The sequence below is a fragment of the Neoarius graeffei genome, chromosome 22 (assembly GCF_027579695.1).
Source record: "Neoarius graeffei isolate fNeoGra1 chromosome 22, fNeoGra1.pri, whole genome shotgun sequence".
NCBI classification, from domain to species: Eukaryota; Metazoa; Chordata; class Actinopteri; order Siluriformes; family Ariidae; genus Neoarius; species Neoarius graeffei.
In genome coordinates this window covers 57,667,574-57,955,931 of record NC_083590.1, presented here as the reverse complement: position 1 = coordinate 57,955,931, position 288,358 = coordinate 57,667,574, and the positions used below count along the sequence as shown (strand labels likewise).

General features: G+C 43.8%; 3 protein-coding genes and 1 long non-coding RNA gene across 16 annotated transcripts in view; 3 read left to right on the top strand and 1 right to left on the bottom strand.

The window, feature by feature from the left end:
- LOC132870992 (zinc finger protein 883-like) overlaps positions 1 to 42,635 on the top strand; it is a 120,726-nt gene extending 78,091 nt beyond the window's left edge. For all 5 annotated transcript variants that reach the window (XM_060905084.1, XM_060905088.1, XM_060905083.1 and 2 more), the window contains 3 exons: positions 27,264 to 27,331; positions 27,494 to 27,672; positions 39,957 to 42,635. In XM_060905084.1, coding sequence (XP_060761067.1) covers positions 27,264 to 27,331; positions 27,494 to 27,672; positions 39,957 to 41,890 — 2,181 coding nt within the window. In that variant the 3' untranslated portion in view covers positions 41,891 to 42,635. The remainder of the gene's footprint in view (positions 1 to 27,263; positions 27,332 to 27,493; positions 27,673 to 39,956) is intronic.
- A 2,885-nt stretch (positions 42,636 to 45,520) lies between these two features.
- LOC132871009 (uncharacterized) lies at positions 45,521 to 51,381 on the top strand. 3 transcript variants are annotated; one of them, XM_060905158.1, is made up of 12 exons: positions 45,597 to 46,572; positions 48,759 to 48,980; positions 49,068 to 49,173; positions 49,279 to 49,406; positions 49,490 to 49,534; positions 49,630 to 49,689; positions 49,802 to 49,831; positions 49,942 to 49,986; positions 50,068 to 50,300; positions 50,452 to 50,611; positions 51,101 to 51,210; positions 51,309 to 51,381. In XM_060905158.1, exons 2-12 carry the CDS (start codon positions 48,851 to 48,853, stop codon positions 51,330 to 51,332), a joined length of 1,071 nt encoding a protein of 356 aa, XP_060761141.1. In that variant the 5' UTR covers positions 45,597 to 46,572; positions 48,759 to 48,850; the 3' UTR covers positions 51,333 to 51,381. The 3 variants fall into 3 exon arrangements, 1 of the variants encoding a protein (XP_060761141.1); XR_009651240.1 differs by lacking the exons at positions 49,490 to 49,534; positions 49,630 to 49,689; positions 49,802 to 49,831; ... (3 more) ...; positions 51,101 to 51,210; positions 51,309 to 51,381 and adding an exon at positions 45,521 to 45,563 and having other exon boundaries at positions 46,546 to 48,980; positions 49,279 to 49,368; XR_009651239.1 differs by lacking the exons at positions 49,490 to 49,534; positions 49,630 to 49,689; positions 49,802 to 49,831; ... (3 more) ...; positions 51,101 to 51,210; positions 51,309 to 51,381 and having other exon boundaries at positions 45,581 to 48,980; positions 49,279 to 49,368.
- Positions 51,382 to 97,256: 45,875 nt separating this feature from the next.
- On the top strand, positions 97,257 to 97,631 carry LOC132871029 (uncharacterized). Its single transcript, XR_009651245.1, has 3 exons — positions 97,257 to 97,309; positions 97,403 to 97,462; positions 97,587 to 97,631. It is a non-coding gene; the product is annotated as an uncharacterized LOC132871029 (long non-coding RNA).
- A 76,781-nt stretch (positions 97,632 to 174,412) lies between these two features.
- Positions 174,413 to 283,481, bottom strand: LOC132870997 (gastrula zinc finger protein XlCGF26.1-like). Of its 7 annotated transcripts, none has more exons than XM_060905111.1 (6): positions 282,464 to 283,481; positions 237,931 to 238,102; positions 227,776 to 228,047; positions 181,663 to 181,730; positions 181,319 to 181,497; positions 174,413 to 176,786 (listed from the first exon to the last, which is right to left on the bottom strand). In XM_060905111.1, the coding sequence occupies exons 2-6, from the start codon at positions 238,088 to 238,090 to the stop codon at positions 175,273 to 175,275; spliced, it is 2,193 nt and encodes a 730-aa protein (XP_060761094.1). In that variant the 5' UTR covers positions 238,091 to 238,102; positions 282,464 to 283,481; the 3' UTR covers positions 174,413 to 175,272. The 7 variants fall into 7 exon arrangements, with proteins under 7 accessions (XP_060761094.1, XP_060761095.1, XP_060761097.1 ...); XM_060905112.1 differs by having other exon boundaries at positions 283,366 to 283,481; XM_060905114.1 differs by lacking the exon at positions 237,931 to 238,102 and having other exon boundaries at positions 283,366 to 283,481.
- Positions 283,482 to 288,358: the final 4,877 nt, after the last annotated feature.

Genomic DNA, 288,358 nt, shown 5'->3' with positions numbered 1-288,358 from the left:
CATGTTGAATGTAGTCTGTATCATCCACGGCAGGCGTCGCTTATCCGTGCGATCTTCACGAGACTTGTGTGAGACTTCAAACATGAAGTATCAGTGCCGCCATTTTGAAAACTGTTTATACAGCGGCCAGATCGCCATATCATTCCAATTTAGATTAATTTTGAGATTTGCCAGTTTCATCAGTGAAGTGTCAGTTCTGCGTGCTGTGGCGTGTGCACCTGAAGGTGCGCCTCGGGCTGCGCCCGCGCCGAGTGTACTCCAGCACACGTGCCATGAACAAGGTGCACCTGAGCTCAATTAAGGAAGTATGTGTTTGTCTATTTAAGGACTGTGCTGATGCATTTGCATCGTGAAGTATTACGATACGCATGTACGCATTACTGAGTCTTTCTGCCCATTATTTTGATTTCCTGTTTCTCGTTCATGTCCTTGCTTAGCCTTTGATGTACTGTTTGTGCCTTGACCGACAGCCTGCTGTTTTGGATTGTTTGCCTGTGTATATATTGTCTCACTGTGTATGTGTGTATGTGTATATATATATATATATATATATATATATATATATATATATATATATCTCACAGAGATGGGACCAAGTCACACATGTGCAAGTCTCAAGTAAATCTCAAGTCTTAACCTTCAAGTCCCAAGAAAGTCCCAAGTCTTTTTTTGTCTTGGTCAAGTCATAGGCTATGTCAAGTCAAGTCCTATAATAAGTCAAGTCACCTTAGGCGTATTGGCGTAATTTTAGCAGCAGAATATGAATTTAATACATTGAAAAGGCAATACATAAGTAAATGTCAGTAAACATCCCTGGCACATGTGCCCAACCTGTTAAATATTTGCATTTTAAATACTCATGTTCTGTAAAATACATCATGGAATAAAACAAAACAACAGTAATAATGTCACAAAGTTATTTATTGATGGCAAAATTGATTGCAAGATTGAAAGCCAACTAAGTTTCTCACATTGTCATCAGCCAACAAGAAAAATAAACAGAGAATTGGCATTCTGTTATGTGCGTAGTTAAAAGAGGGTAGGACGACACCTTGGGTTAACAGGGGCATGAGCTCCTGCAATCTCTAATAACGTCAGATGAGATGATTATTATTAATAAGATACACGTGGAGAAACCTGAAGTGACTTCGATGTATGTTTGCGCCAGTAAAAAAAAAAAACCCAAAGGATAGAGAAATGTGTCAGACATAATTTAGGTCTCAAAAAGAAGACCTGTTCGCCCGTGCAAAAGTGACATCATCTTACCCCATATGACAAGCTACAGAGGTGTGTGCAAAAGCACTCTCTCCCTCTCCGAGGCTGCCTCAGCCTGTGCGGAGCGTGGACATATGACTTTGGCGCGGGAGTCTTGGTTCCCACTATAATAGATTGTTACGAAAATAAATGTTAAATGAAATATGCATCCTGCACATTCCTTTCCACAGGAGCTTTGCTCACAACGTTTCAGTCGTGGCTAACGCACTGTCCTCCTTACCACAAGTGCAACGTTTCGGGAACAATACGGAAAGGACAGTGCGCGGGATTCATCTTTCCTTGAACAATTACCCAGAGACTTTTTAAATTACCTCACTGGGAAATATCCAATGCACCTGTTCAGTTACAGAGTTGTGCTCTCTAAATTGTAGCCATTCAAACCATTGTTTTGGCGGCCTGGTAGCCTGATATACTAAATGTAAATTCATGGTTTGGATGACTGCACAATTTTTCGTAACACTGTGTTACAGCGGGAACCAAGACTCCCGCGCACAGTCAGCCTATTTTGCAGAGTTTAGTATTGCTGCTAGCCTGTATTCAAACAGCGAGTGGCATGCCAGTGAATCCAAATCGTGGCGCTTTTTTCAATAGTGCATGATAGGCAGTGGAACGGAGCTTTCTTTTCTTTTTTGATCGGGTAGTGTGACGAAAAAATGTGCAGGTTGCTGCACTGCTATTTCAAACTGCTATGATAAACTCCTCTGCCTCTATGCCCTATGGACAGTCTGGCTAATGTACACGAACACACATGAATTTGTACTGCTCATGAACGTGTACATGTTCACAAGCTGACCATTAGCTTAACCCTGAAACAGAACAACAGGGTAGGAAGCTGCTTATGTTATTCAGCATCACGACTGCAAAGTGCACAATCAACTTACTACTACTGATATACAATATCATTAAACTTGACATAACTACATTGCTTACCAGCATTCACATAAGAATTTCACAATAATAAACTGAATCCCTAGCTACATCTGCAACGGCTAAAATCCTCCTACCGCTCACTCTCGTGGCTAACATTGGCAACGATGAGTTTAGCTGCTATCACCAAATAACACATTAATAAACTTACTGGGCAGAATGGATCTTCAAATGCCGGATGAAATTGGAGGTCGTGGTCTGGCTGTCAGAAATCGTCACGTTGCAAATCTTGCACTGCGCCGTTCGTCGTTTACCTTCTAGGCAGTAGCCCTTGAAGCCAAAAGTGATTACTCTTGGGATGGCTGACATGATGATATGATGTGAAATCTGTGAACACATCGTGGCATGGGGCGTGGTATATAGCCCACGCAGAGAGCGTGCCTGATGGACAGGGCGGTGACAACACAACGGCAGTGCAATCAAAATTACTGAAGTATGTGCATATTACATTTTATTTTCACAATAAAAACACGATGGAAATAACACTCAAGTCACTCAAGTCATCGTGTGTCAAGTCAAGTCCCGAGTCTTAAACTTCCAAGTCCGAGTCAAGTCTCAAGTATTTTCATGTTTTGTCAAGTCAAGTCACAAGTCATGAAAACAGTGACTCGAGTCGACTCGAGTCCAAGTCCCCAAGTCTCAAGTCCCCAATCCTTTCTAGACCCCAACCTGGCCAATCGTACTCAGGTTGAAAAGTCTTTCAAAGAACACAAAGCAAACCTGCAGCGTGGTTTGAGAGACATGAAAAACAGGTGGTGGTGTAACATCTCTGCCAAAGTTAAAAGTGCATATGCCCAACATGACTCAAAGCAACTTCCTGGTCTTTTCTGTCAGGTCTTCGGTCTGACATCATCCACTGTTGTTCCTGTCAAATCAAAAGATGGCTTAACCATAATCAAAGACTCTGAGGGACTCATGGGCCGTTGGACAGACCACCTCAGCGATTTATTCTTCAATCCATCAGTTGTTGATGAAACAGCTATTGACAACTTACCACAGAAAGATATGATTCAGGAGTTGGATGCGATTCCCACACGGGAAGAGACTGACCTTGCCATCAAACAAGTAAATTCAGGTAAAGCGCCTGGCTTAGATGGGATTCCAGTAGAATTGTTACAAAAAGGAGGTGAAAAAGTTAAATCTATTGTATACAGCTTCAGCCAGAAAAGTTGGGAAGGTACACCAATATCTAAAGATTGGATTGATGATGTACTAGTATTACTGTTTAAAGGTAAAGGCTCTAAGTCAGTCTGTGATAATTATTGTGGCATCATGCTTTTTAGAAGTGGTTGGAAAAGTGTTGTCCAGACTTCTTTGAAACAGAATGACAGATCATGTGTGTCCACTCATAAGAGTCACAGTCTGGTTTTCATTCAGGAAGAGGAACAATGGACATGATCTTCTCTGCCAGACAACTGCAGGAGAAGTGTATCGAGCAGCATGTTCCCTTGTATCAAGTCTTTGTGGACTTAACTAAGGCTTTTGACACTGTGAACCACGAGTCCTTGTGAAAGATTCTCGGAAAGCTCTGATGCCCTCCCATTTTTGTCAACATGGTAAAAGGGCTGCATCGCAATGTGAAAGCATGTGTTCCCTTCAACGGATCACTTTCAGATGAAATTGCAGTTGATAATGGCGTAAAACAGAGTGATATCCTAGCACCAACCCTATTCTCCATCTACTTCGCTGTTGTACTTGTATATGCATTCGGTGACTGCAATATCGGCATAAGTATCCATTTCAGGACCACTGGAAAAGTCTTCAATCTCAGAAGATTTAACACAAGATCCAAGACCATCCATGCACTAATCCGTGAGTTGTTGTATGCTGATGACGCAGTTTTCGTTACAAACTCCGAGAAAGACATGCAGACTGTTATGGGCAGGTTTTCTTGAGCAGCCACTGCATTTGGTCTTACCGTCAGTTTGAAAAAGACCAAGGTTATCTTCACTCCACCACCTGGTGTACCATACAGTGAACCTAACATCACAGTAAATGGCACCAGATTGAGTGTTGTAGATACGTTTGTATACCTTGGAAGTACCATATCGAGAGACGGTTCATTAGATGCTGAAATACATGCATGGATCCAGAAAGCCTCTGTTGCCTTTGGGAAGTTAGAGAAGCGCTTGTGGTCAGATAGAGGAATAACTATTAAAACCAAAGTGACAGTTTACCAAGCATGTGTCTTGACTGCCTTATTGTATTCCTCTGAAGCCTGGGCAACACTCTGCCGTCACTTGAAGTGGCTTGAAAGATTTCACCAAAAATGCTTAAGATGAATGTTAAGCATCAAATGACAATCAAAGCCTCAAAAGAACACCTGTACTGTTTGCAGCAAGGTGTGCAAATTGACATCTGGACTGAAGCAGCGTATGAAAACACACAAGAATGAGATTCCACAGGCAGATCTAATCAATCCTGTGAAGACACCACTTTTTATCTGCCGTGTACGTATGAAGCCTTGCAAGTCTGCTGCTGGACTAAATTCACACTTGAGAGCACATGGACAGAGGCAAGATGAAGAAATTGAAGTATTGAGGAGTGAGACTGCAATCATTTGACAAGAGGCAGCAATCAACAACATACATACGTGTGTATATGTATGTATGTGTATATATATGTGTATATATGTGTGTGTGTGTGTGTGTATATATATATATATATATATATATATATATATATATATATATATATATATACACACACGCACAGTGGGGCAAAAAAGTATTTAGTCAGTCACCAATTGTGCAAGTTATCCCACTTAAAAAGATGAGAGAAGCCTGTCATTTTCATCATAGGTACACTTCAACTATGAGAGACAAAATGAGAAAAAAAATCCAGAAAATCACATTGTCTGATTTTTAAAGAATTTATTTGCAAATTATGGTGGAAAATAAGTATTTGGTCATTAATAAAAGTTCATCTCAATACTTTGTTATATACCCTTTGTTGGCAATGACAGAGGTCAAACGTTTTCTGTAAGTCTTCACAAGGTTTTCACACACTGTTGCTGGTATTTTGGCCCATTCCTCCATGCAGATCTCCTCTAGAGCAGTGATGTTTTGGGGCTGTCACTGGGCAACACAGACTTTCAACTCCCTCCAAAGATTTTCTATGGGGTTGAGATCTGGAGACTGGCTAGGCCACTCCAGGACCTTGAAATGCTTCTTACGAAGCCACTCCTTCGTTGCCCGGGCAGTGTGTTTGGGATCATTGTCATGCTGAAAGACCCAGCCACGTTTCATCTTCTGCCCTTGCTGATGGAAGGAGGTTTTCACTCAAAATCTCACGATACATGGCCCCATTCATTCTTTCCTTTACATGGATCAGTCGTCCTGGTCCCTTTGCAGAAAAACAGCCCCAAAGCATGATGTTTCCACCCCCATGCTTCACAGTAGGTATGGTGTTCTTTGGATGCAACCCAGCATTCTTTCTCCTCCAAACATGACAAGTTGAGTTTTTACCAAAAAGTTCTATTTTGGTTTCATCTGACCATATGACATTCTCCCAATCCTCTTCTGGATCATCCAAATGCTCTCTAGCAAACTTCAGCCGGGCCTGGACATGTACTGGCTTAAGCAGGGGGACACGTCTGGCACTGCAGGATTTGAGTCCCTGGCGGCGTAGTGTGTTACTGATGGTAGCCTTTGTTACTTTGGTCCCAGCTCTCTGCAGGTCATTCACTAGGTCCCCCCGTGTGGTTCTGGGATTTTTGCTCACTGTTCTTGTGATCATTTTGACCCCACAGGGTGAGATCTTGCGTGGAGCCCCAGATCGAGGGAGATTATCAGTGGTCTTGTATGTCTTCCATTTTCTAATAATTGCTCCCACAGTTGATTTCTTCACACCAAGCTGCTTACCTATTGCAGATTCAGTCTTCCCAGCCTGGTGCAGGTCTACAATTTTGTTTCTGGTGTCCTTTGACAGCTCTTTGGTCTTGGCCATAGTGGAGTTTGGAGTGTGACTGTTTGAGGTTATGGACAGGTGTCTTTTATACTGATAACGAGTTCAAACAGGTGCCATTAATACAGGTAACGAGTGGAGGACAGAGGAGCCTCTTAAAGAAGAAGTTACAGGTCTGTGAGAGCCAGAAATCTTGCTTGTTTGTAGGTGACCAAATACTTATTTTACCGAGGAATTTACCAATTAATTCATTAAAAATCCTACAATGTGATTTCCTGGATTCTTTCCCCCCATTCTGTCTCTCATAGTTGAAGTGTACCTATGATGAAAATTACAGGCCTCTCTCATCTTTTTAAGTGGGAGAACTTGCACAATTGGTGGCTGACTAAATACTTTTTTGCCCCACTGTGTGTGTGTGTGTGTGTGTGTGTGTGTGTGTGTGTGTGTGTGTGTGTGTGTGTGTGTGATATATATATATATATATATATATATATATATATATATATATATATATATATATATATAAAATGTGTGTGAGATAGATAGATAGATAGATAGATAGATAGATAGATAGATAGATAGATAGATAGATAGAGTGGAAGTCAACTCGTGACCGAGTAAGACCAATTCTTGTATTTGTAAACTTTTGGAGCATCTGAAAGATTTTCTTGTCGCTGATGATACTTCCTATGGTTTTTGAGACCTACAAGAGTCTTGCAGTTCTTTCCACATTACTGACATGTCAATCTTCCTGCAGCAGCTTGCCTCTCCGGATGTTGACTTTGATGGCACTTGAGTCCGCTGGCTGATCGACACACTTTATGGCAGATCGTGCATGTATCATCATCGGGGATGTCATATTGGTAATTGACCTCCCGATGACTCAGTTTGTCGCTGAGAAGACCTGCTTTTGAGAAGCAGATGTGGCCACATTGATCACATGTAAGAGACTCCTTTGAGCCTCGCTCTGGGAGAGGGGTGACATCTCTCATATATCTGCCTGCATGTTTTTGTTGTGCATACTCTACTCTGTTGTTCTCGAAATCTTTGGCACCAGTAGCAATCAGATTTCTCCACACCTACCGATCTGATGCAAGGTCTTCCCAGGTGTCTTCATCGATATGTGTCTTTTTGAGTGTGTCTTTTGAGATTGTCTGTCTTTAAAGCACTTGCGGGGCTTGCACTGCAGTTGTTTTCCATGTGCTAACTCATGAAACATAACCTACTTGGGCACGTGAGTGTCTTCTAGGCGGACAAAGTGACCAGACCATCTAAGTTGATGTTTCATAACCATGGACTCAATACTTGTTGTATTCGCCAATTGCAGCACTCTTGTATCAGGCACATGAGAGAGCCATGAGATCTTTAGAAGATGATGCAGACAACGCTGATGAAAACGCTCAAGACATTGTATATGCCTGCTGTAAGTTGTCCATGTCTCACAGCCGTACAGCATGGTTGTTAACACACATGCATGATACACATTGACTTTTGTTGCTGCTTTGATGTCTGATTGTGACCAGAACCTTGATTCCAGTTTACCAAATGCATCGTATGCCTTCGGGAGTCTATAAGAGATCTCTTCGTCAAGTGTGTTGGATCTAGATAATGTGCTACTGAGGTACACAAACGTGTCCACGACTTCTAGTTGTTTACCCTTGACGAATACGGATGGCGGGGTGCATGGCTTGCCTGTTGCTGGTTGCAGCATAATGACTGTTTTCTTGAGACTGATATTATGTCTGAATTTATCACAGGTGGTTGAAAAGCAGTCCATAAGGAGCTGCAAATCTCTCTCACTGTGGGTAACAAGGTCACAGTCGTCAGCATAAAGGAGATCACGAATCAGAGCCACGGACGTCTTAGTTACAGCCGCAAATCGACGGATGTTGAAAAGCCTTCCTGTTGTGTGATATCAAGTGTGTATGCCAGCATCGCTTTGTGAAAAAGCCTGCATAATCACGATGGCAAAAAAGATAGCAAATGGCGTACGTGCCAGAATATCACCTTGTTTCACTCCAGATTCGACTGGGATAGGTTCTCAGAGCTCACTTTTGACACAGACCCACGCTTTCATATTGTCATGAAGAGATTGAATAAGCCTGGGCAACTTCTCTGGACACCCAAGCTTAAGAAGAATACCCCAAAGAATTGGCCTATGCACAGTGTCAAAAGCCTTTGTGAGGTTGATGAAACGCATACAAATCCAGTTGTTGCTGTCTACACTTCTCTTGAACCTACCTGTCAGGGTGTGAAGATCATGTCAGTTGTTCCTCGATTCGGCCTGAAGCCACATTGTGACTCAGGCAGAATGTTTGGCGCAAAATGATCCAGCAGCCGATGCAGCAGTACCCTGGCAAACACTTTTCCAACTGACAGTAGAGAGATTCCATGATAGTTGTCACAAATACATCTTTGGGTCCCTTCTTATAAAGTGAAACGAGAATGGCGTCTCTCTATAGCTGTGGAGTTGCACCTCTCACCCACACATTGTGAAATGACTAGAGATTACGTTGCCTCCCTGCTGAAGTAGTTCAGCAGGTAATTCCATCATTCCCAGGTGCTTTTCTGGAATTCATCAACTTTACAACAGCCATTATTTCATCATTCGTGGGTGGATCATCAAGCTGGTGGATGATATGTGCTTGTGCAAGTTTCTCAACGACAGCAGGATTGACTACAGACTCGCGATTTAAGACATCACTGAAGTGCTGTCTCCATCTCACCTTGATTTTGTCTGGCTTACGCAGCAGCACATTTCCAGTCTTTGCACGAAGAGGTGCAAACACTGATGGTGGGCCATAGACTGCATGCAGTTGATGGTACAAAGACTTAGAGTCCTATTTGTCAGCAGATGCCTGTGTTTTGTGAGCTTTATCCCGACACCATGTATCCTTCGCTGTTCTCAGCTCTCGTTGGACCTTGGCCTTGCATTCCTTAAAATCCTTCTCAAGCTTATCCCATTCATGCCCTGGCGCATGACGAGACAAAAGCTCGTCATACACCACTTTTTCTTCAAGTAACCTTGATGCAAACCCAATGTTTTCTTGGAATCAGTCCTCTTGTTTCCTTTTAACAAATCATAACACTGAAGAACCGGCATCATAAAGCTGTTTGCTAAAACTCGCACTTTCATCATCCTTGCTTAGGTTAATTGATTGCACTGCTTCTTGGTATTCTATGAGCTTCCCAGGGATCTTTAGTTTGGATATGTCGATGTGCTTAAGTGACTTTGCACAACGACACCTTTGGATCTTACGGACTGTGATAGCCATACAGGCACGCATGACTCTGTGGTCTGTCCAGCATTCAACCCCTCGCATGCATCGGGTAGATGTTGCATCACATATGCCTTTTCTGTGAACAATTATGTAGTCAAGAACGTTTCCAAGTAGCTTTATATTTGTCTTTCTGCCCGAACCAAGTATTGGTTATCACGAAATCAAACTCTTGGCAAAGCTGCAAAAAGAATAGGCCATTTGTATTATACATTCCCATTCCATGTCTACCTATGCTACTCCAAAGTTCATGGTCACGTCCAACACAGGCATTAAAGTCCCCCAGAAGTGCAAGTTTATCATTCTTATTAACATTTCTCAGAACTGTTCTCAGATCATCGTAAAAGGTGTTTATTTCATCCTGAGGACTAACTATAGTCAGTGCGTATACACTGACTACTGTCATTTTTTTAATACTTTATTTTCACAATTTCACTTTTTCAACTTAACATACATACCTATAGGTACAATAAAACAAATCAAGACACAGAACAACCACACATACACAAAAAGAGACAGAACAAAAACAAAACAAACAAACAAAAAAAAACCCTGAGAGAAAGATCAGAACCTTGGTCAATACAAAGAAAAATACAGAAATAAAACTATTACCAATCCCACACAGCAGCCCAAATCACAAACTGGTCATTTAGGCCTCATCAAGTAAATCCAAGAATGGTTTCCATGCTTTTTCATAATACTTTGGTGAGTTCCTTCTGCTAAAGTGAATCTGTTCCATCCTAGAAACCCAAACCATTTCGTTGAGCCACCTCTTAAAACATGGGGAAGATGGAGATTTCCAGTTAAGTAATATCAGTTTTTTGGCTGCTACCATGCCTGTTTTGAGAACCTGCTTACGGTAGGAAGGAAGGGTCGATGTCTTTTCAGAGGAACCAAAAATGGCCAGGTTACAGTCTGGTTGAATATTTGTTTTATATTGCTTAGAGAACCAATTAAATATGTCACTCCAAAAGTTGTCCAGTACAGGACAGTACCAGAATAAATGTGCGAGTGAACCTTCGGCTCTGTTACATCTATCACACATGGGAGACACCGATTCAAATATTCTATTAAGTTTAATTTTAGAATAATGCAGTCTATGTATGACTTTAAATTGAATTAACCGATATCTAGAGTTTATAGAACACTTCCTTACATTGGACAGGCTCTCCTCCCATATTTCATCTGACAGTGGAACTCCCAGTTCTTTTTCCCATGTATCCCTGAGATAACTAGTACTCGCTGATGTCTCAAAAGCAATGACGAAGCGGGAAATCAAATGTTTGGAATTTGGTTGTAAGAGAAGTGTATCATAAAAGTTATAATTTTGTGGTCTTATTGGGAAATCCGAAATATGTTGCTTTACAAAGTGTCTGACCTGTAAATATCGATAAAAATGTGATTGAGGAAGGTGATATCTAGCCTGGAGCTGAGGGAAAGGAGCAAAATTATCAATGTAAAAGTCTGATATGCAATGTAGGCCTCTCTCTCTCCAGTCCAAAAACACCCCATCCATCAAGCCTGGTTTAAACAAGTGATCGTCTGTTATTGGGGCATTTATCGAAACATTTGGTAATTCAAGGACTTTTCTAATTTGATTCAATATCTTCAGAGAATTATTAAGAATGAAGTTGTAACCAAATAGTTTATGGGATGATTGTGAAATTGAAAAAAGCAATGCTGAGAGCGAAGTTTGTGACACCGACATGGATTCAATTTTTAGCCAGAGTGGAGATGAACGGTCATCATAAGGCAAAGCCCCATTCCAAAAAATAAGAGCTCCTGCATTTGCAGCCCAGTAATAATGCCTAAAAACAGGGAGGCCGAGACCCCCACTTTTTACATTCTTCTGCAAATGGGCTTTAGAAATACGAGGGGGTTTACCTGCCCAAATAAATGACAGAATAATTGAATCCAGTTGTTTAAAAAAATGTAATGGCAAATAAATAGGGAGGTTTTGAAAAAGATACAAAAACTTTGAAAGTGCAACCATTTTAATGGCATTAATGCGGCCAATCATTGAGAGAGGAAGCAATTTCCAGTTCCTAATATTGGCTTTTAGTTTATCAACCATTTCCAAAAAATTCAGTTTCAATATAAGTTTGGGGTTTTTGGAGATTTTAAGGCCAAGATAATTAATATGGGTAGTAGCTATTTTAAATGGCAAGGTTTTCAAGAAAATAGGACACATGTTAGTCAATGGCATGAACTCACATTTGTCCCAATTAATTGTGTACCCAGACAATTTACTAAATAATTTTATATAATTCAGGAGGTTGGGAATTGAGACTACTGGGTCCGAAAGAAAGATCAATAAGTCATCAGCATACAGGTTAACAAGGCTTTCCACATTACCAAACTTTACCCCATGAATGCCTGTATGACCTCTTATACCAATTGCAAGTGGTTCCAGGGTAATATCAAAAAGGAGAGGAGAAAGAGGGTCACCCTGTCTTACACCCCGCTGTAACTCAAAGGGTTGGGATCTATCTGAATTGGTGAGGACAGAGGATACTGGTTTAAGATAAATTATCTTCACCCATTCAATGAAATTTTTCCCAAATCCAAATTGTTTGTGTCTTCAGCATATAAAGCCATTCAATCTGATCGAATGCCTTCTGAGCATCAAGAGATAAAACAGCAGCCTGTGTATTTTTCCCATGCACTGAATATATTGTATTTAAAAGCAGACGGACATTACTAAAAGAAAATCGACCTGGAATAAATCCAGTCTGATTAGGGTGAACAATTGTGGAAATATGCCTACCTAATTTTGTAGCCAAGACTTTATTATTTTCAGATCACTATTCAAGAGAGCAACAGGTCTGTAACTTGCAGGATCCAACGCTTCCCTTCCCTCTTTTAAGAGTAAGCAGATATTTGCCTCATACAATGAACTGGGGAGCGTCTTATTTCTCATAACATCATTCACCATCCTCAGCATGAGTGAGACTATTTTGTCATGAAATTATATTTATAAAATTCGCAGCCAAAGCCATCTGGGCCAGATGTTTTTCCAGAGGGAAAGGCTCGAATAGCATTCAAGAGGTCAGTTTCAGAAATTGGGGCATTTAAGTCATCTCTAGCAGTGCTATCTAATTGGGGAACAGTTAAATTAGCAAAAGTTACAGAAATCTGCTTCAGTAGCCTTTACTTTACTAGAATACAATTCCTTATAGAAATCTCTGAAGCAATCATTTACGTCTTTCAGGTTAGTTAGGAGTCTGCCTGATTTAGGTTTTATCCTGTGAATGGCCTGTTTGGCCCTTTCACCTTTAAGTTGACTAGCTAGCAGTTTCTCCGGTTTATCTCCAAGTTCAAAATATTTCTGTTTAGTTTTTAATAGAAGATTACCAACTCGTTTATTAAGGATAGTATTATATTCATATTTTTAGTTTCAAGATCTTATTGTAGTCAGCGGATGAGAGGGAAGATCTATAAGCCTCTTCCAGTATCGGAAGCATTTTTTCAATGTCCTTAAGGCGGTTATTAAGTTATTTTTTCTTGGCTGCTTCAAATGAAATCATGTGGCCCCTCATAACTACTTTGAAGGTCTCCCACAATGTAGAGTGAGAGACTTCCCCATTATCATTTGTAATAAGGAATTCATCTATATCTGTCATATATTGAGTAAAAGTCTGGTCCTCAAGAAGTAGAGGGTTGAAACGCCAGCTATATTTTGGACGAGATAGGATATTTCTTAAGTTAAGAGAAACTGGACTGTGATCAGATATTAAAATGTTATGATAAGTAGAGTCAGTAACACTGGGCAGTAATTCAGTAGCTATCAGAAAGTAATCAATCCTAGTGTAAGATTTATGGACATGAGAATAAAAAGAAAACTCCTTCTCTGTAGGATGCTGCAGTCGCCATATTTCAGCCATATTCCTTGTTTTAATTAAATCATTCAGAATTCCCACTGAGGCTATAGGAGAAGGTGGTTTTGTAGAAAGTCTATCTAGGACTGGGTCAAGATAACAAAGTCACCTCCAATAATAACATTCGGGGTAGAGTAAGGTATCACATCAAAAATTTTACGAAAGAAATCAGGATTATCAAAATTTGGACCGTATATGTTAATCATCGTTATCGGAAAAGAATTAATGTGCCCAGATATCATCAAATACCTGCCATATGGGTCTGCTGTCATACAATCAAGGCGAAATGGTATATTTTTTCGGAAAAGAATAGCAACCCCCCTTGCCTTGCGAGTAAAAGGTGCTTGATAAACTTGGGAAATCCAGTTTGCCCTCAACCTGCGCTGCTCATTTACACTAAAGTGCGTTTCCTGAAGAAAAATTATGTCTGCTTTTAACGATTTGAGATGCGAGAAGACGCGACCTCGTTTAATCACATGACCCAAACCCTTAACGTTCCATGAGACCAATGTGAGATTATCATTTATACTGCTATGTGTTGTGGCATCAGATACTGACATTATTTCTGTAATAAGAGCAACTTGGTATCCTCTCAAAAGCCCACAAAATATAAAAAAAATAAGACACACAAATAACAAACATTATAACCTAAACTAACACACTCAAACAAACCCACGAACTTGAACATATTCCCTTCCCGCCCACAAGTACTTCCCCAAACGAAGCACAGGCCTCCCTTCATGCTCGGGACCGCTACACGCACGGTCTGAGACCCGCTTTCAAACCTGCAACTCACTATTACAGCTGTGATAATTAACTCCGCTGCCAAACATGTTTGACCTAAGTCAGAAAAATCAAATTGACAGTCTCGCCAAATGTTGAAAACACAGTTAACTGAATAAAAAAATATATATAACATTGAGATAGTGTTATTAGCCCTCTGTATAAATATATACACTAAGGGACCACTACAGTCTTAAGTTAAGTTCTTTAAGTCAGTGTTGATAAAAGTCATTGCCTCACTCGGTGTACTGAAGACCCTAAACCGATCCTTGTGTTTTATTCGGGGCCGCGCCGGGAAAAGTAGACTGTGCTCCACCTTCAGCTCCCGCAGCTTCCCCAGGGCCTCGGTGTATTCACGCCGCTGCCGCATCACCTCAGGCATATAATCCAGAAAAATAAGCACCTTGTTGCCTTTATACTCCATCTGTTGTCCCCTCCGGAGGCGGAGTATGAGCTCCTTCTCCCGATAGAAGTGGACCCTGGCGATAATGGCGCGAGGCCTAGCTCCAGCCGTGGGCGGCGGCCGCAGGATCCGGTGGGCCCGGTCAATAACCACCGGAGACTGAAAGTTGTCTTCGCCGAGAAGCGTCGGGATTAATGCCTCAATGAATTCTGTTGGTTTGCCGCCCTCTTCATGCTCAGGAATGCCGACAATCTTAATATTATTGCGACGTGATCGGCCTTCAAGGTCGTCCACCTTTAGCTTGAGCGTGTTGTTCTCATCCCTCAGGCCCGAGACCATCCTCTCCAAGTAGGTTATGCGGCTCTCATGGTCCAAAACTCACTCCTCTACCGTTTCAACCTTCTCCAGTAATTCTCTTTGAGAGCTCTGCACCGCTTTAAGTGTTTGCTCTAGTTTATCAAACCTGCCATTGATATGTGAAAGGATCTTGTCGGAGACTTTCTCCCAGATTAAAGGCAGATGCTCTGTGTCACTATCGCTGGACTCATGATCTGGCTGGCTGCTACTAGCACCGCCAGCGCTAGCATTAGCAGTCGCTGAGGATGGTCGAGGGCACTCGACGTTTGTGGGTAACTTCTTCGGCATATCGTTGCAAAAACTTAACTGGTTAAGCCTCTGATTTGTAAAGTTATTCCTGTGGCCAATAAAAAATATATATGAGACTGTCAAAATAATATTTTTACATATTGGCTCAGAGGAGCCCCTAAAAGCACGTCTACTCCATGCGCTGCTCACTAGCGCCCCCTGTCATTAATTGTTTTGACTTGACTTGCAACCTCAGAGTCATTATGCAGTTGGAGAAACCATATGGAAGGTCTGCAAGATTTGCCACTAGATGTGTCCTTACAGCGAACCCCACACTGGATTCCCGGCGCGAATTAGCTGGCTGGCCTTTGTAGAAGATGGTATAGCCTGACTCTGGTTCAACTATTTGGCCATCATCAGAGAATCTTGTTTCTGAGAGTGCAACTATGTCTAAACCATATCGAGACAATTCCCTACATATAAGTGCAGTGTGACACTTAGGATGATGAGACCCCGGTAAGTTCAACAGGGTATGTACATTCCAACATGCTATCCATAGATTTGATTGATTCCATTTTTGTAGTTGTCCATGATTTAACTCAGTGGTTTGTTCATTGCTTGCATTTCACCCGCACAGTGAACAACCGCCAGCCGTGGGTTGCTGACCGGTTTAAAATTAGGCAAGCTTTTTTAGGACCACCTTTTCTAGGTCCCCTTCTGACCAGCAGGTGAGCAGGCTATCCCTAAAGAGGGCTGCTACGTCGCTTGAGGTGCTGCCGAATCACGCCATTGCCATGGGTTAGCAACAAAGTGACCAATATCCCAAGCCGCCTACGTGAAGGGTAACAATTACATACTCCCAGCTTGTGAGGCCTGGATGCTTCACTGCGCTCCTATCACCGCAGGGCTTAATCATGAGCCCATATAACATTCCAAGAGTCCAAAAAATACCTGTGCGTGAGTTTGTTTTGAGTGGATAAAGTGTTGCACATCACTAAACCCACTTCTTGGTACACTCAGTTTGACTCCAGTGGCACAACAGGGATTGAGACAACCAGCAACCAACTGAACCTCAGGTTTTATCTACGAGTTTCCCTCTCCAAGAATAATGTTCTGACGAGAACTAGGGGTCCTTCACTCCCAGTGGGGTTACCGCGCACTCGGACACCATCCCAAGTATTTCTGCATCCCCCACGCATTCCATTGGTTATTATTTAACCCATAGTTGGGGCCCTCACAGGTACTACCACTCCGGGCCAGAGTGGACCTGGGAGTAGTGGTGATTTAAGATGACTGTCTGAAGACGACTGATAAAATCCAAAGATGACTGTCCAAAGATGACTAATGAGGCCAATTCGAGCATGAACGTATCAACCACATGTTGTGATTGATTGATTGATATATATTCTGCACTTTATTAAACTGTATACTTCTGCACATACATCCACCTCCCTCGCATATGTGACATGGAGATTATTCCATATGACTTTGAACCAACTGAGAAGAGTTGGAAAGACGACAGGATAAGGACTAGTCCGTCGCGCTGGTATTTACGTCATTAGTGTCGCAAAATTGATGTTCCTCTGTCGCCAATGCGAAGATGACCATAACGTCGGAGTACTTGATTAGGTTCTGTGTGTCCGAAGATGACTGTAGCAGTTCGTATGGGTGGGTGGAGCACAGAGGGACGGCAGGCCAGAACTGAGTTCACAAAACTCTTTTATTTTCACTTTTCAGTGTCAATTTCACTCTCTCAGCCACACATGCACGCATACACTCCAGTCGTCTGGTTGGGGAGAGAGCTCTCTCTGCTCTCGCTCTCTCCCCTTAAATAGGGCGTGGTCACTGTGGAAGACACACAAACACATTAACCTCAGGTGCAGTGATTCTGCCACTTACCTTCCCTGACTCCACCCTCCGGTCACAGATAGACACTTGACCACGCCCCTGCTGCCACATACCCCCACCGCCCAACTCAGGCCGGGCGGCCATCCCCCCCCCCCCCGACAGGAGAGGAAGTCCGCCACGACCATCTGCGCCCCCGGCCTGTGGATCACCTTGAAGTTGAAGGGTTGGAGTGCCAGATACCAATGGGTGATCCGCGCGTTGGCATCCTTCATGCGGTGGAGCCACTGGAGGGGTGTGTGGTCCGAACAGAGGGTGAAAGGGCGTCCCAGCAGGTAGTAACGGAGGGCGAGGACCGCCCACTTGATTGCTAGGCACTCCTTTTCAATGATGCTGTAGCGCCCCTCACGCACCGACAGCTTCCTACTGATATACAACACTGGGTGGTCCTCCACCTCCTGGGACAAAACAGCCCCCAGCCCTCTGTCCGACGCATCCGTCTGTAACATAAAGGGGAGAGAAAAGTCAGGGGAGTGTAAAAGTGGCCCCCCACACAGTGCAGCCTTTACCTCAGAAAAAGCCCGCTGGCATTGCTCTGTCCACTGGACCAGATCTGGTGCCCCCTTTTTAGTCAGGTCAGTCAGCGGGCTGGTGACATCCGAATAATTAGGTATAAACCTATGATAATAGCCAGCCAGCCCCAGGAACTGTCTCACCCCCTTTTTGGTCTTGGGCTTCGGGCAGGCCACAATTGCTGCAGTCTTGTTAATTTTGGGACGCACCTGCCCGTTGCCCAAGTGGAAGCCCAGATACTATACTTCTGCCCGCCCAATCGCACACTTCTTCGGGTTGGCTGTGAGACCCGCTCGCCTCAGCGACCTAAGGACGGCCCTCAGATGTTGGAGGTGCTTCAGCCAGTCATTACTATAGATAATGATGTCATCAAGGTAGGCGGCCACATAGGTGGCGTGGGGGCGGAGGACCCTATCCATCAGCCGCTGAAACGTAGCGGGCACCCCAAACAGCCCAAAAGGAAGTGTGACAAACTGGTGTAAGCCGAACGGTGTGGAAAAGGCCGTTTTTTTCTCGGGATAATGGAGTCAAGGGGATCTGCCAATATCCCTTTGTTAAATCCAGTGTCGAGTAAAAGCGAGCCGTGCCTAGTCGATCGAGCAACTCATCAGTACGAGGCATTGGGTACGCGTCGAATTTAGACACCGCGTTGACTTTTCTATAGTCTACACAGAACCGGACCGACCCGTCGACCTTGGGTACCAAGACCACCGGGCTGCTCCAGTCACTGTGGGACTCCTCGACGATGCCTATTTCGAGCATGGCCTCGAGTTCTTCCCGAACCACTTTTTTCTTGTGTTTGGGTAGCCTGTAAGGGCGGCTACGCACTACCACCCCCGGGGCGTCTCAATGTGGTGCTCTATGAGGTTGGTGCGGCTGGGCAGGGGCGAGAACATGTCCGAAAACTCGGTCTGCAACTGGGCAACCTCCGCAAGTTGGGTCGGGGAGAGGTGGTCTCCACAGGGGACCGGAGAGGTACGTGATGCCAATGTTCCCTTTTGAACCTCCGTCCCCAGCTCCACCTTCCCCGGAACCACTGACACCAACGCCACGGGGACCTCCTCATTCCAGAGTTGAGCAGATTGAGGTGGTAAATCTGTAGCGCCCCACCCCTGTCCGTTCGCCTCACCTCATAGTCAACGTCCCTGACTCGCCATGTGACCTCAAAGGGTCCTTGCCACTTAGCGACTAATTTGGAGCTCGATGTGGGCAACAGTACAAGTAGTCTAGATGGAAATAGGGGTCCGCGTGCACCCCCCGGCTTTTTTTATGACACCTGATTTTTTTTTTTTATATCTTTAAAGTGTCTACTTTCAGAATCTGACAGGTACCAAGCTGAAATAATGTCCCAAGGGCTTCATTTTTAACCCTTTAATGCACCTGACTGGAACCCGACAGATTGAAAAAAGGATACAGAATGGGTCATAACTTTTGAAGTAAACTACATACAGAGACAAATTAACACATTTTCCCATACAATACTGACCCAGTGAATGACATTAAGTGGTTGTTTTTGACATTTGACAACATTTAAACTGCCTTTTTGGTCAAAAATGGCAAAAAATGGCCTTAAATGTGTAGAAATTCAACTTTCTTTTCATTCTTTGAAGTTTTATTGTGTACTTTTTTCACAACTTGCTCTTCATTTATCATTTACAGTATCCATTTGATTATTATATTCAGTATTAAGCTGGGGGCGGCACGGTGGTGTAGTGGTTAGCGCTGTCGCCTCACAGCAAGAAGGTCCTGGGTTCGAGCCCCGGGGCCGGCGAGGGCCTTTCTGTGTGGAGTTTGCATGTTCTCCCCGTGTCCGCGTGGGTTTCCTCCGGGTGCTCCGGTTTCCCCCCACAGTCCAAAGACATGCAGGTTAGGTTAACTGGTGACTCTAAATTGACCGTAGGTGTGAATGTGAGTGTGAATGGTTGTCTGTGTCTATGTGTCAGCCCTGTGATGACCTGGCGACTTGTCCAGGGTGTACCCCGCCTTTCGCCCGTAGTCAGCTGGGATAGGCTCCAGCTTGCCTGCGACCCTGTAGAAGGATAAAGCGGCTAGAGATAATGAGATGAGTATTAAGCTGAAATAATGCCCCAAAGTCAACATTTTTAACCCTTTAATGCCCTAGACTGGAACCCGGAAAATGATAAAACTGTCAGAATGTGGAATAACTTTTGAAGTAAACCACATACAGAGACAAATGAACACATTTTCCCATACAACACTGACCCAAGGAATGAAATGAAGTGGTTGTTTTTGACTTTTGACAACATTTAAACTGCCTTTTTGGTCAAAAACAGCAAAAAATGGCCTAAAATGTATAGAAAATGAACTGTCTTTTCATTCTTCAAATATTGTGTGTTTTCACCACCTCTGGCTCTTCATTTATCATTTACAGCATCACTTTGATTATATCAGGTACTAAGCTGAAACAGTATCTCTCTCACTTTATTTTAACCCTTTGAAACAAAACCTGTGCAGCATAGCCCAACAACCAAAAGTGGGATAACTTTGATGTAAAGAAACAGGGACAAATGGGCACATGCAACTAATTAACAGACAACATGTTGATTCGTGTTGTTTTAATGATCTTCAAAAAAACTATTTTCATAAAAGTAGGCTGGCAAGCAGTTGTCCTCCACTACTCATCTTCATCATAACTGAAGAGATCTTCAAAGTCTATTTCTTCCATGTCCAGCTCTTCATCCTCATCATTTGGTTCATACTCTCCCTCTTCATTGACAGACAAGTTGTTGCTCTTGTAATCAACTACCTTGTCGACTACCTGCTCTTCTGACACTGCTCTCTGAGCCAGTACCTCAACAAGAGAAGGAGGGAGGATGGGTCCAATCGTCCAGATGGGTTCCAACACCACCTCCTCTCCTGTCTTCTCCCAGCCCATGCCTGGGTCATATGGTTTGGGGCTCTCGATTATTGCTTCGTCTGATCTCTTGTAGCAAGCAACTCTGTAGTTGACTCACTGTACATGTGGGATGAGACATACTTTGGGGGGAGGCAGGCGTTCCAGGTCTACTTTTGACTTTGAGTCCAGGACTTTGTCAGCACCAACCATGTTTCTCAGCATCTTGGCCCGTACGGCATCAACTGATGTTGTCCGTGCTTCGCCATACATGATGCATGTGAAGCACTCCATCTCCTGTTGAAGCTCATTGGTGACCAGCCAGTCTCCACCAAGCCGCTTGAAAGCATTGTGGAGTTTAGGATTCTTCTGTAGCTTCTTCAGAGGATTGACCTTTCCTTTGCCTTTAAAAGCACTGGTACAGTCTTCCCCAGTAAAGACATAGAATCCCAGCAGTGTGCTACAGTAGTCAGGGCCCAGTGATTCAGACAGTTCTGTCACATTTACCTGTACGCGATGTTTGCCAGAGCCATGGTCAAGATAAATTGAGAGGTTGATCTTGCTGGCATGGTAGAGGAGGATCATCAAAATGTCTGTGTCAGGTGTCCTCACCACACATGACTTGTACCCCCATTTGACAGCCTGGTGGAGGTACAGCACAATGCGACTGTCTGTCTCCTCCTGGTTGGACCGCAGTGCATAGATTTCGGAAGTCTGGACCTATAACACATAAAGAAACTATCTAACTACATTATTATAATACAACATTCACAATTCCAGAGCATTTGGTTTACTTATCAATTCTCCAGTATTGTTAGGGTGACTGCTTATGTCTCCGGTCAACTTACTTTTCCATTGGTTGATGTTATGTCATAGGATTTCCCATCAACACACACCACTGCTCTCATACTCCTCTCAATCCGAGATGCTGCCTCATTGCTCCCCCAGACCTTAAGAAGGTCGTCACATAGCTGCTTCTTGTTCAACTCATTACCAAGGAATGACTTAAAGTCATAGGGCGTCCGGGTGTTTGGACCATCAATTATGTATCTTTCAGTAAAGCCACGCCTGAGTCGCTCTTGGGCTTTGATGGAATCTGGCTGGTAGCAATCTGTGGAGAAGACAAAATAATGCTTGGCAACCATTAGGTCCAGGAGCTGCATGCAAATCTCCCCACAGGTTGGTGGTAAGTTGGTCATCATGTGAAAGACGGCATTGCCATCCTGTATATAAAGGGCATCCTGAGGGTATGGTACTTCTTCATCCCTGTCCTTCAGCAGATGGTGAAGAATGGCAGACTTATTTGTTTTGGCAAAATAGCCATCAGGAGAGCCAAGGGCATGAGGAACAGGTGAGAGAGGATACCGCATGAGTTCCTCAATATTGATGGGCTTGTCCATAATCTGTGGCTTTACAAGAAGTTGATAGGCTAGGTTACTCTGCTCCTGGTACACAAAGAGCTGTAATAGAACTGAGAATCAATGAGATGAGGCATAAATGTAGTAGGCCATAATATAATGTATTGTATTGAAATGAACTATTAGTACAAGTTAAATCAATATCCACCTTCCCCTGTGCTGATGCAAGTTTGACCCTCTTGCTGCACTGATCCATTGTCTTGAGATTCAGCTTCTTGAGGCTGTCAAAGAACTCACTCTTATAGGACACAAAGCGCTCTTGGATGAACTGCTCTTTGGCAGCCCTGCCTGCAGCCTTGGCCCGCAACACATCAACCTCAACCTCTGGATCAATTGGAGCCCCAGATGCAAGGGAGTACAGTCGGCTTTTGTCAGGGATTGTCCAGGGGTTTGTGAAGCCTTTAATAGCAGTGATGACTCTCTGCACGACATCCTCAGACTTTTTGAGTTTTCAGGTTTGATGCAAAGGGTTAAAATAAAGTGAGAGAGATACTGTTTCAGCTTAGTACCCGATGTAATAATAAAAGTGATGCTATAAATGATAAATGAAGAGCCAGAGGTGGTGAAAACACACAATAACATTTGAAAGAATGAAAAGACAGTTGTTTTTCTACACATTTTAGGCCATTTATTACCGTTTTTGTCCAGAAATGCAGTTTAAATGTTGTCAAAAGTCAAAAACAACCACTTCATTTCATTCTTTGGGTCAGTGTTGTATGGGAAAATATGTTAATTTGTCTCTGTATGTGGTTTACTTCAAAAGTTATTCCACATTCTGACAGTTTTATCATTTTCCGGGTTCCAGTCTAGGGCATTAAAGGGTTAAAAATGTTGACTTTGAGGCATTATTTCAGCTTAATACCCAATGTAGTAATCAAATGGATACTGTAAATGATAAATGAAGAGCAGGTGGTGAAAAAAGTACACAATAAAACTTCAAAGAATGAAAAGAAAGTTGAATTTCTACACATTTTAGGCCTTTTTTTGCCGTTTTTGACCAAAAAGGCAGTTTAAATGTTGTCTCATGTCAAAAACAACCACTTAATGTCATTCACTGGGTCAGTATTGTATGGGAAAATGTGTTAATTTGTCTCTGTATGTAGTTTACTTCAAAAGTCATGACCCATTCTGTATCCTTTTTTCAATCTGTCGGGTTCCGGTCAGGTGCATTAAAGGGTTAAAGATGAAGCCCTTGGGACATTATTTCAGCTTGGTACCTGTCAGATTCTGAAAGTAGACACTTTAAAGATACAAAAAAATCAGGTGTCATGAAAAAAGCCGGGGGGTGCGCGTGGACCCCTATTTCCATCTAGACTAAAGTACTTTATCTCCCGGTGCGAACTCCCTAAGGCGCGTACCCTTGTCGTACAGGCGGGTTTGTCGTTCTTGTGCCTGCCGCAAATTCTCCTGGGTTAGGTGTGTGAGTGTGTGGAGTTTTGCGTGCAGGTCAATAATGTATTGGATTTCATTTTTACTTGGTGAAGGTCCCTCCTCCCAATTTTCCCGCAGCACATCTAGAATGCCACGTGGCTCACGCCCATATAACAATTCAAATGGGGAGAACCCCGTGGAGGCTTGGGGGACCTCTCGCACTGAAAACAACAAGGGTTCGAGCCACTTATCCCAATTACATACGTCCTCACTTACGAATTTTTTAATTATATTCTTGAGGGTGTGATTGATCCGTTCAACTAAACCGTCCGTTTGTGGGTGATACACACTGGTGCGGATCGGCTTAATACCCAACAACCCATACAGTTCATTCAGTGTACGTGACATAAACGAGGTGCCTTGGTCAGTCAGAATCTCTTTCGGGATTCCAACTCGGGAGATAACGCGGAAGAGCGCTTCCGCAATACTGCGTGCTGAAATATTGCGAAGAGGCACTGCTTCCAGGTATCGCATTGCAAAGTCCACCAGAACTAATATAAAGCGGTACCCTTGTGTTGACCGATCTAATGGCCCGACGAGATCCATCCCAATTCTTTCGAACGGGGTCTCGATGCGCTTTTGGAATGGCCGCTGGATTTACTAACTGGCATTCGCGGCATGCCGTACACCACCTACAGACATCGCCGCGAATCCCTGGCCAATAGAACTGGGCCATTATTCGGGCTAGTGTTTTATCCTGCCCTAAGTGTCCAGCCATGGGATTAAAGTGAGTCGCCTGGAATACCAATTCCCGGCGGCTCTTTGGAATCAAAAGCTGCGTGACTTGCTCTTTAGTCTGAGTGTCCTGCGTCACTCGGTATAATCTATCCTTCATAATTGTGAAGTAGGGGAAGGACGGGGTGGCGTTTGGCTGGAGCATTTGACCATCAATTACTCTCACTTGGTCAAATGCATGCCACAGAGTCTCGTCTCGCGAATGCTCCAGTGGAAAATCCGCGAGGGATTTCCAAATAGAGAGAGGAGGAGCCGGCGGCTCCTCACTCTGACTCGGAGATGACGTAGACGGCTCTGTGACAGCTGCTCCCGCCAACGGGACACCGGGACCTCCCCTTATTAAACTACAGCAGGACCCACTCTTCACTAGATGACTCATTAATTCCCCAAATCCCGGCCAATCTGTCCCCAAAATTATCGAGTGGGTAAGGCGAGGATTAACCACCGCCTTCACTATAAATTTTTCCCCTCAAAAAAAAAAATGTGGACTGACACTAAAGGGTAGTTGTGAACATCCCCGTGCACACACAACACCTTCACCAATTGTGCTCCCCCCAATGCCTCATCTTGCACCTGGTTTTGGTGGATTGAGATCTGATTACAACCAGAATCCACCAACGCCTGATATGTATCCCCTTGGACACTCACCGGTATGCGATATGCTCCGGCCCGATCGAGGGCGGTTCCTGGCGTGTTGGGGATCTGAACCACCACGCCCACCTCCATTACCGAGCACTGCTGTTGGAGGTGGCCCGGCTCCCCGTAGCGCCAGCAAACCGGCCCGGGCTTCCTCTCCACACTGGTGCTCTGGGGCTCACTCACCTGAGGGGGGGAGAGACAGACACAGAAGGGAGAAACGGGAGGGCACCGCGGGTGTGGCGGGCCAGCTGGGGTGGCTCTGGCCCCCACCTCCGCAGTGGGGGAATGGGACGAGAATGAGACACAGGAGGAGAGGGGGAGAGAGGAGAGAAGAGGTTGTCTGCTGTCCTGCCGTCGGGACAGCCGCCAAATGGTCCTCCGCCACTTCGATTGCCTGATCCAGCGATCCCGGGTGGTGGCACTGGACCCACACTGCAGTTCCGGCTGGTAGGTGCGCGATGAACTGCTCCAGTACCACCTGGTCGATGACTCCCTCGGCGTCGCGGTTGTCGGCTCTCAACCACCGCCCGCAGGCGTCCCGGAGTTGCTGACCAAACGCGAACGGCCGGCCGACTTCCTCCAAGCGCAAAGCACGGAAGCGCTGCCGTTGTTGCTCGGGGGTGCACCCCACCCGCTGGAGGACGGCCCGGCGAAGGTCCGCGTAGGCCAGCCGGCGGTCGGCGGGGAGCTGTAGCACGGCCAGCTGCGCCTCTCCCGTTAGCAGTGGGAGGAGGCGCGCCGCCCGCTGTTCCACCGGCCACCCCGAGGTCTCTGCTACCTGCTCAAAGAGCGTGAGGTAGGCCTCGGGGTCGTCCTGTGGGCCCATCTTCGTTAGGGTGAGGGGGGACGGGCCCACGGCGGTGGAGTTTGTGGACCCCGCCGACGTGAGGAGGTGCCGGAACGCCTGTCGCTCTTCCTGCTGAGCCAACATCAGGGCCTCGAACCGCTGTTCCTGCTCCTTCCGGAGGGCGACTAGCGCCTGGTGCTGGCTTTGCTGGGCCGTGGCGAGGGCGTGGACCAGGTCGGCGAAAGGGGAGGACTCCATGGGGCTGTTCTGCTTCTGCGCTCCAATTCCCGGGTTTCGGCACCACTGTAGCAGTTCATATGGGTTGGTGGAGCACAGAGGGACGGCAGGCCAGAACGGAGTTCACAAAACTCTTTTATTTTCACTTTTCAGCGTCAATTTCACTCTCTCAGCCACACATGCACGCACACACTCCAGTCGTCTGGTTGGGGAGCGAGCTCTCTCTGCTCTTGCTCTCTCCCCTTAAATAGGGTGCGGTCACTGTGGAAGACACACAAACACATTAATTAACCTCAGGTGCAGTGATTCTGCCACTTACCTTCCCTGACTCCGTCCTCCGGTCACAGACTGATGCTTGACCACGCCCCCGCTGCCACAATGACTAAGGCCAAATCGAGCACGAAAGTGTCGACCACATGTTGGGCACAAATGTTCAGTAATGGCTAACGAGGTGCCTGCTGCCTTCGTCTTATGGACTTCATGTTTCCTCCTACATTCTGCCAAGTGTGAAGACGAAAATTAATTTTAATGGAAATTAAAATATGCCAGATCAGGCGGCTGGTGGCTTTTCAAAATAATAAATACATACATGTGTTTTTGTGATAAATACATATTATACTGAGTGTATTTCCCACATAATCCTCACTAAGGTTTCGGACAGCACTACAAAATGGCGTCCCCGCTATATAGTGCCCTGTATAGTGAGTAGGGAGCGATTTCAGACACAGGGAAAACTTCTGGCTTGATTAGGTCAGCATTCGAAGGAGGCCGCACATGTCTTTTGACAACATTGGCAGATGATGTTCACTTTGATTTCCGCTGTACGTTTTACTTCCGTCCTATGAAGTCTCGCACAGGTCTCTGCGAATCTCGTTTGCGGCCATTGTTTTGACATATGGACTGATATATTACATAGCATATTTCAAATACTCATAACTTGCTATAGCAGTGACAAAGTAGCTGTCAGAAATACATTCCTACATTTTATAAAATGAGAAATAGAATTTTGATGATAAATTTGTCCTCAGTTCTCCTTTAAAACTACAGGGCACATTTTACAATTACCATGCAACTATCTGAGAAAATTATGACTAAACTAGAATTAGAGTAAAATTAAAATTGAGTTCCACTAATTAAATCTTGATGAAAAAAAAGATTAAAATGTAACTGCAATTTTCAGTCCACAACTAAGACTAAAAGTAAATTTAAAATTCTTTAAATTAAAAATGAACACTGCTACACTGAACTAAACCAACATTAGCTCCCAAACACTTATGGCAAATAAATAATACTTGTACAAATCCAAAATATTTTATATAAAACCCATTTAGTGTCAGAACTGACTTTAAAGTTGCGCATTTTTGTAACTTTCTGTTTAGAGACCAAAAAACAAGGGATGGATATTTATCAGAGAGGTCTGATTCACAGCACAGCTTTGCCATGTCGGACATAAAGCCTTTCATGATAAACTTTTCCTTTGCCTAAATTCTGATAAAGCTTTGCCTGCATTTTTCTACAGTTACTAAATTCATCTTGGAGCTTGTCAGCCGTTTTGTGAATCTTAAGATACAGTCAAGAACCTTTTACTTCAGCCTTCATGGGGCTTAATATAATATTGGCATGAGCCATTGCTCTCGTTTCTGTATACCTCATTTAAAGCAATAGATTGATTTAGTGAAGAAAAATGTAAATGTGGTATTTTTCTACAGGTATACAGGAGCATGCAGTGTGAACAATACATTGATGCCAAAAGAGAAATGCATGTGAATTGGATGAGGTGAGGAATGCACCAGTTGTTGGGTCGTTTTAGTGATTTGATTTTACAGCTCCTCATTTGTTGGAAGAACTTTATCTTCATGTCACTGATATTTCTGCCATGCTTTCTCCAAGTCTGTGACTCTGATCTGATTTTTACCTTTTCTGGAATGTTGCCTTTTAGGTATGTGAATTGTGCCCGTAATGAAGAAGAACAGAATCTTGTGGCATTTCGGTATCAAGGGGGAATTCTGTATCGTTGCTGTCGACCCATTAACCCAGGACATGAGCTCTTGGTGTGGTATGAAGAGGAGTACACCAAAGAACTCAGTCCTGCACCTACAGGAACAACCAGACAGCAAGGTGTTACTTTTGTCTAAGAGGTTATAGAGGTTATTTTCTGTATCATCTAGTGACACATTTCTGAGTCAAACAGTGTTTCTGGGATGAAAGCTGTTGTACAGTGCAGTCTACAATAACCAGAGCACACTCCCAGAGAACTCATTTTGGCCTGTTCCACCAACCAGGTAGGTCTTCTCTATCATGTGACAATGACCAACCAGAGAGGGTGAAGTCTATCGGCTTCCTTTGTGACATGTGAAGTCAGCCCACTGCAAATCTTGTTATTGCGAAACTGACTGTATAGTAAACCACAAAATACTGTTGCAGTTTTATTCATCATGCACAATTTAACCAGAAGTAGCGTAAAATGCATGCCCTGTGGATCCCGAGTGGCACAGCAGGAAAGTGTTGTCCCCATCATCCTCCCCGTCATCCAGATATTGCCACTTTTGAATCTTGATGATGTCACAGTCATCTGTGGTTGGGCGCTTAAGAGAGCAAAATTGTCTGGGCTCTCTGGGAGGGAGAGCTGGCATGCTCTCTCTTCCCTGCTCGGTCAATTACACTAGCCAGTCATGGGTGTGTGAGAGCACTGCAGTGGAAAAGCGTAATAAGCCAACACCTCGAGACTTAGGAAAAAGCAGACAGAAATACGAGTTTATTATACTCTTGCGAGAGCTGGCTTCTTCACAATGAAAATCACAAAGTGTTTCACCCAGAGAAGCGCCCTCTTGATATCATGCGCACTCTTTATACAGCTTAACATGACTGACATATCAGATGTTCCCTTTTTATCTCCTTTCACAGTCAGGGGCATATTTTCTGCTATCTTGCATATGCACATGCTTCATATAACCTTGCAGAATAGAATAATGTCACAAAAGCATTCTTTATCTTATATCAACATGAGAGACAATGTCTCTGAAGCTTACCTTTCTAAAGATCACTGCTCTCTAAAATTATCAATTCTCTAAAAATTATATTTTCCTCTACACATTCCCCCTTTTATCAATTCTTTCATAACTATAATATTAACAAGGAAATGGAAACGATTATACTGCTGTTTTTGTGAAACATCTCTACGCAAATGAACAGATAGGAAAATATACAGATTCACATTACAGGGTTCTTCACGGATTGAAAATATAGGGGGGTGGGGTCAATCGGATGACCTTGAAACAAATTTGCATAGATTTACATATGTCATTTGCATAGAATTTGCATAAAATAATCTCAAATAGTAATCATTTAGAATAGAGGAATCAATTGGACTGGTACAAAACACATCATACATCAAACATTACACACACTTGAATTCATTGTATTAATTAATTTGCACACTTCAGTGCAAATTAATTAATACAATGAATTCCATAAAGCTAATGCAAGAATGAAAACTGAGGTCAACAGATTTCAAATGTCGGCCTGTTTATTAACATTGAGTGCCTGAGGAACAAGTTATGATAACTTAAAATAAAAATAAAAAGAGAGCCATCTTTCTTAAGTAAACTTTTGCTTCTTTTACTTTTCCCATCTACAACATATCAGACATAAAAAAAGGTTGATCAATGGCTCAGCAGCATCAAAATATTGCACTTTTGTAAAAGAATGTACATAAGCATTATAAATTATAACTAGAGCCAACAATTCCCCTGTGGGAAATTGAGTGATGCAGTGCGCGTAGCAGTCGCTATTGCAGGAGCTGAGCTGTACTGTGTGAATGTATGATTTGCCATGAGGCTACAAGCCTGTGTCTCTCTGAGAGGGAGCAGCCCCTCCCTCCTGTGTGTGTGAGAGCGAGCAGCCCCTCCCTCCTGTGTGTGTGTGTGAGAGAGCAAGCAGCCCCTCCCTCCTGTGTGTGTGTGTGTGTGTGTGAGTGAAAGCGAGCAGCCCCTCCCCCACCCGCGCGCTGCACTTAGAGACAGAGTATCACACAGAAAGCGCACTTTTTCCTCAGAGTGCTCCCTCCAAACAATGGGGATTTACACGAAAACGGAAGGAGATATTCACAAAATTCTTTCACACTGAGCGCCACAAGGCTCTCCTGAACAGTGATGTAATTTTTTTGTCTGTAGTGTACTTTGTCGGTACTCCAACAGAGAAAGGCTATCTGTCACAAAGAAAACAAAGGGACGTCTCTTCCTTTTGTAAAGGGGAGGCAGAAATTAAACGGGGGTGGGAATCACAGAAAGGGGGGCGGCCCGCCCCTCTAAGACCCCTCGTGGAGAACCCTGCATTATACATATCAAACATAGCTATCGTGTTATTTCTTCAGCCAGTAATAAGCTCTCTCTCTCCATATATATATATATATATATATATATATATATATATATATATATATATATATAAATATAAAATATGGGTCTGTCTCAGAAACTGGGTACTGAGGGGGTACCCCACTAAATATACTCACAGTCAATAAACTATACGGTTTTGAATGGTGATGGTTTTAATTTGAAATAAAATGATGAAGGAAATAATACAGATAAAACCAAATCTTTGATGTGAAAACTCTATTCAGAATTTGCCAAAAATTCTGCAAATTTGTGGAAAAATGGCTGCTTGACCTGGGACATGATAAATGGTTGACTACATTGCATTCCCTTAAAAAGGTTGTAGTCCACTGAAAAGTCTACAGTTATCACTGATTGTATTTTAAGTTGTAACTTTATACACCTAAGGATTGGTGCGCTCACAGAATAATCATAACCATAATAAAACATCATGCAAAATATTTGATCGCCATTATAACTCCATTTTCCGCAAAACCAATACGATCGTGTGTTTTGATCTCAACAGAAAGCCTCAGGGTCGAGGTCACTACCTCACCAACAGTAGTAACTTAAAATCACTATGCCATATAAAAATTTAGTTATAAATCTGCGATTTTGTTTTTTAAAACGAAAGCTGAAAGTTAGGTATAGAATATGTTTCTTACAGAATATGTTATGATGGTAGCTGGTCTTGTATGAATTTCTGAGCTATAAAATGAGTTGTGGTCTATTTTTTTTACCGTAGCGTGTTATTTGTGTGCAGGGAAGGACACACATTAACAATTTGTATGTGTAGAATGGAATTTTCCACTCCAACAGTTAGAAGTTGATCGTGCTTCCATTTGCGGTCTTTCTGTTACGCGGGTGATCTGTTCGGACATTATCACTGAAAAGGTGAGTTTTGACAGTTTTATTTTGTTTTAGTCTTGCAGTATATAAGGCAATAGAATGTTTCTTTTTCATCTTTCATATTTTGTAGTGTATGTGTATTTTTGGCCAATATTTTGCAACCATGATCAATTTAGATCGAACGTTTGATAGAATCTACGGCCAGTCATTTTGCCCCGCTCGCGCTCCATCCGGTGCGGTAGTGATGTCCTGTTGCTCGCGCGCCGCAGCAGAGACCCGCACGACCTTCAGCCGGTACAGTCGCTGTTCTTTTACCACCGCCGTTATTCTCATCTTTCCGGTGTGTTCTTGATTTTTCCCATTGTGTCCTATTTCGCTGTATCAAATACCCAAAATGTATCATATTATTCATATTTAAGTGAATAATCAATTCAGTCATCATAACTTGGCATTTTTAACCCAAGCAATCAAAAAGAGGAAATTTATTCAATATTTTCACTCGTCTGTGAAGGAGGGGCTTTAATTCTTCATGATGTTATTTTATATGTAAATCAATTTTACAAAAGCATTTGAATTGTAATCAAAAAACATTTCCACAGTGGAGGCCAGATAAAGCAAGATACTATCTTTATTCTTATTAAACATGACAAAAGGAACATTGAGAGTTAGGTAAATGCAAAAAAAAATAGTAAAATTAGAAAATTTATTTTTTGACCATCATGTCCCAAATGAGAGACCAGTTTCTGAGACGGACCCATATTACACACACACACACACACACACATACACACACATACATACATACATACATATATATATATATATATATATATATATATATATATATATATATATATATAAAATATAGATAATATCAAACATTTATCTATAGTTCATAATCATTCCCATTCGAGAGAGGTGGTTATAATTCACACATGGCCTTGGAGGCCAGTCTGGGAGCTCCTCTGGATCCATCTGCACCATCTGGTAGCAGTGCATGCCATCATGAAAAATCTACATCATATCTCTCAAGCATCGTCAGATGGAGAAACACTGATGGGTGCTGTTAGGGGGTGACACTTCACTATTCTTGATGTCTTTTGGTGCACCAAGTGCAGGCATGCGCTTTTGCACTCTTACCACCTCACCAAAACTCCATGACACCCCACTAGCTTCACTTACTCACTGCTTTCTTTTTCCTTCATCTCTGATGATTCCTCTTCATCCTCCTGTTTTCCCCCTGGCAGTGGTGTGCACTTGCAGTGCGAGGCGTGTATCCAAGTGGCTCTTTACCCAATCTTAACAGCTGTTTGCGTCGTCACCAGCACCTGATATGGTCCTAACCACCGTGACTATCTCCAGCTCTTCCTTCTCAGGCCCTTCACCACAATCCAATCGCCAGGCTTCAAGTCATGTAGAGGTCCAGACGGTGGGACTGGAAGTGCATCCCTCACCTGCTTGTGAGTGATTGAGAAAGCAGAGAAGAGATCCATACAATAACTCAACATTTCATCTTCACATAACACAGCTGGGGCTTGTGCTTTAGGCCCTGAGCCCACGCCAGTGTTGGGTGGCTTGCCAAACAGAATTTATGGGACATTTTTCACAAAATCTTTGGGAGAAAATTGAAAACCCCTTTGTGAACCAGTACTTAGCCATATAGTCCATCATTTCCCCCTTTTGATATGTGGTCCCACCCATGTATCAACTTGGCAAACATGGAGAAATAACAACTAGGGAGGCAGGGCATTCCCACATGACCTGGCCTGGTATGAGGACCATACCACAACCCATTACATTTAACACAACTGGCTTTTTTCCAGCGTGCTGTCTTCTCTGATGTGGCTGGCGACTGAACCTGCTCCAGTGTAGCAAACCTGGAAAGAAGATTCTGAGACAAAGTTAGGGTTAATGCAAGCGCAAATGGGGAACCCTTGGAGGCAGTGTTACCTGCGGAGACCAGATCAGTTGAGTTAATATGAGCTTCACATTTACAAATGGCAACCTGCTTAGGGAGTAAAATGGCATCCAACAGTTCTTTGAATGTGTGATGTGCTATAGGTTCTCTTGTAGATGTTAGAAATCTATGATGTTTCCACAATGTACCAAAATCCCAAACAAAATTGTGTGCTACTCCAAAAGCATGCCTACTGTCTGTGTATATAGTCACTGTCTTACCTCCTGTGAATTTACAGGCCTCTGTGAGTGCCACTAGTTCAGCAGCCTGTGCCGAAAAGTGACTTGGAAGTGACCCTGAAACTAGGGTTTCATGGGCAGAGACCACTGCGAAACCAATAAGGTTCTTACCAGAATCTGTTTTTTTTTTAATTATTATTATTATTAGTAGTAGTTTGTAGTATTTTTTTTTTAATTGTAGCAGAGCCATCCACAAAAAGCACTAAGTCTGGGCTTTGCAGAGGAACCTCACTGAAATCAGAGTGAGGCAAACAAATCTGGGAAACAGTGGAAACACAACAGTGAGGCTTACTGACGTCCTCCGTGCGTAACAACCTCATGGGATTTAAAATAGAACAACATTTTACTGTGATTGTTAGGCATTTTGCGGAACTCAGCATTGTATCTTATCCAGATACTGTATCTGACAGATGAGATTTTTTTCCTTTTAGAAGAAGAGCAGAAACAGCATGTGGAACCAATAACGTTCATTCTGAATAGCCCACTATGTCTTGTGAGGCTACCACAGCCTTTTCAGCTGCAGCAACAACTCTGAGACATAGCGGTAATCCCACTGCAACAGGGTCAAGTTTAGCAGAATAATATGCAACTGGTCATAATGCTGTTTAGTAATACTGACATCATACATCCTGATTTCTCATCGACTGTTTGGACGAAAGGACAAGTAGGGTCTGGGATCCCCAGTGTGGGAGTGCTCTGGAGACCTAACTTAAGCTCAACAAATGCCTCTTCCGCCTCAGGACTCCAAGTCACCTTATCATGAGGTTGTAGGCCCTTGCCGTGGATCAGTGAACTGAGGGGAGACTCAATAATAGAATAATTAGAAATAAATGCACAACAATATGAGCACATACCCAAAAATGACACCATTTACTTCTTGGTTAGAAGTTTTGGTATATTTAATATGGCTGTGATTCTTTCTGATCCCAGAGACTTACCCAGGCCTGACATGGTGTGTCCAAGAAATTTCACCTCTGTTTGGACAAACTGGAGCTTATGCAGACTGGCCTTATGACCTTCTGCCACCAAATGTTTCAACAAAGAAATCGTGTCCGCTCTGCACCCTTCCTTAGAAGGAGTGGCCAAAAGTAGGTCGTCCACATATTGAATTAAGGCAGAGCCTTCTGTCAGCACAAGAGAACTGAGGCTTTGTCTCAACGCTTCATTATAAATAGTAGGGAACTCACAATATCCCTGGCATAGGCGTGTAAAAGTGTGTGGTTGATCATCAGACTGAAAAGAGAACCAGAGTTTGGATCTGGAAAAGTCCCCACTACTTGTGACATGCCATCCTCGTTGCCAAGAATTGTGGTGGAAAAGTGTAATAATTCAACACCTTGAGACTATTAGGAAAAAGGAGACAGAAATATGAGTTTATTATACTTTTGCGAGAGCTGGCTTCTCTGCAATGAAAATCAAAGCGTTTCACCCAGAGAAGCGCCCTCCTGATATCATGCACACTCTTTATACAACTTTGCATGACTGGCATATCAGATGTTCCCCTTTTATCTCCTTTCACGGTCAGGGGCATCATCTCTGTTACCTTGCATTTACACATACTTGAGCTAACCTTGCAGAATAGAATAGTGTGACACAAAAACAACATTCATCTTATACAGTGCCTTGCAAAAGTATTCATCCCCCTTGGTGTTTGCCCTGTTTTGTCACATTACAAGCTGGTATTAAAATTGATTTTTGGGGGGTTAGCACCATTTTGATTTACACAACATGCCTACCACTTTAAAGGTGCACTTTTTTTATAGTGACACAAACAATAGTTAAGATGAAAAAACAGAAATCTGGAGTGTGCATAGGTATTCACCCCCCCCCCCTTAAAGTCAATACTTTGTAGAGCCACCTTTTGCTATAATTACAGCTACAAGTCTCTTGGGGTGTGCCTCTATTAGCTTAGCACATCTAGCCACTGGGATTTTTGCCCATTCCTCAAGGCAAAACTGCTCCAACTCCAAGTTAGATGGGTTGCGTTGGTGTACAGCAGTCTTCAAGTTATGCCACAGATTCTCAATTGGATTGAGGTCTGGGCTTTGATTAGGTTATTCCAAGACATTTAAATGTTTCCCTTTAAATCACTCCAATGTAGCTTTAGCAGTATGTTTAGGGTCATTGTCCTGCTGGACCGTGAACCTTCGTCCCAGTCTGAAACCTCTGGCTGACTCAAACAGGTTTTTCTCCAGAATTGCCCTGCATTTGGTGCCATCCATCTTTCCTTCAGTCCTGACCAGCTTTCCTGTCCCTGCAGATGAATAAACATCCCCACAGCATGATGCTGCCACCACCATGCTTCATTGTAGGAATGGTGTTCCCAGGGTGTTGGGGTTGTGCCATACATGACATTTCCCATGATGGCCAAAAAGTTACATTTTTTGTCTCATTTGACCAGAGAATCATCTTCCATGTGTTTGGGGAGTTTGCCACATGCTGTTGAGCAAACTCCAAACATGTTTTCTTCAGCAATGGCTTTTTTTTTCTGGCCACTCTTCCATAAAGTCTCACTCTGTGGAGTGTATGGCTTAAAGTGGTCCTGTGGACAGATACTCCCATCTCCACTGTGGATCTTTGCAGCTCCTTCAGTGTTATCTTTGGTGTCTTTGTTGCATCTCTGATTAATGCCCTCCTTGCCTGGTCTGTGAGTTTTGGTGGGTGGCCTTCTCTTGTCAGGTTTGTAGTGGTGCCATATTCTTTCCATTTTGCTATAATGGATGTAATGGTGCTCTGTGGGATATTGAAAGTTTGGGATATTTTTTATAACCCAACCCTGATCTATACTTCTCCACAACTTTGTCTCTGACTTGTTTGGAGGCTCCTTGGTTTTCATGTTGCTTGCTTAGTAGTGTTGCAGAATCAGGGTCCTTCCATAACAGGTTGATTTATACAGACATCATGTGACAGATCATGTGACACTTTGATTGCACACAGGTGGCTGTTAATCAACTTGTGTGACTTAAGAAGTGAATTGGTTGGACCAGCTCTTATTTAGGGGTTTCATATGAAAGGGGGTGAATACCTATGCACACTCCAGATTTCTGTTTTTTCATCTTATTGTTTGTGCCACAATAAAAAAAAGTGCACCTTTAAAGTGGTAGGCATGTTGTGCAAATCAAATGGTGCTAACCCTCCAAAAATCCATTTTAATTCCAGCTTGTAATGCAACAAAATAGGACGAACACCAAGGGGGATGAATACTTTTGCAAGGCACTGTATAAACATGAGACACAATGCCTCTGAAGCTTACCTTTCTAAAGATCACTGCTCTCTAAAATTATCAATTCTCTAAAAATTATATTTTCCTCTACAGCACATGAATAGGACATGAGTGGATTGGGCTTTCCTCTGAGTGTGCTTTGCCACCCCATGACATTGCATGAAAGATGATAAAAGCTGCATCATAAAAGATGCGGTCAACTGGTGTTACTTGTCTCGGAAGAAGCACGTGATAGCCCTCCCTGGTTGGTAGCTGTTATGTGATATTGGAGAGCAGTCTGATGGGTGGGAATTGGCCATGACTAAATTAGGGAGAAACCATGAGGGGGACACGCATTGTAATACCTTCAGTGCAATACAGCCAGCTGGCTGGAGAGAAGTTAGTTGAACACACACATGCAGCGTGTCTCAACCAAGCAAAGTTGTTAATTGGCAAATGCAGATGTCAGTCAAAACCATCAACCATTGTACAAGTCAATTGGAACACATTTGCTTTATTTCAGCAGTATATGTGATGATGGTTATATTATCAAGCAATTTAACAAGCAAGAACATTTTTAGTATTTTTATGGAATTCAATAATTCCACAAGTCATGCTATGGAGAAATAATCTTTTTAATTATGTTTATTTTTAACTCCTTAAAGCAGATATGCAGAGCATTTATTTTTAAATAAATTTCTGAGTGGATAATATCTCCATCCTTGACTCTTGTGTGCTGCATAAATGGGAATTAAAAAAAATATATTTTTGAGAGTTAGAATCAGAATTACTTTATTAATCCCTGGAGGGAAATGCAAATTTGCAACCAAGCTCCTGAATCAAAGAAGAAAGTAAACATGTCTAAAAATTTTTTTTAATAAGTTCAGTAACTTAAGTAAAAGCAAAAAGAAGTTATTTTATATAAAATAATTCCTATATACATATATTGCACCTGAGTTAAGGATACATGGTAAGACAGTGTACCACAGTTATACAGTGGCATTGTACAGCTTGAGTGCAACAGGTAGGAATGGAGAAAGGAAAGGAGAAAGGACAGTCCCTTGCGGAGCCCCGGTGTTGCTGATCACTCTGTCCGACACACAGCACTGCAAGCACACGTTCTGTGGTCTACCAGTCAAATAATTCACAATCCAGGACACCAGTGGGGCATCCACCTGCATCGCTGTCAACTTCTCACCCAGCAGAGCTGGCCGGATGGTGTCAAAAGCACTGGAGAAGTAAAAAAACCATGATCCTCACAGTGCTGGCTGGCTTGTCCAGGTGGCCATATACTTTGTTGAGCAGGTAGATGATTGCGTCCTCTACTCCAAGACGGGGCTGGTAGGCGAACTGAAGGGGGTCAAGAAGTGGTTGGACCATAGGCCGGATCTGCTCCAGGATGAGTCTCTCAAGGGTCTTCATCATGTGTGATGTCCACAAAGTTGGTATTTGAGCTGCCCCGCTGAGCCAGCCAGCCCTGAGTACGTGACGTCACAGCAGGAACCGGTTTTAAGGCCGAGGCCTTTTACAGCAAAAGACCAAAGTCATATAAATTTAAAATTTATGGTGAAAGTAAGAAATACTGTTACCGACTTGCTCAACTAAGACTGATTTGACTTCATTTATTGTGGGTTGACTCTCATTAAAACAGGATAGGTGTTATAACTTATGCAACATACATGTACATGCATGCATTTTCACTAATAAAATGTAAAAGGCCAATTAAATAATCGGATGAACTGAGACAATCACATTCTCAAGCAAATTAAATAATCTTATACCGGTAACTTAAACACACAATACAAGTTACATGTATTAACCTAAATGCAGGTAAACAGCGTGTTGTTTTTGTTGGTTTTTTCTTTATCCAAATGAGAGTCGGAGCTTACCCGTCTGTGTTCTCGCTTCTTGAAGGCCGATGGCCGATTGTTTTGAAACAGTCTGACTTTCAGTTGTTCATTCAATTCTCTGTTCATTCACTTCTTCCATGTAAGGTCAAGATGGCAGCAATATGCAGTTTAGAAATAAGATGACTGTGCCACTCTTTCTCCATTACTGAGTACTCCGCCATTACTGCTCGGCTCAGGCAATTACTAAAATCCGGGACGGAACAGGATGTCACCGGTTTTAGCAACAACCACGGGGAGGTCACTGCCCGAGCGATATGTCCCGTCCTGTTCCATCCCAGGTTTTAGCAACAACTCTCAGCTCACGCTCCGGGAGGACTGGTGCAACTGAACTCACTTTTAAAAAAAAATACTTTTTCTTGTTTTATTTTTCTTTAATTGTCGGGACTGCACCCTCTTTCAATATGGGCTTATAGCCAACGCTCCTCAAAAGATCAGAGGTCTTGTACAAGTCTTCAGTAAAATGTGGAGAGCAAAGGAGAGACCACTTCATAGCCGCCCAATGTGTCCGTGAAGTTCTCGCAAAACGCGTCCAAATCTTTGCAGTTTGAACATTCTTGGGCCATGAATGCAACATAAATCCACCTTCTGTCGTGTTGCTGCACCGGCCAAAAACACATCTACGTGGCATGGTGATAAATTAGCTCAAAATGGAGGATCAGCGTTGCAGTCAGCTCTGTGTTTTAGTCTAGTGGAAATGGCGATGAGACTGATGGACTTCCTGCTGTGACGGCACAGGTGTCAAGGTCATTCACTCAGACCGCTACCTATATGAATTATTTTAATCGTAAAAATTGCTATATTAGATTTATTGGTAGTGCTTAAAACTATTCCTGTGCCATTCTTGAGGTCTCAAGGCATTTATAAACGAAAGTGAGGCCACGGCTCTGCGTATATGCTTTTATTTGTGTAGTGCTTTTAACAATAAATATTGTTGCAAAGCAGCTTTACAGAATTTGAACGACTTAAAATATGAGCTAATTTTATCCCTGATCTAACTCTTGCAACTGAAGAACTTCAGCATGTTAAGGGACAAGTAGCATCCAATGAATGAATAAACACATGGAGATTTGGTTTGCTTTATGACTACAAACCACACCATGACATTCTTCAAACACTGCATTAATGAAATTCCTATATTGCTGCAAACCTACTTGAATGCCATCTGAACTGTTGCAGTGTGTCCCTTTTTTATATCCTGACATTTATTTTTAAATTAAATTACTATTATGTCTTAATTTCTGGATGTTGGCTTGCTTTCATCAATTACATTAATGTGAATCCACTGGGTTTCACAAAATCCCATAAAATTTTAATTTCATTAAATTTGTGTGTAACTGAAATTAATAAGTGTTTTAAACTTCACAACCTAATCCATATTTTAAAGTTAATATGAAAAAAAAACAGACTTGCTTGGGTAAATGCTACTAGAAACTATTTGCAAATAAATCTATTTATACCCAGCTTGATAAATAAGGCCAATTGTTGTATCTTTCAGAACCTTGAATGCTAGGGCTGAGTTTCCTTTTCAATCCTGGAGGCGATGTAAATAAAACTAAACATGCCATTACCTAGACTTGACATTCAATCAAACAGAAACCAACAACTCCCCCTTGGTTGCTCAGACCCACAGGGCTATAGCTAGTGCTGTGCATAGCTGCTGTTCCAGCACCCTTATTGAATCTATCAGTATTCCTAGTTAGAAGCTGTATTAGTCCTCAAACTTGTTTTTTGTATGTCTTTATTCATGTAGAATCTTGAATGTTTGAGGTTCAATAAAAATGCTCCCTTACATTGGGTTAGTGTTGTTACATTTTATAATCTTGCTGCATTTCATGTTCAATTTCTGCTATTTTTGTCCTTTCGTTTCTCCAGAAGTAAAGAACACTGAAGTAAAGAACGCACTGCTGCAAGTCTTTTCCTGCTCCACATGTCCTCGTTCCTATACATCTCAAATTTACCTCGACAAACACATCCAGAGATGCCACTATAAAGAGTATGTGGGACTACAGACATCAGGAGAGATTAAATATGAGCTTCAGATACCCTCCAGATGTCAGCCAACATCAACTAATACTCTCAGTTCTGACACTTCTCATAATGGTATACAGAAGGAAATTCACCACTGCTCAGACTGTGGAAAGAGTTTTGGTCATCAGAATGCATTCAAGACGCACCAGCGCATTCACAGAGGAGGAAAGCCACATCACTGCTCACAGTGTGGGAAGAGTTTTACTGGACAGAGTGCTCTCCGACAACACCAGCGCATTCACACAGGAGAGAAGCCGTATCACTGCTCACAGTGTGGGAAGAGTTTTACTGGACAGAGTGATCTCCAACGACACCAGCGCATTCACACAGGAGAGAAGCCGTATCACTGCTCACAGTGTGGGAAGAGTTTTTCTCGGCAAGGTGATCTCCAAGAACACCAGCGCATTCACACAGGAGAGAAGCCGTATCACTGCTCACAGTGTGGGAAGAGTTTTACTCGGCAAGGTCATCTCCAACGACACCAGCGCATTCACACAGGAGTGAAGCCGTATCACTGCTCACAGTGTGGGAAAAGTTTTACTCGACAGAGTAATCTCCAAAAACACCAGCGCATTCACACAGGAGAGAAGCCGTATCACTGCTCACAGTGTGGGAAGAGTTTTACTCAGCAGAGTCATCTCCAACAACACCAGCGTATTCACACAGGTCAGAAGCCGTATCACTGCTCACAGTGTGGGAAGAGTTTTACTCAGCAGAGTCATCTCCAACGACACCAGTGCATTCACACAGGAGAGAAGCCATATCACTGCTCACAGTGTAGTAAAAGTTTTACTCAGCAGTGTGATCTTCAACGACACCAGTGCATTCACAAAGGAGAGAAGCCGTATCACTGCTCACATTGTGGGAAGAGTTTTACTCAGCAGAGTACTCTCCAACAACACCAGCGCATTCACACAGGAGAGAAGCCGTATCACTGCTCACAGTGTGGGAAGAGTTTTACTCAGCAGAATCATCTCCAACAACACCAGTGCATTCACACAGGAGAGACACCACATCACTGCTTACAGTGTGGGAAGAGTTTTACTCAGCAGAATCATCTCCAACAACACCAGCGTATTCACACAGGAGAGAAGCCGTACCACTGCTTAGAGTGTAGAAAGAGTTTTACTCCACAAAGTCCTCTCCAAAAACACCAGCGCATTCACACAGAAGAGAAGCCGTATCACTGCTTACAGTGTGGGAAGAGTTTTAGGCGGCAGAGTCATCTCCAACAACACCAGCACCTTCACACAGGAGAGAAGCCGTATCACTGCTTACAGTGTGGGAAGAGTTTTACTCAGCAAAGTAATCTCCAACAACACCAGCGCATTCACACAGGAGAGAAGCCGTATCACTGCTCACAGTGTGGGAAGAGTTTTACTTATCGAAGTAATCTCCAAATACACAAGCGTGTTCACAGAGGAGAGAAGCCGTATCACTGTTCACAGTGTGGGAAGAGTTTTACTCAGCATAGTGATCTTCAACGACATCAGCGCATTCACACAGGAGAGAAGCCGTATCACTGCTCACAGTGTGGGGAGAGTTTTACTCAGCAGAGTCATCTCCAACAACACCAGCGTATTCACACAGGAGAGAAGCCGTATCACTGCTCACAGTGTGGGAAGTTTTTTACTCAGCGGAGTCATCTCCAAAAACACCAGCACATTCACACAGGAGAGAAGCTGCATCACTGCTCACAGTGTGGAAAGAGTTTTACTCATCGGCGTAATCTGCAAAACCACCAACACCTTCACGCAGGAGAGAAGCTGTATCACTGATCAGTGTGGAAAGATGTTTACTTATTCAGTTACACTTAAGTACACTAACTCGGAGACATTGCATGATTTAAAATAGTCACATTAAATATGGTTGTTATTATGATTGTTTTGGCTGAAAATGATCTGTAATTTGAAATTTATTGTTCATGTTACATGACTTTTAAAATATGTACCTTTTATAGTGATGTTTAAAACAAGATTATTAATGTTTTCTTTTGACCTTAAGTAATCATTAATTACCACTATACAAGTAACGATTAAACTGCAATTCTCATCAGTGTAGTACTGCAGCATGAGACTAATTGTTAATGGAATTATTACTGATCAGAAGTTTAACATTATAAATAACCGATGCCTCATAGTAATCATAATCTAGGAGTTGTACAAAAACCTGAACAAAAATTCAGTATATGTTTGAAGTTCTTTATCCTAACATATGTAGCCAAAAAAAGTCTATGCAGTTGATTCAGCTAATTATTTATAGACCCGTGGTCTATATTCTGAAGTTCTTTCTGAATTTGCGGATTTCTTTTGAAAACGAATTAATTGTTAGACATTATTTGTTTTGATCACCTGGAAGACTCTGAGAACAGCATTTGTGTCCATTCTAGATTCAGTAGGGGTTAATCAGGATGTCATAGGACCTAACCCTATTTTTGTTCAGGTTTTTGTATGATTCCTAGTGGTCACACTCTCAATCTAATACTTGTATTTATATTAAACATAGGAAATATTGTCACTTCCACAGTCTGAAGCTCCCTCAGATCATTATCTCCTCTCTTTTGAAATGTCTTAGCAATACTATGTGTACCTTGCACACCATTGCGTCAAAAGTACATTCACGTCAATGACTGCATAAAGTTTTATCAGTTGTCTTCAAAGTTATCAACTTTGATTGGCTCACAGTCAGACCCCACAGAACTTGATCAGCTAACTGAATGCTGAGAGTCAACATTCTGCTCTACTTTAGATAATGTAGCTCAACTTAAAAGAAAATAATTCAGGAGAAAAAAAACCTAGCACCCTGGTATAACAATCACACATGCGCCTTAAAACATAAAATTAGAAAATGGCATCAAACAAAATTGATAGTATTCCAATTAGCATGGAAGGAGAGCCTCTGGAACTACATGGACAAGCTTTTAATGCTGCTTGATCAACAATTTTCTCCACCCTAATAGATGATAAAAATAATCTTAAATTATGGAATACTTTAGTAAGAGAAACACAGAAACGTACCACAGAAACATACCTTCAATATGTGGTGTTGATGACTTGAAGTTTTTACGATGGCAAAATTGAAAATATCAGGCAAAAATATCAAACTATTAATTTAAAACTAGACAATTTGATAAGTACCCCTGAGAGAACAGTATAACTACATCACAGCAACAATTTGTTTTACACCCCTTAGAGAGACTGAACTAATTTCACTTATTTCCTCATCAAAATCTTCAACCTGTGTACTTACCTATATGATTTATTTTAAACAGATAACACCAGAAGCAATCACACCTCTTTGAAAAACAATCAGTTATTCTTTTAGCAATGGCTGTGTACCTAAATCCTTTAACCTAGCCTAGCAGTTGTCAGACCCTTGATTATAGAACCTAACCTCAACCCTTGTCAGCTGTCCCAGTATAGGCCAATATCAAACCTCCCATTTATCTCCAGGATCCTCGAAAAAACTGTGGCATAACAGTTATGCTCATATCTACATGGAAGTAACATCCCTGAAAGGTATCAATCAGGATTTAGACCTCATCATAGCACAGTGACAGCACTGGTTAAAGTAGTAAATGACCGACTACTGGCTCCTGATCAGGGTTGTGTCTCCTTGCTTGTGTTGTTTGACCTTAGTGCAGCTTTTGACACTACTAATCATACAACCCCGATTCCAAAAAAGTTGGGACAAAGTACAAATTGTAAATAAAAATGGAATGCAATGATGTGGAAGTTTCAAAATTCCATATTTTATTCAGAATAGAACATAGATGACAGATCAAATGTTTAAACTGAGAAAATGTATCATTTAAAGAGAAAAATTAGGTGATTTTAAATTTCATGACAACACATCTCAAAAAAGTTGGGACAAGGCCATGTTTACCACTGTGAGACATCCCCTTTTCTCTTTACAACAGTCTGTAAACGTTTGGGGACTGAGGAGACAAGTTGCTCAAGTTTACGGATAGGAATGTTAACCCATTTGTAGCGAGAATAGCGTGTGGGTGGAGCACAGAGGACGGCAGGACAGAGATCAAGGTTCACAGAAGGCTTTATTGCCGAACTTTTCAGTCTCACAATATAAACCAACAGTCAGAGACACGCACGCACACACACTGTCGTCTCTGCTGGGGAAGAAGCTCCCTTCCGCTTTCCCTTTCCCTCCTTAAGTAGGGCGCGGTTTACTGGGGAAAACACACACAAAACACAGGTTAATTACCCTCAGGTGTCACGATTCTGCCACTTACCTTCCCCGACTCCGCCCTCCTGTCACAGACCGGCGCTTGACCACGCCCCCGCTGCCACATACCCCCACCGCCCGACTCAGGCCGGGCGCCCGTCCGGCCCGCAGCCGACTCCCCCCCCCTCCCTTGACGGGAGAGGAAGTCCGCCACGACCACCTGCGCCCCGGCCTGTGGACCACCTTGAAGTTGAAGGGTTGGAGTGCCAGATACCAACGGGTGATCCACGCGTTGGCATCCTTCATGCGGTGGAGCCACTGGAGGGGCGCGTGGTCCGAACAGAGGGTGAAAGAGCGCCCCAGCAGGTAGTAACGGAGGGCGAGGACAGCCCACTTGATCGCCAGGCACTCTTTCTCAATGGTGCTGTAGCGCCCCTCACGCACTGACAGCTTTCGGCTGATGTATAGGACGGGGCGATCCTCTCCCTCCACCCGCTGGGACAAAACGGCTCCCAGCCCTTTGTCCGACGCATCCGTCTGCAACAAAAAAGGGAGAGAGAAGTCAGGGTAGTGCAAAAGTGGCCCCCCACACAGTTCAGCCTTTACCTCAGAGAAAGCCCGCTGGCACTGCTCCGTCCACTGGACCGGATCTGGCGCCCCCTTTTTAGTGAGGTCAGTCAGCGGGCTGGTGACGTCCGAATAATTAGGTATAAACCTACGATAATAGCCAGCCAGCCCCAGGAACTGTCTCACCCCCTTTTTGGTCTTGGGCCTCGGGCAGGCCGCAATCGCTGCTGTCCCAGATAGCAGAGGGACGTTGAAACGGTGCCGATTCTTGGTCAGAATGGTCGGTTTCCATCATAAGTCAGAAAATCAATGCTGAAACGGCGCCGTGAAACGTCGATTTCTCCGCCGTCGGAGAAGGTCGATTTATCACTGTTGAATCACCGTGGGTAAAGGTTGATCTGTCGACCGTCAGAGAAGGTCGAATATACGATGTTGAACCATCGTCACTTTTGCTGGCCAGTTTTCAACATTGGTAGGATGTCGTTGATGTCCCACGCTGTCCCATAATGCAGTGCGATTAGCACTGCTGTTTACTGGATGACATCATTTTCGTTATATACCTGGGTGCACGTGAAACTCCCACACCACTCGGTTGGATCGCGACTCTCTTGTGGATCGGCCTGCTGTTACGCTTGGACCATTGAAACAACATTGAGAAAAACACTGGACCACGCTACATTTTCATTCATCCCTGGACATCTGGTACGTACCATTATTCAGTCACTATTAATAAAGGGAATTTCGAATACAATTTCAAGCAGTTTAAGAAGTTATGATGAACTTCAGTCATATCACGCGTTGGAGAAATTTCCCTCAACTAGTATCCATTTGAAACAACAACAATGCATCTGCATTATTCAATCAAAAAATGAGTCGAAGTACTTGTCTTATTGGAGTGAAAACTTAGCGTTTAAATCGAGCATGTAGGCCTAGGTCGCATGTCGTTTTGAGCTGACCTGTTCTTTTGTGTAGCCATGGGTCGCGCCTCACAGCCATGAACTTTAAAGATTATCCAGGCTACCAACGCTTCTGTAGTGACCACTTTGTTTGAGGTACCATGAACGAAATTGCTTATATTCCCTCAACTAATACAATAAACATGCAGATGCATTGTTTAGTTGAAAACTAGTCAAAGTAGTGGTCTTGATGGAGTGAAAACAAAGCATTTCAATCGAGTATATAGGCCGTGGTTATAACCGGTAGCTCTATACCCGGCTTGAGGGGGCTGGGCTTTGTAACGCTGTAGGCCTATACTGCCCTACAAAGCCAAAAGACCTTAACTCATCAGACTCATTACAGGCTTCTGCCTTGGTTTTCCCTTTGCTTTTGGAAGTTACGGTAAAAACGATGTCTTATTGTTACCAGAAAAAAACAGAAATGACTCGAAATAATTCATCACATGATACAACTAATGTCCTCTGTTCCAAAAATGGCAATAACTCATGTTGACCTTAAGTGATATTAAGGTTTTTTGGCTTTGTAGGGCAGTATGGGTCGCAGCCATTAGAACATGACTCCAGACATTGTTAAAACATTGTTGGTATTAAAACAGAACTTTCTATAAAACAATTGTTTGAACTGTGTGTGTGTGTGTGTGTGTGTGTGTGTGTGTAAGGTTATTTCAAATGTAATGACGTAAATGTTGTCTTTGTTCCCCCCATGTTTACCTCAATGGAACCTGAAGACCACTACCCTGTCATTCCCTCAAAAGGTACTGCAGACATTTATTTCTTTAGGGGAGAGAACATGGCTTCTTATTGGTCAAAAAGAAGACGTGTTGTGACAGCTACTGAAATGTCAGAAAGGCAGATTCTGTCCGATTTTGAGTCAGCTCTGGGTAATCCTGCTGCTCAAGTCTCTCCTTCAATTGCATCACCCAGGCCTGCATCATCAATGGGTTTAGATGAGGATGGTGGGAATTCTGTTGAGTTGGGAGGGTGCAGTGATGCAGAGTCTGACAGCAGTAGCATGTCTTCAGAGGGTGACAGTGACAGTCATATTGATGGTGACTCTTTTGAAGAGTCAGGGCTTCACCAAAAATTAAAACACTGGGCTGCATCATTCTCTGTGCCTTTGATTGCCATTACTGCTCTGTTGACCATTTTGAGAACAAGCCACCCTGAACTGCCCAAGGATGCTAGGACCTTATTGGGCACTAAGCCTGCAGTACCATTACAGACCATAGGTAATGGGGAATACTTCCATTTTGGCTTGGTAAAGGGAATTTTGTCCAAATTAAGCACCATCCATTTACCAGATGTTATTCAAACAATAAGAGTTCAATTTAACATCGATGGTCTCCCTATTTTCAAAAGCACCAGGCTTCAGTTTTGGCCTATTTTGGCACTGATTGATTGCGATTACACCAGAACACCGTTTTTAGTTGGCATCTTTTGTGCCTCTGGAAAACCCTCCAATGTGTTTGATTATCTGACGCAGTTTGTTAAAGACCTCTCTGATCTGCTTTGCAATGGGGTAACATTTGGAGGTAGAAAGCTGAGGGTGGCCATTTCATCCTTCATTTGTGATGCTCCTGCTCGAGCATTTGTAAAACAAATTAAATGCCATAATGGGTACTCCGGATGCGATAAATGCCATCAGACTGGTATTTGGCAGATAAAAATGACGTATCCTGAGACTGATGTTAGGCTAAGGTCAGACGAGGAGTTTGAAAATATGGTAGATGAGGACCACCACATCAACAGAAGTCCTCTGACGGGTCTGGTGAAAATGGTGTCTGCCTTCCCAATAGATTATATGCATTTATGTTGCCTTGGCGTTATGAAAAAGTTGATACATTTTTGGATGAGGGGTAAAAACTCTACAAGGCAGCCTACAAGAGCCATTAAAGCCATCTCCGAAAAGTTAATACAGCTTCGTCCCTATACTCCAGCTGAATTTGCACGGAAACCCCGTGAACTCGCTGAAATTGATAGGTGGAAAGCGGCAGAGCTGCGCCAATTTATGATTTACAGTGGGCCATTAGTTCTGAGGGACATTCTTCCACAAGCTCTCTATGAAAACTTCATGTTGTTTTCTGTGGCCATGTTTTTGCTACTCACACCAAACATTTCTGAAAGTATGGTTTGTTTTTCCGAAAAATTGTTAATGGCTTTTGTAAAGCATTTTGGAGAGGTGTATGGTAAAGACGAGATTGTGTTTAGCGTACATCAAACAATACATCTGACACATGAGTACCGCCAGTATGGTTCCCTAGACAACATCTCATCCTTTCCTTATGAGAATTATTTGGGTAAACAAAAAAAAAATGCTACGCAAGCCATCTCAACCTTTACAACAGGTTGTCAAACGCCTTTCAGAGGAGCCAGTTTGTTTATTTCCACCACCACCTACACAACCACAGTTGTTACACCCACACCAGGAGGGCCCATTACCCCAACACTTAAGTTCTGGCCAGCAATTTAAAAAAGTGCATTTCAATGATTTCTGTTTTTCTTCAAAGCAGGGCGATGATTGCCTAGTGATTAAAAATGAAATCGTAATGGTGAAAAACATAATTAAACATGGTGACTCTGTCTTTGTGGTTTACATGAAATTCAAGAGGAGGGAGTCATATTTCCACTATCCTTGCCCCTCCACAAGCATTGGCTGCTACAGAGTATTTGGCATAGACAGCTGCCTTAACGTTGACCGGCTTGAGGTTGTCCAGGGCAAATGTGTGTTGTTCCCAGATGGAGAGACCTTTGTGGCAATCCCTCTTCGTCACCATTCGTAAACCTATATGGGAAGAAGAAAAAAAACACACACACACACACACAAAGAAACACATCTTTACTTATGCATTAGAAGGAATCTGGGCAGTTGGAGTACTCCAGCTGGATGGCAGGCACTAACTATCCTTTCCATGGAGTACTTTTTTTATTTTTTTTATTATAGATGGCACAGATTTGGAAAGTTGTGGAATTCCAAGACCGGAGTGCAGCAGTTGTGCCATCCAGCTGGGTGGTAGATGTTGACGGAGAAGTGGGATGCTACTGGCCAACCTTTGGCGGAAACAAAGCTGTGAAGGCCGCCATGAACTGCACCCCCCCCCCCCCCCCCCCCCCCCGGGAGAAGGATGGCGATTCCATCAAAAAATAAGGGTGCTGGCAACCTGTGGTGAGCTGCATAGCTACTTCATTAAACCAATGACAATACTTCAATACTGCATTAAGCCAATTTCATTAAGACTGCCTTCCCTTTCAGGCACCTTTGCCAAAGCAAGACGTTACCTGACCCGATCGCTTGAGGAAGGCTGCCTTACAGCAGATCTGCAATCGGATGATGGTGAGATGGGGCCAAGGAAAAGACGGTAAAAGTGTTTTCTTTTTTAAATCACAACTTGCAGTTATAAGTTCAATTACGATTTCGTTTGTGTTTTGAGCTGTGTCAGTAAGGTCCTGGGTTTATTTTAAAGACCAAACAAAAGGTATTTGGAGGAGGACAGCGAGGAGGAGGCAGGACCAAGCCGTAGGGGGAGGAGGCCACCATCTATTGACGCCACTCAGCTGGACAGCGAGTGGCAATTCCCCTCCCTTAATGAAGGTGACTATCTGTACCACTTGTTGTTGTTCTACTAAAGACCTAGAAGTTGTCTGAAATAATAATGCTTTCATTTCCGTCTTCAGACACCCAGCCAGGCCTGTTTCTTCACAGCCAGCCATTAACTCATGGTAACTATGCATTTCCTTTATTTATGCCAGAAATTAAAATACCAATGAGTAAGTGAAGATATGTTTTGATCAACTGACTGCTTACTATTTTTCAGATTCACCGTCGTCAGAAACCCCGCCAGGCCCTTTCCTTCACAGCCAGCCACTAACCCATGGTAACTATGCATTGCCTTGATTTATGCCATAAACGACTAAAAAAACAAAACAAAACAACAAACAAATATCTATGTAGATGCGTTTTGATCAACTGACTATACAATTTTTCAGATTCACCCCAGCCACGTCACCGCTTCCATGGTAAGTCAAAGAGGAAATCAATCAATCAACATGAAAATTGTGAATTTAGAACAGAAATTAAATTAAGGCGCACCTTGAAGTGAACTAAATTGTACTCTCTGATATTTCAGCCACACCTCTGCCATCGCAACAGGGGAACAATCAGTTGCTGCGTGGTGAGCCATCAACTGTAATCACTGTTCAAAAATGACCAGCAATATGAAATAAAAGTCCTAATGTTTGGTGTTACTTAACAGACATGGGCATCAGCACAGTCATCGCTCTCCTTGGCCAGCTGAGGGAGGAAAACAGGGAGCTGAAGGGGGAAGTAGGAAGGCTGGCGCAAGAGGTCAGGGCCCTAAGGAGAGAGATGGGGAGACAAGACACACCCCAGACATCGCCCCTAATCAAGCTCCCACTCTCCACCATGGAGGAGTTTTTGGCAGCAGAGGCCCTGGTGAAGGAAGATGCCAAACAAAAGCAGCTAATGGTACTTATTGAGTCTTACCTTTCTTTTCTAGTCATCTGCAACACCTGCAAAAAGAAACGCAAATACTTAATATCATTGTGAATCAATGAAACAATGATAAACACTGAATACTTTCTCATTATTGTCTTCATGCTACATTTTATTCTATCAGGTGTCTACCTTAGCCCTTTGTGGAGGAACCGACGTAGGGGTCACAGTGAGGCGGATGCTGCGTAGCCTCCTGGTCAACAGCTTGGCCAACCAATTTAACTTGGCTGGAAAGGGGGAAAAAACTGCGTTTAAGGACACCAAGATCCATGATGTCCTGTTTGGTAGGTTATGCATGTGCACAAAGCTGTAAAAGAGGGTAAAATAGTAAGCTGTCGCAAGTACTTGCACACTACTTCTAAACGTTCTTTGATAACTCCTTCACTAACTGTAACATTACGATTATAACGACAAACATATTGTGAAAGATGCAAAGGATTAAAAAGGATTAAGAAACTCACCAAGCGCCTTACTCAGAAAAAGCAGGTGTGCAGGCAAGTCCAGGGAGGCTGACTGAGTGACGAACGGTCCGGTAGTGGCATTTCTATTTCCGCTTTGTGTCAATGGGGAAATTAAATTTTTTTTTTTTTTAGTCCCGTTTAAATTGTCACAAGATTCACATCTATGGTTTCTGATTTTTACATATATTTTCTGTACTAGTACCATTACTTGCCACCTACCACTAGAGTGTGACGTGCATAGTCTTAACAACTCAAACTTTAACAATTATCACCATGCAAAGTCTCAATGTTGTTTTGTTCTTTTTCTTTCAGATGCTCTACAAAAGCAGCTGCCAGGGAGCACACACGCTACTTTTAGTGACGCAATCAAGAAGTGGCTTAAGTATGCGCCAGAGAGAGAGGGAGGGATGAGGAGATGTGAGGTAGGGTGGCATTTAGAAACCCATAGCCTACTGCTGACTTTCTTTATCAATGCTGCATCAAATTAATTTTGGTTATGTTTTTCTGTTTCCATGTACAGGTGTCTGCGCCGCAGGAGGAATAGGCCACAATTATAAATTATAAATAAATCATAAAATGTTTCTAAGAACTTGTTCAAGTGTGTTCTGTTCCTTATAAATGTTAAAAGTTATGCCTCATTAGATAGCTTGACAAACATTAGGAGAGGTGCATTGTTGCATGCATTTTTATATCCTGTTGTACATAAAACAGGACGTAGCCTACGCACATTGATATAAATTAAGTTTCACTTTCATGGTTGAAGTATGCATGTGTGTGTTCATCCTAGGCAAGAGCCCCGATGCTTTATTGTTAGCTAGTTTAATTTAGCCTGTTTTGCTTAATTTGTAGCCTTCCTGTTGTACATAAAACAGGAAGTAAAGTTGGATGAATCATCGCCGAAAATTAAACTATAAATTGACCGAAATCCGTAGTTGAATAAAGGGTGAAAGGGGGTCTATTCTCTGTCGGCCATCATCCACTTTTCAACATCGTTTCAACGCAAACTCGTATGAGCAAAGCGGTGTTGAATCAACGCCGGTGATCCACGATGATTCGACGGCGTATGGTCGAAGAACATGCTGATGATTCCCCGTCGAATCAACGCCCTTTTGCTATCTGGGGTCTTATTAATTTGGGGACGCACCTGCCCGTTACCCAAGTGGAAGCCCAGATACCGTACTTCCACCCGCCCAATCGCACACTTCTTCGGGTTGGCAGTGAGCCCCGCCCACCTCAGCGACCTAAGGACGGCCCTCAGGTGTTGCAGGTGCCGCTGCCAGTAATTACTATAAATAATGATGTCGTCTAGGTAAGCGGCCGCGTAGGTGGTGTGGGGCCGGAGGACCTGGTCCATCAGCCGCTGAAACGTAGCGGGCGCCCCAAACAGCCCAAACGGAAGTGTGACGAACTGGTGTAAGCCGAACGGTGTGGAAAAGGCCGTTTTTTCCCGGGATAATGGAGTCAAGGGGATCTGCCAATATCCCTTCGTCAAATCCACTGTCGAGTAAAAGCAAGCCGTGCCTAGTCAATCGAGCAGCTCATCAATACGAGGCATTGGGTACGCGTCGAATTTAGACACCGCGTTGACTTTTCTATAGTCCACACAGAACCGGACCGGGCTGCTCCAGTCACTGTGGGACTCCTCGACGATGCCCATTTCGAACATGGCCTGAAGTTCTTCCCGAACCACCTTTTTTTTTGTGTTCGGGTAATCTATAAGGACGGCTGCGCACTACCACCCCCGGGGGCGTCTCTATGTGGTGTTCTATGAGGTTAGTGCGACCGGGCAGGGGCGAGAACACATCTGAAAACTCGGCCTGCAACTGGGCGACCTCCGTGAGTTGGGTCGGGGAGAGGTGGTCTCCACAGGGGACCGGAGAGGTACGAGATGCCAATGTCCCTTTTTGGAACTCCGGCCCCAGCTCCGCCTTCTCCGGAACTACCGACACCAACGCCACGGGGACCTCCTTGTTCCAGAGTTTTAGCAGATTGAGGTGGTAGATCTGTAGTGCCCCCTCCCTGTCCGTTCGCCTAACCTCATAGTCGACGTCCCCGACTCGCCGTGTGACCTCAAAGGGTCCTTGCCACTTGGCGATTAATTTGGAGCTCGACGTGGGCAACAGGACGAGTACCTTATCTCCCGGAGTGAACTCTCTAAGGCGCGTGCCCTTGTTGTACAGGTGGGTTTGCTGTTCCTGGGCCTGCCGCAAATTCTCCTGAGTTAGGTGGGTGAGCGTGTGGAGTTTTGCGCGCAGATCCATAACGTACTGAATCTCGTTTTTGCTCTGTGAAGGTCCCTCCTCCCAATTTTCCCGCAGTACATCTAAGATGCCGCGCGGCTTACGCCCATATAATAATTCAAACAGGGAGAACCCCATGGAGGCTTGGGGGACCTCTCGCACTGCAAACAGCAAGGGTTTGAGCCACTTATCCCAGTTACGTGCGTCCTCACTTACGAATTTTTTGCTAATATTCTTGAGGGTGCGATTGAACCGTTCAACTAAACCGTCCGTCTGTGGGTGATAAACGCTGGTGCGGATCGGCTTAATACCCAGTAGCCCATACAGTTTGCTCAGTGTTCGTGACATAAACGAGGTGCCCTGGTCAGTCAGAATCTCTTTCGGGATTCCAACCCGGGAGATGACGTGGAAGAGGGCCTCTGCAATACTGCGTGCTGAGATATTGCGAAGAGGCACCGCTTCCGGGTATCGCGTTGCATAGTCCACCAGAACCAATATAAAGCGGTACCCTCGTGTTGACCGGTCTAATGGCCCGGCGAGATCCATCCCAATTCTTTCGAACGGGGTCTCGATTAATGGTAGGGGGCGCAAGGGCGCTTTTGGAATGTCCACTGGATTTACTAACTGGCATTCGCGGCATGCCGTACACCACTTATGGACGTCGCCGCGAATCCCCAGCCAATAGAATCGGGCCATTATCCGGGCGAGTGTTTTATCCTGCCCAAGGTGTCCAGCCATGGGATTAAAGTGAGCCGCCTGGAATACCAATTCCCAGCGGCTCTTTGGAATTAACAACTGGGTGACCCGCTCTTTCGTCTGAGTGTCCTGCGTCACTCGGTATAACCTATCCTTCAAAATAGAAAAATAGGGGAAGGACGGGGTGGCGTTCGGCTGGAGCGTTTGATCATCGATTACTCTCACTTGGTCAAACGCGTGTCACAGAGTCTCGTCCCGCGATTGTTCCAGTGGGAAATCCACGAGGGATTCCCCAATAGAAAGAGGAGGGGCCGGGGGCTCCTCACTCTGTCGCGGAGATGACGTAGACGGCTCTGCGACCGCAGCTCCAGCCAAAGCGACACCGGGACCCTCCCCTATCAACCGGCAGGACCCACTCTTTACTAGGCGTGCCATCAAACCCCAAAATCCTGGCCAATCAGTCCCCAAGATCAAAGAGTGGGTAAGGCGAGGATTAACCGCCGCCTTCACTATTGATTTTTTCCCTCTAAAATGTATGTGGACCGACACCAACGGGTAGCTGTGAATATCACCGTGCACACACAACACCTTCACCCCTTGTGCTCCCCCCAATGCCTCGTCTTGCACCAGGCTTTGGCGGATCGAGGTCTGATTGCAGCCTGAATCCACCAACGCCTGATATGTAGCCCCTTATACACTTACCGGTATGCGATACGCTCCGGCCCGATCGAGGGCAGCCTCTGGCGCGTCGGGGATCCGCACCACCGCCCCCACCTCCATCGCTGCACACTGTTGCTGCAGGTGGCCCGGTTCCCCGCAGCGCCAGCAAACCGGCCCGGGCCTTCCCTCTGCAGCTGTGTTCTGAGGCTCACTCACCTGAGGGGGGGGAGAGACAGACACAGAAGGGAGAAACGGGAGGGCACCACGGGTGCGGCGGGCCGGCTGGGGTGGAGCCGGCCCCCGCCTCCGTGGTGGGGGAATGGGGCAAGGACGGGACACGGGAGGGGGGGGGGAAAAAGAGAGAGAGGAGAGGAGAGAGAAGACAATGTCGTTGGTTGTCCTGCCACCGGAACAGCCCCCAGATGATCCTCCGCCAGTCCTACGGCCTGATCCAGCGATGCCGGGCGGTGGCACTGGACCCACTCCGCAGTTCCGGCTGGTAAGCGGGCGATGAACTGTTCCAGCGCCACCTGCTCGATGATTCCCTCGGCGTCGCGATCTTCGGCCCTCAGCCACCGCCAGCAGGCGTCCCGGAGCTGCTGGCCGAACGCGAACGGGCTGCCGACTTCCTCCATCCGCAGCGCACGGAAGCGCTGGCGCTGCTGCTCCGGTGTGCACCCCACGCGCTGGAGGACAGCCCGGCGAAGGTCGGCGTAGGCCAGCTGGCGATCGGCGGGGAGCTGTAGTGCAGCCAGCTGCGCCTCTCCCGTCAGGAGGGGGAGGAGGCGTGCCGCGCGCTGCTCCATCGGCCACCCCGAGGCTTTGGCGACCTGGTCGAACAACGTGATTAAAGCCTCGGGGTCGTCCTGCGGGCCCATCTTAGTTAAGGTGAGGGGAGACGGGCCCGCGGCCGGGGCGCTGGTGGACCCCGCCGACGCGAGGAGACGCCGGAACGCCTCTTGATCTTCCTGTTGAGCCAGCACCAGGGCTTTGAAGCGGTGCTCCTGCTCCTTCCGGAGCGTGACAAGTGCCTGGTGCTGGCTCTGCTGAGCCGTGGCGAGGGCGTGGACCAAGTCCGCGAATGGGGAGGATTCCATGGGGCTGCAGGACTGATGCTCCACCTCCCAGGTTTCGGCACCACTGTAGCGCGAATAGCGTGTGGGTGGAGCACAGAGGACGGCAGGACAGAGATCAAGGTTCACAGAAGGCTTTATTGCCGAACTTTTCAGTCTCACAATATAAACCAACAGTCAGAGACACGCACGCACACACACTGTTGTCTCTGCTGGGGGAAAAGCTCCTTTCTGCTCTCCCTTTCCCTCCTTAAGTAGGGCGCGGTTTACTGGGGAAAACACACACAAAACACAGGTTAATTACCCTCAGGTGTCGCGATTCTGCCACTTACCTTCCCCAACTCCGCCCTCCTGTCACAGAGTGGCGCTTGACCATGCCCCCGCTGCCACAACAGATTTGTCAAGTTTGTTTCAAATGAGATAACTGAATATCTAGCGCGTAATCAAACTCCAGGAATGCCCTCTCTTCTGTCATTTGGGAATCGATGAAAGCATATCTTGGGGGACAAATCATATCATATGGTGCCCATATAAAAAAAAACCCTGAATCAACGCCTCGAAAAACTAAGCAAAGATATCCTCCAACTTGATGAAGTATTGGCCCACTCTCCATCACCTGATTTGTTTAAGCAACAATTAACCCTTCAAACTGAATTTAATCTCTTGTCTACAAGGCATGCTGAAAATCTTATAAATAAATCAAAGTATAAGACATACGAATATGGTGAAAAGACCGGCAAGATTCTGGCTCATCAGCTATGTCAAGAAAATGCTAGTCAAGCTATAACTATGATAAACAATGACATGGGAGATAATATTGCAGATCCTTTAGAGATTAATCAGTTTTCATAGGTACTATTCAAGGCTCTATACCACAGAATCTAGTAATGATGAATCTCTGTTTGACTCTTTTTTTTTTGAGCAACCTTAACATTCCCAAAATTGACGAAGAAATTGCCACCAATTTAGAGAGTCCATTTTCCAAGGAAGAATTTATTACTCCAGCCAGGTCTATGCAAAATGGGAAATCCCCTGGACCGGATGGATATCTGAGCGAATTCTTTAAAAAATTTGCCAATGAACTTGCTCCAATCCTATTTCTAGTCTATGAAGAATCATTTGACTCTGGCTCACTACCTGAAACTATGAGACAAGCTGTTATATCATTAATCCATAAAAAAGGTAAAAACAAACTAGAATGCAGTTTTTTTCGACCAATCTCTTTATTGAACGTTGACAGTAAATTGTTAGCCAAAATGTTAGCCCTCTGCTTAGAAAATGTTCTACCCTCTGTGGTTTCCAATGATCAGACTGGTTTTATTAAAAATCATCAGTCATTTTTTAATATACGCAGATTAATGATTAATATACACAGATTATCCTTTATAATCCCACTCCACAAGACACTCCTGAGGTGCTTTTTATCACTTGATGCTGAGAAAGCATTTGATCGGGTGGAGTGGGATTACCTCTTTTACAGTCTAAAAAAATGTGGATTTAGTGCAAAGTTCGTATCTTGGATTCATGTTCTCTACTCTCTTCCATTAGCAGCGATTCGCACAAACAATAACTTATCCTCCTCCTTCCCATTGCGCCGTGGGACCAGGCAAGGCTGCCCTCTATCGCCACTCCTATTCGCTCTGGCGATTGAACCTCTAGCGATTGCCCTACGTGACAATATCTTAATCAAAGGCATACAGAGGAATAACACTGAACGTAAAGTATCCCTTTACGCGGACGATATGCTTTTGTACTTATCTGAACCACTAAGCAGCCTACCATTAACACTTGCCCTGTTAGATACATTTGGGAAAATATCTGGTTACAAAATAAACACACAAAAAAGTGAGCTTATGCCTATAAATCTTGCTGCTGAACAGACTGTGCTTAATTCACTGCCCTTTAAAATAAGTAAAGATAAATTTAAATATTTAGGTATCTGGGTTACACATAATTCTAAACATCTCTACAAAGCCAATTTCCCCCCACTTGTCGAATCTATGAAAAATGATCTTGATCACTGGAACCTATTACCGTTATCATTAGGAGACAGAATTAACACTATTAAAATGATTGTGCTACCTAGATTTTTGTATCTGTTCCAGTGTATTCCTATCTTCTTGACAAAATCCTTCTTTTTGCTTATTGATAAACTGTTATCCTCATTCATCTGGAATAAAATAATTCCACGAATACGAAAGGACATTTTACAGTGGCACCGTGAACATGGAGGACTATCTTTACCCAACTTACAATATTATTACTGGTTGGCCAACATACGCGCTATGCTACATTGGCTTAACCCATCACAAGATAGTGACCCGAAATGGTTGCGGCTGGAAAAGTTGACATGTGAACCTGCCTCTTGACATGCTTTACTTTGCTCCAAGCTCCCACTACCAGAACCTATATCCAGATATTCTATAAATCTAGTTGTTAAGCACTCCTTAAAGATATGGGCACAGTTCAGACGAGCATTTTCATTTAATAACTTGTTAATTAATGCCCCATATCAAGAAACAATATGTTTAAACCTTCCATCATAGACAGATCCTTTGATATCTGGACCAGGAATGGATTAGCTACTTTAAAAGACTTCTATATTGATAAGAATTTTGCATCATTTGAGCAATTGAGATTAAAATATGAAATTCCCAACACTCACTTCTTCAAGTACCTGCAACTTCGCAACTTTGTTTCCTCAGAATCAGCTCAATTTCCATCTATGCCACCCAGCTCTCTCCTTGACTCTCTTTTAGAGCTTAGCTCCAACCATAAAGGGCTTATCGGAAAAATTTACACGTCACTCATTTCTTATGACATAGAACCCTTGGCATGTTTAAAAAACCAATGGGAAGAAGAGTTAGGCATAGAAATTACTGAGGATATGTGGGATTCCACATTCGATGGGATACATCTTCAATTTGCTTAAGACATAAAGTAATACAGTTCAAGACTGTACATAGGTTACACTGGTCTAAAGCGAGACTGGCAAAGTTGACACCAAATATTGACCCTAACTGTGACCACTGTGGAGCAGCAACAGCCACTTTTTGTTCTAGATCTGCCCAAAATTAACAGGGTTCTGGCAATCTATATTCAAATTCTTTTCTGACCTACTAGGAATACCCATGGAACCTCTTGCTATAACAGTAATTTTTGGTGTAGTAACGCAGGACTTCCACCCCACTCGACATAGCAAAACATGATAGCCTTTGCTATGCTACTGGCTAGAAGACTCGTATTGCTTAAATGGAAAGATAAATCTCCTCCAACCTTCAATCAGTGGATCAGAGACCTTCTGCACCATCTGACTTTAGAAAAAATCTGCTATGCCACAAGAGGCTGTGCCCTCAATTTCTATACTATATGGCAACCAGTTTTAGATCATGCTGAAAAGATAGATGCCTCAGATATCTTAAATGTGTAGATGTAACCCCTCCTTTTTGTGTGTTTTTGTTTATTTTATATTTTGTTTTTCTTCTTGTTTTTTTTCTAATTATGTACAATTATTACTGAACCTGTGCTGTATTATGGATTCGTGGTGGTGCAGTGGGGTGGGGTTGTTTGTGGGGTGGGATTGTATTGAAATGTATGACAAATTGTATCTTTTAGAACTGGAAAAAACAACAAAAACACTTTGTTTAAAAGTGAGCTCTTAGAACCTATCCCAGTCGAATCTGGAGTGAAACAAGGTGATATTCTGGCACCTACGCCATTTGCTATCTTTTTTGCCATCGTGATTATGCAGGCTTTTTCACAAAACGATGCTGGCATACACACTCGATATAGCACAACAGGAAGGCTTTTCAACATCCGTCGATTTGTTACTGTAACTAAGACGTCCGTGGCTCTGATTCATGATCATCTTTATGCTGACGACTGTGACCTTGTTACCCACAGTGAGAGAGATTTGCAGCTCCTTATGGACTGCTTTTCAACCACCTGTGATGAATTCAGACATACTATCAGTCTCAAGAAAACAGTCACCATGCTGCGACCAGCACCAGGCAAGCCATACACCCTGCCATCAATATTCGTCAAGGGCAAACAACTAGAAATTGTGGACATGTTTGTGTACCTCAGTAGAACATTATCTAGATCCAACACACTTGACGAAGAGATCTCTTATAGACTCTCGAAGGCACGTGATGCATTTGGTAAACTGGAATCAAGGCTCTGGTCACAATCAGACATCAAAGCAGCAACAAAAGTCAATGTGTATCATGCATGTGTGTTAACCATGTTGTATGGCTGTGAGACATGGACAACTTACAGCAGGCATATACAATGTCTTGAGCGTTTTCATCAGCGTTGTCTGCATCATATTCTGAAGATCTCATGGCTCTCTCATATGCCTGATACGAGAGTGCTGTAGTTGGCTAATACAACAAGTATTGAGTCCATGGTTATGAAACATCAACTTAGATGGTCTGGTCACCTTGTCCGCCAGAAGACACTCGCATGCCTAAGCAGGTTATGTTTCGTGAGTTCACACAAGGAAAACAACCGCAGTGCAAGCCCCGCAAGCGCTTGAAAGACAGACAGACAATCTCAAAGACACACTCAAAAAGACACATATCGATGTAGACACCTGGGAAGACCTTGCATCAGATCGGCAGGTGTGGAGAAATCTGATTGCTACTGGTGTCAAAGATTTCAAGAACAACAGAGTAGAGTATGCACAACAAAAACGTGCAGGCAGATATATGAGAGATGTCACCCCTCTCCCAGAGCGAGGCTCAAAGGAGTCTCTTACATGTGATCAATGTGGCTACATCTGCTTCTCAAAAGCAGGTCTTCTCAGCGACAAACTGAGTCATCGGGAGGTCAATTACCAATATGACATCCCCGGTGATGATAGATGCATGATCTGCCATAAAGTGTATCGATCAGCCAGCAGACTCGAGCACCATCAAAGTCAGCATCCGGAAAGGCAAGCTGCTGCAGGAAGATTGACATGTCAGTAATGTGGAAAGAACTGCAAAACTCTTGTAAGTCTCAAAAACCATGGGAAGTATCATCAGCGACAAGAAAATAATCTTTCAGATGCTCCAAAAAAGTTTACAAATACAAGAAATGGTCTTACTGTGTCACGAGTTGACTTCTTATCTATCTATCTATCTATCTATCTATCTATCTATCTATCTATCTATCTATCTATCTATCTATCTATCTATCTATGTTGTTGATTGCGGCCTCTTGTCAAATGATTGCAGTCTCACTCCTCAATTCTTCAATTTCTTCATCTTGCCTCTGTCCATGTGCTCTCAAGTGTGAATTTAGTCCAGCAGCAGACTTGCAAGGCTTCATATCTACATGGCAGATAAAAAGTGGTGTCTTCACAGGATTGATTAGATCTACCTGTGGAATCTCATTCTTGTGTGTTTTCATATGTTGCTTCAGTCCAGATGTCGATTTGCACACCTTGCTGCAAACAGTACAGGTGTTCTCTTGAGGCTTTGATTGCCATTTGATGCTTAACATTCGTCTTAAGCATTTTTGGTGAAATCTTTCAAGCCACTTCAAGTGACAGCAGAGTGTTGCCCAGGCTTCAGAGGAATACAATAAGGCAGTCAAGACACATGCTTGGTAAACTGTCACTTTGGTTTTAATAGTTATTCCTCTATCTGACCACAAGCGCTTCTCTATCTTCCCAAAGGCAACAGAGGCTTTCTGGATCCATGCATGTATTTCAGCATCTAATGAACCGTCTCTTGATATGGTACTTCCAAGTTATACAAACGCATCTACAACACTCAATCTGGTGCCATTTACTGTGATGTTAGGTTCACTGTATGGTACACCAGGTGGCGGAGTGAAGATAACCTTGGTCTTTTTCAAATTGATGGTAAGACCAAATGTAGTGGCTGCTCCAGAAAACCTGCCCATAACAGTCTGTATGTCTTTCTCGGAGTTTGTAATGAAAACTGCGTCATCAGCATACAACAACTCATGGATTAGTGCATGGATGGTCCTGGATCTTGTGTTAAATCTTCTGAGATTGAAGACTTTTCCAGTGGTCCTGAAATGGATACTTATGCCGATATTGCAGTCACCGAATGCATATACAAGTACAACAGCAAAGTAGATGGAGAATAGGGTTGGTGCTAGGATATCACTCTGTTTTACACCATTATCAACTGCAATTTCATCTGAAAGTGATCCCTTGTAGGGAACACATGCTTTCACATTGCGATGCAGCCCTTTTACCATGTTGCCAAAAATGGGAGGGCATCAGAGCTTTCCGAGAATCTTTCACAAGGACTCGTGGTTCACAGTGTCAAAAGCCTTAGTTAAGTCCACAAAGACTTGATACAAGGGAACATGCTGCTTGATACACTTCTCCTGCAGTTGTCTGGCAGAGATGATCACTTCCATTGTTCCTCTTCCCGAATGAAAACCAGACTGTGACTCTTATCATGACTGGACACACATGATCTGTCATTCTCTTTCAAAGAAGTCTGGACAACACTTTTCCAACCGCTTCTAGAAGCGTGATGCCACAATAATTATCACAGACTGACTTAGAGCCTTTACCTTTAAAACAGTAATACTAGTACATCATCAATCCAATCTTTAGATATCGGTGTACCTTCCCAACTTTTCTGGCTCAAGCTGTATACAATTGGTTTAACTTTTTCACCTCTTTTTTGTAACAATTCTACTGGAATCCCATCTAAGCCAGGCGCTTTACCTGAATTTATTTGTTTGATGGCAAGGTCAGTCTCTTCCCGTGTGGGAATCGTATCCAACTCCTGAATCATATCTTTCTGTGGTAAGTTGTCAATAGCTGTTTCATCAACAACTGATGGATTGAAGAATAAATTGCTGAAGTGCTCTGTCCAATGGCCCATGAGTCCCTCAGAGCCTTTGATTATGGTTAAGCCATCTTTTGATTTGACAGGAACAACAGTGGATGATGTTGGACAGAAGACCTGATGGAAAAGACCATGAAGTTGCTTTGAGTCATGCTGGGCATATGCCCTTTGGCAGAGATGTTACACCACCACCTGCTTTTCATGTCTCTCAAACCATGCTGCAGGTTTGCTTTGTGTTCTTTGAAAGACTTTTCAACCTGAGTACGATTGGCCAGGTTGGGGTCGAGAAGGGATTGGTATTGGTGGAGAGAATGCTTGGGAGAAAAAAAATATATATATAGACACACACACACACACACACAGTGAGACAATATATACACAGGCAAACAATCCAAAACAGCAGGCTGTCGGTCAAGGCACAAACAGTACATCAAAGGCTAAGCAAGGACATGAACGAGAAACAGGAAATCAAAATAATGGGTAGAAAGACTCAGTAATGTGTACATGCGTATCCTAATACTTCACGATGCAAATGCATCAGCACAGTCCTTAAATAGGTAAACACATACTTCCTTAATTGAGCTCAGGTGCACCTTGTTCACGGCATGTGTAACCCCTGTCTGATGAGGATACGTGGTTATAGGTCTCAAGTTCAGTCTCAGTTCTACAATAGGACCAATTACAGAAGATCAGAGAATCGCTCGTGGAGCCCAGGATGGTACATCAACATTAACCACACTCACACAAAATATAGTTCTCAGGGAAAATGTATTCTCAATGAAGAACATGAGAATGAAATAACACCCCTTTTTATATATATATATGAAAAATAATAAAGTGCGCACGAAAATAATAAAATAAAAAAAATAATAAAGTGTCTTATGTCTAGTCAGTCTATTATGTCTTTCTGTTATTTTGTTATTTGTCTTTCACTCCCCCCTTTTTGTTTCTTTGAGCTCAGTCAATATTTCGTTGGGGCCCTTTAGTTCGAATGTTCTTTCACTGTCCTACCACACCGCCGTCACCGAAGGTGCGTTCCGTTGTCCTCAGCTCTGGCTTGACATCCGATTCCATGGATCCATCTCTCTAGCAGGTGTCCAGGAAACCTCGTGGTTCACTACTGCTAGTCTCTTCTCTCCACTGGCATCGACGATGTTCTCCCACATCCGTCGTCACCGAATCAAATCCCAAAAAAAACCTGACCTGTGAGACAGGTCATATTCAATTTGTTCAGTGAAATAAACTCTACAGGTCATGAATCCTCAGTGAAAAAAAATAAATAAAACATAAATATGACCTATATAAGTTCAAATAATTTATCAAAAAGAAATAAAATATATTTCTTCTTTTCTGTTCAGGTCTATTTTATCAGTATAAAACAGAAAATTATCAAAAACAACTCAAATCTATCTTTTTTTTCATCAATCATTTGAATAAATGATCAAATAAGCTAAGTTTCTCCTTTTTTTTCCACACACCATGCTCACACAACACCTGGCGCATGTACACCCACACACATTCACGCCCATGATACATACACAGTACTTGACATACACACATGGCACACACACCCACTAGCCTGGCATTTTGTCTGGGCTAACTCACAATATTACCCGCTAACTGAATTAGTAGCCCACTGTTAGCTAAAATCACATTTGACCTTCACCTTGGCAATTACCCTAACGGCTAACACACACGAGGCAGTACATTAGCAGTTAGCTGCTAAATTAGCTCCGCGGCTAACCCGCTTTTACTCGACGCCCATTCCTTCAAAATAGAAAATAAACTCACTGCCGAGCAGGAAACATGGATCGTAAACTCTGTGGACTCAGCCGGTATGAATTCCGATGATTTCGCTCAGGTTTTTAACAACTTATGGGCAACTTTCAGCTAGAGCGGTGCTCAAACCCAGCCGGACAGCGCATTTTCTTCTCCGTCTGTGTCTCCTCCCCAGTATGCCATGCGCATACTGCAATGCAGTTGGCTGTGACATCATGACGCAAGACGCTACCTGCTCTTGGGAGCATAATTAACCCTACAAATGCCGGCTATCACATTCATACACAAATAAACCTAAATAACAGGCTTTGTCTCTATCTCATTCATTTATTTATCTTCCTTTCCTTAACAGCTTATGAAGCCTGGGCTACACATGCGTGCTGGAGTCCACTCGGCGTGGACGCAGCCCAAGGTGCACCTTCAGGTGCGCACGCCACAGCACACAGGACTGACACTTCATCACTGATGAAACTGGCAAATCTCAAAATTAATCTAAATTGGAATGATATGGCGATCTGGCCGCTGTATAAACAGTTTTCAAAATGGCGGCACTGACACTTCACGTTTGAAGTCTCGCACAAGTCTCGTGAAGATCGCACGGATAAGAGACGCCTGCCATGGACGATACAAACTACATTCAACATGGCTAAAAATCAAAAAGGCCGAAAAGTGTAATATAATATGCCAATACAAGTCATGATATGAGGTTAATAAAACCAAAAATGTAATTGAATAGACACGATAATTAAGAAATAAAGCAAGTTTAAAAATGACTTCAGTTCCCCTTTAAGAGTGGCTGTTGCAGCAGGGGTAATTGCCAGATGACACCCCCGCCCGCAATTGGCCTGCAATGCTATTTTCGAGGACCAGAATGAAGAGCTTAAGATGGGCATTAAAACATAGCTATAGACTAGGCTGTTACCGCTCACGCTTCCCAGAGGACTAGCCCCCACTGTAACCCTAGCTATATAGGCGAGAGGCCGAGGGCTACGGAAACGAAGATCAGTGCCGCCCAATGCTCCTGACTGCATGGCGTGGGAAGGACTTTAGAGATGGACTAAGCTGCATGTTCATTTAAAACTGCTGTAACTTGCCCAACCATAATTGACTGTCATATGTACCAGAGATTTTCAAGCTTGTTGGGGCTGAAAGCACCTGAAAGGTCAAACCAGAACGTCAAGGCACACCAAATTAAAGTTGGTTATCGATTATGAAGAATGTCACACACATTTTGATGGGCTATAAGGTCATTCGCAAGATTTGACCCAGATTGCATTACAGCAGACTGTCAAATAATTATTAAACAGATAGGTAAATCAGACAGGCAATTGTATAATTTATTAAAAACTTGAGGCAACACTTATTAGTGTTTTCCATGAGTTACCTCGACCATGGTGGCCGAAGCAATTTGAAAACACAACACCATTTGATTTGAGCCTGATAACATTAACTTTACAGTATCTACTACAGTCATCCACTAGTACAAACAAAACTATGGTTATCAATTTAAGACAGCAAACAGATAATGTCAATGCAGAAGTTAGCGTTGATAATTAGCATTCATCAAACTTTAGCTTAGTTAGGGAATGTTAACATTAACATGTCCAACTATCATCTCCTTGCTTTAAAACAGTGCGCTGTTGAATTTGTAGAGTTTTAGCTTGTTTGAGTCAGAAAAGCTGCAAACATGTCCGGTAGCATGTATTAGTCATTCAAAATACAAGCACATGCTCTAACCAGAGCTCAAAATAGGTCTATTTTTGGCTAAAATGAAATTATTCTGCATGTTCTCTATTTAATATTTTATATTTTCTTAAAAACAAAACAAAAAACATTTGAACACAGGTAACCACTTCTGCTTCATTTCTCTGAGGGCTGAAATGTATGCTCCAAGACTTTTTTTTTAAACAGTTGAACTCCTTAACCATGCATTGTAGGTGTGACCTTTTTGCTGTAGCATCACCATTCATACCGATACAACCAGTGTGTTGACACTTAAATTACTAAAAGCACAAAATTGTTTTGAGCAAGTTCTTCATAGTGTGAATGTGAGTGTGAATGGTTGTCTGTGTCTATGTGTTAGCCCTGTGATGACCTGGCGACTTGTCCAGGGTGTACCCCGCCTTTCGCCCGTAGTCAGCTGGGATAGGCTCCAGCTTGCCTGCGACCCTGTAGAAGGATAAAGCGGCTAGAGATAATGAGATGAGATGAGAAGTTCTTCATAGATCTAACCTCTTAATTTTGCTCTCAAAGTGCACCAGTTTAATACATTTAACTTTAAAATAAACAAAATTTTCTCTCGGGGGAGCATGCCCCCAGAGCGAGGGCCACGGACCATAGTTTCACAAAATCCTGAGGGAACCACTGTATAACTCTGTCTTTTTTTTTAAATAAATACTGTCAGTGGAACATCTACCTGTTCTTTTGCAAGTTGGGGAAGCTGTGAAAGAAATCCCTCTCAAATTAAAATGTAAAAGTAGGTGACCGTGACTGTGCGACATATCCTAGGAGCATGTTGATGGGTAGTGATGGGTAGAAGCTGTTTTTCAGTCTATAGATGTCTCCCCTTGCACTGATGTCACATTTACGTTAGCAACTGCGGCTACCCTATACCTGGGGGACAAGCGAAGTTTGTTTATATACTGTTCACATACTAAATCCAAGTGAAGATGTCTGGCATCTGTTGCTGTTGTCCAAAGAAAACTACAGCTAAAAAGCTCTACTACCAGATTACTTGGATAATCTTGGTCAGAAAGAAGAGAAGGATTGATATATATGGAAATTAGAGTTTATTAGCGGTTATGATCCATACAAAATTCCTTGAAACAACTGGAGTGATGGTGTAGATTTGTGGCCTAGCATTAGCTACATGTTGGAACATACTTTTCCCCCCCAAAGAGTCCCGACATGCAAGAACAGTTAAAATAACTACAAAAGCAAGAAAACCTTCTTTGTGTAAAGAAATTTTTCCCGACATCAGCTTTTGGGACCAGAATGTTGCAAAAGCCAAAGTACTGACTCTCAGAGGACTCCTACCTGAACTCTGGGCTAGATGGTATTCCTGGCCCTCCATGTCTCAACAACCCCAAGGACATCTAGTTACAGAGCTATCTGTACTCCATAATTTATATATTGATACTTACTGTTAAATCACGTTTGAGAGTGATTGGCAATTGGGTTGCGTGTGTGCATTCTGTGCTACGCACTTCCTGGTTCCCGAATTGTTTGCGACGAGCCTTTTTTTTCCGTGAGTGTTGGCATTAATTACTAATCTTTTTTTAAAATATTTTCCTACAAATAATTTTCCAGTATCCTTTTCATTTTTATTGTACTGTCGCTTTCCTTTTTGTACTTCCCACTTTCGCTTTCCTTTTTCTGTTTTTTTCTATCTCTTTTTTCAGAAGAACGCCAAGACCAGAAGCTTTCTTTTTTCTCCTCCTGTTTAAAGATCACAAGCAGAGACCATCCACATCGGATCTGCTTTAATATCAACAGATCTTCAATTAAGGTATGTGAATCCTTTCATCATGGCACACCTTCAGCCTGTTCAGTGTGCTGAGTGCAGGATGTTTAGTCATTTGCCTTCCTTCGCTCGCGATAGCTTCATTTGTGATAAGTGCAGATTAGTTAGCTCTCTGACAGAGAAGATTATAGTGTTAGAAGCATGTGTCCAGGCTTTAGAGAAGGCCAGTGAGCATGAGCACAGTGTAGTTTCTGCAGGGGAAAGTTCTGGATGCCCTAGGTGAAGTTAGTAATCCCGCAACTCCGGCATTAGAGCCCTTACAGCGGGGTGAATGGGTGACGACTCGGTGGCATAAGCATAGAGCCAAAGCTACCGCTGAGGCTCGCCCATGGGCGCACCACTCCTCTCCGAGTCCAGTGTCGAATAGGTTTGCTCTCCTTAGTGATGCACCCACTGAGAAACCTGAAAGAGCTCTGGTTATAGGGGACTATCATACGGCACATGAAATTAGCTCAGCCTTTAGGGGCACCAGCAGCTTTAGTCAGGTGTATACCAGGAGCCAGGGCGTCGGACATAGCAGGTAATCTCAGGGTCCTAGGCAAGCATAGGTTCTCAAAGATAGTTATCCATGCAGGAGCTAATGATATTCACCTTCATCAGTCTGAGGTTACTAAGAGTAACTTTGTAGAGGTGTTTAAATTAGCAAAGGCGATGTCCAATGCTGGAGTATGCTCTGGCCCCATCCCAATGCGGCGTGGCGATGTAGCTTACAGCAGGTTATGGTTGCTGAACTGCTGGTTGTCCAGGTGGTGCTCTGAAAGCAGTGTAGGATTTATAGATAATTGGGCTAATTTTGAGGGCACTGCTGGCCTGTTAGGGCAGGATGGTATCGATCCCACTCGGGAAGGTGCTGCTCTCATTTTCTGCAGCATAGATCATAGTCTCAGAACAGGCCTAGTTAATTTCTGACAATCCAGAGCCAAGGCCAGGGAGCAGACGAACAGGCTAAACTGACTGTCTGCTAGCTGCACAGAGTCATCACTCAGGGTTCACTACATCAAGATTGTGTCTGTTCCCCGAGCTAAACAAAAAGGTAGAAATATTCAGAGAGTTTGTTCCAGTAACCTAATCCAGCGATTCTCAACCACTGTGCCGCAGCACATTAGTGTGCCATGAGAGATCAGCAGGTGTACCGTGGGAAATTATACAATTTCACTTAATAATTGGTCTGAAAATTATTATTTATTTACTGCAAATAATTTGTCTTTGTTCGTCTATGCCAGCAACGTATAGTGACAGGCAGAACAATTAAATACTCTTCCACTAGATGGCAGCAGGTAGCTAATTAACCTGTGTATCTACCTGTTGCTGGTGACTCTAAATTGACTGTAGGTGTGAATGTGATTGTGAATGGTTGTCTGTGTCTGTGTCAGCCCTGTGATGACCTGGCAACTTGTCCAGGGTGTACCCCGCCTTTCACCCGTAGTCAGCTGGGATAGGCTCCAGCTTGCCTGCGACCCTGTAGAACAGGATAAAGTGGCTAGAGATGAGATCTACTTGTTGCCATTCAAACAATAGAATTAGTAATGCTTCGGGTGTGACAGTGGTGACAGTGATGGATAAATATTTGAAAAGAAAAAGTACACAATCCAAACTGGGTCCTGGAGAAAATTCTGACCCAGATGAAGGCCCTAATATGAGTAGAGGTCAGAAGAAAGCAAAAAAGGTGATTTTCCACAACCTATCTATGCGAGCTGGGCTTTTCAAGCATGACTGCTATAAAAACTAAAAAAGGAGAGTGACTCATAGCTGTTAAGGAAGATCTTCATGTGTATCTTTCTTCAGTTCCTGTGAGTATATCAGCTTTGTGTGCAACTAAACAGGCCCAGGTTTCACACTGAGTAAGTAAATTGAGACTAGATAATCATATTTCATTATATATACTTTTTGTGACATTTTTTGTTTGGTGGTGTGCCGTGGGATTTTTCGAATGTAAAATATTTGCCATAGTTCAAGAAAGGTTGGGAACCGCTGACTTAATAAAAAATTAGATCATGCTGACTGTACAGCCGCTGCCAGCACCTTTGATCTAAAGGTGGGGCTATTAAATATTAGATCTCTTACATCTAAAGCACCAATAGTTAATGAACTCATTACTGATCAGGAGTTTAATGTACTTTGTTTAACTGAAACATGGATGAAGCCAAATGAATATATAGCATTAAATGAAGCTAGTCCTCTGGGATAGTTATACAACCCCGATTCCAAAAAAGTTGGGACAAAGTACAAATTGTAAATAAAAGCGGAATGCAATGATGTGGAAGTTTCAAAATTCCATATTTTATTCAGAATAGAACATAGATGACATATCAAATGTTTAAACTGAGAAAATGTATCATTTAAAGAGAAAAATTAGGTGACTTTAAATTTCATGACAACAACACATCTCAAAAAAGTTGGGACAAGGCCACTGTGAGACATCCCCTTTTCTCTTTACAACAGTCTGTAAACGTCTGGGGACTGAGGAGACAAGTTGCTCAAGTTTAGGGATAGGAATGTTAACCCATTCTTGTCTAATGTAGGATTCTAGTTGCTCAACTGTCTTAGGTCTTTTTTGTCGTATCTTCCATTTTATGATGCGCCAAATGTTTTCTATGGGTGAAAGATCTGGACTGCAGGCTGGCCAGTTCAGTACCCGGACCCTTCTTCTACGCAGCCACGATGCTGTAATTGATGCAGTATGTGGTTTGGCATTGTCATGTTGGAAAATGCAAGGTCTTCCCTGAAAGAGACGTCGTCTGGATGGGAGCATATGTTGCTCTAGAACCTGGATATACCTTTCAGCATTGATGGTGTCTTTCCAGATGTGTAAGCTGCCCATGCCACACACACTAATGCAACCCCATACCATCAGAGATGCAGGCTTCTGAACTGAGCGCTGATAACAACTTGAGTCGTCCTTCTCCTCTTTAGTACGAATGACACGGCGTCCCTGATTTCCATAAAGAACTTCACATTTTGATTCGTCTGACCACAGAACAGTTTTCCACTTTGCCACAGTCCATTTTAAATGAGCCTTGGTGCAAAGAAGACGTCTGCGCTTCTGGATCATGTTTAGATACGGCTTCTTCTTTGAAGTATAGAGTTTTAGCTGGCAACGGCGGATGGCATGGTGAATTGTGTTCACAGATGATGTTCTCTGGAAATATTCCTGAGCCCATTTTGTGATTTCTAATACAAAAGCATGCCTGTATGTGATGCAGTGCCGTCTAAGGGCCCGAAGATCACGGGCACCCAGTATGGTTTTCCAGCCTGGACCCTTACGCACAGAGATTCTTCCAGATTCTAGCTGTTCCTTTTTTGTACCTTTAACTTTTCCAGCTTCTTATTGCCCCTGTCCCAACTTTTTTGAGATGTGTTGCTGTTATGAAATTTCAAATGAGCCAATATTTGGCATAAAATTTCAAAATGTTTCACTTTCGACATTTGATATGTTGTCTATGTTCTATTATGAATACAATATCAGTTTTTGAGATTTGTAAATTATTGCATTCCGTTTTCATTTACAATTTGTACTTTGTCCCAACTTTTTTTGGAATCGGGGTTGTAAGAATGCGTAAGTGGGAGCTCAGCACCCTGACTCCGATGTGATTGAGTAAGGTGACAAGTTTTTTTTATTTCATCTAATTTAGGTAATTTGAAAAAACTAATATTATTTAGTAGTGGGCACATAGGAAAGTGTATAGTTCTTTTTTAGGACTAGTTGGTACAATCCCTTGCAGAGTGCACCTACTTGAGCTAACACTGGTGGGGAGGGACGTGCAAACTGAGGTTCTCCAGGTGGGTGCCCTAATGGTATTTGGGTGGAATATAGAGGAATAAAGCTTCATTGGGGTCATCAGGTGGGCACCCTCCTTCTTAGGTGTTTCGATGATAGGCCCACAAAACCTCCAGAGGGCTCATCGGCGAAATCTGGCATCCCAGGTGTGCCCCCCTCTGCTTTAACTCTCACTATTCACCCTAATGGAGCGGCTGTTATTTGGGGGCACAGGTGATGTCTCTCTTCTTAATCCAAAGGCACCGACTGGCCTGTTTGGTGGCACTGGAAAGGGCTTTGATGGCTTGCCATTGGGCTTGACCTCTGACTCCCATGCCCTTAAGCAGCCTGGTGGTTGACTTACCAACAAAACCTCTGCAGCCGACCTCAACTGGGCAGACCCTAGCCTTCCAGCCATGTTGCTCAGCATCAGCTGCCAGCTTGGCATACTTCAAGCTTTTGTGCTCATATGCCTCCTCCGCAGCATCCTCCCAGGGCACGGTCAGCTCTGTTATGTAAATGGAGCGAAGTGAGGAGGACTAAAGCAGGAGGTCTGGTCTGAGATTTGTTGCAGCGATCTCAGCTGGGAAGCAGACCCGCTGGTTCAAGTCCACCAATAGCTTCCAGTCTCGCGGCCCACCTAGCTGGCCAATGTGTGGCTTGGATGTATGGGCTTCATCATATTTCGCTCCTGCACTGACAAATTTTAATCGCAGATGAGCGATAGGCTGATGAAGGAGGAGGTAGGGCATTGATGGATGTCCGCCTGGTCTCCAGCATTTGATACAAGGCACTTCAGCACCTGGTCGTGTCGCCAGGTGTAACAGCCTTGTTTCAGGCTTGTTTTGCAGCACACCAGGATGTGCTTCAGGTTGGCCGGAGACTGACAGAGGGGGCATGTGTGGTCTTCTCCGTACCACTGGTTGAGGTTGACTGGAGATGGCAGGACATCATAGGTGGCTCGTATGACAAAGCTGCTTTGATGTGCTTCCATGTTCCACAGATCCCTCCAAGAGAATTTTCTTTTCTCAACCCTTCCCATCACATCCACTGCCCTTGCTTTGATTGAGAAGTGGCCTTTGCACACCTCATTGCTTGTTCTCTGTGGCATACCTCCTCAACTACAAGACCTTGGTGCTGTGATGGTGTTGCTTTGTGCCAGGATATATTGCTTTCTCCAAGCTCAAGGCCTCTTCTCCCTTGCTGCACATGACCAATGATGTCCTGATGCTTAAGGGATGACTTTGCCTGCTGCGTAGCTAGTGAAGGGGTCCACTTTCTTCCAGTTTCCAGAATGGGAGCTGTTCAGGCAACATAAGGATCGTGGGATTCTGTCTGTCATTTCCAGCCTAACTTTGGAGCACTTGTATTCCTCTGTTAGAGTGGATACTGGAAGTTCAAGAATACCTTTCCCATACAGGCCTGTGCTGGTAATGCGCCTGGAGAGACCAAGCCATATTTTTGCAAATGAACTAATCAGCCTCTCCAGTTTCTCAACCTTGGAGAGTGGGATCTCATAGATGATCAAGGGCCACAACAGCTAGGGGAGGAGACAGAACTGAAAGCACCAGAGCTTCAACCTGCCCAGTAGGAAGGACCTGTCAATGCTCTCCAGGCCACTGATGGTATCCTACCTAATCTGGTCTGCTTGGTCTACATCTTTGTGGGTTGTGTCGTACCAGCGTCCAAGACTCTTAACAGGTTTCTCTGCCACCGTTGGTATGGGCTCCTCACCAATGTAAAAGTGTTGCTTGAACAGCTTCCCTCTGACGACTGATATGCTCCTGGACTTGCTTGGATTTATTTTCATTCTAGCCCACTCGATGTTCTCTTGGAGCTTCTTCAGTAGTTGCCTAGTGCAGGGCTTGCTTGTTGTAAGTATGGTCATATCATCCATGTATGCCCTGATAGGAGGGAGTCGGAGACCAGGTTTGAGCTGCTCTCCTTCTACCACCCACCGAAAGGCCCAGATGATGACCTCCATGGTCATGGTGAAAGCTAGCAAGGAGATGGTGCATCCTGCCATGAGGCCAATTTCCAGTCACTGCCATGCTGTAGTGAATTCATCAGTTGTAAGGCAAAGCTGTATGTCCTGGAAATAGGATTTGACTAGGGCTGTGATGGGCTCTGGGACACTGAAGTAACTGAAAGCAGACCAAAGGAGATTGTGAGGAACTAAGCCAAAGGCAGTGACGAGGTCCAGGAACACAACATGGAGGTCTCTTCCATCTTTTCTGGCGGCTTGGATTTGATGCCAGATCATGTTTGCATGCTCCAAACACCCAGAGAAGCCTGGGATCCCCGCCTTCTAAACAGACATGTCAATATAGTAGTAGTTCTTCTCGAGGTAGGCTGTCAGCCTGTGAGCCAAAATGAAAAAAGAAAAAAGAAAACCTTCCCTTCAAATGTTCAAAAGACTGATGTGGCAAAACTGGTTGATGATAGCAGAATCTTTTCGCTTTGGAATTAGGACACCCCCTGCCCTCCTCCAGGCTGTGGGTATTGCTTGTTTCTGCCACAACCACCCTCATCAGTCTCCACAGGAACTGTAAAACATCTGGAGCATTCTTGTAAAGCCTGTATGGTACTCTGTTGGGCCCAGGGGACGATGCAGCTCTTGACCGATGTACATTTGTTACCACCTCACTCCACTTGGGAGGGCTGATGTCCAAGGAAAGGTATTGGTAGCATGTCGGGTGGGAGGATGATCTGTTCACAGTGCCAGCTGTCCATGTGGATTTCCTGAAGGTGAGCCACGAGGGTTTTTTTGATGATCTAAGTTTGCCACTTTTCTCATTTATACTTATAAAGTTTGTCAATATGTTTGTCATGCTTGTATGAAAAAAAATGTAAAGATATTTATCTAAATACATGATCTATTCATTCTAAACCTGTCGAGCTTTGCCGATGGAGCTCTCAACCCCAGAGGGATAAATTATACAATAAAGAAATATTTGCTTGACCATGATTCAGGTGTCACTAGTAATTATATTATTAACAGGTGAATTTCCACCACACTGGCAAAAAAAATTGATGTAGGATCGCATTGTGATTTACACCACTACTCCACACATCACTGACCAGAAGAAACTGATATTAATTGGAGATACCTTCATCTAGTCATCATATTTTCTTACTTAAAAATATACAATCTTTATAATAAATTGATGACAAACTCACAACCAAGGAGTCTCCACTGTTCCTGGCTTCCTCTCCGTTTACCAACTCTCCCTGGTAGGGTCCAAAGTGTGCACCTACTGGAACAGTACCCCCCTTATTAAACACTCCCAGGCCTGCATCAGGGATACTGGACTTCTGGATTTCTAGCCCAGGAGGAAGAGTTTGTCTGGCTCGGTCAGGGACTCCCATGGGAACAAAAGTATCTGGGATGAAGAGGGGCGGTCCATGAATCTCACATTTGTTGAGGAAGAAGGATTTGCAAACTTCGCAGTCTGGGAGTAGAGAAAACACAACAGGAAGAAATGAGGCCCAAATGTGTGTGTATATCTAAGACCATGTACAGTATGTTAGTATGTATAAAGTATGTATAAAGATTATTAAAAAAAAAGCTTGCCAGTAAGGTTTACTGAACAGTTGAGATGAGAGGTGTCCATCAGGACTGAGATCACACAGGACAACAAGGTACACGAGTACGCATTTTTTTATTTCCTTGTGGGAGTAAACAAGTGGTCAGGTATGAACCTTGCAGGGCAAAATAAAACAAATGTTCATTAACATGACTGTGGCACTGTATGATGTATTTGCAGTATTCTTAGGACTTGCCTGGTCAGGCTCATGCTCATTTTAAATTTGGTTACTTGTTTGCTTATCTTCTGGGAAACAGAATATCCCAAATTTGTGATGAAATCACATGCAGGTACAAACAAAATGAACTGCCCACAGAGTAAGTAAGTAAATAAATAGTCCAACGCACCTCTCTATTTGAGCTTGCTGACAATTCTGGCATTTCTAGATCAAGGCATTTTTCCCCAATGCCATACATCTCAGATTCGTATTTAATTTTAAAAAATCACTTCCAGGGATGGCTGGCTATCATAGTTCATACCTAATTTTTCAGATGTCACCAGCCCGCTGACTGATCTCATTAAAAACAGAGCACCAGATCCGGTCCAGTGGACAGAGCAGTCAAAAGGTTTTCACTAAAGGTAAAAGCTGCACTGTGTGTGTGTGTTTGGGGGGGGCACTTCTACACTCCTCTAACTTCTCTCTCCCCTTTATTTTGCAGATGGATGCATCAGACAGAGGGCTGGGGGCCGTTTTGTCCCAGAAGATGGAGAGCGAGGAACATCCTGTGCTGTACATCAGCCGCAAGATCTCAATGCATCAAATTAAGTCCAGCACCATCGAAAAGGAGTGCTTGGCCATCAAGTGTGCTGTGCTCACTCTTCGATACTACCCACTGGGGCACCCTTTCACCCTCTGTTCAGACTACATACTCCTCCAGTGGCTCCACCACATGAAGGATGCCAATGCGCAGATCACCTGTCAGTATCTTGCCCTCCAGCTGTTTAAATTTGAGGTGGTCCACAAGCTGGGGGCACAGATGGCGGTGCCAGAATTCCTGTCTCATTGGGGGGAGGAGTACGCTGCAGTCTGGATGGCTCCAGTGAGTTGGGCAGGGGTATGTGGCAGTGAGGTCATGGCCAAGTGTCAGATTGTGAATGGAGGGTGGGGCCAATGAAGGTGAGTGGCAAAGTCATTACACCTATTGTCAATTAATGTTGTGTGTGTTGCAGTGACAGTGGAGGATAGAAAAGGAGGAGGAGAGCAAAGAGAGCTCCCTGGACCAGAACACAACTATGTGCATGCATGTCCTTGTCCTAAAATCGAGCGAGTGTGAAGCTGAAAAGCCAAAATAAACATGTGTGTGTAAATATCATCTCCCGCCTGCCGTGCTTCTGTACTCAATCCATATCATGGACTTGTTACAAGGCTTTTGATGGCTTTATATGTCTTGGAGGAATCACATTAGCCTTCACTCACATGGTTAGAGAGACCTGGCTAGTGGGTGGATGCCAGCAGGTGACCACATTGGAGAGAAAAATGGGTGGAAGAAAAAAAACAACTATAATCTTTTAATGTGGTGAAGACATAAGGGCATGTTTATTTAACATTTATGGAAGGAGATCCAGGTATCAGTCATTAAGTTTCCCCATGATGGGAAAGTCTTCAGGACAGAGGAGTTTGTGCTTTCTGGTTTCTCAGTCACACAACCACTTGCATTTTTTTTTGGCTCAGAAGAAAACATATGAGTGGCTGGAGAGAATGGCAGACATTCTGTAACATTAAATGTAAACAGAAACAAATAAAACATGCAATGTGTCATTCATTAATGAATTAAAAATGATAATCATAGGCATATCAGTGCAGTATGAGGTGAATAATATGCTTTGGGCTGTGCTATTATTTGAAAATAAAATCACCCGGCATAGATTTTTATCTAACAGCATGACCCATCGTGTGATATTCCATACTTATTTGGTTCAAGTTAACATCATTGGTTTATAATGACTAATGTATTTTAAGGAAATAAATGGGCAGCATGGTGGTGTAGTGGTTAGCACCGTCACCTCACAGCAAGAAGGTTCTAGGATCAAGCCCAGCAGCTGATGGGGGACCTTTCTGTGTGGAGTTTGTATGTTCTCCCGTGTCTGCATGGGTTTCCTCCAGGTGCTCCGGCTTCCCTCACGGTTCAAAGACATGCAGTTAGGTTAAAATGGGATGGCCTTGGCCTGAAGTGCCCAAGAGTGGTGGCACGCATGTACGCAGTGGCTTTGCTCTCCTATGACGAACTAAATTTTGTTGTACATTTGTGCAGTGACAATAAAGGCATTCTATTCTAGTCTAAATAAATAAATAAACAAAATGTTTAGTTTCTCTCATTCCTTGCTACCATATTTTACAAAGTTCATACTTTATCAATAAAAATATCAAGTTCAATTTGGTGATTATCAGAGACTGAGGCTACATCCCAAATGTACTGTATTGCACTTTTAGTACACCAGATAGTGTGGAGGGCAGAATAAACAGTGAGTGTTACTGAGCACCAGAGTGGCCTAATGTCTTACAGAGGTAGTCTTTATTGTCAGGATCTTCCACTTTAACAGAGAGACCTTCAGGTGGATTATCGAGGTCGTCTCCATGGTTGTAGATTTTCAGCTCCAGAGTCTCCTCTTTCTTCACACGGACTTCTGACGTCCCTCCATCCCTGGATATCTCGGTTTTCATGTCCTCACACAGCTAAAGATCAAACAACAAATCTGTTAGGGCGGGATGGTATTCATCCCACTCGGGAAGGTGCTGTTCTCATTTCTCACAGCGTAGTTCATATTCTCAGTCGAGGCCGAGTTAATCTGTGACAATCCAGAGCCAAGGCCAGGGAGTAGACGAACAGGCTAAACTGACTGTCTGCTAGCTGCACAGAGTCATCACTCAGAGTCCACTATATAGAGACTGTGTTTCCCAAGCTAAACGAAAAACTAGTAGTAATACTCAGAGGTTGTTCTAGTAATCTAGATAATATAAAATTGCATCATACTGACTGTACAGCCACTGCCAGCACCTTTGATCTAAAGGTAGGACTACTAAATATTAGATCTCTTGCATTTAACGCACTAATTGTTAATGAACTTATTACTGATCAGAAGTTTAATGTACTGTGTTTAAGAGAAACATGGATTAAACCATGCATTAAATTAAACTAGTCCTCTTGGTTACAGTTACTATATACACCACCCTCACCTAACTGGCAGAAGAGGCGGTGTCACGGTTATTTATAATGATTATCTCGGCATAACACAACAACCTGGACAGTTAGTATGAAGAACTTCAAACGTATTGAATTCATGTTATGCATTTCAGTTAAATTTAAGTTAATTACTGTTTAAAGATTGCATTTGGTACACATCTGCATCGTACGGCAATTGGTCCGGTACAAATACAAGTACCAGAACACCCCTACAAGATGGTAAACTGGAGCACAGTTTGGGTGGTACGGTGGTGTGAGTGGTTAGCACTGTCGCCTCACAGCAAGAAGGTTCTGGGATCGCGGCTGGCGGGGGCCTTTCTGTGTGCAGTTTGCATGTTCTCCCCATCAAATCAAGTTTATTTGTATAGCGCTTTTAACAATAAACATTGTCGCAAAGCAGCTTTACAGAATTTGAATGACTTAAAACATGAGATAATTTTATCCCTAATCTATCCCCAATGAGCAAGCCTGTGGCGACGGTGGCAAGGAAAAACTCCCTCAGACGACATGAAGAAGAAACCTCGAGAGGAACCAGACTCAAAAGGGAACCCATCCTCATTTGGGCAACAACAGACAGCCTGACTATAATATTAACAGTTTTAACAGGTATAACCCTCAACTGTCCTCATGGGGCCGTCCTTCACAGGAGCAGTGCGATAAAACTCCGACCAGACACAGGGCACCAGGATGGATCAAGCAGGTCCAAGGGGCAGAAGACGCCAGCATCTCAATCCCAGGATCAACATGTAACTCAGAGGGACAGATTGGGGGGGGGGAGAGACAGAAAGAAAACACGTTGTTAGGTATGCCCTAAAAATGACAAGTATTAAGTCTGTGTGGTAGGCTCGCAGAGACGAGAGTCTTTACATCAGGCATAACACACAACAATGGCATGTTAATATGGTAAAATATATCATGACCTGCTCTGGCTGGATGCTTGATTGGGTGATGGGAGCACACTCCTCAGCAATGATGAGATGCAGATGGGACCCTTAGGGCTGGCCAAGGCAATTCAGTTACATTTTACCAGGTCTGGGACGTGCGACAGAATGTCTGACGGCCGATTCCCTGCAGGCTACGATAGCCAGTCGAGGTCTCCACCCTCTCCACCAAAAGATTTCCTGTTGACTCCATGTAACTCAGAGGGACAGATTTGGGGTTGGGGGGAGGGAAAGAAAACACAGGTGGTTAGGTATGCCCAATGTCACCTGAATAAGTAGGAACAGTATACATATTGCACCGAGTACAAGCAGGGACTCCGGCAACTAACTATGACAGCATAACTAAAAGGAGAGAGCCAGAAGGTAACAGGCATGAGGGAGCCCCGGGACATAAAGCAGCCAGCCACTACACAGTCAACAAACTCGAGTGAGCAAGCGAGTGGGGACTGACAGCATCCATACATCCCAGTTTACCAAAACACTCTGTCTGAGGACCCTCCAGATCTACTCCTTTACCTCATAAACACCATTAACAAAAGGCTTGACTAAACAGATATGTTTTCAGCCTAGACTTAAATGCTGAGACTGTGTCTGATTCCCGAACATTACTTGGAAGGCTGTTCCATAAAAGTGGGGCTTTGTAAGAAAAGGCTCTGCCCCCTGATGTAGCCTTCACTATACGAGGTACCAGCAGATAGCCTGCACCTTTTGATCTAAGTAGGCGTGGCGGGTCATAGAGGAGCAGAAGTTCACTCAGGTACTGTGGTGCGAGACCATTTAGTGCTTTAAAGGTCAATAGTAGTATTTTATAATCAATACGAAATTTGATTGGGAGCCAATGCAGTGTGGATAAGACAGGCGTGATGTGGTCATATTTTCTAGTTCTAGTAAGGACTCTTGCTGCTGCATTTTGAACTAACTGGAGCTTGTTTATGCACTTATTGGAACATCCAGACACTAAGGCATTACAATAATACAACCTGGAGGTAATGAAAGCATGGACTAGTTTTTCTGCATCATGCAATGACATTAAATTTCTGATCTTTGCAATATTTCTGAGATGAAAGAAAGCGATCCGGGTGATGTTATCAATGTGAGTTTCGAATGAAAGACTGGGGTCAATAATCACTCCGAGGTCTTTTACTGCTGCACGTGAAGAAACAGAAAGGCCATCCAGAGTTACTGTGTAATCAGAAAACTTACTTCTAGCTGTATGTGGTCCTAGTACAAGTACTTCAGTCTTGTCAGAGTTAAGCAGAAGGAAATTAATAAGCATCCAGTGTCTAATGTCCTTAACACATTCCTCAATTCTATTAAGCTGGTGTCTCTCATCAGGTTTTGCAGAGACATACAACTGTGTGTCATCAGCATAACAGTGGAAATTAATACAATGTTTACGAATAATATCACCCAGAGGTAACATATATAGAGAAAAAAGCAGTGGACCCAAGACAGAACCTTGTGGGACACCAAACTTTACCTCAGTACGTCTAGAAATATCACCATTTATATCAACATACTGATAACGATCAGTTAGATAAGACCTGAGCCAGGAGAGGGCCGTTCCCTTAACTCCCACAACATTTTCTAGTCTATCCAGAAGAATGGAATGATCAATGGTATCAAATGCTGCACTAAGGTCAAGCAACACAAGTAGCGAGACACAGCCCTGATCAGACACCAACAGTAGGTCGTTTACTACTTTAACCAGTGCTGTCTCTGTGCTATGATGAGGTCTAAATCCTGACTGATACATTTCATGGATGTTATTCCTATGTAAATATGAGCATAACTGCTGTGCCACAGCTTTTTCAAGGATCTTGGAGATAAAGGGGAGGTTTGATATTGGCCGATAATTGGACAGCTGACAGGCATCAAGGTCAGGTTTTTTAATCAGGGGTTTGATAACTGCTAGTTTAAAGGATTTGGGTACATAGCCAATCATAAGAGAAGAATTTATTATTTTTAGAAGCGGTTCAATTACTCCAGGCATTATCTGTTTGAATAGACATGTAGGTAAGGGATCTAGTACACAAGTTGAGGCTTTTGATGTAGAGATTAATGAAAGTAATTCAGTTTCTTTTAGGGGAGTAAAACATTCTAACTGATGATCTGATACAGTTATATTGTTAACTACAAGGTCACTTTCATTGTCTAACCTTAAATTAGTAGTTTGAATTTTTTGTCGGATATTCTCAATTTTGTCATTAAAAAAATTTCAAGAAGTCGTTGCTAGTACATACTGCAGGTGTGCATGTGTTGATAGTGGACTTATTCCTGGTTAATTTTGCTACAGTATTAAATAGGAATCTAGGATTATTTTTGTTATCTTCTATTAGGGAGGAGAAATATGTTGATCTCGCAGCATTAAGAGCTTTTCTATACTTCAGGAAGCTCTCCTTCCACGCCAATTTAAACACTACCAATTTTGTTTGACGCCATTTATGTTCCAATTTTCGAGTGGTCCATTTTAATGTGCGAGTGTCATCGTTATACCAGGGTGCTAATTTTTTGTCTCTGACCATTTTCCTTTTTAGAGGAGCTACATTATCTAAAGTATGGCGGAATATTGACTCTAAGCATTCAGTTGCCTGATCAAGTTCTGCAGGGTCTGACAGTGACCCAATCAAAGTTGACAGCTCTGGAAGATCATTTATAAAACTCTGTGCAGTAGTTGATGTGAAAGTACGTTTAATACAGTAGCGTGGTGAGGTGCATATATTATTACTCAGACATATTTTGAATGAGATGAGATAATGATCTGAAATAACTTCAGACTGTGGAAGTATGACTATATTGTCTACGTTTAATCTGAATGTTAGTATTAGATCAAGGGTGTGACCACCATTATGGGTCGGTCCTATGACATTCTGCTTAATCCCGACTGAATCTAAGATGGACACAAACGCTGTTTTTAAAGGGTCTTCTGGGTTATCGAAGTGAATATTAAAATCTCCAACAACTAAAGCTTTGTCTAAGGAAATAACCAGATCTGAGATAAAATCTGCAAATTCAGAAAGAAACTCAGAATATGGCCCGGGGGCCTGTAAATAATAAGCAATGGAATTAACTGGGTAGACTTATTTTTCGAGGCTACATACATTATATGAGTATGAAGAACTTCAAATGTATTAAATTTATAATCAGGTTTGTGTGTTACACCTAGATAATCGTTATAAATAACCACGACGCCTCCTCCTCTGCCAGTTAGACAAGGCTGGTGTATATAACTGTATCCAGGAGGACTCGCTTCATTTAATGCTATATATTCATTTGGCTTAATCCATGTTTCTGTTAAACACAGTACATTAAACTCCTGATCAGTAATGAGTTCATTAACCATTAGCGCTTTAGATGTAAGAGATCCCATGTCTGCGTGGGTTTCCTCCAAGTGCTCCAGTTTCTCCAGACATGCGGAGAGGTTAACATGGGATGGCCTTGGGCTGAGGTGCCCTTGAGCGAGGCACCTAACTCCCAACTGCTCCCCGGGTGCTGTTAGCATGGCTGCCCACTGCTCTGGGTATGTGTGTGTGCAGGTGTGTGTTCACTGCTTCAGATGGGTTAAATTTAAATACAGAAAGGAATTTCACAAGTGTATGATGAATAAAGTTGTGCTCTCTTTCTTCTTGTTCTTTTCACAGCAGGAGACAGACATAAAAAGCTATTGTCTCCAATCAGCCACACCTGGTCCTTTGGGTAGTATCTCACTGGGCTGCAACAGCCCGCAAGTAGTTGGAGACGCAACAGTTGCGATAAAATATGCGAATTAGCGACAATTTTCACTTGGAATCACACTGAATTGATATTCGCATATTTTACTGCAATTGTTGTCTCCCCAACTAGTCGCAGGCTGTTGCAGCCTGGCTTTCCCTTGGCAGGCAGGGAAGTAGAGGAAGCCTCAAGGAAACTGACTTGAGAAGGGTTCGTGACGGCTTTGCGACACCAGCGGCGCATTTGCAGCTATTTTGAGGGAAATTTTGTCGCACTAATTTTTTTTAACATGTTCAAAACTTCAGCGACGAAGGAGCGACACTTTGCGACTCATGCGAGGAAATTGAGAAGCCCTGTGAATGTTTCAAGACACTTTAGAAACTCTTTCGCGAATGACGTTTGCAATTTGTCGCAAGCTTTCGCAGACCAGTGAGATACTAGCTTTTCCTGGCCAGGTATTTATCATCCCCCTGGACACCATATCCTCCAGGCCTGTAGAGGGTGCACACACACTAACACAAAGGATTAATACTGGCTCCAACACGCATCATTGCTCACAGTGTGGAGAAAGTTTTGCGATGCAGAGTCATCTCGAAATACACCAGTACATTCACACGGGAGAAGCCGTTTCACTGCTCACAGTGTAGAGAGACGTTTACTTATTCAGTTCCATTTCAGACCCACAAGTGCACTAACTCAGAGACATTGCATGATTTAAAGTTGTCAAATTAAATATGGTTTTTATTCATGTTTTTTTGCTGAAATTGAATTGTTCATATATGACTACATATTATAAAAAATATTATAGTGATGTTTAAAACAAGACTGCTAATGTTTTCTTTTGATCTTATGTAGTTAAGTAGTCATTAATTACCACAAGTAATGATTTAACTGCAACACTATCAGTGTAGCACTGCAGCATGAGACGAATTGTTCATGGAATTATTACGGATCAGGAGTTTAATGTACTATGTTTAACGGAAATGTGGATCAAACCAAATGAGTATGGAGCATTTAAATGAAGCTATACACTTCATCCTCAGCTATATGCATCAGCCTCATCCAACTGGTTGAGGAGAAGGTGTCACAGTTATTTATAATGATAATCTAGTCATCATACAAAAACCTGAACAAAAATTCAATACCATGGGTTTCCCCAAAGCATTTTAGCATATCGGGCCTGATACGCTTGCTCTGGCTGCCGATACGCTTAGTTGCTTTAGTTAAAATCCGATACGCTTAGATTTATGCCAATACGTTAAAATTTCCTACCCACAAGTAACTAGATACATAGGAGAGGAAATAACAGATCCATTTACATACTGATTGATATTTGTGTTAAACAAGCGGTCTTTTTTTCCAATGTTTATGTTGATTCTGTCAAACTAATATGTCTGTGTGGTATGATGTAAACAAATTAATCTGTTGGCTACGTCAAGATCACGTGTTCAAACCATCCAATAAAAACATTGAAAGAAAAACGTCAAACATCCCGGAAGTTTCCGATTCATTGTAAGCGATCTCACTGGCTGCCCATGTTGTCCCCCACTAGACGGACAAAGCCGACTGATTTTAATAAACAAGTGACTGATTTTAATAAGCTAGGAGAAGACTCGCTGGACAATTTGATCCACATCAGCATGGATGACAGCGAGATGGACTATGAGAGGGCTGCCCAACATTGGGCCAAGCAAAAGCCAAGGAGAATTAATCTGCTTTAAAGGAGTCTCATCTCATCTCATTATCTCTAGCCGCTTTATCCTTCTACAGGGTCGCAGGCAAGCTGGAGCCTATCCCAACTGACTATGGGCGAAAGGCGGGGTACACCCTGGACAATTCGCCAGGTCATCACAGGGCTGACACATAGACACAGACAACCATTCACACTCACATTCACACCTACAGTCAATTTAGAGTCACCAGTTGACCTAACCTGCATGTCTTTGGACTGTGGGGGAAACCGGAGCACCTGGAGGAAACCCACGCGGACAACATGCAAACTCCACACAGAAAGGCCCTTGCCGGCCCCGGGGCTCGAACCCAGGACCTTCTTGCTGTGAGGCGACAGCGCTAACCACTACGTCACCGTGCCGCCCGCTTTAAAGGAGTAGAAAACTTAATTCATTCATTTGGGTTTGCAGAAAGATTATGTACTTATAAACACTCTCACGAAATGAAGTTGTCCAAATGTGTCAAATACAGCATAATTTCAAATAATAATCATGAGCATTTTTGGCAGTGTGATGTCCCTGGGATCCATTTAACAAAAGGCGGCTCCGGATTATTCTTTTGTTAAAGGCTCACAGTGACATTACACTGCCAAATATCTCATCTCATTATCTCTAGCCGCTTTATCCTTCTACAGGGTCGCAGGCAAGCTGGAGCCTATCCCAACTGACTATGGGCGAAAGGCGGGGTACACCCTGGACAATTCGCCAGGTCATCACAGGGCTGACACATAGACACAGACAACCATTCACACTCACATTCACACCTACAGTCAATTTAGAGTCACCAGTTGACCTAACCTGCATGTCTTTGGACTGTGGGGGAAACCGGAGCACCTGGAGGAAACCCACGCGGACAACATGCAAACTCCACACAGAAAGGCCCTTGCCGGCCCCGGGGCTCGAACCCAGGACCTTCTTGCTGTGAGGCGACAGCGCTAACCACTACGTCACCGTGCCGCCCGCTTTAAAGGAGTAGAAAACTTAATTCATTCATTTGGGTTTGCAGAAAGATTATGTACTTATAAACACTCTCACGAAATGAAGTTGTCCAAATGTGTCAAATACAGCATAATTTCAAATAATAATCATGAGCATTTTTGGCAGTGTGATGTCCCTGGGATCCATTTAACAAAAGGCGGCTCCGGATTATTCTTTTGTTAAAGGCTCACAGTGACATTACACTGCCAAATATGCTTATCATTATTATTCGCAATTATGCTGCATTTGACACTTATTAACACAATCTCTTCATGAATGTTTTTATAAATACATAATCTTTCTGCAAGCTTAAATGTATGAATTAAGTTTTCTTTTCCTTTAAATACGTTTTAATCTTAATCTAGTCCATTTAATAAAGTGCCAAAATTTAAACTTTATAATATGCAGTTGCCTGACTTTTCTTTTCAGTGCATCTTAGTTCTACATATATTACGGTAATTGCATCCGAAACATTCTAAATCATTACAGTTATAGTAATACAGCAACTTATTTTAAGGTGGCAGTTCTTAGGTTCAGATCCATTTGTGATCAACAGGAGGTCATGATGATCGAGTCTCTTCATTGGGTTGCATAAAATGGAGCAAACAACTGTTCATATTTTCATGCAAATTTTTGTTACAACACTACTTGATCATGGATAATTAAGTGCAAGGTATCCCCGTAGATTTTCAAATCTATCGTATACCTAAGTAATCTATAACAAAACAGCTTAACTTGCATGTTGAACTTTAAGGTGAAATTTCAAATGTGTATACATTAATACTATTTAGGTCAGAAATCATTGAAGCACTGTTAAAATCTATCCTATAATCATGTATCTAAAACCTCTCAGAGACCCTGAAAATGCACCTGAGAGCATCTATTTTTAAAAAATTTTCCGGGGGGGCATGCCCCCGGACCCCCCTAGTTTCGCTTTGCACCGTTGGTGCTCAATTGTTTGTGTTTTATCATGCCAGAATTTAGGGCTTTAATTTTTTTCTGGGGAAAACACTGCAATACATATGAAGTTCTTTAAACGAACATGTGTAGCCAAAAAAAAGTCTACCCAGTCAGTTCAGCTAATTACAACCCCAATTGCAAAAAAAGTTGTGACACTGTGCAAAACAAATAAGAACAGAATGTGAAGATTTGCAATTCATGGAAACCCTATATTTCATTGAAAATAGTACAAAGACAACATATCAAATGTTGAAACAGAAATTGTATTGTTTTTTGAAAAATATATGCTCATTTTTAATTTAATGTCAGCAACACATTTCAGAAAAGTTGGGACGGGGCAACAAAAGACTCAAAAAGTTATGTAATGCTAACAAAACTAATTTGGTTAATTGGCAACAGGTCAGTAAGATGACTGGGTGTTCTTGGGTTTCAGTCACATGACTTTCCTTTGCGATCTCACTTCCGGTAAAACAGCTGGTGGTCAAGCAAACCAAAACGGCTGCCATAGTGCAAACAATTTGTGATAACTTAGAGTTTGCTCGTAATCTAGAAGCCACTGCTTGCTTTAGATATACTCAGAAGATTGGTATGTGCAATGCAATAGACCCCAAAAGTCTGGGAAAGGAGGTGGTCATATGATCTCGAAAACTACCCTTCAGTCAAGTTCCCTGACATCTTGAACTATCTGGTGTTGCAGACATCCTTCTACACCACAAAACAGATGAAAGCATGGAAGAGTATGGAGGCTTACAACTTTTTTTGTATGTGGCTGTACATACATATACATGCGTGTGTGTATATATATATATATATATATATATATATATATATATATATATATATGAAAAAGCTAGTGGTAAGTACATTCAATGAATGGAAAGACATGCTTTTGTGTCTCAAATAGTAAAATGTACACCTCTTACCCCAAATTGATGAACACATCTTACCCCATTTATCATTGGCCAATCATGCAGGTGAAGATGAGGAAGGCAGGTTGTTTAATTTAGAGGTCTGCGCGGGACAGAATTTTCAGTCCCGCTCCCGCCTTGTGCAGTCCCGCTCCCGCCCGCTTCGCTCCCGCAAAGAATTATGATTTTCAGTCCCACTCCCACCCGCACCTGCCATATTTTGTCCCGCTCCCACCCGCATGATGCAGACATTCGCGTTATTTCTCACGAAAGTTCTTGTCATTGGCTTGGGGAATTAAACATGCTGAGCTTAGCTGAGCTCTCCACTGACCGATCCTTCACCTAGCGCACGTAGCGAGGGTGCGTGTTGCCAGGCGGCATGCGCAGCTGAGGCTTTACAGAGATGCCCAACACACCTACCAAAATCTACAGTGGATATTAAGAATATTGTACATTGCACATAGCTTATATGTTACTCCTCACATTTACATTCTAAGAAATACAAGTAGGCCTATAAGAAATTAATATAATTTAAAGACACAGTGTGATGGTGCCCCGCACCCTACTTTGAGTGGATTTGAGCATAAATATCTACAGCTCATGTTCAGGGGTGCGTTTCCCAAACAACCAACCAAGTTAGCATTAAACCAATATGGTACGATGCAAATTTGAACTAACTAGCATCCAAAAAAACAACTGTTTCCCAAAGCTGCAGTACCAACTTGGTCTGAACCAAGTTGATTTGAACCAACACAGTTCAAACCACAATGTTTTCAGATGTGTTCGGATGGTCTCGTTTATTGTCGGAATTCAGAGAAACAACCCGAAGTTGGCTGACAGTGCGAACGGCATTTCACCATTAAATGACCGTTAAGCCAAATTTGGTGCGTCCATAATCTTCCCCTGATGCTTGCAACTTGGTGTAGATGTTCATTTAGACTAATATAAAATTGCAATACCCCTCATTTGGAAATCACGTGTAAACAAAAGGCATCTCCATAAATTAAAGCATCATATACTAATTTTGGCTATAAGGCTATTTGCCCTGATTAAAAATAGCGAAGCAAACTGCTGTGAGATGGCACAGATAATGTTATGTAGATCTACATGTTGTGTATTTATAGGTGGCATTGTTAGGTTTATTGTAAGTTTATTGTTTAGACTCTAACATTCTGCTGACACATTTCAAGTTGAGCGCTGCATGTGCTCATGATTGACAGCTCTTGCTTTGATTGACAGCTCTCACTTTTACTGACAGCTCTCACTTTGCGCACTCGCACTCCCACTTCCGAGTCTGTGGCGTTATGATTCCAACCGCGATTTCATTCTCCTCTCATATGAAGTGTTGCGCAACCACAATCAGCTCCTCAGATTATACACTGTCTATTTCTCGCTTTAAATTGAACAATCTGTGTGATACACCGTCAAACAACTGAGATATTTAAACATCGAGACATTCTGTCCGCCATGTTGAATGCAGTTGACACCTTCAGACAAAGTTGGTTAGGTGAAACTAAGCACTGTGAGCTTCACTAGAGGAGCTCTGCTCTTCTGCCATGATCAGAGATCTCAAACACGGAAGAGCGGAAAGGAATCGGAAACGTACGCAAGATTAGACCACATCCGCAAATTTAGGCATCTTAAAATGTTTTTATTAATGCCAAATAAAATATCCAGCACAAATTATATATGATAGACATAAATGAATAATTTATAAATTTCATTTTAAACACATTTTTAGTTAGCGGGATTGCAGCTTATCACCTCTCCTGCCCGCTCCCGCATTGTGCACTCCCCCTCCCTCCTGCACCCGCAATGAGCTTTCAAAATTTGTCCTGCGCCACACTGCTTTGTGTCGGGTCCCGCGGGTCCTGCGGGACTCCCACGGAAGTGCAGGGCTCTAGTTTAATTTCCTCCTAAATGCAATGGGAAACTGAATGATAAGACAGTACTGCAGTGCAGACTCCTGTTTTATCATGTTTTTAGTTTTATAATTCATCTTTGCAAGATTGCTAGTCATTGTTACAGGCAAAACAAAGTGTGCTTTGTGTCCTAAACTCTATATAAAAAGACATATTGCATACTAGTACAGTACACAAGTCTTACATATAGGATATTGATTTACACTTCATGTTTTCAGGGCTTGTCTTTTCTGTTGCAGAAATAAAGGTTTTTAAATTTTTGTTTTAAACATGTACTTTTGTTAAAATCACTCAATTATATCCCTAGAAAACAATCAGTATTGCCTTGAACCATGTACTTGAAAACTTGCCGAAATACCACAAAGTTTTAGGGCAAAAGGAAATTCAAGGTGGGCAAAAATTTTGAGGCAATTTTCCCTGCAGGGCAAAAGGTGTCAAAAGTTAACGTTGAGTCCTGGACTGTTGGCGTCTGATCAGGACTGTGTCTCCCTGCTTGTATTGCTTGACCTTAGTGCAGCCTTTGACACCACTGATCATTCCATTCTCCTGGATAGATTAGAAAATGTTGTGAGAGTTAAGGGAACAGCCCTCTCCTAGCTCAGCTCTTATTTAATTGATCATTATCAGTTTGTTGATGTAAATCGTGATTTTTCTGTGCATACTAAGGTCAAGTTTGATGTTCCACAAGATTCTGTCTGAGGCCCACTGCTTTTTTTTTCCTTTATACTTGCTTCCTATGGGTTAGGTTATTCGTAAGCATGATATCAGCTGTGACTGTTAGGCGATGACACAATTGTATGTTTCTGAAAAGCCAGATGAGACACAATAGCTTAATAAAACTGAGAAATGTGTCAAGGACATTAGACACAGGATGCTTATGAATTTCCTTCTACTTAACTCGGACAAGACAGAAGTACCTGTACAACATGCAGCTAGAAGTAGGGTTTCTGATTACAGAGTAACTCTCAATGGCCTTTCTGTTTCTTCATGTGCAGCAGTAAAAGACCTTGGTGTGATCATTGACTCCAGTCTTTTGTTTGAAACTCATACTGATAACTGTCAGGGGAAACAGACGAGGACCCAAGAGCGCAAGTTAAATGCTGAGTTTTATTGATAATAGGGGAAAGGGAGTTGGGAGTGTGTGAAGTTCAGTGGCAGGAGGACTGAGAGGCAGGGATGGCTGGTGGGAGCATGGTGGTGATGTCTGCGGTCTCCCATCCAAGCACTGACCAGGCTCGACCCTGCTTAGCAGCAAAGATCAGACAGGATCAGTTGTTGTCAGAGTAGGGAGGCTGTAAGCTGACGGCACTAGGTGTTCAGGCAGTCTCCCAGCAGACAGACAGGACAGCACAACAGGCAGGAGTAGGGAACAGGCTGGAACACAGAGTCACAGATCAGGTAGCAAGATAAGGGACAGAAATGCAGGGTCAGGTTACCAGGACTGAAGAGTTGACGGAGTCGATGCCTAGAAGACGATCTGACACTGAAGCTTGGGAGGACAGCAGCTTAAATACACACACAGGAGGAGCAGGTGATAGGCAACAGCCAATGACAGCCACTGAGAGTTAATAAGAGGAAGTGTATGCGGGCGTGGCCGGTAAGGCTGAGTGGAGAGGAGTGGAGATGTTATCTGAAGAGAGGAAACCCACAGGTAGGACCATGACAGATAACATTATAAGGTTAGCTTTCTTTCATCTTAGAAATATTGCCAAGTTAAGAAATATAATGTCACTACATGATGCAGAAAAACTTGTTCATGCTTTTGTTACCTCCAGGTTGGATTATTGTAATGCCTTACTGTCTGGATATTCCAATAAGTGCATAAACAAGCTCCAGTCAGTTCAAAACACAGCAGAAAAAGTCCTTACTAGAACTAGAAGATATGACCCCATCACCCCTGTCTTATCCACACTGCATTGGCTCCCAATCAAATTTTGTATTGTTTTTAAAATACTAATATTGACCTTTAAAGTGCACATCACAGGTAAATTCAGGAGCAAGATCAATGTAATTCTCCTATTTTATATTAAACTTTGGTCAAATATCTAACATTCTGCATTCTCTGCAATTTGTTTACCTTGCACAATACCGGAAAAATTCAGTTGAAATCAAGCCATTTGAGGTGAATTGGTCAGCCTCTGAAAAAACTTGGCATTTGGATTTCCCACCAAACGTTGATTTTCATGACATCATGTGAGGGATGACTCCCTCTGAATCCTATGTCAGCGCTGGTTTGTTTATAAGAATATGACCTGGTGGTTTTCTGCAAATTTCTTCAACATTATCGTGTAATTATTAAAATGGTTAACAGATGTATCGTAGGAGGGTGTAGCAACACCAATCTTGATGGGATTAGTACTCATCGTTTTCCAAAAGACCAGACAATGAGAGAGAAATGGGAGCGCTTCCTCTACACAGGCTGTGCACCGAGACTGCGCAAAGCTCGTGCAGCCTGCTCACGGTTCCTCAGGTAACATCACAAATCTGGCTCCAGACTCCCTTGGGATTTTTCCAGACACGTTTTATTTTATTTTTTTCTGCTGTAGACAGATGGCCTTGTGCAAAATTATCCTTCTGGATAAGTGTGTCAAGGGACATACTTTCATATTAAAAAAAAAAGAAAAGAATGAAATTGGTCCAGAATATGCACTTTAAAGCACTGAATAGTCTCACACCACAGTACCTGAGCAAACTTCTGGTCCTTTTTGACCCACCATGCCTACTTAGATCAAAAGGTGCAAGCTATCTGCTGGTACCGTACCTCATATAGTGAAGGCTACATCAGGAGGCAGAGACTTTTCTTACAAAGCCCCACAGATATGGAACAGCCTTCCAAGTAGCGTTCAGGACTCAGACACAGTGTCAGTGTTTAAGTCTCCGCTGAAAACATCTCTGTTTAGTCAAGCCTTTTGTTAATAGTTTTTTTATGAGGTAAAGGAGTAGATCTGGAGGGTCATCAGGCATAGAGTGTTTTGGTAAACTGGGATGTATGGATGCTGTCACCCCCCACTCTCACACATTCACTCAGGTTTGTTGATGGTGGAGTGGCTGGCTGCTTTACGTCCCAGGGCTCTCTCATGTCTGTGTTACCTTCTGGCTCTCCCTTTTAGTTATGCTGTCAGTCTTGCCAGCATCCCGGCTTGCACTCAGTGCAAAATGTATACTGTTACTCATTAGGTGACACCAGGCATACCCAACAACCTGTTCTCTCTCTTGCTCTCTCCTCAGACACCATTAAGAGGCTGACCTCTCCTGCCAGGATCAGGACACTTTGGTCCAGTGACCATTTCGTCCAATGCCATTTCATCCAATAGTTGAGACATTTTGTCCAAAGCCTTTTTCATACACACTATCGATTAATTTATATGTGGTGAATATGCCCAAAGTTGACATTCACTGATTCCCATCCCCGATAGCAGAGGGTCATTGAAACGACGTAGAGTTTTGGTCAGAATGGTCGGTTTCCGTCGTACGTCAGAAAATCAACGTTGAAACGGCGCCGTGAAACGTCGATTTCTCCGCCGTCTGAGAGGGTCGATTTATCACCGTTGAATCAACGTGGGTAAAGGTTGATCTGTCGACCGTCAGAGAAGGTTGAATATACGACATTGAACCATCATCACTTTTGCCGGCCAGTTTTCAACATTGGTAGGATTATAAATTGCCACTAGTGTGTCTGTCTGTCTTATGCTGCTTACACATAGACACGAGTAAATGATATAAGTAGGCCTATATAGGCTAAGTGATAATGGCAAGTAAACGATAAGTAAATGAAAAAAGGAATAAAACCAATTTAGGTCTACTGTCTGAACTCAGCAATATTTGACCTTCTATGAAAGTTTTTTTTTTTTTTTTACAGTTTGTTGATTTCAAGGCATGATTTAAAAAGAAGGGCAGGCCTATTGCGATGTCGTTGGATGACCCATGCTATCCCATAATGCACCGTTGTTTACTGCATGACGTCATTTGCGTTACTGTATACTGGCTGCAGGTTAACTTCAACACTAGTTGGAACGCGACTCTCTTGTGGATCGGCCTGCTGATAGACGCTACTTTTTCATTCATCCCTGGACATCTGGTACGTACCATTATTCAGTCGCTATTAGTAAAGGGAATTTTAAATACAATTTCAAGCAGTTTAAGAAGATGAACTTCAGTCATATCGCCTACGCCATAGGCCTAGGTTGCATGTCGTTGTGAGCCGACCTGTTATTTTGTGTAGCGGCTTTGTGTTTGGGTCACGGCCATGAACTTTAAACATTATCCAGGCTACCAACGCTTTTGTAGTGACCTTTCTTTGAGGTACCACGACCAACTTTGCTTATATTCCCTCAATTCATACAATAAACATGCAGATGCATTGTTTAGCCAAAAACTGGTCATAGTTGTGGTCTTGGAAAAAAAAGCATTTCAATCGAGTATACAGGCCGCGGCTATAACCGGTAGCTAGCCTACACCTAGCTTGTGGGGGCTGGGCTTTGTAACACTGTAGGCCTATGGGTCGCAGCCATTACAACATGAATCCAGGCATTAAAACATTGTTGGTGTTAAAACAGAACTTTCTATAAAACAATTGTTTGATCTGTGTGTGTGTGTGTGTGTGTGTGTAAGGTTATTTCAAATGTAATGGCGTAAATGTGTGCGCGCGTGCGTGTGTCCACTTGAAACAAACATGCAGATGCATTGTTTCTGCATGTTTCTTGTATGAGTTGAGGGAATATAAGCAATTTCGTTCGTGGTACCTCAAACAAAGTGGTCACTACAGAAGTAGCCTGGATAATCTTTGAAGTTCATGGCCGCCATGGCTACACAAACGAACAGGTCAGCTCAAAACAACATGCAACCTAGGCCTACATGCTAGATTTAAACTCTAAGTTTTGTAACACTGTAGGCCGATGGGTCGCAGCCATTACAACATTAATCCAAGCATTAAAACATTGTTGGTGTTAAAACAGAACTTTCTGTAAAACAATTGTTTGACCTGTGTGTGTGTGTGTGTGTGTAAGGTTATTTCAAATGTAATGACGTAAATGTTGTCTTTGTCCCCCCCTATGTTTACCTCAATGGAACCTGAAGACCACTACCACGGCATTCCCTCAAAAGGTACTGCAGTCATTTATTTCTTTAGGGGAGAGAATATGGCTTCTTATTGGTCAAAAAGAAGACGTGTTTTGAAGGCTACTGAAATGTTAGAAAGGCAGATTCTGTCCGATTTTGAGTCAGCTCTGCATAATCATGCTCCTCCAGTCTCTCTTGCTCCTCCAGTCTCTCTTGCTCCTCCAGTCTCTCCCAGGCCTGCATCATCAATGGGTTTAGATGAGGATGGTGGAGATTCTGTTGAGTTGGGAGGGTGCAGTGATGCAGAGTCTGACAGCAGTAGCATGTCTTCAGAGGGTGACAGTCATATTGATGGTGACTCTTTTGAAGAGTCAGGGCTTCACCAAAAATTAAAACACTGGGCTGCATCATTCTCTGTGCCTTTGATTGCCATTACTGCTCTGTTGACCATTTTGAGAACAAGCCACCCTGAACTGCCCAAGGATGCTAGGACCTTATTGGGCACTAAGCCTGCAGTACCATTACAGACCATAGGTAATGGGGAATACTTCCATTTTGGCTTGGTAAAGGGAATTTTGTCCAAATTAAGCACCATCCATTTACCAGATGTTATTCAAACAATAAGAGTTCAATTTAACATCGATGGTCTCCCTATTTTCAAAAGCACCAAGCTTCAGTTTTGGCCTATTTTGGCACTGATTGATTGCGATTACACCAGAACACCGTTTTTAGTTGGCATCTTTTGTGGCCCTGGAAAACCCTCCAATGTGTTTGATTATCTGACGCAGTTTGTAAAAGACCTATCTGCTCTGCTTTGCAGTGGGGTAACATTTGGAGGTAGAAAGCTGAGGGTGGCCATTTCATCCTTCATTTGTGATGCTCCTGCTCGAGCATTTGTAAAACAAATTAAATGCCATAATGGGTACTCCGGATGCGATAAGTGCTATCAGACTGGTATTTGGCAGAAAAAAATGACGTATCCAGACACTGATGTTAGGCTAAGGTCAGACGAGGAGTTTGAAAATATGGTAGATGAGGACCACCACATCAACAGAAGTCCTCTGACTGGTCTGGTGAAAATGGTGTCTGCCTTCCCAATAGATTACATGCATTTATGTTGCCTAGGCGTTACGAAAAAGTTGATACATTTTTGGATGAGGGGGAAAAACTCCACAAGGCAGCCTACAAGAGCCATTAAAGCCATCTCTGAAAAGTTGATACAGCTTCGTCCCTATACTCCAGCTGAATTTGCACGAAAACCCCGTGAACTCACCGAAATTGATAGGTGGAAAGCGGCAGAGCTGCGGCAATTTATGATTTACAGTGGGCCAGTAGTTCTGAGGGACATTCTTCCACAAGATCTCTATGAAAACTTCATGTTGTTTTCTGTGGCCATGTTTTTGCTACTCACACCAAACATTTCTGAAAGTATGGTTTGTTTTTGTGAAAAATTGTTAATGGCTTTTGTGAAGCATTTTGGAGAGGTGTATGGTAAAGACGAGATTGTGTTTAGCGTACATCAAACAATACATCTGACACATGAGTACCGCCTGTATGGTTCCCTAGACAACATCTCATCCTTTCCTTACGAGAATTATTTGGGTAAACTAAAAAAATTGCTACGCAAGCCATCTCAACCTTTACAACAGGTTGTCAAACGCCTTTCAGAGGAGCCAGTTCGTTTAGTTCCACCACCACCTACACAACCACAGCTGTTACACCCACACCAGGAGGGCCCATTACCCCAACACTTAAGTTCCAGCCAGCAATTTAAAAAAGTGCATTTCAATGATTTCTGTTTTTCTTCAAAGCAGGGCGATGATTGCCTAGTGATTAAAAATGAAATCGTAATGGTGAAAAACATAATTAAACATTGTGACTCTGTCTTTGTGGTTTACATGAAATTCAAGAGGAGGGAGTCATATTTCCACTATCCTTGCCCCTCCAAAAGCATTGGCTGCTACAGAGTATTTGGCATAGACAGCTGCCTTAACGTTGACCAGCTTGAGGTTGTCCAGGGCAAATGTGTGTTGTTCCCAGATGGAGAGACCTTTGTGGCAATCCCTCTTCGTCACCATTCGTAAACCTATATGGGGAGAAAAAGAAAAAAAAAAAACAAAACACACACACACACAAAGAACACATTTACTTTTACATTAGAATCTGGACAGTTGGAGTACTCCAGCTGGATGGCAGGCACTAACTATCCTTTCCATGGAGTGCTTTGTTTTATTATTATTTTTATTATAGATGGCACAGGTTTGGAACTTGGTGGAATTCCAGGACCAGAGTGCAGCAGTTGTGCCGCTCAGCTGGGTGGTAGAGGTGGACGGAGAAGTGGGATGCTACTGGCCACCCTATAGTGGCCAAAAAGCTGAGAAGGCCGCCATGAACTCCATCCCCCCGGGACAAGGATGGCAATTCCACCCAAAAATCAGGGTGCTGACAACCTGTGGTGAGCTGCATAGCTACTTCATTAAACCAATGACAATACTTCAATATTGCATTAAGCCAATATCATTAAGACTGCCTTCCCTTTCAGCCACCTTTGCCAAAGCCAGGTCTTGCCTCAACCGATCGCTGGAGGAAGGCTGCCTTACAGCAGACCTGCAGTCTGATGGTGAGATGGGGCCCAGGAAAAGATGGTAAAAATTATTTTTAAATCACAACTTGCAGTTATAAGTTCAAGTACAGTTTCGTTTGTGTTTTGAGCTGTGGCAGTAAGGTCCTGTGTTTATTTTAAAGTCCAAACAAAAGGTATTTTGAGGAGGACAGCGAGGAGGAGGCACAACCATCTATTGACGCCACTCAGCTGGACAGCGAGTGGCAATTCCCCTCCCTTAATGAAGGTGACTATCTGTACCACTTGTTGTTGTTCTACTGAAGACCTAGAACTTGTCTGAAATAATAATGATTTCATTTCCGTCTTTAGACACCCAGCCAGCCAGTAGACACCCAGCCAGCCAGTTCCTTCACAGCCAGCCATTAACTCATGGTAACTATGCATTTCCTTTATTTATGCCAGAAACTAAAATACCAGTAAGTAAGTGAAGATGTTTTGATCAACTGACTGCTTACTATTTTTCAGATTCACTGCCGTCAGAAACCCCGCCAGGCCTTGTACTTAACAGCCAGCCACTAACCCATGGTAACTATACATTGCCTTGATTTATGCCATAAATGACTGAAAAAAAAACAAACAAAAAATGTCTATGTACTGTAGATGTGTTTTAAACTAAATGTGAACAAAATTGTACTCTCTGACATTTCAGCTTCACCTCTGCCGTTGCGACAGGTGAACAATCAGTTGCTGCGTGGTGAGTCCACAACTGTATTCACTGGTCATAAATTACCAGCAAAGTGAAATAAAACTCCTAATGTTTGGTGTTACTTAACAGACATGGCCATCAACACAGTCATTGCTCTCCTTGGCCAGCTGAGGGAGGGAAACTGACTGCTTACTATTTTTCGGATTTACCGTCATCAGAAACCCTGCCAGGCCCCCTACATCACAGTCAGCCACTAACCCATGGTAACTATACATTGCCTTGATTTATGCCATAAACGACTAAAAAAAACAAAACAAAAAAAACATCTATGTAGATGTGTTCTGATCAACTGACCATACAATTTTTCAGATTCACCCCAGCCACGTCACCGCTTCCATGGTAAGTCAAAGAGGAAATCAATCAACATGAAAATTGTCAATTTAGAACAGACATTTAAATTAAGCACCCTGCAGTGAACTAAATTGTACTCTGATATTTCAGCCACACCTCTGCCATCCCAACAGGGGAACAATGAGTTGCTGCGTGGTGAGTCCTCAACTGTAATCACTTTTCAAAAATGACAAGCAATGCGTAACAAAAGTCCTAATGTTTTGTGTTACTTAACAGACATGGGCATCAGCACCGTGATCTCTCTCCTTGGCCAGCTGAGGGAGGAAATCAGGGAGCTGAAGGGGGAAAACAGGGAGATGAAGGGGATGATAGGAAGGCTGGAGCAAGAGGTCAGGGCCCAAAGGAGAGAGATGGGGAGACAAGACACACCCCAGACATCACCCCTTACCAAGCTCCCACTCTCCACCATGGAGGAGTTTTTGGCAGCAGAGGCCCTGGTCAAGGAAGATGCCAAACAAAAGCAGCTGATGGTACTTATTCTTACCTTTCTTTTCCAATCATCTGCAACACCTGCAGAAGGAAACACAAATATTTAATGTCGTTGTGAATCAATGAAACAATGATAAACACTGAATACTTTCACATTGTCTTCATGCTACATTTTATTCTATCAGGTGTCTACCTTAGCCCTTTGTGGCGGAACTGATGTAGGGGTCACGGTGAGGCGGATGCTGCGTAGCCTCCTGGACAACAGCTTGGCCAGCCAGTTCAACTGGGCTGGAAAGGGGGAAAAAACTGCCTTTAAGGACACCAAAATGCATGATGTCCTGTTTGGTAGGTTATGCATGTGCACAAAGCTGTAAAAGAGGGTAAAATAGAAAGCTGTCACAAGTACTTGCACACTACTTCTAAATGTTCTTTAACAACTCCTTCACTAACTGTAACATTACGATTATAATGACAATAACAAACATATTGTGAAAGATGCAAAGGATTAAGAAACTTACCAGGCGCCTTACTCAGAAAAAGCAGGTGTGCAGGCAAGTCCAGGGAGGCTGACTGAGTGACGAATGGTTTGGTAGTGGCATTTCTATTTCCGCTTTGTCAATGGGGAAATTACTACTATTATTATTTTTAAATCCCGTTTTAATTGTCACAAGATTCACACCTATGGTTTCTGATTTTTACATATATTTTCTGTATTAATGCCATTACTTGCCACCTACCACTAGAGTGTGACATAGTCTTCCCAACTCAAACTTAAACAATTATCATCATGCAAATTCTCAATGTTTTGTTCTTTTTCTTTCAGATGCTCTACAAAAGCAGCTGCCAGGGAGCACGCGCGCCAATTTCAGTGACACCGTGAAGAAGTGGCTGAAATATGCGCCAGAGGGAGGAATGAGGAGACATGATGTAGGGTGGCATTTCATTTTGAAACCAATAGCCTACTGCTGACTTTCTTTGTCAATGCTGCATCAAATTAATTTCGGTTATGTTTTTCTGTTTCCATGTACAGGTGTCTGCGCCGCAGGAGGAGTAGGCTACAAAATTGTACATTTGTAAATAAATCCGAAAATGTTTCTAAGAACTTGTTCAAGTGTGTTCTGTTCCTTATAAATGGTAAAATGTATGCCTTATTACATAGCTTGACAAACATTAGGAGGAGTGCATTGGTGCATGCATTTTTTATATCCTGTTGTACATAAAACAGGACGTAGCCTACGCACATTGATATAAATGTTCACCTTCATGGTTGACGTAATGCGTGTTCATCCTAGGCAAGAGCTCCAATGCTTTATTGTTAGCTAGTTTAATTTAGCCTGTTTTGCTTAATTTGTAGCCTTCCTGTTGTACATAAAACAGGAAGTAAAGTTGGATGAATCATCGCCGAAAATTCAACTATAAATCGACCGAAATACGTAGTTGAATAAAGGGTGAAAGGGGGTCTATTCTCTGTCGACCACCAGCCACTTTTCAACGTCATTTCAATGGAAACTCGTATGAGCAAAGCGGTGTTGAATCAACGTCGGTGATCGACGGTGATTCGACGGCGTATAGGTCGAAGAACATGCCGATGATTCCACGTCGAATCAACGACCCTCTGCTATCTGGGATCATTTCTGGTTTTGTTTTCATTTTGCAATGGTGGCCCCCAACATGCGCAAGGAAAGAGTTTTTGTCAAATATTTCTTGGATTTTACATGAATACTAAATAGGAACCCATCACTTTGACCACATTTGCCAAGAAAGGCGAGCCTAGGGTGATCTTTACTTGCCATTAGATTTCACAACTCGCATTTGGTGAGTGGCAGGTGGTTAAACTACACGCTGCAAAACTGTTTTGCATTGGTCAAATTCCATTGAGAATTCCTCCTTTTTTCAAACAAATACAAGAAATATAAAATAATTGATAGTGTGTATGAAAAAGGCTTTGGACGAAACGTCTTAGCTATTGGATGAAAAGGCATTAGACGAAATGGTTGTTGGACGAAATGGCCTGCATTCCTCCTGCCCTTCAGACCTGTCTGATCCATCCTGATGCCCGACATCTGGTTGGAGTCTCATTGCATTGCCCCTGTGGAGGATGGCCCTGTATGGACTGTCAAAAGACACACTTAGCAAAACTGTAAGTGTCCAGAGCCATCTTCTATGATGAGTAAAGACTACAATCATCATGATAACTTTAAGACTGCAGTTGTTCTGAATAGTTTTACACTTAAGTCTCCATCAGTGAACAGTTGCTAACTTCAACAAAACGGACTTCATGTTAAAACTATAAATTTCCTGGTTACACAGTTGTACTTTGTACACAGCATGATGGATGAAGAATAGCAGCGAGGATAGCATCCTCAAAGAAGCATCAAAGTGGTGGGGATACAAATCACTTCTGGTCACAACTGTCAGAATAAAATCAGAACGAAAACAGGATGCAGAAATTTGTGAGTTGGGCCTTTAGCATCGAGTTAAAGTAACAGGCTTTGTTACTGCCAGAGCTAATTGCTAGACAGAGTTCTCTCTCTCCAGGGATCAGAGGCTTGGAGCTCAATAGACCACTACCACTGATGTCACCACTACCGGAAGTAATAGCACTCTTTGCCAAGTACAACAAACTCATGGTTTGGGGGGGGGGGAATAACGGCAGCGGTAAGTGAACCCACGGGAATAAAGTGGAGTGACAAATGACTTAAACAAATCTGAGGTGTTTTATTTGTGATTTATTGACAACAGTTGACTTGAAAGAAACCTGTGATATTTTTTTTTTGGGGGGGGACAGTGGCTGGTCTGTAGACATGGCAGATTATTTCAAAACCCTGAAGCCTGCTGAAAGGAAGCAATAGAGATCTTGCAGTCACGTGACTGGAAAGTACACAACCGCCATCTTGTCGGTCAAAAACACCGCTGAATACTGCTGCACTCGTGTACAGAATGGATCAATTTCAACCGACGGACTACACGGCTCATTTTTCTAATGAACAGATAACTAGATATATGTCTAAAATAAACGATCTACAGATTTGTGACCCTTATGGCTTACCGGAAGGAGTTTTCACGACCGGATTTTGAACTGTCAGCGGAATACCCGGACGTGTATAATTACCTCATTAACTTTCCCTCGCTGTTCAGTGGTGAAGCACTGCGTGCTTATAAATCTCTGGACAGTTATCTTTACAGAAATTCAGGATTTGTCAGCGACTCAGATGTGGCATCTTGTAAACAAGAATCCTCATTGGATGGGTAAGTCACTTAAGTATTGAGTATAGCACTGACCAGCCGATTATAGAATAGAATAAGGTAATTCCAGTTGTAATTCCAAATCGTCCATCTTGTTTACATGGATCTGGCGTTGGAGAGGTAGAGGCTTGGCAGTGGAGATTTGAGTAGCTGTTTTCTGAGCTTAGTCAACAGGCCGGCTCTGCAGCCTCGCTTTTGCTTCCGCTCCCGGCACCGCCTCCTTCGCTTTGCCTCCGATAACAATCCACGGAGACCCCGCTGGTCTCGCTATCTCGTCCGGAACGTTTTTTTTTTCCCACGTCCGGAATGTTGTGCATGCGATGGAAATCGCTACAAACCGTCATTTTCTGCTGGAAACCAATGTCCAGTAAGTCCATATGGTTGTAGTGGATATTGAAGTCCGGTACAGATGAACAACATGCAAAAATACACACAAAAAACATAAAAAACGTGCACAGGTAGGGAGAGCTTGTAGCCGCAGCCGTTGTAGTAGAATTGTATATAGTAGGGTTTTCCAGAAGAAAAGGTAGAAGTAAAAGCAGAAGTAGAACCAGAAGTAGAAGTAGAAGGCGGAATATGGCGTTTGACCGACAAGATGGCGTCTGTCACAATCTGGATCGGCTGTGACGTCACATGCAAGTGCTCCATATGTAGAGAAACTGACTGATAGATGGTTTTGACCCTTACAGTGATGCTGGGGCTGAGTGGGAGCAAGATGTTGACATCCTGCCAGCTGTGACCTATCCAGACATAGTAAATTACAGTTGTGGTCATAAGTTTACATACCCTGGCAGAATTTTTGCTTTCTTGGCCTTTTTTCAGAGAATATGAATGATAACACAAAAACTTTTTTCCCCACTCATGGTTAGTGGTTGGGTGAAGCCATTTATTGATAAACTGTGGTTTCTATTTTTAAATCATAATAACAACAAAAAACATCCAAATGACCCTGATCAAAAGTTTACATAACCCAGTTCTTAATACTGTGTATTGTTCCCTCTAACATCAATGACAGCCTGAAGTCTTTTGTGGTAGTTGTGGATGAGGCTCTTTATTTTCTCAGATGGTAAAGCTGCCCATTCTTCTTGGCAAAAAGCCTCCAGTTCCTGTAAATTTCTGGCCTGTCTTGCATGAACTGCATGCTTGAGATCTCCCCAGAGTGGCTCAATGATATTGAGGTCAGGAGACTGAGATGGCCACTCCAGAACCTTCACTTTGTTCTGCTGTAGCCAATGACAGGTCAACTTGGCCTTGTGTTTTGGATCATTGTCATGTTGGAACGTCCAAATACGTCCCATACGCAGTTTCTGGGCTGAGGAGCACAAATTTGCCTCCAGTATTTGCTGATAACATGCTGCATTCATCTTTCCTTCAACTTTGACCAAGTTTCCTGTGCCTTTGTAGCTCACACATCCCCAAAACATCAGCGATCCACCTCCGTGCTTTACAGTAGGAATGGTGTTCCTTTCATCATAGGCCTTGTTGACACCTCTCCAAATGTAACGTTTATGGTTGTAGCCAAAAAGTTCAATTTTGGTCTCATCACTCCAAATTACCTTGTTCCAGAAGTTTTGAGGCTTGTCTCTGTGCTGTTTGGCGTAAATTTTTGGTCTACCTGACCGTGATTTGGTTTTAACAGAGCCCCTGATTTTCCATTTGTTAATCACAGTTTGAACACTGCTGACTGGCATTATCAATTCCGTGGATATCTTTTTGTATCCCTTTCCTGTTTTATACAGTTCAACTACCTTTTCCTGTAGATCCGTTGACAATTCCTTTGCTTTCCCCATGACTCAGAATCCAGAAACGTCAGTGGCTGGATGAAAGATGCAAGAGTCTGTCTGGATCCCAGAAACTCACTCAGCTTTTATGCACACACACTGATTACGAGCAAACAGATCACAGGTGAGAGGAGGTACAGCCGTGTCCCGTCTAGAACTACAAATCCCATCAACTAACTTCCGCGATGACCTACGTCACGCCTAGGCGGGATTAACTACATCACATCCTCCCTGACTCCATAAGTGACTCGAACAACTTCCGTTCTTTCTCTTTGGTGCTGTGGACCTCGTCATACAAACATAAAGAGACACCCGCTCATCAGAACTTGCAAGATCAAGACGTCTGCCTTTCAAGAAAAAGAAAACTCAGCGCACTTTCGTATACCACTGGCCACGTAAAACTACTTAAGTTGCGCTGTCTCACTTAGTTGAGTTACAACCAGTTTGTTTGTTTATTATAAGTAACATTACGACTGCCGCCCAAGCAGTTAATTAAAAGTTAGAAGCGACTGGATTCCTTCTGACTTAATCACTGTGCACACTGTTTGATCAGAGACTTTTCTTCACAAACGACGAAGTTCGGACCAAGGAAACCTCTGCGCTCTCATGGAAGTGACCCACGAACTTCTGTGAACCCCGTGAAACTTTGGGGTATCTGGAAGTAAGGCTGGCATTTGGGCAAATTAGTCTTAGGAATTAGCTTTATGAAGTAGTGTGAATTTAAACTCAGGAACTGTTTAATTGTGCACACTGTAGACACTCAAATCAAATCAAGTTTATTTGTATAGCGCTTTTAACAATAAACATTGTCGCAAAGCACCTTTACAGAATTTGAATGACTTAAAACATGAGCTAATTTTATCCCTAATCTATCCCCAATGAGCAAGCCTGTGGCGACGGTGGCAAGGAAAAACTCCCTCAGACAACATGGGGAAGAAACCTCGAGAGGAACCAGACTCAAAAGGAAACCCATCCTCATTTGGGCAACAACAGACAGCCTGACTATAATATTAACAGTTTTAACAGGTATAACCCTCAACTGTCCTCATGGAGCCGTCCTTCACAGGAGCGGTGTGATAAAACTCCAACCAGACACAGGGCACCAGGATGGATCAAGCAGGTCCGAGGGGCAGAAGAGGCCAGCATCTCAATCCCAGGATCAACATGTAACTCAGAGGGACAGATTGGGGGGGGGGGAGAGAGAGAGAAAGAAAACACAGGTTGTTAGGTATGCCATAAAAATGACAAGTATTAAATCTGTGTGGTAGGCTCGCAGAGATGAGAGTCTTTAGATCAGGCATAACACACAACAATGGCATGTTAATATGGTAAAAAATATCATGACCTGCTCTGGCTGGATGCTAGACTGGGTGATGGGAGCACACTCCTCAGCAATGATGAGATGCAGATGGGACCCTTAGGGCTGGCCAAGACAATTCAGTTACATTTCACCGGGTCTGGGACATGCAACAGAATGTCTGACGGCCGATTCCCTGCAGGCTACGATAGCCAGTCGAGGTCTCCACCCTCTCCACCAAAAGATTTCCTGTTGACTCCATGTAACTCAGAGGGACAGATTTGGGGTGGGGGGGAGGGAAAGAAAACACAGGTTGTTAGGTATGCCCAATGTCACCTGAATAAGTAGGAGCAGTATACATATTCGCCTCATCTATGCGCAGTTTTCTACAGAAAATCGGACTTGACTCCAGACAGGTACAGAAGGCTATCAGGGAGATAGCCGCAGTGGCCGAAAGTTGTTCCAGGTGGCTGTGGCTGTCAAGGGATCGTAGCTGGACCCCCTCCGCAGGTGAAGGCTAACTCAGCCCTCGCTGCCCCACTCAGGAGAGGTGTACAGGTTAAGGGGCGAAACACCTGTGACCCTGAGATACCTGCTGAGGATGCAGAGGGGTCCCTGTGATCACCGTGGTACTCCACCAGATAGAACCTAAACATCCACATCCATAGTTGCTCCTGCAGTCTCTGCTTGTAGCAAAGCACCTTTGGTGTTTATTTCATCTTAACTGTCGTGACCATGGGGAAAGGCCCATTGGCGGTGGGGGAAGACCCACGGACTTCCATGAAAGAATGGATGACTGCACGGAAAGACGGCACGCAATAGTCCTAGGGCTGGCACCCCGACAGACTGCACCAAACGCTACGAGTACTAATCAAAGAGAATACCCCCAAGCAGACCGAGGAGGGGGGGAGGATAATCTGCTGTCAAGGACGGATCACACGGCAACTGACCCGGACAATGATACGAGGACTACGAACTTGGATGCGGAAAGACAGGACAGTGAGGTAAATAGAAGGTGCTCCATCTGTGGGAGAAGCTTTAAGAACGAGCACGGCGTGAAAATTCACCAAGGCAAATCCAAGTGCAAAGAGCAGTTGCAGCAGCGCAAAACAGCTAGCATAACCCAGAGTTTAATCTCAGAGTTTGTTAGCCCTGTTTGTCAGTCGATGGAGGTCCAGAGTCAGGAGGCACACCACAGTGCTCAGGACCCCCTAGCTGTACCTGCTACGAGTTCAAGGATGAGCCAAGAAGCCCAGCGCATGGAGGGCTTGCCAAAGAAGCCGCGGTTAAACCTACCATCCGCCACGGACCACAGGTGGGCGCAACTGGATGAAGACCTCAGCATCATCCTAGACAACACCTTGAAAGGGGATGCTGTGAAAAAGATCAAGACTCTGGTGGAGACAGTGTACCAAGCATGCCACGACAGATTTGGAGTCAAGGAAGGATAGCCTGAGAAACAGCCATCAGGCCCCAGTAGAAGGCAATGCCGCATTGCCGAAATGCGTAAAGATCTGCGAGAACTCAAGAAGAGGTGGCGGAAGGTAGAACATCAAGAGAAGGAAGCCTTGAGCGAGCTAAGTTCAGAGGTGCGGAGAAACCTACTCCAGCTGCAAAGGGCAGAGACAACGCGGAAAAGGCAGAAAGAGAAGCGTCGGCAGAGGAAATCTTTCTTCAACAATCCATTCCGCTATACATCGGACCTTCTCGGCCAGCCCAAGAGCGGGAGACTGGCATGTTCCAAGGAAGAAGTGGAAGATGCTGTAAAGGCAGCACATAGCGACCCCAACAGAGACCTACCACTAGGAGAGTGCCCCTTCCCTATCCCAAAGCCCAATCCAAGCACCCCGTTCAACATGGCAGATTTTACTTTTGAAGAAGTAAGGTCAGTAGTGAGACGAGCTCGGGCGGGATCTGCTCCTGGTCCATCAGGGACATCATATAAGATTTATAAGAACTGCCCGCAATTGCTAAGGAGACTGGCCACACTCCTGCGCACACTGTGGAAGAAGAAGCAAGAACCCTTGCTGTGGACACTGGCAGAGGGCTGTTTCATTCCCAAGGAGCTGAATTCATCAAGCCTTGACCAGTTTAGAGAGATTTCCCTATTGGACATCGAGGGGAAGGTCTTCTGGGCAATCATCGCTAGAAGGTTGACTTCATACTTACTTGCCAATGGCTATGTCGATGCAAGTGTCCAGAAAGGAGGAGTACCGGGGTACTCTGGGTGCTTGGAGCACACATCGGTAATCAGCCAGATAATTAAGGAGGCAAAAAGTAACAAGAAGTCTCTCTCAGTGGTCTGGCTGGATCTCGCCAAGGCTTACCCAAACGTCCCACACCAGCTTATCTGCAAGGCATTGCAACATTACCAAGTGCCATCAGAGGTCATCAACCTGGTGATGTCGCATATGGGCTCTCTACACATGAGGTTCACTGTGCAGGATTTTACCACCGAGTGGCAGAGGCTGGAAAAAGGGATAATGGCTGGCTGCACTATATCAGTTTCTCTGTTTGTGGCAGCTATGAACCTGCTGCTCAGAGCCGGAGAGTCTCAGTGTAGAGGGCCAATGGCAGCGGATGGGACAAGGCATCCAGCCTGCAGAGCCTTCATGGACGACATCACCGTGATGACCCCATCCATTCTTGGGACACGATGGGTCCTGAGCTCACTGGAGAAGATGGCCACCTGGGGCCGTATGCAGTTTAAGCCTGGCAAATCCAGGAGCTTGTGCATGGTGAAGGGTAGTCTGTCGAATAATACCTTCAGCATCCAGGGATCACAGATTCCAACCATCCAGGAGGAGCGAATCCGGTGCCTGGGGAAGAGCTATGACAGTACCCTGAAAGACAGCGGGAACCTTGAGGATACTGCAGTCCAACTAAAGGAGTGGCTGAGAAGAATAGACAGGAGTTTGCTGCTGGGCAGGTTCAAGGTATGGAGCTTTCAGCATGGCATCATACCAAGACTTCAGTGGCCATTTCTGCTCTATGACTTCCCTATGACCAGAGTTGAAGCAATGGAGAGGGTCTGTAGCAGGTTTATCCGTAAATGGCTGGGCGTTCCTCCAGCTTTCAGCTCAGTCAACCTCTACAGCAGGTCATCAATTCTCCGGTTACCATGTTCCTCTGTCATAGAAGAATTCAAGGCCACCAAGGCAAGGGCAGCATGCACGCTTTTGGACTCCAGGGACACAAAAGTGAGGCATGCAAGTGCCGCCATCAACTGCGGTAGGAAGTGGAAACCCCTTGAGGCGGTGAAAGAAGCAGAAGCGTACTGGAGGCACCAGGAAATTGTGGGCACTGCGTGTCGCGGACGGCTCGGGCTTGGCAACTACAGCGTCAAGAGCTGGTCGAAAAGCAACATCAGAGACAGAAGGGACTTGGTGGTACAGAGGGTGCGGGAGGCAACTGAAGAAGACCGCCGAGTTAAAGCAGTGGGGTTGGGCTCCCAGGCGCGCTGGATGCAGTGGGAGGGGGTACTCGAGAGATCATTGTCTTGGAAGGAGCTCTGGGGCACTGACCAAGGCAAGCTGAGTTTCCTGCTGCGTGCTGTGGCTGATCTCCTACCCACACCAAGCAACCTAAAGGTCTGGGGCAAGGAGCAAGAGGCATCCTGTGGCCAGTGCGGCGCCAGCCTCTGCACACTGAACCACATTCTGACCAGCTGCCCAAAAGCCCTGGCGGATGGGCGCTACCGGTGGAGACATGACAAAGTCCTCACCGAGGTCGCTAAGTGGGTCGAACTACAGAGGTGCCACGCCAACAAACAGCCACCAATACCACCAAGGCTCACAAGCTTCCAGCCAGAAGGCAGCAAAGTCTCAAAGAAAAGACCTGACTGCCTACCATCAATGCTATACCGCGGATCAGATTGGGAGCTGAGGGTGGATCTTAGAAAGAAGTTGGTCTTTCCTCAGGAGGTGGTGGCAACTACCCTCCGACCGGATATGATCCTTCTTTCAAGGAGCTCAAAGTCCATCATCCTCGCCGAACTCACTGTTCCCTGGGAAGAGAGGCTAGCCATATCCCACCAGGCAAAGAAGGCTAAGTACCAGGACATAGTGGATGAGGCGACCCTCGCAGGGTGGCATGCCACCCTCTACCCAATTGAGGTTGGGGCTCGGGGTTTCCCTGCCTCATCTATGCGCAGTTTTCTACAGAAAATCGGACTTGACTCCAGACAGGTACAGAAGGCTATCAGGGAGATAGCCGCAGTGGCCGAAAGTTGTTCCAGGTGGCTGTGGCTGTCAAGGGATCGTAGCTGGACCCCCTCCGCAGGTGAAGGCTAACTCAGCCCTCGCTGCCCCACTCAGGAGAGGTGTACAGGTTAAGGGGCGAAACACCTGTGACCCTGAGATACCTGCTGAGGATGCAGAGGGGTCCCTGTGATCACCGTGGTACTCCACCAGATAGAACCTAAACATCCACATCCATAGTTGCTCCTGCAGTCTCTGCTTGTAGCAAAGCACCTTTGGTGTTTATTTCATCTTAACTGTCGTGACCATGGGGAAAGGCCCATTGGCGGTGGGGGAAGACCCACGGACTTCCATGAAAGAATGGATGACTGCACGGAAAGACGGCACGCAATAGTCCTAGGGCTGGCACCCCGACAGACTGCACCAAACGCTACGAGTACTAATCAAAGAGAATACCCCCAAGCAGACCGAGGAGGGGGGGAGGATAATCTGCTGTCAAGGACGGATCACACGGCAACTGACCCGGACAATGATACGAGGACTACGAACTTGGATGCGGAAAGACAGGACAGTGAGGTAAATAGAAGGTGCTCCATCTGTGGGAGAAGCTTTAAGAACGAGCACGGCGTGAAAATTCACCAAGGCAAATCCAAGTGCAAAGAGCAGTTGCAGCAGCGCAAAACAGCTAGCATAACCCAGAGTTTAATCTCAGAGTTTGTTAGCCCTGTTTGTCAGTCGATGGAGGTCCAGAGTCAGGAGGCACACCACAGTGCTCAGGACCCCCTAGCTGTACCTGCTACGAGTTCAAGGATGAGCCAAGAAGCCCAGCGCATGGAGGGCTTGCCAAAGAAGCCGCGGTTAAACCTACCATCCGCCACGGACCACAGGTGGGCGCAACTGGATGAAGACCTCAGCATCATCCTAGACAACACCTTGAAAGGGGATGCTGTGAAAAAGATCAAGACTCTGGTGGAGACAGTGTACCAAGCATGCCACGACAGATTTGGAGTCAAGGAAGGAAAGCCTGAGAAACAGCCATCAGGCCCCAGTAGAAGGCAATGCCGCATTGCCGAAATGCGTAAAGATCTGCGAGAACTCAAGAAGAGGTGGCGGAAGGTAGAACATCAAGAGAAGGAAGCCTTGAGCGAGCTAAGTTCAGAGGTGCGGAGAAACCTACTCCAGCTGCAAAGGGCAGAGACAACGCGGAAAAGGCAGAAAGAGAAGCGTCGGCAGAGGAAATCTTTCTTCAACAATCCATTCCGCTATACATCGGACCTTCTCGGCCAGCCCAAGAGCGGGAGACTGGCATGTTCCAAGGAAGAAGTGGAAGATGCTGTAAAGGCAGCACATAGCGACCCCAACAGAGACCTACCACTAGGAGAGTGCCCCTTCCCTATCCCAAAGCCCAATCCAAGCACCCCGTTCAACATGGCAGATTTTACTTTTGAAGAAGTAAGGTCAGTAGTGAGACGAGCTCGGGCGGGATCTGCTCCTGGTCCATCAGGGACATCATATAAGATTTATAAGAACTGCCCGCAATTGCTAAGGAGACTGGCCACACTCCTGCGCACACTGTGGAAGAAGAAGCAAGAACCCTTGCTGTGGACACTGGCAGAGGGCTGTTTCATTCCCAAGGAGCTGAATTCATCAAGCCTTGACCAGTTTAGAGAGATTTCCCTATTGGACATCGAGGGGAAGGTCTTCTGGGCAATCATCGCTAGAAGGTTGACTTCATACTTACTTGCCAATGGCTATGTCGATGCAAGTGTCCAGAAAGGAGGAGTACCGGGGTACTCTGGGTGCTTGGAGCACACATCGGTAATCAGCCAGATAATTAAGGAGGCAAAAAGTAACAAGAAGTCTCTCTCAGTGGTCTGGCTGGATCTCGCCAAGGCTTACCCAAACGTCCCACACCAGCTTATCTGCAAGGCATTGCAACATTACCAAGTGCCATCAGAGGTCATCAACCTGGTGATGTCGCATATGGGCTCTCTACACATGAGGTTCACTGTGCAGGATTTTACCACCGAGTGGCAGAGGCTGGAAAAAGGGATAATGGCTGGCTGCACTATATCAGTTTCTCTGTTTGTGGCAGCTATGAACCTGCTGCTCAGAGCCGGAGAGTCTCAGTGTAGAGGGCCAATGGCAGCGGATGGGACAAGGCATCCAGCCTGCAGAGCCTTCATGGACGACATCACCGTGATGACCCCATCCATTCTTGGGACACGATGGGTCCTGAGCTCACTGGAGAAGATGGCCACCTGGGGCCGTATGCAGTTTAAGCCTGGCAAATCCAGGAGCTTGTGCATGGTGAAGGGTAGTCTGTCGAATAATACCTTCAGCATCCAGGGATCACAGATTCCAACCATCCAGGAGGAGCGAATCCGGTGCCTGGGGAAGAGCTATGACAGTACCCTGAAAGACAGCGGGAACCTTGAGGATACTGCAGTCCAACTAAAGGAGTGGCTGAGAAGAATAGACAGGAGTTTGCTGCTGGGCAGGTTCAAGGTATGGAGCTTTCAGCATGGCATCATACCAAGACTTCAGTGGCCATTTCTGCTCTATGACTTCCCTATGACCAGAGTTGAAGCAATGGAGAGGGTCTGTAGCAGGTTTATCCGTAAATGGCTGGGCGTTCCTCCAGCTTTCAGCTCAGTCAACCTCTACAGCAGGTCATCAATTCTCCGGTTACCATGTTCCTCTGTCATAGAAGAATTCAAGGCCACCAAGGCAAGGGCAGCATGCACGCTTTTGGACTCCAGGGACACAAAAGTGAGGCATGCAAGTGCCGCCATCAACTGCGGTAGGAAGTGGAAACCCCTTGAGGCGGTGAAAGAAGCAGAAGCGTACTGGAGGCACCAGGAAATTGTGGGCACTGCGTGTCGCGGACGGCTCGGGCTTGGCAACTACAGCGTCAAGAGCTGGTCGAAAAGCAACATCAGAGACAGAAGGGACTTGGTGGTACAGAGGGTGCGGGAGGCAACTGAAGAAGACCGCCGAGTTAAAGCAGTGGGGTTGGGCTCCCAGGCGCGCTGGATGCAGTGGGAGGGGGTACTCGAGAGATCATTGTCTTGGAAGGAGCTCTGGGGCACTGACCAAGGCAAGCTGAGTTTCCTGCTGCGTGCTGTGGCTGATCTCCTACCCACACCAAGCAACCTAAAGGTCTGGGGCAAGGAGCAAGAGGCATCCTGTGGCCAGTGCGGCGCCAGCCTCTGCACACTGAACCACATTCTGACCAGCTGCCCAAAAGCCCTGGCGGATGGGCGCTACCGGTGGAGACATGACAAAGTCCTCACCGAGGTCGCTAAGTGGGTCGAACTACAGAGGTGCCACGCCAACAAACAGCCACCAATACCACCAAGGCTCACAAGCTTCCAGCCAGAAGGCAGCAAAGTCTCAAAGAAAAGACCTGACTGCCTACCATCAATGCTATACCGCGGATCAGATTGGGAGCTGAGGGTGGATCTTAGAAAGAAGTTGGTCTTTCCTCAGGAGGTGGTGGCAACTACCCTCCGACCGGATATGATCCTTCTTTCAAGGAGCTCAAAGTCCATCATCCTCGCCGAACTCACTGTTCCCTGGGAAGAGAGGCTAGCCATATCCCACCAGGCAAAGAAGGCTAAGTACCAGGACATAGTGGATGAGGCGACCCTCGCAGGGTGGCATGCCACCCTCTACCCAATTGAGGTTGGGGCTCGGGGTTTCCCTGCCTCATCTATGCGCAGTTTTCTACAGAAAATCGGACTTGACTCCAGACAGGTACAGAAGGCTATCAGGGAGATAGCCGCAGTGGCCGAAAGTTGTTCCAGGTGGCTGTGGCTGTCAAGGGATCGTAGCTGGACCCCCTCCGCAGGTGAAGGCTAACTCAGCCCTCGCTGCCCCACTCAGGAGAGGTGTACAGGTTAAGGGGCGAAACACCTGTGACCCTGAGATACCTGCTGAGGATGCAGAGGGGTCCCTGTGATCACCGTGGTACTCCACCAGATAGAACCTAAACATCCACATCCATAGTTGCTCCTGCAGTCTCTGCTTGTAGCAAAGCACCTTTGGTGTTTATTTCATCTTAACTGTCGTGACCATGGGGAAAGGCCCATTGGCGGTGGGGGAAGACCCACGGACTTCCATGAAAGAATGGATGACTGCACGGAAAGACGGCACGCAATAGTCCTAGGGCTGGCACCCCGACAGACTGCACCAAACGCTACGAGTACTAATCAAAGAGAATACCCCCAAGCAGACCGAGGAGGGGGGGAGGATAATCTGCTGTCAAGGACGGATCACACGGCAACTGACCCGGACAATGATACGAGGACTACGAACTTGGATGCGGAAAGACAGGACAGTGAGGTAAATAGAAGGTGCTCCATCTGTGGGAGAAGCTTTAAGAACGAGCACGGCGTGAAAATTCACCAAGGCAAATCCAAGTGCAAAGAGCAGTTGCAGCAGCGCAAAACAGCTAGCATAACCCAGAGTTTAATCTCAGAGTTTGTTAGCCCTGTTTGTCAGTCGATGGAGGTCCAGAGTCAGGAGGCACACCACAGTGCTCAGGACCCCCTAGCTGTACCTGCTACGAGTTCAAGGATGAGCCAAGAAGCCCAGCGCATGGAGGGCTTGCCAAAGAAGCCGCGGTTAAACCTACCATCCGCCACGGACCACAGGTGGGCGCAACTGGATGAAGACCTCAGCATCATCCTAGACAACACCTTGAAAGGGGATGCTGTGAAAAAGATCAAGACTCTGGTGGAGACAGTGTACCAAGCATGCCACGACAGATTTGGAGTCAAGGAAGGAAAGCCTGAGAAACAGCCATCAGGCCCCAGTAGAAGGCAATGCCGCATTGCCGAAATGCGTAAAGATCTGCGAGAACTCAAGAAGAGGTGGCGGAAGGTAGAACATCAAGAGAAGGAAGCCTTGAGCGAGCTAAGTTCAGAGGTGCGGAGAAACCTACTCCAGCTGCAAAGGGCAGAGACAACGCGGAAAAGGCAGAAAGAGAAGCGTCGGCAGAGGAAATCTTTCTTCAACAATCCATTCCGCTATACATCGGACCTTCTCGGCCAGCCCAAGAGCGGGAGACTGGCATGTTCCAAGGAAGAAGTGGAAGATGCTGTAAAGGCAGCACATAGCGACCCCAACAGAGACCTACCACTAGGAGAGTGCCCCTTCCCTATCCCAAAGCCCAATCCAAGCACCCCGTTCAACATGGCAGATTTTACTTTTGAAGAAGTAAGGTCAGTAGTGAGACGAGCTCGGGCGGGATCTGCTCCTGGTCCATCAGGGACATCATATAAGATTTATAAGAACTGCCCGCAATTGCTAAGGAGACTGGCCACACTCCTGCGCACACTGTGGAAGAAGAAGCAAGAACCCTTGCTGTGGACACTGGCAGAGGGCTGTTTCATTCCCAAGGAGCTGAATTCATCAAGCCTTGACCAGTTTAGAGAGATTTCCCTATTGGACATCGAGGGGAAGGTCTTCTGGGCAATCATCGCTAGAAGGTTGACTTCATACTTACTTGCCAATGGCTATGTCGATGCAAGTGTCCAGAAAGGAGGAGTACCGGGGTACTCTGGGTGCTTGGAGCACACATCGGTAATCAGCCAGATAATTAAGGAGGCAAAAAGTAACAAGAAGTCTCTCTCAGTGGTCTGGCTGGATCTCGCCAAGGCTTACCCAAACGTCCCACACCAGCTTATCTGCAAGGCATTGCAACATTACCAAGTGCCATCAGAGGTCATCAACCTGGTGATGTCGCATATGGGCTCTCTACACATGAGGTTCACTGTGCAGGATTTTACCACCGAGTGGCAGAGGCTGGAAAAAGGGATAATGGCTGGCTGCACTATATCAGTTTCTCTGTTTGTGGCAGCTATGAACCTGCTGCTCAGAGCCGGAGAGTCTCAGTGTAGAGGGCCAATGGCAGCGGATGGGACAAGGCATCCAGCCTGCAGAGCCTTCATGGACGACATCACCGTGATGACCCCATCCATTCTTGGGACACGATGGGTCCTGAGCTCACTGGAGAAGATGGCCACCTGGGGCCGTATGCAGTTTAAGCCTGGCAAATCCAGGAGCTTGTGCATGGTGAAGGGTAGTCTGTCGAATAATACCTTCAGCATCCAGGGATCACAGATTCCAACCATCCAGGAGGAGCGAATCCGGTGCCTGGGGAAGAGCTATGACAGTACCCTGAAAGACAGCGGGAACCTTGAGGATACTGCAGTCCAACTAAAGGAGTGGCTGAGAAGAATAGACAGGAGTTTGCTGCTGGGCAGGTTCAAGGTATGGAGCTTTCAGCATGGCATCATACCAAGACTTCAGTGGCCATTTCTGCTCTATGACTTCCCTATGACCAGAGTTGAAGCAATGGAGAGGGTCTGTAGCAGGTTTATCCGTAAATGGCTGGGCGTTCCTCCAGCTTTCAGCTCAGTCAACCTCTACAGCAGGTCATCAATTCTCCGGTTACCATGTTCCTCTGTCATAGAAGAATTCAAGGCCACCAAGGCAAGGGCAGCATGCACGCTTTTGGACTCCAGGGACACAAAAGTGAGGCATGCAAGTGCCGCCATCAACTGCGGTAGGAAGTGGAAACCCCTTGAGGCGGTGAAAGAAGCAGAAGCGTACTGGAGGCACCAGGAAATTGTGGGCACTGCGTGTCGCGGACGGCTCGGGCTTGGCAACTACAGCGTCAAGAGCTGGTCGAAAAGCAACATCAGAGACAGAAGGGACTTGGTGGTACAGAGGGTGCGGGAGGCAACTGAAGAAGACCGCCGAGTTAAAGCAGTGGGGTTGGGCTCCCAGGCGCGCTGGATGCAGTGGGAGGGGGTACTCGAGAGATCATTGTCTTGGAAGGAGCTCTGGGGCACTGACCAAGGCAAGCTGAGTTTCCTGCTGCGTGCTGTGGCTGATCTCCTACCCACACCAAGCAACCTAAAGGTCTGGGGCAAGGAGCAAGAGGCATCCTGTGGCCAGTGCGGCGCCAGCCTCTGCACACTGAACCACATTCTGACCAGCTGCCCAAAAGCCCTGGCGGATGGGCGCTACCGGTGGAGACATGACAAAGTCCTCACCGAGGTCGCTAAGTGGGTCGAACTACAGAGGTGCCACGCCAACAAACAGCCACCAATACCACCAAGGCTCACAAGCTTCCAGCCAGAAGGCAGCAAAGTCTCAAAGAAAAGACCTGACTGCCTACCATCAATGCTATACCGCGGATCAGATTGGGAGCTGAGGGTGGATCTTAGAAAGAAGTTGGTCTTTCCTCAGGAGGTGGTGGCAACTACCCTCCGACCGGATATGATCCTTCTTTCAAGGAGCTCAAAGTCCATCATCCTCGCCGAACTCACTGTTCCCTGGGAAGAGAGGCTAGCCATATCCCACCAGGCAAAGAAGGCTAAGTACCAGGACATAGTGGATGAGGCGACCCTCGCAGGGTGGCATGCCACCCTCTACCCAATTGAGGTTGGGGCTCGGGGTTTCCCTGCCTCATCTATGCGCAGTTTTCTACAGAAAATCGGACTTGACTCCAGACAGGTACAGAAGGCTATCAGGGAGATAGCCGCAGTGGCCGAAAGTTGTTCCAGGTGGCTGTGGCTGTCAAGGGATCGTAGCTGGACCCCCTCCGCAGGTGAAGGCTAACTCAGCCCTCGCTGCCCCACTCAGGAGAGGTGTACAGGTTAAGGGGCGAAACACCTGTGACCCTGAGATACCTGCTGAGGATGCAGAGGGGTCCCTGTGATCACCGTGGTACTCCACCAGATAGAACCTAAACATCCACATCCATAGTTGCTCCTGCAGTCTCTGCTTGTAGCAAAGCACCTTTGGTGTTTATTTCATCTTGCACCGAGTACAAGCAGGGACTCCGGCAACTAACTATGACAGCATAACTAAAAGGAGAGAGCCAGAAGGTAACACAGGCATGAGGGAGCCCTGGGACATAAAGCAGCCAGTCACTACACTGTCAACAAACTCAAGTGAGCAAGCGAGTGGGGACTGACAGCATCCATACATCCCAGTTTACCAAAACACTCTATGTCTGAGGACCCTCCAGATCTACTCCTTTACCTCATAAACACCATTAACAAAAGGCTTGACTAAACAGATATGTTTTCAGCCTAGACTTAAATGCTGAGACTGTGTCTGATTCCCGAACATTACTTGGAAGGCTGTTCCATAACTGTGGGGCTTTGTAAGAAAAGGCTCTGCCCCCTGATGTAGCCTTCACTATACGAGGTACCAGCAGATAGCCTGCACCTTTTGATCTAAGTAGGCATGGCAGGTCATAGAGGAGCAGAAGTTCACTCAGGTACTGTGGTGCGAGACCATTTAGTGCTTTAAAGGTCAATAGTAGTATTTTATAATCAATACGAAATTTGATTGGGAGCCAATGCAGTGTGGATAAGACAGGCGTGATGTGGTCATATTTTCTAGTTCTAGTAAGGACTCTTGCTGCTGCATTTTGAACTAACTGGAGCTTGTTTATGCACTTATTGGAACATCCAGACAGTAAGGCATTACAATAATCCAACCTGGAGGTAACGAAAGCATGGACTAGTTTTTCTACATCATGCAATGACATTAAATTTCTTATCTTTGCAATATTTCTGAGATGAAAGAAAGCTATCCGGGTGATGTTATCAATGTGAGTTTCGAATGAAAGAGTGGGGTCAATAATCACTCCGAGGTCTTTTACTGCTGCACGTGAAGAAACAGAAAGGCCATCCAGAGTCACTGTGTAATCAGAAAACTTACTTCTAGCTGTATGTGGTCCTAGCACAAGTACTTCAGTCTTGTCAGAGTTAAGCAGAAGGAAATTAATAAGCATCCAGTGTCTAATGTCCTTAACATATTCCTCAATTCTATTAAGCTGGTGTCTCTCATCAGGTTTTGCAGAGACATACAACTGTGTGTCATCAGCATAACAGTGGAAACTAATACAATGTTTACGAATAATATCACCCAGAGGTAACATATATAGAGAAAAAAGCAGTGGACCCAAGACAGAACCTTGTGGAACACCAAACTTTACCTCGGTACATCTAGAAATATCACCATTTATATCAACATACTGATAACGATCAGTTAGATAAGACCTGAGCCAGGAGAGGGCCATTCCCTTAACTCCCACAACATTTTCTAGTCTATCCAGAAGAATGGAATGATCAATGGTATCAAATGCTGCACTAAGGTCAAGCAACACAAGTAGCGAGACACAGCCCTGATCAGATGCCAACAGTAGGTCGTTTACTACTTTAACCAGAGCTGTCTCTGTGCTATGATGAGGTCTAAATCCTGACTGATACATTTCATGGATGTTATTCCTATGTAAATATGAGCATAACTGCTGTGCCACAGCTTTTTCAAGGATCTTGGAGATAAAGGGGAGGTTTGATATTGGCCGATAATTGGACAGGGATCAAGGTCAGGTTTTTTAATCAGGGGTTTGATAACTGCTAGTTTAAAGGATTTGGGTACATAGCCAATCATAAGAGAAGAATTTATTATTTTTAGAAGCGGTTCAATTACTCCAGGCATTATCTGTTTGAATAGATGTGTCGGTAAGGGATCTAGTACGGAAGTTGAGGCTTTTGATGTAGAGATTAATGAAAGTAATTCAGTTTCTTTTAGGGGAGTAAAACATTCTAACTGATGATCTGATAGTTATATTGTTAACTACAAGGTCACTTTCATTGTCTAACCTTAAATTAATAGTTTGAATTTTTTGTCGGATATTCTCAATTTTGTCATTAAAAAAATTCATGAAGTCATTGCTACTCCATACTGCAGGTGTGCATGTGTCTATAGTGGACTTATTCCTGGTTAATTTTGCTACAGTATTAAATAGGAATCTAGGATTATTTTTGTTATCTTCTATTAGGGAGGAGAAATATGTTGATCTCGCAGCATTAAGAGCTTTTCTATACTTCAGGAAGCTCTCCTTCCAAACTAATTTGAACACTACCAATTTTGTTTGACGCCATTCACGTTCCAATTTTCGAGTGGTCTGTTTTAATGTGTGAGTGTCATCATTATACCAGGGTGCTAATTTTTTGTCTCTGACCATTTTCCTTTTTAGAGGAGCTACATTATCTAAAGTATGGCGGAATGTTGACTCTAAGCATTCAGTTGCCTGATCAAGTTCTGCAGGGTCTGACAGTGACCTAATCAAAGTTGACAGCTCTGGAAGATCATTTATAAAGCTCTGTGCAGTAGTTGACGTGAAAGTATGTTTAATACAGTAGCGTGGTGAGGTGCATATATTATCACTCAGACATATCTTGAATGAGATGAGACAATGATCTGAGATAAATTCAGACTGTGGAAGTCTCATCTCATCTCATTATCTCTAGCCGCTTTATCCTTCTACAGGGTCGCAGGCAAGCTGGAGCCTATCCCAGCTGACTACGGGCGAAAGGCGGGGTACACCCTGGACAAGTCGCCAGGTCATCACAGGGCTGACACATAGACACAGACAACCATTCACACTCACATTCACACCTACGGTCAATTTAGAGTCACCAGTTAACCTAACCTGCATGTCTTTGGACTGTGGGGGAAACCGGAGCACCCGGAGGAAACCCACGCGGACACGGGGAGAACATGCAAACTCCACACAGAAAGGCCCTCGCTGGCCCCGGGGCTCGAACCCAGGACCTTCTTGCTGTGAGGCGACAGCGCTAACCACTACACCACTGTACCGCCCGACTGTGGAAGTATGACTATATTATCTACGTTTAATCTAAATGTTAGTATTAGATCAAGGATGTGACCACCATTATGGGTCGGTCCTATGACATTCTGCTTAATCCCGACTGAGTCTAAGATGGACACAAACGCTGTTTTTAAAGGGTCTTCTGGGTTATCGACGTGAATATTAAAATCTCCGACAACTAAAGCTTTGTCTAAGGAAATAACCAGATCTGAGATAAAATCTGCAAATTCAGAAAGAAACTCAATATGGCCCCGGGGGCCTGTAAATAATAAGCAATGGAATTAACTGGGTAGACTTATTTTTCGAGGCTACATACATTATATGAGTATGAAGAACTTCAAATGTGTTAAATTTATAACCAGGTTTTTGTGTTACACCTAGATAATCATTATAAATAACCGCGACGCCTCCTCCTCTGCCAGTTAGACGAGGCTGGTGTATATAACTGTATCCAGGAGGACTCGCTTCATTTAATGCTATATATTTATTTGGCTTAATCCATGTTTCTGTTAAACACAGTACATTAAACTCCTGATCAATAATGAGTTCATTAACCATTAGCGCTTTAGATGTAAGAGATTTAACATTTAATAGCCCCACCTTTAGATCAAAGGTGCTGGCAGCAGATGTACAGTCAGTATGATCTAATTTTATATTGATTAGGTTACTGGAACAAACTCTCTAAAAATTTCTACCTTTTTGTTGAGCTCAGGGAACAGACACAGTCTCGATGTAGTGGGCCCTGAGTGCTGACTCTGTGCAGCTAGCAGACAGTCGGTTTAGCCTGTTCATCTGCTCCCTGGCCTTGGCTCTGGATTGTCAGAAATTAACTAGGCCTGTTCTGAGACTATGACCTATGCCGCAGGAAATGAGAGCAGCACCTTCCCGAGTAGGATGGATACCGTCCCGCCCTAACAGGCCAGCAGTGCCTTCAAAATTAGCCCAATTATCTATAAAGCCCACACTGTTTTCAGAGCACCACCTGGACAGCCAGCAGTTCAGCGACCATAACCTGCTGTAAGCTACATCGCCACGCCACATTGGGATGGGGCCAGAGCATACTACAGCATCGGACATCGCCTTCGCTAATTTAAACACCTCTACAAAGTTACTCTTAGTAACCTCAGACTGACGAAGGCATATATCATTAGCTCCTGCATGGATAACTATCTTTGAGAACCTGTGCTTGCCTAGGACCCTAAGATTACCTGCTATGTCCGGCGCCCTGGCTCCCGGTATACACCTGACTAAAGCTGCTGGTGCCCCTAAAGGCTGAGCTAATTTCACGTGCCGTATGATAGAGTCCCCTATAACCAGAGCTCTTCCAGGTTTCTCAGTGGGTGCATCACTAAGGAGAGCAAACCTGTTCGACACGTGACGCGGAGAGGAGTGGTGCTCCCGTGGGCGAGCCTCAGTGGTAGCTTTGGCTCTACGCTTATGCCGCTGAGCCGTCACCCATTCGCCCCACTGTAAGGGCTCTAATGCCGGAGTTGGGGGATTGCTAACTCCACCTAGGGCGTCCAGACTTTCCCTAACAGAAACTACACTGGTCTCACGCTCACTAACCTGCTCTAAAGCCTGGACACGCGCTTCTAGCACTGTAATCTTCTCCGTCAGAGAGCTAACTAATCTGCACTTATCACAAGTAAAGCTAATAAAGCTATCGCTAGTGATGGATGAAGAATGACTAAACATCCTACACTCAGCACACTGAACAGGCTGAAGGTGTGCCATGATGAAAAGATTCACATACCTTAAATGAAGATCTGTTGATATTAAAGCAGATCAGATGTGGATGGCCTCCGCTTGTGGTCTTTACACAGAAGGAGAGAAAAAGAAAGCTTCCGGTCTCGGTGTTCTTCTGAAAAAAGAAAGAGGAAAAACCAGGAAAAAAAAACTGGAAAAAGGAAAGCGAAAGTGAAACGTACAAAAATAAAAGCGACAGTACAATAAAAATGAAGAAGATACTGGAAATTTATTTGTAGAAAAAAAGTTAAAAAAAGGATTAGTAATTAACGCTGGCACTCGCGGGAAAAAAGGAACAACTCAGGAAGCAGGACAACTCAGGAAGCAGGAAGTGCGTAAACCATACGCACTCAGAGTGTTAAGTTGATCACTGTTGTTTTATATTGTTCTCTCAGTTGTTTTTAATAGATAGGTTGTTGCATGCTCTTTCTCTATCCTTTCTAACACCTTTATTTTCATTATTACACATATTTTGACCTCATCAAGATTTCAGTGAATTTGGTAATGTTATAGTGTAGTGGGTTAGCCACCAGGGCTAATTCCTTTGTCTCAAGGGACCACGAGGCGATTTTCACCTCCCCAACACACACACACACACACACACACCTTAGATAAGATTCCAATCCCTCAAACACACACACACACACACACACACACACACACACACACACACACACACACACACACCTTAGATAAGATTCCAATCCCTCAAACAAACACACACACACACACACACACACACACACACACACACACACACACACACACACACAATACCTCACTGTTTTGCTGCTGACCTTATTGAATGTATATCATTATAATAAATTCAATTATTCTGTTAAACTGTGTGTCTGTTTGTTGCTACTATATTTTTGAAGTCACACAATCTCAAAGAACTCCAGGGTGTATATGAGTGCTATTGGCTGTCTATGTAATACAGTAAGCAATACATTATTGCTGCATTGGTAGTGATCATAATAATTTGGAATATACGATAATTTAGCTGTTTGGTAATTTATTATTAAACACCAAAATTAATGCTATTATTAATGAGACTGATTTAATGAGACTGATCACTTAAGTCCAATAGCACCCACATATTTATTGGTGCCCCGTGTGAGGAGATTGGTTTGTTGACTTCTTGAATATTGTTGCAACAACAGATAAATTATCAGTTTGATTAAGCAACTGCCAAGGTATATCCCCACGTGTGTTAAACGGTTAACAGTAGCGTGATAACCATATCACAAAATACTAATAACCTATTAATAACTTAGGATAAGAGATAGTATTTCCAAACAAAAACAAACTTTATTAATTGATTAATTAATTACGTAGTTAATATTGATTAATTAATTAATTAATTAATTAATTAATTAATTAATTAATTAACTTATTGATTAATTAATTAATTAATTAATTAATTAATTAATTAATTAACTTATTGATTAATTAATTACGTAGTATCCAACCTAAGTAGAATGGCATCCCCTCATGTCTCAGAGGTTGAAGACAACGCTCAAGACATGTCTCTCTTTGATGTCATCGCAGACCTCATTCACTGCTCTGCCTCCGAAAAAGCAAACATTAGGAACATGAGTAAGGGTGAATGCCAAAATAACATAGATAACTCAATAAAACATATGAGAGCTCCAAAAAGAACAACTATTAGTGTCCAAGAGGCACTAGGTAGGCTATTCCTGTTACACTTCCAAGATACTGATTTAGAAATCAGATACCTCCATGGAGAGGTTGACAGGCTGACCACCAGCAACGCCGAGCTGGAAGCCAATATCAATGATTTATATAGGGAGCGTGGGCTCTTGAAAAACTCCCTTGATGATTGCGCCGAAAGGCTAGAGAAAGCTGAAAAGGCTGCCAAGAGGGCTGCCAAGGAGCAGAGCCCCCAAGAAGGGCGCGAGGGGCGTGAAAGACCCCCAGCAATGCACCGAAGCTCAGAGTGGGAAGAGGCGTCCGAACCAGACACCGTGGATTACCTGGTCGAGGACCAGACATCCCGCCAAACTCCATCAACTCGCTACATGACTCCTTCATCGTTTAGCCAGGGTGGAGCCATACTGCGCTCATCCCGAGCCCAGAACCATAGCACACCCAGGTCGGTGCGCTACAGTATCCCTGATCCATCTTTGGATGAATCAGACTATGCATCTAGTGCAAAACGGGAGCAATACCAGAGTAACTCAGATAGTGAGTACTCAGGTGAGCCAAGGAGGCCACACAAGGACGTGCACCAAGCCCTCCGCATATGGCAAATTGAGCTACTTGCCAAAGATGTTGAGCGATTCAATCCTGACAATAAAAGAACAAATGTAAATGATTATTTGCGAGAAATTGACCGATGCCTGATGGACCTGCCAAAAGCCACAACGCGAGAGAACCTTAAACTGATCTGGAAGACCTCCAGTAGCAGCGTTCGTGCCTTTGTAGAGATGCTACCCCCAAACGTTTGCGATAGCTATTCAAAACTTCGCAATTACATGAGGGAAGAATATGTGCCATACACGGATGAAACCTCCGCGACTTTGTGTGCAATACAAATTAAACAGAAATGGTCTGAGGCACCTCGTGAATATTATAGACGGCTATGTACTGTCTATTTCCAGGGTAGTAGCGCACCAGGCTTGGAAGAAGATAGAGGCTTCAAATCCCTCTTCTTACATAACCTCCACCCAAGTGTGCAGACTCAAGTCACACTGACATGTCGACAAGGTTTCTACTCGATGAGGGAAATTAGGCAACTAGCCCAAATGACCTGGGAGACCATTGTCAAAACCACAGACAGAAACAATGATGAACCCAGGGTCCTTAGTCTCCAGGGTGAGGACAGACCCCCGCTAGCCTTAGAAGGAGGTGAAGCTCCAAAAGGGGGACCCACCTGGAGAAATCCTGGTCTGAACCGCCCTGTGCCGAGCCATCACCAGGGTGAGTGGAAGAATCGGCAAGGTAAGGCCAGGAGGGACCGAAGGCAAGGCCATAGTGACCATGGCAACCACTCATCATATGAAAAGGGTCATAAGCAACAAGGTGGTTGGCAGCAAGATCATCATCCCCGCTCTGGCCAGAGACGGCAGGAGCGCTCTGACCGTAGCTCTACATGTAGGGGTAGAGGTGACCGACACAGTGACTCAGACCAACCTGGTAAGTTCCACTCAGAGCTGGATTCTTTGAAAGCCCAGTTGGCTGAGGTTAAAAGACTGTTACAGAAGAGGTCAGACCCCTCAACAGATAAAACAAAAGAGCCCAAGAAGGATGACAAAGGCCACCCGTTGGCATGACTAGGCCAGGAACCATGAGTATATCTCATGAAATGGGGAGGAGATCTCTGTGAAACTGCAGGTGATGGTCAGGATGTAGGGCCCCCCCGGTGGTGAAGGCAAACCCACAAAACGCTAGCCTGGGCCCGCCCATCCTAAGCGTGACGCAACACGAGGGCCTGTTCCGAGCTTAGTCTGGCCAGGCAGGCTATCTACAGCATTTCCAAGCTCCCGAAAAATCGGGAACCAATCAACTTTGAGCATCTCCAACGGCCCTGGGTAGAGACGTGTTCAAGGCAGTGACATAGTAGAACTGCGACCAGAAGCCATAGATTGCTTACAGAATCTATGACGGAAGCGCTTCATTCACATCACGAACATGGAGCAGCGGCAAGCCTTTAACACAGCAGTAGATGCTGTATTGAAAGCATTCAACGGGAAGTTCTCATTGAAAATGGAGCAAAGAGCAGCCCTGGAGGTATTTATTGAAAGGAAGGACATTTTCGCCTTGCTCCCAACCCGCTTCGGTAAGAGTTTAATCTACCAGTTAGCCCCGTCGCGTCACATAAGTCAGAGGAAAGAGTGATGTGATTGGTTTAAGCTTCGTCACAGCCTTTTCTGGCTTCGACCAGTAGCAAACTGAGGCATTTCAGGGAGGCGGGTCAACCATGGGCTCTGGGAAATGGTTTGGCTTAATAGCTTGGCCAGACCAAATGCTCGGAGAGCTTTGAAGTCGTGTTAGCCAGGCTAACAAAACGCACCTCTGATGCAGTTCTTAGGCGATCTAGTTAGAAGGGGCAACGCTAAGCGCATTTACACCCCCGTGGTGGTCGAGGGTACAATCACCCTCCACGCCCTTCTAGATACTGGATCGGAGATCAAGCTCATGTGCGCTAAAGTCTTCGCCACCATCTCTCAGACACGGCTCTTACAAGGTCACCCAATCCCAACCAAGCCCTGCAACATAAACTTGGTCAGCTTCATGCAAAACAAAGCCCCAGTAACACAGATGGCATGGTTGGAACTCACATTCCAAGGCATATCAATCATACATCCCACTTACATCTGCTCTGTGGGTACGGAAGAACTACTGATTGGCCAAGACCTACTCGAAAGGTTGGCGCCACTCATTGATTGTCATCGCAGTCAATTGTGGGCCCAAATCACGACCCCACAGTCATTGGATTCCACAACACATGCACAAGCCCGTTGCAACGAGATTAGTGCAGACACCGACCAACCAAGCGCCACGGAAGACCAAATTTCCATTGGACTTCAGTTCATGTCTTTGTGCATCAAGTCTGGTGTCGAAACACCCAACATCACGATTCCCCCTAGTGGCCACAATTCTTTGGAAAACCACGCCTCTTTCCTTTGTTCCTTGAGTAACTCAACCTCAGCTATGTACTGCCCTATCCTATCAGGTGAAGTGCAAGTCAATGGGACCACAGTCCTCAACGTGGCTATGATGCTTTGGTCTGAGAAATCAGCCATCAGCCAGACTTTGTTTGACACGCTGTGTCAAAGCCATTCCTGCTCCGTATTCGTGCAGAAAAGCCACCGACTTCTCTCTGCCGAACAACCCCAAACCTCTATTAAGGCTGCTGGCGTCTGTGCCATGACCATGACAATCAGAACAAGAGAGTTCCTCCATTTCTTGAGCATGGCCCCTCAACTCTCCAATTCACTCTTCATTGGGGCAGACATTCTGGTCAGGCTAGGAGCCCAGATAGACATGGTAAACCAGGTAATCTGGACTCAAGCCAACATCAAAAACCACCCACTCCTCGCTGACCCCGAACTCATGCGCTCTGGACAAACCATCCATCAGGCATGTCAGGTAGCTAGTGAGTTTGATGTTGTTATTCCTGCTAGGATGGCCGGTTTTCCCCTGAAGTTGGTCATTCTGAGAGGTCAAGAACTTCAGAGGCTTTCTTCCAACCTCTGCCTCTATTTCTAGAACTTAACCTAGCAGTTTGTGGCACTCATCTGCTTGAACTGAACCATCGTTCATCTTACATTCTGGTGCAAAACTTGACCAACACTCCTCTCACCGTGCCTGCTCGCCACCCCCTAGGTCTGCTGATAGACAGATCATTCCATGACTTTGAACTAACCATTCCAGTCATAGGCGAACTGCCTCTGTCTTTGGTCGGACTAGAAGACAGTAGAAACACTTTCTTCACCATCCCCAATAACATGATTTGTATCGAGCCACACGACATGCTGCGCGACAACCAAGTCTTCATGGCCAAAGCTGACACAGCAGAGGACATGATGGTATATGCCCTCTCCTCTCAGCCGGGTGAAAACACCCCTGCGTCAGATGCTGTAAATTCTCCATTAGGCGAACCATACCCAGGGTTCGAACTGGAGGTCCAACAACAACTTACTAAGGCTGATAGCCTAACCTTGGATGCTCAGAAACAACAACTCAGCCAATTGTTTTATGATTTCAAAGACATTTGGTCATGGGACTCTAATGACTGTGGAGTTACAGACCTCCACACCGTACTGACCCGGATGCACCACCAACATTTGTGCACCAGTACAAAATCCCATTAGCAGCTTATGACTCTATCCAAGGGATCATAGACACTTTGCTGGAGAAGCAGATCATTCGAGAATGTAATTCCACATACAATTCTCCCTTGTGGCCCGTGCTGAAGCCCAATGGCAAATGGCGCCTCACCATTGACTACAGGCAGCTGAATAAGCAAGTCCCCTTGTCAAGGTGGCCAATGATCCATCTAGACCAGGAACTCGCCAAGGTGAGAGGCGCTAAGTTTTTCTCCACCGCCAGCGTGGCCAGTGGATTCTGGATGATGAAAGTCAATCCTAAAGACCAGTATAAACTAGCATTCTCCTTTGCAAATCGACAATTTACCTGGAACCGGTGCCCTTTTGGGTACTCCAACTCACCAGCTGAATTCAACATACTTTTACACAAGGCCATGAATGATGCTGCTGCTCTTGGAAACTTGATTTATGTTGATGACATCCTGATCAGATCGCAAACGTTCGAAGCTCATTTAATCAAAAATCGACATGTCCTTACTCAGCTTGCTAACGCTGGAGCCAAGCTCTCCATTACCAAGGGCCAGTGGTGTCGCACCAAAGTTGAATACGTTGGCCTGCTCGTGGGGCCTGATGGTATCGAACCCCAGTCAGGGAGAGTCCAAGCCATCCAAGACATTAAAGCCCCCACCAATGTGTCAGAGCTTAGGAGCTTTCTAGGCATCTGCAATTACTCTAGGCAGTTTATTGAGGACTACACAGAAATTGCAAGACGACTCACAGAGCTTCTCTGAAAGGATAAGGAATTTCAGTGGGACAGTCCTCAAGAACATGCTTTCAGAGAAATGAAGCAGAAATTGTGCTCCGCCCCCTGTCTCGCTTATCCAGACAAGGATAAAGCATTTTACCTTGAGTCCAGCTTCTCCATTCACTGCTTCAGTGCTGCCTTATCACAGCAGTATGACAAAGACAGGCGAGTCGTCGCATACGCTAGCCGTTCACTTAGTAGTGTGGAGCTTAAATTCTCAAACTGCGAGAAAGCCCTACTAACCACTGTTTGGGCCGTTGAACTTTTCCGCAGCTACATTGGTGGTCAGAAAGTTGTGATAGAGACATGTCACCAACCTGTCTCTTTCTTAAACAGTCAGAGGCTGAGAAGGAAGGGTGTCCAATAGTCACATCGCGGCATGGATGATGGCATTACAGGGCTACGACATTGAGGTGAATTATGCCCAGAAACATAAAATGGCATTGGGCCAAGGCTTAGCCGACTGCCAGCATTGCGATTGCGAGCAGGAGGCAGGAGAGAATCCTGCCCTCGTAACTACACCTTCCCTTCCGTCAGACCACCACTATTATGACGATAACTCTTGTAAAGACCTTCCCATGGTCTACATAGATGGTTGTTCCTCCCATCAGGAGAATGAACTGTGGGCCGGCGTTGGTATTGTTTGGACAACAGGCCCTCCGAAAGGACAATACCAGTACCAAATCAGAGCCATGACAAGCCAATATGCAGAGATAGCAGCAGTGCTCATCGCTTTACAACAAGCTAGTAAAGTGAGCATTGAGCAGCTAGTCATCTGCTCTGACTCCAATTATGCCCTTCACAGCTTCATTTCTCACTTCCCCACATGGAAAATAATGACATGAAAAATGCTAGAGGAAAAGTAGTCAAACACTCTGAGCTTTTCCTGGCATGTGACAAACTGGTGGCAGGCCAGGGAATGACCATGTACTGGAAGAAGGTGAAAGGGCACTCCCAAGCCCCTGGACCTGATAAGATTGGTAATGATGAGGCTGACCGCCTCGCCAAGGCAGGAGCTGTGGACAGCCCCCCCTGGGAGTTCCAAGAGGGATGGCTCCCTGAGAAACCATGTCATGTCGTGAACACCATTACCCGCCGACAGGCTAGAGAAAGGCGCAAAGACCCTGAACCCCAGTCGTTGACCATCCATTTAGGTAGACAACCAGGTGATGCCGATCTGGTAACTATGCAGGATAGGGACCCAACTATCAGCCAGATTCGCAACTTTGTCACAGACCCAAGGGCATCCCCTATATCAGAGGTGGCGCTACAACAATCAAAGAACCTAAAACACCTCCATAACCTCCAGCACTGCCTGAAGCTTGAGAAAGGGCTCCTGGTGTATGTGCCTCATGGCCAAGGACCACCCTGCTGGGTTGTTCCTATGAACCATAGGGGAGTTATGCTGCAGTATGCTCATGACAGTCCATGTGGAGGCCATAGAAGCGCTATGGCCACCTACAAGGCCCTTCAGCTGATAGTCTATTGGCCTTTCATGATCAAAGACATAACCGAGTATGTCAAGGGATGCCTGGTCTGTTGTCAATTTCACCCATTCAAACCACTAAATAGAGCCCCACTGCAAAGTCGAGGAATTACCTTCCCCTGGTCCAACCTCCAAATGGACTGGATCGGTCCGGTCCCAAAATCTTCCTGGGGTAACAAATACCTCCTTGCCGTCACATGTGCTTTCACAAAATGGATAGAATGTCTACCAGCTCCCAACGATACCGCAGAAATTAATCAAGAACGAGATCAAATACGTCTGGGTAGTAAGGGATTTGATGCAAGACCTGCTTAGAGAAATTAGCAGCTCAATCAGTACCCTGAGTAGTGGTAAAATCCCACCGTATCTGATACCCCTTAGCATGGTAGATAAAATACTAAAATCCGCTACTACTACTAATGTGTATTCATCGCAAATACACCTGGCCTATAGTCTTGGCAGTGCTATTCCCATTTTTGTGAATCCACAAGACTTAAAGATAGGATTCATGTTGAACCTACCCATTATTGAGAAAAACAACATATATAGACGCAAGTCTGTCCTCAACGTGGGTTTCTGGAAAAACAATGTCTGTATACGCATACAGACACCACCCATGGTAGCATTCCATGATGACAACCCCTCTGTCTACTTTATTCCCAACCTAGAGATGTGCACCTCCACTAAAGACATCCACTGGGTCTGCCCAAGCAACCCATTCATTAGAGACACTACAGATCGCCTGTGTGGTTTGAGGGCAAAAGCGCCTGAACAAAAGTGTGTAGGTCAAATGTCCACAAAGGATGAGGATATGGAAACTAGAGTAGAGAGAACTGGTAATCGGTGGGTTGTTAACACTCCAAAAACTGAAGTCTTGATGTCATACGATCAGCACGACAGCCACCAGAATGAAAATCCCAAACCAAACGGTGTTCCTTAGTGTACCACAGGGAGCCACCATTCACGTAGGTGGCCCTACACCATCTTAGTACTGACAGGTACGATTCTGAGATTGAAATGATAGACACATTTCAAGGTTATGATCTTGAGATCAATAACACCCTCCAACAGCAACTACTGGTTGGAGGGACCAAAACGGTGAAATTTAATTTAGGCCAGACTGGAATTTCGACTATGGTCTCCCACTACCAGGTCAGAGAGTCATCTGATCTAGGATCTACAATAAGTCTGATTGCTTTGGGACTTCTCCTCAGTGGCTGGGTCTTAACTGCTGGCATCGCATCCATGCTACACAAATACATAAAAACACTATACGCCAAGCTGGATAAGATGGTCTGCATCCCTGACAGCTTTAGCTGGAGGAGTGCATGCTTTCTGGCCAGACCACCCGCTGCTATTACCTTTCCAGAAGATTAGGCTTACTAACCCAAGCACTAATACTTCTTTTCTTTCCCTCATTCCTTCTCTTTTCTTGTTTTTATGCATAGGGAATGAAGTAACTAGGTAGTGTTTAATGTTTAATTTTTTTTCATATAGACGTGATTTTGACCTAGTTAGAGAGTGATTATATGCCCAAATGCTTACAGCCTGATATTGGCCCAAATGCCTATGCCTCCAGCTGTCTTACTAGGACTCATGAGTTTACACAGGTTACACAGGACACCATGGACTGTACAGAGGATGCTACCTCAAGGACTATGGACATGTGGACTGTACTGTACTGTGCTCTCAGTGCTATGACTCTGTCATACCCCTGAGACCAAAAGGGGGAATGTAGGTACAGCCCCGTCCTGTCTAGAACTACAAATCCCATCAACTAACTTCTGCGATGACCTACGTCATGCCTAGGTGGGATTAACTACGTCACATCCTCCCTGACTCCATAAGTGACTCGAACAACTGTCGTTCTTTCTCTTTGGTGCTGTGGACCTCGTCATACAGACATAAAGAGACACCCGCTCATCAGAACTTGCAAGATCAAGATGTCTGCCTTTCAAGAAAAAGAAAACTCAGCGCGCTTTCGTATACCACTGGCCACAGTAAAACTACTTAAGTTGCGCTGTCTCACTTAGTTGAGTTACAACCGGTTTGTTTGTTTATTATAAGTAATGTTACAACTGCCGCCCAAGCAGTTAATTAAAAGTTAGAAGCGACCGGATTCCTTCTGACTTAATCGCTGTGCACATTGTTTGATCAGAGACTTTTCCTCACGAACGACAAAGTTCGGACCAATGAAACCTCTGCGCTCTCACGGAAGCAACCCACGAACTTCTGTGAACCCCGCGAAACTTCGGGATATCTGGAAGTAAGGCTGCCATTTGGGCAAATTAGTCTTAGGAATTAGCTGTATGAAGTAGTGTGAATTTAAACTCAGGAACGGTTTAATTGTGCACACTGTAGACACTCAGAGTGTTAAGTTGATCACTGTTGTTTTATGTCTGTGAAGATTCTCAATCATCCAGGTCATAGTAAACTGTGGGTGGTAGAAAAGGGCAACTGGACTTGCTTGAAGATTCTTGAAAATGTTACACCTCTCGTCCGAAAGGCTTCCTCAGTTCTGTCTGACTAATAGGGAGTATCAGATATTTATCCTCTCCTGGATCATCCAGGAGAGGATAAATATCTGATACTCCCTATTAGTCAGACAGAACTGAGGAAGCCTTTCGGACGAGAGGTGAAACGTTTTCAAGAATCTTCAAGCAAGTCCAGTTGCCCTTTTCTACCACCCACAGTTTACTGTTGTTTTATATTGTTCTCTCAGTTGTTTTTAATAGATAGGTTGTCGCATGCTCTTTTTCTATCCTTTCTAACACCTTTAATTTCATTATTACACATATTTTGACTTCATCAAGATTTCAGTGAATTTGATAATGTTATAGTGTAGTGGGTTAGCCACCAGGGCTAATTCCTTTGTCTCAAGGGACCACGAGGTGATTTTCACCTCCCCCAACACACACACACACACACACACACACACACACCTTAGATAAGATTCCAATCCCTCACACACACATAATACCTCACTGTTTTGCTGCTGACCTTATTGAATGTATATCATTGTTGTTATAAATTCAATTATTCTGTTAAACTGTGTGTCTGTTTGTTGCTACTATATTTTTGAAGTCACACAATCTCAAAGAACTCCAGGGTGTATATGAGTGCTATTGGCTGTCTATGTAATACGGTAAGTAATACATTATGGCTGCATTGGTAGTGATCATAATAATTTGGAATATACCATAATTTAGCTGTTTAGTAATTTATTATTAAACACCAAAATTAATGGTATTATTAATGAGACTGATCACTTAAGATCAATAGCACCCACATGAGGATGTTACCTTTAGTAGCCATTCAAACCCATTTGTGTCAACTTCTGTGCATGTTATCAGGCCAAAATCACCAGGGCATGTGAACTTTTGATCAGGCTCATTTGGATAGTTTCTGTTGTCATTATGATTTAAAAAGAGAAAACACAGTCGTTTGACAATAAATGGTTTCACCCAACCACTAAGCATGAGTGGAAAAGATGTTTTTGTGTCATCATTCATATTCTCTGAAAAATGGTCAAAGAATCATAGATTCTGCCAGGGTATGTAAACTTATGAGCACAACTGTATCTGGCACTCTCGCCAAGTGCCTACACCATGCACAGTCTAAAAGCCTACAAAAGCCTGACTGTTTATAATCAGTTTGTGTGTGTTTGGGTCTGTCGTCTGTTTGTCATGATGAAGAATGAAAATCATGTTGTGAAATGCAAGATAATTTTCTGTTTTATTCAGAATAATATCAGTAAAACGTAAAATCAAGTTTATTTTTTATAGCAATTTTAACAATAGCCATTGTCATAAAGCAGCTTTACAGAATTTTAATGACTTCAAACATGAGCTAATTTTGTCCCTAACCTATCCCCAATGAGCAAGCCTGTGATGACAGCAGCAAGGAAAAACTCCCTCAGACGACATGAGAGAGAAACCTCGAGAGGAACCAAACTCAAAAGGGAACCCATCCTCATTTCGGTGATAACAGACAACGTGATAACATTTTTAACAGTTTTAACAGGAAGTCTGTTCAACTCTTCACTGATGGAAACTTGGGTGCAACACTGTTCATGACAACTGCAGTCCTCAAATTAGCAAGTCAACTGTAGTCCTCAGCCATAAAAGCATTACTATAAGTGTCCAGAGCATCTTCCAAGTGTGACTTTCAACTGTCCATATGGGGCCGTCCTCCACAGGAGTGATGTGATGAGACTCCAGCCAGACATAGGGCATCAGGATAGATCAGGCAGGGCTGAGGAGTCAGCAGCTCAATCTCAGGATTGACATGTAACTCAGAGGGACAGACGGGGGGGGGGGGGAAGAGAGAGAAAACACAAGTTGTTAGGTACGCCCAATGTCACCTCATGACTCAGAACAGTACACATTTTGCACTGAGCGCAAGCAGGGACTCCAGCAAAACTAACTATGACAGCATAACTAAAAGGGGAGAGCCAGAAGGTAACACAGGCATGAGGGCACCCCGGGACATAAAGCAGCCAGCCACTACACTGTCAACAAACTTGAGTGAGCAAGTGAGTGGGGGACTGACAGCATCCATGCATCCCAGTTTACCAAACACCATGTCTGAGGACCCTCCAGATCTACTCCTTTACCTAATAACACTATTAACAAAAGGCATGTTTTCAGCCTAGATTTAAATGCTGAGACTGTGTCTGATTCCCAAACACGACTTGGAAGGCTGTTCCATAATTGTGGGGCTTTGTAAGAAAAGGCTCTGCCCCCTGATGTAGCTTTCACTATACGAGGTACCAGCAGATAGCCTACACCTTTTGATCTAAGTAGACGTTGCAGGTCATAAAGGACCAGAAGTTCGCTCCAGTATTGTGGTGCGAGACCATTCAGTGTTTTAAAGGTCAAAAGTAGTATTTTATAAATAATACAAAATATGATTGGGAGCCAATGCAGTGTGGATAAGACAGGGGTGATGTGGTCATATTTTCTAGCTCTAGTAAGGACCCTTGCTGCTGCATTTTGAATGAACCAGAGCTTGTTTATGCACTTATTGGAACATCCAGACAGTAAGGCATTACAATAATCCAACCTGGAGGTAACAAAAGCATTAACTAGTTTTTTCTGTGTCATGTAGTGACATTAGGGTGGCACGGTGGTGTAGTGGTTAGCACTGTCGCCTCACAGCAAGAAGGTCCTGGGTTCGAGCCCCGGGGCCGGCGAGGGCCTTTCTGTGTGGAGTTTGCATGTTCTCCCCGTGTCCGCATGGGTTTCCTCCGGGTGCTCCGGTTTCCCCCACAGTCCAAAGACATGCAGGTTAGGTTAACTGGTGACTCTAAAATTGACCGTAGGTGTGAATGTGAATGGTTGTCTGTGTCTCTGTGTCAGCCCTGTGATGACCTGGCGACTTGTCCAGGGTGTACCCCGCCTTTCGCCCATAGTCAGCTGGGATAGGCTCCAGCTTGCCTGCGACCCTGTAGAAGGATAAAGTGGCTAGAAATAATGAAATGAGATGTAGTGACATTAAATTTCTTATCTTAGCAATATTTCTGAGATGAAAGAAAGCTATCCGGGTAATGTTATCGATATGAGTTTCAAATGAAAGACTGGCATCAATAATCACCCCGAGGTCTTTTACTGCTGCACGTGAAGAAACAAAGGCCATACAGAGTTACTGTGTGATCAGAAAACCTACTTCTCGCTGCAGAGCCCATCCCGCTGGAAATGCACAATTGTGGTATGTTGTGCATTTCCAGCGGGATGGGCTCTGCACTCAGCACTCAACTTTGACGGACTTTCCCCTGAAGATGGCACCTGGAGAAGAACAACTTCAGGTAAGGTACTGGCTTTGCATTTACTCTTCTACACACTCTGTCCATGCACTTGCAGAGCTAGGGACACTTCATTTTGTTGGTAGGAACCCTCTACTCACTTCCACAGAACTGTCATGTTGTTTTGAGCTTTGCAATGGTTTTAAAACTGGTGTTTTGTATCGGCAAAAAGACATGCCTCTCGCACTGCCGAGTTAGTGCTTTCCGGTTGAAATCGCAAAAAACAAACGGTCTCAAAACACATCCGACTGATGTGATTGTAGTAGCAACTCAACGTAAGCACTCCCAATAATGTGAAAATAGACCTAGAAAGCATATCACTCCGGATTATTCCTTTAATAAGCATCCAGTGTCTGTCCTTTACACATTTCTCAATTCTATTAAGCTGGTGTGTCTCATCAGGTTTTGCAGAAACATACAACTGTGCATCATCAGCATAACAGTGGAAACTAATACCATGCTTACGAATAATATCACTCAGAGGAAACACACATATTATATACTATATATATACGCGTGCGCGCGCGCGCACACACACACACACACACACACCCACACACACACACACCCGCTTAAAAAAGTAATTAATTAATTAATTAATTAATTAAAATTAATTAATTAATTAAAATTAATTAATTAGAAAAAAGAGTGGGCCTGAGACAGACCCTGGTTGAACATCAAACTTTACCTCAGTATGTCTAGAAAAATCACTATTTACATCAACATACTGATAGTGATCAGTTAAATAAGAGCTGAGCCAGGAGAGGGCCGTTCCCTTTACTCCCACAACATTTTCTAGTCTATCCAGAAGAATGGAATGATCAATGGTATCAAATGCTGCACTAAGGTCAAGCAACACAAGCAGAGAGACACAGCCCTGATCAGACGCCAACAGTAGGTCGTTTACTACTTTAACCAGAGCTGTCTCTGTGCTATGATGAGGTCTAAATCCTGACTGATACATTTCATGGATGTTATTCCTATGTAAATATGAGCATAACTGCTGTGCCACAGCTTTCTCAAGGATCTTGGAGATAAAGGGGAGGTTTGATATTGGCCGATAATTGGACAGCTGACAGGGATCAAGATCAGGTTTTTTAATCAGGGGTTTGATAACTGCTAGTTTAAAGGATTTGGGTACATAGCTAATCCTCAGAGAAGAATTTATTATTTTTAGAAGCAGTTGAATTACTTCAGGTATTATCTGTTTGAATAGTTGTGTAGGTAAGGGATCTAGTACACAAGTTGAGGATTTTGATGTGGGGATTAATGAAAGTAGTTTGATTTCTCAAAGGGGAGTAAAACATTCTAATTGCTGATCTGATAGTTATATTGTTAACTACAGGGTTACTTAAATTGTCTGACCTTAAATTAGTAGCTTGAATTTTTTGTTGGATATTTTCAATTTTGTCATTAAAAAAAATTCATGAAGTCATTGCTACTACGTACTGCAGGTGTGCATGTGTCTATAGTGGTCTTACTCCTGGTTAATTTTGCTACAGTATTAAATTGGAATCTAGGATTATCATCATCTATTAGGGAGGAGAGATATGTTGATCCATCAGCACTAAGAGCTTTTTTATACTATTTCACACTTCCTCTTTTTCACTTTCAAGCTCATCCTGCACACGACCACTTGATGTTGTCTAGCTACACTCTCCCCTGCCATCACTTTACAGTCTCCAATCTCCTTCAGGTTACCCCTTCTGCAGAGTATGTAGTCCACCTGTGTAGATCTTCCTCCACTCTTAAATGTCACCTTGTGCTGCTCTTTCTTCTTGAAGTATGTATTGACTATTACCAAATTCATCCTCTTTGAAAAATCACCACCATTTGCCCTTCCACATTTCTCTCTCTTACACCATATCTGCCCATCACATCCTCATCTCCTCGGTTTCCCTCGCCAACATGTCCGTTGAAATTTGCTCCTATCAGCATGCACTTCTCCTGCGGTATACTTTCTACCACTTCATCCATCTTTTCCCAGAAAGACACTCTCTTCATTCTCACATCCAACCTGTGGGGCGTACGTGCACACAACATTGATTACCACTCCTTGAATCTCCAACTTCATGCCTATCACTCTGACACCCTCTTCACATCAATCGCACTGTTGACCAACTCTCCCCTCAAAACAATACCAACACCATTTCTCTTTCCATCCACTCCATAATAAGACAACTTGCATCCATCTCCAATGTTCTTGGCCTTGCTTCCCTTCCACCTCGTCTCCTGCACACACAAAATGTCCAACTTCCTTCTTTCTATCATACCCACTAACTCTCTTGCTCTGCCAGTCAATGTTCCCACATTCAGTGTTCCTACCCTCAATTCTAAGCTCCTTCCCTTCCATCTTTCACGCTCTCTCCTAACATGCCTCCCCCTCTTTTTCTCCTTCTCTGTTTTGGCGCAACAGTAGCACACTTTCCACCGGCATCCTGCTGACCAACAGTACCGGAGGCGGTCGTTGTTAACCCGGACCCCGACCGATCCGGTGTGGTATTTCTCTTTTCATTCCTTAGATATCAACCAAAAGATGAGTAAAAACGCACGAGCAGCTGATTTGTATGCAGTACACATGAGTACGATTTCCGCAAACGTACTCAGGGCAAATTTATATAGTTTTTGCGGCATAAATATTTGACATTAGAAGATTGGTCAAACTTTTCATGATGTATTTGAAGATAAATAGCATAGCCTGGATTTAAAACACTGCTTGTGCATTCTAAATGTAGAACTTGCTTAAGTTTAGTACTGTACTTTATATCTTTGGTGTGTGTGTGTGTGAAGCAACAACATTAGAATATAATAGAACAGAATAGAATGCCTTTATTGTCACTATACACATGAGCAATGAGATTAAAGCATCTCCAATAACAGTGCAAAACAGTGTGGAGAGAGAGAGATGGGGGGGAGGGGGTGTAAGGTGCACAGTCCTGAGGTGTATGTGTTGTGTTACACATTATGGAGTGAGGTATTGCTCATTGCACATTATAAATTATTGCACGAGAGAGTCACATTATAAAATAAAATATTACACATTATGAAGTATTGCAAGGTAAGGTAAGGTGCACAGACTTGGCGTGTGTGCTGTGTGTAAGGTGCACAGTCCTGAGGTGAATGTGTTGCGTTTCACATTATGGAGTGAGGTATTGCACATTATAAAAGTACTGCACAGAGAGAGTCAGCTTATAAAGTACTGCACATTATAAATTATTGCACGAAGAGAGTCACGTAGTAAAATAAATAGACTGTAAAGTCAGAGCATATCCGAGTTCAGGGCAGTTATGGCTTTTGGAAAGAAGCTGTTTTTGAATCGATTTGTCTTTGTTCTGATGTACCTGTAGCGCCTCCCTGAGGGCAACAGGTCAAACAGATCAAAGCCAGGGTGGGAGCTGTCCTTGATAATATTCTTAGCTCTGCTAAGGCAGCAGGAGGTGTAAATGTCCATCAGGGAGGGGAGAGGGCAGCCAATGATCTTCTGTGCTGCCTTAACTACCCTCTGGATCCTCTCCCTGTCTACAACAGTGCAGCTGCCGTACCATACTGTAATACTGTACGTCAGCAGGCTCTCAATGGATGAGCAGTAGAAGGTCAGCAGCAGGTTGGAGTTTAGGTTGTACTCCCTGAGGACTCTCAGGAAGTGTAGCCATTGCTGAGCCTTCTTAATGACTGCTAAAATGTTTACTGACCAGGAGATGTCGGCAGAGACAAGGATGCCGAGAAACCGGAAGGTGTGGACCCTCTCCACATACTCGTTGTTGATGTAGAGGGGGGCTAGGTCGGTGCTGTGCTTCCTGAAGTCAACAATGAGCTCTTTGGTTTTCTTGGTGTTCAGAGCAAGGTTATTTTCTGAACACCAGGCTGCCAACTTCAGGACCTCCTCTCTGTACACTGCCTTGTCTCCCTTTGAGAGGAGTCCGACCACTGAGGTGTCGTCAGCAAACTTGACCAGACCCTCCAGGATTTCGCGATGTTGCGATTTGCAACTTCAATGCAAATTCAACCAATCCCTGCGAATTCAGGGCAGTGTTGCAATTATATCCAATCACCGCAACTTTCCCGCAAATTTGACCAATCGTTCGTGACGTCGACAAACTATCTTCCACCTTACTTCCGTGTAGACGTTCAAGAGAAGCAGTATGTGCACAGTGTTGCCAGATTGGGCGGTTTTAAGTGCATTTTGGTGGGTTTTGAACATATTTTGGGCTGGAAAACGTCAGCAGTATCTGGCAACACTGCATGTGCGAGTGAGTGTTTATATAGGCTTAAATTCTGTTACTGAAAGTGTGTTATGTTTACAGTGAAGGACCGTGTGCACTTTACATTATTTTTTTTTACTTAATACAAGAAATTAATGGATGCCAACATCACACACATCACATCACATTATCTCTAGCCGCTTTATCCTTCTACAGGGTCGCAGGCAAGCTGGAGCCTATCCCAGCTGACAACGGGCGAAAGGCGGGGTACACCCTGGACAAGTCGCCAGGTCATCACAGGGCTGACACATAGACACAGACAACCATTCACACTCACATTCACACCTACGGTCAATTTAGAGTCACCAGTTAACCTAACCTGCATGTCTTTGGACTGTGGGGGAAACCGGAGCACCCGGAGGAAACCCACGCAGACACGGGGAGAACATGCAAACTCCGCACAGAAAGGCCCTCGCCGGCCCCGGGGCTCGAACCCAGGACCTTCTTGCTGTGAGGCGACAGCGCTAACCACTACACCACCGTGCCGCCCGGATGCCAACATTTTTGCCAAAATGGTATTTTATTTTCCATTGTTTAGGCAGCTTCAGCATCATACTGTGAGGTTCTGTTCAAATTGTTTTTTTCTTCTATGAAGCCTGAACCATTTATTTTGTTAGTTTATAATTATTGTTTAATTTAGTCTTCAGGAGAGACTGCCTGCACACAGTACTAGTATTAATAGTTTTTTTTTTCTTATATGAAAGCTGAGGCATTTATAAGGTAACTTCATGTTGTGCTGTGAGGTTCTATGCACTTTAACTTTTGAACCAACAGGTGCATTTGGATAAGTAAAGCCTATTTTTCTGCATTTATGTAGTCCTGGTAATCTTTTATATTGGTAAAGTTATTTATAGGACCATTTCTCAGTGTCTTTGTTCTTTTAATCAATAGTTTTTCAGTAATAACTTAATATTTAACATATCACTCAATTTTAATCACAAAAAGAGAAAATCGCAAGAATTTCTCACAACTTTCACTTCCTCCCGCAATGTAATTGCAACAAAAACCTAAAACACACCGCAACTTTCATCGCAATTTTTTGGAAACCCCCCTGCAACATCAGACATTTTAGCCTGCAACAATCACAAAAAAGGCCCGCGAAATCCTGGAGAGACTGCTTGACGATAAGGTTGTTGTTGTTGTGGGTCGGACTACAGTCGTGGGTGTAGAGGCAGTACAGGAGGGGGCTCAGCACACAGCCCTGTGGAGAGCCAGTGCTCAACGTGAGGGTGGAGGAGAAGTGGGGGCCAAGTCTCACAGTCCTGGGGCCAGTTGGTAAGAAAGTCCTTTATCCAGGCACATGTGGGGGGGGGGGGATGAGTGTGTCCAGTTTACTGATAAGGATGTCCGGGATTATCGTGTTGAAAGCAGAACTGTAATCCACAAAGAGTATGCGGACGTAGCTCTGCTGCTGCTCGAGGTGGCTCACTACAGAGTGGAGAGCTATGGCGATGGCGTCCTCTGTGGATCTGTTCATGCAATATGTGAACTGGTAGGGGTCGAAGTCTGGGGGGAGGTGGTCCTTTATGTGCTGAACAACTAGTCTCTCGAAGCACTTCATGATTACCGGAGTGAGGGTCACAAGACGGTAATCATTCAGGCTGGTGATGGGAGACTTCTTCGGCACTGGGATTATTGTGGCTGATTTTAGGCAGGGCGGGATGACTGCCTGAGCCAGGGAGAGGTTAAAGATCCTGGTGAAGGTAGGGGCGAGCTGGTGGGCACACGCTCTGAGCACCTTACCAGGTACTCCATCTGGGCCGGCAGCTTTCTTAGGGTTCACTGCCAGGAGCACCCGTCTGACATCGTGTTCCTGTACAGTGAATGGGGTGATGCACGAACTGTGTGGTGGTGGGGGCAGGGCTGGAGCAGATGAGTGCTGCTGAGATGTTTCAAAGCGAGCAAAGAAGCAATTTAGCTCCTCTGCCAGCAGCGCACTCCAGTCTCCTCTTGACGCATCACAGTCTCTGAAGTTTGTGATGTCTTGTATGCCCCGCCACACCTCCTGTATGTTGTTGCTGGACAGGTTGGACTCTATATGCAGCCTATGGTCCACCTTGGCTTTTTTAATTTCTCTTTTAAGATCAGCTCGAGCGGCACTGTACAGAGCTCTGTCACCTGATCTGAAGGCAATGTCGCGAGCCTTGAGGAGTGAGCGGACCTGGCTGGTCATCCAGGGTTTCTGGTTTGGGAAAACCCGGATGTTTTTATCCACCGTCACATTTCCGATACAGAACTTGATAAAGTCCAGCACCGTTCCTGTGAATGTCTCCAGCTCCTGGTGTTCAAATAAGTCCCAATCTGTCCATTTAAAGCAGTCCTGTAGTTTGGAGAGTGCATTGTCAGGCCAAGTTGTGATAGTCCTTGTGGTGGGTCTGGCTCTGCGTCTGAGGGGGGTGTAGGCTGGGGAGAGCAGGAGGGAAAGATGGTCTGACTGGCCAAGGTGGGGGAGGGGTATGGCTCTGTACGTGTGCTTGATGTTAGAATAAACATGATCCAGAGTGTTCTCCCCTCTAGTAGAACACTTAACATGTTGGTAAAACTTCGGCAGTACAGTCTTCAAGTTGGCCTTATTAAAGTCTCCTGCAATTATGTGAACACCGTCAGGGTGGGTCCGCTGCTGTTCATTTACAGTGTTCAGCAGGAGAGAGAGCACTGTGTTTACACAGGCATCGGGTGGAATATACACAGCTGTGACAATCACTACAGTTAGCTCTCTCGGTAGAAAAAAAGGCCGGCATCTTACAGACATGTACTCGAGGTCTGGGGAACAATGTTTGTCTATAATTGTTCCACTGTTACACCAATTATCATGCACGTAAATACAGAGCCCCCCTCCTCTGCTCTTACCAGAGTCCTCAGTCCTGTCCCAGCGGAGCAGAGTGTGGCCTGCTAGCTGCAAGCTAGCATCGGGAATTCCCAGATGAAGCCAGGTTTCGGTGATAATTAAAACACAGCAGTCCCAAATATAGCGATTTCCAGCGAGTTGTAATTCCAGACCATCCATTTTATGCACCAGGGATCTAGCATTGGAGAGATACAGGCTCGGTAGAGGTGGCTTGTGTGGTTGTTTTCTTAGCCTTAGCATAGCGTTGGATCTGCGGCCCCACTTCTGCTTCCTCTCCCTCCTCCATCTGCGCCGCCTCCTACACCCGACAACAATCCACGGAGAGCCCGGCGGTCTCGCAATGTCATCTGGGATGTTATGCGTGAAGTGAAAGTCGCTCGAAACAGATATCTGGTTTTGGTCACCGATGGCTAAAAGTGTCTGGCGGGTGTACCGGATGTTCGCAGAACCAATGGTGCACAAACAAGCAAGAAAGAAATATATATATAAAAGAGTACTGAAAAGGAGAGCCGTGAGCCGCTGCAACCATGCGTGCCGCCATCTTTATTTCCTTATTAACTTATGTTTCAAAGATTAAATAGGCTCAATATAATCTTTTTTTTATTATTAGGCACAAAAAGCAAATATAAATGAGTATTTCAATAAAACAACTGAATAATTAACACTTGTACGCATCAAGAGACTTGTAGGCTTTCACTGATTCTTTTGTGGATACTGAAGGCGTGTCAATCACATTCAGGTAAATATTGCCGAAGGTCAGGCCAGGCCAGGCGCTTGGATTTGGGTCCCATTTGTCCATAACTGCGTCAGGATCAGGCAAAACTTTGGGGCCACTGTTGTACAGAAGCTTTGCTGCATATCTTTGCTTAGCATCAGTTGGCAACGAACTTGCATACTGTGATAAATCGCCATGAAAATTAGGTGACGATGCAACTTTTTCAGCTATTGTGAATGGTTCTTGCCAACCAATTTTATGCGCAATATTACGTCACGCTCTAGTTTGGCGAACGCTCCCATATGCTTAAAAGAGAGACACTTGTGTGGACTGTTCATTGTGTGAGATGTACCCGAAAACAATAACGCACCTGTTCTGGCAACGTCCCTTTACCATCACATTCTGGACAGAAATAACCCGGTACATTACAGCCAAGCTTGACTCTGATTTTTCTCTGTGTTGGAAATATGTACTGTTTGGTTTCCATAACAACAAAATCAAAAAACAGAATTCTCTCATCTCTATCTCATTATCTCTAGCCGCTTTATCCTTCTACAGGGTCGCAGGCAAGCTGGAGCCTATCCCAGCTGACAACGGGCGAAAGGCGGGGTACACCCTGGACAAGTCGCCAGGTCATCACAGGGCTGACACAGACAACCATTCACACTCACATTCACACCTATGGTCAATTTAGAGTCACCAGTTAACCTAACCTGCATGTCTTTGGACTGTGGGGGAAACCGGAGCACCCAGAGGAAACCCACGCGGACATGAGGAGAACATGCAAACTCCACACAGAAAGGCCCTCGCTGGCCACGGGGCTCGAACCCGGACCTTTTTGCTGTGAGGCGACAGCGCTAACGACTACACCACCGTACCGCCTCAAAGAATTATATATAATAAATTTGTTGATCATTTTAGGAAAATACCATATTCATAAAGCCAAGTTTAGTTGCTCAAAACCTTCATTTATAGCCTTCGAAAAGGAAACTGAACAGTATATCAAAATTATCTCTAACTCTAAAAACAAGAAAGCTGCTAAATTTTCTCATGTGCGCTGATTATTTAATGTTTTTATTTGAAAACTCCCCCTGGCTCTTGCTTTGTTGTTTGTGTGTGTATTAATAACTGTATTTGTAGTTGGTGCTGTTATTTTTAATAAAGATAAAAAAAAAAGTTCTTCCAGTAACAAGATCTCCCGGTTCGGGAAACCATGATTAAAATACTCCCCTCAGATTTCACTCATTTTCATTCTCAATGTTTCAAGCTTTCGGCTTAACATACTGCAGAGGGGGTAACGCTGCCTGACTGGCTTAATAAACAAACACACACAGAGGAGAAAAAAGTCTGTGAGAAATGAAGTCGGAATTCCGAGAAATAAAAAGTTGGAATTGCGAGGAAGTCGCAAATTAGCAATAAATAAATAAATAGGTGGAAATTAACTTGAAGTGAAGATTATTTAAATACTTTAAACATACAATTAAAAAGGTTAGCCAAACTACAACTCTCTCCTGAGTGGATAAATAGTGCACTATCTAGAGTGCACATGGCATTTTTTCAGACTGAACGTAGTTCACTAAAACAGTAAAGTGGACATGTATTTGGGATTCGACCACACACCTTCAGTTTAACTTACCTCAGGGTTTTAAATCCTCAGAGCAAGACACAATAATGTGCTTTTATTTTTATAAATCGAGGGGCTAAAGCGGTTCAGACGAGCATCAGCTTTTTCTTCTCCAGTGTTTACTGGCGGTTGGAGAAGCAGCTACTGGACGTGTCACCGCCACCACCTGGACTAGAGTGAAGTTTCAGGGTGGAGGACGCCTATCCCAACCCAACCCTCACACACTTCTACTAATAACAATTATAATGTCATTTTAAAAGTGTAATGTTACATGCCTGGACCCATTTGGTTGCTCTGAACATGTCTGTGCTGGTTTTTTGTTTTGTTTGTTTTTTTGGCTGCTCGAAGCTAAAATTCTCTGGGACTGGTTTGCTTCCAGTAGAACTGGTGCATCGCACAAAGTGGGCGGAATAACAAAGAAGACTCTTTTGAGGCACATAAAGCCAGCAGACGGAATCTATTTGAACTGCTTATCATACAGCATAACACACCTGCTGTCTACCTACTTCCATATGTATGAGCTCACAGACATTTGACTAGTGTTACTTGCAGTTGACACCCCCTCCCTTCTTGATTTGTGACAGCATCAGGATTTAAACTCACAATCGCCAGATGATAGGGTGAATGCTTTTCTGTTACACCAATCAGCTTTCTGTCAAAATCTTGTTGACGTCTACAGAAAGTGTCTGTCCAAGGTGATATTTCATCAAAAATAAGGTATGCTGGATGTATAGTTATTATCCTGTAGGTATAATTTTAAGGCATTTTGGTGGTTAGTGCTGTTGCCTCACAGCAAGAAAGATCTGGGTTCAAGCCCAGTGGTTGGTGGGAAGGGCCTTACTGTGTAGAGTTCACATGCTCTCTCTGTGTGGGTCTCCCCTGGGTGCTCTGGTTTCCTCCAAAGACATGCAATTGGGTTAACTAGTTACTCTAAACTGCCCATAGGTGTGCATGAGTGCACAGAAAGGAACTGGCCACTGAACTGCTACAATTCTAGCCAAGTCAACCAAACATGGCTTGGCTGAAGGCTGCATCAGGTTCAGCAGTTCACTTCAGAAAAACCAAAATAAATGAAACCTTGTGCACAAAATTTTAGGGTTTTTTTTCTGTTAAAGATATATGTTGTACCATCATTGTTCCACAGAATACAGTGGTGCTTGAAAGTTTGTGAACCCTTCAGAATTTTCTGTATTTCTGCATAAATATGACCTAAAACAACATCAGATTTTCACACAAGTCCTAAAAGTAGATAAAAACAACCCAGTTAAACAAATTAGACAAAAATATTATACTTGGTAATTTATTTCTTGAGGAAAATGATCCAATATTACATATCTGTGAGTGGCAAAAGTATGTGAACCTTTGTTTTCAGTATCTGGTGTGACCCCCTTGTGCAGCAATAACTGCAACTAAACGTTTGCGGTAACTGTTGATCAGTCCTGCACACCAGCTTGAAGGAATTTTAGCCCATTCCTCCGTACAGAACAGCTTCAACTCTTGGATGTTGGTGGATTTCCTCACATGAACTGCTCACTTCAGTTCCTTCCACAACATTTCGATTGGATTAAGGTCAGGACTTTGACTTGGCCATTCCAAAACATTAACTTTATTCTTCTTTCACCATTCTTTCATAGAACGACTTGTGTGCTTAGGGTCGTTGTCTTACTGCATGACCCACCTTCTCCTGAGAAGGTGGACAGACATTTTCCTTCAGAATTCACAAAAGGAAAATAAAAATTACAGAATCTGAGCATCTCCAAGGGGGAGCTTTGTTACATCTGCACCAGAATCCACAATAGACTCCACTTCCCACAAATGCCCACAGCCTACTACAGTGGCCCACAAAGTTTCCAACTTCTTTTTCTTCTTCTTTGAGGTTTTACAGCAGCTGACATCCACAATGTTGCATTACTGCCATCTATAGATTTTTTCTATGTCCTTATCACATCATATTCAAGCTGTCTTTCCAGTCCAGCTGTTCTTAAAAATGTAAATAACCATTTCCTCCCCTTAGTAGTTTCTCCATATTTTAATACACTTTTAATGCTGTCCTCTACCTGGCCTTTTTTCTGTAACTCTATCATTTCTTGCCACTCAGATCTAAATTTCTTGCATGATGTAAGGATATGCTCAAGTGTCTCAGCTTCATGGCATTGATCACAGCTGGTTGGAGGTTTTCCCATGATGTTAAGTATACTGTTATGATTGCTGTGTCCAGTTCTGAGCCTGCTTATTATGATTATTATTATTATTATTTGCTCTTTCCGGTTTGATCTCTTACTTCTCAACATACACACTTTGTTTTGGATTAAGTGCAAATGTCTCCATTTTGTTTCATTATCCTATAACTGTTACCAATCTTGGTTTACCTTTCTCCTCACTGTGCTTTTCCCCTCTGATTTTGATAATTTGATGCCAGCTTCAACAGTTTCTGTTTGATTGCTTCTTTTGCGAGTTTGTCCACTCTCTTGTTCCTCTGGATGCCTGAATGTGTTGGGACTCAAATGAGTGTGATATTTTCCCCTTGATTAAACATTCCTGAATTGGCAAACAAGATTTCATAAAGCGGCAGCAAGGTGGTGTAGTGGTTAGCACCTTCGCCTCACAGCAAGAAGGTTCTGGGTTCAAGCCCAGCAGCCAACGAGGGCCTTTCTGTGTGGAGTTTACATGTTTTTTTCCGTGTCTGCGTGGGTTTCCTCTGGGTGCTCCGGTTTCCCACAAAGACATGCAGGTTAGGTTAATTGGTGGCTCTAAATTGACTGTAGGTGGGAATGGTTGTTTGCCTGTATGTGTTAGCCCTGCAATGACCTGGCAACTTGTCCAGGGTGTGAATGAATGAATGAATGAACCCTTTATTATCACTAGTCACAAGTACCAGTGAAATTGACCATCAACCTGTCCTTACATACACACATACACACAATTGACAGAGGGGGAGTAGACAGGACAGGAAGACAGGGATGAAAAGAAAAAAATACAGAGTAACATGAGGAGAGAAAAGCAACCCCCACACTATGCTCCTATGAGGAGTACAGTGTGAGAACATTAAAAAAAACACCTCAGCACATAAGCACAAAATAACACAAGTACACTTTACAACATGAAAACTCGGGACTTGAGGGGGGGAGGGGGCGATCAGTGGTGGGGAGGGGGCGATCAGGGGTGGGGAGAGGGGGAGGGGAGGAGGTAGAGGTAACCCAGCGCAAGCAAGCAGCCGTCCGCTCCTGCAGCCATGATCGTGGTGGTCACGCACCCGCTTGTCACACTGGGGGTAAAAGAGGCGACCGTGGAAAGTGGGGGAAGGAATACGAGAGCGTCTCACAGCAGTGACCTTCAGGGGGAGATGTTGTCCCAGCAATGGCCTTGGCCGAGGCCAGTGCTGTCTTAGGGAGCCAAAAGCAGATAAGATTGGGATTGTTTGGTCTTGGGGCGAGCAGACGCATTCTTTCACACAACCACTCTGTCTGACCATTCTGGTCTTCGAATCAATCCATTTCCTTTGCAAAGCCAAAAGCTTCTCCATGATGTCATCCATGTTGCGGTTCAAGTTCTGAATAACCACAGTCTGAGTGCTGACAGCTCTGCCCACCGCTTCAATCATGTCAGGCAGCTTTATGGGGCTTTGAACAGCTGTCACCGTTGTCTGATTTCCTCAATAAACCAGGGCAATGCCTAGTCCAATCAGCAAAAGTCCTGTAATCATGGTTCCGAATAGGTAGATGTCTTCAATGTCCTCCACAGAAAAACGTTCCAGCAGGACAGGCGGGTTCCCCCGAACCCAGGCTTCTTGTCGAGAAACCGTGTCAATTTCGTTAGGAGACCAGTTTATCAATTCTATGATTTTTTAGTTAGAGAGCAGTGCAGAGAAAGTCTCTCAAAAGTATAGACAGATGAGACGAGACAAAGGAGCACAAGCAATGAAAAAAGGGAGAGGAGAGGAGAGCAGAGGAATGCGACCGCCTTCTGTGAGAGCACGGAGAAAAAAAAAAAGGTGTACCCCACCTCTCTTGCCTATAGTTAGCTGGGATAGGCTCCAGCTTGCTTGTGACCCCATATTGGATAAGTGGCTACAGATAATGGATGGATGGATTTCATAAAGCAGATCTTGATGACTTCTGGTTGAACCTGTCTTAATCCTTGTATGTGCCAACATGGAATCACTACACATTTGCAGTCTACCTGATCATTTTAACAGTATGGCAAACAATTCCACTGTATATACGCTCGAACAATCAGAAGTTCTCTTACTCATTTGCACCTGGTAACTGGGCACAGCAACTGCAGAACCTATTCCATCTGTTTGCAAATCCTTTGATCCATCCGTAAAAATCTGAATACTGTCTCATATATGCGCATACATATATATACACATACAGTGCCCTCCACAATTATTGGCACCCCTGGTTTAGATGTGTTAAAAGCCTTAAAATAAATTTGAGTTTTATTGCAGAAGGATAATCTCACACTGAAAATTGGAGAAAAATGCAACCTTTAACTCAAGTGAATTTAAAAAAAAATCCCTGACTAAGAAATATTTTTCATAAAATCACCTGTTCCATAATTATTGGCACCCATAACAATTCATAGAAAATAAATGTAATTGAAACATTTGTCATTTCTACTGTAGTTTATAAAGTTGATCAGAGTATCTAGGAACCTTTAATTAATAATTCATCACATCCTGTTTTCCTGGAGTACAAGTATGATGTGGCACAGAGGCCTATTTCTCTTATCCATTCTTCAACATGGGAAAGACAAGAGAACACACCATTCACGTAAGGCAGATGTGTGTTGACCTTCATAAATCAGGCAATGACTCCAAGAAAACAGCCACTCGCCTACACCTGCCCATATCTACAGTCAGAGGAATCATCAAGAAGTTTAAAACAACTGGAACAGAGCCGGTTCATTGCTCCATGGGGCCCTAGGCAAAATTCTGCTAAGGGGCCCTCTTAACTGAACCCCAAAATGTTCAACAATTGCACCTGACACCCAGTGCTTCCACTCATCCCCTCTTTAAACATATTGCACTAGTGTCGCCACCTGTTGGTCTAACTCCAAATAAATACAGACCAAATCAAATCGAACTAAATGTGTAACAAATTACTCACCATTAAAAATGTCCCTTTCTGCACTTTCTGGATGCAAAATCATCAATAATGTCATCATATGATATTTGCTTCCCCACATCATGGTTGATGCTCATGATGGCCAAACCACTCAGACATTCCTGGGACATGGAAGATCTCAGATAGTTTATCATTTTTAACTTGCTGAAGCTCCTCTCAGCTAAGGCAACTGTCACAGGTAGAGTGACAACAATTCTCAGGGCTATCCAAAGGTTAGGATAGAGTTCCTCCAGATTTTTCTCACAAAGGAAAGAAAGCAGCTCAAAGGCAGTCATATTAGCTGATGGTAGGTCAGGTAAATTCTTGATTTCGTTTGCCAGATCAACTCCACTGATGTCACAGTCTTGGTTGAAGGTCAGAGTTTTCTCAAGTTCCATACACTGAGCCTTTAAGGAGTCACTGGACATCTGACATGCAGTGCTGAAGTTCAGCACTACTCCATATTTAGTCTTCACCTCAGAGCATGTTTTAAGGATTTTCCACTAGGAGACCAACTGGTCTGGGCAATACAATCACAGGCCCCAGAGTCCATGTGGCTGCACCGCTGCGGCATATATTCTGTGATGCAAAATGGTTCACCAATCACCATACAGACAAACACACTACAGTGACTACACAGCTATCAAGAGCAATTACCAAGCACAAATGTTATGTCAAAGACACTCAAAGTTACACAGTAATGACATCGGATTCTGACATCACCCATCTCAGTAACCAAATTTTAGTTTTGTTTTTCTTAACCAACATGATCTTGTGTGTATATCTTATAACATAGATCTTCGTTTTCCTTGTTAAATGTATACTTACATGGTACTTGGTTAATTAATTGCAACTGATTGAACCAAATGATAAGACATAACTTGGTTTAAAATTTGGTCTCCCAGTGAAGCTGGTTTGGCATTGACTAGGAGACCAAATCTGGCCACTGGGAGACCATTTGGTCTCCCAGTAACTATGTTAAAAAATGCTCTGCTTCACCTGGTTCAGAGTTTCAAATCATTCATCAATGGATGCTATTGTGGAGTCAACCACAATGTTGAAGAAGTAAAATATAGATAAGGCTACTATTAATTCAGCTCCATCAAATTGGCTGCACTTGTTTTACCTTCAGATAATGTACTTAAAATGTAGGTGATTTAGATTATTATTTAGCCTATTTAGTACCATTGTCATAATATTTCATGAGTTTTATTTATTCACTAATATATCTGCATCTATATTTGCCTGTGGGCTATCCAAGCAAACAAAATTCAATCTTAGTAAACATTTATCCATTACTTTCCATTTTGTATAAGTGCAGTTGTAACTACACTCAGAACGATTAATATAACACTTAAATTGTAAAAACCAGCAAGACGCACACAGAGACCGTCCGGGGTTCACCCAGGGCTCACCGCCCTGTTATGTAGGTCAAACACCAACTAGCCCCATCCCTTCCTCTCTCCCACCCGGAGAGGAGAGTTACCTGACTGCTGTTCCCGCTGTTCATTTTCATGCAGTTTCTTTTTCCTTTTTTCACTCCCCAAGGGATAATTCCGCTTCATCTTGCTAGGTTGATGCACATGCACTGGGAATCTGACGTGCGCGAGCAGCGCGACAGACGGTCACATCGTCACGTTTTTTTTTCCCCACGGGGCCTCTATGAGTTTGCGGGGCCCTACGCAACATGCGTAGTGTGCGTATTGGGTGAACTGGTACTGAACTGGAACAGTGGCAAACAAGCCTGGACAAGGATGCAAGTTTATCTTGCCACCACGCACAGTGAGGAGGATGGTAAGAGAAGTAAAAAGTTCTCCAAAGCTCACTGTTAGAGAATTGCATCAAAGAGTAGCATCTTGGGGTCACAAAGTCCCCATAACAACCATCAGGCCCTATCTACATGCCAACAAGCTGTTTGGGAGGCATGCATGGAAAAAGCCTTTTCTCACAAACATAAACGTAAACGTCTGGAGTTTGCTAAGCGGTACTGAGACTTCAACTGGGACCGTGTGCTTTGGTCAGATGAGACCAAGATAGAGCTTTTTGGCAACAAACACTCTAAGTGGGTCTGGCATAACACAAAAGATGAGTATGCGGAAAAGCACCTCATGCCCAATGTGAAGTATGGGGGAGGATCGGTGATGCTGTGGGCCTGTTTCTCTTCCAAAGGCCCCGGGAACCTTGTTAGGGTACATGGCATCATGAACTCTTTGAAATACCAGGACATTTTAAATCAAAATCTGGTGGCCTCTGCCCGAAAGCTGAAGATGGGTCATCACTGGGTCTTTCAGCAAGATAATGACCCTAAACATGTGGCCAACTCTACACAAAAGTGGTTCACCAGACACAAAATCAAGCTCCTCCCATGGCCATCTCAGTCCCCAGACCTCAACCCAATTGAAAACCTGTGGGGTGAGCTGAAGAGGAGAGTGCATAGGAGAGGACCCAGGACTCTGGACGATTTAGAGAGATTGTGCAAAGAGAAATGGTTGAAGATCCCTCTCTCTGTATTCTCCCATCTTGTGAAATGTTATAGGAGAAGATTAAGTGCTGTCTTGTTGGCAAAAGGGGGTTGTACAAAGTATTAACATCAGGGGTGCCAATAATTGTGGCACACATGATTTCATGTCAAAGAATAATTTCTTAATGTGGGATTTTTTTCCCACTGAATAAATGCACTTGAATTAAAGGTTGGATTTTTCTCTTTTTTTGCATTGTCCTATGTTATTTAAAAAAATGAATTTATGAGAAGCCTAACAACATATCTTAATGAGGGGTGCCAATAATTGTGGAGGGCGCTGTATGGGGGGCAAGGATGTTCCAATTAGTTACAACTTACTGGGACTAATATATAGGTACTGTAATTTTAGGTCAACAATGACTTTGACACCATGTTTATAATAAGTCTATAAGAAATTTAGTAATTAACAATACAACTACTCTTACATAAGAGTGTTAAAATTTTGAGTATGAAGTTCCAAGTAACTTTGTAACAAGATTACTTTTAAAATGACTCAGAACTAGACGTGGTAAAATAATTTTCTAGAACTTAGAAAATAGAAGAAAAAAAAACACTGCGAAAGAGAAAGCAATGGAAACTGAAAGAGTGAAAGTGATTATCATGCTGTTACCATGGGAATAGTCTTGTATGAATGTGTAAGTGGGCGCTCAGCACTCCGACTTCAGTGTGACTGACTAAGGTGACAAGTTTTATGTTTCACCTAATTTAGGTAATTTAAAAAATATAATATTATTTGGCAGTGGGCATATAGGAAAGTGTAAAGTTTTTGTCAATATGTTTATCATGCTTAGATGATAATAATTCCAAGCTATAGAAGAAAAAATAGAAGAAAAAAAACACTGCCCCTTCCTTCAGTTAGTTCATAAATTCAACCCAGCCTCTCTCTCACACACACACATACCAGCCTCTGAGGAAGTAGTATAGTCTACGAAACGTCAAGCAGGAATCAACACAGTGCGTTTTTCAACAATTTAAATACAACCCCAATTCCAAAAAAGTTGGGACAAAGTACAAATTGTAAATAAAAACAGAATGCAATAATTTACAAATCTCAAAAACTGATATTGTAGTCACAATAGAACATAGACAACATATCAAATGTTGAAAGTGAGACATTTTGAAATTTCATGACAGCAACACATCTCAAAAAAGTTGGGACAGGGGCAATAAGAGGCTGGAAAAGTTAAAGGTACAAAAAAGGAACTGCTGGAGGACCAAATTGCAACTCATTAGGTCAATTGGCAATAGGTCATTAACATGACTGGGTATAAAAAGAGCATCTTGGAGTGGCAGCGGCTCTCAGAAGTAAAGATGGGAAGAGGATCACCAAACCCCCTAATTCTGCCTCGACAAATAGTGGAGCAATATCAGAAAGGAGTTTGACAGTGTAAAATTGCAAAGAGTTTGAACACATCATCATCTACAGTGCATATCATCATCAAAAGATTCAGAGAATCTGGAAGAATCTCTGTGAGTAAGGGTCAAGGCCGGAAAACCATACTGGGCGCCCGTGATCTTCGGGCCCTTAGACGGCACTGCATCACATACAGGCATGCTTCTGTATTGGAAATCACAAAATGGGCTCAGGAATATTTCCAGAGAACATTATCTGTGAACACAATTCACCGTGCCATCCGCCGTTGCCAGCTAAAACTCTATAGTTCAAAGAAGAAGCCGTATCTAAACATGATCCAGAAGCACAGACGTCCTCTCTGGGCCAAGGCTCATTTAAAATGGACTGTGGCAAAGTGGAAAACTGTTCTGTGGTCAGACGAATCAAAATGTGAAGTTCTTTATGGAAATCAGGGACACCATGTCATTCGGACTAAAGAGGAGAAGGACAACCCAAGTTGTTATCAGTGCTCAGTTCAGAAGCTTGCATCTCTGATGGTATGGGGTTGCATTAGTGCGTGTGGCATGGGCAGTTTACGCATCTGGAAAGACACCAATGCTGAAAGGTAGATCCAGGTTCTAGAGCAACATATGCTCCCATCCACATGACATCTCTTTCAGGGAAGACCTTGCGTTTTCCAACATGACAATGCCAAACCACATACTGCATCAATTACAGCATCATGGCTGCATAGAAGAAGGGTCCGGGTACTGAACTGGCCAGCCTGCAGTCCAGATCTTTCACCCATAGAAAACATTTGGTGCATCATAAAATGGAAGATACGACAAAAACGACCTAAGACAGTTGAGCAACTAGAATCCTACATTAGACAAGAATGGGTCAACATTCCTATCCCTAAACTTGAGCAGCTTGTCTCCTCAGTCCCCAAACGTTTACAGACTGTTGTAAAGAGAAAAGGGGATGTCTCACAGTGGTAAACATGGCCTTGTCCCAACTTTGAGATGTGTTGTCATGAAATTTAAAATCACCTAATTTTTCTCTTTAAATGATACATTTTCTCAGTTTAAACATTTGATATGTCATCTATGTTCTATTCTGAATAAAATATGGAATTTTGAAACTTCCACATCATTGCATTCCGTTTTTATTTACAATTTGTACTTTGTCCCAACTTTTTTGGAATCGGGGTTGTATTTATTTGAAGCACTAACACATTTGTCATGAGTGATGGAAATTATTTTATTTTTGATTGTGATTTTATGGTTTGGAGCACTTTTATGTATGTGAGCACTTATCACTGGTTTTTAATTTAATTCTCTACAATGCAGGGGGCCTTTTATGTCCCATTAATTACCCTCCCCCTCCCCAATCCTAACCCATCCAATCCCTTAACCTAATCTCCACACATAAATTCCAACCCTAATCCTGACCGCTCCACAACCTCTCCCTTCCCTAATTCCTTACCCTAACCATTCCAATCACCTAACCCCTTCCACTTCCAATCCCTAATCTGAACCTCTCCCATTCTCAATTCCTAAACCTATTCTTTCCCAATCCCTTACCTTAACCTTTCCAGTCTTTATCCCCAACCCTACCTTACCTCACTCCCAATCCCCAAGCCTAACCTCTCCAAATCCTTAATCCTAACCCCATCCCCTCCACAAACCAGGGTTTCCATTCACCCCCCCCCCCCCCCATAACCCTAATCCAATCCCCTCTCTCATCCATTACTAAGCATGTATAGTGGTGCTTGAAAGTTTGTGAACCCTTTAGAATTTTCTATATTTCTGAATAAATATGACCTAAAACAATCAGATTTTCACACAAGTCCTAAAAGTAGATAAAGAGAACCCAGTTAAACAAATGAGACAAAAATATTATACTTGGTAATTTATTTATTGAGTAAAATGATCCAATATTACAGATCTGTGAGTGGCAAAAGTATGTGAACCTTTGCTTTTAGTATCTGGTGTGAACCCCTTGTGCAGCAATAACTGCAACTAAACGTTTGCGGTAACTGTTGATCAGTCCTGCACACTGGCTTGGAGGAATTTTAGCCCATTCCTCCATACAGAACAGCTTCAACTCTGGGATATTGGTGGATTTCCTCACATGAACTGCTCGCTTCAGGTCCTTCCACAACATTTCGATTGGATTAAGGTCAGGACTTTGACTTGGCCATTCCAAAACATTAGCTTTATTCTTCTTTAACCATTCTTTGGTAGAATGACTTGCGTACTTAGGGTCATTGTCTTGCTGCATGACCCACCTTCTCTTGAGATTCAGTTCATGGGCAGATGTTCTGACAATTTCCTTTAGAATTCACTGGTATAATTCAGAATTCATTGTTCTATCAATGATGGCAAGCCGTCCTGGCCCAGATGCAGCAAAACGGGCCCAAACCATGATACTACCACCATGGTTCACAGATGGGATAAGGTTCTTATGCTGGAATGCAGTGTTTTCCTTTCTCCAAACATAATGCTTCTCATGTAAACCAAAAGGATCTATTTTGGTCTCATCTGTCCACAAAACATTTTTCCAATAGCCTTCTGGCTTGTCCACATGATCTTTAGCAAATTGCAGATGAGCAGCAATGTTCTTTTTGGAGAGCAGTGGCTTTCTCCTTGCAACCCTGCCATGCACACTGTTGTTGTTCAGTGTTCTCCTGATGGTGGATTCATGAACATTATCCAATGTGAGAGAGGCCTTCAGTTGCTTAGAAGTTACCCTGGGGTCCTTTGTGACCTTGCCAACTATTACACACCTTGCTCTTGGAGTGATCTTTGTTGGTCGACCACTCCTGGGGAGGGTAACAATGGTCTTGAATTTCCTCCATTTGTACACAATCTGTCTGACTGTGGATTGGTGGAGTCCAAACTCTTTAGAGCTGGTTTTGTAACCTTTTCCAGCCTGATGAGCATCAAAAATGCTTTTTCTGAGGTCCTCAGAAATCTCCTTTTTTCATGCCATGATACACTTCCACAAACATGTGTTGTAAATATCAGACTTTGATAGGGCCCTGTTCTTTAAATAAAACAGGGTGCCCACTCACACCTGATTGGCATTCCATTGATTGAAAACACCTGACTCTAATTTCACCTTCAAATTAACTGCCAATTCTAGAGGGTCACATACTTTTGCCACTCACAGATATGCAATATTGGATAATTTTCCTCAATGAATAAATGACCAAGTATAATACTTTTGTCTCATTTGTTTAACTGGGTTCTCTTTATCTACTTTTAGGACTTGTGTGAAAATCTGATGAAGGTTTAGGTCATGTTTATGCAGAAATATAGACAATTCTAATGGGTTAACAAACTTTCAAGCATTTCTGTATCTCATGAGAGGATCTTTAGCTCAGCAGGTTAAATGGTAGCCCATCCACCAGGTCATGGGTTTGATGCCAGGCCTTCACCTCACCAGGTCCTCGCTTTCCACACCCAAATTCCATTAGACCTGCACATAGCAGAGTTATTCCTCTACCCCTACCCTACACTAACTCAATACCGAATCCCTCCACTACCATTCCCTCCCCCAATCCCTTACCTTTCTAAACTCTTCATCTGTAACTCAATCTCTCCCATTCCTAATTCCTAACCCCAATCGTCCACAACCCCATCCCTTACCCTCACCTCTCCAAACCATTAATCCCCAACCCTATCATCTCCCACTCCCTAACCTCTCTCACCCCAATTCCTAACCCTAAGCATTTCAAACCTTATTCCTAATCCCACCCACCCTCTACCCAAACCAGGGTTTGTTTTTCTCCCCTTCCCCCACCCATAACCTGAACCCAATCCCCTCTCTTTTATCACTTAGTAAGCATGCATCACATTAGAGGATCTTCAGCTCGACAGGTTAAATGGTAGCCCACCCACCAGAAGGTCGCAGGTTTGATTAAGTCAAGTCAAGTTTGTTTGTATAGCGCTTTTAACAATAAACATTATCGAAAAGCAGCTTTCAAGAATTTGAATGACTTAAAACATGAGCTAGTTTTATCCCTAATCTATCCCCAATGAGCAAGCCTGTGGCAATGGTGGCAAGGAAAACTCCCTCAGACGACATGAGGAAGAAACCTCGAGAGGAACCAGACTCAAAAGGGAACCCGTCCTCATTTGGGCAACAACAGACAACATGACTATAACATTAACAGTCCTAACATAAAGTCAGCTTCGTTGATGCTATAAACCCCCCACCGATGGAAACCCGAGCGCAAAACTATTCATGACAACTGCAGTCCCAAAGTCAGCAAGTCAGCCGCAGTCCCCAGCCACAAAAGCACCACTGCAAGAGTCCAGAGTGTCCTCCAGGCACGACCCCCAACTGTCCACATGGGGCCATCCTCCACAGGAGTGTTGCGATGAGACTCCAACCAGACACAGGGCACCAGGATGGATAACGCAGGTCCGAGGAGCAGAACAGGTCAGCATCTCAATTCCAGGACCGACATGTAACTCAGAGGGACAGATGGGGGGGGGGGGGGAGAGAAAAAACACAGGTTGTTAGGTATGCCCAATGTCACCTGAATAAGTAGGAACAGTATACATATGGCATTGAGTACAAGCAGGGACTCCGGCAACTAACTATGACAGCATAGCTAAAAGGGAGAGCAAGAAGGTAACACAGGCATGAGGGAGCCCCAGGACATAAAGCAGCAGCCACTACACCATCAACAAACTCAAGTGACCAAGCGAGTGGGGGACTGACAGCATCCATACATCCCAGTTTACCAAAACACTCCAGACCTGAGGACCCTCCAGATCTACACCTTTACCTCATAAACACCATTAATAAAAGGCTTGACTAAACAGAGATGTTTTCAGCCTTGACTTAAATGCTGAGACTGTGTCTGATTCCCGAACATTACTTGGAAGGCTGTTCCATAACTGTGGGGCTTTGGAAGAAAAGGCTCTGCCCCCTGATGTAGCCTTCACAATACGAGATACCAGCAGATAGCCTGCACCTTTTGATCTAAGTAGGCATGGAGGGTCATAGAGGACCAGAAGTTCCCTCAGGTACTGTGGTGCGAGACCATTCAGTGCTTTAAAGGTCAATAGTAGTATTTTATAATCAATACGAAATTTGATTGGGAGCCAATGCAGTGTGGATAAGACAGGGGTGATGTGGTCATATTTTCCTGTTCTAGTAAGGACTCTTGCTGCTGCATTTTGAACTAACTGGAGCTTGTTTATGCACTTATTGGAACATCCAGACAGTAAGGCATTACAATAATCCAACCTGGAGGTAACGAAAGCATGAACTAGTGTTTCTGCATCACGTAGTGACATTAAATTTCTTATCTTAGCAATATTTCTGAGATGAAAAAAAGATATCAGGGTGATGTTATCAATATGAGTTTCGAATGAAAGACTGGGGTCAATAATCACTCCGAGGTCTTTTACTGCTGCACGTGAAGAAACAGAAAGGCCATCCAGAGTTATTATTTAATCAGAAAATTTACTTCTAGCTGCATGTGGTCCGAATACAAGTACTTCAGTCTTGTCAGAGTTAAGCAGAAGGAAGTTAATAAGCATCCAGTGTCTAATGTCCTTCACACATTCCTCAATTCTATTAAGCTGGTGTCTCTCATCAGGTTTTGCAGAAACATACAACTGTGTGTCATCAGCATAACAGTGGAAACTAATACAATATTTACAAATATCACCCAGAGGTAACATACATACATATATATATATATATATATATATATATATATATATATATATATATACACACACATGGATACATGGACAGCACCAGGCCCCGATATGATCCATACGTACTGGCTGAAGAAGCTAACTGCACTCCATGAACGCCTAGCAGCACAGATGAACCAGCTGCTGAGGGATGGAACCCACCCAGAATGGCTAACCCAAGGCAGGACAGTCCTAATCATGAAGGACCCCCAGAAGGGACCCATCCCATCCAACTACCGGCCAATTACCTGTCTCTGCACAACATGGAAGGCCCTGTCAGGCATCATTGCGGCAAAAATGAGTAAGCATGTGGCTCAATACATGAGCGAGGCACAGAAAGGAATTGGCAGTAACACCAGAGGAGCCAAGCACCAGCTACTGGCCGATAGAACAGTCGCCCGAGACTGTAAGAAGAGACAGACCAACCTGTGCACTGCCTGGATTGACTACAAGAAAGCCTACGACTCAATGCCACACACATGGATACTGGAATGTCTGGAACTGTATAAGATCAACAGGAACCTAAGGACCTTCATACAGAACTCAATGGAAATGTGGAAGACAACCCTAGAGGCCAACTCAAAACCCATTGCCCAAGTCAACATCAAGTGCGGCATATACCAAGGAGATGCGCTATCACCACTGCTGTTCTGCATAGGCCTGAACCCCCTCAGTCAGATCATCACGAAGAGCGGCTACGGGTACCGATTCCGTAGTGGGGCAACAATCAGCCACCTGCTCTACATGGATGACATCAAGCTGTATGCCAAAAACGAGCGAGAAATAGACTCGCTGATCCACACCACCCGGATCTACAGCGATGACATAGGGATGTCATTCGGATTGGACAAGTGTGGCCGGATGGTCTCAAAGAGAGGCAAGATGATCCGGACTGAAGGGATTGACCTACCAGAGGGCAACATAGGTGATATCCAAGACAGCTACAAGTACCTTGGCATCCCACAGGCTAATGGAAACCATGAAGAGGCCACAAGGAAGTCAACCACAGCCAAATACCTCCAGAGAGTAAGGCAGGTCCTGAAAAGTCAGCTGAATGGTAAAAACAAGGTCCGAGCCATCAACATGTACGCACTACCAGTCATCAGATACCCCGCTGGTATCATAAACTGGCCAAAGGAGGAGATAGAAGCCACAGATATCAAGACTAGAAAGCTCCTCACCATGCATGGAGGGTTCCACCCCAAGTCCAGCACCCTGAGACTATACACTAAGCGGAAAGAGGGAGGCTGAGGGCTAGTGAGCGTCAAGACCACGGTCCAGGATGAAACATCGAAAATCCGAGAATACATCAGAAAGATGGCCCCAAAGGATGAACTGCTAAGTGAATGTCTCAGGCAGCAGAACCCTGAAGAGAGTGCAGAGGAGGAGGAGGAACAGACAACCTGGAGAGACAAACCCCTACATGGCATGTACCACCGTCAGATAGAGGAAGTGGCTGATATCAAGAAATCCTACCAGTGGCTGGATAATGCAGGACTGACAGACAGCACAGAGGCACTAATCATGGCAGCACAAGAACAGGCCATAAGCACAAGAGCCATAGAGGCCAGGATCTACCAGAGTAGATCAGACCCAAGATGCAGACTGTGCAAAGAAGCCCCTGAAACAGTCCAGCACATAGTAGCAGGGTGTAAGATGCTAGCTGGATCAGCGTACATGGAGAGGCACAACCAAGTGGCTGGGATAGTATACAGGAACATCTGCAACCAGTATGGAATAGAAATACCCAAGTCCCAATGGGCCATACCACAGAAGGTGGCTGAGAACAACAGGGCCAAGATTCTGTGGGACTTCAGCTTCCAGACTGACAAACAGATCCTGGCTAACCAACCGGACATAGTGGTGGTGGACAAAGAGCAGAAGAGGGTGGTGGTGATAGATGTGGCGATCCCAGCTGACGCCAACATCAGGAAGAAGGAACATGAGAAACTTGAGAAGTATCAAGGGTTGAAAGAGCAGCTGGAACGGATGTGGAAGGTCAAGGGTTGCGTGGTCCCCGTGGTAGTGGGGGCACTTGGGGCACTCTCCCAAACTGGGAGAGTGGCTCCAGCAAATCCCAGGAACAACATCTGAAGCCTCAGTCCAGAAGAGCGCAGTCCTAGGAACATCGAAGATACTGCGCAGAACCCTCAAACTCCCAGGCCTCTGGTAGAGGACCCGAGCTTGAGGATGACATGGATACCACCCCCCCGCCGGGGGTGAGAAGGAGATTTTTTTTTTCACATGGATACCACCCCCCCGCCGGGGGTGAGAAGGAGATTTTTTTTTTTTTTTATATACACACACACACACACACACACACACACACACACACATATATATATATATATATATATATATATATATATATATATATATATATATACACACACACATTTTATATATATATATATATATATATATATATATATACACACACACACGGGCGGCATGGTGGTGTAGTGGTTAGCGCTGTCGCCTCACAGCAAGAAGGTCCTGGGTTCGAGCCCCCGGGGCCGGCGAGGGCCTTTCTGTGCGGAGTTTGCATGTTCTCCCCGTGTCCGTGTGGGTTTCTTCCGGGTGCTCCGGTTTCCCCCACAGTCCAAAGACATGCAGGTTAGGTTAACTGGTGACTCTAAATTGACCGTAGGTGTGAATGTGAGTGTGAATGGTTGTCTGTGTCTATGTGTCAGCCCTGTGATGACCTGGCGACTTGTCCAGGGTGTACCCCGCCTTTCGCCCGTAGTCAGCTGGGATAGGCTCCAGCTTGCCTGCAACCCTGTAGAAGGATAAAGCGGCTAGAGATAATGAGATGAGATGAGATGAGATATATATATATATATATATATATATACACACACATATTATATAAGAAAAAAAGCAGTGGGCCCAAGACAGAACCTTGTGGAACATCAAACTTTACCTCAGTATGTCTAGAAAAATCACCATTTATATCAACGTACTGATAGCGATCAGTTAAATGAGACCTGAGCCAAGGGAGGGCCGTTCCCTTAACTCCCACAACATTTTTTAGTCTATCCAGAAGAATGGAATGATCAATGGTATCAAATGCTGCACTAAGGTCAAGCAACACAAGCAGCGAGACACAGCAATGATCAGACGCCAACAGTAGGTCATTTACTATTTTAACCAGAGCTGTCTCTGTGCTATGATGAGGTCTAAATCCTAACTGATACATTTCATGGATGTCATTCCGATGTAAATATGAGCATAACTGATGTGCCACAGCTTTTTCAAGGATCTTGGAGATAAAGGGGAGGTTTGATATTGGCCGGTAATTGGACAGCTGACAGGGATCAAGGTTAGTTTTTTTAATCAGGGGTTTGATAACTGCTAGTTTAAAGGATTTGGCTACATAGCCAATTGTAAGAGAAGAATTTATTTTTAGATGTGGTTTAATTACTTCAGGTATTATCTGTTTGAATAGACGTGTAGGTAAGGGATCTAGTACACAAGTTGATGCTTTTGATGCCGAGAGTCATGAAAGTAATTCAGTTTCTCTAAGGGGAGTAAAACATTCTAATTGCTGATCTGATACAGTTATATTGTTAACTACAGGGTCACTTACATTGTCTGACCTTAAATTAGTAGTTTGAATTTTTTGTTGGATATTCTCAATTTTGTCATTAAAAAAATTCATGAAGTCGTTGCTACTACATACTGCAGGTGTGCATGTGTCTATAGTGGACTTATTCCTGGTTAATTTTGCTACGGTATTAAAGAGGAATCTAGGATTATTTTTGTTATCTTCTATTAGGGAGGAGAGACATGTTGATCTAGCAGCACTAAGAGCTTTTCTATACTTCAGGAAGCTCTCCTTCCATGCTAATTTGAATGCTAACAATTTTGTTTGACTCCATTTACGTTCCAATTTTTGAGTGGTCTGTTTTAAAGTGCGAGTGTCATCATTATACCAGGGTGCTAATTTTTTAGTCTCGGACCATTTTCTTTTTAAGAGGAGCTACATTATCTAAAGTATGGCGGAATGTTGCCTCTAAGCATTCAGTTGCCTGATCAAGTTCTGCAGGGGCTGACAGTGACCCAGTCAAAGTTGATAACTCTGGGAGATCACTTATAAAGCTCTGTGCAGTAGTTGACGTGAATGTACGTTTAATACAGTAGCATGGTGAGGTGCATATATTATTACTCATAGTTTGAATGAGATGAGATAATGATCTGAGAGAACTTCAGACTGTGGAATTGTGACTATTTTCTATGTTTAACCCGAATGTTAGTATTAGCTCAAGGGTGTGACCACCATTATGGGTCGGTCTTATGACATTCTGATTAATCCCTACTGAATCTAAAATGGACACAAGCGCTGTTTTCAAAGAGTCTCCTGGGTTATCGAAGTGAATTTTAAAATCTCCGACAACTAAAGCTTTGTCTAAGAAAATAATCAGGTCTGAGATAAAATCTGCAAATTCAGAAAGAAAGTCTGAATATGGCCCCGGGGGCCTGTAAATTATAAGCAATGGAATTAACTGAGTAAACTTATTTTTCGAGGCTACATACATTATTAGTATGAAGAACTTCAAATGTATTAAATTTATAACCAGGTTTGTGTGTTACACCTAGATAATCATTATAAATAACCGCAACGCCTCCTCCTCTGCCAGTTAGACGAGGCTGGTGTATATAACTGTATCCAGGAGGACTCGCTTCATTTAATGCTATATATTAATTTGGCTTTATCCATGTTTCAGTTAAACAAAGTACATTAAGCTTCTGATCAGGAATGAGTTCATTAACCATTAGCGCTTTAGATGTCTCGTCTTCTTCCACTTTATCCGGGACCGGGTCGCAGAGGCAGCAGTCTAAGCATGGAAGCCCAAATTTCCCTTTCCCCAGACACCTTGGCCAGCTCCTCGGGAAGAACACCGAGGTGTTCCCAGGCCAGCCGAGAGACATAGTCCCTCCAGCATGTCCCAGCCACCCTGCGAAGGAAACTCATTTTGGCCACTTGTGTCTGCGATCTTGTTCTTTCGGTCATTACCCAAAGCTCATGACCATAGGTGAGAGTCGGAACGTAGATCGACTGGTAAATTGAGAGCTTCGCCTTTTGGCTCAGCTCCTTCTTCACCACGACAGACTGGTAAAGCGAAAGCATCACTGCAGAGGCTGCACCGATCTGCCTGTCGATCTCACGCTCCATCCTTCCCTCACTCATGAACAAGATCCCGAGATACTTAAACTCCTCCACTTGAGGCAGGACTTCTCCACCAACCTGAAGAAGGCAAGCCACCCTTTTCCGGTCGAGAACCATGGCCTCGGACTTGGAGGTGCTGATTCTCATCCCAGCCGCTTCACACTAGACTGCAAACCGCCCCAGTGCATGCTGGAGGTCCTGGTTTGAAGAAGCCAACAGGACATCATCATCTGCAAAAAGCAGAGATGAAATCCTGTGGTTCCCAAACAGGATTCCTTCTGGACCCTGGCTGCGCCTAGAAATTCTGTCCATAAAAATTATGAATAGAACCGGTGACAAAGGGCAGCCCTGCCAGAGTCCAACATGCACTGGGAACAGGTCTGACTTACTGCCGGCAATGCGAACCAGACTCTTGCTCCGTTCGTACAGGGACCGGACAGCCCTTAGCAAAGAGCCCCGAACCCCATACTCCCGAAGCAACCCCCACAGAATACTACGGGGGACATGGTCGAATGCCTTCTCCAGATCCACAAAGCACATGTGGACTGGTTGGGCAAACTCCCATGAACCCTCGAGCACCCTATGAAGGGTATAGAGCTGGTCCAGTGTTCCGCGACCAGGACGAAAACCGCATTGTTCCTCCTGGATCCGAGGTCTGACTATCAGTCGAATTCTCCTCTCCAGTACCCTGGAGTAAACCTTCCCTGGGAGGCTGAGAAGTGTGATTCCCTTATAATTGGAGCACACTCTCCGGTCCCCTTTCTTAAAAAGAGGGACCACCACCCCAGTCTGCCACTCCAGAGGCACTGTCCCCAACCGCCACGCGATGTTGCAGAGGCCTGTCAACCAAGACAGTCCCACAACATCCAGAGACTTGAGATACTCAGGGCGGATCTCATCCACCCCCGGTGCTTTGCCACCGAGGAGCTTGCAAACCACCTCAGTGACTTCGGCTTGGGTAATGGACGAGTCCACCTCTGAGTCATCAGCCTCAGTCTCCTCAATGGAAGACATGATGGTGGGATTGAGGAGATCCTCAAAGTATTCCTTCCACCACCCGACAATGTCCCCAGTCGAGGTCAACAGCTCCCCACCCGCACTGTAAACATTGTTGGCAGAGTACTGCTTCCCCCTCCTGAGGCACCGGATGGTTTGCCAGAATTTCTTCGAGGCCGACCGATAGTCCTTCTCCATGGCCTCCCCGAACTCCTCCCAGTTCCGAGTTTTTGCCTCTGCAACTGCCCGAGCTGCAGCACACCTGGCCTGCCGATACCAGTCAGCTGCCTCAGGAGTCCTGGAGGTCAACATGGCCCGATAGGACTCCTTCTTCAGCTTGACAGCCGCTGTGTCCACAATGGAGGTAGAGAACATGGTCCACTCAGACTCAAATGCCCCCCATCTCCCTTGGAAGCTAGGAAAAGCTCTCCCGGAGGTGGGAGTTAAAGACCACCCCGACAGAGTGCTCGGCCAGACGTTCCCAGCAGACCCTCGCCATACGTTTGGGCCTGCCAGGTCTGTCCAGCTTCCTCCTCCGCCAGCGGATCCAACTCACCACCAGGTGGTGATCAGTTGACTGCTCAGCCTCTCTTCACCCGAGTGTCCAAGACATAGGGCCGGAGATCAGATGAAATGACAACAAAGTCTATCATCGACCTCCGACCTAAGGTGTCCTGGTGCCATGTGCACTTATGGACACCCCTATGCTCGAACATGGTGTTTGTTATGGACAAACCGTGACTAGCACAGAAGTCCAATAACAAAACACCACTCGGGTTCAGATCGGGGAGGCTGTTCCTCCCAACCACGCCCCTCCAGGTGTCACTGTCGTCGCTCACCTGAGCACTGAAGTCCCCCAGTAGCACAATAGAGTCCCCAGTCTGAGCACCCCCCTCAGTACCTCTCCCAGGGACTCCAAGAAGGCCGGATACTCTACACTGCTATTCGGCCCATAGGCACAAACAACAGCAAGAGCCCTCTTCCCAATCTGAAGGCGCAGAGAGGCGACCCTCTTGTTCTCTGGGGTAAACTCCAACACACGGCGGCTGAGCTGGGGAGCTATAAGCAAGCCCACACCAACCCGCCGCCGCTCACCATGGGCGACTCCAGAGAAGTGGAGAGTCAAGACCCTCTCAAGGAGCTGGGTTCCAGAGCCCAAGCTGTGCGTGGAGGTGAGCCTGACTATCTCTAGCCGGTACCTCTCAAACTCCCGCACAAGCTCAGGCTCTTTCCCCCCCAGCGAAGTGACATTCCATGTCCCAACAGCTAGCCGCTGTGTCCAGGGATCAGGTCGTCGAGGCCCCTGCCTTCGACTGCCACCCAATCCACACTGAACCAGCCCCCTACTGCCACAGGAGGTTGGGCCCACGTCACCTCTTCGGGCTGAGCCCGGCCGGGCCCCATGGGCAAAGGCCCAGCCACCAAGCGCTCGCATGCAAGCCCCAACCCCGGGCTTGGCTCCAGGGTGGGGCCCCGGCTGCGCCATACTGGGCAACCTCAAGGTCCTTGGTTGTTTCTCCATAAGGGTTTTGGTGAACTGCTCTTGGTCTGGCCTGTCACCTAGGACCTGTCTGCCTTGGGAAACCCTGACAGGGGCATAATGCCCCCGACAACATAGCTCCTAGGATCATTCAAGCACACAAACCCCTCCACCACAATAAGGTGGCAGTTCTAGGAGGGGCGCTTTAGATGTAAGAGATCTAATATTTAACAGCACCAACTTTAGATCAAAGATGCTGGCAGCAGCTGTACAGTCAGTATGATCTAATTTTATATTGATTAGGCTACTGGAACAAATTCGCTGAATATTTCTACTTTTTTGTTGATTACAGGCTTTCGCCTCACCAGGCCCTCTCTTTCCACCCCCAAACTCCAATAGGCCTGCGCATAGCAGTTATTCCACAACCCCTACACCTTACCCCAAAATTAACCCTCACCCCTCACCCTAACCCCTAAAACCTTATCATAACCCATCACCTCACCTTCATTGTTTCCCTCTTCCCTACTCACAATCTTAAAATAAACCCTCCCCCAAGAAAAACCCAAATGCAACATGGGGATGACTGCATGGCATTGGTGGAACATCGAGGAGAAGCCCTAGGAAGGACAGTGCACAACATGGCCTCCATGAAACCGAACCCTAACCCCTTAACCCTAAACTTAAACTGTCCGAGTCATGAACACTACTTGGAAGGCTGATCCATAAATATGGGGCTTTGTAAGTGAAAGCTCTGCCCCTGATGTAGCCTTTATGACTTGAGGTGCCAAAAAATAGCCTATACCTATTGATCTTAGGAGGCATGGCAGATATTCACTCAGGTACTGTGGCTTGAGACCATTCAGTGCTTTAAAGGTCAATAGTAGTATTTTATAATCAATATGAAATTAGATTGGGAGCCAGTACAATGTGGATAAGACAGGGTTGATGTGGTCATATCTTCTAGTTCTTGTAAGGACTCTTGCTGTTGCATTTTGAACTAACTGGAGCATGTTTATGCACCTACTGGAACATCCAGACAGTAAGGCATTACAATAATCCAACGTAGAAGTAATAAAAGCATGAACTAGTTTTCCTGCATCATGTAGTTACAGTATTACTTTTTTTTTGCAATATTTCTGAGCTGAAAGGTGGCTATCCAAGCAATATTATCTCCATGGGCTTCAAATGAAAGACTGGAGCCAATAATCACACCAGTCTTTTACTGCTGCCCACGAAGAAATAGAAAGGCCATCTCGAGATACTATTTAATCAGAAAATTTACTTCTAGCTGCATGTGGTCCTAGTACAAGTACTAGTAATGTCTTGCCAGAATTAAGTAGAAGGAAGTTAATAAGCATCCAGTGTCTAATGTCCTTTACACATTCCTTAATTTTATTAAGCTGGTGTCTCCATCTGGCTTTGCTGAAACATACAACTGTGCCCACAGCATAACAGTGGAAAGTAATAGTATGCTTACAAATAATATTACCCAGAGGTAGCATATTTTAAGAAAAAAGCAATGGGCCAAAGACAGCACCTTGTGGAACACCAAACTTTTCTGTATGCATGCTAGTCACCATTTACTTATAGAAACTGACAATGATCAGTTAAATAAGGCTACATCCACACGACAAGGGCAACGAGATTTTATTTTAAAAAAATATCGCATCCACATGGGCAATGGATCAGTAAAATATCAGGTACATATGGCAACACAACGCTTGCTGAAAACGATGCAATACACATGCTACACCTCTAGGGGCACTGTAAGACGGTCCCATCGGAGACACCAGAACAATAGAAGTAGACACATGCGCATAAACCCCTTCTTCTACCCGGTGTTTTATATAAGTTTTATATAACTTAATTTTCTTATTGCGTGAACATTTTGAAAAGCATTTTAATATAATTTATATAACTTTTTATATTGTGTGTGAACATTTTGAAAAGCAGTCTTATCCAATAAAAAAAAAATTCAAGAAATGGTTCAGTTACTTGTTTATTTAAAAGAAAAGCTGTATACAAAAGTGAATGCAATGCAGTGGTTCATACAAAACAGCAAGAGTGCTGCTTGTTCTAGTCATGTGGTTGTGACATCATCGTAAACAAATCCGTTCTACTCATCCAGACGACTTCGCAACGGCGCTGTTGCCAGATTTTTCCACTCTGGAACCCGTTCTCAAAAAACATCGTTGTGGGGCACCCAAAACGCCGGTGCCGTGTGGACGCCAGGCCGAAATGATAAACAATTTTATCAGATTCACCTGAATCCGCTGCCATGCGGACAGGGCCTAAGACCTGAGACACCAGAGGACCGTTCCTTTAACACCAATGACATTTTCTAGTAGTCCATCAAGGAGAATAGTATGATCAGTGGTATCAAAAGCTGCACTAAGGTCAAGCAGCACAAGCAAGGAGACACAACCCTAATCAGGAGCCAGTAGTCGGTCATTTACTACTTTAACCAGTGCTGTCGCTGTGCTATGATGAGGTCTAAATCCTGATTGATACCTTTCAGGGATGTTACTTCCATGTAGATATGAGCATAACTGTTATGCCACAGTTTTTTCGAGGATCCTGGAGATAAATGGGAGGTTTGATATTGGCCTATACTGGGACAGCTGACAAGGGTTGAGGTGAGGTTCTTTAATCAAGGGTCTGACAACTGCTAGGTTAAAGGATTTAGATACACAGCCATTGCTAAAAGAACAATTGATTGTTTTTCAAAGAGGTTTGATTGCTTCTGGTGTTATCTGTTTAAAATAAATCATATAGGTTGAACAGGTTGAAGATACAGGTTGAAGATTTTGATGAGGAAATAAGTGAAATTAGTTCAGTCTCTCTAAGGGGTGTAAAACAAATTGTTGCTGTGATGTAGTTATACTGTTCTCTCAGGGGTACTTATCAAATTGTCTAGTTTTAAATTAATAGTTTGATATTTTTGCCTGATATTTTCAATTTTGCCATCGAAAAAACTTCAAGTCATCAACACTACATATTGAAGGTATGTTTCTGTGGTACGTTTGTGTTTTTCATACTAAAGTATTCCATAATTTAAGATTATTTTTATCATCTATTAGGGTGGAGAAAATTGTTGATCAAGCAGCATTAAAAGCTTGTCCATGTAGTTCCAGAGGCTCTCCTTCCATGCCAATTGGAATACTATCAATTTTGTTTGATGCCATTTTCTAATTTTATGTTTTAAGGCGCATGTGTGATTGTTATACCAGGGTGCTAGGTTTTTTTATTCTCCTGAATTATTTTCTTTTAAGTTGAGCTACATTATCTAAAGTAAAGCAGAATGTTGACTCTCAGCATTCAGTTAGCTGATCAAGTTCTGTGGGGTCTGACTGTGAGCCAATCAAAGTTGATAACTTGGAAGACTACTGATAAAACTTTATGCAGTCGTTGACGTGAATGTACTTTTGACGCGATGGTGTGCAAGGTATGCATAGTATTGCTAAGACATTTCAAAAGAGAGGAGATAATGATCTGAGGAAGCTTCAGACTGTGAAAGTGACGATATTTCCTATGTTTAATATAAATACAAGTATTAGATTGAGAGTGTGACCACTAGGAATCATACAAAAACCAGAACAAAAAATAGGGTTAGGTCCTATGACATCCTGATTAACCCCTACTGAATCTAGAATGGACATGAATGCTGTTCTCAGAGTCTTCCAAGTGATCAAAACAAATAATGTCTAACAATTAATTCGTTGTCTAAAGAAATCAGCAAATTCAGAAAGAACTTCAGAATATAGACCACGGGTCTATAAATAATAATGAGCTGAATCAACTGCATAGACTTTTTTTGGCTACATATGTTCAGATAAAGGACTTCAAACAGACTAAATTTTTGTACGACTCCTAGATTATGATTATAAATAACCAATGCCTTCTCCTCTACCAGTGAGACGAGGCGGATGCATATAGCTGGACGAGCATCATTTCACTGCTCCATAGTCATTTGGTTTGATCTACATTTTTGTTAAACATAGTAATGTCAGTGTCTATGTGTCAGCCCTGTGATGACCTGGCGACTTGTCCAGGGTGTACCCTGTCTTTCGCCCGTAGTCAGCTGGGATAGGCTCCAGCTTGCCTGCGACCCTGTAGAACAGGATAAAGCGGCTAGAGATAATGAGATGAGATGAGATAGTAATGTTAAACTCCTGATCAGTAATAATTCCATTAACAATTAGTCTCATGCTGCAGCACTACACTGATGAGAATTGCAGTTTAATCGTTACTTGTATAGTGGCAATTAATGATTATTTAAGGTAAAAAAAACCCCATTAATAATCTTGTTTTAAACACCACTATAAAGGTACATATTTTAAAACCGTCATGTAACATGAACAATAAATTTCAAATTACAGGTCATTTTCAGCCAAAACAGTCATAATAACAACTATATTTAAAGACCCACTGACACCACTTTTTACACCACGTAATATGTGTATTTATTGTTTTACACGGAGTGCAGAATTATTAGGCAAGTTGTATTTTTGAGGATTAGTTTTATTATTGAACAACAACTATGTTCTCAATCAACCAGAAAGACTCATAAATATCAAAGCTGAATATGTATGGAAGTTAGAGTGGGGCGTTTTTAGTTTTGGCCATTTTAGGAGAATATGTATGTGTTCAGGTAACTTTCACTGTGCAGAATTATTAGGCAACTTAATAAAAACCAAATATGTAGCCATTTCACTTATTTATTTTCACCAGGTACACTGATATGACAACTCCAGATTTGCAAATAAACATATCTGACATTCAAACACAAAACAAAAACAAATCAGTGACCAATATAGCCACTGTTCTTCATGAGGACACTCAAAAGCCTTCCATCCATAGATTCTGTCAATTTCTTTACCTGTTCATGACCAACATTGTGTGCAGCAGCAACCACGGCCTCCCAGACGCTGTTCAGAGAGGTGTACTGTTTTCCCTCTTTGTAGACCTCACGTTTTATAATGGACCACAGGTTCTCTATGGGGTTTAGGTCAGGTGAACAAGGGGGCCATGTCATTATTTTTTCACCTTTCAGACCTTTACTGGCTAGCCACGCAGTGGAGTATTTGGACGCATGAGATGGAGCATTATCCTGCATGAAAATCATGTTCTTCTTGGAAGATGCTGACTTTTTCCTATACCACTGCTTGAAGGTTTCTTCCAGGAACTGGCAGTAGGTCTGGGAGTTGAGTTTGAGTCCATCCTCAACTCGAAAAGGTCCAACAAGCTCGTCTTTGATGATACCAGCCCATAGCAGTACTCCACCTCCACCTTGCTGGCGTCTGAGTCGGAGTGGAGCTCTGTGCCCATTACTGATCCAGCCACAGGCCCATTCATCTGGCCCATCAAGAGTCACTCTCATCTCATCAGACCACAGCACCTTAGAAAAATCAGTCTTAAGATATTTCTTGGCCCAGTCTTGACGTTTTATCTTGTGTGCCTTACTCAGTGGTGGTCGTTTTTCAGCCTTCCTTACCTTGGCCATGTCCCTCAGTATTGCACACCTTGTACTCTTTGACACTCCAGGAATGTTGCAACTCTGGAATATGGCAGAACTGGATGCTAATGGCTGCTTGTTAGCGTCACGCTTGATTTTCCGCAGATCATGTGCAGTTATTTTGTGCCTTTTTTTTCCCCACACGCTTCTTTCGACCCTGTTGACTATTTGCAATGAAACGCTTGATTGTTCGGTGATCACGTTTCAACATCTTCGCAATTTCAAGAGTGCTGCATCCGTCTGCAAGACATCTCACAATTTTATACTTTTCAAAGTCTGTCAGATCTCTCTTCTGACCCATTTTGCCAGAGGAAAAGAGGTTGCCTAATAATTATGCACACCTGATATAAGGTGTTGATGTCATTAGACCACACCCCCTCTCATTACACAGATGCACAGCACCTGATATACTTAATTGGTAGTAGGCTTTCAAGCCTAAACAGCTTGGAGTGGGACAACATGCATTTAAAGGATGTTGTGGTCAAAATACTCACTTGCCTAATAATTCTGCACTCAGTGTATTGCTGTATTGTGAAACAAAATATCCAAAACTCAACTTGAATAAAGGGTCATCTTTGTAGAAAATCAAGAATTTCAGAGCCGATTTTGTGTTTTTTGCCCCGGCTTCTACAAGCGCCATGAGCCATTTACCCGTTTTTGCCACTAGGGCGAGTGACGTCACATCAGTGTATGTCGTTCTGGATTGCATGAAAACAAATCACAAGTAATCTAAATCACAAAGTAATTCTTTTTAGAAATATTTTTGGTATGACATCACAACCATATAATTTAGATTCATGAATTTAAATTTACATTTTGATTTTCCAGATAGATGGACTCTGGTCTTCTTATTTCTTCATCCAATTTTGGGGTCTGTTTGGCTTGCAGTTTCTATGAAAAAGTCTCTACAATTCTGAAATATAACAGCCAATATATCAAAATAATTCACAAGCTACATGCATGTGAAATAATTCAAAAGTATTTTGATGAGGCAATAGAGATGCCACAAAACAATTCAATTCAATTTTATTTAACACTTTCATGTACAACATACATGTTAACAACAAAATATTAATACAAAAATAAGAATAACATAAAGAGACAAAAGAACATTTGAACAATTTCATGGCATGTAGAAGTTGAAAACAATGTCTGCATGGTCTGTGACAAACCTCAGATTCAATATTTGGAATAACCTCCTCTGCATGATCTGGCACATGTACATTGGGTTCTGAGTCTTCTATTTCTTGGAGCGTCTAATTTGAAGAAAGTTGCATTATATTATAGTCTGTCAGTATTTCGATTTCTATAATAAGACACGGAGGGGGTGATGAAAGGAATTTGTTGTAATTTTTTTTTTCTTTTATGGTATAGGAAAAAACATGCCGGATGACATCTTATATCTATCACTCCACACATATATCATGTATATTATCCTAACTAAATATATGAAACAAGGTATTGGCCTTTCAGTTGTTGTACACACGGACTGGCCATCGGGAGTAGCGGGAGTTTTCCCGGTGGGCCGGTGGTTCAGTGTGGGCCGGCGGAGGAAAAAAAAAAAAAAAACAGTTGCGCGCTGGCCTTTAATATGATAAGCAATGTTAACAGTTTCTTTAAGAAACTGTTAACATTGCTTATTACAGTTAACATTGCTTATTACAGTTGCGTGCTGGCCTTTAATATGACAAGCAATGTTAACAGTTTCTTAAAGAAACTGTTAACATTGCTTATCATATTAAAGGCCAGCGCGCAACTGTTTTTTTTTTTTCTCCGCCGGCCCACACTGAACCACCGGCCCACCGGGAAAACTCCCGCTGGCCACCGGGTGGTATTAGCTGCTTTGGCCTATTGATAAGTAATATGCAATGGTATAAGACGCATTTGTGACGTTACAACAAATTTTAAACAACATACATGTATTGAATAACAACACATAGCCACGTACCCTGGTTCGTTCTCTTTTGGCAAAGGCACCACCGGACTTTCGCTTTTTGACTGCCCCTTCGGGGGGTCTGCTGTCATCTGTTTCTCTTTTGACAGATTGATTCGGCCCGGGCCTGTCAAACAACGTCGGCACAGCTGACTCCTCCAACACCAGTGGATAAGTTGGATCAACATTCTTCGCGTTCTGGACGACAAAGTGAAACAGTGCTCCTCGAAATGTGCTGAACAGAGACGTGACCATTTTGTTGACTTCCAGTTCGCACGTGTTTTGGAAACGTTTCTTTCCCACTCTTTTGCCATTTCTGGGTGTTTTTTCCAAGGAAAGGAATGGAGTTTCACTCCTTCCGACATGGTGTTAGAACACCCGTAAGCCACACATATAATCCCTTTTCGGTTAGACGCCATTTAACTTTTTCACGCAAGGAAATCACAACACCACAGCTCAATATCACAAAAACGACACACTGATGTGACGTCACTTCCGGCATCTCTGAATGAGCCCATTCTTATCCAGGTCAATCTCCCTGCGCGAAATTTAAAATTACTTCTGAGGTTTAAAACGGACAGTTAAACCAAGAATTAAAACCAGAATTCATCTTTGGAGTCATATATTGTTTGTTTAGCAATTAATACGATATGCCTGTCAGTGGGTCTTTAATGTGACTACTTTAAATCATGCAATGTCTCTGAGTTAGTGTACTTAAATGTAACTGAATAAGTAAACAACTTTCCACACTATGATTAGTGATGCAGCATCTCTCCTGTGTGAATGCACTGGTGTTGTTGAAGAGTACTCTGACGAGTAAAACTCTTTCCACACTGTGAGCAGTAATATGGCTTCTCTGCTGTGTGACTGCGTTGGTGTGTTTGGAGAGCACTCTGCTGAGTAAAACTCTTCCCACACTGTGAGCAGTGATACGGCTTCTCTCCTGTGTGAATGCGCTGGTGTTGTTGGAGAGCACTCTGCCGAGTAAAACTCTTCCCACACTGTGAGCAGTGATGCGGCTTCTCTCCTGTGTGAATGCGCTGGTGTCGGTGGAGATCACTCTGTCCAGTAAAACTCTTCCCACACTGTGTGCAGTGATACGGCTTCTCTCCTGTGTGAATGCGTTGGTGTCGTTGGAGAGCACTCTGCCGAGTAAAACTCTTCCCACACTGTGTGCAGTGATACGGCTTCGCTCCTGTGTGAATGTGCTGGTGTCGTTGGAGAGCACTCTGCTGAGTAAAACTCTTCCCACACTGTGTGCAGTGATATGGCTTCGCTCCTGTGTGAATGTGCTGGTGTTGTTGGAGAGCACTCTGCCGAGTAAAACTCTTCCCACACTGTGAGCAGTGATGCGGCTTCTCTCCTGTGTGAATGCGCTGGTGTCGGTGGAGATCACTCTGTCCAGTAAAACTCTTCCCACACTGTGTGCAGTGATACGGCTTCTCTCCTGTGTGAATGCGTTGGTGTTGTTGGAGATAACTCTGTCCAGTAAAACTCTTCCCACACTGTGAGCAGTGATACGGCTTCGCTCCTGTGTGAATGTGCTGGTGTTGTTGGAGATGACCTTGCCGAGTAAAACTTTTCCCACACTGTGAGCAGTGATATGGCTTCTCTCCTGTATGAATGCGCTGGTGTTGTTGGAGATCACCTTGCCAAGTAAAACTCTTCCCACACTGTGAGCAGTGATACGGCTTCTCTCCTGTGTGAATGCGCTGGTGTTGCTGGAGAGCACTCTGCTGAGTAAAACTCTTCCCACACTGTGAGCAGTGATACGGCTTCTCTCCTGTGTGAATGCGCTGGTGTTGCTGGAGAGTACTCTGACGAGTAAAACTCTTCCCACACTGTGAGCAGTGATACGGCTTCTCTCCTGTGTGAATGCGCTGGTGTTGTTGGAGAGCACTTCGATAAGTAAAACCATTCCCACACTGTGAGCAGTGATGTGGCTTTCCTCCTGTGTGAATGCACTGGTGCGTCTTGAATGCATCCTGATAACCAAAACTCTTTCCACAGTCTGAGCAGTGGTGAATTTCCTTCTGTATACCATTATGAGAAGTGTCAGAACTGAGAGTATTAGTTGATGTTGGCTGACATCTGGAGGGGATCTGAAGCTCATATTTAATCTCTCCTGATTCCCGTAGTCCCACATACTCTTTATAGTGGCATCTCTGGATGTGTTTGTTGAGGTAAATTTGAGATGTATAGGAACGAGGACATGCAGAGCAGGAAAAGACTTGCAGCAGTGCGTTCTTTACTTCAGTGTGCTTTACTTCTGGAGAAACGAAAGGACAAAAATAGCAGAAATTGAACATGAAATGCAACAAGATTATAAACTGTAACAACACGAACCTAATGTAAGGTAGCATTTTTACCGAACCTCAAACATTCAAGATTCTAAATGAATAAAGACTGAGACAAAAAAAAAAAAAAGTTTGAGGACTGTGGCAGCGGGGGCGTGGCCAAGCGGCGGTCTGTGAATGGAGGGTGCAATCAGGGAAGGTAAGTGGTGGAATCATTGCACCTGATGGGAATTAACTTGTGTTTGTGTGTCTTCCCCAGTGACCACACCCCTTAAAAGGAGAGAGAGAGAGAGAGAGAGAGAGAACAGGGAAAGGGAGCTCTTTCCCCAACCAGAACACTCGTGTGCGTGCGTGTGTGGCTGGGAGAGTGTGAAAAGCTAAAAATGAGTTTTTGTGAACTCAATTCTAGCCTGCCGTGCTTCTGTGCTCCACCCACTTGGTCAGATGCAACAGTGGTGCCGAAACCCAGGAACTAGTGCAGAAGGGAACGGCCACATGGAGTCCTCCACCTTCAAGGACCTGGTCCATGCCCTCGCCACGGCCCAATAAAGCCAGCAACAGGCGCTGATTGCCCTCTGGAAGGAGCAGGAACAACGGTTTGAAGCCCTGGTGGTGGCGCAACAGGAAGATTGCCAGGTGTTCCGGCACCTGCTCGCATTGGCGGGGTCCGGCACCTGCTCGCGTTGGCGGGGTCCACCACCGTCGCAGACTCTCCCCACCTCACCCTAACGAAGATGGGTCCGCATGACGACCCCGAAGCCTTCCTCGCTCTTTTTGAGCAGGCAGCAGAGGCGTGGGGTTGGCCAGTGGAACAGCGCGCGGCGTGCCTCCTCCCCCTGCTAATGGGCAAGGCGCAGCTGACCGCGCTACAGCTCCCCGCCGACAGCCGGCTGGTCTATGCGGACCTCCACAGGGCCGCCCTCCAACGCGTGGGTCGCACTCTGGAACAACAGTAGCGCTTCGACGTGCTGCGCCTGGAGAAGGTCGGCAAGCCATTCACGCTTGGCCAGCAACTCCAGGACGCCTGCTGGCGGTGGCTGAGGGTCGACAATCGTGACGCCGAGGGAATCATCGATCTGGTGGCACTGGAACAATTTGTCACCTGACTTCCGGAAGGAACAGCGGAGTGGGTCCAGTGCCATTGCCCGGCATCGCTGGATCAGGCCATCAAGCTAGCGGAGGACCACATGGCGGCCGTTCCAACGGCAGGACAGCGTGTCTCCCCTTCTCCCCTCTCTTCTCCCTCTGTTTCTTGTCCTCGCCCAATTCCCCCACTGTGGAGGCGGGGGCCGGCTCCAGCCCAGCCAGCCCGCCGCACCCTACCGTTTCCTACTTCCTTGTCTGTGTCTTCCACCCCTCAGGTGAGTGATCTCCGGAACACCGGTGCAGAGAGAGAGCCTGGGCCGGTATGCTGGTGCTGCGGGGAACCGGGGCACCTCCAGCATCAGTGCTCGGCGATGGAGGTGGGCGTGATGGTCCGGATCCCCAAAGCGCCAGGGACTGCCCTCGATCAGGCCAGAGCGTATCGCATACCAGTGAGTATCCAAGGGGATACGTATCAGGCTTCGGTGGACTTCGGCTGTAATCAGACCTCAATCCACCAAAGCCTGGTGCAAGACGAGGTATTGGGAAGAGCATAATTGGTGAAGGTGTTGTGTGCACACAGGGATGTTCACAACTACCCCTTAGTGTCAGTCCACATTCTATTTCGAGGGGAAAAATTTACAGTAAAGGTGGCGGTTAACCCTCGCCTTACCCACTCGATAATTTTGGGGCCTGATTGGCCGGGATTTCGGGAATTAATGACGCATTTAGTGAAGAGTGGGGCCTGCCATAGTTCAGCGGGAGGAGGTCCCAGTGTGGCATTGGCGGGAGCAGCTGTCACAGAGACATCTATGTCATCACCGCGTCAGAGTGAGGAGCAGCATGCTCCTCCCTCTCTCGGGGATTCCCTCTCAGATTTCCCATTAGAGCAGTCGCGAGACGAGACTCTGCGGCATGTGTTTGACCAAGTGAGAGTAATCGATGGTCAAACTCTCCAGCCAAACGCCACACCATCCTTCACCTATTTTTCTGTTATTAAGGAGAGATTATACCGAGTGACGCAGGACACTCAGACTAAGGAACAAATAACACAGCTTTTAATCCCAAAGAGCCTCCGGGAATTTATATTCCAGGTGGCTCACTTTAATCCCATGGCCGGACACTTGGGGCAGGATAAGACACTAGCCCAAATAATGGCCTGGTTCTATTGGCCAGGGACTCGCGGCGATGTCCGTAGGTGGTGTACGGCGTGCCGCGAATGCCAGTTAGTAAATCCCGCGGCCATTCCAAAAGCGCCTTTGCACCCTCTGCCATTAATCAAGACCCCATTCAAAAGAATTGGGATGGATCTCGTCGGGCCATTAGATCAGTCAACACGAGGATATCGCTTTGTTTTAGTTCTGGTGGACTATGCAAAGTGATATCCGGAAGCAGTGCCTCTTTGCAATATCAGCACGTAGTATTGCAGAAGCGCTCTTCCGTATCACCTCCTGAGTCGGAATCCCCAAAGAGATTCTGACTGATCAAGGCACTATGTTTATGTCATGCACACTGCGCCAACTGTATGGGTTACTGGGAATTAAGCCTATCAGCACCAGCGTTTATCACCCACAAACAGATGGCTTCGTCGAATGGTTTAATCACACCCTCAAAAACAATTAGAAAATTTGTAAGCGAAGACGCATGCAACTGGGATTAATGGCTTGAGCCCGTTATTCGCAGTGCGAGAGGTCCCGCAAACCTCCATGGGGTTCTCCCCGTTCGAATTATTATACGGGCATAAGCCGCGTGGCATTCTGGATGTGCTATGGGAAAATTGGGAGGAGGGACCTTCAACCAGTAAAAATGAAATTCAATACGTTATCGATCTGTGCGCCAAACTCCACACCCTCACGCATCTAACCCAGGAGAATTTGCGGCAGGCCCAAGAACGTCAAGTCCGTCTGTATGACAGGGGCACACGCCTTAGGGAATTCACACGGGGAGATAAAGTACTCGTGTTGTTGCCCACGTCGAGCTCCAAATTGATCGCCAGGTGGCAAGGACCCTTTGAGGTCACACAGTGAGTCGGGGACGTCGACTATGAGGTGAGGCGAACAGATAGGGGTGGGGCATTACAGAAATACCACCTCAATCTACTAAAACTTTGGAACGAGGAGGTCCCCGTGGTGTTGGTGTCGGTGGTTCCGGAGAAGACGGCGCTGGGGCCGGAGGTTTAAAAAAGAAAATTGACATCACCCACCGCTCCGGTCCCCTGTGGAGACCACCCCTCCCCGACCCAGCTCACGGAGGTCGCCCAGTTGCAAACAGAATTTTCGGACATGTTTTCACCGCTGCCCAACCGCACCCACCTCACAGAACACCACATTGAAATGCCCCTGGGGGTAGCAGTGCGCAACCACCCTTACAGACTGCCCACACACAAAAAAAAAGGTGGTTCAGGAAGAACTTGAGGCCATGCTCGAAATGGGCATCGTCGAAGAGTCCCACAGTGACTGAAGCAGCCCGGTGGTAGAATTGATAATTTTAGAGAGCAGTGATCTTTAGAAAGGTAAGCTTCAGAGACATTGTCTCATGTTGATATCAAGAATATTTTTGTGACACACTATTCTATTCTGCAAGGTTATCTGAAGCATGTGTATATGCAAGATAGCAGAAAATATGCCCCTGACTGTGAAAGGAAATAAAAAAGGGAACATCTGATATGTCAGTCATGTTAAGCTGTATAAAGAGTGCGCATGATATCAAGAGGGTGCTTCTCTGGGTGAAACGCTTTGTGATTTTCATTGTGGAGAAGCCAGCTCTCGCAAGAGTATAATAAACTCATATTTCTGTCTGCTTTTTCCTAAGTCTCGAGGTGTTGAATTATTACGCTTTTCCACTGCAGTGCTCTCACACACCCATGACTGACTAGTGTAATTGACCGAGCAGGGAAGAGAGAGCATGCCAGCTCTCCCTCCCAGAGAGCCCAGACAATTTTGCTCTCTTAAGTGCCCAACCACAGATGACTGTGACATCATCAAGATTCGAAAGTGGCAATATCTGGATGACAGGGAGGATGATGGGGACAAAACTTTCCTGCTGTGCCACTTGGGATCCACAGGGCATGCATTTTACGCGACTTCTGGTTAAAAATTGTGCATGATGAATAAAACTGCAACAGTATTTTGTGGTTTACTATACAGTCAGTTTTGCAATAACAAGATATGCAGTGGGCTGACTTCACATGTCACAAAGGAAGCCGATAGACTTCACCCTCTCTGTTTGGTCATTGTCACATGATGGAGAAGACCTACCTGGTTGGTGGAACAGGCCAATATGAGTTCTCTGGGAGTGTGCTCTGGTTATTGTAGACTGCACTGTACAACAGCTTTCATCCCAGAAACACTGTTCGACTCAGAAATGTGTCACTAGATGATACAGAAAATAACCTCTATAACCTCTTAGACAAAAGTAACACCTTGCTGTCTGGTTGTTCCTGTAGGTGCAGGACTGAGTTCCTTGGTGTACTCCTCTTCATACCACACCAAAAGCTCATGTCCTGGGTTAATGGGTCGACAGCAACGATACAGAATTCCCCCTCGATACCGAAATGCCACAAGATTCTGTTCTTCTTCATTACGGGCACAATTCACATACCTAAAAGAGTGAGGCAACATTCCAGAAAAGGTAAAAATCAGATCAGAGTCACAGACTTGGAGAAAGCAAGGCAGAGATATCAGTGACATGATAAAGTTCTTCCAACAAATGAGGAGCTGTAAAATCAAATCACTAAAACGACCCAACAACTGGTGCATTCCTCACCTCATCCAATTCACATGCATCTCTCTTTTGGCATCAATGTATTGTTCACACTGCATGCTCCTGTATACCTGTAGAAAAATACCACATTTACATTTTTCTTCACTAAATCAATCTATTGCTTTAAATGAGGTATACAGAAACGAGAGCAATGGCTCATGCCAATATTATATTAAGCCCCATGAAGGCTGAAGTAAAAGGTTCTCGACTGTATCTTAAGATTCACAAAACAGCTGACAAGCTCCAAGATGAATTTAGTAACTGTAGAAAAATGCAGGCAAAGCTTTATCAGAATTTAGGCAAAGGAAATGTTTATCATGAAAGTCTTTATGTCCAACATGGCAAAGCTGTGCTGTGAATCAGACCTCTCTGATAAATATCCATCCCTTGTTTTTTGGTCTCTAAACAAAGTTACAAAAATGCGCAACTTTAAAGTCAGTTCTGTCACTAAATGGGTTTTATATAAAATATTTTGGATTTGTACAAGTAATATTTATTTGCCATAAGTGTTTGGGAGTTAATGTTGGTTTAGTTCAGTGTAGCAGTGTTCATTTTTAATTTAAATAATTTTAAATTTACTTTTAGTCTTAGTTGTGGACTGAAAATTGCAGTTACATTTTACTCTTTTTTTTTTAATCAAGATTTAATGAGTGGAACTCAATTTTAATTTTAGTCTAATTCTAGTTTAGTCATAATTTTCTCAGATAGTTGCATGGTATTTGTAAAATGTGCCCTGTAGTTTTAAAGGAGAACTGAAGGCAAATTTATCATCAAAATTCTATTTCTCATTTTATAAAATGTAGGAATGTATTTCTGACAGCTACTTTGTCACTGCTATAGCAAGTTATGAGTGTTTGAAATATGCCATGTAATACATGTCCATATGTCAAAACAATGGCTGTAAACGAGATTCGCAGAGACCTGTGCTAGACTTCATAGGATGGAAGTAAAACGTACAGCAGAAATCAAAGTGACCGGCTAGGGAGCATGCCTTGCAAGTAGACGTGTCTATCGGAGCTCCTGCAAAATCTTATTAAACTCATATATTGTGAACCTTACAATAATTTAGACATACGGCCATCTCGGGCCTAAAGTGTTCAATAGTATTTCTACAATGTCAAAGCCCTCTAAAGAGCTGAGAGAATGCCGATCGGCGACGAGAAACACTGCTAACTCTACAGCTAACTCTGAAGCAGATGCTAATACTAAGAACATGGAGACGCTTACAAAAGCAGTTGGTGCAATACAAGCTTCAATCGACTCGTTTCGTGAGGAAAATCGTGCATCCATTGCCTCTCTACAAACAACACTAAATGCACTTGGCCAGAGAATCGCGAGTGTGGAGGAGGGAGTGAATGAACTTGATAAAAGAATGGGCTGTGTCGAGCTAGCACAAGCCACCCTAGCTAAAGAGAACTGTGTGCTGAGAGACAAGGTAACGTACTTGGAAAATTACACAAGACGACAGAACATTCGAATTGTAGGGATTAAAGAAAATGTGGATGGGCCAAAGCCAACAGAGTTCATTACTAAACAAATTCTGGAATTGTTGGGAGAAAACAACTTTCAACCGCAATTGTGCCTGGATAGAGCCCACAGGAGCTTAGCCCCCAAGCTTGGGGAGGGTGACAGACCACGACCATTCATTGTAAAGCTACATCACTTCCAGACCAAAGAGCGGATACTGCGGTTTGCCCGGGCGAAAGGTACGTTTACCTACAATGGATCGAGAGTCCATATTTTCCCCGACTTCAGCCCAGATGTCAGCAAGCGACGCGCTGCCTTCTCCGAATCCAAACAGATGCTTCACACAGCCAAGCTCAAGTTCGCTATGTACTACCCGGCCACACTGCAGTTCAGCCACAACAATAAGAATGAGGTTCACCGATCCCCGGGAGGCTCTTGCTTTCATCAGCAACATCATCACTGGGTCTTCTCAATCTCCAGCTTCAGGTCTTCCCAAGGACAATTAAGGTGACGGGTCAAATATAAGATTGATATGCTAGGCTACTCCTACCTAGCTTGACCAGGGGGAAAGGAAATATTTCGTTATATGTTATTACGTTCCATGAACCACGACCAGCCTTCATGCAACTGATTAAGACATTAATGTTGTGAGCATATGGTCAAAGACTTTTTCCTCTCCACTATAATCACTAGATTTGTACAATAGCGATTTAGTAGGCTTCATTGACAGATGTCAGACGGTGTTCAAGGTTCACAATGTTAAATGCTCAGCAGGAGGGATGCAAATGAGAGTTTGCGGAAATTCAACGTGTTTGGGGGGGTTGTCATTTTATGGCACTAGGGTTTTGTTCATTACATGTGCATTGTTACTATGCGTGTTTTCTGTATCTTTTTAATTTCTTTTGTGCATCCATTAATATCTTAAATCATTCAAGATGGATCAACATTGATATATTTCAAGTGTTTAGCCCTAATGGCACATGATACTTCCAATTCAATCTCAGGTAACAGGGATGTGAATATTACAAGTTGGAATGTTAAGGGTTTCAATTATATGGTAAAAAGGAAAAAGGTTCTCTCACATCTACAACATCTTGGTGTGGGCATAGCAATGCTACACGAAACTCATCTTTGAAATAGAGATCATCTTAGGATTCATAAAGATTGGGTTGGCCAGATGTTTCATTCAAAATTTGACAGTAAAAGTGGAGGAGCAGCCATCATTATTCATAAAAATATTCAATTTAATGTCACTAACACTATTTCTGATCCAAATGGTAGATATTTGATGGTGGTAGGAAAGCTATTTCATATATGTGATGGTGGTAGGAAAGCTATTTCAACTCCCTGTCATATTAGTTAATATTTATGCCCCTAACAGTGATGAGTGTTTTTTTAAGAGGATGCTAAGCTCTATTCCTAACCTAGACACTCACCATCTTGTGTTATCTGGGGATTACAATCTGGTAATGGACCCAGATTGGGATCGTTCACCTCACTCTGTCTCTAGACCAACTAAATCAGTAAAAGTAGTGCAAGCATTTATGGATGTACATAAATTGATAGACCCATGGAGATTTAAAAATCCCACCAAGAGCTAGTATTCTTTTTTCTCTAATGTACACAAATCTTTTTCCAGAATAGATTTTTTTAGTGGATCCTTTTCTCCTAAATGCCATTTCTGATTGTAAATATAATCCAATTATGATTTCCGATCATGCCCCTGTGAGTATGACTAGGGATGTTAACCAATGACCGTTTGACCGATGGTTGACCGAATCAACGTCAACCGGTTAATTTTTTTTTTTGGTTGTCGGTTAAAAAAAAAAATCAATCGTTTTGAAGCTGCCGATTTTGGAGTGGAGAACCTGGAATTCTGTGTTGTAAACGCTTGGGGCATGCCATGCGCTGTAAGGACGACAGCTGACAAATCAGAAACACCCATTCAGTCATGTCCCGCCCTCCCACCCCAGTTGAAGACAGCTGCCATTTGGCGAAAGAAAAGTGTAGACACAGGCTTTTTAGCTAACAAATTACTATTCTGTTTTTAAATTATTATTAGAAGGCACATCGAGTTTAGTCCTGCCTTGGCCAGTGCCTTCTGAAAGTATGTTTCGGTCTGTAGCCAACAATGCATGTTATTGCAGATCATATCTCTCCACACAAACTAAAGGCACAGATGCCGACTTTTGGAGGGAAGGGGAGAGAATGAAATGACAGCGGTGTCTGGAGGGAGAGTGACAAACGCAGCTTTTATGTCTGTGAGCCAAGTCGGTGATGGCTTCAGAGCAACTTCAATACCATGCAGTAATGGCTGGTTGATATTGGTAACGGCGTTATAACGATTGTAGCTAATTAATTAGATTACCCGGCGTTATAACAGCCTTTATTTTAACGCCGTTATACCCATCACTGAATGTTATGTACTTCTAGCACTTGACTTTATTTTCAACGCCATCATGGCCAACTGAGGCTACGTTTACACTAGACCGTATCTATTTCGTTTTCTTCGTGGATGCACTGTCCATTTACATTAAACCGCCTGGAAACGCCTAGAAACAGGAATCCGCCAGCGTCCACATATTCAATCCAGATCGTGTCAGCTCCGGTGCTGTGTAAACATTCAAAATACGCGGATACGCTGTGCTGAGCTATAGCTGGCGTCTCATTGGACAACGTCACTGTGACATCCACCTTCCTGATTCGCTGGCGTTGGTCATGTGATGCGACTGCTGAAAAACGGCGCGGACTTCCGCCTTGTATCACCTTTCATTAAAGAGTATAAAAGTATGAAAATACTGCAAATACTGATGCAAATACTACCCATTGTGTAGTTATGATTGTCTTTAGGCTTGCCATCCTTCCACTTGCAAGTAGTAAGTGATATGCGCTGGGATCACACACACAGCGGCTCAGTCCCGAATCGTGGCTTGTGCACTTCACTCGCGCGCTGTGTGAGCTGTGCAGGGCCGGAGTGTGCACCCTCCAGAGGGCAATCCCTGTTCAGGGCGGAGTGATTTGGAGCGCAGGATGCCTGCGGAGCCGAGCGTATCCGCGTATTGGCGTTGCTGTGTGCACGGCTAACGGTTTTAGTGTAAATGCGAATCGTTTTAAGAACGTTAATCTGATGATCCGCTGATTTGACGTAATGTAAACGTAGCCTAAAACTGTCTCTAAGCTAGAGCCATTTGTCCTCTGTTCCAATACAAACCTCTCGACATCAGTGCCGCGTTTGACTAAATGTTTCGCGCTGTAGAAAAGGTAATGTGAGTGGAGGGCAGGAACTGGGACTGAATTTGCAGATGCTCATGGTTAGATTTAGAATAGATTCTAATAATTCCAATTCTAGAATTTTAAACTCATAGGTTAACCGACTTTAACCAGCTAATGAAGCTCGGTGGTCGGTCAAGATTTTTTTTTTTTAGTTTTCGCTATCCCTAAGTATGACCATAAAACTCCCATCTCAAAGGCCAAGACGGACATGACTACTTGATCCTCTGCTGCTTGCTGATTATGTTTTTGTGCAGTTTGTTTCAGAACAAATAGATATCTACTTGGATATAAACATGACTGATGACATTTCAGCATCAACTTTATGGGAGGCACTTAAGGCATATCTTAGAGGACAGATCATTGCCCATAGTACATATACTAGGAAAGTCCACCAAAATAACATCACAGATCTGTCCTCTAGAATTAAAGCTTTGGATAGCCTTATATCTAGCTCTCCAACCCCCGATAGGATGAAAGCGAGAGTTAGCTTACAGACTGAAGCTGATCTTCTATTAACTACTGAGGCAGAAAGGCTAATCTTTAAGTCCCATAGTCGATTTTATGAAGAGGGTGATAAACCTTCCAAACTATTGGCCAGTAAGCTTCGTCAAAAAGCAACATCCCATGTCATTTCACAAATTAGATTACCTGATGGTGTATTAAGTGAGGATCGTCAAACCATCAACAATAATTTTCAAGAGTTCTACTCCAAATTATATTAATCAGATTTAGATCTAGATCAGCAACAATTTGACACTTTTTTCTGTAACTTAAACATTCCCACTATTGACTCTGACACAAGAAAAATTAGAACAATCTATCACTATAGAAGAAATCATCACTGCAATAACGTCTCTACAAAGTGGTAAAGCCCCTGGTTCTGATGGATTCCCCAACGAATTTTATAAAAAATTTAAGGAACAATTGGCCCCACTTCTTTTAGTTTATAAAGAATCAGTAAAAAAAAAAAGTTCTCCCACCCACACTCCGTCAATCATCCATCACACTACTACTGAAAAAAAAACAAGGATCCACTTGATTGTGCATCATACAGACCCATCAGTTTAACAAACTGTGATGGTAAAATATTTTCTAAAGTCATTGCACTTCGCCTTGAGTCAGTCCTTCCTTCCTTAATATCTGAGGACCAGACTGGATTTATCCAGGATAGGCAGTCCTATTTTAACTTGAGGCGCCTGTTCAATATCATATATACTAAGCCCAATAAACCAACCCCAGAAGACATTATATCACTTGATGCTGAAAAGGCATTTGATAGGGTCGAGTGGGATTATCTCTTCCATACACTGCGAAGATTTGGATTTGGCCGCAAGTTTATTAAATTGATAAAGTTGATATACACAGATACAACTGCATCAGTTTGCACCAATTCAATCTCTTCTGATTATTTTTCTCTTCACAGAGGTACCAAACAAGGTGACCCATTAAGTCCATTACTTTTTGTTTTAGCTATAGAGCCATTGTCAATAGCTTTAAGAAACAATGGTAACATAAAAGGTATAGAACGTGGGGGCCTAACTCACACTGTCTCACTATATGCTGATGACCTATTATTGTACATCACCAACCCCATCACAGGCATACCCGAGGTCCTAACTGTCCTGGAAAACTTTGGAAAAATATCAAGCTACAAACTCAATTATAGTAAAAGCGAGTACTTTCCCATTAACAAAGGTGCTGAAACATATCCAAACCTACCATTTAAGCTCTCAATTCACTCCTTTACATATCTGGGGGTAAAGGTTACCAAATCATACCATCATCTTTTTAAGAATAATTTTGCTGCTCTTCTAGAACATACCAAAACAGACATCAAACGCTGGTCCACCCTACCGTTATCTCTCATCGGGAGAATAAACTCTGTAAAGATGAATGTAATACCTAAATCCCGTCCCGTCTTTTTCCGCTTTATCCGGGACCGGGTCGCAGAGGCAGCAGTCTAAGCATGGAAGCCCAAACTTCCCTTTCCCCAGACACCTCGGCCAGCTCCTTGGGAAGAACACCGAGGCGTTCCCAGGCCAGCCGAGAGATATAGTCCCTCCAGCGTGTCCTGGGTCTTCCCCGGGGCCTCCTCCCGGGGGGACATGCCTGGAACACCTCCCCAGGGAGGCGTCCAGGAGGCATCCGAAAAAGATGCCCAAGCCACCTCAGCTGGTTTCTCTCCGTGTGGAGGAGCAGCGGCTCTACTCCGAGCTCCTCCTGAGTGACTGTGCTTCTCACCCTCTCTCTAAGGGAGCGCCCAGCCACCCTGCGAAGGAAACTCATTTTGGCCGCTCGTATCCGCAATCTTGTTCTTTCAGTCATTACCCAAAGCTCATGACCATAGGTGAGAGTCCGAACGTAGATCGACCGGTAAATTGAGAGCTTCGCCTTTTGGCTCAGCTCCTTCTTCACCACGACGGACCGGTAAAGCGACTGCATCACTGCGGAGGCTGCACCGATACGCCTGTCGATCTCACGCTCCATCCTTCCCTCACTTGTGAACAAGATCCTGAGATACTTAAACTCTTCCACCTGAGGCAGGACTTCTCCACCAACCTGGAGAGGGCAAGCCACCCTTTTCCGGTCGAGAACCATAGCCTCGGACTTGGAGGTGCTGATTTTCATCCCAGCCGCTTCACACTCGACTGCAAACCACCCCAGTGCATGCTGAAGGTCCTGGTTTGAAGAAGCCAACAGGACAACATCCGCAAAAAGCAGGAGATGAAATCTTGTGGTTCCCAAACAGGATTCCTTCCGGCCCCTGGCTGCGCCTAGAAATTCTGTCCATAAAAATTATGAACAGAACCGGTGACAAAGGGCAGCCCTGTCGGAGTCCAACATGCACTGGGAACAGGTCTGACTTACTGCCGGCAATGTGAACCAGACTCTTGCTCCGTTCGTACAGGGACCGGACAGCCCTTAGCAAAGAGCCCCGAACCCCATACTCCCGAAGCACCCCCCACAGAATACCATGAGGGACACGGTTGAATGCCTTCTCCAGATCCACAAAGCACATGTGGACTGGTTGGGCAAACTCCCATGAACCCTCGAGCACCCTATGAAGGGTATAGAGCTGGTCCAGTGTTCCGCGACTAGGACGAAAACCGCATAGTTCCTCCTGGATCTGAGGTTCAACGATCGGTCAAATTCTCCTCTCCAGTACCCTGGAGTAAACCTTCCCCGGGAGGCTGAGAAGTGCGATTCCCCTATAATTGGAGCACACTCTCCGGTCCCCTTTCTTAAAAAGAGGGACCACCACCCCAGTCTGCCACTCCAGAGGCACTGTCCCCAACCGCCACGCGATGTTGCAGAGGCCTGTCAACCAAGACAGCCCCACAACATCCAGAGACTTGAGATACTCAGGGCGGATCTCATCCACCCCCGGTGCCTTGCCACCGAGGAGCTTGCAAACCACCTCAGTGACTTCGGCTTGGGTAATGGATGAGTCCACCTCTGAGTCATCAGCCTCAGTCTCCTCAATGGAAGATATGACGGTGGGATTGAGGAGATCCTCAAAGTATTCCTTCCACCGCCCGACAATGTCCCCAGTCGAGGTCAACAGCTCCCCACCCGCACTGTAAACAGTGTTGGCAGAGTACTGCTTCCCCCTCCTGAGGCGCCGGACGTTTGCCAGAATTTCTTCGAGGCCGACCGATAGTCCTTCTCCATGGCCTCCCCGAACTCCTCCCAGTTCCAAGTTTTTGCCTCCGCAACTGCCCGAGCTGCAGCACACCTGGCCTGCTGATACCCGTCAGCTGCCTCAGGAGTCCTGGAGGTCAACATGGCCAGATAGGACTCCTTCTTCAGCTTGACGGCATCCCTTACTTCTGGTGTCCACCACCGAGTTCGGGGATTGCCGCCACGACAGGCACCGGAGACCTTGCGGCCACAGCTCCAAACAGCTGCGTCCACAATGGAGGTAGAGAACATGGTCCACTCAGACTCAATGTCCCCCGCCTCCCTTGGAAGCTGGGAAAAGCTCTCCCGGAGGTGGGAGTTAAAGACCTCCCCAACAGAGTGCTCAGCCAGACGTTCCCAGCAGACCCTCACCATACGTTTGGGCCTGCCAGGTATGTCCAGCTTCTTCCTCCGCCAGCAGATCCAACTCACCACCAGGTGGTGATCAGTTGACAGCTCAGCCCCTCTCTTCACCCGAGTGTCCAAGACATAGGGCCGGAGATCAGAGGAAATGACAACAAAGTCTATCATCGACCTCCGACCTCGGAGGTCGATGTAATACCTTAATATCTTTATTTATTTCAAGCTATACCTATTTTCATACCACTTTCATTTTTTAAGTTGTTCAATCAGGCTGTTTCCCCTTTTATTTGGCATAAGAAATAAGTACGCATATGGAAAGAATTTTTGGAGATACAAAAAACCTGTGGTGGACTCTCTTTACCAAATCTCCGTTCATATTATTGGGCTGCAAACCTGAATACCATCTCCCTATGGTTAAAGGACTGGAATGGCAGGTACCCAGCATGGCTTCAGATCAGGGCTCTACACTAACTTTTTTTTTCAGGAGCACATGTGCTCCTAATTTAAAAATTTTAGGAGCACAGGGAAAAAAAATGGGGGCACAAGCACAAGTAGGTTTTCATTTTAAAGGTATATTGCAGCGCAAACCTTAGACACACCAACACATAAAACACAAAATTCAATTGAGAATGAATGAACGAACGAATGAATGAACAAACAAATGAATAACAAACAACTGAATGAATGAACAAACAGTAGCTAAACAGAGAGCAGAGCTCAGCAGAGCTAACATCATCACCAAGGACAGCTCCCACCCTGGCTCTGAGTTCTCTGACTTGCTGCCCTCAGGCAGGCGTTACAGGTGCTTCAAAGCAAGGACCAACAGATTCAAAAACATTTTTTTCCCCACAGGCCATAACCACCTTGAACAATTAGCCTTTTTCACATTACGTCACTTGCAAGGGAACTCGTATCCATTTTCAGCCTTTTGAATGGAAGAAGAGGTATACGGCGGCAACATATGTTAACAAAACTGTGTCATTCACAGATAAGATTGATAATAATATTGCACATTGTTGTTTATCATTACGTATTGTTAGCGACCATTCCAGTCACCTATCTGCCTTGTTTTGGAAAGGAAGTTTACTGACTTTCTATGGTTGCTACTTATTAGCCAGCAGATTAGCATGCCACCTCTTCCATTCAAAAGGCTGAAAACGGATGTGAGGTTCTTCTGCAAGTGACGTAATGTGAAAAAGGCTAATTACATGCACTGACTGATGCCACTTCTGGCAGGTGCAACAATGCACCAACAAGGACCTAAAAGGACAATAGTCTCACACTTACCTGATACAGTGCAATACTTATTACAGTGCAACCTCACAGAGCAACTTTTTAGTTTTTATAGCTTTTGTATATTTTATATTTCTACACTTTATCCATACCCAATACAATACCAAATACAGTGCAATATCCTGAGTTTTGTAGCTGAACTGAGTTTCTATAACTAATGTGCAATTAACATCTGCAACTCAACACGCCCAGTTGTATATATATTCTTTGTTTTTCTGCTGTGTTGTGACATGCACCATTTGTATATACTGTATATTATTTGTTTTTCTGCTGTGTTGTACGTTTCCATGTAAATGTTTGCACTGGGGTGTGTGCTTTCCATCTCATTATATAATTTTCCCACACCTTCTCCCGTCGTTCTAGCTTTCTTCACTACACTTTCTTCCTCATCCGTTCTTTTATTCTTGTTTCCACCATCATTGCTTTTAAAAAAACGCCGTTATTCTCTGTATAGCGAATATATTTCTCAGCTCGGTCCGAACAAGCTCTCAGTTATCTCTCAGTTGAATGATCTGATGAATCCCTAAAAAGCACTTTTCCCACCTAATGCCACACCCACAACATACAACCGTGGGAAAGAGGGGCAATCACAGAAAGATGAGTAGAAAATGGGAAATGTTACAGGGGATATTTATTGTGATAGTAGGCTATTGTAGCGTCAGCACTGTGGGTGCAATCAGTTAATTATTGAAGTTAAGTGATCAATCTCATTAAATCAGTCTCATTAAATTTGAAGGTTAATAATTAAAATGAATCAATCCCACTGAATCGTTTACTTTGACTCCTTTGAATTGAATCATACCATAGAATCAGTCTCATTTGAAGTGAATTGTTCAATGAATCATTTAGTGAATCATATAGTGAATCGTTTAATGAATCATTTAGTGAATCGTTCAATGAATCATTTAGTGAATCGTTCAATGAATCATTTAGTGAATCATACCATTAATCCTGGTGCTTAATAATAAATTACCAAACAGCTAAATTATGGTATATTTCCAAATTATTACGATCACTTACCATATTACATAACTTATATGCACCTTTTTGAATTCTTCGAGAGATTGGGGACTTCATATATTATTCACACAAATAAACACAGTTTGTTTAATAAATGAATTTATTATACAAAGATAAAAATCTCATCTCATCTCATCTCATTATCTCTAGCCGCTTTATCCTGCTCTTCAGGGTCGCAGGCAAGCTGGAGCCTATCCCAGCTGACTACGGGCGAAAGGCGGGGTACACCCTGGACAAGTCGCCAGGTCATCACAGGGCTGACACATAGACACAGACAACCATTCACACTCACATTCACACCTACGGTCAATTTAGAGTCACCAGTTAACCTAACCTGCATGTCTTTGGACTGTGGGGGAAACCGGAGCACCCGGAGGAAACCCACGCAGACACGGGGAGAACATGCAAACTCCACACAGAAAGGCCCTCGCCGGCCATGGGGCTCGAACCCAGGACCTTCTTGCTGTGAGGCGACAGCGCTAACCACTACACCACCGTGCCGCCTAAAGATAAAAATAATAAATCAATATATACAAGCAGTGAGGTGTGTGTGTATGGCCTAGCTTGTTGCTAGCTAAAACAAAGGAATGTTATCTAAGTAGAACAAAGGATTAGCTCTGTTGCTAATGTGTGCTTGTGTGTGTGTGTGTGTGTGTGTGTGTGTGTGTGTGTGTGTGTGTGAAGGACTTGACCATGTGTTTAGCCTCGTGTAGCTAACTACACGTGGTGGAGGCCTAGATTAGCCTTGTGTTGCTAGTGTGTGTTTGTGAAAGGCCCTATGGCCTAGCTAAAGTGTGTTTGTTAGGCCTGGTGAGGCCTACTGAGCACGTGTTGCTAAAGACAAAGGGAAGCTATCTAAAGTGTATCAGGCCTGGTCAGGCCTGTTGAGCACGTGTTTTCTCAGTAACAAAAAGCTTCCACACTCATAACATTACCAAACTCACTGAAACCCTGATAAGGTCAAAATGTATGATAAGGAAATTAGTGTTAGTCAGAATAAGAGAGAGAAGGAGCATGCACAGCCTATCTATTAAACAACTGAAAGAACATAGAACCAAAATAAATCAACACGCTGCGTGTCTAACAGTGTAACAGATAAACCTGGGTTTAAATTCACACTATTTCAAATAAAAGCAAATTCCTAAGACTATCTTAATTATGCCCAAATGCCAAAATCTTACTTAATCCTGCCTTTAGCAAGATATGAAGAACTATTCGCCGGTGTAGTTTCGGGCCTCGCCGTGGGAGCACGTGAGCCGCTCGTGATGGAGGCATAGAAAACTTTCGGGTCCAGCGGAGCACTTGGGTGGTTCCCGTGGAAAGCAGAGGATTCTTGGTCCGAACCTCAGCGTTCGTGAGGAAAAGTCTCTTGGCCAGTGGTTAGGCACAGAACGCGCTGGATGGTGAATCTTGCAAGAAAGAAGTGTTCGGGTTTGAGAGCATCTCTTTATGCGTCCAGACTCCTCAGAAACCGGACGCGAGAGACAAAATGGCGGAGCTTCCGCCTGGACTTATACGCGCATGGCGGACTGACGTACATGATCCCGCCCACGTGTGACGTAGGTCACACGGAAGTTGCCTGGGAATTGTAGTTCTGACACAAGATGGCAGCATGATACCTACAGCACAAAAGCACCAGACTCAACTTAAACTGAAAGTGTTATTCAGTAGCGTAAACTTGTTCAAGCTACAGACCGAGAAGAATAAAAATGCTGAAATCTCATGTCCTGGTAAAACGCACTAGCATGGCAGAACGGCAAAAAAAAGTAACTTTTTCACTCCCCCCCCCCCAGCTACCGTGGGAACCACCGCAGTGCAAGACAGACACAATGCATGCAACTACAGACAGGGAGCAAGGTGCAGGCAGAAAACACACACACACACACGTACACAACACTGAACACACACACACACACACACACACACACACACACACACACACACACACACACACAACAATACAGGCCATTACTCGTTACACTGCCATGATGCTACAAGCCTGTCTCTCTCTGAGGGGAGCAGCCCCTCCCTCCTGTGTGTGTGTGAGAGAGCGAGCAGCCCCTCCCTCCTGTGTGTGTGAGAGCGAGCAGCCCCTCCCTCCTGTGCGTGTGTGTGAGAGAGCGAGCAGCCCCTCCCTCCTGTGTGTGTGTGTGTGAGAGCGAGCAGCCCCTCCCTCCTGTGTGTGTGTGTGAGTGAGAGAGAGAGAGAGAGAGAGCATCCCCTCCCTCCTGTGTGAGAGAGAGAGGGAGCATCCCCTCCCTCCTGTGTGTGTGTGAGAGCGAGCAGCCCCTCCCTCCTGTGTGAGAGAGAGGGAGCATCCCCTCCCTCCTGTGTGTGTGTGTGAGAGAGAGGGAGCATCCCCTCCCTCCTGTGTGTGTGTGTGAGAGAGAGGGAGCATCCCCTCCCTCCTGTGTGAGAAAGAGAGGGAGCATCCCCTCCCTCCTGTGTGTGTGTGAGAGCGAGCATCCCCTCCCTCCTGTGTGAGAGAGAGGGAGCATCCCCTCCCTCCTGTGTGAGAGAGAGGGAGCATCCCCTCCCTCCTGTGTGAGAGAGAGGGAGCATCCCCTCCCTCCTGTGTGAGAGAGAGAGGGAGCATCCCCTCCCTCCTGTGTGTGTGTGTGAGAGCGAGCAGCCCCTCCCTCCTGTGTGTGTGTGAGAGCGAGCAGCCCCTCCCTCCTGTGTGTGTCTGTGAGAGAGAGAGGGAGCATCCCCTCCCTCCTGTGTGAGAGAGAGGGAGCATCCCCTCCCTCCTGTGTGTGTGTGTGTGTGAGTGAGAGAGAGAGAGAGAGAGAGAGCATCCCCTCCCTCCTGTGTGAGAGAGAGAGGGAGCATCCCCTCCCTCCTGTGTGTGTGTGAGAGTGAGCAGCCCCTCCCTCCTGTGTGAGAGAGAGGGAGCATCCCCTCCCTCCTGTGTGTGTGTGTGTGAGAGAGAGGGAGCATCCCCTCCCTCCTGTGTGTGTGTGTGAGAGAGAGGGAGCATCCCCTCCCTCCTGTGTGAGAAAGAGAGGGAGCATCCCCTCCCTCCTGTGTGTGTGTGAGAGCGAGCATCCCCTCCCTCCTGTGTGAGAGAGAGGGAGCATCCCCTCCCTCCTGTGTGAGAGAGAGGGAGCATCCCCTCCCTCCTGTGTGAGAGAGAGGGAGCATCCCCTCCCTCCTGTGTGAGAGAGAGAGGGAGCATCCCCTCCCTCCTGTGTGTGTGTGTGAGAGCGAGCAGCCCCTCCCTCCTGTGTGTGTGTGAGAGCGAGCAGCCCCTCCCTCCTGTGTGTGTCTGTGAGAGAGAGAGGGAGCATCCCCTCCCTCCTGTGTGAGAGAGAGGGAGCATCCCCTCCCTCCTGTGTGAGAGAGAGGGAGCATCCCCTCCCTCCTGTGTGAGAGAGAGGGAGCATCCCCTCCCTCCTGTGTGAGAGAGAGGGAGCATCCCCTCCCTCCTGTGTGTGAGAGAGGGAGCATCCCCTCCCTCCTGTGTGTGTGAGAGCGAGCAGCCCCTCCCTCCTGTGTGTGTGTGAGAGCGAGCAGCCCCTCCCTCCTGTGTGTGTGTGTGAGAGCGAGCAGCCTCTCCCTCCTGTGTGTGTGAGAGCGAGCAGCCTCTCCCTCCTGTGTGTGTGTGAGAGCGAGCAGCCTCTCCCTCCTGTGTGTGTGTGAGAGCGAGCAGCCTCTCCCTCCTGTGTGTGTGTGAGAGCGAGCAGCCTCTCCCTCCTGTGTGTGTGTGTGTGTGTGTGTGTGTGTGTGTGTGAGAGAGAGAGAGAGTGAGCAGCCCCTCCCCCACCCGCTGAGCGCAGAGACAGTGTCACACAGAAAGTGAAGGATTTTCTCAGAGTGCTCCCTCCAAACAACGGGGATTTACATGAAAACGGAAGGAGATATTCACAAAATTCTTTCACATTGAGCATTACAAGGCTCTGATGAACACATTGATGTAATTTTCTTGTCTCTAGTGTAAAAAAATATTAGGTAGGCTATCCAGCACTGGATTTACATACTTTGCAGTTTAACATTTGATACATTTTAGAATGTTAAACTCGTCGTGTCTGTGCTCGGTGCTTTCCTAAATTGTCGGCTGCAAGAAGCCCTCGCACGAATGCACGTTTTTTTTTCGTCGTTCGCATGCCGAAAAATTAGCTCGCAAATGCGAGTGAAATGTGCACACCGTAGAGCCCTGCTTCAGATTGAACAAGCCACAGGTCGTCCTTACTCACTTCCCGCTTTACTCTGCGAATCTTTGCCATCAGTTGTTAATAATGTGAGTGGAAATGTAATTGTTACCCAATCAGTACGTATCTTGAAGCTATTTAAGAAATGCTTGGGTGCACAGAACATGTCCTTTTATTCGCCTATAGTGAATAATCACCTTTTCCGCCCATCTTTGTTAGACAGGGGCTTCCAGACCTGGCATGATAAAGGTATCCATAGCATTAGCGATTTGTATATTGATAATACTTTTGCAAGTTTTGAACAACTGTCCACAAAATATGAACTAATACTCATTTCTTTTGCTACTCACAAATCAGGGACTTTATAAGCAAGAAATTTGCCAATTTTCCAAATACCCCTCCTTTGTCCTGTTTCGACCATCTTTTAAAGGTCAATCTGTTTAAGAAAGGTAGGGTGTCAATAATTTACTCTGCAATAATGGATACACTTAGTCCCTCTGTTTCCCATATCCGGGAACAATGGGGAAATGACATGGGGATCCCACTTTCAGATGAAGAATGGGATATGGCTTTGCTGAGGATCCATTCATCTTCTATCTGTTCAAGACATGCCTTGATCCAGTTTAAGGTCTTACATAGGCTACACTTTTCTAAAGTTAGACTAGCCAAAATATTTCCAGATATAAACACTACTTGTGACAGGTGCAAACAGGCCCCAGCCATCAACTACCATATGCTATGGTCTTGTCTAAAACTGTCATCTTTCTGGGATTCCTTTTTTGACACAATCTCTAAGGCATATAATTGTAATTTTCAGCCCTATCCTAAAATTGGCATCTTTGGTGTTGCATCATGTACAGATGGGTCAAGTCTTCCAGCTGACCTTCAGAGGGTTATTGCCTTTTTTTCTTTGGTAGCTAGGCGTGCCATTCTCTTTAAATGGAAGGATTCAAATCCTCCAACAAATAATCAATGGATCAGAGATGCTATGTTAAATATAAAGCTGGAAAAGATTAGATGCACTCTGAATAGCTCTGTTAATAAGCAGTGTTTCCGCTATGTACAATTGGCTGCGGCGGGCCACCGCACCTTGATTTTTGCCACCGCACCTTCAGGAATTCCTGAAGGGGGGCCGTGGCCCGGGTAACTTTTTGAAAATTATTTTTGAAAATTATTTTAAAAATAGGCTAAACCAATATTTTTTGACGTTGAGCGGACTCGAGCCTGGCATGAACCGCTCCGACGCGCTATAATGACACCAATCTATCACCAGCCAATCAGGAGACTTAATCAAATGCATCCCCTGCCCACCAATCTATCACCAGCCAATCAGAAGACTTAATCAAACGCATCTCCCACCCACTTGTGTCTGCGTCCGAGACGTTGAATTTTCACAGGAGGGAAGTTGTTGACTGAGGTAAGACTGTGTGATAAATTAATGAACGGATAAGAGAGGAATTTCCACATATAGGGCTTAAGTTTGTTACTGTTAAATAAGCATTGCTTGTACAGTAGCGTTATGTCGTTACAACGTTGACCCACTTTTAACATGCCGAGTACCGACTGTAGCCGCTAACATGCTAATTAGCTTGCTGTCAAAAGTGCAAAGACCTTAAATTGCTCTATGTAAATTAGAAAATGGCGCAACTTCCTCTGTAGCAGTCACCTCAACTTGTCTTGAGTTTTAAGCCAATCACAACAGGGCAGCACTGTGGCCTGAGGTAAAACATGATAGTTTTAGTTTGTTTAAATTACAAAAATGAGTACACCCAATGACTGTCTCATATACTCTTCATATACTCATACTGTTTAAGTAATGCAATAAAACTAAACTTTAAAAGTGGTATTTACTCAAACTGTTTGCGTAGAATGAACTTTGGGGTTAACAGTGTAATAGTGTTGCAGTGTTCTGCAAATTTGCAATTTAATATTTCAGATCTTGAGACATGAAAGTGCTATTTTAAAAAATAAAAGGTCAGAAATGTTTTCTTTGTCGTCTATTTAGTTCATTTTATTTCCTCAATAATTTTCCTTGATTGAGAAATCGGTCTGGGCTCTTATGGGTTAATCAGTAGCCTGCATGCTAGTATATGTTCCATTTACAGTCAAACATTTTGATGAACTCCAGGCTCAGTTTTGATTAATCAAAAATCTGCGTAGTAGTACAGTCTGAAGATGCTCTTGCACATTTGGTGTCAATTGAACAAAAATTATGGGAGGATATAGGTTTAATAAGTTTTACAATTTTTGAAGTGAGTGATGGATTGATAAGTTTAGATGTGTTCAATATTTTCTTATCTTCAGATATAATATTGTAGATGTTTCTTTACCTGCTTGATAGTTTTGACCGGGACTCCAATCTTCCTCAGAAGAGTCATTAGTCCTTAAATTAAATTCATTATAGACATGAACTTAAAATCATTGTTTTATTTTATGGCCTCGGTGCCCTGGCTTTTGGCCTTCGTGCCCTCGGCATCAGCAGAGCATTTGTTTTCCACACTTCGTCGACTGAAATCATACCTCCGATCCACAATGACACAAAAGAGACTGAATGACTTGATGAACTGCCATATTCACCGTGACATTCTGGAACAAACTGACATGACCACCATCGCAAAGAAGTTCGTGCAGGCCAGTGACAGACGCAGGCAGGCCTTTGGGAAGTTTTAAGGGCAAGTCATTGGTTACTTCTATTAGCACCGCCGAGTGCACTGCTTCCTCTGTTTTCAATGTTTCTATACTGCATTGGTACTGATACAAGCAAGTTGTTTAAGTTGAGTTAGCCTACTACCGAGGTGCTTTTGTTGTGTACTGTTGGCTGTTTTAGCATTTTATTCTGTGCAGTTATGTGCTGGCATGTTGTGGGCTAAAGTCATGACCGATGGATTAATCTATGTATAGCCTTCTGTGCTGTTGGCTGTTTTTATCCTTGTACTGGGGTGGGACGTCTGAGCGCAGGTCTTGCCACCGCACCTTCAAACATTTTCTAGGGGAAACACTGATAAGTTTTACAAAATGTGGGACCCTTTCATACAATATGTGAATTTGTTACCTGGCCTGGAACTGTGAGCGTATATCACTTGCTTATGCTTTTTGTATTTACTATCCATCTTGCTGATATGTCAAATTATACAATGGAGCACCAATCTTTTTTTTTTCTTTTCTTCTTCTGTAGTTGATTTTTGTTTTGTGTGTGTGTTTTGTTGTTTTTTGTTTCTTCTTGTCTGTCCTGAGTAACATCTTTTGGTGTGGTCATCATTTTGTCCACAAAGCATTGTAAAATCTTTAACTGCATTGGGAATTTAATGACAAAAACACCATAAATAAAATGTTAAAAAAAAAGTGACCAACATCTGCCAATGTTGTCAAAAGACATGCGCGGCCTCCTTCGAATGCTGACGTAATCAAGCCAGAAGTTTTCCCTGTGTCTGAAATCGCTCCCTACTCACTATACAGGGCACTATACAGTGGGGAGGCCATTTTGTAGTGCTGTCCGAAACCTTATGCCGCTTTTCCACTACAAACGCGGCTGAGTCGGGCTGAGCCGTGCCGTGCTGAGTCGAGCTGAGTGGGGCTGTTGGAGTTGCATTTCGACTACAACCGCGCTGAACCGTGCTGGCTGGAAGTGGGTGGACACATTGGGTGGAGTTAGCGAAAGTGGGTGGACGTCAGGTGATGTCGTTAAGCAGCGCAAACAGTGACATCAGTGAGCTTTTAAGCGGTAGTCTCACAACCCGGATAGTAAACAAACATGGAGGACATGGAGTTGTTAGTGTTGCTGGTCTTGGTGCTGTGGCTTGTTGTCACCGACAACGCGGACAGATACTGGCAAGAGCGTATAGATGAGGCGAGGCGCATAAGGCTTCAGAAATTCTCGTAATTCGTAATTCTTCTCCTTCCGGGTTTGCGGTGTTTACAGATCCCAGCGCACTCGCGGGGCATGTGTGGGCATGTGAGGACACTCCTCCTCACCAATCAGTGCACAGGGGAGTGTCTGCTCACGCCCCCAGCCTCACTCGGCTCGCTTTGGCTCGCTTCAGCCCCACTCCAAAACCGTGCGAGTTTTAGGGGCTAAGCAGGGCTGAAGCGAGCTGAGTCGTGCTGGTTTTTGGTAGTCGAAACGCGAGCCGTGTCGGGCTGAAGTGAGCTGAAGCGAGCTGAAGTGAGCTGAAAAAGGGTAGTGGAAAAGGGCCATTAGTGAGGATTATGTGGGAAATACACTCAGTATAATATGTATTTATCACAAAAATACATGCATGTATTTATTATTTTGAAAACCCACCAGCCGCCTGATCTGGCACGTTTTAATTTCCATTAAAATTAATTTCTGTCTTCACGCTTGGCAGAGTGTAGGAGGAAACATGAAGTCCATAAGACGAAAGAAGCAGGCACCTCATTAGCCATTACTGAACATTTGTGCCCAACATGTGGTCGATACTTTCGTGCTCGAATTGGCCTTAGTCATCTTCGGACACACAGAACCTAATCAAGTACTCCGATGTAATGGTCATCTTCGCATTGGCGATGGACGAACATCAATTGTGTGACAGTAATGGCGTAACTACCAGCACGATGGATTAGTCCTTATCCTGTCATCTTTCCAACTCTTCTCAGTTGGATCAAAGTCGTATGGAATAATCTCCATGTCATGTATGCGAGGGAGGTGGATGTATGTGCAGAAGTATACAGTTTTATAAAATGCAGTGTGTATATATATATATATATATATATATATATATATATACACACACACACACACACACACACACACACACATATATATATATATAAAAAAAAAATCTCCTTCTCACCCCCGGCGGGGGGGTGGTATCCATGTCATCCTCAAGCTCGGGTCCTCTACCAGAGGCCTGGGAGTTTGAGGGTTCTGCGCAGTATGTTAAATGTTCCTAGGACTGCGCTCTTCTGGACTGAGGCTTCAGATGTTGTTCCTGGGATTTGCTGGAGCCACTCTCCCAGTTTGGGGGTTACTGCCCCAAGTGCCCCCACTACCATGGGGACCACGCAACCCTTGACCTTCCACATCCGTTCCAGCTGCTCTTTCAACCCTTGATACTTCTCAAGTTTCTCATGTTCCTTCTTCCTGATGTTGGCGTCAGCTGGGATCGCCACATCTATCACCACCACCCTCTTCTGCTCTTTGTCCACCACCACTATGTCCGGTTGGTTAGCCAGGATCTGTTTGTCAGTCTGGAAGCTGAAGTCCCACAGAACCTTGGCCCTGTTGTTCTCAGCCACCTTCTGTGGTATGGCCCATTGGGACTTGGGTACTTCTATTCCATACTGGTTGCAGATGTTCCTGTATACTATCCCAGCCACTTGGTTGTGCCTCTCCATGTATGCTGATCCAGCTAGCATCTTACACCCTGCTACTATGTGCTGGACTGTTTCAGGGGCTTCTTTGCACAGTCTGCATCTTGGGTCTGATCTACTCTGGTAGATCCTGGCCTCTATGGCTCTTGTGCTTATGGCCTGTTCTTGTGCTGCCATGATTAGTGCCTCTGTGCTGTCTCCAGCCACTGGTAGGATTTCTTGATATCAGCCACTTCCTCTATCTGACGGTGGTACATGCCATGTAGGGGTTATGTAGGGGTTTGTCTCTCCAGGTTGTCTGTTCCTCCTCCTCCTCTGCACTCTCATCAGGGTTCTGCTGCCTGAGACATTCACTTAGCAGTTCATCCTTTGGGGCCATCTTTCTGATGTATTCTCGGATTTTCGATGTTTCATCCTGGACCGTGGTCTTGATGCTCACTAGCCCTCGGCCTCCCTCTTTCCGCTTAGTGTATAGTCTCAGGGTGCTGGACTTGGGGTGGAACCCTCCATGCATGGTGAGGAGCTTTCTAGTCTTGATATCTGTGGCTTCTATCTCCTCCTTTGGCCAGTTTATGATGCCAGCGGGGTATCTGATGACTGGTAGTGCGTACATGTTGATGGCTCGGACCTTGTTCTTACTATTCAGCTGACTTTTCAGGACCTGCCTTACTCTCTGGAGGTATTTGGTTGTGGTTGACTTCCTTGTGGCTTCTTCATTGTTTCCATTAGCCTGTGGTAGGTCAATCCCCTCAGTCCAGATCATCTTGCCTCTCTTTGAGACCATCCGGCCACACTTGTCCAATCCGAATGACATCCCTATGTCATCGCTGTAGATCCGGGTGATGTGGATCAGCGAGTCGATTTCTCGCTCGTTCCTGGCATACAGCTTGATGTCATCCATGTAGAGCAGGTGGCTGATTGTTGCCCCACTACGGAATCGGTACCCGTAGCCGCTCTTCGTGATGATCCGACTGAGGGGGTTCAGGCCTATGCAGAACAGCAGTGGTGATAGCGCATCTCCTTGGTATATGCCGCACTTGATGTTGACTTGGGCAATGGGTTTTGAGTTGGCCTCTAGGGTTGTCTTCCACATTTCCATTGAGTTCTGGATGAAGGTCCTTAGGTTCCTGTTGATCTTATACAGTTCCAGACATTCCAGTATCCATGTGTGTGGCATTGAGTCGTAGGCTTTCTTGTAGTCAATCCAGGCAGTGCACAGGTTGGTCTGTCTCTTCTTACAGTCTCGGGCAACTGTTCTATCGACCAGTAGCTGGTGCTTGGCTCCTCTGGTGTTACTGCCAATCCCTTTCTGTGCCTCGCTCATGTATTGAGCCACATGCTTACTCATTTTTGCTGCAATGATGCCTGACAGGGCCTTCCATGTTGTGCAGAGACAGGTAATTGGCCGGTAGTTGGATGGGATGGGTCCCTTCTGGGGGTCCTTCATGATTAGGACTGTCCTGCCTTGGGTTAGCCATTCTGGGTGGGTTCCATCCCTCAGCAGCTGGTTCATCTGTGCTGCTAGGCGTTCATGGAGTGCAGTTAGCTTCTTCAGCCAGTACGTATGGATCATATCGGGGCCTGGTGCTGTCCAGCTCTTCATCTTTGACACTCTTTCTTGGACATCTGCCATTGAGATGGTTACTGGTTCTTGTTCTGGGAGGTTGCTGTGGTCAGCTCTTAGGTCCACTAACCATTGGGCATCGGTGTTGTATTTTTCCACCTCAGCTCTTGGTGGGTCTGACCGGTTGTTGTTCCCCTGCCACTGAGAGTACACCTTGGCTGGTTCAGTGGAGAACAGCTTGTTTATTCTCCTGGCCTCTCCCTCCTTGGTGTATCTCTTCAATCGGGTGGCCAGAGCTGTTAGTCGCTGTTTGGCAGTTTCGAGTGCCTCTGGTATGGAGAGTGAGTTGTACTTCCTGGGTGCCTTTATTCACCATGTTCCCTTTCTGTAGTTCAGCTAGCTGGCTAACTTCTCTCCGTGCTGCCTTTATCTTGGCCTCTAATCGTCTCTTCCATGGTGGATACTGTTTGTTATGTCCCGAGCCCACCTTGGGTCCAAGCATCTCCATGATTACTGTTGCTGTACTGTGTATCAGCTTGTTGGTCTCAGTGATGGTTCTTGTGGAGATTGTCTTCAGAGCAGCATTCACATCTACTAGTAGATCTTCTGAAGGTACTTGGCAACTCAGCTTCGGTATTCGTCGGGGGCTCCAGGTTTCCAGTTGGGTCACGATCTTCCTTCTCAGGTCAGCAGCTCTTGTGCTGAGGCTGTTAGGTGTTGGGGCTTGGTACCCAATCTCTGGTTGTGGGGATGATGACATCTCCCCGCTGACCTGTCTTCCTGGCTCCCCCTTGCCGTAGCATCGTTGTTGTATTTCATTAATCTCTAGTTGTGATAGTAGATTTCGATTATGGATGTTGTAATAGCTGTTTCTAATAGCTGTTCTAATAGCTGTTTCTTTGTTAGCCTTGATTGTGGGTTTCGAAGTATCCAATGGTCCCACATTCGCTGCATGTATCCCCTCTCTTTGGGACTGCTTGTATAGTAGCATTCCAGCAAATCTGTATTTTCTGTCCTCGTCCATCGATGTCTTGTTCCAGTAGCCCATTTCTCATCAGTTTGCCCTGAGCCAGTATGACTCTATCAGTTATGTCTTCACTCATTCCTGAGGTAGGCCGATATATCATGAGGGGTCTTGCCTAAGGACCCTTACTGGATGATGTTTTGCCCCGACCGGGATTCGAACCCCGATCTCCTGCGTCATAGTCAGTGAGCATTACCACATATATATATATATATATATATATATATATATATATATATATATACACACACATACATATATATATACACACACACATATAATATATATATATATATATATATATATATATATATATATATATACACACACACACACACATATATACACACACATATATACATACATATATATATATATACATATATATATACACATATATACATACATATATATACATACATATATATATATTTATATATATATATATATATATATATATATATATATATATATATATATATACACACAAAATCACATGTGGTTGATACTTTCATGCTCGAATTGGCCTTATCGGTCATCTTTGGACAGTCATCTTAAATCACCACTACTCCCAGTTCCACTCTGGCCCGGAGTGGTAGTACCTGTGAGGGCCCCAACTTCTGGGTTAAATAATAACCAATGGAATGCGCAGGGACGTAGAAATACTTGGGATGGTGTCCAAGCACGCGGTAACCCCACTGGGAGTGAAGGACCCCTAGTTCTCGTCAGAACATTCTTCTCGGAGAGGGAAACTCGTAGAAAAAACCTGAGGTTCAGTTGGTTGCTGGTCGTCTCAACCTCTGTTGTGCTACTGGTGTCAAACTGACTGTACTCAGAAGTGGGTTTAGTGATGTGCAACACTTTATCCACTCAACATAAACTCACGCACAGGAATTTCTTGGACTCTTGGAACATTATATGGACTCACGATTAAGCCCTGCGGTGATAGGAGCGCAGTGAAGCATACAGGCCTAAACAAGCTGGGAGTATGTAATTGTTAACCTACACATAGGCGGCTTAGGATATTGGTTGCTTTGTCGCCAACTCATGGCAGTGGCGTGACTCGGTAGCACCTCAAGCGACTTAGCAGCCCTCTTTAGGGATAGCCTGCTCACCTGCTGGTCAGAAGGGGACCTAGAAAAGGTGGTCCTAAAAAAGCTTGCCACGGCTGGTGGTTATTCACTGTGTGGGTGAAATACAAGCAATGAACAAACTACTGAGTTAAATCATGGACAACTACAAAAATGGAATCGATCAAATCTATGGATAGCATGTTGGAATGCACATACCCTGTTGAACTTACCGGGATCTCATCATCCTGAGCGTCGCACTGCACCGCAGTAACTGTAGGGAATTGTCTCGATATGGTTTAGACATAGTTGCACTCTCAGAAACAAGATTCTCTGATGGCCAAATAGTTGAACCAGAGTCAGGCTGTACCATCTTCTACAAAGGCCGGCCGGGTAATTCGCGCCGGGAATCCGGTGTGGGGTTCGCTGTAAGGACACATCTAGTGGCAAATCTTGCAGACCTTCCATATGGTTTCTCCGACTACATAAAGACTCTGAGGTTGCAAGTTAAGTCAAAACAATTCATGACAGTAGTCAGTGTATACGCACCGATTCTAGTTAGTCCCCAGGACGAAATAAACACCTTTTACGATGATCTGAGAACAGTTCTGAGAAATGTTGATAAGAATGACAAACTTGCACTTCTGGGGGACTTTAATGCCCATGTTGGACGTGACCATGAACTTTGGAGTAGCATAGGTACACATGGAATGGGAATGTATAATGCAAATGGCCTACTCTTTTTGCAGCTTTGCCAGGAGTTTGATTTAGTGATAACCAATACTTGGTTCGGGCAGAAAGACAAATATAAAGCTACTTGGAAATGTTCTCGACTACATAATTGTTCGCAGAAAAAACATGTGATGTAACATCTACTCGATGCATGTGAGGGGCTGAATGCTGTACAGACCACAGACTCATGCGTGCCTGTATGGCTATCACAGTCCATAAGATCCAAAGGTGTCGTTGTGCAAAGTCACTTAAGCACATCAACATATCCAAACTACAGATCCCTGGGAAGCTCATAGAATACCAAGAAGCAGTGCGATCAATTAACCTAAACAAGGATGACGAATGTGGGAGTTTTAGCAAACGGCTCTATGATGCCGGTTCTTCAGTGTTAGGATTTGTTAAAAGGAAACAAGAGGACTGGTTCCAAGAAAACATTGGGTTAGCATCAAGGTTACTTGAAAAGAAAGTGGCGTATGACAAGCTTTTGTCTTGTCATGCACCAGAGCATGAACGGGATAAGCTTGAGAAGGATTTTAAGGAATGCAAGGCCAAGGTCCAACGAGAGCTGAGAACAGCGAAGGATACATGGTGGTGGGATAAAGCTCACGAAATACAGGCATCTGCTGACAAATGGGACTTCAAGTCTTTGTATCATCAACTACGTGCAGTCTATGGCCCACAATCAGTGCTTGTATCTCTTCGTGCGAAGACTGGAAATGTGCTGCTGCGTAAGCCCGACGAAATCAAGGCAAGATGGAGACAGCACTTCAGTGATGTCTTAAATCGTGAGTCTGTTGTCAATCCTACTATTGTTGAGAAACTTGCACAAGCACCTATCATCCACCAGCTTGATGATCCACCCACAAATGATGAAATAATGGCCACTGTAAAGTTCATGGATTCCGGAAAAGTACCTGGGAATGATAGAATTACCTGCTGAACTACTTCAGCAAGGAGGCGACATAATCTCTAGTCATTTCATGATATGTGGGTGAGAGGTGCAACTCCACAGCTATGGAGAGACGCCATTCTCGTTTCACTTTATAAGAAGGGACCCAAAGATGTACATGTGACAACTATCATGGGATCTCTCTACTGTCAGTTGTTGGAAAAGTGTTTGCCAGGGTACTGCTGCATCGGTTGCTGGATCATGCTGCGCCAAACATTCTGCCTGAGTCGCAATGTGGCTTCAGGCAGAATCGAGGAACAACTGGCATGATCTTCACACCCCGACAGGTAGGTTCAAGAGAAGTGTAGACAGCAACAACTGGATTTGTATCAGTGTTTCATCAACCTCACAAAGGCTTTTGACATTGTGCATAGGCCAACTCTTTGGGGTATTCTTCTTAAGCTTGGGTGTCCAGAGAAGTTCACCGGGTTCATTCAATCTCTTCATGACAATATGAAAGCGTGGGTCTGTGTCAAAATTGAGCTCTTAGAACCTATCCCAGTTGAATCTGGAGTGAAACAAGGTGATATTCTGGCACCTACGCCATTTGCTATCTTTTTTGCCATTGTGATTATGCAGGCTTTTTCACAAAGCGATGCTGGCATACACACTCAATATTGCACAACAGGCAGGCTTTTCAACATCCATCGATTTGCTGCTGTAACTAAGACATCCGTGGCTCTGATTGGTGATCATCTTTATGCTGACGACTGTGACCTTGTTACCGACAGTGAGAGAGATTTGCAGCTCCTTATGGACTGCTTTTCAACCACCTGTGATGAATTCGGACTTTCCATCAGTCTCAAGAAAACAGTCATCATGCTGCGACCAGCACCAGGCAAGCCATACACCCCGCCATCGATATTCGTCAAGGGTAAACAACTAGAAGTCGTGGACACGTTTGTGTACCTCAGTAGCACATTATCTAGATCCAACACACTTGACGAAGAGATCTCTTATAGACTCCCGAAGGCATGCGATGCATTTGGTAAACTGGAATCAAGGCTCTGGTCACAATCAGACATCAAAGCAGCAACAAAAGTCAATGTGTGTCATGCATGTGTTAACAACCATGCTGTACGGCTGAGAGACATGGACAACTTACAGCAGGCATATGGGACATTCCACTGAATGGGTGCCATTTGCTTGTTGTACCACTCCCAAATTAAACTTAATTTGTTCTCTCTTTTCAACACTGATTATAATAAACACACATATTTAACTATTCAAAACGTGTATTGGTCAACCTCAGGCTACATTACAAAGTTTGGAAGTCAAAGATGGCTGCATTTTTTTCAGTCCTGTTAGCAAAACTCTGAAAGTAACAGGACTGAGTTTTTAGCCTAGGATTAGCTAAGACATGGAATTAAGCCACATGGCGTCATTGCTAATAGCATGACCACACTTAGCACATTCTAGTGATTTACCAAAAATCTGTATTTTTAAAATAAACAAATATCATCTAAGAAATAATTTAAGTAACAGGACAGTATGTTGACATTGACCTTATCAGTCAAAGTTAAAAAATCATCAAATATACAGAAAAGTAAATGAGAGAACTAACTTGTGGTCTTCCCATGACCTTCAGAAGACACAACTGATGTAACTTCCTGTTGAGCATGTGATTCATGGAATGTTCCAAATTTGTCAGCTGGGGTAATATGTTTGGGTAACAGGACTGAGTGAAAACCCAGGGACACAACTAAAATGTCTATTTTAACTAAGATATTGTGGATTTCGTATGAAAAAAATATATTTAAACCATGGATAGGATATGGAGTCACACAACAGTGCAAAAGAAATACTGTTTCTGAAGGATTTTAATCATAATATTTCATAGTTAAGTAGAAAGTTAGAGTGCGGGGACAGGTAACACATGCTATTTTTCAGTGTTTTAGGTAGTTTTTATTAATGCTTACAATTATATATCTTAAATTTGAAATCAGATCACTGTGCAGGACATTCTGTGTAAGAAGGAAATGTATTTTAAAGTACGTTTTTATGTGCATTTATACATATAATTTTCTAGGGACGGAAATGGCACCGATTTGGTGGAATGGCTCATATACAATGTCTTGAGCGTTTTCATCAGTGTTGTCTGCATCATATTCTAAAGATCTCATGGCTCTCTCATGTGTCTGATACAAGAGTACTGCAGTTGGCGAATACAACAAGTATTGAGTCCATGGTTATGAAACATCAACTTAGATGGTCTGGTCACCTTGTCTGCCTAGAAGACACTCGCATGCCTAAGCAGGTTATGTTTCGTAAGTTAGCACAAGGAAAACAACCACAGTGCAAGCCCCGCAAGCGCTTTAAAAACAGACAGACAACCTCAAAGACACACTCAAAAAGACACATATCGATGTCGACACCTGGGAAGACCTTGCATTAGATCGGCAGGTGTAGTGAAATCTGATTGCTACTGGTGTCAAAGATTTTGAGGACAACAGAGTAGAGTATGCACAACAAAAACGTGCAGGCAGATATATGAGAGATGTCACCCCTCTCTCAGAGTGAGGCTCAAAGGAGTCTCTTCCGTGTGATTAATGTGGCCACATCTGCTTCTCAAAAGCAGGTCTTCTCAGCGACAAACTGAGTCATTGGGAGGTCAATTACCAATATGACATCCCCGATGATGATACTGTAAATGCACGATCTGCCATAAAGTGTGTCGATCAGCCAGCAGACTCCAGCGCCATCAAAGTCAACAAAGGCTTCATACATACATAAAAAGTGATGTCTTCACAGGATTGATTAGATCTGCCTGTGGAATCTCATTCTTGTGTATTTTTGTCACGGAGTGAGCCGTGACGCTCGCGCGCACACACACACACACCTCTCACGCAAGCGCACAGGCAGTAATCTGCCGGCAACGTTCAAACATCTTGGTTGACCTGTCGCTGTGAGTTGCACTTCATTTCCATTACTGTTTTCTGTATGGGTATGACTCGTTTTCAAGCATTTCATACTCCACCGTTTGCCATAGTTTCTAACGAGAGCAGCATTTGTTACAAGTGCAGGGAAAGGCCTACCGGCATTCTAGTAACATTTGTTTGGCTCCACTCGTATGTAAAACGCATCACACATTTCTAAGCATTTTTCATCTCCCATCTGTTAAGCATTGTCTATGGTCTAGGAAACACACGTACAAACCGGTTATTTCTAATGTCAAGTTTATTTAGTTCTAGCATTTTTATAACACAAAACAGTTTTCAGTAACTCATCACACAAACTCCACATACTTCCTGTTTGTTGTGAGAAACCGAGGGACTGTACCATTGGCTTGTTATGGAGGGGTTTCGCGGGTGTTTGATACAGCGGACTATTTTAACGGGGGTGTTTTACTGGTGTTGGAGAAACCTGTATTTTACTATGCACTGAAGGGTTTTTGGTTAATGAAAATTATTTTGGATGTTTGTATATTTTGTGTTTGTTTCTTTAAATTGTTATTTTGTATTTAGGATGTTATTATTTAGTTGACTGACTAATTTTGCAATTTGGGCTCAACTGTGGGAGGGGCTGTGGGTATGCAAGTTCTGCAGAAGCTCCAGAGCCTCAGTTGTGGTTGGAACGTCTTGTTTGAAGGTACTGTGGTTTGGCTGACTAATAGTTTTGTTCTGACTTGAAGCCTCTTTATTTTTGTGTTTTATTTTGTTTGTATAGTTTTCTTTTTGACAATTTGAACTTTTGGTTGGCGCACTGTAAATATTTGCACTATTTTAAGAAAAGTTTTGAAAATAGAAGAAATAAAGAATATATTTTTGGAGGAAGAAGTTTTCCGGCTCTCTGTCTGCTCCGCCATCCATCCTTGCAACAATTTTCATATGCTGCTTCAGTCCAGATGTCGATTTGCACACCTTGCTGCAAACAGTACAGGTGTTCTCGAGGCTTTGATTGCCATTTGATGCTTAACATTCGTCTCAAGCATTTTTGGTGAAATCTTTCAAGCCACTTCAAGTGACGGCAGAGTGTTGTCCAGGCTTCAGAGGAATACAATAAGGCAGTCAAGACACATGCTTGGTAAACTGTCACTTTGGTTTTAATAGTTATTCCTCTATCTGACCACAAGTGCTTCTCTATCTTCCCAAAGGCAACAGAGGCTTTCTGGATCCATGCATGTATTTCAGCATCTAATGAACCGTCTCTCGATATGGTACTTCTGAGGTATACAAACGTATCTACAACACTCAATCTGGTGCCATTTACTGTGATGTTAGGTTCACTGTATGGTACACCAGGTGGCAGAGTGAAGCTAGCCTTGGTCTTTTTCAAACTGATGGTAAGACCAAATGCAGTGGCTGCTCCAGAAAACCTGCCCATAACAGTCTGCATGTCTTCCTCAGGGTTTGTAACGAAAACTGCGTCATCAGCATACAACAACTCACAGATTAGTGCATGGAAGGTCTTGGATCTTGTGTTAAATCTTCTGAGACTGAAGACTTTCCAGTGGTCCTGAAATGGATACTTATGCCGATATTGCAGTCACCGAATGCATATACAAGTACAACAGCAAAGTAGATGGAGAAAAGGGTTGGTGCTAGGATATCACTCTGTTTTACACCATTATCAACTGCAATTTTATCTGAAAGTGATCTGTTGAAGGGGACACATGCTTTCACATTGCGATGCAGCCCTTTTACCATGTTGACAAAAAATGGGAGGGCATCCGAGCTTTCCAAGAATCTTTTACAAGGACTCGTGGTTCATGGTGTCAAAAGCCTTAGTTAAGTCCACAAAGACTTGATACAAGGGAACATGCTGCTCGATACACTTCTCCTGCAGTTGTCCGGCAGAGAAAGATCGTGTCCATTGTTCCTCTTCCCGAATGAAAACCAGACTGTGACTCTTATCATGACTGGACACACATGATCTGTCATTCTGTTTAAAAGTCTGGACAACACTTTTCCAACCACTTCTAGAAGCGTGATGCCACAATAATTATCACAGACTGACTTAGAGCCTTTACCTTTAAACAGTAATACTAGTACATCATCAATCCAATCTTTAGATACGGTGTACCTTCCCAACTTTTCTGGCTCAAGCTGTATACAATTGATTTAACTTTTTCACCTCCTTTTTGTAACAATTCTACTGGAATCCCATCTAAGCCAGGCGCTTTACCTGAATTTGTTTGATGGCAAGGTCAGTCTCTTCACGTGTGGGAATCGCATCTAACTCCTGAATCATATCTTTCTGTGGTAAGTTGTCAATAGCTGTTTCATCAACAACTGATGGATTGAAGAATAAATCGCTGAAGTGCTCTGTCTAACGGCCCATGAGTCCCTCAGAGCCTTTGATTATGGTTAAGCCATCTTTTGATTTGACAGGAACAACAGTGGATGATGTTGGACCGAAGACCTGACAGAAAAGACCATGAAGTTGCTTTGAGTCATGTTGGGCATATGCACTTTGAACTTTGGCAGAGATGTTACACCACCACCTGTTTTTCATGTCTCTCAAACCACGCTGCAGGTTTGCTTTGTGTTCTTTGAAAGACTTTACAACCTGAATATGATTAGCCAGGTTGGGGTCTAGAAAGGATTGGTGGAGAGAATGCTTCGAATATATAAATTATACACACACACACACACACAATATATATATACACAGGCAAACAATCCAAAACAGCAGGCTAGATCAAAAATGAGAATACAGGCAAGAGAGTCGGTCAAGGCACAAACAGTACATCAAAGGCTAAGCGAGGGCATGAATGAGAAACAGGAAATCAAAACAACGGGTAGAAAGGCTCAGTAATGCGTACATGCGTATTGTAATACTTCGCGATGCAAATGCATCAGCACAGTCCTTAAATAGGCAAACACACAGTTCCTTAATTGAGCTCAGGTGCACCTTGTTCACGGCACGCGTGCTGGAGTCCACTTGGCGTGGGCGCAGCCCAAGGCGCACCTTCAGGTGCACGCACCACAGCACGCAGGACTGACACTTCATCGCTGATGAAACTGGCAAATCTCAAAATTAATCTAAATTGGAATGATATGGCGATCTGGCCGCTGTGTAACCAGTTTTCAAAATGGCGGCGCTGACACTTCACGTTTGAAGTCTCGTACAAGTCTCGTGAAGATCACGTGGATAAGCTACACCTGCCATGGACGATACAAACTACATTCAACATGGCTAAAAACCAAAAAGGCTGATAAGTGTAATATAATATGCCAATACAAGTCACGATATAAGGTTAATAAAACCGAAAACGTAATTGAATAAACACGTTAATTAAGAAATAAATCAAGTTTAAAAATGACTTCAGTTCCCCTTTAAGAGGGGCTGTTGCAGCAGGGGTAATTGCCAGATGACCCCCCCGCCCGCAATTGGCCTGCAATGCTATTTTCGAGGACCAGAATGAAGAGCCTAAGATGGGCATTAAAACATAGCTATAGACTAGGCTGTTACCGCTCATGGTTACCAGAGGACTAGCCCCCACTGTAACCCTAGCTGTATAGGCGAGAGGCCAAGGGCTACGGAAACAAAGATCAGTGCTGCCCAATGCGCCCGACTGCATGGCGTGGGAAGGACTTTAGAGATGGATTAGGCTGCATGTTCATTTGAAACTGTTGTAACTTGCCCAACCATAACTGACTGTCATATGTACCAGAGGTTTTCGAGCTTATTGGGTCTGAAGCACATGAAAGGTCAAACCAGAACGTCAAGGCACACCAAATTAAAGTTGGTTATCGATTATGAAGAATGTCACACACATTATGATGGGCTATAATCGGGGTGGCCAACCCGCGGCTCTTGGCCAATAAGAATGCGGCTCTCCAACTTAAATTAAAAAAAAAAAATTTCATTTTTTGTGTCTCTTCCCTCTCCTTTTAATTATTGTTATGCTTGTGTGTATTGGGCTATTACTGCTTAAAAGAGCCACAAACATGCCACGGAGCCAATTATCTTGGGGTGGGGGTTGGAAGGGGGAAACAATTTGCACTGCACACTCCTGTGTGCGCGCACAGGCTTTCCGATGTTTTCACGGCAAGCTGTGATTCATTCACAAAAATGGCTAAATGCAAAGCTAAACGCAAATATGAAGACGAGCACAGGACATTTCTCGAGGACTGGGAGGACGCTTCCTTTTTTGTTGAACGAAAAGGGAAGCCTTTCTGTCTGATATGTGATACATCGTTAGCACATTTCAAAGCTTCAAATCTTCAATGCCATTTCAGCATGCTCCATTCAAGCATCGACAAGGAATTCCCCCAAAGGTATTGAACTTCACAAGCACAAATTAAATACGCTTAAAAGTCAAGCAAAAAAACAGACCCAGATGTTTCAACAATATGCCAAGTATGCTGAGACAGACAGTGACTCTTGCGTCTTAAAGTGGCGTGGAACATTGCCCGTGCTAAAAAAACATACGACGACGGAAATTTTTTTAAACAGCGCCTCACTGACGTGATTGAAACCTTGGCTCCAGAAAATAAAAAACTGAAAGATTCAATCAAAGACCGCCAACTGTCACGCCACACCGTTAAACACAGAATATCTGACATAAATACGGCAACTGAATCAGAGTTACACTCTGATCTTCAAAAATGTGCATATTTCAGTGTGGCATTGGTTGAGTCTTGCGACATTCAAGACAAGCTGCAGTTGGCTATATTTGCACGGTCAGTATCAGAAGATTGTGTGGTTAAAGAAGAACTCCTTGACATCATACCATTAAAGGACAGAACCCACGACATTGATATGAAAGAAAAAAACGTCTGATGTTTTTGAGAAAGCCAATCTACCATTACAGAAGCTAATTCCATAATTTCCGTCCATTTTCCGCGATCGCGGAAAATCATTGGCCCTATGCATTGCAGGTGTGACCTTTTTGCTGTGGCATCACCATTCATACCGATACAACCAGTGTGTTGATGCTTAAATTACTAAAGCACAAAATTGTTTTGAGCAAGTTCTTTATAGATCTCAGGCCTAGACATTAAGCATTTACCACTGGTGGCCCACTGGGCCAGTGGAATTGAAAAGTTACTGGCCCAAATGGAAAATGTGGTGGCCCGAATGCGTGCGGTACCTAAACCACAGCTGCCGCAGGCAGCCGCTGCAAGCACCACAGGTGCTTGCACAAAGAGGGGGGTCCGGGGGCCCTCCCCCGGAAAATTTTGATTTTTCAATTCATATTCGTGCATTCTAGTGCATTTTAAGGTGAAATGAATGAAAATAAGATTATTCATATTTTGCTAACATTATTATATCTTTATTGTTTTTTCCCATTGATATTTTATTGTTTGCATTTCTTGTTCTATCAATTTCTTAGTTACATTTAAAAATTTCCTTTGTTCTTGTTCTCTGTTCGTTTAACACATGCTGTTGATTACTGTTTTACATTAACAATTGTTTGTATAAGTTTTAGAATAAGCTAAGTTTTGCCTCACCATGCAACTAACTTGTTTATAGAATAAGCTTTGCCTGTAACCCACCCTTTGTGATGTAGACATATTTTCCTTTTTTGTCATGGTTTCAACTTTGGCTCATATATTCTCAACATTGTAGATATTGAATTCTCACCACTGTAGATATTCTTATAGAAATAGAAGTACAATGAACTTTTTAAATACACCTTTATATAATAGCCACAAGACACACAGGCCAGTCCCAAGTCTGGATGAAAGGTGAGGGTGGCATACTAACCCTTATAATGCTGGATTTAAATGGGCATTTTTATTGCCCATGAAGAAGTTTTATTTCTTAATTAATAAAATATCATGAGAATCACTGACAAACCATGCATTTCCTGAAAGGGTGGACTTTGGGGAATAATCTAGTGAGATTTTTGCAAAGCCTTACCTGCTCGGGGGTGATTTATAACCCTAATTACCTGTTAATTAGCTAATTAACAGGTATGCTCAGGTGAGCCAAAAAGGGGTGAAATGTTGTATTTTTTTAATAAGACAAGATATAAACACCAAATTTTCAGGATATGTCCTTGGGGGAACTAGTAGTAAATTTTTGCAAATTCAGCTCATTTGCATAAACCGTTGCCATGGCAACAGCAGATACCCTAGCAACTGAGAGTATACTGGGTTTAGCATGGTCTGGTTGTACCAGAGAGGGTCAGAATAGTTATTATTTTTGATGTAATGAACTAATGTAGACCTAGTTTGGCTATTTTGATAGATTTCATCATCTTTGGATATTTGAATAATATAATATATGGGATTTACCACATTATTTTATCTGTTCTTCTATTTCAGTCATAGCAACCAACATTTATACTTCATTCTTTAATCACTAAAAGTTGATACACGTGTAGCCATATTTCTTGGCAGTGTATCCTGAAATTTTGATATTAATATACAAAGTCTGAACGATTTTACACCATCTGAAGCTAAAGCGCATGTTGAAATGCTGTTTTACGATTTGTCGAGTTGTAAACCGAGCGTGACGTCGCGCGCTCTGATTGGCTGACGAGTTCAAAATGAAGCCGTTCGTTAACACCCGATAGTTAATTTATGCACGATCGTATTTAAACTGTTTACCTGGCCTTTGGCCAGGTTGGGGAGTGTGGAGTTTGAAGATATTTCTATTTGAATTTCACTGTTCCGATGTTCTCCTTGCCGCAACCGTCTTCGTCTACAAGATGCTATTTTCCCGCCAAAATGACGCTTCCGAACAGCGCCGAACATCTCCGAAGATGCATGAAGACGACACACTCCTGCCACGGAGCGGAGCGTGACGAAAACAAAGATGACGGACCTTGTATAGGAAAGGTGCATTTTACAAACAATTTCTTCACAATTCAGGGTAAAATATGAGTCATAAAATTTGTTAATTTGTATCGAAAACATACTGGCCTGCCCGGGCCACTGTTTGGCCAAATTTAGTGGCCTGAACGACGTAAAAAACACCGCCGGGCCATCGGGCAAGTGCTAATGTCGAGCCCTGGATCTAACCTCTTAATTTTGCTCTCAAAGTGCACCAGTTTGATACATTTAACTTTAAAATAAACAATATTCTCTCTCAGGGGAGCATGCTCCCAGAGCAAGGGCCACTGACCATAGTTTCACAAAATCCTGAGGGAAACACTGTATAACCCTTTTTTTTTTAAATAAATACTTTCAGTGGAGGGGCGGCACAGTGGTGTAGTGGTTAGCGCTGTCGCCTCACAGCAAGAAGATCTGGGTTCAAGCCCCGTGGCCGGTGAGGGCCTTTCTCTGTGGAGTTTGCATGTTCTCTCCGTGTCCGTGTGGGTTTCCTCCGGGTGCTCCGGTTTCTCCCACAGTCCAAAGACATGCAGGCTAGGTTAACTGGCGACTCCAAATTGACCGTAGCTGTGAATGGGAGTGTGAATGGTTGTCTGTGTGTCAGCCCTGTGGTGACCTGGCGACTTGTCCAAGGTGTACCCTGCCTTTCGCCCATAGTCAGCTGGGATAGGCTCCAGCTTGCCTGCGACCCTGTAGAACAGGATAAAGCGGCTAGAGATAATGAGATGAGACTTTCAGTGGAACATCTACCTGTTCTTTTGCAAGTTAGGGTAGCTGTGAAAGAAATCCCTCTCAACTCAAAATGTAAAAGTAGGTGACCGTGACTGTGCGACATATCCTAGGAGTATGTTGATGGGTAGTGAACTAATGTGGCGAGTAACTATGGGTGGTAAAAGAGAGCAACTGGACTTGCTTGAAGACGTTTCACCTCTCATCCAAAAGGCTTCTTCAGTTCTGTCTGACTGGTAGGGAGTATCAGGTATTTATCCTCTCATGGATGAAAAGCTCATCTAAGGTGTCGTTGAGTCATCCTGTTGGTGTGGGTCACTAGGGGCTGAATGTGAATGGCCTCGAGAGTCGTTAGGGTGATCAATGGATTGCCCGTTAAGGTGACCAATGGAATGCTGATTCTCTCTGTCCTCCTGTGAGCCACTGAAAACAGCTGGGTTTTGGTGTGCATTCAGGCTACGTTTACATTAGGCTACGTTTACATTAGACCGTATCTGTCTCGTTTTCTTCGCGGATGCACTGTCCGTTTACATTAAACCACCTGGAAAAGCCGGGAAACGGGAACCCGCCAGCGTCCATGTATTCAATCTAGATCGTATCTGGTCCGGTGCTGTGTAAACATTGAGATACGTGAATACGCTGTGCTGAGCTCTAGCTGGCGTCCTCATTGGACAACGTCACTGTGACATCCACCTTCCTGATTCGCTGGCGTTGGTCATGTGACGCGACTGCTGAAAAACGGCGCGGACTTCCGCCTTGTATCACCTTTCATTAAAGAGTATAAAAGTATGAAAATACTGCAAATACTGATGCAAATACTGCCCATTGTGTAGTTATGATTGTCTTTAGGCTTGCCATCCTTCCACTTGCAAGTAGTAAGCGATATGCGCTGGGATCACACACACAGCGGCTCAGTCCCGAATCGTGGCTTGTGCACTTCACTCGCGCGCTGTGTGAGCTGCGCAGGGCCGGAGTGCGCACCCTCCAGAGGGCACTCGCTGTTCAGGGCGGAGTAATTTGGAGCGCAGGATGCCTGCGGAGCAGAGCGTATCCGTGTATTGGTGTTGCTGTGTGCACGGCTAACGGTTTTAGTGTAAACGCGAATCGTTTTAAGAACGTTAATCTGATGATCCGCTGATTCGACGTAATGTAAACGTAGTCTTAGACCGTATCTGTCTCGTTTTCTTCGCGGATGCACTGTCCGTTTACATTAAACCACCTGGAAAAGCCGGGAAACGGGAATCCGCCAGCGTCCACGTATTCAATCTAGATCGTATCTGGTCCGGTGCTGTGTAAACATTGAGAATACGCGAATATGCTGTGCTGAGCTCTAGCTGGCAAGGCAAGGCAAGGCAAGGCAAGTTTATTTATATAGCACATTTCATACACAATGGCAGTTCAATGTGCTTTACAGAAGTAAAAACAAAAACAGTAAACAATAGAGAAATAAAATTACATAAAATAATTTTATCTTTATTCTAAAATAATTAATTAAAAGAATTAAAAGAAAATAATAAGAATTAAACAATAGTAGAAATAAAATATTAAAATGCCAAAAAGAAAAAGGAGAAAGAGAAAGAGAAAAAAAAAACCTAGCAGAATAAAATAGAATAAAGTTAAAATAAATTTAAAACATGCAGAGAAAAAGATTATAAAAAATGTAAAATATTAATTATTTAACAGAAAGCATCTGAAAACAGCTTGGTCTTTAACCTAGATTTGAAGCTGCCAACAGCAGGAGCATTTTTAATGTCCTCTGGCAGTTGGTTCCACAGCTGTACTGCATAGTAGCTAAAAGCTGCTTCACCACACTTTGTTTTAACAACTGGTTTTAATAGTAAATTTTTTTGTTGCGATCTGGTAGATCTGATTGGGTTAGGCCGCTGCAACATATCAGAGAGGTAATTGGGCCCTGTACCATTTAGAGATTTGTACACCAGCAGCAATGCTTTAAAGTCAATTCTGTAGCTTACTGGAAGCCAGTGAAGGGACCTTAGAATTGGAGTAATGTGCTCTGTTCTTTTTGTTCGTGTGAGAACCCTCACCGCTGCATTTTGAACCAGCTGAAGTCGTTTAATGGTCTTTTTTGGCAGGCCTGTGAAAAGGCCATTGCAGTAATCAACCCTACTAGAGATGAAGGCATGTATTAGTTTTTCCAGATCATGTTTTGACATAAGTCCTTTTAGTTTGGAAATGTTTTTTAGGTGATAAAATGCCGTTTTAGTGATTGCTTTCATGTGACTGTCAAAGTTTAGCTCGCTGTCAATGAAAACACCAAGATTTTTAACCATTTCTTTAGTTTTAATCCCTTTTGTGTCAAGAATAGTGGTAATCCTGAGTCTTTCATCTTTTTTTCCAAATAGAATTATTTCTGTTTTATCTGTGTTCAGCTGAAGAAAATTTTGTGACATCCAGCTATTGATTTGATCGATACACTGGTAGAGACATTCAAGGGGGGCATAATCATTTGGTGATAGAGCAAAATAAATTTGGGTATCATCTGCATAGCAGTGATACAAAATTGAATTTTTATTGATAATTTGCCCAAGTGGGAGCATATAAAGGTTGAAAAGTAATGGTCCAAGAATCGACCCCTGGGGGACACCACAGGTCAAGGGCATTGACGTTGAGGAACAATTTCCCAGGGTAACAAAGAAGCTTCTATCTTTTAAGTATGATTTTAACCAATTGATAACTTTACCAGTCAATCCAACCCAGTGTTCAAGTCGATATAGCAGTATGTTGTGATCAACAGTATCAAAAGCTGCACTGAGGTCCAGTAATACCAGGACCGATGTTTTGCCTGCATCAGTATTAAGACGTATGTCATTTATAACTTTAATCAGCGCTGTTTCAGTGCTATGATTGGCACGAAATCCTGACTGAAAATTATCAAAACGGCTGTTTGATATCAAGAAGGCAGTTAATTGATTGAAGACAATTTTTTCCAGGATTTTCCCGATAAATGGTAGATTTGATATTGGCCTGTAATTATTTAACACTGAAGGATCCAGATTATTTTTTTTAAGAAGGGGCTTTACAACAGCTTTTTTTAGGGACACAGGAACAACACCAGTCTCCAAGGATGTATTTATAATTTGAAGCACATCTGTAATTATAAGATGATTGGCGTCTCATTGGACAACGACACTGACATCCACCTTCCTGATTCGCTGGTGTTGGTCATGTGACACGACTGCTGAAAAACGGCGCGGACTTCCACCTTGTATCACCTTTCATTAAAGAGTATAAAAGTATGAAAATACTGCAAATACTGATGCAAATACTGCCCATTGTGTAGTTATGATTGTCTTTAGGCTTGCCATCCTTCCACTTGCAAGTAGTAAGTGATATGCGCTGGGATCACACACACAGCGGCTCAGTCCCGAATCACAGCTTGTGCACTACACTCGCGCGCTGTGTGAGCTGCGCAGGGCCGGAGTGCGCACCCTCCAGAGGGCACTCGCTGTTCAGGGCGGAGTGATTTGGAGCGCAGGATGCCTGCGGAGCCGAGCGTATCCGTGTATTGGTGTTGCTGTGTGCACGGCTAACGGTTTTAGTGTAAACGCGAATCGTTTTAAGAACATTAATCTGATGATCCGCTGATTCGACGTAATGTAAACGTAGCCTCAGTTGTCTGGGAAGTGTGCCAAGGACTGCATTGTAGGTGGCTGATAAATTATGTCTTAGACCCCCACCTCTGTTCAGTGATGGCCGTTCCAGGTTGACAAAAATGGCTTCTTTAACCCCTCGCTCATACCAACGATCCTCTCTGGCTAAAATGCGTACGTTGGAATCCTGAAATGAGTGTCCTTTGTTGTTAAGATGAAGGTAGACAGCAGAGTCCTGGCCTGAGGAACTGGCTCTCCTGTGTTGAGCCATACGCCTGTGAAGCGGTTGCTTGGTTTCACCAATATACGAGTCCGTGCATTGCTCACTGCACCGAATTGCATACACCACGTTGTCCTGTTTGTGTCTGGGTATTCTGTCCTTAGGGTGGACCAATTTCTGCTTCAGGGTGTTACTGGGTCTGAAACGTAACGGAATGTTGTGTTTGTAGAAGATCCTCCTGAGTTTCTCAGATAGACCAGAAATGTAGGGAATGACAATGTTCTTGCGTTTGTTCCTGTTATCCTCCTTGTCCGTTATGTTCCTTTTCCTGCTCTTGAAGAAAGAACATAAAACAAAAAGGAACATAACTGACAAGGAGGATAACAGGAACAAACGAAAATTATGGAAATTAGAGTTTATTAGTCGGTATGATCCATACAAAATTCCTCAAAACAACTGGAGTGACTGTGTAGATTTGTGGCCTAGCATTAGCTACATGTTGGAACATACTTTCTTTCCCCCCCAAAGAGTCCCGACATGCAAGAACAGTTAAAATAACTGCAAAAAAGCCACCTTTGTGCAAAGAAAGTTTTCCCGACATCAGCTTTTGGGAACAGAATGTTGCAAAAGCCAAAGTATTGACTCTCAGAGGACTCCTACCTGAACTGTGGGCTAGATGGTATTCCTGGCCCTCCATGTCTCAACAACCCCAAGGACATCTAGTTACAGAGCTATCTGCACTCCATAATTTATACATTGATACTTATTATTGATAAATCAGACACTTTCATGAAACAGCTAAATCAAATGCGAGCAGAAAAAATAAAACGAGACTCCGAAGCAAACTCTTCCATACTCACTTCCGACTTTCTACTTTTTTAAAATACATTTTAAATTCAATCACGAATTTCTCTGGAGTTTTCAGGCTTAGCGCCTCTTGTCATATTCTCTTTAACCACGCATTTCTTTGTTGTTCTTGAAGCATTTGCTTCTCTTTGTTAACAGTTGATGGCGGATAGACGGTAATACATTTTATCTATTTCTTTATTTTCATGATTTGAACAACCAAAAACAAAAGGTAGTGTTAACTGCAAGGAGTCTATTTACCCATCTCTTAATTGACCTGCACTGTCTGCCCAAGGACAGCAGTTCAGAGAATGTCTGGGGTAGGCTGGATATTTTAATATACCCTGGGGTCTTTTGAGGCAGCAGGAACTGTAAGGCTCTTCCAGAGGCCAGAAGGCATCTGATGATGATCTGGGCAGTGGTGACGACCCTCTGGAGCACTTTCCTCTCTGCTGCTATGCAGCTGGCAAAACCACACACTGATGCAGTATGCAAGTATGCTCTCTATGGAGTAATGGTAAAAGGACACAAGCAGGTTTTTTAGTGAGGTGGACCTTCCAGAGGATCCTCAGGAAGTAAAGTCTCTGTTGTGCCTTCTTTATCACTTGTGTGGTGTTAGTGTTCCAGGTCAGGTCATCCTCAGGAACTGGAAGTATGAGACCCTCTCCACACATTCCCCGCTGATGAGAATAGGCTGAATGTCGGTTTTCTTTTTCCTGAAGTCTATGATCACCTCCTTGGTTTTGGTGGTGTTGAGGACCAGGTTGTTGTCTCTGCACCACCAGACAGCTGCTCTACCTTGTCCCGATAATCGGACTCATTCACCCCAGAGATGGTAGTGTCATCCACAAATTTGATGATGCCATTACTGGAGTGGGTGGGGTGCAGTCGTAAGTGTAGAGGGTGAAGAGTAGGGAGGTAGGGGGCTCAGCACACAGCCCTGTGGGGAGCCAGTGCTGAGGCTGAGGAGATGTGGGAGGCCTACTCTCACCCTCTGGGAGCGATCAGACAGGAAGTCCGTTATCCAGAGGCAGATAGATTGAGACAGTGCTAGGTTTGTTAGCTTAGACACCAGTCTGTGAGGGAGAATGGTGTTGAATGCTGAACTAAAATTCACAAAGAGCAGCCGAGCATAGCTCTCCTGCTTCTCAAGGTGAGTGAGGGCAGTGTGGAGAGTTGTGGCTATGGCACCCTCTGAACCTGTTAGCTCTGTAAGCATGCTGGTGTCTGTCTAACATGGGTGGGAGGTTTGCGATGACGTGAGTCCAGACCAGTTTTTCAAAGCACTTCATGATGACAGGAGTAAGTGCCACTGGACAGTGGTCATTCAGGCTGCTGCTGATGGTCTTTTTTTAGCGGTGCAACTATGGGAGAGGACGTCAGGCAGGGCGGGTTGGTGGACTGTCACAGGGACTGGTTGACTTCTCATGTGATACCCTGTGGTCTTGTACATAACATGGTTCTAGGAGATGTTTTATTTTACTCCAAGATGAATGCCCATCAGAAATACTGACCAGAGGTGATCAATTACTGCAGGAGTCCCAAAACAATAAGACATAATATTTTTGATGGCCAGTTAATTGCCCAAATCAATGGAGCAGATTTAAGTTTTTGTGCTTGGGACATTCCTAAGACTCAACAGAATCACCTCAAGTGACCAAAATAGTTGGTCACAATGGGTAGTTTCCCCCCCTACACACACACAAGTCAATACAGTTCTAAAACTACTTTTTACAACAGTTTAATTTATCAGCTATTTACCCTTATTTCATTTTGATAAATGAGACTGTTGTAAAAAGTAGTTTTAGAACTGTGTGGAAAAAAAAACTGCCCATTGTGACAAACTATTTTGGTCACTTGAGGTGATTCTGTTGAGTTTCAGGAATGTATCAAGCACAAAAAATTAAATCTGCTCCATTGATTTGGGCAATTAACTGGCCATCAAAAAAAAATATTATTATCTTATTGTTTGGGGATAACGAGTTGATAGTGGGAGAGGTATTCAATGAGTAGTGTAAAAATTTGCATTCCATTCAATGAGAAGAGTGAAAACCCCTCCCAATGCCAACTCTTAATCCCATCAGATCAACTCTTAATCCCATCAGGTCAAATCACAATGGGTAAGGCAATGTTTTTTCACACATTCCAGCACAGTTCTAAAACTGCTTTTTACAACAGCTTCATTTATTGGTTATTTGCTTTTATTTTGGTATTTGACTAGTGCGTCTTGAAATTAGCTCTTGTACTAATTAAGTTCAGACCCACAACCAACTGTTACTGTTATACAATTACTCTGTAATTTTGCTCCCACTCTAGCTCCGAATTTTACTTTCCAAACTCAAAATAGAGCAAAATTAACTATTACTGAGGAAAATACTTTTGACTCTGGAAAAATAACTCCGTCATTTTTACTGTGTATGCACTACAGCACATGCATATCAATCGATCTGCTCATCAGAAATGGAAGAAATATTTACACTTACTCCAGCTGATTTTCGGCTGGATCGAGTCAAAGTTAAAAAGCCACACGCGACTGGCCGATGTGTGGCTTGGATGTATGGGCTTCGTCATGTTTCGCTCCTGCACTGACAAATTTTAATCGCAGATGAGCAATAGGATGATGAAGGGGGAGGTAGGGCATTGATGGATGTCCGCCTGGTCTCCAGCATTGATGCAAGGCACTTCAGCACCTGGTAATGTCGCCAGGTGTAACGGCCCTGTTTCAGGCTTGTTTTGCATCACACCAGGATGCGCTTCAGGTTGGCCGGAGACTGACAGAGGAGGCATGTAGGGTCTTCTCCGTACCACTGGTTGAGGTTGATTGGAGATGGCAGGACATCATAGGTGGCTCGTATGATGAAGCTGCTTTGATGTGCTTCCATGTTCCACAGGTCCCTCCAAGAGAATTTTCTTTTCTCAACCCCTCCCATCGCATCCACTGCCCCTGCTTTGCTTGAGAAGCAGCCTTTGTGCACCTCATTGCCTGTTCTTGGTAGCATACCTCCTCAACTACAAGACCTCGGTGCTGTGATGGTGTTGCTTTGTGCCAGGATACATTACTTTCTCCAAGCTGAAGGCCTCCTCTCCCTTGCTGCATATGATCAATGATATCCTGATGCTTAAGGGATGACTTTGCCTGCTGCATAGCTAGTGAAGGGGTCCACTTTCTTCCAGTTTCCAGAATAGGAGCTGTTCAGGCAACATAAGGATCGTGGGATTCTGTCCATCATTTCCAGCCTACCTTTGGAGCACTTGTATTCCTCTCTTAGAGTGGACACTGGAAGTTCAAGAATACCTTTCCCATACAGGCCTGTGCTGGTAATGCGCCTGGGGAGACCAAGCCATTTTTTCGCAAATGAACTAACCAGCCTCTCCAGTTTTTCAACCTTGGAGAGTGGGATCTCATAGATGGTCAAGGGCCACAACAGCCAGGGGAGGAGACAGAACTGAAAGCACCAGAGCTTCAACCTGCTCAGTAGGAAGGACCTGTCAATGCTTTACAGGCCACTGACGGTATCCTACCTAATCTGGTCTGCTTGGTCTATATCTTTGAGGGTTGTGTCGTACCAGCATCCAAGACTCTTAACAGGTTTCTTTGCCACCATTGGTATGGGCTCCTCACCAATGTAAAAGCGTTGCTCGAACAGCTTCCCTCTGACGACTGATATGCTCCTGGACTTGCTTGGATTTATTTTCATTCAAGCCCACTCGATGTTCTCTTGCAGCTTCTTCAGTAGTCGCCTAGTGCAGGGCTTGCTTGTTGTAAGTATGGTCATATCATCCATGTATGCCCTGATAGGAGGGAGTCGGAGACCGGGTTTGAGCTGCTCTCCTCCTACCTCCCACCGAGAGGCCCGGATGATGACCTCCATGGCCATGGTGAAAGCGAGCAAGGAGATGGTGCATCCTGCCATGAGGCCAATTTCCAGACACTGCCATGCTGTAGTGAATTCATCAATTGTAAGGCAAAGCTGTATGCCCTGGAAATAGGATTTGACTAGGGCTGTGATGGGCTCTGGGACACTGAAGTAACTGAAAGCAGACCAAAGGAGATTGTGAGGGACTAAGCCAAAGGCAGTGATGAGGTCCAGGAATACAACATGGAGGTCTCTTCCATCTTTTTTGGCGGCTTGGATTTGATGCCAGATCATGTTTGCATGCTCCAAAACACCCAGAGAAGCCTGGGATCCCCACCTTCTAAACAGACATGTCGATGTAGTAGTTCGTAAGCTGTCAGCCTGTGAGCCAAAATGCTGAAGAAAACCTTCCCTTCAAATGTTCAAAAGACTGATGTGGCAAAACTGGTTGATGATAGCAGAATCCTTTCGCTTTGGAATTAGGACACCCCCTGCCCTCCTCCAGGCTGTGGGTATTGCTTGTTTCTGCCACAACCACCCTCATCAGTCTCCACAGGAACCGTAAAACATCTCGGCGCATTCTTGTAAAGCCTGTATGGTACTCTGTTGGGCCCAGAGGACGATGCAGCTCTTGACCGACGTACAGTTGTTACTACCTCACTCCACTTGTGAGGGCTGATGTCTAGCTGACGTCCAGGGGAAGGTATTGGTGGCATGTCGGGTGGGAGGATGATCTGTTCGCAATGCCAGCTGTCCATGTGGATTCCTTGAAGTTGAGCCTCGAGGTTTTTTTTGATGCAAGTTTGCCACTTTTCTCCTTTATAAAGTTTGTCAATATGTTTGTCATGCTTGTATGATAAAAAATTCTAAAATATTTATCTAAATACATGACCTAGTCATTCTAAACCTGTTGAGTTTGCCGACGAAGCTCTCAACCCCAGAGAGATAAATTATACAATAAAGAAATATTTGCTTGACCATTATTCAGGTGTTACTAGTATTTCTATTATTAACAGGTGAATTTCCACCACACTGGCAAAAAGAACTGATGTAGGATCGCATTGTGATCAAATTTGTGATTTACACCACTACTCCACATATCACTGACAAAAAGAAACTGATATTAATTGGAGATACCTTCATCTAGTCATCATATTTTCTTACTTAAATATATACAGTCTTTATAATAAATTGATGACAAACTCACAACCAAGGAGTCTCCACTGTTCCTGGCTTCCTCTCCGTTTACCAACTCTCTCTGGTCGGGTCCGAAGTGTGCACCTACTGGAACAGTACCCCCCTTATTAAACACTCCCAGGCCTGCATCAGGAATACTGGACTTCCGGATTTCTAGCCCAGGAGGAAGAGTTTGTCTGGCTCGGTCAGGGACTCCCATGGGAACAAGAGTATCTGGGATGAAGAGGGGCGGTCCATGAATCTCACATTTGTTGAGGAAGAAGGATTTGCAAACTTCGCAGTCTAGGAGTAGAGAAAAAACAACAGGAAGGAATGAGGCCCAAATGTGTGTGTATATCTAAGACTATATACAGTATGTGAGTACTGTATTAAGATTATTCAAAGAAAGCTTGCCAGTAAGGTTTACTGAACAGTTGAGATGAGAGGTGTCCATCAGGACTGAGATCACACAGGATAACAAGGTACACAAGTACGATTTTTTTACTTCCTTGTGGGAGTAAGGCCAAGCCAAGCCAGGCCAAGATCCTGGAGTTGCGCCACTGACGGCCCTAAATCCATACACCAGGGGTGGCCAACCAGTTGGAGACCAAGAGCCACATTTTTTACTGTATTACCGCAAAGAGCCACATCATACACATGGGCACACGAACATCACCCATCCCTTCCTCTCTCTCTCTCACACACACACACACACACACCCCTCTGCTCAGCCAGATTAATAGTAAATGTCACACACCAACATATTTACTCATACAGTACTAAGACCACAGGCTGAGACCAGTCATTTTTAACAATGAACATTGTGTGCACTTACTATGCATGCTGCTTAGTGGGACTCATGGCATTACCAAAAAAAAAAGCCAACCATACACATGACCGCACATGAACATTGCCCCCCCCCCCCCCCGCTCTCTCTCTCTCACACACACATGCTCACGCACCTCTGCTCAGCCAGATTAATAGTAAATGTCACATGCCAACATGAGAGAAATTTACTCCTTCAGTCAGTACTAATACCACAGGCCAGTCATTTACAGCAATCAATATCGTGTGCACTTACTATGCATGTTGCTTAGTGGGACTTCTGACATTCCTTGCCTTGAACAATGCTCTTCAAATCTGGCTTGTATTCCGCCGTTGCCACTCGAAGCAGTTCTTTCACATGGGTTTCAGTCAGAACAGAACGATGCTTTGACTTCACGTGTTTCATGGTATAGAACACAGACTCGCAGACGTATGTTGACCCAAACATTGACAGTATCTTAAGCGCAGCCTGTTTCACATTCGGGTATTTTTCCAATGGCACACTTTTCCAAAACTCAATGGTGCCTTCCCTCAAAACAGGTTTCAGTTGGTCTTCCTCACGAAGCATCTCCAACTCAGCCGCAGCCTCATCTGTGACAAGCAGGGCTTTCAAACAGTCCATCTCCGCATTGAATGGGTCGACGAGGAACGTAACCTGTGGCCTTTTCAGTTGTATATCACGGAACCGGGTTACAAAGCTTTCGTGCAGGTTTTCAATTAGTGTTGCATATCTGGCTCCTGGCTTATTCAGGGAGGCGGGAAGCTTTGAAATGAGCTAATGACGACTGACATATAAGGCAGAATGGCTTGCCATTACGTTCAACAAAAAAGTATAAACTCTCCCACTCTGTTAAAAATGTCCTATGTTCGTCTTCATATTTTCGTTTTGCTGTGCATTTTTTCATTGCCATTTTGAGAGGCTACTTGACACAAGATACACCTTGCCCGAAAACTTAGCGATTATCTCACGCACATGTGCATTTGACATGACCTGAAAATACCGTAATATACCCAAGCAAAGCGAAGATGCATTTGACGAAAATACCATACTGAACTCAAGCAAAGCGCACATTAAAAAAAAAAACAAAACACAAACTTCGATATGAACGCAAGAGCCGCATGACACCGGGCAAAGAGCCGCATGCAGCTCGCGAGCCGCGGGTTGGCCACCCAAGCCATACACAAATATTTGGACTCCTGTCCCTCACACCCATATGTGCTTATTGAACATCCCATTCCAGGGTCATGCTGAAGGGCATACTCTTTGGCCCCTATTAAATCACAGCCGGTTGGGGTCTTCTGCGAGCTCATGCATGTGGGGAAGAGAGCACATAGCACTTTCCTCCAGGTGTGTTTTGCTATCCTGTGACACAGCATGGGCTGCATTTGGAAAAGAAGAGTATGGCAGTGGGGGTGTGGCCAAGTGTCAGTTTGTGAATGGAGGGCGGGGCTGGGGAAGGTGAGTGGCAAAGTCAATATACCTGTTGTCAAATGTTTTCTGCATGCGTGCGTGCTGCAGTGATGATGGAGGATAGAAAAGGAGGGGAAGAGCAAAGAGAAGAAAGCTCCCTGGACCAGAACACAACAGTGTGTGTGTTTCCTAAAATCGAGCGAGTGTGAAGCTGAAAAGCCAAAATAAATGTGTGTGAATATCTCCCACCTGCCATGCTTCTGTACTCCACCCACATCAGGGACTTGTTACAGTGGTGCTGAAACCCAGGAGTACAGAAGGGAACCACCACCTGGAGTCCTCGCCATTCAAAGATCTCATCCATGCCCTCACTACTGCCCAGCAGAACAAGCAGTGATCACTCTACGGAAAAAGCAAGAACAAAGTCAAAGTCTTGATGCTGGCCCAGCAGGAAGATCGCCAGGCATTCCGGCACTTGCTCGCATCGGCAGGGTCCTCGACCGCCACCACAGCAGACCCTCCCTACATCACCCTCACGACAATCTGGAAGCCTTTATAGAACTCTTTGAGCAAGCGGCCAAAGTGTGAGGGTGGCCGGTCAAGTAGCGCACGGCGTGCCTACTTCTGCTACTGATTGGAGAGGCACAGCTCGCCACCGACAGCCTACTCATATAAGCCAACATGCAGTATGCTGGCCGCTCCCCGGAACATTGCCAGTGCTTCCGGACACTGACATGAGAGGAGGCCGGCCATTTGCATTTGGCCAACAGCTCCGGGATGCCTGCCGGTGATGGCAGAGGGCAGATGACCGCGATGCAGAGGGGATCATCGACCTGGTGACACTGGAACAGTTCATTGTGCAACTTCTGAAAGGAATGGCAGAGTGGGTCCAGTGTCATCACCCGGTGTCGCTGGATCAAGCCATCAAGCTGGCAAAGGACCATCTGGAGGCAGTTCCGACGGCAGGCGGATGAGTCACCTTTTCCCTTTTCCTCTCTCCTCTCCCCTTCCCTTCCCCCAACGAGAAGGTGGAGGCCCATCTTCCCCTTCCATGTCGGACCCCCCCCAAGATGAGTGATGCCTTTTACGCCGGTGTAGAGGGGAAGCCTGGACTAGTGTGCTGGCACTGCGGGGAGCCCAGACATCTCCAGATTCAGTGTTCCGCAATGGAGGTGGGAGCTGTGGTCCGGATCCCCGACACGCCAGAGACCATCGGGCTGGAGCGCATCGTATACCGCTAAGTGTTCAAAGGGATACAGTACATATCACACATTGGTGGATTCCGGCAGTAATTAGACCTCAATCAAACAAAGGCTGATGCAAGGTGAGGCATTGGGCAAGTGGTGGGGGTTCTGTGTGCACAGGGATATTCACAACTACTCATTAGTGTCTGTCCACATTCTATTTATGGGAGAAAAGCATAGAAGAAAGGTGCTGGTTAATCCTCATCTCACCCACCCGCTGATTTTGGGAACTGATTGGTTGGGATTCAAAGGCTTAATGGAATACATAGTAAAGGGTGGGTCCTGCAATAGTACATCACGGGGAGATCCTGGTGTGGCGTTGACTGGGGAAGCAGTCACAGAGCCACACTGCACGAACTGTATGGGTTATTGGGAATTAAATCTATCCGCACCAGCGTCTATCACCCACAAACAGATGGCTTAGTGGAACAATTCAACCAGACACTCAAAAACTTAATTCGGAAATTTGTCAGTGAATATGCACATAATTGGGATAAATGGCTCGAGCCACTGTTATTTGCAGTACGAGAGGTCCCGCAAGCCTCCACGGGATTTTCACCATTTGAATTATTATATGGGCGTAAGCCTCGTGGCATTTTGGATGCGCTGCAAGAAAATTGGGAGGAGGGACCTTCACCTAGTAAAAACGAAATTCAATATGCTCTCGGCCTGCGCACAAAACTCCACATCCTCACACACACAACCCAAGGGAATTTACAGCAGGCACAAGAACATTATGTCTGGCTGTACGACAGGGGCACGCGCCTTAGATTTCATACCGGGAGACAAGGTACTTGTGTTCTTACCCATGTTGAGCTCCAAATTGCCAAGTGGCAAGGGCCCTTTGAGGTCACATGGCGAGTCAGGGACATTGACTGTGAGGTGAGGCAAGTGGATAGGGGCGGGGTACTGCAAATATACCACCTCAATCTGTTAAAACGTTGGAACAAGGAGGTCCTTGTTGCATTGCCGTTGGTAGTTCCAGAGAAGGCGGAGCTGGGGCCAGAGGTAAAAACAAAAACGATTCAAACTGCTCCGGTCCCTTGTGGAGACCACCTCCATGGGTACAAGTATAAAATTTTTAAACACCTGAAAAGTCTGACAAGGTCAGACGTGCATGGTGCAGCCATGCAGGGGGGATTACAAAGGGAGGTGAGCCCCCCCCTTAGGGCTTGGAAAAAAAAATTAAATTACAAGTTAAAATGGTTGTCTCTCATGCAATCGTTTATAATATTAATAGTTATATGATTTGCATATTCACATCAAATGTTTAATCAGACCCTCCAGGATTTCACTATGTTGCGATTTGCAACTTCAACGCAAATTCAACCAATCCCCGCAAATTCAGGGTGGTGTTGCAATTATATCCAATCACCACAACTTTCCCGCAAATTTGACCAATCTTTGGAGTCGTCTTGAGGTGACGTCGACAAACTACCTTCCGCCTTACAATATACGTTCAAGAGAAGCAGCATGTGCGAGTCAGTGTTTATATAGGCTTAAATTCTGTTACTGAAAGTGTGTTATGTTTACAGTGAAGGACCGTGTGCAATTTACATTATTTTTTTACTTAATACAAGAAATTAATGGATGCCAACATTTTTGCCAAAATGGTATTTTATTTTCCATTCTTTAGGCAGCTTCAGCATCATACTGTGAGATTCTGTTCAAATTGTTTTTTTTCTTTGATGAAGCCTGAGCCATTTATTTTATCAGTTTATAATTGTTTAATTTAGTCTTCAGGAGAGACTGCCTGCACACAGTACTAGTATTAATAGGTTTTTTTTTCTGACATGAAAGCTGAGGCATTATTATATTATATTTTAAGGTAACTTCATATTGTGCTGTGAGGTTCTATGCACTTTAACTTTTGAACCAACAGGTGCATTTGGATAAATAAAGCCTATTTTTCTGCATTTTTGTAGTCCTGGTAATCTTTTATATTGGTAAAGTTGTTTATAGGACCATTTCTCAGTGTCTGTTTTTTTAATCAGTAGTTTTTCAGTAATAACTTAACACATCACTCAATCACAAAGAGAAAATCGCAACAATTTCTAGCAACTTTCACTTCCTCCCGCAATGTAATCGCAACAAAAACCTAAAAAACACCGCAACTTTCATCGCAATTTTTTTGGAACCCCCCCCCGTAACATCAGACATTTTAGCCCGCAACAATCACAAAAAAGGCCCGTGAAATCCTGAGGGGACTGATTAATACATTTTATCAATTCATCTGAAATAATCTTTCAAGTACAAGGCTTGATATTTCAAAACATCTCGCAACTACTAATTTAAATGTTGAAACAACCATTTTTAACATGCTTTTGCTGTGATACCTTTTTTACAATATATACACTGGAATAGCTGTGTTGATTTGGTCGAACAACATGCTATGTGCGTGAAACATGATATCACACATGTATAACACCATGAAACAACGGGCTAGTCAGGACCGCTTGTCGGTGAGCGGCATATAAATTGAATGAGGTTTGTGGCGAAGACGAGATGAAAAGATTTGTCTCGTGCAGAGACTGTACCGCGGTAACCCAATAATACGCTGAGAGTAGAGTCAATGATTTTCTGTTTCAAAATCTGGCTTTTTCCGTTTCGGACAATGATAAATTCCGTTTCAATTCCGTTTCACAATTTCAGTTCAAAATTGTTGTGTTTGGCTCCAATTTAGTAATTCTGGCTGGCATAATTTTACTAGGGTTTCAAAGTATTGCATCTCTAGACACAAATGGTCCTTTGCATGATGAAGTCATTCATGAAAAAAATATATAAAACAATTACACTGACGGTAAACTGATAAATTGCATTAATAAAAAAAAATTGAAGTGGGATCATAGATTGAGACAACACAAAATATTTTACTTGACATACTGATAACAGATAAATCAAGAAACTAGGATCACCGTTAACTAAAAACCCATCTCATATATATGCAATATAATAGCATATATAATCTTAATATAATATTGAGAGTACTGATAAATTAATAGGGATAAATTAATATTCAGTAATACTTACTGAGCCTGTAATGACAATACTCATAACTGACTGTTTAAAAATATTACTCTATATCCATCTTTTTTAGTACACCACAAACTCATGAAACAATGTTTCCTAACAGAACACAGAATGCACTCTCAAACAGACCAGAATAGTTTAACTTTGATTGTAATGACAGTCCTGAATATTCCTTGCAGATCAATCATTGAGCACTCTGAGTACCTAGAAACGCTGCTCGATATTGCCATTAAGATAGAGCATCATAAGTTGTTTAGTGTTGGTCTCTATGAGACTGAATCTTCTGTCATTTAGAAGAGGTTTATACATGGAAAAGGAGCGCTCAACGTCCACACTCGCCACTGGTAACCATATGGCATCCTTGGCCACCAGATGCATTCGTTTCTTTTTCACGGTCGCCATTCTGGTTGCGACGTGGGGAGCGAATTTGTAAACAAGCAGCTCATTGGCTAGCTAAGTGTGCCACAAGCCAATGACAATCACTGACAAAGCTGCCTTGACCGGAAAGGCATGTCTGCTTGGGCGTTAGCGGCAGTTACGCAGAAGCCTTCTGCGGCAGTTACACTTTGACACGCGAGCAATGTTTCACGATAAAAATTCCGTAATTTCCGTCTGTTTTCCGCGATCACGGAAAATCATTGGCCCTATGAGAGTGAGACAGTGAGAGGGCCACCCCCCCTTCGAAAATTGTAACGATTTACACGATTTTGAAAAATGACTTTCAGAGGGCGGCACGGTGGTGTAGTGGTTAGCACTGTCGCCTCACAGCAAGAAGGTCCGGGTTCGAGCCCCGTGGCCAACGAGGGCCTTTCTGTGTGGAGTTTGCATGTTCTCCCCGTGTCCGTGTGGGTTTCCTCCGGGTGCTCCGGTTTCCCCCACAGTCCAAAGACATGCAGGTTAGGTTAACTGGTGACTCCAAATTGACCGTAGGTGTGAATGTGAGTGTGAATGGTTGTCTGTGTCTATGTGTCAGCCCTGTGATGACCTGGCGACTTGTCCAGGGTGTACCCCGCCTTTCGCTCGTAGTCAGCTGGGATAGGCTCCAGCTTGCCTGCAACCCTGTAGAACAGGATAAAGCGGCTAGAGATAATGAGATGAGACTTTTTCGGAACCGAAAAAACCGGAGCTTCCGGCACATGCCAGAAAACTTGCACCCATGGATTTAAAAAAGGGATATTGACAGACCCACTTGACTCCTCTATCCTGAGAGAAAACGGCCTTTTCTACACTGTCTGGATTACACCAATTTGTCACATTTCCTTTTGGGTTATTTGGGGCACTTGCTACATTCCAGCAACTCATGGACAAGATCCTCTGCCCCCACGCTCCCTCTGCGTCAGCTTCCCTCAGTGACATCAATATTTATAGCAACGATTGGCTACGGCACCTCAAAACACCTTAGGGCCGTCCTAGAGTTACTGAGGCGTGCAGATCTCACAGCTAACCCGAAAAAGTGTGTAATTGGGTGGGTGGAAGTACGGTATCTGGGTTTCCACTTGGGTCATGGGCAGATGCATCCCCAAATTGACAAGACTGCAGCCTGCCCGAAACCCAAAGACCAAAAAGGGGGTGAGACAGTTCCGGGGATGGCTGGCTACTATCGTAGGTTCATACCTAATTATTCGGATGTCACCAGCCCACTGACTGATCTCACTAAAAATGGAGCACCAGATCCAGTCCAGTGGACAGAGCAGTCAACAGGTTTTCACTAAAGGTAAAAGCTGCACAGCGTGTGTTTGGAGAGGGGGGGTGCATTTCTACACTCCCCTAACTTCTCTCTCCCCTTTATTTTGCAGATGGATGCGTCGGACAGAGGCCTGGGGGCCATTTCGTCCCAGAAGGTGGAAAGCGAGGAACATCCCGTGCTGTACATCAGCCGCAAAATCTCAATGCATGAAATTAAGTCCAGCACCATCGAAAAGTAGTGCTTGGCCATCAAGAGTGCGGTCCTCACTCTCCGATACTACCTCCTGGGGCACCCTCTCACCCTCTGTTCGGACCACATACCCCTCCAGTGGCTCCAACACATGAAGGATGCCAATGCGCAGATCACCTGTCGGTATCTCACCCTCCAGCTGTTTAAATTTGAGGTGGTCCACAGGCCGGAGGTGCAGATGGTGGTGCTGGAATTCCTGTCCCATGGGGGGGGGGGGAGTACGCTGCAGTCTGGACGGCTCCAGTGAGTTGGGCGGGGGTATGTGGCAGTGAGGGCATGGCCAAGTGTCAGTTTGTGAATGGAGGGCGGGGCCAATGAAAGTGAGTGGCAAAGTCATAACACCTATTGTCGATTAATGTTGTGTGTGTGTGTGTGCGCGCGCGCACGTGTTGCAGTGACAGTGGAGGATAGAAAAGGAGGAGGAGAGCAAAGAGAAGAGAGCTCCCTGGACCAGAACACAACTGTGTGCACGCGTGTCCGTGTCCTAAAATCGAGCGAGTGTGAAGCTGAAAAGCCAAAATAAATGTGTGTGTGTGTGTGTAAATATCATCTCCCGCCTGCCGTGCTTCTGTACTCAATCCATATCATGGACTTGTTTCAAGGCATTTGATGGCTTTACATGTCTTGGAGGAATCACGTGTTAGCCTTCACTCACATGGTTAGAGAGACTTGGCAAGTAGGTGGATACTAGCAGGTGACCACATTAGAAAGGAAAATGGGTGGAAGAAAAAAAAACCAACTATAATCTTCTAATGTGGTGAAGACAAAGACGTGTTTATTTAACGTTTATGGGAGGAGATCCAGGTATCAGTCATTAAGTTTCCCCATGATGGGAAAGTCTTCAGGACAGAGGAGTTCGTGCTTTCTGGTTTCTCAGTCACACAATCACTTGCATTTTTTTTTTGTCTCAGAAGAAAACACGAGTGGCTGGAGAGAATGGCAGACATTCTGTAACATTAAATGTAAACAGAAAAATAAAACATGCAATGTGTCATTCATTAATAAATTAAAAATGATAATCATAGGCAAATCAGTGCAGTATGAGGTGAATAATACGCTTTGGGCTGTGCTGTTATATGAAAATAAATCACCCGGCATAGATTTTTATCTAACAGCATGACCCATCGTGTGATATTCCATACTTATTTGGTTCAGGTTAACATCATTGGTTTATAATGACTAATATATTTTCAGGAAATAAATGGGCAGCATGGTGTAGTGGTTAGCACTGTCGCCTCACAGCAAGAAGGTTCTGGGATCAAGCCCAGCGGCTGGTGGGGGACCTTTCTGTGTAGAGTTTGTATGTTCTCCCGTGTCTGCATGGGTTTCCTCCAGGTGCTCCGGCTTCCCTCACGGTTCAAAGACATGCAGTTAGGTTAACATGGGATGGCCTTGGCCTGAAGTGCCCAAGAGTGGCGGCACCCATGTACGCAGTGGCTTTGCTCTCCTATGATGAACTAAATTTCATTGTACATTTGTGCAGTGACAATAAAGGCATTCTATTCTATTCTAAATAAATACAAATATTTAGTTTCTCTCACTCCTTGCTACCATATTTTACACTCTATAAACAAGGTTCATACTTTATCAATAAAAATATCAAGTTCAATTTGTTGATTAAATTATCAGACTGAGGCTGCATCCCAAATGTACTGTATTGCACTTTTAGTGCACCAGATAGTGTGGAGGGTAGAATAAACAGTGAGTATTACTGAGCACCAGAGTGGCCTGATGTCTTACAGAGGTAGTCTTTATTGTCAGGATCTTCCACTTTAACAGAGAGACCATCAGGTGGATTATCAAGGTCGTCTCCATGGTTGTAGATTTTCAGCTCCAGTGTCTCCTCTTTCTTCACACGGACTTCTGACATCCCTCCATCCCTGGATATCTCGGTTTTCATGTCCTCACACAACTAAAGATCAAACAACAAATCTGTTAGGGCAGGACGGTATTCATCCCACTCGGGAAGATGCTGCTCTCATTTCTCACAGCGTAGCTCATATTCTCAGTAGAGGCCTAGTTAATCTGTGACAATCCAGAGCCAAGGCCAGGGAGTAGACGAACAGGCTAAACTGACTGTCTGCTAGCTGCACAGAGTCATCACTCAGGGTCCACTATATAGAGACTGTGTTTCCCAAGCTAAACGAAAAACTAGTAGTAATACTCAGAGGTTGTTCTAGTAACTTAGATAATATAAAATTGCATCATACTGACTGTACAGCCACTGCCAGCACCTTTGATCTAAAGGTAGGACTACTAAATATGAGATCTCTTGCATTTAAAGGAACAGTCCACCGTACTTCCATAATGAAATATGTTCTTCTCTGAATTGAGACGAGCTGATCCGTACCTCTCCGAGCTTTGTGCGACCTCCCAGTCAGTCAGACACGCTGTTACTCCTGTTAGCAATGTAGCTAGGCTCAGCACGGCCAATGGTATTTTTTGGGGCTGTAGTTAGATGCGACCAAACTCTTCCACGTTTTTCCTGTTTACATAGGTTTATATGACCAGTGACATGAAACAAAGTTCAGTTACACAAATTGAAACGTGGCGATTTTCTATGCTATGGAAAGTCCGCACTATAATGACAGGCGTACTAACACCTTCTGCGCGCTTCGACAGCGCATTGATACCTTCACTCCTCTTCGGGCACGGCCAGGCAGGCGAATGCCCTGGTCCGTCCGCCCTGTCTAAAAAAAAAAAAAATGGTACAACTCGAGCCCCATGGTAAAATTGGGACTTTGTCATTTTTCCGCATGAGGCCCATGGTAAAACCACACTTCCAGGAGGGGCTGCCGTCTGCCTCCCAAGCCAGCCGAGAGCGCTCCTCGTCGGGCACAGCCAGGCGGGTGAATGCCCTGGTCCATCCACCCTGTCTAAAAAATAATGGTACAACTCCGAGTGAAGGTATCAATGCGCTGTCGAAGCGTGCAGAAGGTGTTAGTACGCCTGTCATTATAGTGCGGACTTTCCATAGCATAGAAAATCGCCACATTTCAATTTGTGTAACTGAACTTTGTTTCATGTCACTGGTCATATAAACCTATGTAAACAGGAAAAACGTGGAAGAGTTTGGTCGCATCTAACTACAGCCCCAAAAAATACCATTGGCCATGCTGAGCCAAGCTACATTGCTAACAGGAGTAACGGTGCGTCTGACTGACTGGGAGGTTGCACAAAGCTCGGGGAGGTACGGATCATCTCGTCTCAATTCAGAGAAGAACATATTTCATTATGGAAGTATGGTGGAATGTTCCTTTAAAGCACTAATTGTTAATGAACTTATTACTGATCAGAAGTTTAATGGACTGTGTTTAAGAGAAACATGGATTAAACCATGCATTAAATGAAACTAGTCCTCCTGGTTACAGTTACGATATACACCACCCTCACCTAACTGGCAGAAGAGGCGGTGTCGCGGTTATTTATAATGATTATCTCGGCATAACACAACAACCTGGACAGTTAGTATGAAGAACTTCGAACGTATTGAATTCATGTTATGCATTACAGTTAAATTAATTTAATTACTGTTTAAAGATTGCATTTGGTACACATCTGCATCGTACCGCAAATCGTCCGGTACAAATATATGTACCATCACACCCCTACAAGATGGTAAACTGGAGTACAGATTGGGCAGCACGGTGGTGTAAGTGGTGAGCACTATCTCACAGCAAGAAGGTTCTGGGTTCGAGCCCAGCAGCCGGCGGGGGCCTTTCTGTGCAGAGTTTGCATGTTCTCCCTGTGTCTGGTGGGTTTCCTCCGGGTGCTCTGGTTTCCCCCACAGTTCAAAGACATGCAGAGGGGTTAATATGGGATGGCCTTGGGCTGAGGTGCCCTTGAGCGAGGCACCTAACTCCCAACTGCTCCCCGGGCACTGTTAGCATGGCTGCCCACTGCTCTGGGTATGTGCGTGTGCTCATTGCTCACGTGTGTGCAGGTGTGTGTTCACTGCTTCAGATGGGTTAAATGCAGAGAGGAATTTTACAAGTGTGTGATGAATAAAGTTGTGCTTTCTTCTTTTTCTTTTCACAGCAGGAGGCAGACATAAGAAGCTGTTATCTCCAATCAGCCACACCTGGGGCCTCATTTATAAAACTTTGTGCAGGATTTACACCAGAAGATGGCATGCGCACGAAACTCAATGTGCGTGCGCACAGAAATATTCTGATTTATGAAACCGTGCGCACGCACGTTCCACGCCAATTTCCCTTTATAAATCACAATCCACTCTAAATTTGCGGCACCTGTGCGTATCTCAAGAGACACCCACAACTGTCTATAAATATTCAGCAAAATGCCCTTAATGAATATTGATATCTGTGGACAACATGCCCAAAACAGAAGGAAAGACAAAGAAGCGCAACTTCACCGACTGTGAAGTTGAAGTGCTAGTAGATGAAGTGGAGCAGCGTCGAGCCGTTTTGTTTGGAGGCCATAGTACAGGAGTTACAAATGCGAAAAAAAACGTGAATGGCAGCATGTGGCCGATGCGTTCAATTCTGTAGCTTCACAAGGCCATACTATGGCAGAGGATAAAAAAAAAAAATGGTCCGACATAAAGGTGAACGCCAAGAAGAGGATCAAGGCACACCGCCAAAGCGTCTGTGCAATGGGCAGGGGGAAGGGGGAGCCGGAGCTCACCCCACTGGATCAAAAACTGGCTGGCATTATAGGGGAAACCCTCCTGAGTGGAGTTGTGCGTGAGGAGGAGGGCGACACCGATGCTGGGCCACATGAACCAGCCGAGGACTCGGGTATGTAATTTTTCTTTGGTTGTGTATCAAGGAACCACCTCACATTGCACATGTGCCCCCCTTGTTTGAAATGGGTGTGAAATTAATTGAAATGTGTCTTCATCCAGAAAAAGTATTTTATTAACAAAAAAATTCTCTTGCAGTTGCTGGGTGTGCCAGTGAGGCCAGCAGTGTGTCGGCTGCGGCAGCGGAGGTCCCAAGGACGTCCACGGCCTCCGATGCATGTGCATCCATGCCGAAACCAGCCACCAGCACCCGTATCCTAACAGATTCAGTGCTGCAGGTGCAGCGGGAACATGAGGATGCCGTCCGCGAGGTCACCTTGGAGTTAAAAGAAATAAAAAAATGAGCTGTCTGCATTAAATGCCAGCATTAAAGTATTTTTAAAAAGTAATCATTTGTTTCCAGACCTAATTATTTACAAGCGGCACATCACCTCCTCGCGCTGGCGCACGGTTCCTGCGTTTGGGTGGAATGCCTGGGGATAGGGATCGGGGTCAAGGTTGACCTCTTTAGCTTGCAAAGGCACGTTTTGTAGCTGTGCCACATTGTGCAGCACAGCACAGGCCCTAACAATCCGACAGACCTTTTCGGGTCTGTAACATAGCGCTCCCCCCATGGCATCCAGACAACGCCATCTGCCCTTCAGGAGCCCGATGGTGTGCTCCACAACAGCGCACGCCTGGCTGTGGCGCAGGTTGTAAGTGGTCTCCTCAGGCGTTTGGAGGTTCATAAATGGCGTGAGCAGCCACCGTTTCAGCGGATACTCACCGTCACATACAACATAACTGAATGAGTAAAGGGTTGAATATTTAGAAATGGTCCAAGAATGGTTACAAATACTTTCAGTATTTACGCATTAATCACCCGCACCCAGAAGCCAACCATCGCGCACAGCTCCAGCATCCAGTCTCTGCCCAACGCTGTTATGTCTCAATATAAATGAATCATGGGTTGAACCAGGCCACCGGGCGACAACATTTGTGAGGACCATGTCCGCATCATATATAACTTGGACATTGAGGGAATGTACAACAAGAGCAAATTCATTTTCACTGGGTGCCCTCATAGCAATATGAGTGCAGTCAATAGCACCGATCACATTTGGGAAATCGGACTTTGCTGCAAATTGCGCCTTTTTATTTGCCTGTTCACCCACCGTGTAAGGAAACTTGATGTAGTTTGGTGATAAACCAATTCCACCTCCTAACACTTCTGGCAAAATGCAGCTGAAGGTTGGCTGCGATATCCCAGACCGGTCAGCCAGTTCTCGCTGAAAAGTGCCAGTGGCCGATGCAAAGCCGACGCAAGTCAGCACGTGCAGCGAGACTGGGATGGCATGATTCCAGCGGGTACCTCTCTCCAACGCTGGGCCCAACTCAGCTATCAGGTGTAAAAGGACAGCTCGTGGCAATCTGAATCGGCTCATGAGCCACTCATCGTCATTGACCAACAAAGGTCTCTGAAGACTCGCTCTCTCCTAATTCTTCCATTTGCCACATCCTCCAGCAATGCCAAATATGCCATAGTGCATCATAAGACCTACCACGGCAAATCCCTCTTATATACTATTTACAGAGTAGGCAACCTAACAAGCAACATGTGTGATAGCCTAATGATCAATATTGAAAAATGACAACATGCATGAAAGCCATAAGTGGATAATTAACAAAACTTAGCCTACTGCTTATATTGCAAAAACATACAACGTATAGCCTATCAATTTGTCTTTATTGCCTTAAATAAGATGTTATTTTTGACAAGTGCACAAAATTAAGGATTATAAATGTTAAGTCAGTCACATCTTTGATGCGCGATATTATGTTTGTGTTAAACTTCGATTATTGAACCAATTTCGGGTCGTTCTCCCCCTTTCCTCCTGAGGTCGCACTTTCCGCGTTTCCCTTTTTTTGTGCGTACGCATGGATCAGAGCTTGCGTGGAGGTGCGCACATTTTACCGTCAAGTTCACTTTTTATAAATACCAAAGCTTGCGTAGAATGTGGCGTACGCATTCTTTTGTGCGTACGCATCGTTTATAAATGAGGCCCCTGGTCCTTTGAGTAGTATCTCACTGGGCTGCGACAGCCCGCAACTAGTTGGAGACACAACAATTGCGATAAAATATGCGAATTAGCGACAATTTTCACTTGGAATCACACTGAATTGATATTCGCATATTTTGAGAGAAATTTTGGTCGCACGAATTTTTTGAACATGTTCAAAATTTCAGCGACGAAGGAGCGACACTTTGCGACTTATGCGAGGAAATTGAGAAGCCCCGCAAATGTTTCAAGACACTTTTGAAGCTCTCTCGCAAATGTCGTTTGCAATTTGTCGTAAGCTGTTGCAGCCCAGTGAGATACTAGCTTTTCCTGGCCAGGTATTTATCATCCCCCGGGACACAGTATCCTCCAGTCCTGTAGAGGGTGCGCACACACTAACACAAAGGGTTAATACTGGCTCCAACATGCATCGTTGCTCACAGTGTGGAAAGAGTTTTACGACGGAGAGTCATCTCGAAATACACCAGTACAACCCCGATTCCAAAAAAGTTGGGACAAAGTACAAATTGTAAATAAAAACGGAATGCAATAATTTACAAATCTCAAAAACTGATATTGTATTCACAATAGAACATAGACAACATATCAAATGTCGAAATTGAGACATTTTGAAATTTCATGCCAAATATTGGCTCATTTGAAATTTCATGACAGCAACACATCTCAAAAATGTTGGGACAGGGGCAATAAGAGGCTGGAAAAGTTAAAGGTACAAAAAAACGAACAGCTGGAGGACCAAATTGCAACTCAGGGCTCGAAATCCGCGGTGGTCCGGTCGCCCGAGGCGACTTAATTTGCCATTTACAGGGTAATTCCTGTCACTAGCCAGCCCGGCCGGCTAGTTGAAAATAAAAAATACATATGTGACCGCTCACCGAATCCAGGGACACATGTCGGCCGAAACGAATCCGAGATAATCGCAAAAGAAGCAATTTTTTTCAAAATTTGTGATTTTTGTTTTTTTCCATCATGTGCAAGTTGAGATCTTGAAGAATGCAATCAGTATTTCAGATAATAGATTGTTTTGTTGGAAAAGCATACATTTTTTGTTGCAAATTGTCTCGTTTTTGTCAGGACTGTAGCCTGCTGGGGGTGTGGGTAAATTACCATATGGGCCATTCACATGATGATTTAAAGTCATTTGTTTTTGTTTTTTTCCCGCGAATCACCTGTATGATCCGAGTTGAGCGCATGGCTACTTAACTGCATACAGGCGTGTGATTTCACTATGGAATGAGTTACTAAACAGAGCGCAGAGGAGCTGAAACACCGCGAAGCAAACAGACACATGGTATTTACATCGGAGATCACCATTTCTAGCAAAAAAAACGCAACCTCGTTTTCCAGATTGAATGGAATACTTGAATGATTGGATGATACACGGACCGTTCTAGGATTACATTCCATCGGAGGCATTGGTGTGTGCAAGGCGCCGTTTCTCTTTCTGATGGGGTGAGTTTATTAATCTAAGGCTGTGTGGTTATTTTTGCATGCAACAGAGAATGTTGTGGTTTGGTTAAGCCTAGGTCACAACCGGACGTACGATTTTTTGGCCGTGTGATTTTTGCCGTTTCCCAAATCGCTGCGTTTTTTTTTTGTTCACGGAGAAAGACGCGTGTTGGCCGTAAGTTTGTCTTGCAACCTGAAAAAAACGTAAGCGCCCGTAGAGTTTTTTGACATGACAAAGAACCTCTGCGGCCGGTCTGCGGCTCGAAAATCAGCGCATCACACGCACGCTCTCGTGCTTTTCACACGCGCGCTCTCGTGCTTTTCACACGCGCGCTCTCGTGCTTTTCACACGCGCGCTCTCGTGCTTTTCACACGCGTGCTCTCGTGCGTTTCACGCGCGCTCTCGTGCGTTTCACGCGCGCTCTCCGTGCGTTTCTTGCGTTTTTTGCCTGTAGACCGGCTGTAGGAGCACATATGGCCGGTTGTGACCGAGGCTTTACATGACGCTAGTGTTAGTTGTGTCATCATCGTGCTATCTTTCTTTCTTACGGTGTGAGTAATTTTTCAACCACAAAACATTAAAGTATACTTTAGGACTTATTTTTGTACTTCGTAATTGTGTTGGGCATACTTTGCATGGAAGGAAAATTGACGTGGTGATCTTTGTTTACATGAAAGTAGTATCGTGCTAGCTAGTAGGGGGTAGGGCTTTCCTTAATGTCATGCAAATGAGCAGCATTATGTGCCCGCCCTGCACCCAGAGTAGCTGAGATGGAAAACTTTGAGGGTGATTTTCTCCCTTTTCTGTTTTAAGAAGTATACACTTTCAAAAGGCCACACATTCTTCAAATATTGTCAGATCTCCACATGGAAGGCATCATTGGAAAGCTTAGAAACTGTACTTTCTGAATCGGTCAATAACTCAAAATGCCCCCGGGCCGACATGTGTCCCTGGATTCTGTGATCTGCCACATATGAAGCGAAGATTCAGACTAGGGCTGTGTGATATATCGAATATACTCGATATATCTCTGAAAATTCTGTGTGAGATACATAAAATTATTATATCGTAACTATCGAGTATTTTATGGTCATCTGCCGACTTGCGTTTGTTTCGTGTTTGTTGCGTTTGTTTAAAACCTTTTGCGGTGGTTTTCTCCCTGTCCCTCAGGCAGTAACATGAGAGGCTGCCTAAGGGTAAAAAAAAAAAAAAACGTCACGCACTCGCCAACCAATCCCGGGCGACATCTCGGTGCTGAAAGGAACTTGCGGGAAGATTTTCTAGTTTCAATTTACAGCGCTGACTCAGTTCGTGCAATCGCTGGTGTTGCATAGGCTACCATGTAAGCTCCGTCAATTTCAGCGACAAATTAAAAATGGAAGCGGACGAATTGGTTCCTAAAAGAACTAGTAAGGGGCCAGTCATCTGGCATTTTTTTGGATTATATTATGGTGCTCTGTGTTGTTCTCATTTATGTATTTAACAGTATCAAAATACTCGGGTCTTGAAATAAATGCACATTAGTCATGAACAATGGTAACTACTCTCTTTTGCATTATTTTTGACAGAAGTAAAATTCATACATGAACAAATTTTGGTGAGTTGATTTTCTGTTTGGCTAGTTACTTTTTCACTTTAGTTTTTATTCAATTTTAACATTTACAACAGACCAACTAGGGGTCGACCGATAATCGGCCTGGCCGATATATCGGGCCAATATTCTGCATTTTTAGGGTTATCGGTATCGGCCATAATTTCCACCGATATGCCGATAACATGCCTTTTTGCAGCCATTTCATTCCTAACGCGACTGTCACTGCACGTCCTTTCCTGCACTCGCCTCTCTGAGTTCAAGAACACGGTCCCGCCCACCACAACATCTGATTTGGTTGAGAACAACAACTCATCACATCCACCAGGGGGCGAGGTATTGTTTTCGGTGGGCTTCTTGAAACATGGCGGCAGGTAGCAGCAGAGTGGCAGGTGCTGCTGTTTCACCTATCTCAAAACAAACGGGGAGACCGCCTGATTATCAAACTTTATGTGGGAGCTGGGTGCCATGGCGATGTTACTCCCATTTTAGAGTCAAGGAGTTTTTATGTCTGCTCAAACTAATGCTCTTCCTAACTATCATCACGGCTGTACAACTGCGGGGAAACTGCCTTGCAGGCAAATGCTCAGCCCTGCTGGCCTACTCTCAAGGAGGCTGCGCTGTCAACTGGGGTCAATATATCATCTACTCCGAAGTTTTGGACGATGGGCGAGTGCGAGACCAGCGTTTACAGTGTGAGGACAGAGAGAGTGTTTGCAAAACATCTCAATCATCAAAACGGAGTACATCTGTGGTTTTCTGCATGTTTCTCTTACTGTGCGGAGATATTCATTTAAATCCTGGTCCTGTGTGCACCGGACTATCATATGTGGACAATTGTCAATCAGCTGTTTCATCGAGAATCAACATGCAGGCCACTAGGCCTTCTTACTCCGTAGGATTTCGAGGTAATAACTTTTCTACAATCTGTCTGTCTGAATGTCTGAAAACATCGATCTCTGCTAAGGCTAATATCAAGCGACTCGACAATGTGTTTGCCAAACAACAGCAAACAAAACTTTTTCAGACTGTCAATCATGCACGCGTACTATGGAACCCGAATACAAAACCGAAGGGCGTTTTCGGTGGACATTTAAACACACGTAGTGTTATATCAAAGACTGAACAACTCCAACATCTACTAACGGACTCAAACATTGATTACCTGTGTCTTACTGAAACTTGGCTGACGCCTACAACTCTTCAATCTGTTTTTAGTGTCCCTGGTTATAATGTATACAGACGTGATAGAACTACGGGGAAAGGGGGTGGGGTTTTGATTTATGTGAAAGACACTCTGCAAAGCGAGCAGGTACAACTGCCCGCAAGCAACCTAGAATGTGCAGGGGTAAAAATAACTTATCCCCTCAAATGTCTTTTGTTGTGTTTGTTGTTTACCGACCCCCAACCGCTACAAATGACTTTTTTAATTACATATCTGATGTCCTTAAACAGGGGCGGCACGGTGGTGTAGTGGTTAGCGCTGTCGCCTCACAGCAAGAAGGTCCTGGGTTCGAACCCCGGGTCCGGCGAGGGCCTTTCTGTGTGGAGTTTGCATGTTCTCCCCGTGTTCGCGTGGGTTTCCTCCGGGTGCTCCGGTTTCCCCCACAGTCCAAAGACATGCAGGTTAGGTTAACTGGTGACTCTAAATTGACCGTAGGTGTGAATGTGAGTGTGAATGGTTGTCTGTGTCTATGTGTCAGCCCTGTGATGACCTGGCGACTTGTCCAGGGTGTACCCCGCCTTTCGCCCGTAGTCAGCTGGGATAGGCTCCAGCTTGCCTGCGACCCTGTAGAAGGATAAAGCGGCTAGAGATAATGAGATGAGATGTCCTTAAACAGTATGCAGGGGGTGAAATGATACTCATGGGAGATTTTAATTTAAATTGGCTCGATAAAGTGCGTAGGAAAAAGCTCAAGGATGTAATGGAAATGTTTCAGATGACTCAAATGATAAGTAAACCCACAAGATTAACAAAGTCCTCTCAAACTCTTATAGACCTTATATTTACAAATAAACCGGACAGGATTACTAAAACCTATAACTTGATCACCGGTTTATCAGATCATAATTTGACATTGGTAGCCAGGAAGCTAACTAAGTCACGTTTTCAGAATCAACATATCACAAAAAATAATCCTAGTACATCTTTCATATCAAAGAAAGATCTGGCGTATATGGGTAAAGAGATAAAGGAAACAAGATGGTCTGGTATAGTGGATAACAAATCCTGTGAACAGGCTGGTTCTGATTTAATGATGGCCTTTAAGGCTATTGTTCTAAGATGTACAAAAACAAGATCTAAGAAACAGAACTGTCATTCCACCACTAACTACAATAATTAATCAATCTATAAAGGAAGGCATTTTCCCCAGCACCTTTAAAACAGCTATAGTGACTCCAGTTCATAAATCTGGCAATGTTCAGGAGGCCTGTAACTACCGCCCCATCAGTATCCTTCCAGCAGTGTCGAAAGTCATAGAAAAGGTAGTGGCAGAACAACTTACTGCCCATCTTGAATCCAACGCACTATTACATCCTCTGCAGTTTGGATTCAAGAAAAAACATTCTACCGACACAGCCTGTTGCTACCTCCTTGAGGACATAAAAAACAACTTGGATCAAGGAGGAGTGGTTGGCGCGGTCTTTTTAGATCTGCGTAAGGCTTTCGATACTGTAAATCATAATAAACTGCTTGACAAACTTGGTAATTACAATCTCTCATTACACACCCAAAATTGGATCAAATCATATCTTAGTAATCGTCACCAGTGTGTACGTGTAAATAATATAGTTTCCCCACTAAAAGCGTGCACACTGGGAGTCCCACAAGGGTCCATTTTGGGACCATTACTCTTTAGTATATATATAAATGACCTGCCCACCATGTGTGGTGATGTCAGCATAATAATGTATGCTGATGATACTGTCTTATATACCCATGGGAAAAGTGCCACTGAAGTTGCTCAGAAATTATCAAAATCAATGCAACAGGTCACTTTATGGTTACGTGATTCTTGCCTTACTTTAAATTTAGAAAAAACTGTCACCATGTTTTTTACAAACAGAAATGTGTTCAAGGTGTGTCCCAACGTCACGGTAAATGGGCAAAAAATTGAGAATGTAAATAAATTCAAATATCTAGGGGTTACTCTTGATCCAACCCTCACGTTTAAACATCACGTGAAAAAGTTGGCGAACACACTGCAATTCAACTTAGCCAATTTTAGATTTATAAGAAATTCTCTTTCCATTGAGGCCTCCAGCATGTATTTAAATGCCATGATTATACCACATTTTCTGTATTGTATTACAAGTTGGTCCCAGTCAAATAAAACTATTCTAAAACCACTTAAATCATTATATAACAGTGCCTTCAAAATTCATGATAAAAAGCCACATCATTACCATCATTGTCAGATACTTAACAAATATGGTATTTTAAATTTTGATAACTTAATCAAGCATTCAAATGTTTATTTGCTTTTTAAAATCATTCATAATGCTGTAGCTCCCCCTTTGAAAAAAATTGTTACTCTTCGTTCTGAGCGATCAACAAGAAATACAAGATCTGTAACAAGGGGTGAGTGTAGTGTACCCCAACGTAAAACGGCATTTGGAAAGTCAGCTTTCTCCTGTATAGCCATGACTGAGTGGAATACTCTGCCATCAGAAATTATTTCTTGTAGAAGCCCACACACTTTTTCACATCTTGTTAAGCGCTGGCTAGTGTCAAGTCAGGAGTGTACACATCCATGAAATGTGTGTGTGTGTGTGTGGGGGGGGGTGTATCTGAGGGCGGGGGGATGTTGGGTGAGTGTGTGTATGTTAATGTTTATGTGTTGTGGTTGTGGGTGATTGTGTGTTGGGTGAGTGTGTGTTTGTACAGCATGTGTGTGTTAACGTCTGTGTGTTATGGTTGGTGGAGACAGTAGTTTAGTTTTACAATCTGTGTTCTGTAATTAGGATGCAGTGCTGCAGCACAGCAACCTATGGGCTCCCCTAGGGGAGCCCATAGGTTGCAGTGCAAAGCACTGCAACTATTGTTCTTCTACGTATTTCTTCTTCTTCTTCTTCCTCCTACGCAAATTTTGATTTCGAATAACTCAATAACCGTACGTCGCACACAGACAAACAATATATCAAAACGTGCGGCTCGATCGGACTCGCTATGCTATTACTTTTCTCTATAGATTACGATTTTGTCGCGACGTAGTCGCGAAAAAATCGCCCCAAAAAACCCCATTCATTTCTATGGAATTAATTGAAAAAAAAGCACTTTTTCAACGTTTTTCAAACATCCGCTGCTCTGGCATGCTTTCACCTAGAGACATGATTCAAACTCTAAAACGTAGGAAAACTTCTCCTCTGTGGATCTGGCATTCAACTTTTCTGCTAGGTTTTACACTTTCGGATCAGTCCCGGTTCAAACGCCATGTGGTTTCTGGGAGAAAATCCGGCTTTTGAATGGGTGTCTATTGCGTTACACACCAGTGCGCCTCGTTAACTCAGAGTGTAGGCGGCTTCAAAAAAAAGCTCAAAATTTCTCACTTAAACTGTGTTTTCATCCACAAATTTCACTCTACAGACATGATTTTCTCAAAAGTAGTAGGAAAACTTGTCCTGATTCACACAATGTGTCTACCTAAACGGTAGGATTTACGGTTTTTGAATGACAAGCCTCAAAGTGAGGAGAGCACAGGTGAGCGGCCTCATTGACTCCCAGTATAAACGTTGCTGAAAAGTCACTCGTTTTTAACTCCCTGTAGCGTCCTCATTTTTAACAATACAAACAAAAAAATACATCATTTTATTCAGGAGACCCTTCTAGCGCTCACTGTGAAAGAATTTTGTGAATAGCTGCTTCCGTTGTCGAGTTATTTGTCATTGTTCGAGGCCTGGTCCTTCATAAAAAAAACAGTAGAAAACTCCAGCCCTTGTGTGTCAGCCTCACCTTAGCCGCCCACTTTATTAGGAACACTTCTGTTCGTACATACAAACTACAAACACTCTTCTTAGAGTTTAGAGTTTATTTTATTTTTAAAAGGGACAGTGCACAAATTAAACATTATCCTTGTGTTAAGGACAGATGTCTGTCCCAGGTTATAGCAGTACATGCTAATTTCCGCCTGTAGTCACTTTGGTCATACTCTTGAATAGGTCTTCTTCATGATGGCTGCTGTCTCGAGCACACACACGATCATTGCATTGAAACATCATTGCGGGTCACACGTTCACGGCCAGCGAACATGCGTGAGCGAATTGCTTCGCGCACTGCATCCTCTCACAATTTCCCCCGGGGAATTGTCCGGTCTAGTTTTATTTGTTTTTATTATTAATATGTGTTTTTTTTTTGTATTCATTATTCCATCAACCTGCCCAGGGACTGCAGGCAGAAAGTAGCAATCTGCTATAACCTGGCACAAAGCATATTATCTTGTTGTACAAGATTAATGTTTTTTTTGTGCACTGTCCCTGATATGAAATAAATTACAATTACAATTTGTTTGGCACAAGAGATATAGCCAATCAACACGCATAGCTAAACGCTGTGAACTGTTTCAAGGCGCCCGTATCAAGGTAAGGACACGCTGCTTTTGCTGCAATAAGTCACAAACACACAAGTTGCAAAAGCACATCATTATATGTTTACATTCTTCATCTACTACTCGTTAAAATTGTCCATTTGCATCTGTGTAGCCAGGCAAACTTAGCTTACGGAAGGAAGCACTTGAATTAGCCTACAACCAACTAGTCTCGCTGAAACAGCATAACGTAGGCTGCAGTCATTTTTAAATCCCCGTCTGGAAACGTTGTGAATGTGTCAGTAGTTCTACTCGAACAGTAGAATGACAGCCATACAGAGAGGCGGTCAAGGCAAGACGAAATAAAACGTAGTGTTTGTGTTCTGTAGGCTAGCGCAAGCCTACTGGCTATTTGTTATGGTGATGAGTGACTTCATGACGTGACTCGTGCTCAAAAAGCGCATTGCACTTGTATATGTTAGGTAACTTTATAAAGCGTTATTTGAACATTTAAACAAGCCAGGTGTGACTAGTATTTATAATCCTCGCGCAAGTGATTCTCCTCGCTAGCGCTTCTGATTCGGAAAGCGATATACTCTTAAAGGAGCAGCCGCTCCTAATAGGGAGTGATAGCCTACTTTATGTTTGATTTTACTTTTTAAAAAATGCTGCAGGCAGCTCCCTACACTTGATTTGTTATTTAAAAACTACTTCAAGTTGGTAAGTCTTACTTAGTTCTTAGTGTAAAAGAATCCAGAGTGTATTTTCATTTATTTTCCATTGAAAATGGTGAGCTGTAATATAGTAAGGAGGGATTTATTTTTTTATTGGTGAATATTTTATTATTATTTTATTTCTCATTTTATTCGAACTGTTTGACTTTATTGCACAAATGCTGCTGGCATCTCCCTGCACAAAATTTCATGTTCAATTTTACAATTAAACATACATTTCATGGATATGAAGGTCTGTGTCAGTGTGTGCTATGTTTAATTTCATGTGAATTATAATGTTTACATTTATCGGTTGCACATATCGGTTATCGGCATCCCAATTCCATAATAATCGGTATCGGCCCTGAAAAAAAACATATCGGTCGATCCCTAAGACCAACAAGGAGCATCAACAGCAAAAGGATATAATAATAATAATAATAATAATAATAATAATAATAATAAAGTAGTAATACTAATTGTCCTGTTGGGAGCTACATTCTTCTTTATCCATCAATTCTCGCAGTTTCGTCCTCTATCAATTGTCTTTTCATTTGTCTGTCGCTATCCAAGGTCCTCCAATTAGTCCACTTCAGCCACTTGTCTTCTAGCTGTGTTTCTTGCAATCTCAGATGGTGTGTCAGTTTTTCCATTGTATAGTGTGGCAGCGGGGGCGTGGTCAAGCGCCGGTCTGTGACAGGAGGGCGGAGTCAGGGAAGGTAAGTGGCAGAATCACTACACCTGACGGCAATTAACCTGTGTTTGTGTGTGTCTTCCCAGTGACCGCGCCCTATTTAAGGAGGGAGAGTGAGAGTGGAAGGGAGCTTCCCCAGAGGAGACTACAGTGTGTGTGTGTCTCTGATTATTTATTTAAATTGTCAGACTGAAAAGTACGGCAATAAAGCCTTCTGTTCACCCTGATCTCTGTCCTGCCGTCCTCTGTGCTCCACCCACCCGCAGGGAACGTTTACAGTGGTGCCGAAACCCGGGAAAAGTGGAGCACCAACCAAGCAGCCCCATGGAATCCTCCCCGTTCGCCGACCTGGTCCATGCCCTCGCCATGGCTCAGCAAAGCCAGCACCAGGCGCTCATCGCACTCCGAAAGGAACAAGAGCGGCGCTTGACCACGCCCCCACTGCCACATATAGATTTCCTCTATTATTTTTATCCATTGTTTCCTGATCGGAAGATCCACTTTGCCCCATTTCCTTGTTATCGCCTTTTTACTAGCTATTAACAGTATTTTTGTAAGGTACTTATCTCCTGCGTGTACATTGCCCTCTGTGAAATTACACAGATAAGAGTACCGTGCAGCTCATGGGAATGCCATACCTCAGTATCTCTTGCAGAGTTACATGTACAATTCTCCAAAACACCTGTATCTCATGGCATTTCCAAAATACATGTGCATGGTCTGCATTTAATATTCCACATTCTCTCCAACATGGTAAGTTTACATTCAGATGTTTACTCTTGACCTTGGGTGTGATAAAAAATCTAATTAGATTTTTCCAGGAGAATTCCCTCCATATCCGCGAATTGGTGGATGTTTGATGTATTTTCCACATATTCTGCCACTCATTATCTGAGATTTTTGTGTTGAGCTCCAATTCCCATTTTTCTTTTATATAATTAGTTGAATTTTTGCTTATTGTCAATTTTTGGTACAGTGAAGATATTATTCTGACTTTTGTGCCTTTATACGTATTGATTATGATTTGTATCACACCATTCACTACCATGGAGGGACTTGTCCTGATTTCCTTCCTGTAGTAATCTCTTATTTGTAAGTACCTACAGAATTCATGTTTACCCAGATCATATTTGTCGCTCATATTCTGGAAACTCTCCATCTCTCTCTAGAGTACACGATGCTGTAATTCCTTTAGTTTCCCACTGTTTAAATCCCTTGTCGTATGTGGCTGGTTTAAAGTTATCATCAAATGCAACCCACCTTAACAGATTACTATCCTTCTTTATCCCATGTTTAACGATTCTAAACCATAATTCCAAAGTAAACAATGTAATCGGATCAAGTTGTTTCTTTATTTTGTTGCATACTTCTTTATCTCCAATCACATTCTGAATTGGGTGCCCTCTGAACTCTTTTTCCATGTCTTTCCACTTAGCTGTGTAGTCTGGTTGACACCAGCATATCAAATATCTAAGCTGGGCTGCATAGAAATATTCCCCGAGTTTTGGGAGACCCATTCCCCCTCTGTCTTTTGGCAGCTGGAGAGTCCCATACTTAATTCTGGGTTTCTTGCCTGCCCATATAAACCTTGATATCATCCTGTCCCAGGTCTCAAATTGGGTTTGCGGGATCTCTATAGGTAAAGAATGAAACAGATAAAGAAGCTTGGGTAGTACATAAATTTTAATTATTTCAATCCTCGAACTGAGATCTAGTGTCAGAGTGGACCATTTTTGAATATCTTTTTGTATCTCGTGTTATTTTGTTGTAGTTTTCTTTATATAGTTTTGGTAATCCTTTAGTAATGGAGACCCCCAGATATTTAATTTTCTTTAAACTCCAATTAAGATCAAAAGATTCCTGTATCTCCAATTAAGATCAAAAGATTCCTGTATCTCCAATTAAGATCAAAAGATTCCTGTATCTCTCTCGGTGGCATGTAGTTAAGCGATAACACCTGCATTTTTGAGATATTAATTTTATATCCCGAGAGGTGTCTAAAGGTTTCTAAAAGTTTCATCGGTACTGGGAGTAATTTAGTTGGTTGCTCTAAGGCGGTGATGACGTCGTCAGCAAAAAGTCCTATTTTATGTTCTGTTCCATTTACCATAACTCCCACTAGTTCTGTATTCTGGCAGACTGCCTGTGCCAGTGGTTCCACGGAAACAGCGAATAAAGTGGGGGACAGGCAACACCCCTGTCTGGTTGACCTCTGTAAATTAATTTTGTTAGTCAGATTTCCATTTATCTTGATTCTAGCGGTGGGCAGTTGGTATAGAGTCTTTATACATTGTACTGATTTACTATTAAATCCCAATCGTTCTTACACTTGATACAAGTATTTCCAATTTACACAGTCGAATGCTTTCTCAGCATCTATGCTTACAAAAACAGTGCTTTGTTTTTTATGTTGAGCTCGAGCTATAATATGCAAGGTTCTTCTGACGTTATCCTGCATTTGTCGCCCTTTTATAAACCCTGTTTGGTCTTCCTCTATAATTTCTGTTATGAAGGGGTTCAATCGTTTTGAGATGATTGTTGTATATATTTTATAATCTATGTTTAGTAATGAGATAGGTCTATAATAGAGGTCTGCGCGGGACAGAATTTTCAGTCCTGCTCCCGCCCGCTCCCGCATTGTGCAGTCCCGCTCCCGCCAAGAATTATGATTTTCAGTCCCGCTCCCGCCTGCCATATTTTGTCCCGCTCCCGCCCGCAAATCCCGCATGATGCAGACGTTCACGTTATTTCTCACAAAAGTTCTTGTCATTGGCTTGGGGAATTAAACATGCTGAGCTTAGCTGAGCTCTTCACTGACCGAGCCTTCATTTATTGTAAGTTTATTGTTTAGACTCTGACATTCTGCTGACACATTCCAAGTTGAGCGCTGCATGTGCTCATGATTGACAGCTCCCGCTTTGATCGACAGCTCTCGCTTTGTGCACTCGCACTCCCGAGTCTGTGGCGTTATGATTCCAACCGCGATTTCATTCTCCTCTCATATGAAGTGCTGCGCAACCACAACCAGCTCCTCAGATTATACACTGTCTATTTCTAGCTTTAAATTGAACAATCTGTGCGATACACAATCCTTTGTAATACTAGTTAATACTTTTTAATACTTTTTTAAATACTTTTTAATACTTAGGACTAATACTCTTGACTTTTTAATGGTAAATGTACCTCTTTTTAAAGCAGCACTTGCTTCTGAAGCACTGTGAGCTTCACTAGAGGAGCTCTGCTCTTCTGCCATGATCGGAGATCTCAAACACGGAAGAGCGGAAAGGAATCGGAAACGTACGCGAGATTAGACCACATCCGCAAATTTAGGCATCTTAAAATGTTTTTATTAATGCCAAAAAAAATCCAGCACAAATTATATATGATAGACATAAATTAATAATTTATAAATTTTATTTTAAACACGTTTTTAGTTAGCAGGACTGCAGCTTATCACCTCTCCCGCCCGCACCCGCATTGTGCACTCCCCCTCCCGCCCGCAATGAGCTTTCAAAATTTGTCCCACGCCGCACTGCTTTGCGTCGGGTCCCGCGGGAGTGCAGGGCTCTAGTCTATAATTCTCACAGTTCTCTTTATCTTTCCCTTGTTTGTGAATGACTGTAATTATTGCCTCGTAAAAGGTATCCTTTTCAATTTCAATGATTCAGTGATTTTAGGGGCACCTGTGGTTACTCTCAACCACAGGTGCCCCTAAAATCACTGAATCATTGAAATTGAAAAGGATCCCTCCACCCCTGCACAGGCACTCTCAGGTGATCATGTCAGGGCAAAATTGGCCTTTGGTTATTTACTCTTTACGTTAATGTTATAGAAAACATATTGCTCTCAATGGTGCATTTTACCCATGTTCAGGGTGGAAAATAAAAAAGATTCGAGTAAGACAAGCCAAATTGGTGTTTTTAAAAAGAAGGGATCCTGGAGAATAAAGAAAAAATATTTAAAAAATCTGTGCACATTCCCACAAGGTGTTACGGTGCTCTGAAAATGACATCCAGAATGATTTGTCAGACTTGTGAGGGCTTCTGTTCAAACACTGATAGAGTTTCCTTTCTGTTTATTGCTTTTTTTTGAGAGTGTTTCTACTTATCTCAATAAAGGAAAAAATCAAGAGCCTATGTTGGGTAAAAATGTGTCTTCTGAAGGCCTAAACAGAGCACAGCCAAAAACTCCAATAAAATTTTGATCATCTTTGAGGGAGTGCTATGACCGTGCAGGATCATCCAGACCCAAAATGACAGTTTTGCTACATACTATTCCTATTTATGTACCAGCATGCAAAATTTGAGCCTCCTACATGGTTTAGTCCTTGAGCTATGGGCTTGTGAACTTTGACAAAAAAAAAAAAGTCTGAACAAAATTGACACCCCCCTCCCCCAGTAAAACTGGCTGTAACATGGAAAGTATACATCTTACATTCAAATAAATTTAGTGTTTCTCCTAGGTAACATGGGCACATCTGGTGATTTTTCAGAATTTTTTGAGACCTAAGTGCACAGGCCCTGGTTGAATTGACATGGAATGACCCTTCTCTATCTTTGAGTTCCTTTTCATAGTCAAGTTGAATTGCATTTGATATTAATGTTAGAACTCCCCTTCTGTGTCCCTCTTTATATGCACTGTAATACAAGTTCCTATAGCCGTATCTTTTTAATTTATCATGCTCTGACTGGGATAAATGGGTCTCTTGCAGGAATAGGATTTGTGCTTTTTCTTTCTTCAGTTTCGTCATAACCCTTTCTCTTTTCATTGGCATATTGAGACCATTTACGTTCAGCGACATGAATTTGACAATATTAGCCATCATTCTGTTTTGTTATTCTCAGAAAATGTGCTCTCAGACAACTCTGAACTAAATTCTCTGAACATTTTTTTAAAGATATTTTTGGGGGCTTTTTTCACCTTTATTGTATAGGACAGTGTTGAGACAGGAAATGAGTGGGAGAGAGAGACGGGGAGGGATCAGGAAATGACCTCGGGTCGGAATCGAACCCGGGTCCCCGGATTTATGGTATGGCGCCTTATCCAACTGAGCCACAACGCCCCCAATTCTCTGAACATTTAACATAACATGAAACAAAAAACAAGAAAACTTCCAGAGGTGGAAGGGGGGGGGGATGTTCCTCCCTCCCCAAGTCCCCGTTGGTGGGTGAAGAGGAAATCCTCATCTCTAGGAGAGGGCCCCTTCCTAGGCCCAGAGCTAACCCAACTTGTGGTGTTCCTAGTGTCTAGACAAGTCCAACTTAAAATTACCTGACCTCTCCCAGTCGGTTCTTAACTCAGATTAAGTAAGTCTTTGAATCAGTCATTTCAACCCACACTGTGGACAAAGTCCCATTCAATGTGCAGAGATATATTCAAATAATGTTTGCTGTGATTAAGGGTTTTCCTCATATCTTTTCCTCTGTCCTATCTTAGTACTTTGTCCATACCTGTATTCTCTCTGACCCTCGGTGTTGCCTCTTTTCTTAAGCAAAACATTCTTTATGGTTTCCACTGATAGTTTTGTAGGTTTCCTCTCGCTCGGTTCGCTGTATCTCGGTTCCGTTCTTTCCGTCACTTGCTGCCATCCTGCGGCTCCTCGCATCTCCCCTCCCGTCACAGCTCCGGTGTCCTGGTCTGGCATGTCCACGGTGTAGCCCCTTTCCTCCATGTCATGAGCAGCTTCTCTGGTGCTCCGGTACACCTTTACACAGTCATTCCAGTGAATTTGTATTTTTGTGAGCCATGTCTGGAAACGAATTCCCTTTTAACACTTTGATGCCCATGTGTCTTCCATTTCTGGATGATTTCAGTAGGGTAGTCATGGTCAAAGAAAACTTGTTTACCGCCCACCTGTATTTTCTTCTGCCACGCTTTCGTTAAAATCATTTCCTTCATCTCAAACTGTAGAAAGTTGACTATAATTGACCTGGGAACAGCTCCCGGTCCCGGTTTTTGGGCGAGGGCTCTGTGTGCTCTTTGGATCTGGAGATTAGTTCCTTCTGGCAGCTGGAGTTCGGTGCCTAGTAGTTGTTCCAAGTAATTGGCAGCGGAGCTCCCTTCTATCCCTTCCGGGATGCCTAAGACAGGAATATTGTTTCTCCTTGATCTGCTTTCGAGGTCCGTGATCATCTCTTGCATCCGACCTGTCTGCTCCCGCATCTGCGTCAGTGTGTCGTTCGCATCCGCCTGCCGCTCTTCCAGCTCCTCTATGCGCATCTGGGCTTCTGTGTAGGGGTGGGTATTGCCAAGGACCTCACGATACGATACGCATCACGATACTTGAGTCACGATACGATACACATCATGATACTGGAGTCACGATACGATATTGCGATATATTGCGATATTCTACATAGTTCACTGAAAAATGTAAACTGCATTATGCAGTCTTAAAATCTGAATTGTATGTACATCAGATGATAGTGATAATTCATGGGACAAACTGAGTCAAAACAATGTAATTCAAATTATCCATACCATTTTATTGTAACTATACAAGCGCAAGTTACAACATATTTGCAGGAACAACACACTGTCTGGAACACACTGAAAAGTGCAGTGTGCATCTTAGTCTCCCTGAGCACAATGATGAAACAAAGTGCAGTGTGGGTCAGTGTCCACACACTGAAACTGAATTGAAAGCTCAGTGAATCACGTTTCTTCTGAACTTTGAGTAAATACTCAAAATAAAATGCAGTGTCTCACACACACTAAAATTGAAAATGCAAAATAAAGTGCAGCTTCTTGCCTTTGGTCTTAAATGACAAAATTAAGTTCACAGTTACAGTAAGTCACACATCACTGAAGTAGACGGGAGGACTTTGGCGCTGTCCAGTGTAGTTTGCTTCGGTTCGGGTTTCGGTGGCTCCGGCTGAGCTAATATGTCGGGGTGGTGTCGTGCTAAGTAAGTTCGCAAATTTGTTGTGTTACCTGAATATCTAATTGGAGCGAAACAGGTTTTGCAAAGTGCGTACTCTTTGTCCAGCTCACTGTTTTTTTTTCTCCTTTCCTTTGGAATCCAAAGTGCCTCCAAATATCTGCCTTAAAGTTCAGCGGCGTCTCTAGGTTTACGTTAACAGCCATGCTTGCTTGTTTTTTCCCCCCCCTCACTGCAACCACCGGGAAAAAAAGAGAAGACGAAGAGTGCCTTGCAGTGAGGTAGCAGCACAGCGACACCTTGCGGAGCGGAGGTGCGGAAGTCGTACTGGATTTACAACCAGTCTGAAACATGATTTATTATTTGAAAAAATATCGATATTTCAAATTGAGTATCGATATTGAATCGGAAGACAAAGTATCACGATATATCACCGTATCAATATTTTTGCCCACCCCTACTTCTGTGATGTTCATCTTTTGTGTCTGCAGTTCGCTGTTTTTCTCAGTGAGCTTATGTTCAATTTCTTGTTGGAAGTTGCTGATTTCTTCCTTCACTTCTCTTTTCAGTTTGTCTTTGAGTGTGGTAAACTCATGTCGTAGCTCTTGTTTAAGCTCTGTTATGTCACTTCTTACTATGGTGAGCCCGGCACAGAGCGTCCCCACCTCGCCATGACCGTCTACTTTCTCTGCTGCGTCTTCCATCCCGTGTTCACTCGCGTTAGCTTCGTGTTCGGAGATTTCTTCCATTTCGGGTTGTTCAAAACAGTTGTTTAATTTCTTGTTGATTCTCTGGCTTCTTCTCTTTTCCTCTCATACCTTGTTTTCATCTGTTGAGTTACATTTATGTGTGGGTTTATTTTAACCGACTTGGGAAAGCTGGGCAAATTGCTGCTACTCACTCCGCCATGTTCCCGGAACTCAACCTTGGCTAGTTACTTTGGAAGGTAACTAGTCCAGCTGGCTGGTGAAAAAATATATGAATTTTGAGCCCTGCAACTCATTAGGTCAATTGGCAATAGGTCATTAACATGACTGGGTATAAAAAGAGCATCTTGGAGTGGCAGCAGCTCTCAGAAGTAAAGATGGGAAGAGGATCACCAATCCCCCTAATTCTGTGCCGACAAATAGTGGAGCAATATCAGAAAGGAGTTTGACAGTGTAAAATTGCAAAGAGTTTGAACATATCATCTACAGAGCATAATATCATCAAAAGATTCAGAGAATCTGGAAGGATCTCTGTGCGTAAGGGTCAAGGCCGGAAAACCATACTGGGTGCCAGATGAGACACAATAGCAAATTGAGAAATGTGTAAAGGACATTAGACACTGGATGCTTATGAATTTCCTTCTAATTAACCCGGACAAGACGGAAGTACCTGTACTAGGACCACATGCAGCTACAAGTAGGTTTTCTGATTACAGAGTAACTCTCAATGGCCTTTGTTTCTTCACATGCAGCAGTAAAAGACCTCGGTGTGATCACTGACTCCAGTCTTTTGTTTGAAACTCATTCTGATAACATTATGTTAGCTTTCTTTCACCTCAGAAATATTGCCAAGTCAAGAAATATAATGTCACTGCATGATGCAGTAAAACTAATTCATGCTTTTGTTCCCTCCAGGTTGGATTATTGTAATGCCTTACTGTCTGGATGTTCCAATAAGTGCATAAACAAGCTCCAGTCAGTTCAAAATGCAGCAGAAAGAGTCCTTACTAGAACTAGAAAATATGACCCCATCACCCCGTCTTATCCACACTGCATGGGCTCCCAATCAAATTTTGCAGTGTTTATAAAATACTACTATTCATCTTTAAAGCACTGAATAGTCTCACACCACAGTACCTGAGCAAACGTCTGGTCCTTTTTGACCCACCATGCCAACTTAGATCAAAAGGTGCAAGCTATCTGCTGGTACCTCATATAGTGAAGGCTACATCAGGGGGCGGAGCCTTTTCTTACAAAGCCCCACCGATATGGAACAGCCTTCCAAGTAGCGTTCAGGACTCAGACACAGTGTCAGTGTTTAAGTCTCCGCTGAAAAGATCTCTGTTTAGTCAAGCCTTTTGTTAATAGTTTTTTTAATGAGGTAAAGGAGTAGATCTGGAGGGTCCTCAGGCATAGAGTGTTTTGGTAAACTGGGATGTATGGATGCTGTCACCTCCCACTCTCACACATTCACTCAGGTTTGTTGACAGTGGAGTGGCTGGCTGCTTTATGTCCCAGGGCTCCCTTTTAATTATGCTGCCAGTCTTGCCAGCATCCCACAATTTTGCCACTGCAAAATGTATACTGCTACTCATTAGGTGACACCAGGCATACCCAACAACCTGTTCTCTCTTGCTCTCTCCTCAGACACCATTAAGATGCTGACCTCTCCTGCCGGGATCAGGACACTTTGATCATTTCGTCCAATGCCATTTCATCCAATAGTTGAGACATTTTGTCCAAACCCTTTTTCATACACACTATCGATTATTTTATATGTGGTGAACATGCCCAAAGTTGACACTCACTGATTCCCATCATTTCTGGTTTTGTTTTCATTTTGCAATGGTGGCCCCCAACATGCGCAAGGAAAGAGTTTTGTCAAATATTTATTGGATTTTTACATGAATACTAGATAGGAACCCATCGCTTTGACCACACTTGCAAAGAAAGGCGAGCCTAGGACGCTCTTGACTCGCCATTAGATTTCACAACTCGCAGTTGGTGAGTGGCAGATGGTTAAACTACACGCTGCAAAAATGTGTTTCGCATTGGTCAAATTCAGGGTTTCCCATACATAGACCATTGTGTGGCGCAGCGCCACACAATGGATTCCTATCGCCACACAATCAGACTCGCGATTTTGAAAAAAAAAAATTCCGTTGCGTATCGTTCCATTCATTCATAGTGCTCTTTCTTTTCGTTCACACACGCGCGCACACCCGCACACAGAGACAGAGAGAGAGAGACAGACACAGAGAGGCGTGTACACAGGCCTGCCGTTGCGCATATACCCGGACTGCAAGTAGGCCTGTTAGGCTAATGAAAAATAACACAGCCTTCCCGATTCGCCTTCCGACCCCTTATTTTAAAAGGTAGCCTACGTTGTGCTCGTGATGAGCTTTATCATAGCCTTCTTGGCTTACATGAAACGGACATCCCTGAGTCAGGCTATAAACCAATTTTGATGCATACAGTAGCAGCTTGACGCAAGGAACCGGCCTTATTGCATTATCCCGTTTATCCCGCTTCAGCAATGACTTCCCTTACGATAGAGCACTTGAGGTTTTTTTTTTTCAGGAAGCCACGCAGAATTAAATGTTCTGATAGGGCATGCAGGCTTTGCACCAATTAGGGTAATGCTTTTTCATTATTGTTAGTTGCCTTGGTGTTACCTTAAGTGGTTTCTTACATCTAATTATATTTTATTATTTTGTTGTTACCCTATACTATGTATTTCATTTTAGTATTGGTTGAGGTAAGTGCTGAGTTCAATATTTAAAATAAAAACCTCCAGCTTGTTTTTTGCAATTTATTCCTTGAATGTCAACTAAAGAATGATTGAAAGATTGCCACCAAAAAGGCAAAAAAATAAGGTAAAAACCAGAGATGCACCGATTGACCGGCTGCCGATCGGAATCGGCCGATTTTCACGTGATCGGCCATGACCGGCGACCGGCCGGTCAAAATATGCCGATTTTCTGCCGATCAAAACTTGTGTATCACATAGAGATGAAAATGGAAATACTCATAATTTGTAACTAAAAAAAAGACTGCAGCTACACTGGCAGCTTGAACATGCTTTCTAGTGCGATTGTGTTGCGCTTGCGCAGAACAGTGTCAGTCCTGCACGCCGAACGAGCTCCGGCGCGTGCGCCATTAAAAAAAAAATTTCACTATATTTGGATATCCAAATATAGTGAATTTTTTTTTTGTGCCAGATATTGGATGTGAAAAGAAGAAAATGTTTGTGGTTGTGTGACTTTCCCATTACAGGAATTAATATGTTAGCCTATTACCAAACATCTAGTTAGATTTGTACAAAGAGAGAGAGAGAAAAAAAACATTTCTTTGTTTTACAACCTTGGTTGCACTGGATTCCATTGGAAATTACTCTACAAATACACATTTGACAAAGATGATAGAATGGCTATGGTATAAGTATGACTGGAAATTATTTTTGTATTTTGATATTGAATGAAGAAATGGGTTGTTCTATAAGGCATAAGTTTTCAGATCTAAATAGGCTTATGAAAGTGTGTTCCATAGCAGTTGGCAAATATTATATGAGGGGGAAGTTGTTTTTGTGCAAGATATTGGATGGGAAAAGAAAAAATATGTTTGTGTGAATTTCCTATTTCAGGAATTAATATGTTAATACCAAACATGAAGAAAGATTTTACAAAGAACAATGTCTTTGTTTGTTTTCAACCTTTGAGGTTTTGAAAATTTATTATTGAAAATCTGGCAGAATGTTCTATTAAAGAAAAGATAAAAAGAAAATAGTCTTTGTGTGTGCTGTGAAGTGGTTTGAAAAAATGAAACCGGTATCGGCAGGTCACACTCCATGGAAAATCGGAATCGGCCCAAAAAATTGCAATCGGAGCATCTCTAGTAAAAACTAAACTTGAACTTCAATTTTGGTGAGTAATTTTCATAAATTTAAAAGACAGGTTTTCCACCAACATCAAGCCCAGCAAACTAATGGCCTGCCCTGTAATGTAAAGTTGGGTCGAGGAATGAAACCAGGCAGGGTTCTGGAAAAAATTGTTTTAGCTGTCTTCTCTTAAAGAACTTAAAATAATTTAGATTGAACTGAATAATCTCAAATGCTTCTTGTAGCTTTAAAATAGTCCCAGCAGGTGACTCTGAAGAAAAATACTGTGTGTTTGAACACCGCCCGCTGTAAACACTTTGCATACACCCCAATGACCGACTCCACTGACCGCCACAACACCACCGCGCACGATTCCCTCATCGGCACAGTGGAGCACCACAAATTGCTACTTGGTCTGTGGGAAACGCTGAAATTCCATTGAGAATTCCTCCTCTTTTCAAACAAATATAAGAAATATAAAATAATTAATAGTGCATATGAAAAAGGCTTTGGACGAAACGTCTTAGCTATTGAACGAAATGTTCGTTGGACAAAATGGCCTCCATTCCTCCTGCCCCTCAGACCTGCCTGATCCATCCTGATGCCCTACATCTGGTTGGAGTCTCATTGCATTGCCCCTGTGGACGATGACCTTGTATGGACTGTCAAGAGACACACTTAGCAAAACTAAGTGTGTCCAGAGCCATCTTCTATGACAGGTAAGGACTACAATCATGATAACTAAGACTGCAGTTGTTCTGAATAGTTTTACACTCAAGTCTCCATCAGTGAACAGCTGCTAACTTCAACAAAACAGACTTCATGTTAAAACTATAAATTTCCAGGAAACACAGTTGTACTTTGTACACAGCATGACGGATGAAGAATAGCAGCGAGAATAGCATCCTGAAAGAAGCATCAAAGCAGTGGGGATATAAATCACTTCTGGTCACAACTTTAAGAATAAAACCAGAACAAAAACAGGATGCAGAGCTTTGCGAGTTGGGCCTTTAGCCTTGAGTTAAAGTAACAGGCTTCGTTACTGCCAGAGCTAATTGCTAGACAGAGTTCTCCCTCTCCAGGGATCAGAGGCTTGGAGCTCAATAGACCACTACCACTGACGTCACCACTACCGGAAGTAATAGCACTCTTTGCCATATCTGAAATACAACAAACTCATGGTTGGGGGGGGAACCCACGAGAATAAAGTGGAGTGACAAACGACTTAAACAAATTTGAGGTGTTTTATTTATGATTTATTGACAACAGTTGACTTGAAAAACCTGTGTGAGATTTTTTTTTGGGGGGAGGAGACAGTGGCTGGTCTGGAGACATGGCAGATTATTTCAAAACCCTGAAGCCTGCTGAAAGGAAGCAATATGTAGAGAAACAGACTGATAGTTTCAAATGAAAGACTGGCATCAATAATCACCCCGAGGTCTTTTACTGCTGCACGTGAAGAAACAAAGGCCATCCAGAGTTACTGTGTGATCAGAAAACCTACTTCTCGCTGCATGTGGCCTTAGTACAAGTACTTCAGTCTTGTCCGAGTTAAGCAGAAGGAAGTTAATAAGCATCCAGTGTCTGTCCTTCACACATTCCTCAATTCGATTGAGCTGGTGTGTCTCATACCTGGTTTTGCAGAAACGTACAACTGTGTGTCATCAGCATAACAGTGGAAACTAATACCATGCTTATGAATATCATCACCCAAAGGTTACATTTAAAAAAAAAAACAGTGGGCCTAAGACAGAACCTTGTGGAACATCAAACTTTACCTCAGTATGTCTAGAAAAATCACCATTTACATCAACATACTGATAGCAATCAATTAAATAAGAGCTGAGCCAGGAGAGGGCCGTTCCCTTAACTCCCACAACATTTTCTAGTCTATCCAGAAGAATGGAATGATCAATGGTATCAAATGCTGCACTAAGGTCAAGCAACACAAGCAGTGAGACACAGCCCTGATCAGACGCCAACAGTAGGTCATTTACTACTTTAACCAGAGCTGTCTCTGTGCTATGATGAGGTCTAAATCCTGACTGATACATTTCATGGATATTATTCCTTTGTAAATATGAGCATAACTGCTGTGCCACAGCTTTTTCTAGGATCTCGGAGATAAAGGGGAGGTTTGATATTGGCTGATAATTGAACAGCTGACAGGGATTAAGGTCAGGTTTTTTAATCAGGGGTTTGATAACTGCAAGTTTAAAGGATTTGGGTACATAGCTAATCCCAGTGTTTCCCACACATTGAAGAGACTATGGCGGCCCGCCACAGTCTAATTTGGGCCGCCATAGTCTCAGTCCGCACCAGCCCACCTGCACACATGGCGACACTGACGCACCCAGCCTGACATTGCGTGCGTTGCCTATCTGAGACAGCGTGAGGAGACAACTCTGATAAGCTACATCCTGTCTGCATCTACATGTTAAGGTAATTTTATACAACTTTATGTAGCCTTGGACACGATTGAGAAGGTGACATTTAGGCTACGCTATTGTGCTTTATAGGCGTATGGAGAGCGCATTGATCAGACCCTCCAGGATTTCGCCATGTTGCGATTTGCAAATTCAACCAATCCCCTCAAATTCAGGGCGGTGTTGCAATTGTATCCAATCACAGCAACTTTCCCGCAAATTTGACCAATCGTCGTCTTGGTGACGTCGACAAACTACCTTCCGCCTTACTTCCGTGTATACGTTCAAGAGAAGCAGCATGTGCGCAGTGTTGCCAGATTGGGCGGTTTCCCGACCAATTGAGCGGTTTTAAGTGCATTTTGGTGGGTATTGAACATATTTTAGGCTGGAAAACGTCAGCAGTATCTGGCAACACTGCATGTGCGAGTCAGTGTTTATATAGGCTTAAATTCTGTTACTGAAAGTGTGTTATGTTTACAGTGAAGGACTGTGTGCACTTTAGTTTTTTTTTTTTTACTTAATACAAGAAATTAATGAATGCCAATGTTTTTGCCAAAATGGTATTTTATTTTCCATTGTTTAGGCAGCTTCAGCATCATACTGTGAGATTCTGTTCAAATTGTTTTTTTTTTCCTTCTCTGAAGCCTGAGCCATTTATTTTATTAATTTATAATTATTGTTTAATTTACTCTTCAGGAGAGACTGCCTGCACACAGTTTTTCTTACATGAAAGCTGAGGCATTTATATTATATTTTAAGGTAACTTCATGTTGTGCTGTGAGGTTCTATGCACTTTAACTTTTGAACCAACAGGTGCATTTGGATAAGTAAAGCCTATTTTTCTGCATTTTTGTAGTCCTGGTAATCTTTTATACTGGTAAAGTTGTTTATAGGACCATTTCTCAGGTCTTTGTTTTTTTTAATCAATGGTTTTTCAGTAATAACTTAATATTTAACATATCACTCAATTTTAATCACAAAAAGAGAAAATCGCAACAATTTCTCGCAACTTTCACTTCCTCCCGCAATGTAATCACAATAAAAAACCTAAAAAACACCGCAACTTTCATCACAATTTTTTGGAAACCCCCCCGCAACATCAGACATTTTAGCCCATCAACAATCAACAACAATCACAAAAAAGGCCCGCGAAATCCTGGGGGGAATGATTGATGGATGACGTTAAGTGTATTGTTTCAGTAAAATTACTTTGTCCATTTCGTACTGGCAAACCTACCTTTTCTGTAAGGCAACAGTAGGCTATTTTGAGGCAATATTAGTTAGCCCTACGTAGTTATCTAATTCGTCAAATTAACTTTATCATCCTACCAGGATCAGGTCGTTTCCAAATTCACCGGCGAAGTGCTTCCCGCTTGACATTGTATGTGTGCAGTCTATCCAAGTGATGGAGACGTGAAGTGACAGCAGTGATAAACTAATCTAGGTCTGCATGTACATGTTAAAAGGGAAAAGTAGTCTATTCTAACAGAGAGCGAACTTTTATGCCACTTTTGAGAATTAGTGCTAGTAGGGCTGGGTATTGATCAAAATTTTTCGATTCCGGTTCCGATAGCTTCATTTCGATATCGGTTCCTGAACGGTACCTTTTTCGATTCCTAATTTATAATATTAATCCTGGAAAAAATAAAAATTTCATTACACATTCTGTTGCACATATTGGAGTATATTTATTCAAGTTATTTCCAGTGCAAAAAGAACACCAACACACACTATCATATTCACAACACACACACACGCCAATGTAATCAACAGTTTTTCTTCAAGAAAATTAACACATCAGCCTTCTCAGAACCACTCATCCGCGGTTACAGCCACATCCCTGACGTCTTTCAAATCTGTCTTGACCCTTTCCTTCTCGGCTGCATGCTAGGCAGGTATGCATGTGTTTGCCAGCATGTCTCTGCTGGGGGGCTGATACCTGGGGTTAAGGGTTCTTATCTCCCTAATTGACAAACATTAGACAAAACATCAAAAATAACAGTTATGTTCTCATTGCTTAAAAACACATCACTTAAAATACATCTAGGCTTAAATTTAGATAAAGATAAAGGATAACAGATAAATATAAATGAAGGATTTATTCAACAATATCCTGTCCAGCCAACTTACCTAAACCACGGAGTCTCCATTGTAGAAAAAGGCAGCAAACCTTTCACCACAAACTGTGTCACTGCCCTGTAGCACTCGGCTTGTTTTTCTTTGGTCATTTTGGCCTTTTCTGCTAGTGTGAATGGATTTACGGTAGCTGCCTGCCTTTTCCTCCTCACATCAGGGACCTGGGCAGAGGCTGTGAAGTAGTGTTGTGACGTTCGCAAACGAACCGATTCTTTTGAACGGCTCCTAGGCATGAACGATGAGAACAGAGTCTCGAGCTGGGGGAGCTGTTCTTTCTGTCATTCTTTTTCTGTACTGTGTTTCAGATGAAAAAGCTCCTCCTTTACGCCTCCTCCCTTCACCGAGTTAGGGAAAGAACTTGTGTTCCTTAATGCAAATTTGCCCAAGGACAAGAAGTAGGCTAAACAGCATTTGCCTTTTATTTATTCAAGTTTTATCTGTTTGCCTAATAGTTAAAATTGTTTTGTATATAGTTTATAATGTTGTGTGATATTAATGATAATATTGTGGGAAAACTACTTTGCACGGACGTTCATTTAATTTATTCTATCGTCATTTTGTTTGTTCTATTTTTGTGTATTTTATTTATTTATCTGTTTGTCTAGTTGTATCTATTTTTCTAATATATTTTTTGCATTAGTTTGTTTTTTCCTATTAAAATAATTTGTGTTCTTGTTATAACTTTATTTATCTGACTGCTTAGTTGTATCTATTTTTGTTACAATTTCAATATTTTTAATATAGAAAGTTTGTTTTTTTCTATTAAAATGTTCTTGTGTGATAACTAGTTCTTGTGTTATATTTGTTGTAGTTGTATCTATTTTGTATCTCAGACTTAAGTATTTTTGTAAAAAAAGTGTTCTTCTATCAAATATTCTTGCGTTCTTGATAACTATGTTCTTGAGTGGGTTCTTTTTTTTTTTTTTTACAGAAAAGCCATTCTGCATGGACATTCATTGAAGCCCTCATTGTTTTTTTTAATGGTTATTTATGAGCATTTAGGGGTTACAATAATGTAAGTCTAGGTTGTTTTATATAAAAGGTATGTCCAGAAATACTGATGTCACTGTCTAAGCAGAGGGATCTGGCTTCTTTAGACGCTGTCTTCTTAAAACTGAATAAATATTTAAAAAGAGCCAAATGAGCCAGTCTTTTGAACGGCTCTTTTCAAAGAACGGATCACAAAGATGCGGATCCCATCAAAGAGCCATAAATCCCATCTTTACTGTGAAGGTTTTATACGTTAAGTTTTTGAGACTAGGGGGAGGTGAATATTTTTTTTTAAATAACACTCATGCACGCGCACACGTAGGCAGCCTACCCAATGATGGAGCACATTTTAAAAGCTAGCATTTAGATAACTTTTCACTTGGCTAGTTACATAGCCATTAAACAAAGTTAGGCGCTAATATCTTACTGTACCGTTAGCTATACATAAACTTACAACAGCCTAGCTCTTACCGTGACAAACAAAGCAGTTCAACGGAATTCACGGAACAACTTACCAGATGAACTATCAGACACGACGCTGTGCTCGGTACTTTCAGATGAACCCGAGTCTGGTGGTAAAACATCCTGCAGAGAAGTCGGGGGTGGCGAAGGTGCACAAGTTGGTGTGTGAGAGAAGACGGTGCAACTCTCCGCTCTCAGATTTATTCCATGCACCGTCAAATGCTTTAGGAAATTTGAAGTGTTGCCTGACTTGCAGGTGATGCTCTTATCACATATATTGCACCGCGCAGTATTGTTATCGCGCTTGCTAAAATATAACCAAGCTTTCGACTTCAGCATTTTGTAGGCATTGACGACGCAACAAAGTAGTGTCCCTTACAACATGGGAAACATGCTTATTCATGCACGCGAACGTTTCAGCCAATCACAGGTGGCATTATCGGGTCATAAGCACGCCAGCACGGATCAGAGCCCACTCCACTTTACACGTGATTAACCTGTGGGAACCGAAACGTGGAACCGAAAGGCGAGGCATATTTCAATACCCAGAAGAACCGTAACATTTCGGTCGGTGCCATGAAGGAACCGAATTTCGGTGCCCAGCCCTACCTTAACGCGATTTGTTATTGGTGAGACGGAAGACGTTAAATTATTTTTAGCCTTTTTTAATAGGCTACCTTCTAAAGGTGAAGCTATTAGGCCACATAATTAAGGGAATGTAATGCGAGTTACCTACTTAATTAAATTAACTTCTTGACTCGAATTTGATCGTTTTCAAATTTACTGATGAAGAGTGTTTCTCCACTAACGTAGGCCTTAATGCAACGCGTTGAATGTCAGCTGACGATGTCAGCCTTATTGTAGACGCTACAGCTGTAACAGAAAATCTCCTATCCTTATTAAACTGATGCTAAATTTGTTTTGTTAATTCAGATCATGAGCATTTTGAATTATTTCAAAAAGAGGGATCGTAAAAAGAGGTAGTGACTGAGGTAGGCCTAACATCAACTGCTTGCTGTCTTTGTCAGGATGTCAAATTGGTATAACACTCCTAGCAAGTGAGTGCGATGAATGGGGGCAGATATATCCATTACTCAGCCACTTAGCAGCGATTGCCCTTGTTGTGCCGGTGTCGAGCGTGAATTGTGAAAGAGACTTTTCCACAATGAACAGGGTAAGGACATCTGCAGGTAAACCAGTGATGTGAATTTCAATTTACATGTACCCATTGTTTTTATGCTCAAATCCCACCTAAGTTCAATCTCACTTTCACTTAATTAAATATTTCAGAGTGAGCTCTACAAATCACATGATTCATTGTAGGAACAAGTTGTTTGCCATTTTAGGTCAAAACAGACCTTCGGAACAGACTGCAAGGAGAGCACCTGGCCGCCTGCTTGAGGATTTCCATTAACGGGCCACAACCAGAAGATATAAATTATGAAAGGGCACTCGAACTCTTTCTCAAAGCCAAGAAAAATCAAATGCACAAGTGCAGGGTGCGGTCTTTGTAAATAGGGCAGGCATTTGTCAGGGTCACTTCTGACATACAGCAGAGCTAGAAGTCCTTGTTTTGTAGGAGTTCAGGGTGTGAAGTATTGTAGGATTTTTGGTTTGGTTTGTTGCTATCTGTAATATGTTCTTGTAGGACTGCCCTCTGTAGCAACATGCTAAAATAAAATACAAGGTGCATAACCAATACCAACGAATTTGTTCTTTGTTAGTCTTAGTTTAGTAGTATTAGGAGGCTAAACAACCCCCACGCACCCCTGCAATTCAACCGGGCACGCGCGCCATGCACGCCATGCCCCCCCCCCCATGGGCTGCCCCCATAGTCTCCAAAATTTCTGTGGGAAACACTGTAATCCTTAGAGAAGAATTTATTTTTAAAAGTGGTTCAATTACTTCAGGTATTATCTGTTTGAATAGATGTGTAGATAAGGGATCTAGTACACAAGTTGAGGATTTTGATGAGATTAATGAAAGTAGTTCAATTTCTCTAAGGGGAGTAAAACATTCTAATTGCTGATCTGATACAGTTATATCGTTAACTACAGGTTCACATTGTCTGACCTTAAATTAGTAGTTTCAATTTTTTGTCGGATAGTTTCAATTTTGTCCTTGAAAAAAAATTCATGAAGTCGTTGCTACTTCATACTGCAGGTGTGCATGTGTCTATAGTGGTCTCACTCCTGGTTAATTTTGCTACAGTATGAAATAGGAATCTAGGATTATCATCATCTTCTATTAGGGAGGAGAGATATGTTGATCTAGCAGCACTAAGAGATTTTCTATACTGCAGGAAGCTCTCCTTATAAGCTAATTTGAATGCTACCAATTTTGTTTGATGCCATTTACTTTCCAATTTTCGAGTGGTCAGTTTTAAAGTGCAAGTGTCATCGTGATACCAGGGTGCTAGTTTTTTCTCTTGAATTATTTCCTTTTAAGAGGAGCTACATTATCTAAAGTATGGCAAAACGTTGACTCTAAGCATTCAGTTGCCTGATCAAGTTCTGCAGGGGCTGACAGTGACCCAATCAAAGTTGATAACTCTGGGAGATCATTTATAGAGCTCTGTGCAGTAGCTAACATGAATGTACGTTTAATACAGTAGTGTGGTGAGGTGCATATATTATTACTCAGACATATTTTGAATGAGATGAGATAATGATCGGCGATAACTTCAGACTGTGGAAGTGTGACCTATATTTTCTATGTTTAACCCAAACATTAGTATTAGATCAAGAGCGTGACCACCATTATGGGTCGGTCCTATGACACTGATTAAGCCCTACTGAAACCAAAATGGAAACAAGCGCTGTTTTCAAAGGGTCTTCTGGGTTATCAACGTGAATATTAAAATCTCAGACAACTAAAGCTCTGTCTAAGGAAATAACCAGGTCTGAGAAAAAATCTGCAAATTCAGAAAGAAACTCCGAATATGGCCCCGGGGACCTGTAAATAATTCCGTTACTTATTAACTGGGTAGACTTATTTTTCGAGGCTACATACATTATATTAGTAATGTATAGATAAAATAAATTTCCCATGGGAACTAGATTAAATACTATATACTCTGTCACATACTCCAGAGAAGAACTCGTAAACGTTGGATTAACCACCAGTAAAGTTCTTTCATCGGCTTTCATCAATCCAGAAAGTTTTTCAGAGTTACTTGTTGAGGGAGCAGGAGCTCTCTATGGATTACGCCGAAGACACCGGGGGAAGCGAGCCGGCGCACTCGTCAGACTGAGGCAGCGGGGGTTTCGCACTGCGCTCCCGTCTATTCACCTGGCTAACGTTCGCTCTCTGGCCAATAAGATGGATGAACTGCTGCTCCTCAACACAATCAACACAGATTTTAACAGATCTGCTGCCTTGTGCTTCACCGAAACCTGGCTCGGTGAGCACATCCCGGACACTTCTCTCCACCTGCCTGGATTTCACCTTCACCGAGCGGACCGCGAAACGGAGCTCACGGGGAAAACGAGGGGAGGCGGAGTCTTTTATATTAACGAAGGTTGGTGTACTGATGTCACAGTTCTAAATAAATCATGCAGTCCTCATCTGGAGATATTATTCATAAACTGCAAACCGTTTTATGCTCCGCAAGAGTTTTCCTCGTTTATTCTGGTTGGAGTTTACATCCCCCCTCAAGTGTGTATAAATGAGGCATTACAACACCTGGCTGACCAGATAAACAACGTGGAGAAAAAACACCCGGACTCTTTGCTCATTGTTTTGGGGGACTTTAACAGAGCAAACCTCAGCCACGAACTGCCAAAATATAAACAGCACATTAAGTGTCCCACCAGGGACACCAACACTCTGGACCATTGTTACAGTCACTACGTTTACATGCACATAGAGAGAATCGAATTTCTGCCATTGCTCGACTGAAATCGAAGTTCAAAATGCCATGTATACACCTTAATTCGGCTGAAATTGAACCGAACTTGATTTCTCGGAATCGAGCTACACGACCTAGTTTATGTGATTTCTGCCTAGCTACTTTGTGCATGTATACCCTATCGAGCTAGTTGTTGAGCTACTTCCGGAAGTGATGAGTGACGAGACCGCAAGCGGGAAACACAACAGCCTCGGTCGGCATGACAACAGTAGTAGCGAGCAGCAGAAGAGGTCAGGAGGAACAAACGAAGAAGAGAAAATGGCGATGTAGAGCTCTCTGAAGTGTGGGTGGAGCACAGAGGACGGCAGGACAAAGCTTCTGGTACTAATAGGCTTTTTATTGTCAGACTTTTCAGTTTAACAGCCTACTTTTATTCTTGAGAGAAAAACACACGCGTGCGCTGTGTTCTAGTCCCAGGATGAGCTGTCCCCTCTGCTCTCCCTCTGCCTCCTTAAATAGGGCGCGGTTACTGGGAAGACACACAAACACAGGTTAATTACCGTCAGGTGTAGTTATTCTGCCACTCACCTTCCCTGGCTCCGCCCTCCCGTCACAGACCGGCGCTTGACCACGCCCCCACTGCTACAGGCAAGCAGAAACATGCACTTCTGGAGCAATGAGGAGACAGACTTCATGCTCATTCAGCTTAAGGAGTTGAATATATTAAAATTCATGGACAGGAGAAAAACACGCAATGGAGAACACGGAACTGATAACTTTGTTTACACTCTTGAATAGCTCTTCTTCATGACGACAACCAGAAGTGTACCAACACGATGGGGCGTGTTGCGCCACCTGTGGCTCGGGTGCACAATGCACCTCACACAATACCCTGATTTCAGTTGTGTGCATGTAGAATTGGATTTCTCTGGCACCCTGCTGGGACCTTCAGCTCGATTACCGACAGCAGCTCGATTTGGATGTGCATGTAAACGTAGTCACAGACGAAAGAGGTGAAATCAGCTAAGAGGAGCTACGCTGAAAGGATCAAAAACAGCCTTTCAGCCAACGATCCGGCATCAGTGTGGACAGGCCTGAAGAATATCACTAACTACAGGAGACCATCCCCCTACACTGCAATGAACCATCAACTGGCTGACGAGTTGAATGTGTTCTACTCCAGATTCGACAAATTCACACCTCTCCCCCCCCCCAGACATTAAAGACCCATTCACACCTCCTGCTATTCTGCCTCCTCTCACCTCTGACCCCACACCAGCACTCAAGATCTGTGAAGAGGATGTTTATCAGCTTTTTCGCAGACAGAAGATCAGGAAGGCACCTGGCCCAGATGGTGTGTTACCCTCCTGTCTGAAGGTCTGTGCTGATCAGCTGGCTCCCATCTTCACCCAGATCTTCAATAGATTCCTGGAGCTGTGTGAAGTCCCCTCATGCTTCAAACGCTCCACAATAATCCCGGTTCCCAAGAAAACCACCATCACAGCAGAGACTCAGATTGTTGGCGCGCCCGCATCTAAGACGCACTATTTCGAATAATGAACGCATTGTTGAGAGGGGCAGGGGCCAATATGGACGCAAGCATTTTATACCCTATTTGGAACGTTTCGTGGCGTATTACAGACCCTCCAGGATTTCGCGATTTGCAACTTCAAAGCAAATTCAACGAATTTTCAATGTTCGCCCTGCGAACTCAGGGCGGTGTTGCAATTATATCCAATCACCGCAACTTTCCCGCAAATTTGACCAATCGGTGGTGTCGTCTTGAGGTGGCGTCGACAAACTACCTTCCGCCTTACTTCCGTGTTTTCGTTCAAGAGAAGCAGCATGTGCGCAGTATTGCCAGATTGGGCGGTTTCCCGCACACTTGGGCGGTTTTAAAGGGCTGATGACACGAACATGACTCTATGCAATTTCTTAAATAAACTAAACATGGCAAACATGTTAGATTTCTGTTATAATTACGTGAAAAGAAGCTGTTGTTACGCGAATATCCAACTTTTAATTGCACAGCGCAAGAAAACTGGGTCCGTAGCTCACGGCCATGCTGTGACGTCAGCGGAAGAACACGCTGCGGTTCACTGGCTGTCTCCTCAATGGAAATAGCGCATGAAAACGCCGGTGAACTCTCTAGCTCTTCCTCTTCTGGGAGTCTAGAATTGTGTTGAGTGGGATAGATCGGAAGAATCAAGTGATGACGAACACGGGTGCATCCAACCGTACAGGTCTGAACCTGTTACTGTGCAATCTGAGAGCGACTCCGACTCCGAGATGGACAGCAGACAGCCCAGTATTGAACACCACAAGGCTGGATAACAAGGATTGGTAGGTCAACCTGTATTTGTTCAAAATGTTACGGAATCAATATTTTAATATTGTGTATTGTTATCTTGCATGTGTAAACACTGCTTATATCATGTAAGCTGTATGCTACACTGAATACATAGTTCCTAATGGAGCATGCAAACGGCTAACATAGTAAGCTTACGACTATGCCTGAGCCGTGATACATTTAGGATAATATTGGCAGGCACGTCTTCTAGTTTATGGCTTCTTAGTTTTATCCTTGAATGAAGCAAAATATTTGATAACCTACATCAGCGTAAGCAAATGACAATCTGTAGCCTACTTGTCTGGCTAAGTTAGCTTTCCCTCAATGTTTGCTTTGAGAAACAAGCTTTCACAAGCAAATACATGACTGATATCACGCCGACTTTATGATTACATTTATGATCATCATGAATGTGTACTCTATGATGTGTACTCTATGAGCGCTCTGGAGCGAGTCACTTCCAAGATGGCCGCGCAGACCGCATGGTTACTATTTTTAGCATCATGTCGGAGCACTCTATAGTTCTACGTACCTTTATCTTATGTCGTTTCTCAACACATGTTCTGACAGTTGGACTGTCTTTGGAGGAGTCGCCTTGTCCCAGGCAACTGCTGGATCCGGCATAGCTACTAGTAGACCCCCTCCGGAATACTGTAGGCACTGCTGATGGTAGCAGCACACGTTTGTGCTGAACTAAACACAACACCCAAGAGATTCCTTTAAGCTGGGAAGGGTGTCAAAACAATCCAAATCGAAGTGTTCAGAGCACAAGACGGATGTTGGTGAGGGCTCCCACTTGTCACGAGTGCTCCTGACTTGCTTCACCCACTTTGCATGCAGCTCAGGATCTCTGGGAAACTTGAATAAACTTACCCCATCCTTGTGGGTTTTGGAGCAAAAGCTGGCAACAGAACGTGAAGGCATAATAACTAATTAATATTATATATATATATATATATATATATATATATATATATATATATATATATATATATAAAATGTATAATAATGTATAATAATAATGAAACTGAACACCTCTCGCATCAACAACAAACTGGTAAGTGAGGAGGAAGATTCTTTCGCTGACGTCATATAGCCCCTCCTCCTCTTTCGTCTCCTGGGTGCTGCAGCCCCGTCAAATTTACCCAAATAGCTGCGTTTATCATAACTTGTAAAATAGACGCCTTCGTGAATTAATATATAGATCATCGGGAATTACTTTTTATGTTATAAAACATCGCCAAAGATGTCAAAAACATGTCATCAGACCTTTAAGTGCATTTTGGCGGGTTTTGAACATGTTTTGGGCTGGAAAACATCAGCAGTATCTGGCAACATTGCATGATGTGCGAGTCAGTGTTTATGTAGGCTTAAATTCTGTTACTGAAAGTGTGTTATGTTTATAGTGAAGGACTGTGCGCACTATTTTTTTTTTTACTTAATACAAGAAATTAATGGATGCCAACATTTTTGCCAAAATGATATTTTATTTTCCATTGTTTAGGCAGCTTCAGCATCATACTGTGAGATTCTGTTCAAATTGTTTTTTCTTCTATGAAGCCTGAGCCACTTATTAGTTTATAATTATTGTTTAATTTAGTCTTCAGGAGAGACTGCCTGCACACAGTACTAGTCTCATCTCATCCCATTATCTGTAGCCACTTTATCCTGTTCTACAGGGTCGCAGGCGAGCTGGAACCTATCCCAGCTGACTACGGGCGAAAGGCGGGGTACACCCTGGACAAGCCGCCAGGGCATCTCAGGGCTAATACAGACAACCACTCACACTCATCTACGGTCAATTTAGAGTCACCAGTTAACCTAATCTGCATGTCTTTGGACTGTGGGGGGAAACTGGAGCACCAGGAAGAAACCCACGCGGACACGGGGAGAACATGCAAACTCCGCACAGAAAGGCCCTCGCCGGACCTTCTTGCTGTGAGGCGACAGCGCTAACCACTACACCACCGTGCCACCACAGTACTAGTATTAATAGTTTTTTTTTCTTACATGAAAGCTGAGGCATTTATATTATAAGGTAACTTCATGTTGTGCTGTGAGGTTCTGTGCACTTTAACTTTTGAACCAACAGGTGCATTTGGATAAGTAAAGCCTATTTTTCTGCATTTTTGTAGTCCTGGTAATCTTTTATATTGGTAAAGTTGTTTATAGGCCCATTTCTCAGTGTCTGGTTTTTTAATCAATAGTTTTTCAAAAATAACTTTACTGTTATTACTGATATTTAACATATCACTCAATTTTAATCACAAAAAGAGAAAATCACAATTTCTCACAACTTTCACTTCCTCCCGCAATGTAATCGCAACAAAAACCTAAAAAACACCGCAACTTTCATCGCAATTTTTTGGAAAAACCCCGCAACATCAAACATTTTAGCCCGCAACAATCACAAAAAAGGCCCACAAAATCCTGGGGGGACTGGTATTACTTGACTTCATGGTCTCAATATTGAAAATATTGCACAAATATGCAACTTCCAACATAATTATCTGGATATTCAACAGATTTCAGTATCGGATGAATTTGTTTTGACCGCCGCCATATTGAATATACTTCGGACCTGTTCGTGTATTTACGCCGCCCCGTTTGTAGCGTCCCAAGTGTGTAAAACCTGATCCAAGTCTTTCGCTTGGTGGCGTCTTACGGTCTATGTACGAATATTCGAAAGAGACAAGAAAACATGGATAAGAAAAAAAGAAAAAATACATCTATTTTGTCATTCTTCAGCAGAAAGAGAGTACATTCACCTGAAAAAACTGATACCCAAGGTAGTTATACTAGATTTACAACAACTACTACTGCAACATCAACTACTACAACAGCTACTACCACCACTGCCACTACCACTGGTGACGACTACTACTACTACTACTATAGACCTACAACAAACTGAAAACAAGTTAAAATAAATTATAATTTACAAGGAGGAGATAATATAGATGTGATATATAGTGGCCTGTGGTTGAATTCCAAAATATTGCCACTGATTAAACAATCTCAATATATTTGGTTGAAGCATTGATTTTTGTCATCTACATTGCTTCATATGGCTTCTAATACAAAAAAAAAAAACAGAATTGAGAAGAAAAAAAAAAAAAAACAGCCCCTGGGCTGCCCCAGCTGTTAATTGGGCTCGCTTCACTCACTAGGTTCGCTTCAACCAAAGGATAATCATTGGGCCCCCCATTGTAGAAATGTCAACTGAAGGATAATCACTGGGCCCCCCCATTGTAGAAATGGGCCCCTGTTTTTTCCCAGGAGAGGCCCTGTGGGTCCCTTGACCTGCAAAACAATCTGAGTCTCTGTCACAGGACTGAATGACTACAGGCCTGTAGCTCTCACATCTGTAGTCATGAAGTCCTTCGAGAGACTGGTGTTGTCACACCTGAAGGACATCACAGACCCCCTGCTGGACCCCCTGCAGTTTGCCTACCAGGCAAACAGGTCAGCAGATGATGCAATCAATATGGGACTGCACTACATCCTGCAACACCTTGACTCTGCAGGGACATACGCCAGGATTCTGTTTGTGGACTTCAGTTCGGCATTCAATACCATTGCTCCAGACATCCTCCACACCAAGCTCACCCAGCTCACTGTGCCCTCCTCCACCTGTCAGTGGATTACAAACTTCCTGACTGACAGGAAGCAGCAGGTGAGGATGGGAAGCATCATATCCAGCACTCGGACTGTCAGGACTGGCGCCCCCCAAGGGTGTGTGCTCTCCCCACTGCTCTTCTCCGTTTATACCAACGACTGCACCTCAAGAGACCCGTCTGTTAAACTCCTGAAATTTGCAGACGATACAACGGTCATCGGCCTCATCCAGGACGGTGACTAGTCTGCATACAGACGGGAGGTTGAACGGCTGGTCTGGTGGTGCGGTCAGAACAATCTGGAGCTGAACACGCTCAAAACTGTGGAGATGACAGTGGACTTTAGGAGGAACCCCCCCACTCTGCTGCCCATCACCAACAACACTGTGACTGCCGTTGAAAGCTTCAGGTTTCTGGGTTCCACAATCTCTCAGGACTTGAAGTGGGAGACAAACACAGTCACTATCATCAAAAAGGCTCAGCAGAGGTTGTACTTTCTGCACCAGCTCAGGAAGCTCAACCTGCCTACGGAGCTGCTGACAAATCTACTCTGCCATCATTCAGTCTATTCTTTGCTCTTCCATCACTGTTTGGTTTGGATCGGTCACCAAACAGGAGAAAAACAGACTGCAACGGACAATAAGGACTGCAGAGAAAATTATTGGTGTCAACTTGCCCTCCATCCAAGACTTATACTTGTCCAGAGTCAGGAAACGGGCAGGTAACATCTCTGCGGACCCATCACACCCTGGTCACAATCTGTTTAATCTTCTCCCCTCAGGGAGGCGAAATAGATCACTGTATGCTAAAACAACCAGACACAAGAACAGTTCCTTCCCTCAGGATGTCTCTGTGATGAACAGCTAAAATCCACATTCATATATCAGTAATACCACTTGCAAAATATCTGCACACTCATACTGTCATTCTGTGCTCACTGTTATATATATATATATATATATATATATATATATATATATATATATATATATATATATTTTTTTTTTTTAAACTTATTTAAATTTACTATTCATCTTTGCACTATGCACCATATTGCACCAAAAGGGAAATCCTTTCTGTGATGAACAGATAAAATCCAGATTCATATATCAGTAATATCACTTGTAAAATATCTGAACACTTATACAGTCATTCTGTGCACACTGTATACTTTATATTTAACTATTCCATACTTGACTTACCTGGATTACTTTGCACTATGCACCTATTTTTGTTGTTGTTTGCTTGTTTGTTTTGTGTATACGCTTTATCTGTTTTGTACTATGAGAGCTAAGTGAACTGGAGTCAAATTCCTCGTGTGTCCCCACATACCTGGCAATAAAAGTGTTTCTGATTAAATTATTTTTATGTTTATCAGCAGCAGCATGAGAATGCTCAACAAAAATAATAGGCCTTTATTATTTGCTATATTATTATAAATAAATTGTTGCTGATTCTATATCGTTAATTTTCTCTGTTTAAATTTTAACAATTTGAAAATATTGAGTTTCAAGTACTGTGGCTTGTGTGAAAATATATTCCACACAGCTAATAATGAACACTTTCTTTTTACATTATGCTAAGATAAAAACCTTCAAAATGTGTGGAATATTTTGAAGTACAAATTGTACTGACTACAACTTCCAGTATTCAGTCAACACGAGAGGCCCTGTGAAGTGCGTTTGTGTGCGCCTCTCATTCTGGTCTTCCAATATGGCGGTGCAAACATAAATCACGTGACCCCTGACGTCACACGGTAGCGGTCACCATGCGATTCTTCCAGTAACAATAATGGATGCCATTCCCTCTGGTATCCTAACCCTTCTAAGAGTGGCTGAAAAAACGATTTGCTTACCATCTCTGGACCCCATATTGACCTCAGGGGATCATGTATGCTTCTCTGTCACATCCAAGAACAATAATTGCAATATCCATGCATTATTCCAGACAGATATCATCACTATCCCCTATGTGGTTCAGTACTGGACTGGTCTTGTTGGTGACCTGAACTGGAGCAGTGTGTGGAACCTCCCATACAGATACTTCTTTACAAACAAAGTAAGGGAGGCGTCTTTCAAACTGATTCATAGATACTATCCTGCCAAGCATTATATGCTTAAAAGAGAGACATTTGTGTGGACTCTTCATTGTGTGAGATGGACACGGAAACAATAACGCACCTGTTCTGGCAACGTCCCTTTACCATCGCATTCTGGACAGAAATAACCCGGTACATTACAGCCAAGCTTGACTCTGATTTTTCTGTGTTGGAAATATGTACTGTTTGGTTTCCATAACAACAAAATAAAAAAAAAAAAACTAAGAATTATATATAATAAATTTGTTGATCATTTTAGGAAAATACCATATTCATAAAGCCAAGTTTAGTCGCTCAAAACCTTCATTTATAGCCTTCGAAAAGGAAACTGAACAGTATATCAAAATCATCTCTAACTCTAAAAACAAGAAAGCTGCTAAATTTTCTCATTTTTGCTGATTATTTAATGTTTTGATTTGAAAACTCCCCCTGGCTCTTGCTTTGTTGTTTGTGTGTGTATTAATAACTGTATTTGTATTTTGTTGCTGTTATTTGTAATAAAGATTAAAAAAAAAGTTCTTCCAGTAACAAGATCTCCCGGTTCGGGAAACCATGATTAAAATACTCCCCTCAGATTTCACTCATTTTCATTCTCAATGTTTCAAGCTTTCGGCTTAACATACTGCAGAGGGGGTAACGCTGCCTGACTGGCTTAATAAACAAACAACACACAGAGGAGAAAAAAGTCTGTGAGAAATGAAGCCGGAATTCCGAGAAATAAAAAGTTGGAATTGCGAGGAAGTCGCAAATTAGCAATAAATAAATAAATAAATAAATCGGTGGAAATTAACTTGAAGTGAAGATTATTTAAATACTTTAAACATATAATTAAAAAGGTTAGCCAAACTACAACTCTCTCCTGAGTGGATAAATAGTGCACTATCTAGAGTGCACACGGCATTTTTTCAGACTGACCGTAGTTCACTAAAACAGTAAAGTGGACATGTGTTTGGGATTCGACCGCACACCTTCAGTTTAACTTACCTCAGGGGTTTAAATCCTCAGAGCCAGACACAATAATGTGCTTTTATTTTTATAAATCGAGGGGCTAAAGCGGTTCAGACGAGCATCAGCTTTTTCTTCTCCAGTGTTTACTGGCGGTTGGAGAAGCAGCTACTGGACGCGTCACCGCCACCACCTGGCCTGGAGTGGAGTTTCAGGGTGGAGGACGCCTATCCCAACCCAACCCTCACACACTTCTACTAATAACAATTATAATGTCATTTTAAAAAGTGCAATGTTAAATGCCTGGACCCATTTGATTGTTCTGAACATGTCTGTGCTGTTTTTTTTTTGTTTTTTTGGCCGCTCGAAGCTAAAATTCTCTGGGACTGGTTTGCTTCCAGTAGAACTGGTGCATTGCACAAAGTGGGTGGAATAACAAAGAAGACTCTTTTGAGGCACATAAAGCCAGCAGACTGAATCTATTGCCGCTTTTCCATTACCAACGCGGCTGAGTTGGGCTGAGCCGTGCCGTGCTGAGTTGGGCTGAGTCGAGCTGAGTGGGGCTGTTGGAGTTGCATTTCAACTACAACCACGCTGAACTGTGCTGGCTGGAAGTGGGTGGACACATTGGGTGGAGTTACCGAAAGTGGGTGGACGTCACGTGATGTCATTAGGCGGTGCAAACAGTGACATCAGTGATCTTTTAAGCGGTAGTCTCACGACCCGGATAGTAAACAATAAACATGGAGGACATGGAGTCGTTAGTGTTGCTGGTCTTGGTGCTGTGGCTTGTTGTCCCCGACAACACCAACAGATACTGGCAAGAGCGTATAGATGAGGCGAGGCGCATAAGGCTTCAGAAATTCTCGTAATTCCTAATTCTTCTTCCGGGTTTACGGTGTTTACAGATCCCAGCGTGCTCGCGGGGCGTGTGTGAGCATGTGAGGACACTCCTCCTCACCAATCAGTGCACAGGGGAGTGTCTCCTCATGCCCCTAGCCCCACTTGGCTCGGTTTGGCTCGCTTCAGCCCCACTCCAAAACCATGCGAGTTTTGGGTGCTGAGCAGGGCTGAAGTGAGCTGAGTCATGCTGCTCTGAGGTAGTCAAAACGCGAGCCGTGTCGGGCTGAAGTGAGCTGAAAAAGGGTAGTGGAAAAGGGCCATATTTGAACTGCTTATCATGCAGCATAACACACCTGCTGTCTACCTACTTCCATATGTCAAGTCAAGTTTATTTGTATAGCGCTTTTAACAATAAACATTGTCGCAAAGCAGCTTTACAGAATTTGAATGACTTAAAACATGAGCTAATTTTATCCCTAATCTATCCCCAATGAGCAAGCCTGTGGCAATATGTATATGTCATATGTATGAGCTCACAGACATTTGACTAGTGTTCCTTGCAGTTGACACTCCCTCCCTTCTTGATTTGTGACAGCATCAGGATTTAAACTCACAATCGCCAGATGATAGGGTGAATGCTTTTCTGTTACACCAATCAGCTTTCTGTCAAAATCTTGTTGACGTCTACAAAAAGTGTCTGTCCAAGGTGATATTTCATCAAAAATAAGGGATGCTGGATGTATAGTTATTATCCTGTAGGTATAATTTTAAGGCATTTTGGTGGTTAGTGCTGTTGCCACACACCAAGAAAGTTCTGGGTTCAAGCCCAGTGGTTGGTGGGAAGGGCCTTACTGTGTGGAGTTCACATGCTCTCTCTGTGTGGGTCTCCCCTGGGTGCTCTGGTTTCCTCCAAAGACATGCAATTAGGTTAACTAGTTACTCTAAACTGCCCATAGGTGTGCATGAGTGCACAGAAAGGAACTGGCCACTGAACTGCTACAATTCTAGCCAAGTCAACCAAACATGGCTTGGCTGAAGGCTGCATCAGGTTCAGCAGTTCACTTCAGAAAAACCAAAATAAATGAAACCTTGTGCACAAAATTTTAGGGTTTTTTTTTCTGTTAAAGATATATGTTGTACCATCATTGTTCCACAGAATACAGTGGTGCTTGAAAGTTTGTGAACCCTTCAGAATTTTCTATATTTCTGCATAAATATCACCAACAACAACAGATTTTCATTTTTTTTTTAAAGATGGTTTTTTTGGGGGCTTTTTTTCACCTTTATTGGATAGGACAGTGTAGAGACAGGACAGGAAATGAGCAGGAGAAAGAGATAGGGAGAGACCAGGAAATGACCCCGGGTCGGAATCGAACCCGGGTCCCCGGATCCACAGCACGGCGCCTTAGCCACCCGAGCCACGACGCCCCAACAACATCAGATTTTCACACAAGTCCTAAAAGTAGATAAAGACAACCCAGTAAAACAAATGAGACAAAAATATTATACTTGGTCACTTATTTTTTGAGGAAAATGATCCAATATTACATATCTGTGAGTGGCAAAAGTATGTGAACCTTTGCTTTCAGTATCTGGTGTGACCCCCTTGTGCAGCAATAACTGCAACTGAACATTTCCGGTAACTGTTGATCAGTCCTGCACACCGGCTTGGAGGAATTTTAGCCCATTCCTCCATACAGAACAGCTTCAACTCTGGGATGTTGGTGGATTTCCTCACATGAACTGCCCGCTTCAGGTCCTTCCACAAAATTTCGTTTGGATTAAGGTCAGGACTTTGATTTGGCCATTCCAAAAAATTAACTTTGTTCTTCTTTAACTATTCTTTGGTAGAACGACTTGTGTGCTTAGGGTCTTTGTCTTGCTGCACGACCCACCTTCTCTTGAGAAGGTGGACAGATGTCCTGATATTTTCCTTTAGAATTCGCTAAAGGAAAATAAAAATTACAGAATCTGAGCACCTCCAGGGGGGAGCCTTGTTACATCTGCACCAGAATCCAGAATGGATTCCACTTCCCACGAATGCCCACAGCCTACTACAGTGGCCCACAAAGTCTCCAACTTCTTTTTCTTCTTCTTTGAGGTTTTACAGCAGCTGACATCCACAACGTTGCATTACTGCCATCTATAGATTATTTTCTATGTCCTTATCACATCATATTCAAGCTGTCTTTCCAGTCCAGTTGTTCTTAAAAATGCAAATAACCATTTATTTTTATAAGCGGGGAGCCTGCTTATTATTATTATTATTTGCTCTTTCCGGTTTGATCCCAGACTTCTCAACATACACACTTTGTTTTGGATTAAGTGCAAATGTCTCCCTTTTGTTTCATTATCCCATAACTGTTGCCAATCTTGGTTTACCTTTCTCCTCACTGTGCTTTTCCCCTCTGATTTTGATAATTTGATGCCAACTTCAACAGTTTCTTTTTGATTGCTTCTTTTGCTAGTTTGTCCACTCTCTTGTTCCTCTGGATGCCTGAATGTGCTGGGACTCAAATGAATGTGATATTTTCCCCTTGATTAACCATTCCTGAATCGGTAAACAAGATTTCATAAAGCGGCAGCACGGTGGTGTAGTGGTTAGCACTGTCGCCTCACAGCAAGAAGGTTCTGGGTTCAAGCCCAGCGGTCAACGAAGGCCTTTTTGTGTGGAGTTTGCGTGTTCTCTCCGTCTCTGAGTGGGTTTCCTCTGGGTGCTCCGGTTTCCCACAAAGACATGCAGGTTAGGCTAATTGGTGGCTCTAAATTGACTGTAGGTGTGAATGGTTGTTTGTTTGTATGTGTTAGCCCTCTGATGACCTGGCAACTTATCCAGGGTATACCCTGCCTCTTGCCTATAGTTAGCTGGGATAGGCTCCAGCTTGCCTGCGACCCTGTATTGGATAAGTGGCTACAGATAATGGATGGATGGATTTCATAAAGCAGATCTTGATGACTTTTGGTTGAACCTGTCTTAATCCTTGTATGTGCCGACATGGAATCACTACATATTAATATGTAACAAGAGGGCTAACAAGATTGTAACAAGATTTCATAAAGCGGCAGCATCTGTAGCCACTTATCCAATACAGGGTTGCGCAGGCAAGCTGGAGCCTATCCCAGCTAACTATAGACAAGAGGCAGGGTACACCCTGGACAAGTTGCCAGGTCATCGCAGGGCTAACACATACAAACAAACAACCACTGCCAAAAAAAACTAACATCAACATCCTGAATGACTACCGCCCAGTGGCACTTAAACCTGTCATCATGAAGTGCTTTGAGAAACTGGTGTGGAGTCATATCCTTGCCTGCTGAGCTGGACCCTCTTCAATTTGCTTATAAAGCAAAGAGATCCACGGAGGATGCTGTATTCACAGCACTTCACGCTGCACTGACCCACTTGGAGCAGCAGGGGAGCTACGCCAGAATGCTCTTTGTGGACTTCAGCTTGGCGTTTAACACCATCCTTCCACATCGACTGGTGTCCAAGCTGGCAGACATTGGGCTTCCACCACTCACCTGCAGCTGGATATTGGACTTTCTGTCAGGCCACTCCCAGAGAGTCAAGCTGGGTTCCCATACCTCCACTGCTCTCATCCTGAACACCGGCTTGCCACAGGGTTGTCTACTTAGTCCACTCCTTTATACCCTCTACACATATGACTGTGTCTCCACCCACCTCAGCAACAAGATTGTCAAGTTCACAGATGACACGACCATGGTCAGACTCATCTCGGGCGAAGAGGGTGAGCTAGCATACAGGGACAAGGTGGAGCGGCTGTCAGAGTGGTGCAAAGTCAACAATCTGCTTCTCAATACCACCAAAACAAAGGAGCTGGTTATTGACTTTAGGAAAAACAAAGCTGACATCCAGCCACATATCATCAACGGGGCCTGTGTGGAGAGGGTCCCGGTGTTCAGGTTTCTCTGCATTGAACTGGAGAATGACCTAACCTGGAGTGCCAACACCAATGAGCTGCTGAAGAAGGCGCAGCAGAGACTGTACTTTCTGAGAATCCTCAGAAAGAACTGTCTCCCCCAAAATCTGCTCCGGGCCTTCTATCACTGCTCCATAGAGAGTGTGCTCACGAACGGACTGTGTGTATGGTACAGCAGCTGCACATCCTCAGAGAAGAAGGCGCTCCACAGGGTCGTTAGGGCAGCAGAGAAAACAATAGGCTGCACC

Bases quoted from the DNA above. Each gene is read 5' to 3' on its own strand.
- LOC132871009 (XM_060905158.1), top strand. From the start codon at position 48,851: ATGCTACTGGCCAACCTTTGGCGGAAACAAAGCTGTGAAGGCCGCCAT. The intron at 49,832-49,941 runs GTAAGTCAAAGA...CTGATATTTCAG, and splicing joins GCCACGTCACCGCTTCCATG to CCACACCTCTGCCATCGCAA. The intron at 50,301-50,451 runs GTACTTATTGAG...TTATTCTATCAG, and splicing joins CCAAACAAAAGCAGCTAATG to GTGTCTACCTTAGCCCTTTG.
- LOC132870997 (XM_060905111.1), bottom strand. From the start codon at position 238,090: ATGAAAACCGAGATATCCAGGGATGGAGGGATGTCAGAAGTCCGTGTG. The intron at 228,048-237,930 runs GTAAGACATCAG...CTCTACTCCTAG, and splicing joins TGACAATAAAGACTACCTCT to ACTGCGAAGTTTGCAAATCC. The intron at 181,731-227,775 runs GTGAGTTTGTCA...ATTTTTCTACAG, and splicing joins ACAGTGGAGACTCCTTGGTT to GTATACAGGAGCATGCAGTG.